This window comes from Eleginops maclovinus, chromosome 19 (assembly GCF_036324505.1).
Source record: "Eleginops maclovinus isolate JMC-PN-2008 ecotype Puerto Natales chromosome 19, JC_Emac_rtc_rv5, whole genome shotgun sequence".
Lineage (NCBI taxonomy): Eukaryota > Metazoa > Chordata > Actinopteri > Perciformes > Eleginopidae > Eleginops > Eleginops maclovinus.
Window position 1 is genome coordinate 2,445,438 of NC_086367.1, and position 288,358 is coordinate 2,733,795.

The 288,358-nt window shown below is 41.0% G+C and overlaps 4 protein-coding genes across 7 annotated transcripts; all 4 read right to left on the bottom strand.

Annotated features, from left to right (window-relative positions):
- Window positions 1-8,669: 8,669 nt before the first annotated feature.
- dicer1 (dicer 1, ribonuclease type III) lies at window positions 8,670-46,608 on the bottom strand. 3 transcript variants are annotated; one of them, XM_063908915.1, is made up of 30 exons: window positions 46,483-46,608; window positions 43,355-43,401; window positions 42,482-42,592; window positions 41,099-41,313; window positions 40,140-40,302; window positions 39,852-39,982; window positions 37,488-37,622; window positions 37,257-37,417; window positions 36,564-36,732; window positions 35,223-35,695; window positions 34,105-34,237; window positions 32,139-32,381; window positions 31,863-32,017; window positions 31,651-31,783; window positions 30,899-30,974; window positions 30,650-30,789; window positions 30,018-30,197; window positions 29,713-29,926; window positions 28,571-28,724; window positions 28,300-28,482; window positions 27,650-27,755; window positions 26,870-27,045; window positions 25,302-26,004; window positions 23,900-24,052; window positions 22,376-23,038; window positions 21,067-21,325; window positions 15,935-16,203; window positions 14,429-14,591; window positions 14,246-14,321; window positions 8,670-13,243 (listed from the first exon to the last, which is right to left on the bottom strand). In XM_063908915.1, exons 4-30 carry the CDS (start codon window positions 41,210-41,212, stop codon window positions 13,078-13,080), a joined length of 5,691 nt encoding a protein of 1,896 aa, XP_063764985.1. In that variant the 5' UTR covers window positions 41,213-41,313; window positions 42,482-42,592; window positions 43,355-43,401; window positions 46,483-46,608; the 3' UTR covers window positions 8,670-13,077. The 3 variants fall into 3 exon arrangements, with proteins under 3 accessions (XP_063764985.1, XP_063764986.1, XP_063764987.1); XM_063908916.1 differs by lacking the exon at window positions 43,355-43,401 and having other exon boundaries at window positions 46,483-46,605; XM_063908917.1 differs by lacking the exons at window positions 8,670-13,243; window positions 14,246-14,321; window positions 14,429-14,591; window positions 15,935-16,203 and adding an exon at window positions 18,199-18,426.
- Window positions 46,609-52,057: 5,449 nt separating this feature from the next.
- On the bottom strand, window positions 52,058-99,408 carry clmna (calmin a). The gene is given in 14 exon segments (XM_063909295.1): window positions 52,058-53,451; window positions 55,859-55,920; window positions 56,016-56,106; window positions 57,570-57,730; window positions 59,333-60,756; window positions 60,759-61,470; window positions 61,573-61,655; window positions 62,311-62,504; window positions 63,250-63,443; window positions 67,625-67,717; window positions 67,799-67,882; window positions 68,233-68,328; window positions 70,425-70,486; window positions 99,113-99,408. Coding segments are annotated over 14 exon segments (3,465 nt in total). The 5' UTR covers window positions 99,198-99,408; the 3' UTR covers window positions 52,058-53,327.
- Window positions 99,409-110,633: 11,225 nt separating this feature from the next.
- Window positions 110,634-189,226, bottom strand: syne3 (spectrin repeat containing, nuclear envelope family member 3). Of its 2 annotated transcripts, none has more exons than XM_063908704.1 (18): window positions 189,087-189,226; window positions 185,828-185,985; window positions 184,149-184,321; window positions 171,694-172,003; window positions 167,035-167,190; window positions 164,832-165,182; window positions 158,621-158,757; window positions 157,552-157,726; window positions 152,537-152,719; window positions 150,547-150,690; window positions 145,410-145,544; window positions 138,468-138,629; window positions 131,254-131,426; window positions 127,076-127,478; window positions 125,393-125,536; window positions 124,438-124,617; window positions 123,383-123,433; window positions 110,634-114,748 (listed from the first exon to the last, which is right to left on the bottom strand). In XM_063908704.1, exons 2-18 carry the CDS (start codon window positions 185,969-185,971, stop codon window positions 114,569-114,571), a joined length of 3,201 nt encoding a protein of 1,066 aa, XP_063764774.1. In that variant the 5' UTR covers window positions 185,972-185,985; window positions 189,087-189,226; the 3' UTR covers window positions 110,634-114,568. The 2 variants fall into 2 exon arrangements, with proteins under 2 accessions (XP_063764774.1, XP_063764773.1); XM_063908703.1 differs by having other exon boundaries at window positions 110,634-114,751.
- Window positions 189,227-198,396: 9,170 nt separating this feature from the next.
- gabrr2a (gamma-aminobutyric acid type A receptor subunit rho2a) lies at window positions 198,397-252,173 on the bottom strand. The gene is made up of 9 exons (XM_063909067.1): window positions 251,951-252,173; window positions 249,296-249,402; window positions 230,683-230,750; window positions 224,280-224,503; window positions 217,355-217,437; window positions 212,351-212,491; window positions 210,209-210,361; window positions 206,446-206,654; window positions 198,397-199,495 (listed from the first exon to the last, which is right to left on the bottom strand). Exons 1-9 carry the CDS (start codon window positions 252,079-252,081, stop codon window positions 199,160-199,162), a joined length of 1,452 nt encoding a protein of 483 aa, XP_063765137.1. The 5' UTR covers window positions 252,082-252,173; the 3' UTR covers window positions 198,397-199,159.
- Window positions 252,174-288,358: the final 36,185 nt, after the last annotated feature.

Sequence of the window (288,358 nt, forward strand, 5' to 3'; positions counted from 1 at the left end):
GGAAATTCGCAAATATGTTTCTGAGCCAAGGTCGTCTTTAGATGCAAATAAAACCCTCAGTGCAGATTTAAAATACATATCATAAAAGAATATGACCAAGACATTACAGTACTCTGTGTTTAGTTTCTGTATTTTCACTGAGAGGCTGGAACTATTACTTTTATTATCAGTGTGTTAACCTAGATGCATTCACGCTGTAACTGCATGTTAAGGCAATCACACACACACACACACACACACACACACACACACACACACACACACACACACACACACACACACACACACACACACACACACACACACACACACACACACACACACACACACACACATAGACTCAGAATTAAATCCCCCTAACGTCAGTGCCAATCCCTGTCTCCGGTGGTGCTTGTGATTGTGAATCCGATCCTCTGACGGACGGTCTTGATGTGATCAGTGTCTGATGTAAAGCGACGGGCCCATTGCTGTGGTTCGACGCTCAAAGCACACAACAATCACTCGACTTAGTTTCTCTTCTAATAATGCGTGTCTGCCGCTAGCGTGCTGTGCCTGCAGTGCCCCTGCACAATCAAGCTAATATTTTCGTCTTGAGTTACTAATGACTAATAATCATAGGCTAACACAGTGGAAATATTAAGCTCAGCTAGAGGCTCCATGCCATTTTGGAACGAGACGGTTGATGTAATAAAGTGCAGTACGTGCCTTTCAGTGTTTGGGAGACTTCAAACTGTCAGTCATGGAGAACATCAGACGAAATAAAAACTGCCAGCTCCACTCCAGCCAGCTCTGCTGTCACCATGAAAACTCTTCCTTAACGTTATGTATCTTAGTCTACTCACCAGCTCGTAGAGTTCTATTGTGAAGTAACTCTCTAGTTTAAGGTTAGAAATGTATAGTACGGGTCCCTAGCACGTAGAAACTGTCGGATGCTAACTTGCATATGAATGGCATTATAGCCTATGTAAACAAGATTTTAAAAAAGGGCTTGGCCGATGTGGACAAGTTTGAGTGGTTTGGGTAGTTATTGAGAATGCTGGGTCCATTTCAGACATTTTCAGGATAAAAAATGGCAGTTTTAACCAGAAAGTGGCCAAATTTGTATTCTCAATGGGCTGATTTTGACTGCCATGAGTGTTGCAACCATTGGAAATAGAGAACAAGAGGAACATTATTATCTCTACTGGACAATTTTGTTTCAAATGTATAGGTCCAATCCAAATGAGTCCCCTAAATCTTCAAAATCGACTCAAAATGTAGCAAAATCAGCCCACAGACAGTACAAATATTTGCGTTTGTTGGTTAAAACTGCCATATTTTTAATTGTACAAATTGCCCAACATATAGTAAGCATCTCGCAGTTTCTATGTGCTGGGGACCACTACTCTACATTTTTATTATAAAACTTTGTGGTACTCAACAATTACGGGTTAACATCCAAAGGGAAAACGTGGTAAAGTACGGCGGCTCTGAAGGTCAAAGCACAACATTTAAAAAAAGGATTAAATCCAATCAGTGAGGCGGAATCATTGTCAAATACAGTGGGGCAAAAAAGTATTTAGTCAGCCACCAATTGTGCAAGTTCTCCCATTTAAAAAGATGAGAGAGGCCTGTAATTTTTATCATAGGTACACTTCAACTATGAGAGACAGAATGAGAAAAAAAAATCCAGGAAATCACATTGTAGGATTTTTAAAGAATTAATTGGTAAATTCCTCGGTAAAATAAGTATTTGGTCACCTACAAACAAGCAAGATTTCTGGCTCTCACAGACCTGTAACTTCTTCTTAAAGAGGCTCCTCTGTCCTCCACTCGTTACCTGTATTAATGGCACCTTTTTGAACTCGTTATCAGTATAAAAGACACCTGACCACAACCTCAAACAGTCATACTCCAAACTCCACTATGGCCAAGACCAAAGAGCTGTCAAAGGAGACCAGAGACAAAATTGTAGACCTGCACCAGGCTGGGAAAACTGAATCTGCAATAGGTAAGCAGCTTGGTGTGAAGAAATCAACTGTGGGAGCAATTATTAGAAAATGGAAGACATACAAGACCACTGCTAATCTCCCTCCATCTGGGGCTCCACGCAAGATCTCACCCCGTGGGGTCAAAATGATCACAAGAACGGTGAGCAAAAATCCCAGAACCACACGGGGGGACCTAGTGAATGACCTGCAGAGAGCTGGGACCAAAGTAACAGAGGCTACCATCAGTAACACACTACGCCGCCAGGGACTTAAATCCTGCAGTTCCAGACGTGTCCCCCTGCTTAAGCCAGTACATGTCCAGGCCCGTCTGAAGTTTGCTAGAGGGCATTTGGATGATCCAGAAGAGGATTGGGAGAATGTCATATGGTCAGATGAAACCAAAATAGAACTTTTTGGTAAAAACTCAACTCGTCGTGTTTGGAGGAGAAAGAATGCAGAGTTGCATCCAAAGAACACCATACCTACTGTGAAGCATGGGGGTGGAAACATCATGCTTTGGGGCTGTTTTTCTGCAAAGGGACCAGGACGACTGATCCGTGTAAAGGAAAGAATGAATGGTGCCATGTATCGTGAGATTTTGAGTGAAAACCTCCTTCCATCAGCAAGGGCACTGAAGATGAAGCGTGGCTGGGTCTTTCAGCATGACAATGATCCCAAACACACCGCCAGGGCAACGAAGGAGTGGCTTCGTAAGAAGCATTTCAAGGTCCTGGAGTGGCCTAGCCAGTCTCCAGATCTCAACCCCATAGAAAATCTTTGGAGGGAGTTGAAAGTCTGTGTTGCCCAGTGACAGCCCCAAAACATCACTGCTTTAGAAGAGATCTGCATGGAGGAATGGGCCAAAATACCAGCAACAGTGTGTGAAAACCTTGTGAAGACTTACAGAAAACGTTTGACCTCTGTCATTGCCAACAAAGGGTATATAACAAAGTATTGAGATGAACTTTTGTTATTGACCAAATACTTATTTTCCACAATCATTTGAAAATAAATTCTTTAAAAATCCTACAATGTGATTTCCTGGATTTTTTTTCTCATTTTGTCTCTCATAGTTGAGGTATACCTATGATAAAAATTACAGGCCTCTCTCATCTTTTTAAATGGGAGAACTTGCACAATTGGTGGCTGACTAAATACTTTTTTGCCCCACTGTACATACCTTTTCTGATTTAAGCTATTTCTTGCTGTTTGGTTTCATGAAATGTAGTCTTTGTATTTGTTTTGTGAAATGTTTTGACCTTCAGGGCCTCCGTATTAAAGATGTATCAGGACCAAAACTGTAACAATAACTTAAAGGCTTGATAAATTGATCTATTTAACCAAAAACGCAATAAGAAAGCGCTAACATTATTCAGATATTATTGTTGAATATCTGGGTATTGGAGGTTTGTCATTGGTCTCAGCTCTGGGTCGATAAAGTGTCTCCTGAGGTGAACACTCTTGTGGGAGGAGGAAACATCATATTTGTGTTTGAATGAAGTGAATTATTAATTGAAATGCAGTGAGTGAGAGCCTGCCATCTGCGAGAACAAAGATGGAGCCGGAGCTGATGTGTTTTGGACGTATTATTATCTGTATAATAAGGTTCTTCTTCCAAGACAGTTGGCACAACTAAAGTGATAACACACCCACACACACACACACACACACACACACAAACACACACACACCTCTGATGGTGTGAGTATCCTTTTCCATCAGCCGGCCTAATATCACACTTCAGAGTGATTCACCCCCTCTTGTTCTGCTGGACTCATATCATATTTAAAGTCTCTATTATTGAGTTCCCCCCCCCCCAGTTGATGGCATATTTCTCATTTAGGTTAAATCAAAGGGACGTGGTGTCAGACCTAACCACGGCTCATTACCATCATGGCAGGAGAACAGGGAGCAATTCACCTGTGGAGACGGTGTAATGCTGGATGGAAATAGGTGGAGCAGGAACTGAAATGATGTTTTTAATTATGGAGCACCTCTCCCTCCGTTCCCATGCTGCTGCCAAGCCTGCGACGCCCCAGCCTCATTTCAATATTTGCATCAGACAGAGGGGGGGGGGAGCATTTGAAGGGAGGAGGTTGGAGGATGATGGATGTGTCCAACACAGCGACCTCCACACTAACAAAAAGCAGCCATAGAAAGTTGACGTTGTTTGGTGATCTGGCTAAGCAGGCGCCGCCGGCTCGTTGTGTCACTGACTGTCTAACAATACCTGAGGTAAACGCTGGAGCTGCTGAGAGATCAGGCTTTAGAAGTGATCAGAGAATTACAGAAAAATATGTTGCAGAATTAGCCCAGTGCATTTTACTTCCTTTATATACAGTGCATCAAGTCTTCTGATCAACTATAATAATAAAAAGAAAGCTTCAGGACAAACATTGTAAGATTGATGGCTTGAATACAGGGAACCATGGGATTTAAAATTGCCCGAGGACGTTTAATGATATGTAATATTACATAGCAAAAAAAGCCTTATTGGCTATGGTTTGAGGACACTTTCATAGAGTGCTGTTAGTTGGTAGTAAGCCTGTTTAATCCAGAATGAAACCTGAGGGGTAAACTATGAAGCAAGATTAAAAGAGCCAGGCTTTCTTTGCATTAGCTGGATCAACAAAACCCTAACCCTAACCGGAGATAAGAGCTTCCCGGAGATGGCTATCAACAGTTTTTGGTAAAGGGGCCATATTAAGCTAATTTTCAGCTTCATATCAGTATGTAGTGTCTCTCCTGGGACATGTCTCCATGCTTTAATGTTCAGAAAGCTCTTTATTTTTCTCATACTGCCTGTGCTGCAGCACCTCTTTTCACCCTCTGTCTGAAACCAGAGCCCTAGGGGGTCCGAGGACGTACTGCAGGGGCGTTGTTGGTTGATTAGACACATTTTCCCACAAATGTAAATGTCTTTAATTACACACTAACATGAAACCAACATATTGTAATGAACGATAAATCGAGGCAGAAGCCATTTATGTTGTTTTTGTCCTAAATGTATCTGTCTCCTCTGTCTGTAAATAAACATTGAAATATATCCACATGCAGCAAAAGGTTATTTGGTCAACCTTCTTCTTTTCTCTTTCTACTATTCTACAAGCTATTGTGTCTGCCATAGATTGTATATATAAAGGTTATTCCCTTTCTCTCTACTCTTTGCTTTTTAGTGTTCTTCTCTTATCAGGTTGTTGTATACGGAAGAGGATTAGGGCCACATGAACATTTTTTGGGGGGATGTCAGAATTCTGAGAGGGGTCCCGGAGGAAAGCATATTCCAAATGGCAGAACAAAAGGTGAGTTATAAATCTATATGCATTGTTTTGACATTCGTAAAACGATGTTGCACTCTGATCCTGCATTAAGTGTATCGTCGGGGGGGGGTTTCATGTTTCGGTAGAGATTGAATTAAGTATGTTTATCAAGGCAGCTAGCAGCTAGCTGAGAGCCTTACGTCTACCACTCACCTGCCTGCTAGCTATCAGGGTGAGTTATATATAGAGAAAGAACTGCTAACCATTGTCTCGAGATATTGTCTGTAAAAAAACATTGTAAAAGTGATTATTGCAGTGACACCACCAAACAGCATGATTCTACATGCAATTTTGATAACAGTTCAATATTATTCAAATAAAAACCGATATTTTAATGTTGAAGAACTGTTCATTGATAATCTGATTGTAGTACATAGCTCAATTAAAAAAAAACACTTGTATGTAAAAATATATCTAAAGCTCCTGAAGACACAAACACACTTCCTAAATAACACACTTGCTCTTCAGTTATGTTCTATGTTTCTTGCCATTTTTGTTAGGAACGGACATGCCTGAAAGACACCGCTGCATCACCATTCAAGACCAATACAGGCTAAACATGGTCTGCATTCCACATTCTAACGCGAGTCTCCCACTGAAGTTAGGCTACTACAGGAAACCGTACTTCTGACTTTAATCTCAGAATTCTGACTTTAAATTCAGAGTTCTGAGATTAAAGTCAGAATTCTGAGAAAAAAAATCAGAATTCTGAGATTAAAGTCAGAATCTCTTTACAGATTAACAAACAGATGACAGTGTAAAATATAGTTCAAATCTACCAGTGCTAACTATAGGCTTTATTGAACAGGAAGGTCTTAAAAACACTCTTAAAATGTTGAACACTCTCCGCCTCTCTGATAAAAACAGGAAGTTGGGTCCAGAGAAACGGAGCTTGGTAGCTGAACGCTCTGACTCCTGATCTGGTTCCAGGCTCTGGGAACCACTAAGAGACCTGGACCCTGGGAGCGTAATGTCCCAGAGGGGCAGGAGGGGGTTGAAAGATCTTGTAGGTATGATGGTGCCTTTCCTTCTAGTGCTTTGTAGGGTAGAAGAACTGATTCTGGACCCTTGGAGCCACGGTAGAGCTGCTAAAACTGGAGTGATGTGGTCCTTTTCCTTGTTCTTGTTAGCATACGGGCTGCAGCATTTGGTACCAGCTGAAGATTTTGAATGGATGTGGTGTCAGCCTGATAAAAGGGGGTTGCAGTAATCCAGCCTAAATGGTATAAAAGCATGAATGAGTTTTTCTGCTTCGTCTTGAGTCAGGATGTGTCCAAATTGTGTGATACTGTAGGGATGAAAGAAGGTAGTCTGTGAAATGTGCTTTATGTGAGATATGAAAGACAAATCCTCGTCAAAGATAATGCTAAGATGTGTTACTGTGGAGCTGGAGGCCACGGTAACACCATCAAGAGTATTGTTATTTGTTGATACTTCATTTCAGATTTGTTTAGGGCCAAGTAAAATGACTTTGGTTTTGTCAGTGTTTTGATAAAGAATAGATGCAGGTCATCCATACTTTTACATCTGACAGGCATTCTTGCAGTTTTGTTAATTGATATTGTTTATCTGGCTTGAAAGATAGGTACGACTGTGTATCGTCAGCATAACAATGACAAGTAATTGTAATATTTCCTTATAATATTACCTAATGGCAACATATATAGAGAGAACAAAATGGGTCCAAGGACAGAACCTTGCGGCACTCCATGAGTGATTTTGGTTGAATGCCATCCATCCACTTGCTTTTTTCTTTACCTACTGTACTACGCCCATAGCCAGCCTCATGACATGACTGCAGAAATGAAGAGAGTAATCTCCATTTTGACCAGACGGTGGCAGCAGAGGAAAGCTCATCATAATGAAAGTGCAACCAGAATATTGAGTTTAAAATGTACACTGCCTGGCCAAAAAAAGGTCACACTCTAACATTCGTTGGACCGCCTTTAGCTTTGAGTACGGCACACATTCTCTGTGGCATCGTTTCCACAAGCTTCTGCAATGTCACAACATTTATTTCTGTCTGCTTTAATTTTTCACCAAGATCTTGTATTGATGACGGGAGATTCAGACCACTGCGCAAAGTCTTCTCCAGCACATCCCAAAGATTCTCAATGGGGTTCAGGTCTGGACTCTGTGGATTTCTGGATCATCCAAATGCCCTCTAGCAAACTTCAGACGGGCCTGGACATGTACTGGCTTAAGCAGGGGGACACGTCTGGAACTGCAGGATTTAAGTCCCTGGCGGCGTAGTGTGTTACTGATGGTAGCCTCTGTTACTTTGGTCCCAGCTCTCTGCAGGTCATTCACTAGGTCCCCCCGTGTGGTTCTGGCATTTTTGCTCACCCTTCTTGTGATCATTTTGACCCCACGGGGTGAGATCTTGCGTGGAGCCCCAGATCGAGGGAGATTAGCAGTGGTCTTGTATGTCTTCCATTTTCTAATAATTGCTCCCACAGTTGATTTCTTCACACCAAGCTGCTTACCTATTGCAGATTCAGTTTTCCCAGCCTGGTGCAGGTCTACAATTTTGTCTCTGGTCTCCTTTGACAGCTCTTTGGTCTTGGCCATAGTGGAGTTTGGAGTATGACTGTTTGAGGTTGTGGACAGGTGTCTTTTATACTGATAACAAGTTCAAAAAGGTGCCATTAATACAGGTAACGAGTGGAGGACAGAGGAGCCTCTTAAAGAAGAAGTTACAGGTCTGTGAGAGCCAGAAATCTTGCTTGTTTGTAGGTGACCAAATACTTATTTTACCGAGGAATTTACCAATTAATTCATTAAAAATCCTACAATGTGATTTCCTGGATTTGTTTTCCTCATTCTGTCTCTCATAGTTGAGGTATACCTATGATAAAAATTACAGGCCTCTCTCATCTTTTTAAATGGGAAGACTTGCACAATTGGTGGCTGACTAAATACTTTTTTGCCCCACTGTAGGTTGTACTGTATTCTTCCAAAAGAGAAACAATATTTCATGTGTTCAATCACTGTGAACATTCAAATGTACATGGGACAAAAACTTTATAAATTAAAACGGGAATTAAAGTGCAGATAAGATTGTTTTCATGTGATTTTGTGTCTTTGTGTAACAGATCGATGAAAATACTAACTATTATTAATCGTGTGCTTTAACCCAAGCAATATGAAAACTTACTTCAAAATATAAATGTGCATTTTTAGTTTACAAACAAATATTTTGGCCTGATTGTGTCAGATAAAGTTTAAGTGAGTCACCAATTTATCAAAGTAATGACCCGGGAAACACCAGTTACCATGTTTTAGCAAATTCCATAGAAATATTGCCAGTAGTTGCTGAGTCATTGTGCACGACTAAATGTTGGTTTTTCTGCTAAACACAGCACAGGAAACAAAGCAGTTGACCATACCATAACTTTTATTGTAGATATACTGGGCTACAATTATATAAAAAAAAGAAAAAATCCAAACAAACACAATTAAAGGTCTTTATGATCCATAAGGTGCAGACCGCAAACACTGCAGCACAGTTACAGTATGAGTGAGGAGTCCTGTTCATGTCCCTTACACTGAGGGCCCACAGCTCCACCCGCTATTCCCGCCCTGCTGGTGTTCTGCTGCTCCGTGACCCCCCTCAAACAGTCGGGGGGGTCTATGCTGGCTTCTATCTCCTCTCCCACTCTCATTGTTTATCAGGCATCTCTGTTCCATGCCAACACTGATCATGAGCCTTCATTAAAGGAAAAATCCACCCAAAACTCTTCTGTCAGAACATATCAGGGATCAGCTTCCTGTTCGCTGATGCATTTCCTGTGAATACCTGGCCAATATATATCCCGTCACATTGAGATACAGCACCTTTAAAAAGTGACCCCTCTCAGGACTTTCACAGTGGATGTAATAAGGATTAAGAAATATCCTTAAACCGATTTAAATCAGGAACAAATCTTTAAACAGAAAGTCTCGCTGATCCAGGACAGCCATATTCAGTTTCATAATTCTGCAGTCCCAACATATCAGCCCCTGTTTAGCTCTCAGAGATGAGTGACACGTTGTTGAGAAAGGAAGTTGTTCTTCAGGTAACCATCTATGATTTTCTACGATTTGTATTAGCTTTTAACAGAAGGGTTCTTATCATTTTGCACCAGTATGACATCCTTTCCGTGTCTGATCAGCAGCTAAGGAAACTGCCACCAGCTGGGCTGAAGAACAATCAGAGTTAAACTTTGAGGTATACTTGTGTATTTCAATTACTGCTAGTATTTTACAGCTACTCCTCTTCACTTGAGGGACACACCGAACTTCCTGTTGCAATACATTTTTTCAGAGCTGCAGAACAGAAATAGGTATGATAAATGTATTAATACAATGAACTGTATGTGACTCGATACAGAAACACAGTGTCAGATTCTGGGTCCATGTCCTGCTTCTGAGACATTTGCACTTAAACATAACAGATTAAAGAGAAGTCCAAACATTTCTATAAAGTTTGCTTTTTTTTTTAATGCTGCCTGCAGGAGTATAAGGCATGTACTGTTGCAAATTTAGAATTTGAACAATTGGACTCATTTCCCCAAAAAGTAGCTTAAATGGTTTGAGAAAGATCTCCAGTACAAAGGAATTCACAAACATGTTAAAGACTCATCATCATGGCTCAGCATTAACCAGAAGTCCAGAAGCACATTAGGGTGGATTTTTCCTTTGAGTCCCTGATAAAGGGCTGGGGGAGGTCAGTCAAACTCACACACACCACAGAAGAAACAAGGGAGAATCGCGAAGTGAATTGAACCAAGATCCCATTTATGATTGGGCCTGCCAGTTGGACTCACCAAACAGCTGTTAGAGGCAGGATACAGGAAGTATACAAGTTTAGAAATTCTCCTTACAGTGTGTTTGTCACATGATGCCCTGCAGCACCCCCCTCCTAGCCCCTTACTGTCTCTTTAAATAGCTCTGAGTAAAACCAGCATCCACGGCAGCCAAGCCTGAACCAGTTAGTCCTCCTAACATCATATATACACGTCTTCCTCACCCTCCACCTTTCACTCCCTTTCACTCTGACATGAGGTAAAGTATGGCGCCCAAGTGCAATGCTCAATTGTGCTACATATACAAAAAAACAAAATTGCCATTACGAGAAAAACGTAGTCCGTTCTGACTATCGCACTGCTCCCTCCTGAATAGAAACATGCTGCTGGATATTGATGCCAAGACGAATTATGATCCTAGTTTCCATCAGTCAGACAGAAATACAGGGCTGTGGCACCGGATGGGTGATTTCACATTCTTTTTAGTACCCCCCCCATCATCTGGGACCTACACATTAGTTTGCTGAACCCACTTATGACTGTACCAGTCTGACTTCAGCTCTTTATTCACTGATCATGGGTTCACCTGAGGAATAAGGACAGATTGCACTCTGTAACGCTTCAGAGGGTCACTGATTTAAATATAGGAACTGAAGGATTTCACAAATTTTCACAGAGAATCTCTAGTTCTTTAGTCTCTGGTTAAAATCTGTTACTCACTTTTGGATTCATCCATTTATCTATGCTGACACTGATCTGCAGCAGAGAAGGCACAGAATTGTGTTTGTTCCTATTCAAAACGTGACACACTAATTGGTGTTGAGGAACATCCACTCATGTGTTCTGTGTCTGGCGGTATAGTTATCACTGCAAAAAGACTACATTATGTTTCAGTTACTCAACAATTTTGAGGTATAAGCACCCATAGGTGTGCTTATGATCGGTAATAGCTATATACAGGGATGCAGTGATGTATTTTTGTAGGCTAATCGGAAGTTAGCATCACAGGGGCTCCTTTGACAAAAAGCAATGGGATTTTGGACTATTGCAGGGAAAAACTGATTTGTGTCAACCAAACAATTTATACTTGCATGTTTTGTTCACCAAAGACCTTATTTCAGAAATCTAACCAAAAGCACGTTAAACTTTTTTTTTAGACAAGCTAATGTGCTCAAATGCTTATTTCCAAGGTTTAGGACTCATTCCCGCACCACTCTTTTACTCAGTTAAGCAACCACACAGGCACATATAACTTGAAACTCCTTTTTATGCACAAATAAATGTTTACCCTCTGCCTATATTTTGGAGTAAATGTTAAAGAGTGCAATCTGTTTACCTCTACAGGTATTTACCTATGTGTCAATCCTCTGTTTGTTTACCCAGAATTCAAACGCAGATTTCAGCTGATTAAATGAAAAGCTAGTGAATAACGGGAAGCAAATACTCTCCCCCCCGTGTCAACCTGGAGTTTGGGGGTGGGGTGGGGATGTGGGTGATGGCGCAGATCTCCTCTGCAGCTTGCCGGCTGGCCAACGGGACAACCAAATCAAACAGATTTCCAAAATAATAAAAAGGTCAAATAAAGAGGTATTATAGTTACAGTGCAAAAAAAGATGAGAAATTCAAGCTTAATACAAAAACATAGCACCGAAAAAAAAAAGAAAATATATAAAGACAAGAAAATGCATGCAATTAACTGAGGTATTCAAGTGAAAAAAGGGCTTATTGATGAGAGGGAAAAGGACATTTAGCGAGAAGCAAAATTTGTCAGAACAGAAAACACACACGGACAAAAAAAGAAGAAAAAGGCTGGTGTCCTTCTCCGCAGGAATCCACTTCAACCTCATAGTGTCACATCTGTTTTAGCTTTGGTAGGTACGGGATGTGAGGAACACTAGTGTGTTGAAATGAGTTGGCCTTCTTCACAAAGACTGTATTTGAAAAGATTGCGAGCCTTACACGAGTATCCAATATAGAAAAGTCTGCAGCATATTGAACGTGTGATACGTCTGTCTCTTCGTGTATCAAAACTGGATGATCCTTGGAAAGACGTTAAGTGCGCAAGAATGTTCAATCCCATCCATTCTTGGTATCAAAACATGTTAAACCAAATCATCAAGGTAATGCCGTTTACATCGAGTGTTGCTCTCTCACTCTAGATACATCCGTAGATCTAGAACTTTTATAGAAGCAATCCAGTTGTCATGGTTTATACATAAACTACAAGAACATGCAACCTCAAGTGCGCTTTATAAACTACTTTAAATTACAGTAACTGGGAATGTTGGAATTCCTATCCGTCTTGCAGGATATGAGGGTGAAGCTTAGCAACTAAGGCTAAGAATATCATTCATGTATCTTATTATTTTATATATATTTATAGACTTTGCTACGTATATGATTTTGGTGTCAATGTGACCACACAATTCTCGAAGTAACAGACCCTAATGGAATAAGTGCAAAAATGATTAAGAATACCATTTCAAGACAGATTTCAGACAGAGGTGCCACCAGCGTTTAGCTCCAGTGGTATCTGTTAGCCACGTTAGCTGCTAGCGCTCTCAGAAGCGCTGTCAAACTGACTGGCACTAGTGCACAGGCTGAGGAGTTTAGCGTTCTTCTTCCTACATACTTTGATTTACACCTTTGATTGAACTATGTACAATCTAATACTACACAATAAGCATAAGCATCATATCATCGGCATAGAGGTTAACCAAACACTACACGGTGAGGAACAGACGATGCCACCTGACCTTCTTTTAAACACGCTGCTAAACGTTAATAAAGCACTGAGAGAGGGAAAGCAAAGATTGTGTTTGCGCAAAAAAAAAGAGGGAAAAAAAAGAGATCTGCTGTGAAATGGTAATGAGATCAGTCTGCTTCTTCTGCTGCGTCTCCACAGTGTTCCCCTGGCGCTCTGTTGGAAGCCGGTGTTGATTTTCTCCTCCGTTAGCGTCAGTAGCTTAGGTGCTAATGCTGGGAGCTCGGAGGTGGAGCTCAGTTGTTTGGGACCTGAGGTTGATTGGCTTTGAGGCTGCGCAGAGCTCGACGTGCCGCCGCGGACTTGGCGATGCGGTAGCTGCGGCCGACACCTTTGAACTTGCCCTTCCCCACGACCTCCACTGTCACACGCACCTTCCCGTCATACGTCCTCTCCGCAGGGCTGCAACAGAGCGAGAGGAGGGTCATTGTCTAATGGTGGCCTTCGTCTCACTTAACCTGATACTAGGACACAAATCTACTTATGTCCTGTGTTCCCTGAATGATGCATACAGTATAAGGTTTATTTCCACAGCACTTCCTCCATCAATGGTCAAACCTTTTTTGCTCAAAATAATTTATATTTTTTCTTTTATCTATGTCTAATCATTCATTTTGAGTTTGAAATGTTGAGGTTCATCAACAAAAGCTAAACAATGATTAACAAAAATTCATAAAAATGTGTGAAAATAAGCGACATATGTATTAGGTGTGATACAGGAATGTAAGTAAAGTAGTCAATACTAGTTCAGTGTGTATCCATGATTCTTGGTACCAAATGTGTAAAAAAACACCAAAAAGATCAAATATTAAATAAATCTCATTTATTCATTTTTAAGTGATTTCTGAGCATTTTCATTTAATTCCCCAGTTGGCAATAACTTTTTGCTGCATTTTTAAGCCATGGGGGAATTCTTCTCATACTTCCATCATAATGATCTAAGCAAAATGGTACTTTAAGAATGTATTTTAAATTCTAATTCATCTCTGATTTATGTCTAGAACAACTTGATACACAGGGCTAAATTGCATCATCACCACTTTTCAACACCCCTTCAAAAAGGGGGGGGACTGTTAAAGGTTAATGTTGGGATGATTATTTATATACATTTGAGAATCAAACAGGTTTGTTGTACTTGAACAGTTTCTACATTCAAACTGTAAGTTAAATAAAGTTTCACTTATATATATATTTTTTTCTTGATCAACAGGCGATCTTTTCTGGATCCAGTTTATAAAATAAGCTATAAAATGATTAATATCACACAGGAAGTTCACTATAACAATTACTTCTTACTAAAATGGCATGACCTCTCATGAATCTGTGAATGCTGCAGTGATTAGAGAAGAGAAACTCTTCATGTTCCTGGGATTCATGTATACAGTGTCGGCGCTGATCTCTCACCTGAACTTGGCAGTTTCTGGCTCCATCTCCAGCAGCTCCCTCACAGGAGAGCGTGGCACATTGGCAGAGAATTTTTCTGTTCGTGGGGGGGTGGAGAGTGAGGCATCAGAATCATCCTCACACTGATTAGCTCACTACAATTAGCTTCAAATAGAAACAACAGACCCTTCCTCTCTTCCTTACCTATGAGGGGCCTCATCATTGGATAATACACCTGCCACACCGTCTCCAGAGACATTCGGCTGTCCATGTAGATGGCTCCGGCCAGAGACTCAAAGATGTCCCCCATGGCCTTCGGGACCTCGATGTCCTCCTCCTTCTCCTCGTCTTCTTCTGAGCGCCGCAGCTGAAACACACACAGTCGTTAGCTGACAAAACCATAACACACACAATCTATGAGTAGAGCTCGCTAACAAACTGGGACAGCATCATTAGGAAAAAATAACTGACGGTTGTTCTTGACTGATTGCAATATGAAGAGGATATTTACCAAACAATGTTGTTTTATTAAGTCTGTAAATACTAGGACTTCCTTCAGCACCACAACAAATTTAAAAAATGATATTTTCACATGTTTAGTCCTTACCAAATATTGGGCTTATACATGGAAAAGCCTGTATTGCAATTTTAATAACATTTCGATTTATGTTGGCTGTATCTACCATGGCCTATCTAAATAGAAACAAATAACTTTTAAATAGACATAATCAATTAATTGGCCAAATAAATCCGTTCATTTGTTATACAGTGTAAAATGTGGTACGTTAGTTAGCTAGCAAGTTAGGTAATGGGAACACTACTTTGAAATTAGGAGCGAACAACAGGCTGTTGCAAACTTAGAAATGCATTATAATAAAAAAATAAATAAAAATACATTAATTAAAACAACTGGGATGCTCAAATGTGGTAACGGCTGGCTCCAAAAACTAGCAGAAGAAGAAATAACATCGGTGTATTTTTATTGCTGGTGAACTGAAATATCATACAATAAATGTCTGTGTATTTTCAATACCGAATAAGTTAACAATAAAAAAAAGTGTTGGAATTCCAAAACGTATCTTGCTTTGTAAATGATCAAACCCCTTGCAACCCTAAACGCGTCTGAAGTCAGTGTGAGTACAGGTTTGAAATGTATGAATGGAAGTCCAAGAGAAATATTCTTTTCTGGCATCAGTAACATAGGTTTGTCTTTGAGTTAAAGGATTTATTTGTATTTTTATTGTATTCTATAAACTACTTTTCTCTGTGTTGGAATTCAACAGACACTGGAATGGCTGCCATACATGTAGAGATAAAGATTTAAGAAACATGTGGAGTGGTCTCTTAATTTTTCGGAGCTGTCCGTCGACCTCAGCAGGAGAATGAGAGGAGATCTGGTGCTAAGATAGCTATTTCCACACAAATCAAATCCAACTGCGTTTTCTCTTTAGTGCTCAAATCATGGGAATATGAAACAGATTCATGGAAGCTGACAGCCTTGTTATTCAGGAAGATTTTTTGGAATACGGACGCTTATTTAAGTGGGGAAAAAACTACATAAGCATGGAATACGGAGGCTTGAGACTTTCTGTTTTGCTAAAGCGTATAGTTAGGGCTGGCTCGGGCTTATCTTGCACCTTGTTATGCTGTTTTAGGCGTCGACTGTCGTGGCTACAGATCTGATGTGCGCTGTGTTTTTGCTCGACTCACCTCGGAGTCCATGCCTTGCATCTCGTTCTTCTCCAGCTGGAACTGCACAAAGTCGTCGATGACGTGGAAAAGCTCGGGCGAGATGGCCTTGAAGTACTTGTGGTAGTCGTACTTGACGGCCAGAGAGGCAAAGATGGTGTTGTTGACGAGTGCTGAGCGCAGGTCGGTCAGCACGCCCGGAGAGTGCTGCCGGGGGTCTTCATAAAGGTGCTTTGTAATGAGGTAGTCTAAAATTGCATCGCCGAGGAACTCCAGTCGCTGGTAACAATCTGAAGAGGAAGGACAGACAGTCAGACACAGGGGCAGGGACACGGAGCACGTTCAAGCTCTAGCTATTAATGATAAATGACTAACTTAATCTGAAAGGTGTACTAACCATCAGGAAATTATTCTAACTGCTTGTGCTTTTAGCTGGTTTCAAACTAATGATGATCTGGGATGAATTGAAAATAACTGAAGTACTAAAGGTCCCTTATTATGCTTTTTCCGGTTATAACCCGTCCTTGAGTGTGTTATGTAGCTTTTTCTGCATGTAAACGGTCTGCAAAGTCACAAACCCTCATAGTACACCCTGTAGCGAGTAAAACTCTAAAGCAGAAAAGTCTATGCTGCCCTCCCACGCCTCGTTGGGGATTTTTCTTTTTCCATTTTTTATTCCGGGCTATTGACGTCACTAAATCTGGAGACCAATTGGCAAGTAGGCACGCCCATTGCTATTGACCAACAGGAACACCCTCTGCCAACCGACCATTTACTGTTGGGAGGCTGAAATGTCAAAGGAAGTACTGTGGCCTGAAATGTGAAAGGAAATGTCATGTTTGCCTTACCGAAGGCAGTACCACGAAAAAGTCAGTGGTTGAAATGTATTTTTAACATTGTTCCTTCAACGGTTCAAAGTACGGTACTGTGTGCCCGGCATTTCACGGACGACAGCTTGAAAACCTTGCACAGGTTGATATGCAAAGCGTGCAGTACTGAAGGACGAGGCTGTTCCTACTCTGTTTCAGTTCTAACATTACATCTGAAATGTAAGAGCGATACAAAATAAAAACGCTCCACTGTGAAACCGCCTGCTCCAGTCTACTTTGGGACGGTGGATCAGGCCCATCACGTTGGTCTGTGTCATTTTCAGGATCGGACTCCGGTTCAAACATATATGGCTGTACCGCCGTCATTGTACATAAACTGATGCTCAGCTGTAACGGGAAGGCTGGGAAGGCACTCTGTTAGACAGGGGCGGAGCCTCTCTGGTTGTTGGCTAATCAGAACAGAGTGGGCTCATAGGGAGGGGGGGGGGGCGCAAGAGCTCCGACAAGGCGTTAGGACAGAAAGTGATGAGAGATACTATACAGCAGGCATCACCAAATGGCGGACCCGGTGACGGTTCTGCCCGGACCCGTTAAAATTCTAATATTAATAAAAAGATAAATGATTTGCGCATGTGCAGCTAATCAAGTTAATACAACAGGAGCGTCATCCATAACCAAGCCAATCAAATCGATTGCTTACCTTTCAGCACCAGAGAATAGCGAGAGAGAGGAGATGAGAGAAAAAGTGAGAAAAGCAGATGGTGAAAACCGACCTTTTAAAGATGAATGGACGGACCAATACATGTTCGTTCTGCCTGCAGCCAGTTCTAAACCTTTGTGTCTCATATGCTGTGAAACTGTGGCGTTCATAAAAAGTTAAGCATCACTGTGAGACCGAACAGGAGTTGTTTGAGGAAAGGTACCCGCAGAAGTCCGCAGTGAGGGCGAGTAAAATTATCGAACTCAAAGCACAGTACGACAGGTCTACCCGTGTCCTCACGCATGCATTTCCACGCCAGGAACGTGCAAATGAGTGTTCATTAAAGATTGCGTGGACTTTGGCGCAACACAAGAAAGCATTCTGCGATGGCACAGTTGTGAAGGAGTGCTTAAATGCGGCTGCAGAGACTTTACTTGACGGTAAACAAAAAGACGAAAAAATTAAGCAAATCCCATTGTCAGCTTCAACAACAGCAGAACATCTGAACTATTAGCAGAGGATGTACTGGCATAGCTTGATGCGGCTGTTCAGAAGGCAGTATCCATATCCTTAGCCATTGATGAGTCCACAGATGTAACGGATAATGCCCAGCTTTTGGTGTATGTGAGATTTCGTCACAAAGAGAAGACCTGTTGGGTTTAATGCCACTTGAGACACACACAAGAGGAGAGGATATATATGAGGGGATGAAGGAGATACTCACAAAAAGAAAGATTAATCTGAAGCAAGTAGTCTCAGTCACCACAGATGGTGCTCCTGCCATGGGTGGGAGAGAGAAGGGGGCTGTGGCACGGATGAAACAAGACAACCCTGATCTCATAGCCTACCACTGTATCATCCATCAGACTGTTCTCTGTGCCATTCTGTCTGAAGGGTTTGCTGAAGTAATGAACACCATGATGAAACTCATCAACTTCCTCAGGGCATCCTCATCCCATCAGCATCGACTGCTGAGAGAATTTCTGAAAGAAATGGAGGCAGATGCAAATGACCTACTACTCCACAACAACGTGAGATGGCTGAGCAAAGGGAATGCACTGGGATGCTTCTGGTCCATCCGAAAGGAAATAGCTGCTTTCTAACAGCAGCTCAAGAGTCAAAAAGCAACACCGTTTGCAAACTTTTTGCAAGATAAGCACAAGATGGATGTAGTGGCTTTTTTTGGTGGACATCACAGGTCACCTTAATGAGCTCAATTTAAAGCTGCAGGGTCAGAAAAATTATGTGTGTGACTTGATGAAAACTATCCGCTCCTTCCAGATGAAGCTGGACATTTTCAAAGAGAGGAGGAGGAGAGTGTTTGCACTTCAAACAAATGCGGGAACAAATTCAGGGTGAGAGAGACATTTCCCCTTATGTCGGCTTCATAAACAAGCTGATTGGAAACTTCTGTCAACGATTTGACAGCTTCAACCTTGGACACCAGCTCCTCCTGCTAATCGAGAATCCATTCCTTATCAGAGAAATCAGAGAATTTTCAAAGTAGGTGAAACAGACCTTCAAGTGGGCACATCCAGGATCTTTACAGTTAGAGCTCACTGATCTGCAAGCAGATTTTGCTCTTAGAGAGCATTTTCAAACAACTGACTGCTATTTTCTGGTTATAGATTGTGACTGAAACGATGTTCCCTGGCCTAACCAAAGTAGCACTATACACCTTAACCATGTTTGGGTCAACTTACAGCTGTGAGACAGCTTTCTCTACGATGAACATTATTAAAACAAAGTACCGTTCCAGGCTCACCAATGAGCATCTCCACAGGAGCATGAGAATGGCACTAACCCCATTCAAGCCAAGATTCAAACTGCTGGCCGGACCGTTACATGCCCATTTCTCTCACTAGGAAAGGAAGTTGGAAAGGGAGGAAGGAGAGGAGGAAAGGAGAGAGGAGAAAGGGAGCTGCTCAAAGCTCTGCACTTTTCTTTTATTCAGTAAATTCTGCCCTGTTCTATTTTACTTGAAATGTAGGCATTAGCCTAAGTTCCTGTGTTATTTTATTTGAAATGTAGTTAATGCATGTTTAAAAAAGGTGGTGCCCTTGAGCAAGGCACCGGACACCTCCAATCCCCCCCTCCCCATTGCTCCCCGGGCGCTGCACGATAGCTGCCCACTGCTCCTAGTACTAGGGTGGGTTAAATGCAGAGGACCAATTTCACTGTGTGTTCTCTGCTGTGTGCATGTATGTGACTAATAAAGAGGGGTTCATCCTCCGATTCTATCTATCTGTTACTTGAAATGTAGTAAAGACAACTACAGTGTTGTTTTCCATTCAAGTGCCATACAAGTTCAGACTTATCGGTATGTTAAAAGTATATTACTTTGAAAACACTGGAAATGTAACAATAAATGATATGGAAATGTCCGTACGTTGTTGATTTTATTTACATCAGAGTACACTATTTCGAGTGACTATATAAGATTCAGACCTTTGCTGGGAGGAAATTTTAGTAACTGGACCTCTTTGAATTTTAATTGAATACCCCTGCTATACAGAGATGCTGTAGGAGAAAAGGATTTTGGAACATTCAACAATGTAAATCTATTTTAGTACACCTCAACAATGGAATTATGATCAGTAAAAATGGCCACAATATGGGACCTTTAAATGTCTTTGTTCAGAAGGATTTTTGTTTTGTACTGATAAGATCAAATTCAATTTCAAAAGCTTTATGGTCATATCACATCCACAACTATGGTGTAGTTATGTAATGAATGAAAGACCTTGGTTGCAGGTTCCTCAGTGCAGTACAAGACATATAAAATGCTATAAAACATCTGTAGCACTGTCCAATCAAAAGGAAGCACCATCACACACTGGAACATGATCAAAGTAACAGTTCCAGAACGCCAAAGGACAGTTTTATTCTCATGTGCACAAATGAGTTGTACTCATGCTGAACTAACAGATACAACTTGTGGATTTAAGTTATTTTCATTAAAGTTAAACTCAACTGTATATACAGTATATTCTTTTTTACTCTCTAAAGCCGGTTTATTCCAGGTTATACTCTTAATCTCTAATGATGCCTTGTTTTGATTTATGATGCCGCAACAAAAACATTTCCAGTTGGGATTAATGAAGTACCTCTTATCTTATCTAAAACATTAATGTTTCTATTTCTCTAGAAGAGATGCTGATGATTGTAAGAAGGTTGTTTCTATCTGTAGAACATGGTAAATACAGCCTAAGCAAAAAACCCAGTACATTTGATTTACTTTAAATCCTATGAGGAGTTTCCACCATGAACATTCCTGGAACTTTGGAACCCTAGATGAGTTGACCATATCCAGTAATACCAATGTTTTTTCATTCATTTCAGTTCCAGCAGTCACTTTTTCCATGCAAATAGAATATTTATTTGAACTAGCCTCTGTAGGGCTACCTACTTTTATTTGGAAATGTCCAATGAATAAACCAATTGAATGTCATTTAATCTAAATGAACAGTCAGATCTCAGTGTCTCAACAGCATAGTTTTTATCATTTATAAATAACTGATACTTAATCCACCTGTACTTCTGATTCCCGACCATGGTTCTGACCTGTACCGCTAACACTACAGCGGTTCTGACCTGTGACGCTACCGGTGAGCGGTTCTGACCTGTGATGGTGTTGTAATGGTAGGAAGCGTGTGTGAAGGCCTGCAGCAGGTAGGTCTTGTTCTGAAATGTGTAGTTGATCTTTCTTTCAAAGTTCTCGAAGCCGGAGATGAGGTGGTTGAGCGTTCCGTCGGCGTCGGGATGATGGTCCAGCCGGGAGCGGGGGGGGATCTTCAACCAGCCGTAGTTCAGGTCCAAGGTGTTGATCTGACCGCTCGGCACCACACCACCCGTCAGAGCCCCCCTCTCCAATGGCAACACCTGTCAGCATCAAAAACATCTCTTGGTGTCTGCGCCTCGAGGACCAGATAAACATTTGGATCATCCTATCACCGGGGCCAGACGTGTTGAGCGTGTCGGTCTGACCAATTTAAATCTCTCTGGTCATAATGCCAGGGAAAACAGTTTCCCCTAAGCAGAATTTCAAGAGTATTGAATCAGTCTCAGAACACTTAAACTAAAATGTGTCTTGGTTAGTTTACAGGTAGTACTATTCTGTTTTATTACAAAATGTAGGCCTTGCACTCAGGGACATTCTTTGTGAGTTCTGGTTAAGGCTTGTGTAATATAAATGCACAAATCTTTTGACTTGTACTATTTGCAATAGGCTACTATGAAAATTACATTTGTTATATAGCCTTCCTATCAGTTTTAAAGCTGATTAATAAACACAGAACATGTCTTGGATGTTAAAATATTTCTCCTTGCACACATGTTTTGGACATATCGTGGCCTAGAAATGTACTAGAAGGACCGTTTCAATACTCTGTCTGTTATCCTTGATCAAAAGCTAGACCCCCTTCAGTTGCACTCTGGAGGGGATGATACACCCCTGACTCTAACCAACGGCTCGCACACTGTCCTTTGCCTCCCTGCTGGCCAGGCGAGGGATACTTCTCAGGTGGAAAGATGCTGTCCTGCCCACCCACGCTCAGTGGCTAACTGACCTGATGTCTTACACTAGAAAAAAAACCGCTACTCAGTCTGTGGCTCAAGTACTAAGTTCAATAAGGTATGGGGACCATTCCTAAAACACCTTAAGAAGCTGAAGTCATGATGATGGTGTACTACTTCTGACTGTACTGTCTGTATTATAATTTAAACAATTTGTATTATTGTTATTAACATTGCTACTATTATTTGTATGTATTTTATTTTTGTTTCCTTTTCTATTACTCCATTTTACTCCAGAAATGTCCTATATCCTTGCACATGTTGTTCAGGTCTGTTTGGGACTCGGGAAGAGAAAAGGGAAGGGATACATGTGTAAATGTGTAACGTGTTTATGTAACATATATATTTCTGGCTCACCTTGAGGCCCAGAGAGCAGAGAAACATCTGTGCGGCTCTCTCTCCACAACTGGTGAGGTAGCAGCCCAGCAGAGCCTCCACACAGTCGGCGATGCTCTTGTCAGCAATGCACTGCTCCGTGTGCAGGTCGTACGAGATAGACTGCTTGCCCAGCTCCGCCCCGCAGTTCTCCTCCGACGGGTTCCAGAAGCCTACCACGAAGTCATCCTCTTCCCCCGCCTTGCTGGGGTCCAGGTAGCACATGGCGTCCCACGAGCTGTAGTCAAACTCCTCGGCTGAGGGCCCGCTGGGTGCCGGCTCAGGGGGGTAGTGGGCGGCGGTGGGATGGAGCGGCTTCTTCGGGGGCTTCCACTCGTATGGGGACTCCACTGTTGGGGAGGAAGCCGAAGCCGTGGCCGGGGTGATGGAGGGGGGGAAGCTGCTCAGAGAGATCTTCTTGCCAAACGCCCCCGACCCTAACAGCATGTTGTCGATGAACTTGATGTGCTCCTTGTAGTACTCCAGGTCGTCCTCCATGTTCACCTCGTCCTTCGGCTCTTCCTTCAGGATCAGCCCCTCCCCCTCCTCCTCCTCCTCCTCCACCTCCTCACACTCCTCAGCCTCCTCATCGTCCTCGTCGAAGTCAGTTCCAGACTGCCCGTTAGCCAGGAGCTCCTCTTTGACCTGATGATTGATGCCGGCAGGAACAGAAGCAGAGTTGAAAGGACATTAAGGAAGGAAAACAACTAGTAGCAAGTATTCATGTAAAAACCTGCCTTAAAAGTCATTCTTTGTTATTCAAACGAAGCTTAAGCAGACCTTTGCAGTGTGTGAGGAACTGCATTGAGTCAGAACATGTTTTCTCTTTGCTCCTGTTTAGGAATGCTCCTTCACAGAAGCAACAGTACAAAAGAAAAACTGAAATGATTCCATACAAATGTGAATCTAGAAAAGAAAACATAAATAAAAAGTATCTTATTTTAAATATGATTTTAAGCTTCAGGTAAAAAAACAAAAATATTTGATTGTTTTATCAAATACTCAAGATGATTACGGATGTTATGTCCGTCCAATATCTGTGATCTCGCTGTTTGTTGCTGTGAGTTGGAATGTATTCCTTCACCCTTCTCATGATTTGTTGCCAGACAAGAGGGGAAGCCTGTCATCTAGTGGCCGGACCGCATCATAAACCTCACAACATCCATCACATTGCATACTCTAAATGTCCAACTCTTACATTTTTAAAGATAAACACACACTCCCTGGGTTGATGAACAATTTTTCAGTGCTCTAAATTATTGTTTATTTATAACTTGAGTCAGTTGAAGGAGTGGACTATGCTAGTACTGGGAGATAGAGGAAAATAGCTGTATTGTCTGTTTACTGTTAAATAAATGCTATATGTTAACTGAAAAGGTGTTCCTATTGTTGTATTCCTCTACTCTTCCAGAAAAGAACCCTAGCTAATCCCCAAAGATCATTTGTATTTTAAAGAAGAATAAAGCAGTGCAGTGTAAGGTATAAAGAAAGAGAGAGTGCACTGACCTCCTCTGAGTCCAGTATGTCTGTGATGCTCTTGTCCTGGTTCACCACGTATCCGGGGGGCAGCCAGTTGACGGGGGGGTCGAAGATGGACACCACCATCCTGCTGGGGAGCCCCTTCTTCTTCCCCAGGCGGTACAGGTTACAGTTGCTCACCTGGACGGGCATGTAACAGGGTAAAGATAAAACACTGACAGCATGCTACACGTTTCAAGGAATAGTAAAGTCAGGTCTGTAAGGACGTTCACATATGTCGGTTAGAAAAGCTGAATCACAGTCACCTACAAGGATTGACTACAAAACACCACAAAAAGGGGATAATGTTGTTCAACTTGACCACATGTTGAAAAATGTTCAAGGTACTTTATCTTGTCTTGTTTACATTTGTGTTTAAAGATATGTAAAACTGTTGAACGGTGATCTACTAGATCAGGGGTAACCAACAGGTCGATCGCGATCGACTGGTCGATCTTCAAAGCCTTCACTGTCGATCCCTAGCATTTTCACATTTAAAAAAAATAATAAAAATGTTCATGCTCTGGTTGGTTGGTTGTTTTAACAACAACAATTGCATGCAGCTAACGGACATCTTGAGAAAGTAGTAACTTTAAACTGTGCCAAGTTCTGCCAACCTTAACAGTTAATATCGATATGGCTGAGGGTCCGGCAAAAAATAAATCAAAAACGTATTATTTCCACCCGGAATGGGAGCATGAATTTCTTTTCACATCAGCAAAAGAGAAGACTATATGCCTCATATGCCAACAGGCGGTAGCCTTGCCAAAACGTGGCAACCTGGAACGCCATCATGCTAGCACCCATGCTAAATTCAAAGACTCATATCCACTCAACAGCGCATTACGATCAAAAAGAATTGATGAACTGAAAAGAGGACTAAAAGCACAGCTGTCGCTTTTCATCCCGCCTACAGCAAAGAGCAAGGCAGCTACAGAAACGTCCTTCCGAGTTTGCCACATTTTGGCTAAGCACAAAAAAACATTTACGGATGGTGAGTTGATCAAAGAAGCAATGAGCGTTACAGCTGACGTCTTGTTTGCTGATTTTAAAAACAAAGAGGACATAAAAGCAAGGATAAGAAGTGTACCACTTGGTGCACCACCTGTAGCCAGACGAGTCGAGTCATTGTCCGAAGATGTATCCCAGCAAGTATTAAAACACTTATCTTTCTCTGAATACTTTTCAATTCAATTTGATGACTCTATTTGTACGTAGTTTGTTTCATAAAATGTGCAAGATAAAAAATTATACCAAATTATAACAAAGAGAAACGTTTGTTTACAACTTCCTCCCAAGCGTCCCGCGCCCCCCTGCAGTACCAACACACCCACTAGGGGGTCCCGCCCCCCCACGTTGGGAACCACTGCTGTATCGTATAGTGACTGACCTTCTTGCTGCGCATGTAGCTGAGGCGGCCCTCGTGAGCGTCGGGGTAGGTGCAGAACAGGTACGTGGTGATGGCGTGTTTGAGGAAAGAGTCTCCAAGCATCTCCAGGCGCTCCAGGTTGAAGCCGTCGCTGGCGTTGGAGAGGGTCAGCGCCTGCAGGATGAGACCAGGGTTGGGCCCCAGGCTTTTGGGGGATTCTCCTGCCGGGGCTCCGTACTGATCAGAAGGTGCTGCGGGACCCGGTGGGCAGCAGACTGAGGTAGCTGTATTCGAGGCCCTCCCTGTTGTACATTCGTCACTGGGCTGCGGAGGACTGGAACTGGGCGTCTTGGAGCTGGGAGGGCGGGGCTGCACAGGAAGTGAGGTAGTGCTTTGTATTGATTCAGGACTCTGCGGCAAAGGGGAGCGGGGCCGGGAGCGCTGGCAGTCGTCCTGTTGGTGAAGGTGCTCGTCTTCATCGCAGTCGGTGGCGAGGGCAGTGCCGTTGGTTAGGGTCACCATGCAGGGCGCTGATTCGGGCTCAGGGGGGACTGAACTGCTGGGATGCGTTAGGGAGCTAGGGTCAGGGGTTTCAGTCTCTTGGTGCCCACAGGAACCCTCATCATCATCATCATCATCATCATCATCACTGCAGGAGTCGGGGCAGGAGATGAACGTCTTGCTGTCGATGGACCGCTTCCAGCCAAAGTCCAGGTTCGGATACCTGCAACATAAACACACTCCATGAATGAATATTTGGAAACAGGGTTTGATCAATATCTGAAGAGGCTCAAACATCGCAGTTCTAAAACATATCATTTCTCATGCATCTTATCAGCGATGACAGTCTCCTCCCGTCATCAACAATAGATAATAAAAAACAAAACATCAGAGCTCTACAGTTCCTCATATTCTTAAAGAATCGATAAAAAGTGTATGTGTGTAAACCAACACTGTCCATGGCATGAGAAATAAAGTTGTTGCTTAATTTATGTCACATGAACTTAATTTGAGTCTGGATAGAGAAGCTACAATGGTAGCTTAGCCTAGCCATGATAGAACCAATCTCCATTAGGAAATGGCATTTTTAAAGTGTTTGGCTTGTTGTCATGGGGGCAGACACTGACAAACATGTTCATTATGTTTTTTTTAACAATATGGACTCTGAAATGTATATAAAACAGTTACCTGTTACCTTGTATCCTAGTGTGACTCTTTACGGTTTTTCTTTCTCAATCCGTTGCTGCATAAACTACTGAATGTCCCACAGGGATAATAAAGGTACATCTTATCTTATCTCTTATCTTAATTGGTTCAGCCCACTTTTGACTTGCTAGAGACAGTGAGTACATTATTTTGGCCATGGATGAGACGCGTTGGTATCTAGTTATCAACATAAGGAGATAAGCCTTTCCTCCAGTGAAAACCAGCTGTGCGTCTGCTCCAAACGTACCCTTACAGATTCAGCAGCACTCTAACCCTGAGACTCAGCAGGATGTTCTGTGTTTGAGTGCTAAAGTAACTGACATTGTCTCGCTGTTGTGAAACACTGATCCTGTGTACATGTGGTTCAGTGGGTAAAACCAGACCTGAAGTCGGGGGGGAGGGTCTGAGCCCCCACTCCAGCCTCACTGGCGGTCTGGGCTCGGAGCTCCTCTGCAGTCAGCAGGCAGTGGAGGCGGTACAGGATGCTGGGCAGACACACTGCTTTCCTCCACAGGGAGGCGGGGATGGGGTGGATGGCACACAGCTCTGGGACCAGGATCTGACAAACACAATGCAATGTTACTCTGCTGCAGAGCAGGGGGGGGGGAGCTCAAACTCATTCCACCAGTGACACATGTCTTATATCTGAGAACGACACCAGGACGTCATGGGCTCCTGGATCATTTTCATTGCAGATACATTCGAGTCATGATCTATCCAAATTCAAGAGCTTCTGTTTCAAAATTTAAATGATGAAAATGGAGAAAAAATGTAATAAAAATGTAATCAGGCACTGAGACAATAGTTCCTCAGCAGCAACCTGTTTCAACTCTGCAGTTAAGCATTCAATATAAAACCATTGTAGTAAACATGCAGGGAATACACAGAGAATGTAGTACAATGTGCATATTTTAACTTGTACTTCCCTGATTTATATAATTATCTTTATTCTGTTTTATTTTTGATTTCATTGGAAATATTACCTACTATTTTCAATCAATTTTTAAAGTTTTATTTGATCTTTTCTCAGTTCTTGGTGCTGGCCAGGCAGATTGTTGGTGCCTGAGTTTTGCCTCCTGTCCCTACAGGAGGCCGGCACTGGTACTAAAAATGTGGCATCAACGTGGCATCACTGAAATGAGTGGGGGGCTGTATTTTGTTACCTGTTTGTTCTGCAGACTCTCCCATTTAGCCTTCCTCTTCTCTGCGCTGCTGAGCGGCAGGGCTTTGCCTTTCTGGTTCAGGTGCCGAGGGGTTAACAGGTTCAGTCTGAGAGCAGAGGAAACAAGAGACTCCACTTTTTACCTGTTCAAACAATTGTCATGTACAGAGTTCAGTCTGGGACTATAAATCACTTTGCTTTAAATGGGGTTTTGCCAAATGAAAATATTGTATCAAAATATTTGGAAAATCTCTTTAACAGAGAACTCCACATTTATAAAAAAGTGAGCTTTTTTTATTCCTGGCATTCTGACCCTAATTACACACAGTGCAACGGGACTGGATTAGTTCAGTCGTGTCTGAGATTCTGGTGTTAAGATAGTAGCAAGTAATGTATCCAGCAGCAGATGCCTGTAAGATCACTACTTACAACCCCACATCTTTCACTGTTTTAACTTGTACACTGTGGTCCCGACCAAAGCTGCCTTAACTGACATCATTTGAGGCCATTTATCAGACTGCGCACAGCTCTCTTTGTGCCAAAAGGCTTTATATTACTTTATCACAAATTCTTTAGACTTTTCAAACATCTTGAAACGCTTGGATGTGAAAATGTGTGTTCTCCTCCAAGACATTGAGCCTGTGCTGCTACCTCGAGGAGGTGTGGTCCACATCGAGGAGCGGCTGGTTCAGGTTGGACAGGTCCAGGTTGTACTTGGTTTTGTAGTACTCAGCAAACGTCTCGTACTCTGGAGAGGGGAACTTGCTGAGCGGCGTCAGGTCCGTGTACACGTCGGCGACGTAGAAGCGATGAGGCTGGTCAAAGTTACGATACCTGGGGGGTGGGGGGGGAGTCATTGTTTGCGCTCAGACATCATAAGCATAGTGGAAGTGGTTTGTGGGTTCACGTGGTGCAGTGGTACCGTGGAATGATGACAGCATCCTGGTAGTCCTCCAGCTTGAAGCTGAAGGGGTTCTGCTTGGTGTACTGAGTGGTAGGAATGCCGGTCCGGGCCTCAGACCTCTCGATATCCTCCATGAAGGAGAAGTCCATGTCTAGTGTGTTGGAGTCCTCAACTGAAGGAGCAGAGAGAAGATGGTTTAAGGAAACAAATAAACACCACACCATGAAGGTATAAACAGAACCCGTTTATCCCAATGACAGTTGCTCAGTGGCACTGGAAGTCAAAATGGGCCAACTGTGGAGAACAAAAACATCAGATCTTCTCTGGATCTGAGCCCATAGAGCATGCGCACTAGCATTAATGTAAGCCCCGCCTCCAATGTGCTCGGTCACAGCAGCGTATTGGCCAGTCTCGGCTCAGTCAGATTGGTAGAGGAAGAATATCTTTGGATTCAGCTTTTAGAGAATATTTCAACTTCTAGGACCTGATGATTTATGGGCATGTGATGTGCTGAACAAAATGAAACCCAATCTGTTCGGGACAACCATATAAACCATCCTTTTGTACAGCTCCAGGACATGGACCTTCTGTAGCAACACCCCATGCACGGTTCATGATCTATGCTGGAAGAATCACCTGAACCTACAGCAGACAGTCTTTGTGAGTGTCTTATTCAACAGCAGTCCAGATTTGCTGGCCACTGTTTCCGTGACAAATGAACGGAACTCATTTTAGATATTATCACATGGAAGCCTTCTAAGGGGTCAAAAGCTAAACTCCACACATTATTCTTGCTCTGATCCGATAAACATTTTCATGCTCGATCTTACAATAGAGTATTATCATATGGTATCTTTGGCCGAGAAACCCTGGTATCAGTTTTGAAAATGTTGGATCAGAAATGCCAGAAGACTGTAGAACAAGGTCTATCGACTTTGAGCGCACGATGATGATTTAACCAAGGGTAGTTGATTTAGCTCCAAAATAAATGTATACGCTGATTCAGACATCAAGTTTCCAATGCAGGTGAATGGAAACAAGTCTTATTGGACCTGATGACATCATAGTATCACAGGGAAGTTGGAGTACCACTGGAGTAGGGGTTTGGTCTACACTGAGGGAGAGTAATGCTTCTAATCTGACAGAGGTATTGTACCCACCAATATTCAGAGGTAGAACGCAGTAGGCCGAGTCAGCCAGCGTGGGCTTGAACTCCAGTGCAGGTTTCTCCAGGCGGAGGATGTGGGAGAAGATGTACTGGTGCAGGCGGGTGATGAGGTCCAGCTGGGCGGTGGTCAGCGTGAAGCCGGACTTCTGCAGCTCGATGGAGATGGTCACCTCACCCGAGCGGGTGTACACCGGGAAATGGGGGATCTGGACAGAAGAGAAGCATCAGCTACCGTCTACCATCACACTGTCTTTCCTTCCTCAGTCTGATCCGAGAGAACAACGGGAAGCGACGTACTCGAGGTATGGGTTTGGCAGTCAGGATGCCGAAGCACCTGGTGGTGTCCTCCGGTGGGTACAGCTTCCTTCTGCGGAAGTTGAGTTCATCAGGGAGGGGGGTGGTGAGCACCATCCCAACCACGTATAGGTAGTACGTCTGCTCTGGGACTGCGTAACTGTCCCGCAGACACTCAGGTATCTGAGGAGGAGCAGGAGAGGAGAAACACATTGAACAATTCTACAGGATGCTGTTTGTAACAAAATAGTCATAAATAATAAAACATCTTTAAACACACAACTGAAAACTGCCCTTTAGGACATTTCTATTGTTTTAGAGCGACAAAAATGAATCCCTCAAAGTGACACATCAAGATTTTAGTAATATATTTAAATGTGTATTTATAAATCTGAGAGTAAGCTCAAATGAAAGATTCTGAATTAATACTTAATACAAATTTCTGCTCAATAATTTCAACTTCCAGTCCAGAGTAGAGCGATGAGGGTTTGCTGGTTATTTTGCATAACATACACCTTTTCCATCCAAAGGGTAAAAGAAATATAGGGATTGTCCCATAAAAATGAAAAGTATAAATATTGTTTTTGCATTGAGATGCTAATCTGTTGGCAGTGAGAGTGAGTGCGTCTCTTTACGGCTTTAGGGTAGCACTGCCTCCTCTTGGTGGAGCCGGGTCGGCCTGGTACGCTGGTCTCCTCTTCATCGTGGAGGTCCAACTCCTCCTCATATTTCACCGTCTCCTTTCCCACCGGCATCAGGTGATCATCCAGCTCACCTGGGGGGAAGGAAGCAGCATAATGAAGGTGAAAAGGATGCAGGGGGAGAGTGACCGACTGACAGTGAATCGTTTCCCCAATCATGCATCGGAATCATTCTGGTTTCACCTATTTTGTGAAGTTTCTCACAACACAGAAGAGCAACTGCTTTCTCTGCCAGTCTGGCACAGAACATTACAGGACCCTGCAGAGACAGAGACACAGTGATCAAACAAGGAGCCTGAAGAAGTTATTACTGAATTATATATGTATACCCCTTTGTCAATCAAACTTTGACATTTGGGGGGAAAAACAAAATGAAAAAAAGGGGGAAAAATGGCCTAAGGACCTGTGTTCTCAAAGCACCTTTTTCTGGCAGTAAGTGTTGTAGTAAAATGTCTTTATAAAAGTGCTCTGTATTTTACAGAGTGTGTATGCATGTCAAATGTCAATGTAAAGAATGATGTTTGTTCTAGTATCAGGGAGAGTAAAAAAGTGAATATATATAATAGATTTGAAATGTGCAGCCCCCCACAGATACTGTCCTTTAACCTTTAGAAACACAAACTGGAGAAATGAGAAACTGCCCACTGACGGCAGGTGGATCAGAGGGAAGGAACATGCAAAGTTGATAATATTGGTGAACTAAACTGATATTTTATTTCTATTGAGATCCATCCATCCATCAATCAATCAATCAAAGGGGCTTTTCTGAAAAGTGTGGAGTTTTCCAACTCAAACACTCTGAGCAGTCGAACAAAAATGGCAGAGCGCTCAGGAAGCGCACTCTCATTAAAAAAAAGTTGTCAGAAGAAGCTGCTATGTGGACACAGGCCCTTAGAGTGTAACAAATAACAACATCATGAAATGTTCTTCCTCACCTTCAGAGGGACTCTCAGAGGGGAGTTGATGGGTAGGTAGAGCGTGGACTGGAAGCGTGCGTCCGGTCTCTCTGCTGTTTTACACTTGGGTGCTAGGTGAGTGAAAGGGTCGCTGGGCAGCCGAGCGCAATACCTGAGCACCGGAGCAGAGGGGGCATTTAGAAAGCTGATTTAGGAGTAAATGGAATGAGGATTTGAAGACTTCACCCGACCTGTTGATGTGTCCGATGGCCGTGTTGATGGTGACCCGGGGGCCTCCGTCCTCAGAGCGGAGCACGTATGGCGGGAGGATGTTGTCATCGTCCAGAACCTGATCCACCTCGTACTCACTCACCTCCACCGACTTGGAGCACTTGTTCCTTAAGATCTGCACGAATGGAAAATAGGACTAGCTTCACTAGATCATAGAGGATGATGATCTAACTTTAACATTTGCTACATTTCTCATAACACTTTTAAACTAATCATCTACTGAAAGAAAGTGTCACCTTCTCGATGGACTTGTAGGTAGTGAGATCTTCCTCAAAGCCTCTGGTCCTCTCGCTGTCAGCCAGCATGATGTAGTTGGAGACGGGGGCTCGCGCTCTGCCTTTGGACTGGACGTAGGAGCGGTACTCTGTGGGCAGGTCGAAGCGCACCACCAGGTTACATTTTGGGATGTCCACGCCCTCCTCCACGATGCTGGTGGCGATCAGCAGGTTGGTTTCATGAGCGCGGAACTTGCGAAGAACCTGTGGGGGGAGCCGAAGTAATAGAAAGTCTTTAAGAAATGCTTTCTGAACATAAATCCATAAAAGATTAACGTATGAAACCCATCAGGGAGCACAACTCATGTGCATTATTAGTAGGGGTGTAGCGGTATATGTATTCGTACTGAAAATATTGGGTATGGGCCCTTCGGTTCGGTACACTTCGGAACACGTGTGTACCGAACTAATATGTGACCCCTCTATCAAAATCAGTCAGAGGTCGCAACGGCTCATTTCCGGGTAGATGTGGATTTGAGAAAAAAACTTGGGTTCAGGTGTTTTTTAAATAAACAAAGTATTGGCTTTCAGAATATGAAACTTGTATTGCCAAATTCACACGATAAATACATTTCTGAAGTTGTAAAGGGAAGATGACAAGCACCTGCCAAATCGCACTCCGCTGCTACTCAGCGCCACTGTAATTCGCTGATCAATATGGACACAAACGCATATAATCTGACGCGAAAGAGAGGGGAGCGGGATCAGTGATCAGGATCAGCTGCTGCTGACCGAGACCACGCAGCTCCGCACGATCACCTGTAGCTCCGCCGCGGTACGGACCGGTGATCGGAGCAAAACACACACTTCAAGTTAGACCTTACACATGTAGCTATTTTATGTACCTCTGCAACAAAATGAACTAGTTATGAATACATTTATTCTCTGTTGTCTGTCGGGTCACTCATTACTGGATTAGCGAGCTGCATGACCGAGAGTTATTTAACAGTACGGCGCACTACATTACACCCGACTGCCACTGGAACATGCAAAGCCACGTCCTGCAAACTTCCCCCATTTACGAACAGCACACAAGCATACATCTGGCAGAGGTACTGAAGGAGGGAGTATCGGAATGGAAGTTGGAGAGGCCAGGAAACACTATTCCAGTCACAACAGATATCTGCCCTTTCTGCAAGCAATGTGGACAAGTACATTTTTCTGAAAACAAAAATGACAATACAATGAATGTACAAGCTGACAACAAGTCGTAATGTCAAGCTGCTGATGTGAATAGTACAGTACAGTTCATTTTCGAAATGCTGCACCTTAATGTTTATTTTATTATATTTTGTATTTATTTGAGAGAATATTCACAGTTTACTAATAATTAATTTAATTAAAATAAGGTTTTGTGATCATTTTTTCTGCTGTACCGAAAACGTACCGAACCGTGACCTAAAAACCGAGGTACGTACCGAACCGAAATGTTTGTGAACCGTTACACCCATATTTATTACTGTTAGCAGTTGGACAACCCGATATGCTCTCAGTGATTGGCTAACCGCCGTTTGTATTTCTTTAGCAACTTTAGAAATTAATCTTGCTTATTTATGGTGCGACCCCAAAGAAAAGGTACAAAGTGCAAGAAGGCCCACATTTAAATCTGTGAATTCATGTTTATAGCCTGCCCAGAGTTTGTGGGAAACTTTTGTTTAACTGAGTTTAACTTTATTTCTTAAAGTTTGCAAGAAGTCTTTTTTGTTGGGTCACTAACGTGTTTGTTGTTGAATTTAGGCAAAATGTTGCCGCATGGTGACTTCAGGGAAGCTAGAGGATTGTCTAGTTCCGTTTTTTTCCACCATCTCCAGCTCTGGCAGTGTTTGTGATGTCTCCAAAGGTGGAACTTAGTCTACTAGTAAACTATAGCTTCCTGTCTTTGGGCTGCAGGAAGCTATACTATAACGAATCATATGAGCATGTATACCTCCTCTTGCTTCCTGAACTCCACCTCCATCTGCTTGTTCCGCGGCTGGTTCTTGCCAATGCTGTGTCCGGTGATGAAGTTGCTGCTGATGTAAGCCAGCTCCGGGTCCTGCTTCCCCGCTTCTTTGATCAGTCTGAGGGAGAAACACAGACATACATGGTGAAATTTCTCTAAGATGTACAGGCATAACCACAGTTTATTCAAAACATGTGAAATATTCTGCATTTATTCCACAGTGCCCTTAACAAATATCTGCTATTTTTCCATAGTACACTGCTCTTAAGGGCACTCTGATCATGATTCAATTCAAAGAAAGAGGTCCGGTCAATTTAGCACCAGACGTGGTCAAAAAAACACATTCATTTGCCATTTTTCGCCATCCCAGAATACTTTGGAATACTTCTTAAATATTAATTTATGTATTTCTGGAGAGCACAAAACTTTGTTTTTTAAGATGGCTTCACTTATCCAGTGAATTAAATAAAAAAGAACATAGAAAACAGCGCAAGACAAGAGAAGAGGTTAACAGAACTGGTCGCCAGAGAGTTCAACAGAAAAGCAGAAAAAGACAGACAGAGCGTAGAAACTAAAGGGAAAAGCAGAAGAAGACAGGAAGTAAACACTAATGGGAACAGCAGAAGACGACCGACAGGAAGTAAACACTAAAGGGAACAACAGAAGAAGACAGACAGGAAGTAAACACTAAAGGGAACAACAGATGTAGACAGACAGGAAGTAAACACTAAAGGGAACTGCAGAAGAAGACAGACAGACGGACAGGAAGTAAACACTAAAGGGAACAGCAGAAGTAGACAGACAGGAAGTAAACACTAAAGGGAACAGCAGAAGTAGACAGACAGGAAGTAAACACTAAAGGGAACAGCAGAAGGACACAGACAGGAAGTAAACACTAAAGGGAACAGCAGAGGAACACAGACAGGAAGTGAACACTAAAGTGAACAGCAAAAGGACAAACACAGGAAGTAAACACTAAAGGGAACAGCAGAGGAACACAGACAGGAAGTGAACACTAAAGTGAACAGCAAAAGGACAAACACAGGAAGTAAACACTAAAGGGAACAGTAGAAGGAGACAGACAGACAGGGTTGACAGCCTACCGGTTGAGGACGACCGCCGTGTAGCGCCGCTCCACGAAAATGATCCCACACAGGATGTTGGTGAACGGCGAGGGGAAGTTGGCTTCAGGCCTCTCTTTGACCTCCACCTCCTCGTCCTCATCTTCATCCTCCGAGTCGCTCCATGAGACGTAGTTGTCCTGGTTGCGGTTGTTGTACCACTCGACACTTTCGAACTGCTGCCGCTCAAAGGGCTTGTACTCGTGCAGGATCTCCAGCAGCCGGAGGACCTTGGGGGTGACGAACTTGAGGTCCAGGGAGGCGGGGGAGAAGTGCTCTTCGCACAGGGCGTGCACCTTGCGCAGGATGGTGTCGGTGAAGAGCAGGAACTTGCGGCTGAGCTCCTCCTGCTCGTGTTTGATGTACTTCTGGATCTCGCGCACCATGATGCCAGCGGCCTTATCGGCACACCAGGGCCCCAAAACCATGAGCACAGCCAGGCAGTCCCCCAGGACCTGATCAGGACAGAGACGGGAGGGAGTAAGGAACCTCCTTGCTACTTTTTCTATTAAATGCTGAACTGCTTATTAACTTGAGGAACTAGATCTAAATTGAGAATGGGTAACCTCCCTGCTTTCTAAAAAGTTATTGCTGCAAGGCAGTAGTTTGCCCAGACATACAGCCCCGGAAAAAATTAAGAGACCAATTCAGCATTATCAGTTTCTCTAATTTTATTATTTTTAGGTTTGTCTTTGAGTTAAGTGATTTATTTTTATTTATTTATTGTATTCTATAAACTACTGACAATTGTTCTCTCTGCTGGAATTCAACAGACACTTGAATGGCTGTCATACATGTAGAGATACAGATTTAAGAACAATGTGGAGTGGCCTCTTAATTTTTTCCAGATCTGTAGTTATAATAAAAACTAGTCACCTCAATAGTTAAAAAATAAATAATAATAAATCCCCCAAAAACACATTTATAGTGATTGGTTATCTGGCCACTGTTGTAATTGGTCAACCATATATTGAACACACTCTAAGGTAAAATCAAAGAAACATAAAAAGGGCCCCTTTAACCATCACGAGGGACACTGGACACTTTTGCATATCCATTAGTTACTGAGCAACATTCTTTTACATTTGGAGTTGTGTTTGTGTCCACATGATGATCTCCACTCTTATAATAGGTTGGTTAGAAAAGTATGTGTCTCTGACTGTTCCCCTGCTAGTCTCTAACTGGGTCTGCCTGGATTCCATGAAGCGCAGTGTCAAGTGTGTAATCGCAGCGATGCCGGGGTCAAGCATTAGGCCGAAGAGGCACTGTGATCAAAATTTGAAATAAATTCAGAAAATAAAAGTAAGTCCTGCAGGATCTGACCTGCTTGGAGATGAAGGTGGGGTCCCGGTCCTCTCTGGTGACGCAGATGTTGCAGTCATTCAGGAAGTGGAGCGCTTCCTCCAGCTCCTCCTGCAGACACAGAGAGAGACCACTCTTATCCAGGTAGGGGCCGCAGTCCAGCACCACTTCTCTGGGCTGAGAGGCGTATCTGAAATACACACAGAGCACAGGTTACATCACACAGCTACTGTATGAGTTCCCCTTTTATGTTTGACAGTGTGTAATTAAGGACAAAATCAGAATCAGAATACCTTTAATTCTGACATTTCTTGTCGCCATGTATAGTTGTTGCCATGTATACACACATTAACCATATATATTGAAGCTGTTCACTCCTGTTTTTTTGTCAATGGTTTAAGGAACAAAATGAAAACAAGTGTAAAAGTTTAAATCTCCTTTGGCAGAGAATTACATTTTTTATTAATTGTTAATTATTTTTTTTACATTTTATAGAATACATGTTGTTTATTCTTTGTATTATTATTATTATTTATTTTGGGGGAATTTTACATGCAAGTCTGTAAGTGCAGAATATTTATCTAATTTATATGGCTTAAGTGTGTTAATGTGTGTTTGACTGTGTGTGGACCCCAGAATGAATAGCTAATGCTCATGCTAGTGCTAACAGGGATCCTTATAAAGTCATGTAGGTCAGAAGCAAGGGCTGTGTACCTGTCCAGAACCACCAGGTCAGTGGCGGTCTCGGCATTGCTCTTCAGAATCCTCTCCAGATTCAGGATCTTCTGCTCCAGCTCTGACGGGTCACACTTTCCGTTCAGAATGGAGGCGGTGAGACCCAGGATACGAGGACAGCATGAGGAGCCATCAAACAGCTGCACATAGAGAGAGGAGAGTCATTCACAATTCTCTTAAGACTATTATCCTGTGATATCTCAGTCTCACCTTCATTATCTCACAGTACGGGTGCTCGGTGATGGCCAGGTGGCAATCATCAAAAACCACCAAGTTGATTTTAGACAACGGTAAGATTTTCTTCCTTAGAACGTGCAGGAATATGTGGCAGGTCATGACCAGCACCTGCATAAGAAAGAGAGGAGAGAAAATTATTTTCAACAATGACTATGGAAACATTGGTAATAAAGGTGCAAACAGAGGGGTGCGGGAATGAGTCCCTAATGCAGAAATGAGTTAGCATTTTAGCACTTGTGGTTTGCTTTTGTCAAGGGAAATGTTTTTTTGAACTTGTTAAATACCTGAAACTAGGTCTGTGATTAGAAGTTTAAGAGATGTTCATGTTTTATTCTATAACATAAAATGCGTAAGTACATGTGATGGAAACTTCTGAACCAATGGAGGCGAAACTCAGAGACACGGGAGAGCAGGAACTTGATGGTAAAACACTGTTGGGTTTATTCAGAGTTGTGGCCGGAGAATTGACAAGACATATACTGTAGACACGAGTTGCCACAGCGGCTGCCAAACCAATTCTGAAGAACTCTACTACAATACGAAATTTAACCAGTACAGAGTGTATAATCAACATTCCTCATCAGCGAGAACAGACAAATATGGACCGTGAATCTAACTAGAGCTGTCGTCTATGGAAAAGAATGTGCGCCAAGGAAACTACGTTCCAGATAAGAAGGGCTTCTAGACGTCCCTGAACAATAACTATCTCGTCAGCTTGTGCTCGGTCATTGATTGGCATCAACAATGCGCCCAAGCTGCCCCTCCTTAAGGGAGGTTACAGCACCCCAAGGGAGAAAGACCTATGCCTTGGGACAGAGGAAGGAAAAAATGATGAGCTGTCTCAAAGTTTAGCTAACTAAGCCAAAAATTCCTTAACAGTACATATTTTATATCCTCTATGAGTCTTAAAAATAGCGGTTATTAGACACAAAATGTCCTGATGCGCCTTTAGCTTAGCGGTGTTGATGCACAGCCATGCAACCGTGAGGTAGTAAGTTCTTAGCCTTGCATTAGCATTTTAGCATTAACCCTTTTTACTTATGGGGATTGTGTTTACGCTTTAAAAAAAAGAATAAAGTGGTGTTAAAATGTAGAGATTATCCTGCTGAACAAAACATGTAAGTATCATAAACCTATTATATTCCAAAATCCAATGCAGAAATCACTTTGCTTTTTGTTGAGGGAGCCCTTCTGATGCTAACTTCCGGGTCGGCCTACAAAAACACATCATCGCTGCACCACTCTTTAAGTGGTCAAAAGTTAGAGATATTAATCTTGGTTGAACCCATAATGTCATTTGATGCATTGTACTTTAACAAGTCTATTCCAGTCTCACAAGTACAACTACGTAATGGTCAATTCTTAAGTTTGACAAAACTCAGCAAAACCGTCACAGCCTCCATAAGCATGGAACTAGCATGAAGCTAGTGTTAATTTGCTACTAGTTATTTTCAGGGCAAAGAGCAAAGTATTACCAGAACATTTACAAACATTGTTTGTTTTTAGTTCAGAGGATGAGGACTGAAGACGGAAATTTCATTTGAAGCATCAGTATACACGGACTACTTTAAAGCAGATGTGTATTTCAGTGGTTGGAGTCAAACTGTGGAATTGTCTACAGAATGATTTAAAGGGTTGTATGAATATTTTTCAGTTCAAGATGTATAAAAAAAGAGAAACTAAACTTTATGAAGTGGCAGGTAATCTGTTTCCTTAGTTGATTGTGAATTAGTGTGTATGTCGCTTGATTCTTTTCTCACGCTACTGTAAATATGGACCGTATTTTCCGGACTACAAGACGCACCTGAATATTAGCCGCACAAGCTAAAATTAGGGGAAAATCCTGTTTTGTTCATACATTAGCCGCACCGGACTATAAGCCGCAGGATTCAAAGCTTGTGCAAAAAGTAGCGGCTTATAGTCCGGAAATTACGGTACTCGTCTTGCTCTTGCTAATCTAGTCTCTTTTTCACGCTAATTCGTACGGCACTACTTTGCCTGGCGGATGGACATGTGACCAACATACCACTCTTTTCCCCCGTGACCGTGTGTCTGATCACATGCCCTTCCGCCAGGCAAAGTAGTGCCGTACAACAGCGGAACAACAACAGTGGTAACTATAATTGACAGACCATCTATTTTGATTGTTTATTTACGTTTTGAGTAAGGGGCAGGCAAATAAGATTTATTCTTCTCCCTGCTCCTTTTCGCTCGTGGAATGTGTAAATAGAGTTGTGTTTTGAATGTGAATTAATTCCTTTTCTTATGTTGTGCCCCATCATGAGCGGAACAAATAAAATGAAATGAAAATTTACTGTCACAAATAAGGCAGCTCACCTGATTCTGGATTATCTCTTGACTCCATTGTTGGTCAGTCCATGCTGACGTCTCCTCCACGTCTATGTACTCTCCCACCTGGAGGTCAGAGTGAGTCCTGACTGCAGCGGCCTGCTGAACCACAGTCAGAGCTGTAGACCAGGGAGAAACATGTCAAATCAAATCCATGCATCAGAATTTAAATGAACAATGAGTTTGTTCTAATTATGTTAAGACCAATACCACAACGGTATTTCATAGGTCACAATAGAGACACACTGAAGCACAGGGACAGGTGTTGCAAGTCACCTGTGTTAACCAGAAAAACGGTCCTCTTCGCATTTTCTTGGTAATGTCCACGGATTTGGTGGGAGAGCTCTTTTGTTAGAAGTACTGCAATAAAGGTCTTCCCTGAGCCAGTATTCAAGCAGACAATAGTATTATGTTCAATAGCTGCTTCAAGAAGTTCTACCTGTGGAGGAAAGGTCAAGGTTTAAAGAGGGGAATATAATAAACACAATACTAACCAATGAGAACAAAACAACAGCACTGATTAGCTCTTAATAGGTGCAGGAATCAGTCCTAAAACCGCTAAATGTGTTAGCATTTTGGCACTTATGGTTCACTTGTCTATGGTTTTTTGAACGTGGTTTGGTTAAAGGCCTAAAATAAGCTGACAAATATGACTTAGTCATAAAAAACAGAGGTTGCTAACAAGCGACTGATGTAGTAACTAACTACAGTACACTACTAAACGCCATCACGCCCAACATTAGCCACCTTTAGCTTAGCAGAATTGATGTGCAGTCATGTGCCGGTGATGTAGTTCCTTTAAAGCCAAAGCCTAGCTTTTTACTTGTGTTAATAGCATTCATAAATCATAAAGTGGTGTTAATATGTGGAGATTATCCTGCTGAACAAAATGTGTAACTCTCACCTTTGACATAATGTTCTGGAATAAATAATATAATAATTTCCTGGAGTTTTCCCAAATCAAAAGAACATTTCCATTGCTTTTTATGGGAGGGAGCACTTGCAATGTTGACTCGGTTGGAAAATCCATCATCACTCTACCACTCTATTAAGTTATTATCAATCATAAGCTGACCCACAGGTGCTTCTATTTCAGAATTGTTCTGTAGCACTGTAGTGTTTTTCCTGTGATAACTATACCTTCGCAGAAGCACCACTCCATGTGCCTATTGTTGACCCTCCCTCAACACACTTCTACAACACTCAGAGCAGCTGGCACACACACGCCTCCTCACCTGATATTTCCTCGGTGTATAGATGTTATCATGGATAGCCTCCTGCTGCCATGGCAGACCAAAGAAAGGCCCCATGGGTGAAGTGGCAGGGGTGACCAGCTGTAGGCCTGCCATGCTTCAAAGAGGTGGAGGTGGGGGGGTGGGGTGGGGGGGATGGGGCAGTGCTCCTCCAGTCGTACACTTTATCTCATTTCATAATCCTTTTCAGAAGTTCACTGTGGGGGGAGATGAGGGAGCTGTGTTACAGAGGTTCTGCCACACATAACTGATTAGGGACAGTTAGGGTCTGGCACATAACTTCTTAGACCAGACAATGGTTTTTAAATATCTTTTTCAGGGCTTGAGAGCATTATTTAGAACGCAAGAACAGCTTGTAAGGAGCTTTAGAGCAGCTTGAGCTTCTTTCTAGATTAGAAGAGAGCTTGAGGACAGCTTAATTAGATCTTGTTTGGGAAGTAAGGGCAGCTCGTTTACAGATCAAGTGGTTTTGGATGCTGCTTACAGAATGACAGCAGGTGTTTTGGAGATGGATTAGAACGTGGAAACAGCATGTTTGGGAGGTTTTTGAGAACATGAGCAAAGCTTCTTTAGAACTTCCTTAGATCATAAAGAAAAACCTTCTTTTGAACATGAAAATGGCTTGTTTTGAGCTTGATAAAACACCCATTTAGAACTTGAGAACAGCTTCTCTGGAGCTCTTTTTTCCCAAATTAAGTTAAAAATGTCGCAATGTGGTTTTGCTTGGTCGGGAATTTTATACAAGGTTGAAAAGATTGGATTTTTCCATTAAATATGAAAGAATGGTTCTAATGGTACCTGCCATAGATCAAGTATTTGAACCCGAGTCGCTCCAGTCATCTTTGGATAACAAAAATGTAACAGCACTTGTTTTTCTTTAGTACCATGGATCAGGACTCAAAACTGACGGACTTAACCGAAGGCTGGCCTGTTGAATGCAACATGCACTATTGACAAATCCAGGGGACACACCATATAATTTCTCTGACAATGCCACATTGTTAACAGCAAATCAGTGTTGAAATTGGCAGAACAGAAGTGAGTTAAAGATAGCTGTTAGCCACAGGTGTGCTGGATAACTTCAATGGAGATTTCATACAGGTACACATTCAACTCTATATAGTACATTTAGTATTGGGTGACAGAACATTTTAAAGTTATCATAATGTATTGAAAATAAAATTGAAACATGGCATGGCTTAGATGTTGAGAAAAGCTAGCTTGTAGCTTTCTTAGAGCATGTGGTTTAGATATTGAACATTGCCAGTTGTTAGGAGTTTGAAAACAGCTTGTTTAGGGCGTGAGTTCTAAAGGGGAAGATCACATGGTCAATAACAGAATCAATGTCTTAGGAAATATACTTACAGGTAATAAGTGTGACTTTTTGAATAAGCAGACAACACTTAATCTGGGCTTCATGATAAAACGACTCTCAATCAAGTACTGACGAGCCCCCACATTTAGGAGATAAAAGATCTGAAAAACAAACGGAGAACATCGTTATACATTTTGCAACGCAGATATCACATAGACATATATAAGTCTTTATTACATGGCTTAGTTGATACTCGATTCTGATTGGTCAACTCAGAACTTGTGACACGTTGTTAATCCAGTAGTACAGACCGCTGTCAAGGACTTATTGACCGTTGTTAAGGAGGATCAAGAAAGAGAAAGGAAAAGAGGTTAAAGACGGAGCGCTGGACGTCAGATAAATCCCCAGAAGAAGACAGACAGGAAGTAAACACCAACAGGAACATGGTCGGGGCTCTGCAGGGTTTAAGGACTTGGTAGTGGATCAGAAACTGTGAACACACTTGAACAGTTACAAAAAACCTTGATCAGTGCTGCCGTAAAGTAGTTGTCGCAGTTCCAGGCATTGGTGCGCCGTGGAATGGAGTTTTTTTTCTTAGCGGAAGAAATACGATCATTTTTGAGTCAATAAAATAATTTCAATTAATATTGGGGGTCGAGTTGTTAGTTTGTTTAATATCCGGCCGTGTATTAAGCGGGATAATGTAGAGCGAGGCGGTCATTATGGGGAAAAGAGCACCCGACAGGCTGATCAGGGAGCCCCAGGCGAAGCGGAGGGATCTTGCTCAGCACAGTCATTAACTACACATATTATAGTGTTGTTAATGACTAGGTATGTAGAGGAAGAATTTAAGTTAGCTTAGCTTCCACAAAGACTGCGTCTGTGCTGATGCTACTGTTACACCCAAAAGTAAAACAGCTCACCTCTACACAAATGAGAAGTGTCAGGGACTGTGACTGGGTCCTCAGCTCTGCAAAGACAAAAGCAATGATAAATAGACTGCATTTATATATTTAACTTATTAAGTCTTTACAACCACTCAAAGCACTTCTACATACACAAGGCAGACGAAAATTCACATGCACTCAATCACTGTTGGCCATCGGGAGCCATTTATGGGTTAAGTATCTTCTCTGTGGATACATCGAGATGTCTCCTGCAGGGGAATTTAACCACCTTCTGATTGGAGGACGACTGCACTACCTCCTGAGCCACAGCTGCCCACTAAACGCAGGGAGCAAAATGAAAACGGTGCGATGCTGCCGGGTGCCAGAGGCTTCTTAAGGTGCAGTGAGCAGAGGAAGGAGTGATCCATCAGTATAACAGTGTTTCCCTTACTCCCCAAGTATATTTCAGACCCATTTCAGCATTTTCTCTTATATAGGTCCTCGATAGATTAACTAGTGGCAGCATGACGCTCTGCCCAGGCAGCCTTAGGTCTCACTGCCTCAGCTGTCTGCGGTCAGGGCAAGGGACTTCTACTATAATGACAGACGTGTATGTGTGTGTCACAATTATTTCATCAACCCTTGGACTGGTCCTGCTTGGACTGGTCCTGCTTGGACTGGTCCTGCTTGGTCTATGTATTGCTGAGCATCTCAGAGGAAGTTATGTGGGTCTGAGAAAATGGAGAAACACTCTGTCCGGCCAGGTTAGTGCAAGCATCCAATCTAATCTGTAAAATAGAAGGGCACAAATTCTACACGTCTATGTAGCCTATGTTTTCTTTCACAAAATAGCAAGCCTGTCAAACTTTTGGTTTGTGTGGCCTGTATTTGAAAAACCAGTACTTTTTTCATTTGCCATATGCCTGTAGAATATAATCGACATACCACTAATCAAAGTGAGAATCACAATTATACGTAATTTAGTGACTTGTTTTACTTGAGTACTTTGTCTATTTTTAAATATCAAATATGACTAACATTAGCGCCACAACATAATCATCAGTGTCACACGTCAATAGGTATCAATAAAGGCCAGTTTGAAATGGTATATAAAAATAGAACGTAAATTCTGTGCCAAAAGACAATAATAAGAATCAAAGTGACCCATCAAGATCAGCACATGCCACTTTTTGATCTTTGCTTCACTCCAATCTTCACTTGACATGAAGACATGAATACTTCTATTCATTAAACGTCTATAACTTCTGTTCAAACAACACCATATAACATTGAAAGAAGTATTATTCTGAAAGGGCTGTAAGTAACATTTATTCTTATGTCAGTTGTAAATGACTGAATCATTTACACGTGTGATATTGAACCCATGTGCCCCTGTCCCACAGTCTTGCTGCCAGAAAAAGAGATAAATATGCTAGGGGTATTTCAAGCAAGACATACATGCAGAATACAAAGTCCAGAACCTTTTTTACTGCATCATATCCAGTCATTAACTCAATAAACAGGGGCCTGTTTGATAAGCTAATATCTTTGATTCTCTGTACGTTACTCTGTGTTAACTGCATTAGAGGTTTCCTCGCTCAAGTAACCATTACATTCAGTGGTGGAAAGTACATATACTCAAATATTGTACTTAATCAGAAATCAGAATCAAGTGTATTGCCAGGTACGTTTACACATACAAGGATGTATAGAAAAGTGTTAAATGTATTCAGAGCGTTGAACATGAACATGGCTCACAGTATTAAAAAACCACAATATGATTCGCCTACATGGTGTGCATTAGTTTTAAGTATAATGTTTGTGGGGTGGGTTGGTGCCAGTGGGGGTTCTGTGTCTTGTTAATGTGATCAGTGTTGGATGAAATATTCAGATCCTTTCACTTAATAAATAATAATAATAATAATAATAATAATAATAATAATAATAATAATAATTAATACAAATATAAATACTATTGTCTTGAAATACTACAAGTACAAGTCCTGATTTCAAATGTTACTTTAGTAAAAGTACATAAGTATTAGCATTAAAATGTACTTAAAGTACAAAAAAACAAAAGTACTCATAATGCACAATGGCCCATTTCAAAATAGTATAAAGTAATTAAGTATCAGCTAAATGTACTTCTGTAAGTACTGTAAGTATCACAAGTAAAACTCCCAGTTATGCAGCAATATAGTATTACAGTTATTATAGTGTTGGTTTGTCATTTTAAATTGTATATACATGAAATACTGTGTAGATCAGTGGTTTAATATGTACAAAGTCATATGAAGTGTTGGGAGTGTTAAAATAAATGTAGTAGAGTAACAAAAACAAACGATATTTGCCTCTGAAATGTAGTGAAGAAGAAGTATAGAGTAGCATTAAATGGCAATACTCAAGTATAGTACAAATAGGTCAAAAAAGTACTTAAAGCAGAGACCACGCTGAGTAACATTGGCTAGCTGGTTAGCAACTAAGCAGCTCCATTTCTCATGAGTAGCTGATATAATACACATGGCCGTAACCTTAAAGCTATGTTATTAACTATTAAGAGATGCCTGCTTGAAATAATCTGAACTCCAAAGAGCAATACGACCCCTGGCCTCACATTGGTGTCAAAGTATGAACTAAAGACGCTCGCTTATATTAACAAACAGCTGGGCGCTAACGTTAGCATGACAGATTAGCTTATTTACGTTGCGTTATGTTAGCTGATACCGTGATGTATTGGTACACATGAAGTCGCCAAATAGTGTGCTATTAGCCCCTTACATAGCAAAAGGGCTAAGACTCATAACTGCAATGGAAACAACGCTAAACAACTTAGCCTAGCATGGCTAGCGAGCGTTATTGACGGTTAGCGCCTGTATTGAAGCAGATCATTTTTCGCCTGGCTATTAAATGGCCATACGCTGTATGCGTGAGTGTGTCTGCCTGGTCCGGACTGTGAGAGTTAAACTGAAACATGGCTTCACCCGAAATGTACAGCGTAAAAGGGCAACACAACGTCTGGACAGCGGCTACAGCCACCATGCACCATCACCATGTCAGTCAGACAGCCAGCCTGCTAACTAGCTAATGGCTAATAAGGCCAACACATGCACGAGAGCAATGTTATTTCAGTAAAACCAATAATATAATGTGCTAAATTATCTCACCTGGTGTATTTTTTCGCAATTTTATTCTTGGATACAAATACTTAAAATCATTCGTTGGATTTCCTCACTGCCATTCACTATTGCTGTCCCGATTTGGTGGCTTCTCGTTCACGCTGGGACCACTTCCTTCCACCCGGGCCTCTGCTACGTCAAAACATTAACGTCAATTCCGTAAATGCCAGTCCAATTATGGGACGCTATTCTACTAAAGTGAACGAGAATCCCTGCACTTTATGACGTACTCAAGTTACACAGCTACTGACCTCATTTTTAGGGTTAGGGTTATTTTTTGTAACGTTGTCTGATTACATTCTTTACTTATATTATATTATATTAGCCTATATTATATTATATTTTAGAGGTACTATTATTCTGCTGCAGTGTAGCATGTATGTTTCATCCTGCCATAATCTGATAAGTAAATCTCCACGCGCGCGCACACACACGCACACACACACGCACTGTTATGTTCCCTACATTGATATTATTTTTATTATCATTATAATTTTGTTATAATTGTTAAACTGTGTGTTTAATGCTATACAGACGTGGGTAGATGTTCTTGACATTGTTAATATTTTTTTGTTATACTTTATCATATCAATAATGCAACATTTAAATACAGGAACACTCAAATTGAGCCAAACAATTACACACAAGAGAATATATAACCAAGACATTGTTAATTCCCAGAGTGTTAAGGGAAGGAGTCACATTACCTACTTAAATGATCACATAACAGCCTTAGGTTACATTTTTTTGGTGAGTGGATTTACATTTCTGCCTATGACTTGTGTGTTTAATTGTTCTTATTACAAACATGGAAAAAGGTGTTGATTACTTTCTTTATTTAATGCTATGCCGCTCTGTGAACATCTAGTCCAAATCTGGTGACATTCTGATCATTATTTCCACAAGATACACGTGATATGGCAGACATGGCACCCTTTGACTACATTTCAGTATTTTCAGTTATGAGGAAGGTCCAACGTCAACCAAAAGAAATACATTTGCTTTCAAATTAAAACCTGTACTGAATTCAAGTCTTAAAGCAGAAGCTTTACACATGGAGTGTGCATATTATATGCACAGACACACACTTGTCCTTCATCCTTCTCATGCAACTCATTCACTGAGATCGGCAGCACTTCTCAAGCACAGCTGCGATAAACAACAACATTGGTTTTAGATGATAACATGAACACAAAAATACATGACAAAAGGGGTTTTCTATCTTTTGGCCGACTTGATGTTCTGACAGCTTCTTCCAGCAGGAATTTAATCGTCTCGTAATCGTGTAGGTAACCTAGACATGGCCTGTAAAACGTCAAACAAACTAGTAGAAGACCGGAGAAGTACTCTGATCTTGTATTTGAGTAAAGTAGAAGTACCAGAGTGTAGGAATACTCTGTCACAGTAAAAGTCCTGCATTCAAAATGTTCCTCCAGTGAAAGTAGAAAGTACTCTCATCTAAATGTACTTAAAGTAGCGACAGTAAAAGTAGTCATTGTTTGATTGGTCCATTTCAGAATAATATCTCTGATATGTTTTATAATGATTGATTATTAAAGTGTTCTCAGAGCTGGTAAAGGCGCAGCTAGTTTGAATGGCTCTGTATACTGCAGGGTAGCTGCTGGATTTACTCCAGGTGAACTACAGTCTGATTTAAGGGCTGATTATATTTACCATCAATAATCCAGATCTGTAAAGTAACTGAAGGGATTAAATAAATGTAGGGGAGTAAGTAAAACATTTACCTTGGAATTCTAGTGGAGTAGAAGTACAAACAAATGTGTTCTTTAGTACAGTACTTGAGTAAATGTACTTACTTACCACTGTGCTTAACACTATGCTTATCAACACAGTTACTTTAAACATAGTTTACATTGGAAAATACAAATATTGTATATTTATTTATATTTCTCAATCATAAAGGGCTCAGTACAAATGAAATAGCAGCAGGAGCAACATTTCACTGCTTCTGTGTGCTTCTTGGTTCAGCCTGGAGTCACGTGATGTCCTCTGGGTGGCAGCATTACTACATCAACACAGTGAGCAGGCCTACAGTGCCTTAAGCACTGTGGAAGCTGTACTGTTTCTTTCCTACTAGGCCTGCAGAAAGGCTATATACTGTGGTGTAAAGCAAAGTTCATGTACTCAAGTGCTGTACTTATGTACAAATTTGAATGACTTAAGTTTACTTGAGAATTTTTGATTGTTGTGCTACTTTGTACTTCTACTCCACTACAGTTCAGAGGTAAATGGTGTACTTTTACTCCATTACATTTATTTAATCCCTTTAGTTACAGATCAGGATTAATGATGTGAAATATAATCAACCCTTAAATCAGACTTAAGTTCACCTGAAGTAAATTCAGCAGCTACCCTGCAGTATACAAAGCCATTCAAACTAGCTGCACCTTTACCAGCTCTGAGAACACTTTAATGATCAATCATTATAAAACATATCAGAGATATTATTCTGAAATGGACCAATCAAACAATGACTACTTTTACTGTCGCTACTTTAAGTACATTTAGATGAGAGTACTTTCTACTTTCACTGGAGGAACATTTTGAATAATTTTACTGTGACAGAGTATTCCTACACTCTGGTACTTCTACTTTACTCAAGTACAAGATCTGAGTACTTCTACTTTTACTCAAGTACAAGATCTGAGTACTTCTACTTTTACTCAAGTACAAGATCTGAGTACTTCTACTTTTACTCAAGCACAAGATCTGAGTACTTCTACTTTTACTCAAGTACAAGATCTGAGTACTTCTACTTTTACTCAAGTACAACATCTGAGTACTTCTACTTTTACTCAAGTACAACATCTGAGTACTTCTACTTTTACTTAAGTACAAGATCAGAGTACTTCTACTTTTACTCAAGTACAAGATCGGAGTACTTCTACTCTACTCAAGTACAAGATCTGAGTACTTCTACTTTCACTCAAGTACAAGATCGGAGTACTTCTACTTTTACTCAAGTACAAGATCTGAGTACTTTTCCAAACTCTGATGCAGCAAAACTCCAAACTTTCACATTTACAGGATACTTACTGGATCTGGATTTGAGGCCCGTTTTAACATTTAACAACTAATCAGAGTTAGAAATATTAAATCAGTTCCACACAGGGGGAATTTACACTGTGACATTAAAAGGGGAGAGTTCAGGAAAAGTTCAAAATGAAATGAGTAGATTACAAAAGTTGTTTTACATCTGCCGGGCAACATGTCACTGAATGTGTTCATGCACTGTATGGCCTTGCTATAAAAAAGCAGTTCTGATCAGTAGGTTTTGTTTTTTGTCACTGGGGGGCAGCACTCCAAAACATCTTTATGTGGCAGGAGAAACAGAGCAACACAAGAATTAATTTGGAGTTCAACAACTCCCAATAGATCTGAAAAACTCTTATTTCTTTAGATTACAGCAGATTTAATGTCATTGCACAGAGTACAGGTACTAGTTAGAATTGAACCTTGAAATCCAAGGTTATTCACAGCAGATACTGAACCAAAGCCCTGCCTTTTATTTACTAAAACAATGAACTGAGAGAGGCTAGACGGGTCTCAAATGCTCAGTTGAGCTGAGTGGAACTGCTGAGTCACATAATTATGATTTTTCACCAGCTCTTTTACACTTCACTTTTGACCCATTGTTCCAGTAAAACTATTGCATAATGCAGCTTTAATGAAAAAAGTTATTAAGGTATTCACAGATATCTAAAATCTCTAAAATGGCACAAAAATAAAACCCACATACAAGAAGGATGAGACTTTACAAGATGCCCTTTATTGCACTCGACTGCTGCTGATGAAACAGTTAGGTTCCAATACAAAAGCTAATATGCTTTACTAGGTCAGTCCTTTCAGGGTTATGGTGGTGGGGAGGCTGCTATGGTCCTGTGGCCATAGTCACTAGAGACACACACACACACACTCACACACACACACACACACACACACACACACACACACACACACACACACACACACACACACACACACACACACACACACACACACACACACACACACACACACACACACACACACACACACACACACACACACACACAGTCTACTGTACCCTTGTAAAGGCCTTAAACTGTCCCACTATTTCTCATAAGTCCTATCCTAGACTCAGAGGGACACAGTATTTTAGGACATGGTGCATTTACAGTCAACATGTGTCAACCGAGTGGGTTACTACTATAAATCTAATCCTTATTATTTCTATAAGGTGGTTCTACTTTGAAAACAAAGTTAGGCCCTTGCCCTTACCCCGGTTTTATTCTTTAAAAGATATACACATGTTAGAGTTGATTTCATGCTTACCTAATGTATGCTTATTCTATATCAGATTGTCAAGGACAGGGTGTCCCAGTCTTTATTTTTCTGTTTGAATCCTGGCATCACAAGATGATTATGTATTCATCATGAAATAATTATATTTCTCATCATAGCAAGATATGATAGAGAAACTTATTTTATAATCTTTGATCTCCATGCTTCAATTTCAACATCAACCTGAAATCCAGAGGTTCTAACTGACTGACTGACATTAGCAACCCTACGCAGCCCTTGATGGAATGTCTCCAGTAGAACTGAGCCATGTTCTATTTACATAGTTAAGTCATTCTGAGGTTTTGTGAATGTAGTTCATTCAAATAGGCCGATAAACACACTGAAATATCAGTGTTAAAACATGGAATGGACTGACCTGTATATCTCAGCAACCATCATAATCAAAGTTTAAGAATATTTAATAACAATAATGTTGACTCTCAATTAACCAATAAAATGCATTTCTGGATAAAAAAACAGACTTTTGTGCTCTTTGGTTAATCTTTAAAAATGCTAGGGTTATAGTGTATTGTGATCTGTAATTGAATGACATTTATTTGATCCTGTCTTTTCAGTTTCTGGTCTTTATTATTCTTTCAGCTCCTGTACTTTTCTTTGTTAATTCGTTTTTTTTTATCCTTTGAAACTTATTATTTATCATAAAGTTTGTGATCATTTCATCGTGATAACTCACAGGAGGCCTTAGTATTTTATTCCACCGACTGTGTTTCCTTGTTGATGGAGTGTTTATGCTAATATTGAACTATCGGTTTTCCAAAGATCTGTTTCCAGACAAACGTAGACAAGACAGACTTTTTTTTTATCGTAACTGGCAAAACAGAATTCTAGCACAATTTGCATTTAGGTGCTGGAATAGGTCCTAAAATCTGGAAATTAGTCCTAAAACCTGGAAATACACAACACACACACACACACACACACACACACACACACACACACACACACACACACACACACACACACACACACACACACACACACACACACACACACACACACACACACACACACACACACACACACACACACACACACACACACACACACACACACACACACACACACACACACACACACACCACACAAACACGATGTGATACTGTGGTACTGTGCTATAGGACAACCCGGCTTGTAGTGAGCAGGAATAGCCCTCAGTCAGTGGATGGGAGGGATATTCAGAGTAAACAAGAGACTTCACCCCTTTGTTATAGTGCTTCATTACAGACAATATTCAAAAATAACATATAGAAAGATATTCCATTGTAAAGCATTCTCTTTCTATTGACAGGCTGGGAAAAGCATAGTTCCATCACATAAAACATTTCTTTCTCATAAAACTATTTAAAAATTAGCCATAAAATATTACAAATACATATTCCGCTTAAACTGTTATGCAATATAGAGCTGGGCAACGCTTTAGTACAAGAGTAAGTGAAGACCCTCTGTGTGTTATAAACAAAACCTCCATTCCTGTGGTGAGTTGTGGACTTTCTGTATGAGCACTATCTTTGGCAGTTTGTATTAAAAAGTGCAACAGATCATAATCCCCCTAATTAATCTTTACAATAAATCTGAAAGCCCGGTTGTATCATCTACATGTTCGTTTGTATTTAACAGCTTCAGCTTCACTATGTCCAGTTTTTATTGATCTTGATTTTTGATATCTGATAAAAGTAGAGTTACTTCCAACGTCTTCTTAAATGGCTATTAAGATATTTAGGCAACTGTGCGTCCATAAAAGCATAGAATATATTTATGTACAAAAAGTGTGCTGCACAGTCATAATGTCTTACAATTTCGGCAATAAACCTTCTATAGTGTCTTTCAAAAAAAAAACGTCAGGACCACGGCTAGGAGATTTACACACTTTGTGAACCTTTTACATAAATTAAGCCATCATTTTATGAGTTTTTTGTCCATTTTTTGAGAATAAATTCACAACACTACAGGAAAAAAACATAATAAGTAAAGATAAAGTTGTTATTTTGTATGAAAATACAACATTTTTTATGCAAAGTTATAAGGTACTTCAAATATGATGACTTTCCCTTAGAATTGCACATTTATTTTCATAGCACTTATTTCAAAATACTGACTTTTCTTCCTCAAATTTGTTAATAATATCAATCTTTTGTTGTGATGTTTTTGACAACTTACCTCTCAAAATGTTATTATATATCACTTTACTAGACACATCGTGATCTTATATAGTACATCTTCATTTCCTAGCAGTGGCCCCAACACATTTTCATACAGATTACATAAAGCCACATCGAAGTTCAAAGCAAAAATCTAAAAAAGCTTTAGTAGTTTGAAATACATAAATGCCTTCACTTGATCTGGAGTACAGTCAGAGTAATGAACAGGAAAGTGGCAGTTGAGCTGTGTGTGTGTGTGTGTGTGTGTGTGTGTGTGTGTGTGTGTGTGTGTGTGTGTGTGTGTGTGTGTGTGTGTGTGTGTGTGTGTGTTCAGCGGTCCAGGTTCAGCAGCAGGCTGGGCAGGGTCTTCAGGTCCATCTGAGGCAGCACCAAGAAACAGTAGAGCAGCAGCCACAGCAGCAGCAGCAGATACAGCTCTGAGTTCTCCCCACACCTAGACACACACACACACACACACACACACACACACACACACACACACACACACACACACACACACACACACACACACACACACACACACACACACACACACACACACACACACACACACACACACACACACACACACACACACATAAAACAAAGGTCCAAATAAGGTCAACAGTATACAGATTCTGGTTTCATGCAGCAAGCAGCTTTTAGTCATTAGTCATAGAGGACAGAAACACATGAAATATGCGTACTGGCATGTCTGCACTAAACCTATCGAACCACTCCCAATCAACTTTTGCACTCCTGTTTCTCAAAACACGTACTTTTGTAAATACATTTGCTGTATTGAGCGCACAAGGGCATTCCAATGCGAAGTATGCCAAAATGCACTTTGAGTACCCAGTGTTGGGCAAGTTCATTACAAAATGTAATACAGTACATATTACTTATTACTGTCTTTTTAAAGTAATAAGTTACATTACATTATTACTGTCTCTGAAATGTAAAGTGTTACACTACCTTTGCGTTACTTTGAGTTACTTTCACCAAAATAACCTCTAAAGTATGGCTTTAAATGCTAAAATGTAGTTTATTGCAGCTCATTAATTAAAGCTATCTATCTATCTGGCAGTACATGCTGAACATTAGGAAAGAGCTAGAAATTAAAGTCATGCTCTGTTTAAGTGGGCTGAATAATATGTCGGTAACATGACGTCTCTGTGTGTTATTAACAACATGTTAGTGGAGCCTCTGCACGGCTCTGTAACCTGCTGTATATGAACGAGTCTCTATTCAGCGTTAGCTCATCTTATCATTGGTGTGTTAACGGGGATTTGGCTGACAAGCTTTCTAAAAGCCAGCGACTCCACAGAGGACAGAGGCTGCAGATCTTCAACACTCTGCAACGAGTCTCTCAACTTCTCGGGGTTCAAGCAGCAGACCAGAGAAAGTTACCCTCTGCTGCTTCGGCCTGCGCACACTCCTGTCATTCTCTTTTCTTTTCTCTGAGCCTGCAGCTCTGCATTGTGAATCTGCAGCTCTGCATTGTGAGCCTGCAGCTCTGCATTGTGAATCTGTTTCTGCAGCTCTCTAAACCAATAGTAAACAGGCTTACTGAGTTACTATTCTACCTGCACAATTATTTCTCAGGTGTCAAAATGTCTCGCGATGTTTGTGAATTCTTAGAAACAAAACACCACATCATTTCGGGTTAAAATGTGTTGTAACTGCATTACTGAGAATTGTAACAGGTATTATATTACTCACATTTCAGAAGTAATGTGTTATATAACTGCGTTACAGCAAAAAGTAAAACATTACTATAACTCTGTTACTTTTGTAACGGGTTACACCCAACTCTGTGAGTACCAGGATGGAGCTCTTAGAATGATCAAAAAGTTGAGTGTGGAACGCTGGACGCTTGGCTACGTAACAGAAGTTACGTCACTATCTACAATTGCTCCAGCATACATAGCACAAACAAATTAATTGTTATACATTAACATTTTTTCTATATAAGTAATGAACGACTATACTGGTGTCAAAAAGTAGTCACCATTAAATGTATAGGGTTAATTGAACAGTCTGTAATTTAGTACCGCCAGAACTCGTCGCTAGCTCACAGCGCCGATTATCACTTCCATTGACGGCATGACCGGGTACACGGTTGAAATTAATACAGGTATACGGTATCCGTATTGAGACACAGCAAGAGTTCCCAGTATATTAATTGGATAAGCTTTCAGGCACCACTTTTTTCATGACATGATTTTTTAAATCAGTACATCAGTATCATTTTCATATTGCTCTTTTTCACACATGCAATGGCAATGCTGGAATAAAAAACGGGGAAGGGAAAGTCCAGCAGTAATACAACACTAATATAGCCCACCGCCATGAAAAAGCAGGGGCGTAAATGCTAAACCGTAAACAAGTTTTGGATTCAAATGTGTCATCAGAGGAGTCCTGTGATTGTGTTCTTTGCCCTCCATGAGAAAGCGCCTTCAGACGGACAGATCTCTTTCAGAGCTTGTCCCTTCAATTTTGCGGCCTCATTAACAACTCAGCCATACATGCATTACCCCTGAATATTACTTAGTTCTGAGATGGAAAATATAGAATATTGACATCAATAACAGGACAGCCTGTGCACTACAAGGATAGACTGCAACTGAGAAAGGGATGTTCAAAGTTGACTAAAGTCCTAAAAGTGTGAACTTCAAATAAGCTAGTTATTCAATGCTCAGTTATCTTTTTAAATACTGTTATTGCAACTAGGAGCACACATTGTCCTCTTGAAAATTTGAGCACTACTGAACTAGTCGATCACTCTTTTGTAAACCTTGGTTAAAATGTGTCGCTTGATGTATTAAACATAACTAAAACATGGAGGTCTAAGTTCTTACCAGAAACTGGAGTCACTGTTGTCCGCTGCTCTGGTAGCTGCTGTCCTGGCTGTCTCATTGTCCTGAGTGGGGAAAGATTACAAGTCTCTTAGTAAACAGAATCAAAGAGATCAGTAATACGTCCATATCATTTAGAAGGAAATGGAATGAAACCCACCTGGGCCTCAGTGAAGCGGGCCCCCTTTCTGTGACGGAGGACCGGAGGGATCTGGCTTTCATCCTGTCTGATGGAGCTTCTACTGTCACTCCTGAGAAGACACAATCCATTTAGGTTTCAACGAGAAAAAGGCCCAGAAAACAGAACAGACAATATTTATAGATTCCTGGACCTTTTCCAAGAAACAAAATTTAAAAAACAAGACTAAAAAAGCTACTTAAACCTCCACGACAAGCACACTTGTTTGACATATTGTTGTTTAACAGTTCTCATAGCGAGCTACTGTTTGTTTACACATCCAACAGACACAATGCAACATTAGCATTCATCTCTAATGTGTCTCTTGCACTGGCGAATAGATTCTCCTTTTAGCTCTTTTTTGGTCTCCACCACGTGCCGAGGAAAATCTCTACCTCTGTAGCCGCTCACTGTTCAGCTACTCTCTGTCTGTGTCTGTGTGATGTTTGCTGTTGAATATGTAGTGTTAAATTGTGTTAGGCACACATGTTAGATTCCATTTAGATAACCCTTTGATATTCCCTGACACCGGGGTTCTTTGAAGATTCTTCATTTTACCAGATCTTAAAAAAAAGATCACAGTAGTTCTTGAATTATAATTGTCACTAAATTTAAAAGTCAAGATGTCTTATCTCTTTTTACTTGGAACACTGACAGCCTGTCAAAAGTTATCACAAAAAATATGTGGCAGAAATCAAATTAAAGAGAAGTAAAAGAACTAATGGAGTAGATCAAAACAGGGAGAAAATACAAAGCGACATTGAGCGAAACCTTAAGGGCTCAAACGCTGCACAAATCTCAATTATGTAGGTAATGAATTAATATATTGCATGCATGTTCAATATTATGCATATAAGGTATGGGTATTTACAGATGTGTGTGTTGGCATGCATGTGTAAATATGTTCACATTGCTTGTTCAAAAAGTTTAAATTCAAGCATATTTGAGCATTGTTACTAAACCTGAAATGTAAAAAAAAGTCAGTATGTTTTATTATCTCATTGATGATATGAGTAATAATGGTTGTACGGCCAAAAAAATACTTTAGATATGCGCAATTTTTGTTTCTTATTAATTAAAATGCCTGCGTAATCATGCATGCATCATATTCTCTGAATCCCTTGTGTTTAGGTACACAAAGGTTTCAGTGATTTTGAAAACTAGTGTCAATATAAGCAATAACAGAACACATTGAATAGCTTTTGCTGAAAAGATATGCTGCTGACCATAAATATGTTTTAAAGTCTTAAGAATTCTAACTGTAATTCCTCTGCTGAAGATAACAGAGCTCTCTTCTAGTAATTAATTCCACCACAATAATGTCTGTAACCATGATCCCCTTCTGTATGTCTCGCAAACCCTCATTGGGCCCTCCATCATTCCCCTCACCAGCCCACATAGACCATTTTGTTCAGTACATTTAAGGAAATATCTGAGTAAAGTGAGAGAGAGCAGTTCAGAGCCTTTCCCCGGGGAGTGTGTGTTTCTCAGTGTTTCTCAGTGTTCCAGGGAGCAGACTAAGAATAGAAGACCTACCTCACAGGCTCTGTGTTTTCCCTGGCCGAGTCGGAGCTATGCTGCTCAGCCTCTCTGCTGTCTGCTGGAACATCAGCACCCCACCGTCCTTCCATCTGCTGCCCGGGCAACAAACAGGCTTCCTGGGATTGAGACGCTTTCTCAGCCTCCTGGTTGGCCTCCTAATAAGAGAGGGATACGGAGAGAGAAATCCTTAAGCTTAAGCCAGAAGGGGAAAACATTTCAACAATTAGTCCATAACAATGTATTTCAACCCATTTCATGATGCTGATGACTTCTAAAATGGATATTCATGCTCCCCAGTGTTTGATCCCTAATGCTTAAGTGGACCGTTTTGTTTGTATGCAGATTTCCATTAATGTTACTTCACATATTAACTATGAGCGTTATAGTACTGCCACACTCAGGTCAAAATGTCCAATAGCGTGGAGCAGGAGTCCTAAATCCTCGGAAATTAGTCAGCATTTTACTACTTCCACTTCCCTCGTTTAAGACTCAAGGTTTTTTGCAACTGTTCGATGCCTGGAAGTAGGTCTTTGGTTAACACATGCTGAAGAGATTTTCAAATTTTGTTTTTAGCCTAATGTTAGCCCTCTTTACCTTATCAGTTGCTAACAAGTGACTAAAAGGCACTTTCTGGTCCATAAAATATCTTTAAAAAAACCCCAGATCATATAAGTATCCTAAACGTTTGTTTGTCAGGGATCTTTTTTTCTGAAAAATTCAGGAATCTAATGACACAATCCCATTGCTTTTAGTTGAGGGAGCCCTTGTGATGCTAGCTTCTGGTTTAGCTTCCAAAAACACGTCATCATGGCAGAACTCGACAGATTGACATAGAATTTTTATGACCACATTCATGCTGCCCGGATGATGAACTGTGCTTCTAATGGCCTCTTAATATTTCCTCTTGCATCCTTGTAAGAACTAACTAGTAGACCTACTGCAAATAAAGCTCCAAAAATAGCACATTCATAGAACTAGCATTGCATTACTTACAACCATTTAGGCCTCAGTACTGTAAATATTTTGACTTTCTGATCATCTAAACCCAGACAACCCCCATGGTCATGCTTATTGAGGCATGAAAGTAGGAGGGATTTTAACTTCTCTCTTCTCACTGTTTTTGTAAATGTTCATGTAGACAACAGTTTGTAACAGCCAGGATGTCTTCAAGAACAGGCTGTCCAAAGAGATGAGCGTTAGCATGGGAACATCACAGTGACTGGCCTCAAGCTTTCAGCGGTTATCTGGTCATGAGTGAGATATTGTGGAGTTGTGAATTTTCACATTGCGTCATGTCCCTTTTTGACCACTTGGACCATTAGACACACACATACAGGCAGACGGAGGGTTGTGTTTCTCTACACTGGGAAAGAAACAGCACAGCTAATGGAAAGTCTACTCCTCTTTTTTATGTCAATATTAATCCTATCTATTTGAGCTGTTAGAACTTGAGATATGCATTTTTATTGCAATTTTTGGAAATTATTTTGTTCAAAAATGCTTTATCCTTTGAACTGTGCTGCCAAATACTAGTAAAGATTTAAACGCTTCAACCACATTGAATGGAAAATATAAAATTATTCTAACACTTCTTATTCCATATACATTTTAATACAATTTATTGCCAACCATTAACAACTCAGCTGGAAATTGACAAAATTCCACTGAAACTAAAATGAAAAATTTGATACTTTTAATTGTTTAAAAGTGCAAGCTCATTGGAGTCTGGAAGGGTCTGATTATACTGCTGAATTTACCTCATCATCCTCTTGTATGGAATCCATTCTATCCCTGTAGTCTTCACCCAGCAGTTGGTCAGGTTCAGCCTCTGAAGCTGGTGCTGGCTGGAGAGCAGATACACTCAGAACTGAAGGCCAGCTCTGCATTTCAATATCTGGTAGCTCTGTAAACATGGACTCCTCTTTGTCTGGGTAGAACAGATCCATGGGTTCGATGGAGTCACTGACTAGATCCTCTGAATGGGAATTTTGATCAAAGTCTGTATAAAATAAGTCCATGTTTGTGGAAACACTACCCGTGTCTAAAGTGTTTTGCTGTGTGGTAGCTGTTTGATTGTCAGAAATGGTGTCACCCAGTATGTCCTTGGGTCCTTCTGCTGGGTCAGTGGAATCTATTTCCAGCTCAGGATTCAGAGGCTGAGATTTAGCATATGTAGAAGTAGTCTCAGAAATCAAGTCCTTGTTGTTTTCACCTGTCTGAGATTCGTGGTCAGAAGACTCAAATTTATTTTGGGCTTCAGTTATTTCCATTTTATCTCCTGCGTCTGGCCCACTTATGTCTGCTTTCAATGATCTGCTGATGTCATGTCCATCCAAACTTTCTATGACCCTTGTTTCTTCTGAATCAACATCTTCTGATACCAGACAGGAAGGACATTCAACAGAGTCTTTGTCAACCCTCGCATTGGATTCACAAACCAAATCAGGAGGATTTTGACGGCTGTGGATTTCTCTGTCAGTTCCCTTTGCTTGACGTACCTCATCTTCTACAGCATGAACGCTACTTTCTGGCCCACATGTCCCCTCTTCGTCCTGCTCCTCTGGCTCACTGGAAATAGATATCAATGGAATATTTATGCCTGTGCTTGGCTCCACGCTTGTTTCTGAATCTCCATCTTGGTTGGTTGGTTGTGTGTTTGCTCTTAGAACTCCGTCACTTTCCTTATCTTGTGTTCCTACCACACTTTCATCCCTTTCCTTATAAACAACTGACTCCTCTGGCTCTCCTCTTGTCTCCTCTGGACAACTATCTTTTTTCTGACATTCAGTTTCCCCTTCAATCTCCTCAGATTTATTTTTCTCATTCTGACTTGCAATTGGATCCTTCATTTGTTCTTCATGATCATCTGCATTCCCATTAACGTCCACAGCTTTATCTAAGTATTCCAGTTCTCCATGAGCGCTCTCTTCAACAAGGGTTTGCTTCAGTTGTGTCTGATTGGATTCATCAGTTTGTAGGAGATGTTCAACACCAGAATTAGTCCCTTCTTCTGCCTCACACGTTCCAAAAGAAGCTTCTTGCTTGCTGCTCTGACTTGTATCCATATCCCTAGAGTCTACTTCTTTTGTAACATCATCTTTGCCTTGATCAGGTTCCTGTTTTAGTTCCATTTCCTGGTTGTTATTGTCAAAGTTTGCCACTTTCTCTTTTATGACTTCTCTTGCTTTTTCTCAGAATGCCCATGAATCCTGTCATTGGTGCTCTCCAACGAGCTCAGTGAGTAAATCCCCTCATCGATGTAGGACTCGGTATTTGACTGCTCATCAGATGCTCGATCCTCCATGGATGGGACAAATCCTTCATCCAGATTAGTGATCTCCACAGGGGTGGCACGGTACACATCCCAGGCTGTTCCACTGTCACACAAAGAACTGTCGCTTCGGCTTTCACAAAACTTCTCTGGCATCACCCCAAACTCGCTCTCCATCCAGGAGTCTGGCGAGCCGATTGCAGAGTCGCCTATTACTGACTCTGTGTTTATGGACTCGGGCACTGATGAGCCTGTCGGAGAGTGACTGTAAGGCGGTTGTGGGGAGTTACAACTTGTGTTGACTTCACTGGTAGATTCATTGGATTCTTCAACCAGACTCCTGGAGATACCTTCCGTATGGGGGGAATCTGCTAACATGTCTTCGACGGACCACGAGCGAGCTGCGGGCGGTCTGAAGGGGGGCGACATGGCGCTCCTGTCCTCTGACACAGAGGAAATCAAGATTTTGGGTGGGACATGGGCAGAAGACTTCTGGAACATGTAGGATCTCTCCTTTACTCTGCTTTGGTAAGCACTATTCCTCATATGGTTGGAGTCACTGTCACGGATGTTGAGTCGGCCCATGGAGACGCTTCGCTCAATCAGCTGGCAGCGCTCCTCCGGCTGGGAGAAAAACAAACAAGTTGGCAGAATTGATATGTGCTCACATTGGGACGGTAGGGTTTTGTCACGTATCATCCGTGGACTGGAAGAAGGGATACTTACCTCTTCCATACCAGGGAAGTGCTCCAGGAACTGAGACACATAGGTCATGATGGATTGTTCATCTGGTGCATTGATAGTCAAATCTGGGTATAGGCAGACAAAAAACATGACCACATTGGCATTTCAAAAATAAACTCTCAAGTAAATTAAATTCTCTCCTTGTAGGAGAATTGCCTGGTAGGAGTAGCAATATGAAATACATGTTGATTAAAATAAATAATAATTGAAGTAAATATTGATTGAAAAACTGAATATTGACACCATCAGTATTTATTATTTAGTATTGATCCTGTATATGCCTTGCTTTCACAATGTATGCTACTACGTATCATTTTCGTGTAGAAGGCTTGATTTACAGAATAATGTAAGAGCGTCAACCATAGTGCAACAAAAACAGAAAGTAAGTAATGTGTAGAGCTGAGATGTTTTTCTTGGTAGCTATTCCCACTTAACAACAAGTCACTGTGGGAAACATAATGCAATGTGTCCTGAGTTGCTGGTATTTGCTTAGCTCTGAGAAAAACTGCGAATGATCCGGTTTTTTGTGACAACAGTGCCAACAATAGTACATTTGGAAACGCTCGGGGAGGTGGAAAATTCCACTCAGGCTAATTATCTTATTATGAGAAACCTGTTGAAGAGGTCTAGCTTACGGCTTTTTAAAAAGGTTACAGTGGCGTGAGAACACCTTCACTTCTGTACAATGAAGCATTTCTTCATGCAGGGTTTTCTTGTTACCCTCAGGTTCCAGAAGGCGATGGATACCCAGGCTGTAGTGGGCTATCCTGAAGCTGTCTTCAAGATTCTCCTTGGTGGTCCTCAGATGTGCCTTCCTCATGTCCACCAGGCTGGAGTCAATGGATTTAATGACAGCCAGGAAGGCCAGACCACTTGTCCAGCTCTTCCCAAAGTCATGCACAGCCACACCATACCTGAGACAAAACACACAGAGGACAGGGTCAGTCCAGAGAGAAAACAAAACAAACTATGAGAGAGACAATGAAATCCATTGTTAGATAATGTATATAGAGTGGTGCAGTGATAACGTATTTCTTAGGCAGTATTGCGAAGGCTCCCTCGACATTGGATTTTGGAACATTTCCGAAATTAAGATCTGACAAAACATATAATCTGAAGCTACACATAATCTTCACATATCATCACCACCTCTACAATTGTCGAAGCATAAAGGCTAACGCTACGAGTAAAAATCTAACTTTAGGCTATAAAATAACTACATCATGGCTGCGCACCACCACTGCTAAGCTAAATGGGCTAATGTTCGGCATGATGGCGTCTCATTTAGTCACTTGTTAGCAACCACCGCTTTTGACATACTGTAGAAGCTTCAGACATTCATCTCTAAATCTCGTAAGACCTTATTTCAGACCTCTAACCAAAAATATGTTTAAAAAAAATAATGACTTTGAGACACAAGAGCCTAAAGGGCTTAAATGCTAACTTATTCCCAGGTTTAAGACTCATTCTAGGAGCAAAAAGCTATTGTCAGGTTATAAAATAACTACATCAAGCCACTTGGCTGCAAACCACCACTGCTAAGCTAAAGGTGGCTAATGTTTGGCACAATGACGTTTAGTAGTCTCATTTAGTCAGTTGTTTCCATAGTTCATAGATTTATTTTACAAATTTTGATTGGAAATGGAAGATCACACTCACTTGCGTGTTCGCTTCTGGACCCACTGCAGCAGTTTCTTGATGGCCCTGCTGTGTTCTCGCATGGCCGACGCCGTCGCCTGTCTCTCATCTGATGGCGTGCTGCTGGACGTGTCGGAGTCTGAGCTGGTGGGGATGGACGACAGGCTGGAGGAGGAGGGGAACTGGCTCCTGATGTTCCCAGTGAGCTCCTTAATCTGGGAGGGGACAGAGTTAGAGTATACTTCCCATTAGTCAGCTGTTTTATCAGGCAATTCAGATGTTGTGTAAATAATCTGCTGCTGAGATTTGGCTGAATTGGATACTCAAGTGTTTTATGCTGACACTGTGCTTTACACAATTGTTTACTGAAAGTGTGGGATTAGCCAAGACTGACAAAAACAATCCCAGGTATGAAGTAGAATCTGGATTTATTACAGTTACCATGGCACATGTAATCCTTTAGACAGATGACCAACAGAGTTACATAAGAATCAGAGCTCTTAAAACACAAAGGATCTGTTCCGTGCTGATCCTGCTGTTAGTTTTATCAGTTTACTCAGCCTGTGAAAACAGTCATGTAATGTCTCAGGGAGCTCCGGAAGAGCTGTCTAAGTCTGAGAAAATAACGTGTTGATGTCAGACTCGAAAATTGAAACACAAAAACATGGGACAGGAAAATTGTTATGCAATGGTGCAATGGATGCACAAGCCAAAGAAAAGGTCATATGATTAAACCACAGTGTAGGCATGGGTCAAACTTAATATATTCGTTGGACCACCTTTAGCTTTGATTACGGCACACATTCTCTGTGACATCGTTTCCACAAGCTTCTGCAATGTCCCAACATTTATTTCTGTCTGCTTTAATTTTTCACCAAGATCTTGTATTGATGACGGGAGATTCAGACCACTGCGCAAAGTCTTCTCCAGCACATCCCAAAGATTCTCAATGGGGTTCTGGTCTGGACTCTGTGGGGGCCAATCCATGTGTGAAAAGGATGTCTCATGCTCCCTGAACCACTCTTTCACAATTAGAGCCCGATGGATCCTGCATTGTCATCTTGGAACATGCCCGTGCCATCAGGGAATAAAGAATCCATTGATGGAATAACCTGGTCCTTCAGTATATTCAGGTAGTCAGCTGACCTCATTCTTTGGGCACGTTGCTGAACCTAGACCAGACCAACTGCAGGAACCCCAGATCATAGCACTGCCCCCACAGGCTTGTACAGTAGGCACTAGGCATGATGGGTGCATCACTTCAGCCGCCTCTCTTCTTACCCTGATGCGCCCATCACTCTGGAACAGGGTGAATCTGAACTCATCAGACCACATGACCTCCCTCCATTGCTCCAGAGTCCAATCTTTACGCTCCCTAGCAAATTGAAGCCGTTTTTTCTGATTAGCCTCACTGAAAAGTGGTTTTCTGAGGGCTACACAGCTGTTTAGTCCCAATCCCTCGAGTTCCCTTCACATTGTGCGTGTGGAAATGCTCTTACTTTCACTATTAAACATAGCCATGAGTTCTACTGTTGTTTTTCTACCATTTGATTTCACCAAACGTTAGCTGAGGGCCGATTCAAAATGGACAATGGGTCTCTTTTGGCCCCTGGTCCGTAGCTTGGACACCCCCTGGTTTAAGTGGTCGCCGATCACGATCATTCAAGATTTTTTTCTGACCACATTCCTTCCTGGAAGATGATGTTTCCCCACTGTCCTTTCAGTTTTTAGTAGTTTCAGCAATCTCATTAGATGATTTGCTTAGTTAAATCCAGGTGGTGACCTTTTTTTTGGCCGGCCAGTGTATGTAACCCCAGTTAAAAATATATAGATTTAAATATGTACGGAGTTTTATCCCTTTTAGGAGTTAACAATGTTGTACTATGTATGTATATTTAATACAGCATTTAGAATGCTATATCTTGGCTGTGAGATGATACACAAATCAATTTTTTCCTCAGCTGATATGCAGCAGACGTAGGTTTGAAAGACAAGGCATTTAATATGCAGGAAGGGTCTAAAAACATCTTGAAATTAGTAGCAGATGGAAAAGGCAAAATCCAAAGTTTTTTTGGGCTTGAACTATATACAAAAGACTAAACTTTGGGTAAACTCACGTGCAGCAAGGTTTTCATGACTTTTTATAATCTTTCTGTTGTCTGTTCTAAGGGATCATGTTGCAGCGTTTCACTAAGGAATAAGAGTTAAGCAAAGTATAGAATGATATTATGAGTCTTAAGGCCTGGACACACCACAACGGCAACCATTTCAATCGCCTTAAGGAGGCATTCCGACAACACTAAGCTTTAAAGGGAGGGAGAAAGCAAAACGTAGCGGAGGCCGCAGTAGCTTATGAACTGTTTGCAACAATATTTATCTTGCTAACTAATGAGCAAAGAGAGCTTTATTTACCTTCTTCAATTACTTTTTGAACTAAATGGTGTGCAAACGTGTGATTTAAATTAGATTAAAATGTCAGGGGAATTTAAACGGAGCAGTGAGGAGAGATTGGAGGCAAGCTCCTGAGCTATTGACAAGCGAAGCACTGCAAATGAAAGCTAATAAATGGAACCTTTTCTCTATCTACTGTTCATTGGCCAGTTCAACAAGGTCTCATTCTTTGCTGTTGTAGGAGCCATGAAACTTACAAAGTGATGCATTTTGTTTGATTACAAATTACGTATATACTAGTTCATATCTGGGTAATGGTTTGTATTATTATAAGATATTATTGTGTGATCGCAATGGGTTGCTTTGTTTGGGTCATATGGGTATGGGCGGCACTCTTAGGATTTATAATCTCCAGTTCACCTGAGCCAGTTTGTTTGTGTCCGAAAGAGAGGGTGACAGGGTCGTTGTATTTGTTGTTGACCGCAAACTTTATGATTGCTTTGATTATTATTACAATTTATTTGTCTACGTTGTACTAAGGTTGTCTAGTTTTTAATTAAATTACATTATTATTCACTACCTTTTTGATCTCAGCAAGTCATTTTTTGATAGTGTGTCAGAGAATTGTGATCAGGCCCGGCCTCAGCCTCTCAGCGACTTAGTTTGTTTCTTGAAGTCACTATAGCTGTTAATGGACTAAATCTACTGAATGGTGGGATTAAGTGATAAAGGCTATACTTTGACTTTTACAGTAGTTGTTACTTTTGGGTTGGTTCTAATTGGGGTGGTAATATTACCCAGTTTTTCCGAGCAGACAAAGACCTAAGTTATGATGGGCGTCTGTGGCTAAGAGGATTCATGGTTTTCCTCCAATTGGAAAGCAAATGATTTAATCCCCAGCCCCTGCATTCAGTCAGAAATTGCTCCATGGCCAACCGTGTGTGTGTGTTTATGTCTTCCTGAGCAGGGTACCTTTCAAGAATGTTAGGTTTAAATTGTAGAATCTATAACCTGCATATTGTTTTTGCTCTGTGAAAAGGCTCATCTTGAACCGCACCTGTAATTACCGTTTATTTACTACCATTTATAAAACCAAAAGAAATGTACAGTGTAAAATCTCATGGCCAGATGAGAGCTACCCATCTGGGTACATTCCCTCTAAGTCATGGCCCCTCCACTTTTGGGGTGAAAACATTTACTTTCATTAGACTGGTGGTGCTTTTTTCGAAGTAAAACTTTAGATATTTTTGACGTGCAATATATGACACAGCAGTTTTTAGTATGGTGCCTATAATTTGTTTTCACCAGACAATGGGCGGGGCCAACATTTGGCCAGGCTGTAATGTAGCGCTGCTCATGGCACAACTAACCTCTGTGACATAAAAGTGCCATGGCTTTTTTTGTAAATATAACATTACTATTTGTTACATCCATGTGACATCCCCGTAGCCCAAATATGCTGAGAGTTTATGCTCAATGAATGCTGTCTATTTACAGCCTATTTACCTCTGTAAAAGGCCATTGAAGAGATCAGGGTATCTTGTGCGTTATTGCCATATATCCCCGCTCAAAAGGAGTGTGTAGCCTCATACAGTTGCTCCAGAATGAGCTGACAGTCTGTTTGAACTGCAGAGGTAATTGTTTCCTCATGGTGTCGGTCCAAAGCATTGAAAAAAGAAAAGACATTTCCCTGTAAGGGATGAATAAAGCATATCTTCTTCTTCTGCTTCTGCTTCTTCCTCTTCCTCTTCTTCCTCCTCCTCCTCCTCTTCCTCCTCTTCTTCGAAGTGCGGTGTGATTATATAAACTACCCACAGAGCAGCACTTTGAAGGGCTATTGTGAATGGAAATTGCAAAGGCTGTGAAGTAGACACTTTATTCTTCTTACTTTTGACCTAATTCTAATGGTGAAAAGAGAGGAAGGGAAAGGAAATGGAAACTCGGAGAACAGATAAGAGGATGGCAGGGTTTAGATAGATCCTAAATGGAGGGAAAATAAGATTACCTGGAAGAAGAGGATGATGTTCCAGATGAGTCCCAAGATGATGGAGGAGTTTCCATCAGCAACATCCGCTGCATCGATACTGACCAGCTTCACCTACAAACACGTGTAAATATGTGACAGTCAATCATGAGCATTATGCAGACATGTGTTCATACTTTTTCTTGGAGTACTCACGTTCCTCTCCTCCAGGAAGGACAGGACCTTGGCGATGTTGTTGAGTCTGAAAATACGATGCGAGGATCTCTTGAACCCGTGAAGCTGGAAGATCATTGGGAATGAGAACAAATATTAATTAATAGTATAACACCACTTTTAAGATTTTTGAAGCGTAAATGCAATTACAGAAGTAAAAGCTAACGTATAATGACTATAAAGGAACTACAGCACGGTCACATGACTTCACGTCCCCACCGCTAAGCTAAAGGCGGCTAATGTTGGGCTTGATGAGGCTTAGTCGACACACTTAGACACTTGTTAGCCACCGCTGTTTTGAAATTCACCAGTGTGGTATTTACTCACGTATTTTATGTCGTAGAAAAAAAAAATCAAATCTGTTCTTCTGAATTTTTATACATGATTATGTAAAAGCAATAATGAGAGATTCTGACCAGCTTGCAGCCGGAGAGCTCCTCCAGCAGGGCCATGAGGATGTGTCCATCCTGAATGTCCCGGAACAGGTCATTGACTTCGATGGGCGGGTCACACTGAGAGGAGAGGGAAAGAAGATAAGAAAACAGTAATGTGATGATTAATTAAAATGAATCTGATTCTAATCTGATCCGTATATAGAATATTTATCAGAAATTGACAACCTGACAGGTGTATGTTTAAAAAGTACACGTACACTTTATAAATCTTGGCTAATTGGATATCAAAAATGCAATCCAAAAACTCTCAAACCAACAAAGAAGCATTCAATATGGACCCTCTGAATACAATGTCGGACAAACTACTACCACTTGGTTTTAAACATAGGATAACATACTGTATGTGTGTCACTCAGTAACACTGTAGGGCGTAGGCGTATACAGGTGGGAAATTTACACTGCGAAATCTGAGGTAAACAGTAATTTATCATTAATCTTATTAGTAAAATCAGTTAGTCTGAGTCAACAGTTATTCCTGTTATCACAACAAGTCATTTCTAACTAAAGCATTTGTCTGACAGTAGTATTGGTTGGGGGGGGGGGGGGGGGGGATGACTGGAACTTTCCCAGATGAAGAAGACAAATGTAGGATTGTTAATTAGTGGGTCAGAGATTTGAAGCAGGGCCAGAGAGTGAGTAACAGAAGAGAGGCTCATTGTGAGAGAAAACAACACATTTGATAACCCCCCCCCCCTGCTGTGGGTCAATGTGAAAGTGTCCTGAAAACTAATGCAGGCAGCAAAAACCACTACTTTAATTTCAAGAAGAGTTTCATGTAGAGGACAAATAGGAGATTTCAGAATAATATTAGAGTTTAATATTGAGCTTAAAAACAAATGATAGGATGGCTATACAAAGAATCAAGCCATGTAGATTCATCATTTATTGTAGGCTTTGACAAATACAACTAGTCCCTTCATACTTGTGCATAAAGCAACAAAGTAAATAAATATTACGCATAAATCTTAACACAAAGAATTTCCTTAGCTTAAGGTCTATATATTCTCATATAAAAAATAATTTTGACTGGACATGAAGACTGAAGAGATCTAAAGTGTAGGACTTCCAGTCCAATAAATACCGGCAAACAGACACACCGGTGCAGACACTGATATGAGTGGCAGATCAATATACAGGTGTGTGTGATGCATGAAGAGATGAAGAGCCAGAGGACAGTCCTGATAAAGGTTTACACCCTTTAAGGATGAGGTTTTCCCCCTTTAAGAAATGCTGATTATTTCTGTTATGATCATATGCTCTATAGACACTTGCCTTGATATAAAGAGTTTGAAAACATCAGGAAAGCTGTATAACTATTTCTATAGAAAAGCCAGCAATTCGGTCCTGTAGACCTCAGAAATCAGTTATATGTTTTTGACATATTGATACTCTGGCCCCCCGATATCAAGGCAGAGCTAAGTCTGTTATTTGTAGGACGAATCCCCCCCATTTAAAAACATTTATCACTAAACAGTTTCGATGCACCTTGCACATCTGGATCCATTTGTTATTTCTTTGAATGACCAAGAATTAGTGTTGGCCAAAACTCATTCTGCTATATAAACACAGAGCTGAATTGACATTTCTCTAACCCTAACCCTGATAACGGAGGATATTACACACCTCGATAAATAAATACATATTAATGAATGATACATCTGACAAAACAATGTTTATATGATAGAAATGTGTTTATTTCTAATGCATCAATCACATTTGTGTTTTCCTCGGGCCTCCATACGACCATTGTTTCTGTTCCTTTTAATGGACAGGTTTTACCATGGATCATTTCTCCGCAGCAGGGGGCGGGTTCATGTTCCCACACAGCAGCAGCTAGCTGGTGGTTTGGGGGGGTGGGGGGGGCAACTGTAACCCAGCCACAGTTCTCTCACATGAAGCCTTTACAGCATAATGAAAGTTTAATGCTGCACACAGCTCTACACAAACACATGTATAATTCACAGAGATGAAGGGAATGTAGTTTATGTACAGCACTCGGCTCAGCCGCAGTGTAAAGAACACACAGAAAGCATGGTAGCCATAAACAGCTCTCTGGTTCCATCCAGCTGGAAAATAATGCTCAGTGAGCCGTGGAGTAATCACTGCTCTTTGTGTGTTTCTGCAGACACCACCCAACACAGATAAACACACACCTTCTCTAGATGCAGGTTCATCCATCGGGTGAAAGTCCTCTTCTGAACCAGCTCCCTCTCAACTGCAACACAAAGAGAATAAAGATATCAATCATCGGGAACGTAAAGCTACAGTAACATCCGAGTCTGACGAAGCAGGAGTCTATTCTCCAAACTTTCCATATAAAAGAGCCTGTTCCCCCCCACCCACAGCAGCCTTCACTTATTCTGGGTGATGAGTTCTCTACATGTTCTAAGCAGGGGCAACGTTTTTATTTTTTATTCCACTTTCACACAATCAAGTTTTTTTCTGTACTCCTTGTCAATTCAACCAATCGTTAAATTGCCACATTGCCTCCATAAGGACCAACTACTACCTACACTGTGCTTGTGTGTGTGTGTGTGTGTGTGTGTGTGTGTGTGTGTGTGTGTGTGTGTGTGTGTGTGTGTGTGTGTGTGTGTGTGTGTGTGTGTGTATATGCATTTTAAACTTCACTGAAGCTGCTGAATATTCCATAAATGCCACACATTTTTAATGAATGAAAAAACAAATGAATGATTTTTCTTTATTTTCCTATCTTTGAAAGGAGCCAAGAACCATTGCAAGCATGCACTAAAACAGGAAGTGTTGTCATAGTTAAATCTATGAGGGAAAAAAGTACATTTACAGTTTAAAATCTCATAGAAAACATTTTTAGTTTTTGCCATTGCCCAAAGAAACCATTGTATGATTATATATACATTATACAAACATATCTTATCAAATCCTTTTGCTGTGAACTTTGAAATAATGCTAAACATAAGGATGCTAATATGTGAAACTAAAAGGCTAAAGATAGCATACACTATTAGGTAGCATGTCATCATGTTGATGTTAGCATTTAGCTCGGGGTGTGTCAGTTGTAAAAGGAATTGTAAAAGTTATGGCACCAGATATCATTAGACATGTTTTATATGCATTACTTCTGTCTCAGCTTGATGACTGTTTCGTTATTTGGGGCTACGATGAAGGATTAAAACTAACTACAAGTAGCTTCTAATAAGGCGGCACAATGTGCATCACCGCTCTCCTACAGACCGAGTTTAACAGACATGCGTGACAGTCTAAGCTGGCTTACTGTCAGGCAGAGATAGTAAACTTTTGATCAGATAGGTGACAATGATAAGCTCATCAATGACATTATGAGAATGGTTATTTTTGCAAAATGCTCAACAGAAATATCAAAGACGATTTGCGACAGAAAGGAGGTTCACATTATCCACTGCATAAACAAATATGATTTAGAAAACAGTCACTTGACGAGTCCTAGTCAGCTGCAATTCATTGTTAATTGTGTGGTAAATATTGTTCAGGGAATCTTAACGATCACTTAAAACTTTGGTTAAAGAGGACATATTCTGCTCATTTTCAGGTGTATATCAGTATGTAGTGTCTCTACTTTAAAGAGTCCTCTCCTGCTGATGTTCAGGTGTATATCAGTATGTAGTGTCTCTACTTTAAAGAGTCCTCTCCTGCTGATGTTCAGGTGTATATCAGTATGTAGAGTCTCTACTTTAAAGAGTCCTCTCCTGCTGATGTTCAGGTGTATATCAGTATGTAGTGTCTCTACTTTAAAGAGTCCTCTCCTGCTGATGTTCAGGTGTATATCAGTATGTAGTGTCTCTACTTTAAAGAGTCCTCTCCTGCTGATGTTCAGGTGTATATCAGTATGTAGTGTCTCTACTTTAAAGAGTCCTCTCCTGCTGATGTTCAGGTGTATATCAGTATGTAGTGTCTCTACTTTAAAGAGTCCTCTCCTGCTGATGTTCAGGTGTATATCAGTATGTAGTGTCTCTACTTTAAAGAGTCCTCTCCTGCTGATGTTCAGGTGTATATCAGTATGTAGTGTCTCTACTTTAAAGAGTCCTCTCCTGCTGATGTTCAGGTGTATATCAGTATGTAGTATCTCTACTTTAAAGAGTCCTCTCCTGCTGATGTTCAGGTGTATATCAGTATGTAGTGTCTCTCCTGGGACATGTCTCCATGCTTTAATGTTCAGAAAGCTCTTTGTTTTTCTCATACTGCCTGTGCTGCAGCACCTCTTTTCACCCTCTGTCTGAAACCAGAGCCCAGTCTGCTCTGATTGGTTAGCTGGCCGGATCTGTTGTGATTGGTCAACTGCTTAGATGTCCCGCCCCCTTAGCCTATCAAGTACAATGTGTTGGAGTGCTAGCCAATAGAAGCGCAAGACTTATAGTGATGTTATGATGTTACAGATGTAAACAAAGAAGTCCAATGGAGGCGTTTTGGGGAGAAACTCCCTCTGGAGGGAACACAGGGATTTTGGCCTTTGTAGACCATTTACATGCACACAAACCTATAGAACACACTACAGAAAAGGTATGAACAGCTGCTTTTTGTTATTTTTGTGTTCAGTCTAATATTGGTATAAAGGATGACCATTTTTTGTTCACTTTTTAACTTAATGACATCCAAAGAGCTGTTTATCTCCAGCAGTGGCTCAGTCAGTAGGGGCTTGGACTGGGAATCGTAGGGTCGCCGGTTCAAGTCCCCGAACAGACTTGAAATATGGAAAGTGGACTGCTACGTGGAGAGGTCCCAGGTCACCTCCTAGGCCCTGCTGTGGTGCCCTTGAGCAAGGCACCGGACACCTCCAATCCCCCCTCCCCATTGCTCCCCCTGCGCTGCACAATAGCTGCCCACTGCTCCTAGTACTAGGATGGGTTAAATGCAGAGGACCAATTTCACTGTGTGTGCTCTGCTGTGTGCATGTACAGTGGGGCAAAAAAGTATTTAGTCAGCCACCATTTGTGCAAGTTCTCCCATTTAGAAAGATGAGAGAGGCCTGTAATTTTATCATAGGTATACCTCAACTATGAGAGACAGAATGACAAAACAAAATCCAGGAAATCACATTGTAGGATTTTTAATGAATTAATTTTCAAATGATTGTGGAAAATAAGTATTTGGTCAATAACAAAAGTTCATCTCAATACTTTGATATATACCCTTTGTTGGCAATGACAGAGGTCCAACGTTTTCTGTAAGTCTTCACAAGGTTTCCACACACTGTTGCTGGTATTTTGGCCCATTCCTCCATGCAGATCTCCTCTAAAGCAGTGATGTTTTGGGGCTGTCGCTGGGCAACACGGACTTTCAACTCCCTCCAAAGATTTTCTATGGGGTTGAGATCTGGAGACTGGCTAGGCCACTCCAGGACCTTGAAATGCTTCTTACGAAGCCACTCCTTCGTTGCCCTGGCGGTGTGTTTGGGATCATTGTCATGCTGAAAGACCCAGCCACGCTTCATCTTCAGTGCCCTTGCTGATGGAAGGAGGTTTTCACTCAAAATCTCACGATACATGGCCCCATTCATTCTTTCCTTTACATGGATCAGTCGTCCTGGTCCCTTTGCAGAAAAACAGCCCCAAAGCATGATGTTTCCACCCCCATGCTTCACAGTAGGTATGGTGTTCTTTGGATGCAACTCTGCATTCTTTCTCCTCCAAACACGACGAGTTACCAAAAGTTCGATTTTGGTTTCATCTGACCATATGACATTCTCCCAATCCTCTTCTGGATCATCCAAATGCCCTCTAGCAAACTTCAGACGGGCCTGGACATGTACTGGCTTAAGCAGGGGGACACGTCTGGAACTGCAGGATTTAAGTCCCTGGCGGCGTAGTGTGTTACTGATGGTAGCCTCTGTTACTTTGGTCCCAGCTCTCTGCAGGTCATTCACTAGGTCCCCCCGTGTGGTTCTGGCATTTTTGCTCACGTTCTTGTGATCATTTTGACCCCACGGGGTGAGATCTTGCGTGGAGCCCCAGATCGAGGGAGATTAGCAGTGGTCTTGTATGTCTTCCATTTTCTAATAATTGCTCCCACAGTTGATTTCTTCACACCAAGCTGCTTACCTATTGCAGATTCAGTTTTCCCAGCCTGGTGCAGGTCTACAATTTTGTCTCTGGTCTGCTTTGACAGCTCTTTGGTCTTGGCCATAGTGGAGTTTGGAGTATGACTGTTTGAGGTTGTGGACAGGTGTCTTTTATACTGATAACGAGTTCAAAAAGGTGCCATTAATACAGGTAACGAGTGGAGGACAGAGGAGCCTCTTAAAGAAGAAGTTACAGGTCTGTGAGAGCCAGAAATCTTGCTTGTTTGTAGGTGACCAAATACTTATTTTACAGAGGAATTTACCAATTAATTCATTAAAAATCCTACAATGTGATTTCCTGGATTGTTTTTTCTCATTTTGTCTCTCATAGTTGAGGTATACCTATGATAAAAATTACTTTTTTGCCCCACTGTATGTGACAATAAAGAGGGTTTCATCCTCCGATCTCTATCTTTTTATCTTTGTTTATGTTTGTTGTGATTATCTGGCTAAAATGTGCAAACATGTTTATGAGTGTGTGAGGACCCCAGGAAGAATAGCTAATGCTAATGGGGATCCTCATAAAGATAAAGCCAACGACAGCGCCACAGAGCCTCAGTGCTTGATGGACATTAAACTTCACAACAAACATGTCATGTATAGTTTAAATGGTGGCCATGGGGTTTGTGCAATAGCCTGTCATGTCCATATGTTGTCTGTGTATGTGCAAACTGTGTGAATATCCTAAAGTCTTTTATCGTGTGCAGCATTTATGATTTTTTATCTTTTGTGGAACTGCAGGACGAGTTCAAAACAAATTTCCTTACAAGGATAATAAAGTGTATCGCATTGCATACATATTAAAGGATTAGGACAAATGTAGGTTATTATATTGATACGATTTCAAAGGTAGGGAGAGGACTGCAGCATGTTTAATGTTGACTTCCCCTCCCACACTCCCTGTGCTGCAGACATGTGGGGGGGGGGAGGGGGCGGCAACCAGGGAGGGTGGGAGGACCTCTGAAGGGGTTACCATGGTAGCAAAGTCAGCTGTTATTCATCTTTATGTCCAGTATGTCTCACTGGGGCTACTGCACTACACACACACACACACACACACACCAAGGCTATCGAGCTGTACCCATATTGATCCCCTCTTCCTCCACTGAGCATGGTGGTCAACACAGATAGAGGAGGGGATAATATTGCTCCTCATCATGGGGGGGTTTAGGGTTGCAGTCCAATTGGCCTCTTAGCTGTAGAGCAGTGGCATGATGAGGGCCACTGATTGGTTAATGTGTCCCATCAATGGAGTGTGTCCTGTGGAGCGCTCAGTGACCGGGGAACGCCCCAAATGCAGAGAATCCCCCCACTGATCTCAGACAATGCTGGAATTTAGTTGGTATTCGAGAGGCGTCGCAGAGTCTTTATTGCATGGATCTTTGTGAGAGCAGACACTGGAAGGGTGGGGGGGGGGGGCGAAAGGCTGAAGGGAGATGAGCACAGTAAATGAAGAGCGTGCTCTAGAACATAAGTGAGTCAACCTTCGCTTAAGGAATAGTGTAACCAATTATTGGCTTAAGTATCCAATGATGTAGGGTTCAGTAGACCGGAGTATGATGCAGCTTCTTGTGTGTATCTGCATCTTAATCCCTCTTTGACTTAGCAACAAGAGCAGCACCATTCGTAATAAAAAGTCAGTCAGCATTGTAGACAAAAACCACTGATCAAGAGAAAAACGGCCGTGGATTCCTTCTTAAAATGTATTGATGTCTTTATCGATTCTGTATATTTGTCAGGCTTTTTTCAGAGCAATGGAAGTTACAATATTTCTTCACTGAAAGCCAAAACAACTCTGATATAGAGTGATGCCGTGCCTCCACTTCAATGTTAAGAGACACTATCAGGCAAAGCTAATGAATATGACAAGTTGTCAGGAAGTGACGACAGAGTAAAAGTGAAGCAGCTGGAAACTGTCTGAGCCCTCAGCAGAGGCCCAGCACCAAAGCAAGTTATGAAATACACCTATCACTGCAACTATTGTACAGGGGGGGAGTTTCTCAAAGACACTGGCCCAAGTCCAGCATGGCTCCTATACAAAGCAAACTCCGTCTGTAGTCACACTATCATGATGATTAAGGCTCATTCTTTAAGGTGTAAATACACTGAGAAGCTACAGGACGAACTCCCATCTCAAGCTCCAAAACAGGAAGACCATAGCTTTGCGTTAGTATCTTTTTGTAGGAAAAAGACATTAACATTAATAATACAAATATTTTTGTAAACCCGTTTTATCTTTTTTTAAATCTAACGTTTATGAGCTGCTTGGTTTTTGCAACAGTCCCTGTAGAAATACAGCTCTGCACAATCACACAAGCACGTTTAATGTTTAGAATTTAATTTATTTTGATTTAAAACTGGCTTTGAATTTGATATAATGCCATTAGACCCCACACCTTTACAAGAATGGAAGCGTTGAAGCTATGTTGTGATCCTTACTACCAGTTAAAGAGTGGCATTGCTAATCAATTCAATTCAGACCTTTCTTAACAATGGTAACCAAATAATCATCAAGGATGAATCCCCTGGATAGCATGAATACTCATTTCACAGGAACCCAGAAATATCAACAGTTCCTTTTCATCAACAAAAGAACTTGATACCTGATGATGGTGGCTGACAAAAGGTAAAAAAGACTCATAACATCCAAGACATGTTTTAATGTGAGTGGTCATAAGACACACCTACGATAGGTTAAGGTACCATATGACCAACTTGACAAAAAAAGGCTAACATAATTAAGTAGAAATTGAGATTTTACTGGCTCTAACACCATACCCTCTCTGGGGCCAGAACAGGCCCCTGAAAGTGTGTGTTGGCCACTTGCTTGAAATAAATCACCAGAGCTCACAATATTGCACATTCATAAGGATCCAGTCTGAGGTACCGGAGCGAGTCCGGATACGCTGACCTCATCTTTCATAAAAGAGTGAAACACTCTGAAGCCACCTCAGCACTCAGCACCCCCCCACCCCCTGCCTAACAGAAAGCAGAGCTGTGCTTTGGACCGTACACCTGGAAAGATGACATCAGCTAACGACATTACCTACTGCACATACAGGACTCTTTCAAAGCTACGGACGTTATTTTACAAGTCTGACTCTGCGAGGTGAGTAATTACGTAGGTAGGTGTTTTATTTGTAGGAAAAAATGTCAAGCTTAGAAAAAAAACGTGTGCTGCAGTACAGTAGAGTACACAAAGCATGTTGTTAGGGAGTTAGCGTCACCGTTTGGTCATTGATTCTGAGGCTCTTGTATTGCCTAGTTTGGTGCTTTTTACAAATGTGTGTGTAAGGCTGTATGTGTAAATATAAACATTTATCACTTTTTCCTTGTTTTTGCCCCCAGTTGTGTTGAGCTCAGGGATAATAACAGTAGATTCTTGTATGAAAGCAAAAAGTCTCACGATTTTAGATTTGTATTTAGTTTCCTGTTTTATTTTTACATCTAGTTTCTCCTGGTGTTGTTACTTCCTGGGTCTGATTGCCTCATTGTTGTCACTTGTTGCCCTCGTGTTTCTGCCTCCCTTCCCTAGCTGTGTTTTGCCTTATGATTAGTCCCTGTGTATTTAGTCTTGCTTTGCCTTGTGTTCCTTGTCAGTTTGTCATTGCTTTTCCCGTGATTTGGTTCTCTGTGTCATGCCTTGGATGTCCCTTGTCTGCCCTCCTTGGTCCTCCTGGATCCTTCTGGTTTGTTGTGAAGTATATCTTGTAGCGATGTTTGTGAAGATGATGAAGAAGTCTCCAGAGACACCAGCTTGTATATAATAAGGTTTATTACAAACAGCATAGTATCAGACACCAACACTGGCAATACGAGGTTCCCAGAGCCAATTGTGGAAGTCCCCCCGAACTGTCTTTGTGCATACCATTTATAGGAGAAACATGTATGTGTGCGTCCAAAGTGTGTGTGCTCACGGGAAGTAATCAATAACAATGTATGCCTCACTAAGTGACATGTGTCCGTTCATCTTGGCTCCCTAACGTACTTCGGAGGTTATTATACAACATCCGACTGCCCACCATCTGGCCCCTGAACGACGTCTTCTCTGCACTCTTCATGACCTCAGAGAGTAACTAGCTGTATGTATGAACAGATTTAATACACCACAGTTGTAGTTTTGGTTTTCTACTTTTCCTTTTTGTTTTACTTAACCTGACTCCACAGTTTTGTGTTTTTGAAAAAAGCTTTTTTGTAAATAAAAGCTCACTTTTTGTTCTACTTAGTATCCCTCTTCCTGTTAACCTCCCTGAAACCTGACAAAAAGCATAATTTTCCCCACATTACTCCCATGGTGTGGAACTGAACTGCAGAATATATTGGACTGTATGTAAAACCAACTCTACCAGCTACGACAGTGAAAAACTGCTTACACATAAATGTATTATACAATCAGTAACAACTGACATGGCTCATTTAACTGGAGGAGTGCTTTTAAGCTAACACTTTAAGTTCATTGAGCTGATATTACCTCTTGTGCTTGGCATATTTCCAAAGCAGCAATCTGAAACAATGTTCTCTGTTTGCCAGCTTTCTCTCCATACCCCCCTCCCAAATCTGATAACCCTTTTCCACTGAAATGAGATCAGTTCTTGTTCCGTCTTGTTCCGTGCCAGGGCAAGTTTGGTTTCTAGTTGGTTCTACTTGCGAACCACCAATCAATAGGAGCCCTGTAGGAGCCACGTCATTGAATTCACCTCTAAGCAACACCAGCATGAATATCCCTCACAATAACAACAATGGCGGACTACGAGATGACTCTTGTAATATATGGGTGATGTTAGCCTAGCCACCAAAGCCATTCTGACTCATGAATAACTGGATTTAGAGCCAACCAACTACTACATGATATGAATATGCAGCTTGTGGTTTTAGGTGCCAGCCGAGCCAGCAGTGGGTGCCCGATTCAAACCAATTCTAAGGGCCAAAAGCCGGCTCCGCTGCAGTGGGAACACGAAAAACTGGTTTACAAATGGGCACCAGCTCCCAACCAGCCTATAGCAGAGGAACAACCCCCAAAAGGCGTTAGTTTTCGAGATACCCTTACCTGAGGTACAACAAAGCAAAACCATGTTTTTTTATTTCTTTAATATGTCTAGTTTATGAACTGGATGGTTGTATAAACATATTTTACTGCAAAAGTATATTTTTTGGATAATGTTTGGAACTTTCCCATAACCGAAAATAGAGAAAATGTAGGCTCCTCTGAAGGGGGCCATGTTGGCCTTATCCCATGTATCTCTGGAAATAATGATGAGAATGTCACCAACTGTGCACTAAATGTTCACAGGGAGGCAAAGCATACATTAAAACAAAGATTATATCAGCACCTTTTTCCATTTTTGTTATATTAACACTTAAACACACATGAATCATAGGCGGAAATGGAATAGAAGATTCAAAATGAAAATACTTTTCTGTCATTTCTGTCAAGGATAGTCAAAAAAACTACTTTTATGAGAAGCTTACAGTCTCTGGTACACATCAATTACATTTTTGGGTGATAGAACTCTTTTGTTCCAAACATTAATCCGAAAAAATACTTTTGCAGTAGAATACTATTAATATGAGTCCTGAGTGGAATTTATTACAGAGACCTGCCTCACTATCGGAACTAAGAGCAGCCCTTGATTACATACATCAACTTTTCAAAGCTGGAAGCAAGCCAAGACTTTGCATTGTAAATAAGGGGGGTTGCTATATTAGGAAAGACATTTTGCTCAGCATTAGAGCTGACCTGTCCTACAGACATCACTTTAATTTGGTATTTAGAAATTGGGTTTAGTATGAAAAGTGAAGAAATGCATTTGGATGAGTTCACTAATAGATGATTATAAACAGGTTACAAAACGGATGGGTTTACTTATTTATTACAACATCTGGTCTGTTCTGAGGTTTATTTGAAAAATAGAGGTTAGCACTTAGATAGAGATATGATACCACGCCTTCAAAGAGTCAATACATGGCTGGTGGATATCTGTAGTACAAATGGTAGACTATTGAGAAATGTTTTAAAGAAATGATATCTGTGAATGCTCTCTGCAGTGAGAGGATCAGTCTGCATCACAGAGATCATTTGGGTATTCCGCTGCTTTAAATATAAAAGATGATTTTGAATCTTTAGTATACAACAAATATACCTTTTCCTTAACGCCTGACTTCTGTTGGTGTAAGGTGAATCCTCTCTGAGTGCTTTGATCCTGCTAATTTGCTTGCCATGCAAACAGAGGAGGAGCTCAGTCTACCGGACCACATGGACACGTTCAGCATGACAACTCTTTTATTACATTCCTGGGTGGAGGAGAGGGCACAAAGGGAGTGAGCAAATATAATCAAGGGGCTATTAGATCTGGACGCTATAAATGAACACACAACTATAAAAAAAAAGCTATACAGGCAATGAGTGAGTCATTGGTGGGTTCTGGTGGCGTCAGTGTCTTTGCTTTGTGAATCCCCACCAACGCACACAAGGTAATGGTCTTGCATTGCCTCAGAGGGGGGGTTAATGGATACCCAGCATGCATGTTGTTCAGCATCACTCCTTTAGATCATATTTGCACAGACAAATGTTTCCAGCTTTATCATAAACATTATTTAATGAAGTAGGCTTGTTGAGCTAGGGATCTTATTGAGACACGAGAACAAAACACATTCCTAATCACACTGAAATAATGCCAAACAACCACAATCAACTATTGAAGTGTAAAATAAAAAATACAAATCCAAAGCCCTAAAACTGGATGGGTTACTGTAGTTGAGATTACATTTATTTTCCTGATCCTACTTTTAAATGTATCTGTTTTTTGTTTTATTTTTAAGTTTTTCTCTATATGCGTCATGTCTGTTTTTACTCCCTTTCTTTGTTTGTTTTTCTAAAGCCCACTCTCGAAGGAAATTTCCATAGTGTCCAAACATTGGACACTCACTTTCGTTCTAGTCTGTAATGCCATTGAGCCCAAAAATAATTGTTTGCATTGATATTACATTTTCAAGTCAATCAGTTGCCCAGTACGCACACTTGTATAGCCCTTATTTAAATCGTTAGGGTCTAAAAGTTGTAAATGGGCTAAAAGCTGAATCCAGAGTTATTTGCCCTCTCAGTTCATTGGGCTGAGCCAAGACGGGCGGAGGATCAGAGGCGGGGCTTAAGGAAAAATCTAGTGTGCATGCTCTATGAGCCCAAAACCCCATAGGATCCAGGTACTTTTTGTCCATGCAACACTGAGTAACTTTTCACGGAATAAACTGGTTCTCTTTGCACATCCATTTTCCAACCTGTTTAATGGTCTGTGCTGTTCCTCATCTGCCCTGCAACCACCTGACCTCCTTTACACCTGCACTTCATCCCCATCAGTAGTTCCGATTATTTTTAAAGTCTTGCAGATTTTTATAGTCATTTTCTGGGAGACTTTTAAGTAGTTTTCCATGAAGTTCTGTTCTGTATCTCCTGCCTTGCTTTACCTTGCCTTTCCTGGATTCTGCCTAACAATAAAACGTGTTGATTAAAGGAGCCTGTCTACTGACTTTGGGTGTACACTGCTCAACTTCTCGTTACAAAAACAGGATAGAGGTAGTGTACAGCTTTACATTTTTATCAGTCATCTCAACTGTGATACAGACAATAATGTTCAGTATATAATGTGTCATCAGTGATCAGGTGTACTCTGATACACCGGATTTAGAAGCTGAAGTCATGATGAGGCAGTTCAAATGTTGATAAACCAAAGTCAAAGTGGCTTGAGGTTATCAGCAGGCCAGTTCTCTAAAGATGTCAACAGTGAAACACAAAGATTCTGACAAAGCGCAATCAGACTCCAGACAAACTTCTCCTCTGAGCTGTTGTTGAAGTGCCCTGTTGACATGCAAGGACAGACCCCCTCCATATTTTCACATAGTGACCTGAAGGCATCTTAAGAAGCATTGTGGTGAATAGCATCCATCAAACCTTTTTCTTACGTCTCATCTTATCAACATGAATACAAGGCTAGACTCCAGGTAGCTCAAATTCACACAGTGCATTCATTGATTTTCCTTTGTAAATCAATGAACAACCAGACATGATGGGTCTTTGTGTGAGTCACATAAGCAGGTGGCATTGGTCGACCAATCACATTATATGTATTATATAAATCAATCAGAGCAAGGCTATGCAATGACAAGGGGACAGCTTTGAACAAAGAATGTGACATTACATTATATTAAATGACATTTAATTTTGCTGACACTTTTATCCAAAGCGACTTATAAGTGTAAAAACTATAAAGATTCAAACTCCAAACAACAAGGAAAGTCTTGATGTTTTCTGTTTTTTCATTTTTTTCAAGAACTTCATTGCCAAGGTACAATCGAAACAGATGCGTTTTCAGTTTGAGACGAAAGATAAGTATTGCTGTCCTGATGTCAATGGGGAGTTCATTCCACATGTTTCTGTTTGCAAAAAAATGTGCTTGATTCTAATTGAAGAGTCTTTGTTTTTAGCAATTGTGTTAAATAAGCATAACCCTAAGTCTAGAAATAAGAATCTATTTGAAAAAAAACATATTCTGCTACAGAATTTGAGGCAGTAACAACTTTATTTAATATTTATAAGGAGATCAGCTGAATTAATTCCACAATATAGACACAATATCAGCCTGAAATCCATAACAGCTAGGTTCTTTACTTATGCTTCCAGTGCAGTGTGTAATGACAGGAAGTAAAGAAGACTTTTGTTTGTACCGCAGTGTTCAGCTGACAGGGACTCTGGGGTCTGTGTCCATGGTGCTAATCAGTGGCATGAAGACGTCTTCTTCCTCTCTGATAAAAGAATAAAAGAGAACGACTGCACATGTTCTGGAACCACCCACACAAACCCCGGCTCGCTTTGAACACAGACGCAGGAGATGAGAAGACGGCGAGCGATAGAGGCTTTCTGAAGGTTTCATAATCACACTGGGAGTATGACGGCAGGTCTGTGTTTGGATGTAGCCCCCGGCAGCAGTTAGGATCTGAAATATTCATGCGGCGGCTGTGACGGGGGTATCCCTTCAAACTGCATTGCTGCTGTTACATCACCGCACAGTTCAGGCTCTACCTCCTGCCTTCTGGAACCTTCTTATATCAGATCTATGTAAGCAAATGGAAATGCTTCAGCTCCTGTTATCACACTGTTATCCAAATGTTTAAATGTAATCTTTTTACTAAACCCAGTGGTATCAGATACAATTGAGTGTATAATTCCATCGAGTAGATTTGTTTTTTAATAAATGGAGAATTTTGCATGTGAATATAAATGTAAAATGCAATATCTTCATAGCCATATTCTAACGATTAGACTATTTAGGGAGACTAAGGGTGTAGATGAGGGTCAGTGGTTCATTGATGGTGGTGGTTGATCCCAAGCTCCATAAGTCAACATGTCAAAGTGTCCTTGGGCAAGATACTTTCCAAGAAACTCAACTGTGGCTCAGGGGGTTAATATGCATTTACCAATCCCTACACCTAAAAGTGTCTGTGGTTTGATCTAACCCTAACCCTTAACCCTAACCCTAACCTAGCCCCCAGTCAACATGTCAAAGAGTCCTTGGGCAGGATACTTAACCCCAAAAAGCTCCCGCTGTCATGTCTACAGTATTAAAGTGTATGTAGGTTGCTTTGGATAAAAGTTAAATAAACGTAATGGAATGTAATATGTAATAATATAAGTACATCCAAAATATAGATGATGATTCATTCTAAACAATTACGTTAGTTTAGAAAAATAGAAATACCATAGAAAGACTATACACTTGTTTCTTTTACCTCATACTCAACACAATGTACTGACAGTCCCAACTAAGGGTCACTCCACATGGAATGCAACATGAAGTCATTATCACCAAATGTAGTGTCAAGACATCTCTCTATGCACCCAGTGTTGGTAAAAGGACAGACCAACATTAAAATAATAGACGAGCTGAGACAAGGTCTAATTACATCTACCATCAGCTGACTCAAAGGGTCACACGTGTGTTACAATAACACATGAGGGCTCAGGATGTTCAGTCAATCATTTACAGGAGAGTCATCGACCGGATTCCTGTCCTTCTCACTCAACAAGACACAAGAATATCTGATAAACATATACTAACAGTTTGACACATTTTTCACCCACTTTTCAATTGTTAGAGTACTAACCATAAAGGGCTACACACAAATAATCTTTTAATCTACAACTTAAGAGAAAAGAGTTTGAACATGTTTGTTTTGTCTCTTATGACCCATGACCAACATCATGTTCACCAGTTAAAGATCTCTATAAAGCTATAAGGGAAACATCTTAGTGGCTAATGTTTACAAATCATTGGATGGAATGAAACTGAAAGATAAGATGACAGCCAATCACCATCTGTGCATCTCAGGTTATTCATCCATTACATCACATTCAGCTGACGCCTCTATGCCATTAACACAGTACCTCTGCAGAGGCAGATAACACACTGTTAGTCATTTGTGGTTCAGTGTCTTACCTGAGGACACTTTAACTGCAGGGGTTGGATCCACTGACCCTCCAACTTTTAAACTAACATATGAGCCTTGAGCGAACGCATATTTGAACTTGTACTATATTAGATTGAATTGTCCAGCTTTGTGTTAAATTGTTGTCCTTGAAGCACAAATTAACATGTTATATATAACAGGTTATTAGAACCTCATCATTGGTAGAATAATGTAACACCCAAATATTGGCAAATATTGATTGTTGCTTCCTGTTTGATCATCCGGCTCCTCCTCTTCTGGTTCCTCACACTTCTCACTTCTTTAGTAATGTTCTAGTATTCTAGGGATGCACCAATACCACTAATTTTCAGACAGAGTACATGTACAAGTACTTACATGTGAGTACCGATATGAGTACTTAATAATACCATTACAGTTTGACTTTTCTCCCGTCCTCTTGACAATTTAGCAGAGCTTAAAAACAAGGCTTAGTTGAATACTTGATTCTGATTGGTCGATTTCAACAATTCAGAGGCTATTGATGCTGTTAAACACACCGCTGCTAAGCAGACTAATAACTATCCCTAAGGAGGAGGAGGCTGATCAGGATTTAATCGAGACCTGCTTCTTCGGGTGTTCTTTTTTCAGTAATGGACACCTCGCTACACATTATCCCTTACATAGTTTGCAGCCTGCTCTACTTTTGTCATTGCCTATCCTTAAATATTTCCAAACGGCAGATGTTGCTCCTCCTCCGCCTACCTGCTCAACTGATGAGAGGTTAACGTCACGTTGCAGTAAAGTGGTATCGGTTGAGGTCGGATCGGATCGGAGCGATTACAAGTAGTACATGAAGACAGTATCAGACCGACACTGATATCGGTATCGGTGCATCCATACCATATTCCTATATCTCAGTTCTCATACTGTACTTCACTCAAAGACCCAAGTGTGATTCAAAACAAAACTTCCTCCCCCAAGGCTCAAGGTTCAGGCTAACATTAGCCACTGAGGAGTTGCATCGTAAAATAGCGCAGCGTAACCCAATGATGAAACGCAACATTTTCCCTTTAACATTATCAGTTAGTGTTAGCACTGGTCAACCACGCACTGTCAACTCTAAAACTCTATGTCCTTGTTTTAACATGTCAATAGCATTTACCTGTATGAGGGTGTAATAACAGTGGCACTATAACCTTTTAGAAGGACAACAAAAACATTGAAAATCTGCCAACTAAGTGCTGTTTGCTCAGAGATCCCTTCATTGTTTAGCAGATCAGCAGGTGCACAAGGTTGATTAAATGATGGGTAGGCAACTGCTTCAGTATTGCATAATAGCCTGTGTTACATCACAGCAGTCTGTCAGGGTGGGTTGATGAGAGAATCATGTTATTGCATTCTATTAGAGTGGGCGTGCTGAAAGCCCTTCAGAATATGCAGTCCAGTTCACATAGCAGGTAATACTGTGGGAAACAGGCACTTTCAATTCATCAATTAAAAGTGATTGATAGTCAGGGTGCATGTGCATGTGCTTGTACTGTATGTGACGGGTAAAGGACTTTTCAATTCTATTGGGGGCTCATGAAAGGCAAGGCTGTAATAAATAATTTTTAAAAATAGGACATGATCCCAAACACGAAGATTTATGGTTTAATGGCAACATTTATAACCCTAAGCCTGTGTAACTGTTTCAAAAACAGCAAACAGCAAGAGACTTGGCTAAAGCTGCAGTGTTTGGCCGACCTATATAGTTCTCTCAACTTCCCTCTCAAAATACAAAGACCCAATGTTCCCACAAAACATAAAGTACTCGCTTTTTCACGTGTTGGAGAGAATGCTTGAACAAATCCAAGTCCAAATTAAATGCCAACTCAACCAAATTGTATTTTTGCTCAGAAATCAAGCTCTTTTATATGCTTACATTCAAGAATTCAAGGGTTTTATTGTCATGTGCACAGTAGCTACACAGCAGATATGACAATGTAAATCTTAGGTTCCAAGCAATGCAACATATTATATTAAAGGACATAAGACAAAAAAAATAAAATAAAAATAAGCTAAATTATGCATGGAATGTTGAAAGTGACTACGTAATGCAGGATTCTATGAAAAGGTAAATATAATTAAATATACAACAACAGAATGTAAGGTTAAATATTGTAAAGTGAAATCAATTATTTTTTATGGCCTGAGGAATGAAAACTGTCCCTGAGTCTGGTACATGTGTAGAGATGTTTTTGCCTTAATTTGGTACCAAAGTATGAAAAATGTCCTGCAATTTTATTGGTACGCCAGTATAGAGGCTGCACATACTGGGCATGTGTAGAAATACATGACCCTGATGTCTGATGAGTAAATCTGCTGATGTTAGAAAAACTGTTAGCGAGCTAAGCTAACTAGAGTCCAGTTTCTGAGTGCAGTACAACGCACTTGGGTGCTATAAAGGGACCAGCAGCTTACTGTATATTGGATATGGTTAATAGTTAATGCTGTGTGGATAGTTCATGTTGCATTTCCTATAGCTCTCAGGTGACCATCTTAAAGCCTCAAGGCTGAAATGCTTGTCAGATGGTGTAATAGTTTTTGAAACATTGCTTCCCCCCACACACCTTTCTGAGGTTGGATAAGGGGGTGTGTACCTCCCCGAGGTCAGAAATGAAGAGGGGTTTAAACTTCTCTAGATCTGTTTCCAGTCTTTAGACAACATTCTGTGTCTTATCTGTATCCCTTGTCTCAAAGTTGGTTGTTTGTTAGATTGACGAAATAAGGGGGTGATGAGAGGTTCACGTTTTGTTCTGCAACATAAAATATGTCAGTAAATACCCCACTGGTGAATGTCTAAAGCTTCTATGTGTCATTCAATTAAAGTTAAAGTGTCTAAATGAGACTACCAAATGTCATCACTCCAACTTTAGCCACCTTTATATTAGCGCTGGTGACATGAAGTCAGGTGACCGTGATAAAGTTTGCTGCATGATGTTAGCTTTCAACTTTCTGGAGAAAAAATGTAAGTATCATACGTTTGTTTGTGGCAGTATTCTGAAATTCAATTAAAAAAATCTCACTGCTTTTTGTAGGGGGGAGTTCTTGCCATGCTAACTTCTGATGGTGTCATTGACTTTACATCCATGTGTTTTTACAGCCTATGATACAGGGCAAAGAAAATAATATGTCCTTATATCATATGTGTAGAGTCCCACGATCTTATGATTACAATTGACTCCGCACGGCATACTTAACAGACAAAGTGTGGTAATGAGTTTCTGATCCCTCACATGAAATCACAGAGACCACCTTTGAGAAAGCTCCTGTCTGAATGTTTAACTGACTGAAAAGAGAGCCCAACACAACACACACGCTGATGTCATCCTGCATCAAACATCACCACATTCCAGCACATTACTCAATGCAGCAGCTTCTAAAAGGGTAAAATTTCACTGATAAGCCTTACCTGAGGAACATTAAATAAATGCAAGCTTAGCAGGATGTCTAAGGCAAACTGAGCATTACTTTTGAACTGCTGCCTTTCCGAAGAATAAGAGAAAACATGAAGGAGTGTAAGTTTTGTGACCCCAAGGTGAAACATCCGAAGAGAGAGAAACCAGCAGCTCAGGTTGAATCTGTGCAAAATTGAAAAGCAATCCCTGGTGGGTGTGTGTTTTTCTGTACATCTTATAGCTGCTCAGAGAAGGCCCCCGGGGGCCGCAGGGCAACCTGAGAGCATCGTCTCTTAGAAACACTGCGTGGTGAAGCACATGGCTCTCTGAAACTTTAGCGTTAACCCTTTGAAGGCAGCTCTGCTTCAGCGTAAAGTCATGGTGCTTTCCCGGTATGCTAGGAATCAGAATCAGAATCAGTATTCCTCGTATGTGTTTACCTTTTTGGCAATAAACCCGTTTCTGATTCTGATTCCTAGTATAACTGGAACGCACCATGACTTTACACTGAAGCAGAGCTGCCAGGAAGTGGGAATATCTGAGTTCCCAGTAGGAAATTCAACTGGAACCCCCCTGACGTTGGGTTTTGCTTGATAACTCAGACATAACTTGCCAGAGATCATTATTCAAATCCTCCTCATATGAACATTAAGACACCATTTGATAATATAAAAGTTGTATCTCTTCTGTTTTGTCTGTCACATTAAATCAACTGTACATATGGTATTGCTCATCTTCTATCTGTTGATTTGTTGCTACAATGTTTGTAGTCAATATCAAATAAAGCATAGTTATCAACCTGCTAACAATGCCTAACCGGAGGTGATGCTGAAGCTGTAAACAAGGCGAACAACTTTCCTGCAGGCTTCAATCTTTTTCTGACTGTGCTACAGGAACTGGAATCGAATGTGAACTCATTCCCAGTTCAGACCTCCGACTTCCATATAAATGGAACGCAGCATTAGTACGGGGCTGTTTCCCTGAGCCAGCAGTGAAACCACCTGCATCTCATAAAAAGCCAGCCTTCCACACTGATCACACACAGGAGAGTAAAAGTGAGCTTACAGGATTACATCACCCACCAGTGGATCTTTATCTCACAATATAACCACTTACCTTTTAAAAAGACACAAGGTATTTTCAGAGGGGAAACGCATTGCTTTGTAAAAGGGGCACTGTTCAGGCTTGTTGAGCACCAAAGGAGACGCTTGGTAAAGACAGTGGGGGGGAGTCAAAGCTTTAGGCAAGAGGAATGCCAGAAAACCCTTAAACAATTAGACAACAACAGCAATAAACATGACCCACACCAGCAGCAGCAGGTCGTATCCACTGTGGCTAATAGCGGTCGTTTTCTGTGACTTGATGACAAATGTTACTTGGCTGTTATCAGGTTTGTGTGTTTGTACATCAGCAAAAAAGATTTAGACTCCACCAATCAGAGTGTTTTTGTAGTTCTAACATCTCAAACAGAAGGAGGCCTCTTGTCAAATCATCACCGTTCATGTCATTTTTGCTGATGCTATTATTTAAAGACCTATATAGATCTACATACTGCAGACATGGAGAAGCAATGTGTGGTTAAGTATCTTGCTTAAGGACACTTTGAGATGTTGACTGCAGGGTTAGGGCTACTTTGAAACCACTGGTTGGTAAGTGCCATTTATCCCCTGAGCTAGAGCCCTGTCAGCCAATCATGTCATGTCAACTTTAGGAGTGCCATTCTCCCAGTACAACTTTGATTCACAAGATCATCATTTTGAACCAGAGCTTGTATCGAGTACCTTGTCTACAGATTTAACCAGCATTTCATATCTTCTTCTGCAGTTGTATTTTCTTTTTTTATTACTGAGCATCCTTGACACAAACATTGATTTTTGAATGATCATTTCTAACCAATCACAGGTTGGAGTGTGTACTGGGAGGCTGTTACTATTAGATAAATATGAAAACAGTATCTTTATTGGCACATAACCAAATTTAAAGGGCCGCGATTTGGATCGGGGCCAAAGAAACATGACTGAGAGCAACCATCATGAGTGCATAATCAGTGAAAAGCTTCAAGGTAGATATTTCACACTGAGACCTGTTCCATCTGAATTACAGCCTCTAATCCACTCCATTGTTCCCCGGTAATAGCTTTAAGGTTAGGTGTGTGTTTGTTCCCTTCTGGTGTGTAAACTAACACCTTACATAAACTGGATTAAGTGGTCTTTGTTTTGGATCTACTCCAGCTTTGCTCAGCTCTCAGTGATGTTGAAAGATAATTCAGGTGTGCTCGATGAATTATGACATAACTCAAATACAGACACTGCACTGAAAAAACTGAAACGTTGACTTTAATTGAATCTATCATGTCAACAAATGACAAATAACTGTATTAGGTTCGTTGAAAGCAATAATATTAAAGTCAACATTTGAGGTTTTCTTGTGTATGTAGCTCACATAAAAGCAGGAAAGAGCTTCAGTGTTAGATTTACATCTCTGCTCCCTGCTTTTCATTATTTCAGAGCCAGTGCACCTGTAGAAGACTGAATCAGCCTCTGTTTTATTTGTACATTTTGTCTTTCAACTTATTCAGAAAGACTCTTCTCAGGAATGTGTCAGGGAGCTCATTAAAATCAATCCAAACACTGCAGGAAGGAGGCACACCATGAGGTGAGATCATGTTTTCAAGTCAAGAAAATACTGATTCTGATAAGGAAAACTTCAACAGAGTCTCTGTAGCACAGTTCCTCCAAGGCATTATTGCTGTGTGATCTCTCATCGCCTCCTCCACAGAAACCAGGTGCTTATTCATAATCTGCTGATTCATCATGTGGCCTGTCAGCCCATGGTCAGCCCACACTTCCACACACCTACACCGAGCTCACTGAGATAGAGATTATACCTTACTCCTACTTCCACTTCATACTGCTGTAAAAAATCTGAATAAATTGTCAAAAGTTTAAAGCCTTGGGAAAACAATAAAGGTTTTAGATTGTTGAATGTGGTTTTGCTATAATTGGAGCTATTGGTTTTTATTCAAAAAAGCTATTCAACCCTGTGTTTCAAAATCATAAAGTGGCCTGAAACACATCATCAAGTCAGCTGGAAACGCTAATGATTGACAGCTAGTGCTATGCAAGTTAGATGTTGAAGGGATAAATGTGTGATACAGAATTAGCTTGCCAACGACAATGCTAACATTACCATACTGTTTACCAGAATGTTAGCATGCTAATATTGCTAGTAAGCATTATAGACAAATTACAGTAGAGTCTGATGGGAATGCCAGTAGCTCCACAGGTATCATTGCAAGGAATTTGTTTGGGTTGTCACCTATTGGTTATTGTGGGCGTGTGTGTGCTGTGTGCAGGTGTGTGTGTACGTCACTGGGTAATTAAAATCACCTTCACCAGTTAATAATTTGTTTGGTTTGTTACAGAGAGTAGGGAGCCATCATTTATGTCAACCTTTTCACATAACGATTGCTAACTTTTTATTTTTGGTTTCGTTAGGACATAGCGTCATGTACTGAATGTAATTTGACCACAATTTGCATTATGCACAATAAATGGAAAGTATGCGACTGAGGACACACACACTTTATAAGCCCTCTCAGCAGCTACAGCCCAAAGGTCCCCTATTATACTGTTTTTAACAATATATTCCAGCTCTCAGATATATACAGAACCTGTCTCTGATTGGCTGAAACACCAAACAGATCATTGTAGCATCCCATAAACTGCTCTGTTTCAGCCCTGTTCCTAAAGTGCTGATTCTGTGTCTGAAGCTTGAAATGCTAATGAGCTGCAGCTGGCCACGCCCCTCTGAGAGATGATTGGTTAATAAAACACAATGGTGCTCTAGGAGGAGATTCAGGTGATAAGGTGGGCGGGGGTTACCTTGGTTGGTAATTGGCTAATGGTTGCACAACCCAAAAAAACATTGTGACATCACAAAGTGGCCACAATCTGATCATCTCATTTTCAGACATGTTTTTATAGAGATGGATCACGACCAAAAGAGAGCGGGTCTTTGTTCCTGAGACTTTCAGAATCTCTTCATAGAGGGAAGACATATTTATGTATAAAAGTAATTGTTTGGACATATGGCAAGGTTTCATCCATGTTTAGTTCTGAATCTGGGGACAGAAAGCAGAGCCGTCCCAGAAGACCTGAGAGTTCTGGATGGTTCATCATTTAAGGATAGATAAGGATAGTTCTAATGATTCAATGATCAGCAGAGTGATGGGGACCAATGGTGAACCAACAGGCTGAACCGCATTGCCATCCATAGAGCCCCTCCTCCCTTATTATGATTTGTAACTCTGGTGATTATCTTAGCCTTACAGTTCCAATTTAGCTGAGATTAAAACTCCATCTGTGGGGAAGTAACTGTGAGTCAGTGGATTGTAGTGAACGGTGGGTGACCAACTGATGAATGGATAAAGTATGAATGGTTACTGAAACAGATAGATCCTGACAATGATGCAGGACTCTACTGAAGCTTTCAGGCCTGGCAACGAACAGAAACGTGTCATCATGAAAGGACAATGAATCAAAACCGTATTTGACCTGCTGCTGAGGGTTTCCCAACTCCACCCTGTTATTACAGCAGTCCATGGAGCTCTGCTATTGTTTTGACCTCAACCTGTGGAGGCCATGTAATTAGTCTCAAAGGGAGCGGGAGACAGACTTCTGTGTCTCTCTACCAAAACACCAACAGAGGAGCTGCAGCTACTTTGTCTAGGCAAATAAGAAGTATATGTAAAGTCTGGAACTAAAGCCTGCACAGACTGCTGCAGTATTTGCATGAAATCCTTTGAATTCTTCTGTCTGTTTGTGCCGCTTTGTAGCAAATGATCCTATAATAACACCTGTCAGCTTTTCTTAGCATATTTTTCTTTAACTGGTGATTAGGGTTAAAGACCAATTCTCCACCAGGACGTCTTCAACTCGCACTTAAAGGGAATTCAGCCGGTGTTGAGTTGAGTCTGTTGCTCCATCAGGGATCACTATTGGAAAGGTAACAGGCCTAGACACATAAAAAAGTAATGTACTTGTCATCTTGATGATTATAACCAGGGATTCCCAAAGAACTGCGTTCTGAGTTACTGTCAGGCAGGTTAAATGTCTGAAACTTCGATGTGAGGAACTTCTGGGAGGTCCTACGAACATTTCGATACTTTTCTTGAACTCTGACTGGATCAGGTTGACAGAGACAGACAGAGAATACATCTCAGTGACTTACTGTGCTGATATAAATTGTATTTATCACATATAAACTGGTTCTAGCAGTATATTTTGTAAAAACCTCCAAGATTAGATTCAATTTAGTTAAGACTAAAGCTATGAGTCCAGCAGCTTTTGTTTTTATAAAATAGGTGCTTCTCATAGTGTCCGGGAAGATTTCAATGTCCCGGAATTAACAAACACAATATTAAGATATGTAGATGTAGGTTTTATTAGTAGAAGGTTATTTATACTGTTGGCTATTTCAATTCAAAAATTCAGGTCAATAGAACAACAAATAAAACAAAGACTTGTCTGTGCCGACTTGAATTCAAGCATTGTTTTAATTCTGTTTTGCAGAGAGAATGCTTTTGGCATCAATGACAGTGCTGGTGCTGACTCATCTTTTCAGCATTTAATTCACTCCAAATTGTGCTAAGGGGGAATTATTTTCACAGGACATTATGACCAAAGAGATTTAAATGTGTCCAAATGTTCCAGTCAAAGTGCTGTAGATATCAAGGAGACCTTGATGTCCAGTCAGGAGCTTCATTTATCATTACACAGCTGCAGTACGTGAACCCGCATCTTCACACTGCACTGTGTTTGAAAACAAAATGCTACATCATTTGTAGCACTGCGGTCTTCTGTCGTGTGTAACATGTGCCGCCTCATCACAAATTCTGCTCTTACTCAAGGAATATCAGCCCGGGGGTTGGAGCAGAGAAAGCTTATTTACTGTGGATCAAGTGGACACATGAAACAGTGTATAAAAGCCTTGGTAGGAGGAAATTCAAAAACAATGAAGGGATGAACTGGAGATAAGGGGCCTTTGTTTTCACCCCCTCTGACCTCCAGGGAGCTCAGCAGTGTGGAGGCTGAGGCTGTGATGGAGGTAGGGGGACTGGGCACGGGTTCAGGAACGCCACACTGAGCAGATGGGAGAAAACTCTCTGTTTGCATTGTCTGAACTGTCCCTGACGCTCAGCAGCTCCCTGTCCAGCACATCGTCTAGGAGGAGTCTTTTACATCACATTACATGTCATTTATATCTAACGCCTATATCCAAAGAGCCTACAGACACTACACTAGAGTGGTGCAGGAATGAGTCCTAAATCCCAGAAATAAGTCTGCATTTTTACCACTGTTTTCTAAGTCAAGGTTTTTAAGGTAAGCTGCCTAAAATAAAATCTGTGGTTAACACAAGCTGCAGAGATTTGCTACGTGCCAATAAAATCGGTGGTTGCTAACCTTTAGCTTAGCGGTGGTGGTGTGCAGCCATGCAACCATGATGTAGTTAGTTTAGAAGCTAACGTTATTTCTGGTGATTGCGTTTATGCTTCAAAAATCAGATAGTGGTGTTATAATAAAATATGTCAGTATCATTAACGTGTGTTTGCTACAGAGCTAATTCTCTTTAAATTACCAAAATCCAAAAGAAAAATCACATTGGATTTTTGTCGTGTGAGGCCTTGTGATACTTACTTCTGGGTCAGCCTACACAAATACATCGTCAATTCAACACTCCACACCCTGACATGACGGAAAGTATTGCCCAATGAAACTCTGACATGTTGATACCTCTGTACCTTGATGCCTTTACACATGTTCCTTCTTGTTTTCCTCTCTTTTTATAAATAAAATATTCAGGAACATACGAAACATTTAATTCTCTTGTAGAGGTTTGGTGTCCAGCCATGAGAAAACATGAAAGCCAGATAAGAAGAGGTATTTCGGAAGACAGTTGAAGTTAACCAATATTACAAATAATTCCCTTTTTTAATGGGTTATTATAAAAAAATAACAGTTAGTTGTGGAGTATCTGGTTCTCACCAAGGCTGCAAACATGAGGGGACAGCGAGCAGAGATGGTGAACAGGTGAAATGTTCTTAAGGGTGTTTACTGAAGGTTTCTGATCCAAGGGTCAAGCACAGGACAGAACACCACGAGCCATGCTGTTATCAAAGCACCTGTGTTCCCTCTCATGTTCCCGCACCATGGTTCTCATCCTCTCCCAACAAAATCGAGACAGACAGAGCGCTCGGAGTGGGGGGGTGTGTGACGGTATGAACGCTAAGCTCAAAATCTGATGCAGGGATCTGCTCTCCCCCTCTGCTCGTCTCATCATGAGTTATGCAACAGACTGCAGGCCGTTGTTTTAAAGCACGGGCGGCTCTTCCAGCTTTCATGCAGAGATTCACAGCCACTCACCAGGCAGCTCAGGCTGATGCACAAGTGTTGCAGGGAATATGAGGAACACTGCGGTTTTAAGAGGCTGAAGGTCCAGGTTCACAGGGAAAGCTCACTTCAGAGAGGCAACGTGCAGTGAGAATCTGTGACCTTCATCACATTCTCACGGCCTGGACACACTCATACTGCCTCGATCCAATCACATACCGTGCAGAGATGTGGTGGATGCAAGTCCGCTGGTTGTAAAGAGACAAACAATGCCATGGGCCGGCCACAGACTTTATTTCAGGAATATTAAAAACACATGGAACATGCTAACTAATTTCCAGGTTTTATTCCTGCACCTCTCTAGGATACCCAATTAGTGCTGAATCAACACAAGACTGCACTTCGTGGAAAAGTACTAGGATCATTTTGGTTTATTATTTACTTTGTATTTGTATTGGTTCTGACAATGCATTGAGGGTACTCTGGGTTCACGGCAACATTACGACCAATAAGTCCAGGGTTAGTATCACTAGGAGTTCTAGACAAACCATACAGTCAGACAAAACTATAAACATTATTATTGATTTAGACTAATTCTGACAAGGAATCTGACTAGGAATCTCTGATAAATCCCGAAAGTCCAATCAGAACTATTACTTTGTACTGCGACTTGACTTCTGGCCATGATGGCTGCTTTTCAGCATGACCTTTTCTTTCCAGGGTAGGTGAGTGAAAATGTCCTGGAGATGTTATGTTCGTCTGAAATTTAACCCAATTGAACTCCAAGCAAATTCGAAGATGCAAATCTACTATCTCACTGAAACAAACATTTTTCTTCTTAGTTTGCATATAATGGAAGTGAATGGTAGGCCAATGTTAGTTTTGTAAATATGTGACCATACCCTAAAAGAACAAAAAGGCCCAAGTCAGTTCTTTATTTTTTCTCAGGGATTGGTGGGGACCAAACCAGAGCTAAAACTGAGAGAATATGATACTTTACGTTCATCAGCTGGATAAAAACTCCAAATGATAATGTTGCTCTGCTTCTGGATGTAGGCAGCTGTTTGCTCATGGTTAGCCAGCTTGTGGGTTGTTCCATAAAATGCGTCTTATCTAGGCTGGTCTTATCATTCTCACCTACTAGCAGGCCAAATACTCCATCTCTGCATGCTGTTACACTATTCTTACTCATTGTTCTTACTTATGTTTGCCATAACATATGATAGGAAGAGGCGTTTCAATGTACGGGATATTTTAGTTCTCCCTGTCTGTAACTTTGGGAGGATTCAGGTTAGAGCTGAACAAAGCTCTCATTCTCATCTCCCTCATTAAATCAATTTCTTCCACTTTAGAGAGCAACTGTTGTTAGTGTGCTCCTCTAATCTCTGTAAAGCCTGGCACACGGGCAGCCTGTACTGTACCCTGCAGTTCAAACAGCAGAGCAAGTCACCTCCGACTTGTTGCTCATTACTTAAATGTCGTCTGAATGTGGACGCCAAACAGAAGAGCTTAAATCACACTGCTGTCCCTGTACTCTTTCGCTGCATTTACAATCATTTCTAAATACAGAATATAGCATTTAACTCCCAGTAAAACACAATAGAAAAGCAGGTTGAAAATGAGGTGAGCTAAGTATAGAACTACACGTCAAGGCTCACAAATCACAGAGTAAGGAAACCAATTTCTCTCTCATTATGGTGATGTAACTTGCTTTTTCTGGGTTCATACTATTGTGTTTTTTGGCTTTTATTTGTGTGAATTACCAGCTCAAGAACATGTGACATCATCCCAGCGGCTGGAGGTTCATATCTTAAAGTGTTTCGAAGACCTCATCTACAGTAAACATCACGTTCTGGTGATGCTTCTGAAACAAGCGGCTCCCACACACAGGAACACTGCTCTGATATCACAATGAGAAAGGGTTTGAAATGTTGGAGGGAAGAAACTAAAAATCAAAGTAGATTACAATGTAATCTGGGCCTACGAAGAGATTATGAATTGGGGGAATATATCTTTACTGTCAGAGAAAAAGCAGAGACAGATCCTAACCAAGGACAGGAAGACACTAAATAATGGACGAAACCAAAGGACCAGAGGGGGAAGAAGTACTCTGACTATTTACTTAGGTAAAAGTAGCAATATTACAGTGTGAAAATACTCTGTTCAAGTAAAAGTTCTGGGTTCAAAAGGCAAAGGCTGCCCTACGAAAAATTAAAAATTCTTAAGTAAATGTAAAAAAGCAACAAAAGTACTCGTTATGCAGAATGCACATTTAAGCACCAGATATTTTAGATTATGTTATTTAAATTATTTGTGCATTTATGTGTTCATCACTTCAGTGTTGTATTTGTGGACTTTATACACTACTGTTTGGCTTTACCTATAAAAATTTCAATTATATTTTGTATTAACCTAAATCTGCAAAGTAATTAATAACTAAATCAGTGAAATACATACAGTGGAGTAAAAAGTAGTATAATGTTTGCCTACAAAATGTAGTGGAGCAAAAGTACAAAGTAGCATACTGTGAAAATACTCAAGTAAAGTACAAGTACCTCAGTGTTTTACTTTAGTACAATACTTGAGTACATGAACACTGGTAGGGACTAGTATTTAGATTTTGATCATTCATATTAAACTGTCTCTTGTAAGTTGCTAGCTTTAAGAAAAAGCAAAACAAAATGACTTTAGCCCTCCTGTATATACGGTAAGCACTTTTTACACGGGAAACTTTCCTCAGTGTTTATTCGACAGCTGTATTCACAGGCACAACAACATAAAACACACTAAAGCTGCAAAATTGTATCAATTAATTGATTAGATTGTCTTAAATAAAGTCTAAAAACAATGCAAAACAATGCCTCTTACACAGAAAAACACTGATGCGTGCAATCACAATCTTTCTGAATTCTTGGATTGCTAACAGAGGGCAAGCTGGTGGACAGAATCTCATATGCAGTCTCTCTCTGTCCAAACAAAAAGCCTTTGTCCAATAAAAATCTAATCTAATAAAAAAGAGAAATTAAGGTTTATTTTCTCTAAGTCAACAATGAAACCACTATTCACTGCAGATCTGTAACTGGTGTGTCCTGAAGTAAAGCTGTTCCAGATGAACTTTGGGCTACTATCAAACCCAGCAGCTGAGACCACACATCTACCTGCTCCCCTTCACACACTGCGCACTTACGAATGAAATACCACACAGCACAGAAGGCAGTGTTTACTGTGGGACACAACAGTTAGATATTGGCTCACACTGAGAGGCAGCTCTGAGCAATACGGGGAGCTGGGTAAGGAGAGTTTGGGACTGTGTATTCTGGAAAAGCCCCAAACACTCCGAAGTTAGGCACGGCTCTATCCCGAGAGTAACGCAGCGTTCAGTGCATGGTGGCTGCTGCACAGACCTTGTTACAACTATAGGTTTGACTATCCCACAGTAATATATTATATACCATAATATCTCGACAGTCTCGGGATGCTCCTACCTTGCAGGTTCTGCACTCGGAGGTCGCTGATCTGTCCGATTAATTCCTCCCGCTCGAACCAGTCCTCCCACTCGTGTCCAGCCATTGTGAAGCGGGGAGAGCTGCAGGGATCCCGGCCAGGACCACCGAGGCTCCCCGGCTTGAGGAGGAGCTGCTGCGGGCAGGAGGGGGGGGGACTACTGTCCGGCCGAGAGACTGCCTGCACAGCGGGGACTCACGGGATGGGGGTCGCTCACCGGGTGGGCATCGCTGCTGTTTACCGCGGAGAGTCGGAGGGAGCGGTGCGGCTCCGAGTGGACAGCCCGAGGGGAGAGTGAGCATCCGGGCAGGAAAAGCTGCAGCACCTGGTGGAATTTCCGAGGTGGAGAAACCGATCCAGAGCCCGCCCCCTCTGCCTCTGCCTCTCTCTCTCTCTCTCTCTCTCTCTCTCTCTCTCTCTCTCTCTCTCTCTCTCTCTCTCTCTCTCTCTCTTTCTCTCTCTCTCTCTCTCTCTCAGACTCTCAGACACACACACACACACACACACACACACACACACACACACACACACACACTGATTGATAGATGTAATGGATCTTTACATAATTTTCCTATTTACTTGGATTAGAGAATTTTTTCGGTTGACTTAAATTGTGTGTATGCTATACCTTTTGTGCAGCAGCCTAACAAAACAAAAAAAATACATTTTTCAGTGGCGTCCATATTTAAGGAAAAGTTATTTTCAGGTAAGTATACGGTATGGAAGCCCATTCCGGCCAGTTAAAACAACAGATATCCCCTAGGAAAGTCACAACATTGACATAACACGTTATAAACCACGAGTTAAATGACATTTTATCTCATACATATTATTTTACATACATACAATCTATATCTTTATTTAACTTTTTTGCATAAATATGACTTTTCACCTCATAAATTCGACTGTTGTATCATAAAACTGACTTTCTATTTCATAATTAAATCACTTCATAATTATGACTTTTAAATGTATAATTCCGACTTTGGATCTCTTTGATATTATATTATTAATTGAGGCTCAGTTAATAGGCCTTAATTTATAAATCACCTTTCAATACCAGTTACAAAGTGCTTCACAGATGATATTGAAAGCAATAGTTAAATACAATAATTTATCTGTACACATGCTGTCTGCATGTTTCTAGATTTAACATTGGGATGTCCTCTGGTTCACTGCTGAGTCTTAACAAACTAGATATGAGGAAAACTGCCCAGTTGGACTTTAACATCATAGCTGCTTTATCCCTTCGTTGGTTTCTTAAAGCAACAGCATGTGATGTAAAGAGCTGGACTCCTCAGTGCTGGATGTATCCCCTGAAAGCAGCCTGAACTGCGATAAACTGGAGGCTGTCATTATCTGTGATGAGCTGTGAAGGACCAACAATATTCAGATTGTAGTGAGAGGATGAATGCATCTGAAGTCTATAATGCTTGTGTGTCGTCACTGGAGAGACACGTAAGTGTGCAGGAAGCATGACTAAAACTCCTTCAACATGTGAGGGTATATGTAATCAAATGTCACATTGAACAGACTGACTGCCTCAACAAATGATTTATTCTAGATTAAATCTACTTAAATGATTCAAAATGTTAAAATTGTTTTTGTTACAGCAACATGTTAACATGTGCATGGCACGAGTTAAAAATATAATATAATACATATTTATACAGACATGCATATCAACAGTATCTATATATAAAATATACAGAATAATTTAGCATACACTGTAATAGAGGAACTTACTACTAAAATAAAATATAACAAACATAGGATACTCTGCAAAATAATTATATAAGTGAGCAAGTCCTTTTTTTTCTGGAATGCTTTTTATATGATGGATGGAATAAGACATTAGATCATTATTACAAAATGTATAAACATAACTGAAAGACTATAAATCCACATGTTAACATATACTGTATGTAAAGTACAAATGTACAGACTTAGGTTTGTTACCTATTTAAAAAACACAATAATTATAATAATAATTTCGTGCTTTGCTTATCCGGGCCCCTGTATACAGCATCCGTATGTGGGGGTGTCGGTGGAGCGGTATGGAAATAAATATGTTGAGTAATATTCTTTTTGTTTTTCATTGGGATTTTTGTTTATTGACATTCTTTTGAGGTTTATGCTTTTCAATTCCCAATAAAATGTAGGAACACCAGCATAAAGTATCAGCTGTCTGTTTTTATTGGTCATTAAAAAATAAAAAGGACTCACATGACGGACAAACATTTCAGTTTGTGTTAGAGATAGATGGTCCACCAATCAGAAGGTCGATGTGTTCTTAAGCCAGATACTGAACCCCAAAGTGCTGTTAGTCAACAGTGTGTGAGTGTGTGTTAATGTCAGTCTCTCTGGTGGCATGGCAGCCTCTGGGTCTGTATGAATGTGTCTGAATTGGTGAATGCTGACATGGGCTAGTAAAGATCTGAAAAGTGCTTTACTGTATAAATACAGTCCATTTACCATTTATATAAGACAGAACATGATTGTGTTCCGTGTCACAAGAACTCCTCAGAACATTGTGTCGAAACAAGTCGTTCTGTTGAGCAGAGCTCTGCTTTAGTATTATTCTGCTTTCATTTGTGCATAAAGGGCCGCTGACCGAGGCTCACACTGAAGAATGGTGATGTGTGCCTTCCTGTGCTGCAGTCAATACATCCAGGCTGAAGCGGTGTCTGGTCTCTGTCACCACACGGGAAGGATCCGGTTAGTGAAGCATGTTTACAGACGGACGGACATGTTTCAGTTTGCAGTGAAGCTTAAGAGGTGTAGCTGTAGACAGACAGTGCTGAAGCAGAACCTCGTTGTGTCTGTCTGGTTTGAGCAATTTGTCTAAAGGAAGATGTAAAAACCAGTTAAGGTTAAAGGTCTCCTTTTTCATAAAGATCACATTTTTCAAATCTTAAGTCACTTCAGTCAACATCGAAATCTCTGGACACTCACTGCAAAACTGCCAAAACTTTTCTCCGGAGTATTCATCGGATTTATGAAAACTAATCCCCAGATTATAATTGCCTTACCCTGCCTCCAAATACTTCCTTCAAACACTTGGTATAGTAGGCTTAATGGTATTTATTATCATTTCACTTCATTTTTTATTCTTTTTTTGTTGGTGATGTAAAATGATGTTTTCAGAGTGATCTCGGTCACTCGGGTCCAATAGGAGCCAGCACTGCGATGACCCAGCAGTGGCTCAGTCAGTAGGGGCTTGGACTGGGAATCGTAGGGTCGCGGTTCAAGTCCCCGAACAGACTTGAAATATGAAAAGTGGACTGCTACTTGGAGAGGTCCCAGTTCACCTCCTAGGCCCTGCTGTGGTGCCCTTGAGCAAGGCGCAAGGCACCGGACACCTCCAATCCCCCCTCCCCATTGCTCCCCGGGCGCTGCACAATAGCTGCCCACTGTACCTAGTACTAGGATGGGTTGAATGCAGAGGACCTCCTCCGATTCTATCTATCTACAGAGCTGGTTCAAAATTGGCTAAATATCCATCTATATATTAGATAACTATTTTTTTAAATGTGGGATTGGCTTTTGGTTAACACTAAATGTAAACATAGCTTTCGGTTACAAAAAAATAAATATTGGGGCAGCTTTAAATACACAAGTCATGAGTCATGGATTTAGCTTAGCCTAGCATAAATACTGTAAACACGGGGGAATGATGTCCAAAATTCGAAAATGAAACCCCACCATCACGTCAAAAGCTCGCTAATTATCATTTTGTTTGTTTAATATGGACACATCATTTCAGGTAAATGCTAGAACTGTTTATAGACAAACAATAGCCCGGGTGCAGTAACTAGATCATCACAGGGAAGTTAGCACCTTCGCTACCATCATGCACCCATAGATATAACAAAACCAAAACCAATGCTGAACAACTGCAGCGGGACCATGGATACACAGTTGCTGGTCAATAAATATTAATTCAGAAGTTTTCTTGTGGACAGGCCAAATACAAAGTGTGGTAGAGCGGCAAAAGTAAGTCGATTATTGATTAATCATTCATCAGAAAATAAATCATTATTTTAGTCATTTTTCAAGCAAAACTCACAATTATTTGCTGGTTTCAGTTTCTTCAATATAACATTTGTATGTTTTTTTAAATGGTAGACTTATTTTCAAACTTTGGACATCACCAGGCTAGCTGTTTTCCCCTGCTTCAAGTCATTATAATACATCACATTATGCTAAGCTAAACTAAGCCAAACTAAGATAAGGTAAGCCAAGCAAACCAAAGTTGACTCCAGCTTTGTTTTTAACACAAATATGAGATCAATATCACGTTATGATCTTAGAAAAACACAGATAATCATTTCCCCTAAAATCTTAAATAAGTAAGGAGACCTCTAAGTACTGAATCTCTTTTGTAGGTCCTTCTCTAGGAGCAGCCTACACTGCGTTAACCCACATGTACAAGCCCACACAACCGGGGACTGCTATAAATACAAGCAGATGAGAGAGAGGCAGCTTTCCAGAGAAGAGCACATTTGCATGCTGACCCACATTAACTCGGTGTGACAGTCGGAGGATATTTCCTCCCTCGGATGTTAGTACACTCCTGCCCACACAATACAGATCCGAGTTACATAACTCTTTCAGAGAGCAAAGTGATCATCTTCCTACGGACACAACATGTTTTCCAGTCAACAAGTGAATCAAATCGACCCTCATCTTCGGTGAGTTAAAATCAGAAACTATCATCTGGAATAATCTGATTAAAAGCCATGTGTTGCGTTTGGCTGCCCCCAGCTGCTCAACATATAATCTATCTCATAATGAATTTATTTCTTACATTTACCATACAGCTTCCGCCATGGAGCTTGGAATGGTTCTGCAAGTTGTTCCACTGTAGGCGTCTCTCTGATGTGGATTTTTATGTGGCTACATGTCATTAGTGATCACATACTTGTTGGGCTCATTGACCCTGTTGGTGTGCGCTCTTTATCTGTGAGTGCATCAGCCTTGTAATTGCTGGTGGGGAATGCAGAGAATGCCACAGATGAGAGGAGGCCGTGCTCAGAGACTCAGCCTCATTATGTGAGTCGGAGGGCTAAAGAAGCTGTTTACAGAAACACAAGAACATGAGCTGCTACATGCAAAACATCGAGGAGCAGGACAGACAGGTGAGTCATCTGCATAGAGCCTGACACGTCTCCAGACACCAACCCATCTCGTTTAGCGTACTCAGTGTGGGACTGTTGTTGCTGTGTGTCATCACCGTTCATTAATCGGATTACAAATATTTTATTAATCCGAGGGAGAAATAAAGTTTTGTGAGAATAAAACATTTATATCAACATAAGATTTAAAGTCAAAACATGATAAAAAATCTGTAGCCACGGGAGACTCAGGCTCATGATGAAGACATGATGAAGACTAAGGCTCATGATGAATACATGATGAAGACATGATGAAGACTCAGGCTCATGATGAATACATGATGAAGACATGATGACTAAGGCTCATAATGAAGACATGATGAAGACATGATGAAGACTAAGGCTCATGATGAATACATGATGAAGACATGATGAAGACTCAGGCTCATGATGAATACATGATGAAGACATGATGACTAAGGCTCATAATGAAGACATGATGATGACATGATGAAGACTCAGGCTCATGATGAATACATGATGATGACATGATGAAGACTCAGGCTCATAATGAAGAGATGATGAAGACTCAGGCTCATCATGAAGATTCAGTTCTCATGGTGAAGACTCAGGCTGCCCAAACAGTCCGGAAGCTATTGATTGAAACATTGTTCTCAGGTATATCCTGGTGCAGCCTTACTTCCTTGAAGCACATTAAACAACCCTCAGATATTACGTCTGACTCCTAGCTAACAACGTTAGATCTTCCACTTGGTTAGCCAGTGATCTTACGTTGACTACGATGAGAGGGGGGACACATCTTATCTCCTATCAAGGGATATTCCTCATTGACCAAAGGATTATTGCATCTGGTGCTCTTTGAGAGCAAAATGAAGAAGCTAGATCTATGAAGAAACGATGTGCTCTAATAAACATTTGAATCATTAACGCGTTGTTGTAAAGAGATGATATAAAGAGTGAATAGTGAAGATGAAAGGTACTAGTACAGTCCTCCAACCAGTACGGCATTCTGTGGTCTGTGTTGTAATGTAAACTCTTCCCCAGATGATGTCCAAGAACATGGTTACGGTCGAATAGTCTGTTTAGTTTAGGAAGGTTCGTAACGGAGCAAAATGACCCGGAAGAACCTCAGTGGCCGCCATGATAAGAGCTGTTCGAATTCTCGAGATCAGGGATTCCCAAAGTGTGGAGCTGCCACCAGTGGGTGCGCGAGATGAAACATGTAATGGTGGTCTGGTGTAAAAATATTACACAGTGTTCTTTTTTAAGTGGGATTTTTCCATAGGCTAAAATAAAAAACAGGAACAATAAACATTACATTTGTAATCCCTTTTATTTAAAAAAACTAAATTATTAGTTTTTGATAGAAACGTAGAAGAAGAGAGCCGCTTCTTTGGGCACGTTGCTGAACCTAGACCAGACCAACTGCAGCAACCCCAGATCATAGCACTGCCCCCACAGGCTTGGGAGTTTTTATTGGCCGAGCAGTGTATGTCTCTCTGTTGTCATCGTTCATAAAGCATAAACCAACACCATCAGAGCGCACGGTGCAGAGTAGATGCGCTGTCAGTAGTCCTGTACAGAGAACTGTAGGTTGTGGGCCATAAAGATGAAACTGCCCTCTGGAGCAGGTTACTCAGGGGCCACAGAAGCCGCCTCTCAGAGGTCTTCATGACGTCAATTAGAGAGCACGTGCATTATTTACACAAAATGACTTTCAACTCTGAATACATATAACAACTTCTCACTTTCTGCCAGTATACTGACTGGATGTTTGAACCGATTGGTCAGGAACATCGTGTAACTGACTAGAGAACATTGGGCTGTGATAAAGTCGGTATTAAAGACATAAGCAGGAGCCATAGAGCCATAAGAAATACTCTGATCTGTCTTTACCTAGCTGTGACTCATCTAACAGTATGGGGGCATTAATGGCCTCCTTCGACAGGAGTCATACCATGCCAGAATCCTCAGGAGACCTCTGCATCCAGCCCTAAGACAAGGTGAGTGGCTTCATGGAGAGAAAGGCTAAGTAGTCACTGCCTGCGGGGCCCTCAGCCAATAAGGAGCCAGATGACACATGACGGGGAAGGCTAAATTTAACTGAATCTGGATCCAGATATTCTGTGGAATTGTGGGTAGTGTCACAATGTTTTCTTGTTTAGAGGCACTTTTTTCCTCCAGACACTTCTCGTTAAAAATAATAATATATCTGAAGTAAGTTTGAAGAGGAAATGATAATTACCGTCTGCAGCTCGCTACAGATTTGTGCGCACTAAAACAAATTGATTTAAATAAATGTATAATGTCAACAGGTTCCACATAATTGTATCAGTTCAGTTGAAAGCATTAATATTAAGTTTAAATACAATTAAATATATTAAATACAATTATGTTCAACTTAATATTATTGCTTTCAGCTAACCTGATACAATCATGTGGAACCTGTTGACATAATACATTTAATTAAAGTAAATGTTTTTAGTGCAGTTTGTTAGCCTCTTTTAGCTTTTTCTTTTGAAAATTGTTTTCATCAAGAACATTCTCTATTTAGAGACCGCTAACACAGAGGAGCATTTAGCATCAAGCAGTGTTGCTCTGTGCCTGGATGTGTGAATGGTTTGGAAGAGAGTTCATCATCACTATTATAAGGTGACAATACAATAGAAAATGTGATTTTGTCTTAAAATAATAATAAATAAGTGTTTAGTAAGGATGGAAAAGATATATTTACAAACTGAATGACAGCACCGATCCACTATATTTGGCAAGATTTTTGCAGAATTAAAAACAAAAATTCTGCGAAAAAAAGTGAGCTCTCCTCATGTTTGCAGTGGCATGCTTCATACAGAACATTGTGACTCACTGTATTTAAACTAACATTTTGTCACATTTACTTTTTATTGACTACACTTCTTCCACACTGTTACGTGATTACACTGTGATATTTCAATGTTTTATTTCTGTTCTATGGATTAAAGTGATTTGTGTTGTACTAAATATTTATGCGATTATGAATGAGGTTTTTTCACTTTTGGTGACAAAATCTCGTTCTGGTTTCATAGTTCACAGCTAATATGCTAAATTATAGGAGATGACATACAGTACTTTCCTCATTCAAAAACTATACATAAACCATTCTGACGAAAATGAGGATTATAATTCATCCAGTCGCACACACTTCCTCATCCAGCTCTCCTTAACTGACACAAAATGTAAATGCAAAAAGGTTTTGCAGTGATGATGTACAGTTATGATACTTTATAGGCAGGGTGCGATTTGACAAAAAAACAGAGGGGGGGGATGTTTTTTTTAATTTATTCATAGACAAGAACATTGGACTTTTAACTTGCATAACTAGGGAGAAAAAAACGCAAAAAGTAGACAGGCCCTTTTTTCGGGTCCGTGGATTAGTCCCCATCACAACATGGCAAAACTTTTAATAACCCATACATGGATTTCTATTCAACGTCACAAAAACATGCGTACGCACTAACAGGCAGAAAGCACCATAGAACAGCATCAATGCTCTCCATGAAAAGACCCTCCAATTAACTTAAATCAAACACTCAAAATAATTCACTAAATAGCACAACGTGCTGTCAACACTCAGGGACAGGTCTGGAAAACTAGACAAAGTAAACAGTCGGCTCTGGTGACAAATTTGTGGTGGCTTTTTCGTTTTTCCTATCGGGGCATTGTCTGCAGCATTTCGGCCCTCTTCTATCCACAATTCTGCAAATGGGTCCTGTAAAGTAAGATGATATGCTGCTCTGAACGCGTTTCATGTTTGGTTCAGCGCTGTTTTTCCTGCGAAGTTCCCGCACAAAAATGTTACAATGTTTTTGTGTTCGATGACGTTCAGAAATATGCACCGTCTGCCAGAAGGCTGCTGAATAGCCTACTCTGATGTAAAGACACTGAAGATCGTTAGATTTCAAGAGTTTAAGTAGGCTAGCAGTTAAGTTGCATTCATCGCTATCAAGGGGGGGAAATCCTTGTCCCCACCGGAGATAAAAATAATTTAGCAGAGGTAGGGATAGGAAAACCAGAGGGGGGGAAATCCCACCATCCCCCCCTACAAATCGCACCCTGTTTATATGTATTATTTAGCAACAATGATTCCACATGTAAAAGCCACTTTTATTACTCCTAAAGCGTAAATGTAATCTCCAGAAGAAAAAAGTTAACGTTAGTCTAAAATCCATTTACCTCAAGTCACATGACTCCGACCAATCAGTGAGCTACAACCTTGGCTGAGGTGCTGCTAAAATCAGAGCCACTTAACTAGTTACTTTAGCCAACTTACCTTGCTAATGGCAAACAAAAAATATGCGAATCACCCTCTTTACCATCTGTAGTGTGACTTCCCGCACACACACACACACACACACACACACACACACACACACACACACACACACACACACACACACACACACACACACACACACACACACACACACACACACACACACACACACACACACACACACACACACACACACACACACACACACACACACACACACACACACACACACACACACACACACACACACACACACACACTTTAGTCACAGTACTGACACTGAATGCAGTGAGAGGAAGTGAACACTTGAGTTCACACACACAAAGCTGATTGGCCTTGTCACCATTCATCTGAGTCGGGAACATGATGAAATAAAGTGTATAAAGATGGCAGCATCGGATAGGCTCACTGGGAAATCGACCATCATAAAAACTGTGTTTGAGAGCTACATGCTCTCTGTTAACTCCACCGTCATCCTTCCATTTTTTGATTTTATTACTCGATTTGTAAGAGGAAATGCAAAAAACATTGTAACATCTATGATCATATAAAAGTTGCCATATTAATATCATCTCAAATGTGCTAGTGTTCGTTTTGTGCAGTTTCCATTCCCTGACCCTGCTGATTGTATTGTTTGTTTTTGTGACTGTTGTTGTATCAACAGCACCAACCGTGTGTTTGTTTAGGAAAACAATCTGTGTGTTTCCTGAAAACTTTCCCAAACATGTCAGAGCAACTCTCTGTGACCCGCTAATCCTGAGATCTGAATCAGTCTGCATATGAAAAGAGAGTTCATAATCCTTAGAGGCTGTTCTTTGAATCAGACAGACAGAAATATGCCAATAGCGTTAGAGCAGCAGCTTTAAGGTAACCAAGTACCAGAGGTGGGAAGTAATTAAGTACATTTACTCAAGTATTGTACTTAATCGTATACTTCGAGTATTTCCTTTTGTTGCTACCTTGTACTTCTACTCCCCTACAGTTCAGAGGTAAATGGTGTACTTTTACTCCCCTACATTTATTTCATACCTTTAGTTACTTTACAGATCTGGATTAATGATGTGAAATATAATCAACCCTTAAATCAGACTTTACTTCTCCTGTCACTACTTTAAGTAGATTTGATGGTAATACTTTTACTGTAACAGAGTATTCCAACACTTCACATTTTGTGGTTATGATTATTTATTTTTACATGATAAGATTGTGATTATGACCACAACACCTTGTATTCCTTATGAATATAAAAGTAATTGTTTCTGTACAAAAGATTCACATTCATCATATTAACAAAATCACAATTTTTTCACAGGAAAGTGACATCCTTTTTGCGGACGTAAAAACATCCTTTGACTGGACATTCAGTGACTTGGTTGTGATAGTGATCAGAGGAAGAACAAATGGGATTTTTAAAAACATTCTTCTAAAGTGCTGCAGATTGATGAGGACCGGAAGCTTGTATCTGGCAGAGAGTGATCTCCAGATTGCAGCACAGATCGGTGGGCTGGCTAAGGAAGGGGGGGTGAGAGAAGCGTAGGAGGCTGCACACACACGTTTGATGAGGAGTTTTTTGCAGAAACGTACCCAGCATGAAAGCTTAAGTGGCCATTAAACCATATTATGTTGGTGGTCCTCACAAACCTGGTTGTTTCTCAATAGTTGGTCCTCACTAGTACAGGAACACGAACATGCACACAGCAGATAAGAAAAGCAAATTGATGATGCATTAAATATCATTCTGAATGTGAGTAAATGTACAATGTGTTCTCTGCTGTTCACTTTTACAAATTCCATATAAAGACAAAAGCAAAAATGTGTTTCTGTTTCTGCACCGCCTGCATCACTCATGATGGTGCTACAATCCATCTCTAAAAACAGTCTGTCAACACACAGACAGGAAGGAGATGGCAAACAAAATCTCTCTGATGAAATGATTCCAGAGGTGTGTTCTCCTCTCATCCTGTAGGACGGGGGTGTATTATGAGCTCCATTCGCAGCAGTAGTCTAATTCCTCATAATAAGAATTTTAAATTCAAAATAAATTCACGCCCAGAATATTCAAACTGCACTTTTATTTCATCAGAATAAAAAAACATTGCTTAAACACAAGCTCTCTGACGCTTTTCATCTCAAACATTAATAAAATAGAATATCATTATTTTAATATAAAAGCTCTCCAGAATAAATACCTCTATCTGAGAGCGTTCAGAACATGTTGCATAATAAGTGTACTCGCACTATTCTTCTGTATGTCTGTCACACACTCAGATTTAAGTCATCTCATAAGTTGCATAAAGTATTCATATACACAAAAGGCTTCAAAGCGTCACATGCATAGATGCGGGGGTGGGATGGGGGTGGGATAAGCAGCAGCACAGTAGAATATAATGCAGCATTAAACCTTCTATTAAACTTGCCAATATAACCGTTTATAGCACAGAGCTACATAGAAAATGCAAACTGAATATGGCACGGCTGACTGGCTTAAAGCTTTAAGGCCATGGTACTTTATCTTCAATAATACATGACGTTGCATCTTTACACATTCTTTTATCCCGTGAAGATGATTCTTTAGAATGATGGCTGCCATCTGGGGCCAATGTGTTCACCTCTGCCTTACAGTGCCTGAACAAAAGACTAAGAAAAAATGCTTTTCAGCTACAGTAAATGCTGATTTTAGAACTGTTCGAAATACCGTGTGAAAACACCTTTAGAATAATATGAACAATACCAAGCCTGGGGAAAAGAAAGAATACATATACATGTACTGCTGCACTTAACTGTAATCATTTCTTTGTAATGTCCCCAAATGAACAGAAGTTATAAATGAGCCTGTAGTCTATCTTGAGCAGGTAGATATATAAAGTAACTGTACTTTCAACATGAATACTGAAACTCACTTTTTACTGTATAATGAAAACACATATGGTAGACTGATCTATAAATATTCCTTGTACTCTTCTTGGTGGCTAAAAAGAACTGACTCTCTGAGGAAAAAAGGTAATGTGAGAAAGCATCTGTAATAATTTCAATTGATAAAAATTGTGATGACAGGGTAAGCTCTAGTATAAGCACTCAATCTGCATTTCTGTTACATAACCTACAGCTAGATTTCAAGGCTGTCCAATCAAAGGGAAACCTATTTTTCAGAATCATGTGAACACAGCATAAAAAGTATTTGTGTGTAACGTTCAGGGACCTCTCTGTTTTGGGTGTTCTGGTTGAGCAGAATAAACTAGGAAAGGATGAACACGAAGACAAAAGATGATGCGTTTCCTTGCCATGATTCCAGATATAATGTAAAAACAACAAACGTGGCTTCAGAAAAATAGATACACCTGATTTGGGCACTGTTGCCAACGGCAGCATGATAGATCGATAACACACACAAACCCAGGAAAAATAGGGGAGGTGTGTGTGAGGGTGTGTGGAGGTGTTGGGTGTATTTTTAGGGCTGTGTGTGGAATGAAGGAGAAAAAAAGCAATTGAAATTATTTTGTGTCTGCACAAAAAGAGGATTGCCAAGCTGTACAGTTCTGTGTTGGCACCCGGAGAACAGAGTTCTTGCCGTGTTCGAGCCAAAGTAGCAGCTTCAGAAGATAAGAAAACTACTGCTCTCAGGAGTCTCTGGTACAGCTACAAAAGAAAAACCAAAGAAGAAGAAGAGCTTGACCCTACTGACATGAGAGTAAAGCATATATATCACCTCAGTATTCACTAGGCGTTCAGTACATCATAGCTGACAGGATTTAAACAAAGATAACAAATATTTGGCTAAACACAAACCTTCAGATTATTACATCAATTAAAATGGTAAGAGTAAACATACCATAATATCCTTCTTGATGTGTACCGCTGAACTGAAAGTAAATTTAGCACGAATTGCCCCTCTCTGATTGGGATATTTGTATGTGTCCATTCATGTGGATTGTGCTGCCTTGCTAAAGCCGGACAGATTCTGTGAGGTCACCCACGGGAGAGCCGCTGTGAAGCCCTGGCTGTCACCCTTGTTGCAGTGATGCCACCCTTTGACTCTCGACTCATCTAAATACCAGCATTTTCGATAATATTGAGGTGTACTTAGGTAACATAGCAACATTGCTAGCAGCTAGCAACCTGAGACGACTCTCACCTGTCCCTCAAAGTGGCCAGGCCCCTAAGTTTAAGCCTTCATATCATTTAAATGGATGTGTTGTATGAAAATGTTCCTACCCTACAGTTGTGATCCATGTGATAACAGGAGGTGGAGACCTAAACAGTTTTTTTGTACCTGGCTGCAAACGTTTATTTCTACCTTTATAACATGGGGGTCTCGGGGGTCAGAGTGGTCATCATGGAGCTGCAGTTTTTGGCACTTCTGTATAAGTTTACTCCTCAGCCCTGGAGTTTGTAAATTGTGGTGCCAGGCTGGAAAAACTGATGATACAGTGTGAAAAACGCTAAGAAATCATACACGTGCTAAAGCTGGGTCCTCAGCTCTCAGTATGAACACACAGGGACAGCACTGGTGGATGTTGTTATAAGAGGAACACACAATGTCCTTTTAAAGGTCCCCTATTATGCAAAATGCACTTTTTGATGTCTTTTATACATAAACATGTGTCCCCGTGTGTAAGGAGACTCACAAAGTGTCAGAAAATACAACCCTCTCTCTTTTCCTCCATTCCCACATCTCTAAAGACGGGGGTACAAACGAGCTGATCCAGATTTGCTTCAGTTATGACATCATAACCAAAATGTGGGCTGGCTTTACATTGAACTCTTGGAAAAGTCCCCCCCACGTGACACATCTCAACCTATCATCCGCCATATACAGTTGCGATCTGAATCCCCTCCGCAGCACCTCTGTGTGTCTGTGTGTTCAGCAGGATGTCTGCAGGAGGGACTTAGAGTTGTTGTATATATAATACATATAATGTCTCTGTTCTAGTGGTAACCACTGAGAAGTGTTTCAGAAATAATGCTGGATGTGGTTTGGAACATAATATGGGGTTTAATCACGGCAGAGTTTAGCTGAGTTTCTCCGTTAGAAAAACGTCTCTCTTCAGACAGAGAGCTGCATGACGCTCCAAAGGGGCGTGGCCAGCTTCAGCTCATTTGAATGAAAGGGAAAGTCACAGAATCAGCACTTTCGAAAACAGGGCTGAAACAGAGGGTTAGCCGACATGCTAAAATGCACGATCTGTTTGGTATTTTGAGCAAAACACATCAGAGACATGTTTTATATTTGAGACCTATAACATAGGCATAAAAGGAGACCTTTAAAAAAATGTCAAATAACCATTACAAATAAAAAGTTTCTCTATGTAGTTCATCGCAAAATAGTTATCTTACATTGCTACATAGCATTGGCCGAAGCTTTGCATGTCTATTTCTGTTATTTGGATCTCGTAAAAATATCAAACATTTTTATAACCATAATAGTTCGGTGCTCAAACTGAACCCTCTATCGTTCTGTTTTCAAAGGCCTTACCAACCTGCGGCCCTTTGAGGCATTTCACCCCCGCTTCCTGTCCCTCAACAGGTCTTCTAATTACAGTATTAAGATAAAAAGCCCCAAGAACTAATCTTTAAAATTGTAAATTTGGCAAGTAGTCACAACACGAAAAATATGTAAACAATCTCTGGATATACCAACACTCAGAGTCTTTCTGTCATGATGTCAGCATTACACTAATGATGATGGGTTAGAGTGGAATATTAAAGTTATTTAAAGTTTAGATTAACATCATTTCTATTCCATTATCTAAGAACTTATGACAGTTAATGTATAATGATCTTTTAACTGCATAGAAGCATGACGGCGTAGTCCAGAATGTGTAAAGCATTATGCTATGAATATAAGAATATACCTTTATAAAATATGATTTGTTGCAAAGCCTTCAGATTAAGCTTGAGATTTCTTGTTCCTCTTTGTGCTCTGTAATCCAAGGACAGGGTCACCTGATCAACCATGGTCCGGTATAGTGAGTGATAGGGGGCTTTTGCTATGTGGGGGGGGGCCCGTTGTAGCGGAGCATGACGTTGAAGGAGCGGGCGAAGTTGTTGGTCAGGGAGCAGCTGTTGCCTTCGTCCATGAAGGGCAGCAAGAAGGCCAGCAGCAGCAGAGCCAGCAGCAGGAGCCACAGGGGGAGGGCCAGCCGACACACCCGCTGCCACAGCCCCGCCTTCTGCAACACACACACACACATATATATATCATTTAGTTTTTAGCAAGAGTATGTTGTCCTGTAGAATCAGATCACTATGCGTTTTTGAAATCTCTGTCCTATACAGTGGTGCATGAAGTCCAAAAACACAGAAATTAGTTAGCACTTTAGCATTTCCTGTTTGCTTTTCTTGAAGTCGACGGTTTTCTTATTGTGCGTTTGGTTAGAGGCCGCTGGTGAACATGTGAAGCTTCTTTGTGTCATAAAATCTCTATCTATCTATCTATCTAAAAACAGCGGTCGCTAACAAGTGACTAATGAGACTGCTTGCCATCATCACATCAAACATTAGCCGCCTTTAGCTTGGCGGTGGTGAAGTGGAAGTCATGTGCCCTTGACGTGATCCTAACGTTACATTTTTACACCTGTTGCCATCATGCTTCAAAAATCTAAATATCATAACACACCTTTTTGAGTGTTCCCTCTCCTGTAGTGTTTTCTATAGGTTTTAGTGCATGTGAATGGTGTGCAAAGACTAAAATTCCTGTGTTCCCTCCAGAGGGAGTTTCTCTCCCACACATTCTTTAAAGTAGAGACACTACATACTGATATACACCTGAACATCAGCAGGAGAGGACTCTTTAAAGTAGAGACACTACATACTGATACATATACACCTGAACATCAGCAGGAGAGGACTCTTTAAAGTAGAGACACTACATACTGATATACACCTGAACATCAGCAGGAGAGGACTCTTTAAAGTAGAGACACTACATACTGATATACACCTGAACATCAGCAGGAGAGGACTCTTTAAAGTAGAGACTCTACATACTGATATACACCTGAACATCAGCAGGAGAGGACTCTTTAAAGTAGAGACTCTACATACTGATATACACCTGAAAGTGACACGTTGTCATTTGATGCATTATATCAGATTGAGCTTCCAACATCTGAAATGTTATCACTTTCATTATGAATTAAGTATTTATTTTTTAAATATGTGATAAACTCCAGGTATGAATGTGATAAACGACCATAAATACTTTATTTACCATAATGGCCTCCATTTAAAACACTATTATTATTATCAAAAATGATCCATTGGACCATCATCAGACATTGCTCACACCCTGCTGCTTGTTGACACCAGATAAAGTGACCTCAGCGTTGTGATGAATAACTGTGGCATTGCTTTGTATTTACATCATGTGCAGCTCTGGTCTGCTGGCTTCCACTATTGAGTTGGCTTCTGTTTCTCTGGGATCTATGAATGAAACTACAAAGTGCAAACAAACTATTTCCTGCCTCCCTCACTTCCTCAAAACAGAACTCTGCTAGCCTTGAACACTGTTGGAACAGTTTTTTAATTTTCTGCTGCAAGTTCTTCAGAACTATTATGGTTCATAAGCTCAGATAGTCTTGGAAATGTTACATAATTTATAACCAACACTAGAGAATCAGAAGCAGCCGTTCACCCACACAGTGAGGAGCATGGTGAACACACTCACACTGTTTCTCTCACTTGTTATTCTGTGAATCATGTTCCCGCCTACGTTCATCCTTCACCTTCTCTCTGCGTCACTGAGACTCTGCAGGCCGAGCATTCAGCATGGAGACGGCAGGAGACAGATGGACTATCTTTCATCTGTTACAGTGTTAGATTGTTGTGTGAAAACCATTAGTTAAAATCCATTACACTGTGGTCCTAATAAGAAGTAACTACTGTAGTAACACATAGGAACTATGCTGTGCTTTGTGACTTATTGGCATTATTAATTATACTAATTGTAGGTGTGCATCCTGTATGCTCAAAGACCAAAAACATGTATTAAACTCCTCCCGCTACTTCCACTAAATGTGCCATTATTAGACGACGATAATAAAAAGTTAAATTGACAGTTATACCACGATACTTTGGACAATGAACGGGCTGTTGATACACTGAAGAGCTTGGAAGGGTGCAAATTAAGGGAAAATGATATTTAAAGAAATAGGAACCAATCCAGACTTCCCTCCTAACAAATTTAACAGATCTGATCAGATCTTTAGATTATGGGGTTTGTGTACATTTAAATGTTTGGGGGGAAATATATGACATCATTGCACCTATAGGCACAACATCAAGGTTTAGTCTAAACCAGGAAACAGGGGCGCTGCGCCCTCAAACTAAAATGCAGATTTTCCCCGTTTTGTTGGTCAAAAACGGTATAAGGACTGTTTAGTCATTTATAAAGAGGACATACTATGTTTATGTTCATATTTTGTATCTTTACTGTGACATGTTTCCATGCTTTAATGTACAAAAAGCTCTTTATATCTCTGTTGTGTGGGAGAGAAACACAGGGATATTAGCCTTTTCAGACCATTGACATGCACAAAAATCTACACTCAAACACTGAAAAAGCACAACAGGGCCTCTTTAAGTAATGAAATCATAACATGTTCCGTTACAGCAGTCCATAGAAACAACAGCCTAAGATTATTGCAGTCTGAAACTGTTGGCACTAAAAAACCAAAACACTGATTACAACATAATGTTGCAAAACCGCTTTATCTATTTTTGTAACCAACGCCTCTCGCAGACAGAGTCAGTTGGTTGAGAAAGAAACATGAACACAAACAAAACACAAACCTAACAGTGCAGATCTAGAGGGATAATGGGGCAGAGAGAGACGTGTGTTTGTGTAAAGGCTAATAATTGATGGAAGAGGAAGCAAAACTAGCTATTCACACACACACACACACACACACACACACACACACACACACACACACACACACACACACACACACACACACACACACACACACACACACACACACACACACACACACACACACACACACACACACACACACACACACACACACACACACACACACACACACGTATGTTGTTCTTGGAGTCAGAACACAATACCTCACCTCCCTGAGAAGGACTGAACCTCTCCTGCAGATCTACCACAGTAAAAGTCAAGCAGGACTTTTGACATGGTGCATTCTGTTATCTAATTCATTCATCATATGTCAGGAGCTCTGCTAGATCAACCCGCAAGGGGTCAGCGGTGACCTCTTTAGTTGAAACATTGATCAAGTAGAACTTTAAGTTGTATTCATTAGCAAATACTTCAGGCTCTTCCTGGTCTGTCAGTGGTACGTGTCCAGCAAGCAGCCTCTTTTATAACATTTTTATTTTCTATGATTTATTTATTTTGGGTGAGATGCCTTCAAAAGCTATTTGTTTTGTTATTATAGAAAAATGTTTCTGGCAGGGCTAGTTAGTTGACACATTTGGTCTCGACTGCTGACTCTTGACAGCACTTTATGGATCACCATTCTCATCAGCTCAGAACCTCCCCTCAGGAAGGATTGCAATCACTTTGGTCGTCAGGTGAACATTTCCCCAATACTTGCACCCTCAGGTTTACTTTGAGTTTTTTATATTAACTACCATGCCAGCATGCTTATGTACAATGGCAAAGATGGTAAACATTAAAGCTACTAAACATCTGCAGGTTAGCATTGTGAGCCAGTTAGAATCCTGATTAGGATCTCTACTCTGAGTCCAGGCTCAAAGAGCTGCAGCACAGCTGTACAGATACTCTTTTCTTACTTCAACAAACTCTAAATGTTTTAATAAGTCCCTTTGTCTATGAAGTGTCTTTTTCTGGTGCTGGCAGGGGGATGGGGAGTGCTTTATCCCAAGATTTCTATGAAAAACGATATCTTGACAGGAAATCAACACTGTTCTATGACTCATCAGCATCGCATACTTGCCTTGTATTATCTATTTTTGCTTCTATACATTTGCTAGGCAAGGTTCTTTCACCATGAGGAGCAACAGGAAGATGCTTGCTCTCACACTTTGTCTGAAAGAGCTAAAAAGAAAAAAGTACAACACTCACAGCTGCAGCATCCAGTTCTCAACAGCTGATCTACTCTCAGAAAAAGCTTTTGAGTCATTCTTATAATCGTTTCTTTTTATCATATACAGCTTAGGTTAGATGGACACAAAACAAGTTTCCCTCTCCAATTTTTACAGTAATGTCACCAGCAGGTTTCTAAAAGGTTTAGCTATTTTCAACTCGAACGCTTGGATTGGCTGGTGGTGTGCTCAGAAAAAAAGACTGGGTGCAGCGCTTCTTCTGGAGGCGGCTGCACGTGACGGCATGTCCTCTCTCCTGATTGGAATCAATTGAAAAGAGAAACTTGCACAGGAAAAGTTGCTATGTGGATACATTCTATTAAAAAAACACGTAGGGCCATATACAGAAAAGTGGACCCCTCACTTGAGGTGAGGTATACTGCCTCATATGTTAAGTTAGAAGCTAGCAAAATCAATCAAATGTAGGTAAATAATGTTTAATACTTGAATATGCTTTCAGAAAAAAAGCATCCTAAATCTCAGCTCTCCACGGTTTTATGATCTTGTTCCAAACTTGTTGGCAGATCATTCCTTAGGGCAGAAGCTTCAGACTGCTGATAATAAGGGGAAATATGAAGGTTATTTTTCAAGCTTCATGTGTAAATAAGTTATTGTGCCAAAATGCTTATTTAGCCTGAGGCAATTATTGACATTATTCTTGTTATTTTAGATTGCACATATTGTATTTAATTATCACTTCCGGTGTTCGTCACATGGGTGTGGTTAGTTTGTATTTAGTCCACCTGTTGTTTGTGTCAAGATCCTTGTATTGTGTTTGTAGTTTCCTGTTTTATTTTGAAATGTTTTTCCTCCGTTGTGTCATGTGTAGTTTTACTTCCTGTCTTTGGTTTTCCTTGAGTCTAATTGTCTCATTGTTGTCACCTGTTGCCCTCATGTTTCTGCCTCCCCTCTCCAGCTGTGTCTTGTCTTGCGATTAGTCCCTTTGTATTTAGTCCTGCTTTCCCTTGTGTTCTTAGTTCTTAGTAAGTGGTCGTCCTTCAGGTGTGAAGTAAAGTCTTTTTCATGTCCTGGATTTCCCTAGCCTTGCATTTTTATTAACAGCCTTTTAGCTCTGTATTTTTTTATTTTTTATAACAAAGTTCATTTTTGGTTGAAAGTGGTATTCCGCCTCCTTGTGCTGTACTGGGGTCCGGCCTGCTTCGCTCCTCCTGACAGTTTGCCAGTAATTAGCACGACACAGAGGGTGAGCTGGCTCTGACATTTTCTGTTGACCATTTGGTCCTCTTTAAGTTGTTGTTTTATTTGAGTTATTAAACATTGTTACAGCTATAAGTTCAGTACGGACTCTTTTAAAATACATTCAGTCAACCTTAGATGAAAACCGTTCCTAACAATTCTTAGTTGATGAAAAAACAGCCTGTCATGACAAAACTCCCAATGATCAGTCGCTAGAGGCTAAGGTAAGCTAGAAGATAAGGTAAGCAAGAGGCTAATGTAAGCTACAGGCTAAGGTAAGGTAAGCTAGATGCTAAGGTAAGCTAGAGGCTAAGGTAAGGTAAGCTAGAGGCTAAGGTAAGGTAAGCTAGAGGCTAAGGTAAGGTAAGCAAGAGGCTAAGGTAAGGTAAGCAAGAGGCTAAGGTAAGCTAGAAGATAAGGTAAGCTAGAGGCTAAGGTAAGGTAAGCTAGAAGATAAGGTAAGCAAGAGGCTAAGGTAAGCTAGAGGCTAAGGTAAGGTAAGCAAGAGGCTAAGGTAAGCTAGAAGATAAGGTAAGCTAGAAGATAAGGTAAGCAAGAGGCTAAGTAAGCTACAGGCTAAGGTAAGATAAGCTAGAGGCTAAGGTAAGGTAAGCTAGAGGCTAAGGTAAGGTAAGCTAGAGGCTAAGGTAAGGTAAGCAAGAGCTAAGGTAAGCTAGAAGATAAGGTAAGCAAGAGGCTAAGGTAAGCTAGAGGCTAAGGTAAGGTAAGCTAGAAGATAAGGTAAGCAAAGGCTAAGGTAAGCTAGAGGCTAAGGTAAGGTAAGCAAGAGGCTAAGGTAAGCTAGAAGATAAGGTAAGCTAGAAGATAAGGTAGCAAGAGGCTAATGTAAGTACAGGCTAAGGTAAGATAACTAGAGGCTAAGGTAAGGTAAGCTAGAGGCTAAGGTAAGGTAAGCTAGAGGCTAAGGTAAGGGAAGTTAGAGGCTAAGGTAAGCTAGAGGCTAAGGTAAGGGAAGTTAGAGGCTAAGGTAAGCTAGAGGTTAAGGTAAAATAAGCTAGAGGCTAAGGTAAGCTAGAGGTTAAGGTAAGATAAGCTAGAGGCTAAGGTAAGCTAGAGGTTAAGGTAAGATAAGCTAGAGGCTAAGGTAAGCTAGAGGCTAAGGTAAGCTAGAGGTTAAGGTAAGATAAGCTAGAGGCTAAGGTAAACTAGAGGTTAAGGTAAGCTGGAGGCTAAGGTTAGCTAGACCTAATTTTGATGGGTTTACCTTAGCTTCTAGCGAAAAATGCTCATTGGGAGTTTTGTTGCTACAGGCCTTTTTTTTATTTTGAACTAAGAATTGTTAGAAAATGTTTTCAACTCAGATTGACTGAATTTATTAAAAAAGTTGGCTTATTAACAAATGAATGCTACTGTGGTATGTTTACACATATTAAGAAGTAAAATACAAGACACGCACAGGTTTCATGTTTGGGCCATATTATTCCATTTAACGTTTATAATTTAGTTGTTTGTTTCTTTACGTATTTTCTTATTAGTTTTTCGTGTTAGTCTATCAAATCGTCTTCTGAGTTTCTAAAAAAGCGCTATATAAGTGTCATTTATTATTATTATTATTAATAATTTGTTGAGTGCCATTTCAAAATGGACAACAGGCCTCAGTTGGCCCCACAGCCGTAGTCTGGACACCCCTGCTCTAAGGATTCAGTACAGATCTGGTAGAAACCCAGACCGAGTACTGGCAGATGTTTGTAAAAAAATCTGATAAACTTGTTCCGACTGCAGGCCAATCAGATGTTTGACAGCTTGAAGACATGACGTCAGAAAGCAGAGAGGATGTAAACTGTTGAGCTTGACATGCTCACAAAGCTGCTGTCAGTCTTAAAACAATCAACACAAGGTCTTTATTCAGAGAGTTCCGCACATCGATTCATCCAGTAGAGTCATGAGGAGCTGCTGGCTGCTTTCCTTCCATGGGACGAGAACAGTCAAGGTAAGCCAGTGACTCAACAATCAGCCCCTCCCTGGAGGAAGTGGCTGATAAAGGAGGAGTAACGAGCGTGTGAAAAGATAGAGGAATGTTTGGAGGGCTCTTTTAGCAAGGGGGTCAACAGAAGGGCCTGAGTGGGGGGTAGGGGGGTTCGGGGCGGTGCTTTAATCTGCTCACCAGCCTCTGCTTACTAAGTGAATGATGGAGTTGGGGGTGGCTTTGGTATGCTTGATGCCAGTGCTGGGTGGTCATGTCAGGTCTCTGGCTCTCTACAGTCCAAAGTCCTCTAGGAAATTTCAATATGTCAAATGAAGGCAGGATGGTTCAGGGTTTAAAGGATCGAAACATTCTGAATTGGTGCAGATCACTCTGGATCCTGTGAAACTGGTGGAGGTCTTAAGTCTTTAGGTGCAGGGATTTAGGTCAACCGGGAAGTTAGCATCACATCATTAGCATCACATGCAGATTTTCCCCGTAAAATGTTAAAGTGCTGCCAGAAAACAATATTTCTGTTGGTCAGAAACGGTATAATGAGTCCAGAAATATGAAGATGGTGTCAAATATCTGGTCAGACGGCAAAGACAGCTTTGTTTTTACGGAGGATAAATAGGGGAGGGATGTCCAGTGGGTCTGCCAGTGGACAAGTGGCAGGGAGCAGGCTGAGACTGAAACTGAGATTTCTGAATTACAGCCTTTCTTTTACTCTCCTTTTTTTCTGTAGAGGAAGTTAAGGAACTCTGGATTTATTTGTTGTTTGAAGTACAATTTATGACTCAGCAGCTTAAAGACGTGAAGACACTATTATTTTCCGCTTCGCTCGAATGAAGTATTTTCACCATACAGTGGCAGGGGCTTAATTTTGACCAGAAGTGACATTAGCGCCCTTGATATGGGAATGGGATTTTTCCACTGGATTTTGGAATATTGCAGATAAGATCTGTGGCTGACAAACGTTTAAGGAAAAAAGCTAATATAAAGGATATAATCAAACATCACGGTAACATGGCTGCACATAACCACCGCTAAGCTAAAAGCTAATGTTTGGTGTGATAATGTTTAGTCGCCTCATTTAGTCACTTGTTAGCAACCGTCATTTTCAGATGCATAGAAGCATGAGACATACAGCAGTGGAGTATTTACTGATGTCTTTCATGTTGTAGCATAAAACTCTTCAGCTTGTACAACCCTTATTTCAGGCCATAAAAAGTTCAAAAGAACATTGACTTGGAGACAAGAGAACAGGAAGTGGTAAAAGCTAGCTTTCTGGGTTAAAGGACTAATTCCTACACCACTATGTGTCTAATTGATTTTCAGTAAGACAATGGCAATACAAATGACTGCTCTAGCTTTTTGATATTGTTTATCAGTTAAACCTCATGAATTTCTGAGGTTTGATCCCTGTCACACACCATTTGAAATGTAACACCACCAGGCTTAAGGTCAATAAAAGTGCAGCACATCAGAGCTGACCATCATCTCTGATCACATGCCTGATGGTGGAGCATTATACCACCATTGAGTTGCCCTAGAATGTTGACTTTTTTAAACAAGTTACTAAATATATTTGTGTTACCTTTTGCACCTTTGCTGCGACGGCCGGCTCTTCCTGTTGCGCTTGGACTTTCTGCAGATATAAAAAATATTGTAATTAAATTAAAGTGCTACAATTACACACTCATACTCATCATCATACATTTGAACCACACTGCTGAACTGACAGGGGACATTTTCAACATGCAAAGTCCAGTGTTTTTTTCTGAAATGTATATAGAAGTTGGGGATACAGTTATTTGATTCAGCTGTACAGAAGTGTGGCAGGAAATCTAATTTATGTTCTATTGCACTCTTGTGGTGGAACACCAGCAGCGCACTGACAGGGGAAAAACATTTCCCTTAAAACAAGTGCTCAGCTCTCTCTCCTTGTAAAGAACATTTAACAAGAAAATCTCATCATTCAATCAAAGAAAACAATAAATAATCAAATATGTTCATTTATATTATCCAGCCAGATCATTGAAAGAAGGATATGATGTATTTTACTTTACCAATGATGTACATCTTTACACATTTGACCACCTAACAGTTGTAGTAAATACCAACTGTGGGTAAATTAAAAGCTCTCTTGGCATTGAAAATGTTTTAGAAATTGTCATATTAAACTCTACCTGATTATCTCTGTAGATAGCATGAAATCACTCATTTTTTACTTGGGCGAGGGCTCAGAAATTATTCACTATTTTTGATTGAAATAGCAATATGGACTAGGGAGCGCCCTTGTTTGGTGAAAATCAATTATGTGAGAAAAAAAAGAAATATATATATATATATATATATTTGTCTGTGTCTTGTTACAAAGAAGCCTCACAGACCTCTTTGTTTGGTACAGATCCTACAGAAAACCCCTGCCTGGTATGTTAAGGATGTTTCAACAGTGGTCACTCCCTCTCATGACACATCATATCCCAATTTCAATATTAGTCCAAATAATCGCAATGATTATTATTTTCTTAATGAGCACAGCCTGAGATTATTCCTATTTAAGACGTTTGCGTTCGCACACAGAGAGCCTGGAAATAAATTCAGTGTGTATTGCAATGCAGGCAGTGTGTACACGGGTCAGACTCTTACCATGGCCCTGGTCCGGAGCTCCCCCACATCCTTCAGTTTGGACTTGTAGAGCATCCAGCGGTAGCGCAGCTCCTCCAGACCCACATCTTCTGCTGATCCAGAGCCAGCCTGAGCGCTCTGTCTCTCCTGCAGCAGCAGCTGGAAGTGCTCCTGCCCCCAGGACAGCCCTGCTCTCAGAGCCTGCAGAGGACAGAGAGTGAGCCGTACCACTATAACAGGAAACACCTGAAGGCAACACAACTTTACAACAGGAGTCAACGTGGAGGAGCTTTCAGCTTCGTGTGAGGCTACTGCTTATATATTAACACGTGGGCCATGCATCACCAGGGTTAACCTGCTTAACTGATACGGTAGATAGGTTAAATACCCAGTGGTAACAAGTACATTTACTCAAGTACTGTTCTTAAGGAATTTTGAGATACTTGTACTTTACTATTTCAATGTTTTGCTACTTTGTACTTTTACTCCACTACATGTATTTAATCCCTTTAGTTACTTTACAGATCTGGATTAATGATGGTAAATATAATCAGCCCTTAAATCAGACTTTAGTTCACCTGGAGTAAGTCAGCAGCTACCCTGCAGTATACAAAGCCATTAGAACTAGCTGCACCTTTACCAGCTCTGAGAACACTTTAATGATCAATAATTATAAAACATATCAGAGATATTATTCTGAAATGGACCAATCAAACAATGACTATTACTACTTTTACTCAAGTACAAGATCTGAGTACTTCTACTTTTACTCAAGATCTGAGTACTTCTACTTTTACTCAAGTACAAGATCTTTAAGAAAAAATTGTACTTAAGAACAGCACTTGAGTAAATCTAATGAGTTAATTTACAGAATAATTACGCTTATTGAACAATCAGCAGCATTTAAACATGTTAAACCAATTCAACATGTAAAACAACTGTGTGAAATCAACTGTTAATATTATAAGTCCCTCACGGTGAGCGTGTCCTGTCTGGTCTTCAGGTCCTTGGCGCTGAGTTTGGCCCCTCTGCTGCTGGAGATCCCTGACAGGAGAGCACTCTCTTTGGACAGCCAGGCCTCAAACTCCTCCCTCCTGGAATGGTACTGTCCTCCGCCTGCCTATAAACCCCAAACACAACTCATGAAACCCCTGCTCAGAGCACACATCCACAGGTAGGCAGGTATTCTGTGTCCTCACTGAGTTGGAGTGGCAGAACTGTGAACACATCCATCAGGCGGAGGCTGCCTCAGCTATTACCTGTCACCACGTTTCCAGGCTGCTTTGTTTTCCCCTCACATATTATGTCATTTCATTTCCAATTCTTCTGCTAGACAAGTGCAATATGTGTGCACAGGTGATAACAGCCATTCAGAGCACAACAAATCAGGACACACTCATCACCTCTGCAGTGGTTTTATTTGAAAAGAGTTGGTGATATTTATCCTTGGATGTGTCTTGAGGAAACAGTCATTGTGACCGAAATATGCTTTTAAAATATCTATCAGTGGAGGGTTGATAAATGTGTTCAGGACTTTTTTCTTTATCGAATCTTTGAGGGAATTAATTCCCTGCACCATGAAGGAGACAAACCAAATAATGTGTCTTCTATTCATCAGGCAGTCTGTAAATATACAGAATAAACTCCAGGCTGATGCCTAGCAGCTGCATGCATAGTAAGCTTTGAATTAACGTTGTTCCTTCTCTTTTGGACTTATTCTACCCTCATTAAGCTGAGATTGATATTTGAATAGACAGATTGTTGTTTCAAGTTGCTTGCCTAACTATCCAAATGCTCACTTCTCTGTCTGTTAGGAAACTGGATGGAGGCAGAGCTTCACCAATTATTTGTTCTACACAGATTTGACAAAATTGTTCTGCTGCTGACACCGAGAGAGGAGAGGCAGCAGCACCCCCCCCCCCCCCCCCCCCATATAAGCATAATCATTTATTGCTATACATTAGCTGCTTTTATGTTTACTTTATTCTCTTAGATTTTTAATGACTATGTTTTTAAATGTGTCATGTGTTTCTGCTGCACTATTTCTAAATGTTCAGATTGTCTTTGATTCTTGTAAAGCAGCTAGAAACACATTTGAGCGGCTGCAAACTGTTAATTTTATTCATTCAGATCCTGTTGGGGCCAGATTGCCCTTCCACTGTAGTGGTGAAAGGGGGATATATAGGGGGTGACATTGGCAGAAATGCTCCACTAGTCGAACCCGCTACTGAACTATCTGGTAGCGACTGTAACACATTTGGGTACCACTTCACAATAAGACTTGATTTTTAATCAAAACAGGAAGGGATGAACAGTGGAAGGTCATTACCTGAGCTGAAGGACCTTCTTCAAACGAAGGATTATAAAAACACACGCTTGTTTGAGGCTAAAAATGCTGATATGAAACCTGCAACGTACGGTTGCTTAACCAATACACTAGAGTCTTGATGTAAGCTCCCAATTAAATGTTGAATTTAAGTCAGCTTTATGGGGTTTATATGTGTGTAAATGTGGCTCTGATACTAGCCAGTGCCCCCCCCCCCCCCCTATACAGTCACCTGCCTTACAGTGTCCTGGTCACAGTGTCTCTAGGCTTCTGTTGTACACCAGTACAGCTGAGTTAGAATAAGGGTGAAAGCCTGCCTTCACCAGCACTGACCTTTATGGTTAAAGCTGCTCCTCTGTCTGCGGCCCCTGCTGATTTATCACTGTGGGGGGGGTCTGTGGATCCTTTCTGTCCGGCTCTGCTGTAAACACTCCAGGCAGAAGAATCCACGGTGTCTCCGATCTGTCCTCTGTCCTCTCCTGTGCTGGCTGAGCTGAGTGCGTTGTCTTGAGCGAACAGGAGGAGGTGACCGTCACCGTGATGGCTCTGGATCAGCCCCCCCTTCACTGCTTCCCCCAACCCTCCTGTCTCTCCCTCCAGGTTTACTCCTCTTGCAGACCCAAAGCTAGCCATGGCCCCCCGCACTGTGAGCGGTGATGCGATGGAGGGGTCTGCAGAAGGACCTCCAATGCTCCATGAGGCAAAGTCTGTCTGGTGTCTGGAGCTGTTCACAAGCCTGGAAACACAAAGGAAGAAGCTGGAACTCTGGAGCTGATGTCTCTGAAAACTGAGGGCTTGATTCCAATTCTACAAAAAAATGATCTTTACATTCAACACCTTCATACCTGTCCCAATTCTTCTAAATAACAGCATCAGGTGGTATTGAAGTCAAAGGAATATGAAAGGCCTTGAGAAAAATATCAAATGCATGACCTGTATGCAGTGTTGTGCGTGAACGAGTTCAAAAGAACGCGTTCATTGAACACGCTCATTTTTTCGTGAACGTTGAACTGAACGCAACACATTTTTCAATAAAGAACTTGAACGTGAATTAGTTCACATTATGTGTCATGAACGGCAGACATCACTGTAAATGAACGTTGGCATTTGTTTTCCATTGAAAACTGTGTGACATCTGTTTTCTCTTTTGAAACGCAACGAGAGAGAAAGTTCCTCCCTCCTGTAGGTGCCGCTTAAATCATGTATCAACGCAGAAATAGTTTTGGCACTGTATGCGCAATGCATTGCGGGCAACGTAGTGTCCGGCTGAGAATAGTTGAGTTGAATAGTTGAAACGTACTGGCTTCCGCACGACGTTACCCATGATGAATTGCAGCAGAGCGGCTTAGGCATAGCAACGCCGAGAGCGCGGAGGGCTGGAGGCTCGAGAGAGAGAGAGAGAGAGAGAGAGAGAGAGAGAGAGAGAGAGAGAGAGAGAGAGAGAGAGAGAGAGAGAGAGAGAGAGAGAGAGAGAGAGAGAGAGAGAGAGAGAGAGAGAGAGAGAGAGAGAGAGAGAGAGAGAGAGAGAGAGAGAGAGAGAGAGAGAGAGAGAGAGAGAGAGAGAGAGAGAGAGAGAGAGAGAGAGAGAGAGAGAGAGAGAGAGAGAGAGAGAGAGAGAGAGAGAGAGAGAGAGAGAGAGAGAGAGAGAGAGAGAGAGAGAGAGAGAGAGAGAGAGAGAGAGAGAGAGAGAGAGAGAGAGAGAGAGAGAGAGAGAGAGAGAGAGAGAGACCAATGACGAGAGTGAGAGAAAGCGCTGCGATTTAAAAAAAAAAAAAAAACAAGATGGCTAGTGGAAGTGATGGCACGGAGACGGACTCCGATTCTCCTCACGAACATTTAAAACAATTTTACACTCTTGCAAACCAAGACCCCGACGGCAAAAATCTTTCCTTCCTGTGTAAGATGTGTCCACCTGCGCAGCAAAAACAAGTTAGGACATCGACAACGTCCTTCTCGAATTTGAAACGGCACATTGAATTAAAACATCCATCCAGTGTGAATGCAATTCAAGAGTTTTGCTCATTTCATACACACACATAGGTATATATAATATCATATATATCAAATAATATATTCATATTTCATATTATATATTCTTTATTTAATTGAATGCTAGTAGATTTCATTGCACTAAGTATAGAACTGGTCTATCTTGTCTGTATTGCTACAAGTTTCAGCACCTGTTAAGAAACCAACAATAGCAGTGTTATGAGCAAATGTCTACAATGAACAGTTTCAAAGAACGTATAGTGATTTCTAGCTCGTAGTGTGAAAAAAAGTAGTTATTTGAATATCTCACGAAAAAAGTGAAATGAACTGAACTTTGAACTAGTTCAGAATTACAATTGTGAACTTTGAACGTGAACTGTTCACTTTGAGCATGTATGAACTGAACTTGAACTAGTTCAGAAAAGCTGTGAACTGGCACAACACTGCCTGTATGTAACAATTAAAAAATAAAGCATATTAAAAATGTTTTTTAAATGCCTAAAATTATTCTAAAGTTGTCCTTTTTGAAATAGTAATAATAATAAATATAATAATTTATTTCATAATGCGGTTTAAAGGTGCTCAAAGACACTCTGCAGAGATACAAAATAAACTAAAAGTGAGTTACAACATTTCACACAAGGTCATTAATCGCACATTCAAAGATGTCCTATTTGTTTATTATTTGCCCTACCTGTTCGATTTCTTTTTGTTGTCTGTCCTTAGACCATGTAAAGCGGCCTTAGGTCCCTTGGAAGGCGCTATAAAAATGTAATCTATTATTATTAGTGTTTTGTGAAGATTTGCCTTCTTTAAAAATAAATGTGTTAAACTTAATAACATAGTGATAATCAGCTAGTAATGATTGGTCCTAATCAAGAAAGTCAATGAGTGAGACCACACGGACGCTGCACAGAAGATGTTTTGTATTCAATCGCTCGGAGCGTTTCTGTTCCCAGAATATAAATATATCAGATGAGTCATATTCATCATATTCCCGATGGTTATAACCCCACATGATGCAGTACTAATGCTCTAAGTGGACAATGTAGGAGCCTAAATGCTTATTTAGCCTGAGTTCACCATCTCTGTGTCAGAACACATTTGGAATTGCTTAATGTTTCTGGAGATTGCCTGCTGGGGGGGTTGAATGGTATCTAGTTGTTATATGCTGGGGTGTGGTTGACAGAGAGGGTGATATGTTTTGTGACACTCATCTCAGTCATAGTGATGAGCTAACTTAGCCTCTCAGCGACGTTATTTATTGGGAGTTTTAGTCGCTACAGACCTATTCAGCTTATTGGTACCATCCTTGACCCTCGCTCTCACTTTCCTCCCTCACGTCAACCAGGTCACAAAAACCGTCTTCTTCCACCTCAAAAACATCGCCCGCCTCAGACCGTCCCTCCCATCCACCGCCGCTGAGACTCTCCTCCATGCCTTCATTACATCCCGACTTGATTACTGCAACATCATCCTCTCTGGTTCACCGTCTTACATCCTAAATGAACTACAATACGTCCAAAACTCCGCTGCCCGCATGCTCAGCTCCACCCGACTACATCCCCCCTATCCTCCACCACCTCCACTGGCTCCCCATCAAACACCGCATTGACTTCAAAATATTACTTCTCACCTACAAAGCCATCAACAACCTTGCCCCCCCCCCCCTCTACCTCGGTGGAGTATGAATATGTTTTTGAAAGAAAGGGATTTGCTTTATTTTTGTTTAGTGAGTTTTTTTTCCAAGTGATTTATTTAATTTCTTTGATTTTTGTTTATTGGTTTTAAAAATTAGGTTTTGGCAGAGGTGGTTTATTATTTTTATGTTTTTTATGATTTTGTGTAAGCTAAAATAAATATGTTTTATTAAACATACAGTTCCAGAAAAACTGAAGAGGCAACTCCAAATTGTTCTTAAATGTTTATCTCTACATGTATGGCATCCATCCCAGTGTCTGTTGAATTCCAACACAGAGAAATGTTGTCAGTATTTAGAGAATATAATAATAATAATTTTAAAAAACCATTAAACTCAAAGACATGAGAAAATGATAATACTGGAGTGGTCTCTTCATTTTTTCCGGGGCTGTATGTATTCTGTAAAAAGGCCTTCGCTGCAGCTCCCCCTCCCTCTGGAACATCTGAAAGGCCAACACTGTGGAATCCTTCAAAAAAATCTCTCAAAACTCACTTATTCACTCTAGCTTTCAATCTCTAATCAACTCCCTTCCCCCCCATTTCACTCCGCACTCTGAATAGGACTTTTGTTGCTTCTGTTTTGACCTTATGTAAAGCGTCTTTGAGCATCAGGAAAAGCGCTATATAAATGCTTTATTATAAGAATGATTCTGAATGAATTCAAATGCATGTTTAATGATTGAATTATTTTTTTTTGGGGTGGAACGTGCATGTCCTGTAGCAGGGTGACACGGAGAGACTCGCGTCATGTTTTGCCAAACGTACCAAAACTCCAAAGAACCAGTTCTAACCCCCGGCACTCACACCCTGAGTCTCTGTACCTGTGTAGGTTGAGGCTCATGTTTTTCAGGGCCAGCCAGGACTCCTGTTGGCGCTTGATGTCCCGCAGGATGTGGACCTGCCCCTCCTCTGACGTCCTCTCCAGGACCCCCTGAACCTGGACCTCCATCTGCTGCAGCTTGAGCTCCTTCTCTGGAAACTCTCCCAGCAATCTCTGAGGACACATGGAGGACTTTCATAACCACGGTGTTTGGAGAAAGCAGTTTTAAAAATCAATGTTTTCATCAGGCTCCATTTGTCATTCGTACAGCTTGAGATGAGCTCTGCATCATTGGACTGATCGTTTCTCAAAACTGACACATGATTTATTATTTTAACAGGAAATCTATACTGTCCATAATATACGCTGTGCTTTAGAGAAGTAAACATATTTGTGCATTAACTAAACAACAACCTACAACAGATTAACATAATCTAACTCAGCTAGTAGCTGACAGTGAAGGGCTTCAGATGCTTTTGGGTTTGGATTAGATTAGATTTATTTCGAATGTGGAAAACAATAATACAAAAAACAAAATAATAATAACAATAATCAAAGAAACAAGAGAACTATCATACTGTACAAACCTAAGCAGTATGAAATTGATTAAAACAAATAGTATTAACTTGCAAATTAAACAAATGATCTACCTGATTACACATCCGAAAACCTCACAAAATATTTATTTATTTACTTTAATGAGACAACTATTTGGTAGCCAATAGCAAATCAGTAGCTTTATTAAAAATTTGACCTTCAACAAGTCAACACAGAAACTAAAATGTTTGTGGTTGTCAAATGTTATTTACTACTAGTAGAAAATGAAGAACAAAACTATAGAAGACACCCAATTTAATAATTGTTATTATTACATGGCTTAGTTGAATACTCAATTCTGATTGGTCAATTCAGAACATGTGACACATTGTTAATCCAGTAGTACAGACCGCTGTCAAGGATTTATTGACCGTTGTTAAGGAGGATCAAGAAAGGGAAAGGAAACTTCTCACTTCTCTTAACTGGCATCCCTGCATCCCTCACTTGTGTGGAGAGACACAAAGAAACCACACGAAGAGAGAGGAAGCAAGGAAATGAGCTTTAACAGCAATGGGACGTCCTTTCCTCGGAGCATCACGTGAAGTGAGGTCCGTTTGTGATGACGCCGGTACAGATGCATTGTCTGACAGCAGCCAGCTCTATCCCCGTTTCATTCAAACACACAAACACCCCCCCACCTGACGCCTCTGTTAGTACACCTTTGTATCATTTGTTGTAGACCCAAATACATTAAATGAAATAAGAGCTCATTTTCAAAAAAAGATAAAAGCCATTCTTAAAAATGTGAAACGGAAAGCTGTTCCTGTGGACAGATACTCAATCTGTCTCTTTTCATTTTAATGCAGGGACGCTGGAAGTAGGGATGCTGAGAGTGCTGCAGCACCCCCTGGTGAAGGACTATTGCAACACTGCAACACTGACGTAGTAAATTAATCATTTTTATTTTCAACTTTCTACTTTTCAAAATAAAAACATTAATTTTCTACTTTTACATAATGGTGATATTTAATTTGGCAGTGGCGGTATCATGGTAGCTACAGGAACTGTACTACGAGTCAGAAAATAATTTCCGATTTTTTTAAAGATAGAAATGGCCATAAAGCCAAACAACAAAAGTCATCCTGCAACCAGGAGGAAAGTGTCCAGGAGAGCCCGTTGTCTTATCACTCTAGCACTGGCTGCAGCCCTGGGGAAGATGAACAACAGCTAATGCTGACTGTAGCCAGCAATAGTGCAGATAATGCTAACGTTACCACCTCCCCTGACTCTTGAGGATGCTTTAGGAACAAGTGGGTATGTACCTGATGCATATTGTTTTGGTGAAGAGCCTTTTCAGCCAACAAACTTTACATTCCCAGCCAGACGCTTTGGCAATGAATAATTATTTCGGTCGTTCAAGTCCGGGTGGTCATGGCTCCACTACAATACAGAAAAGGACACAGCTCTGTGCTTCCTATGCTGCTCTGCCGTCAAGAAGCGCCTTGTCGATGTAGAGAGGATGAGTGTTGGGAGTTTTGTCAGAGGAGGATTTTGCAATTGGCGAAAGGCAAGTGAGAAATTTAGCGAACATGAGAATTTACACTTTCATCTCGAAGCCGTACACAAACTAGCAGCCTTAAAGAGAACAGCAATCAGTGCAATGCTTTCACATGCTATCGCTAAAGACCAGATGACAGCGCAGACCGTTTTGGAGCTGGCCTTCAGATCTCTGAGGTTCCTAGCACGCGAGGGACTACTTATGAGAGGACAGGACCATCGTGGTGGTGTGTTTTGGCAGCTGATGCTTGAGAGAACGTATTCCCAACCTGCTGCACGCGAGTGGCTACTCAGACGGGACAACTGGATGGGAGACAACATCCAAAACGAAATTCTGGAATGATTAGCTCATGCTGTTCAGCGCAAGATGGTAGCAGAGACCTTAAGCTCCCCATACTATGGCTTAATTGCAGACGGAACAACAGATATAACATCACGTGAACAATGTTCGTGTCATTTGTTCTACACAGACCAACATTTCGCCCAGAAGTGCCAGTTTTGGGGATTCTACAATGCATCTGACACTACATCGGAAACTCTATTCCTGTGCATAAAAGATCTGTTTTGGGATTTTCCGGGGTCCAGGCGAGACTCGGAAGGGTATGTCCAGGATCCTTTTTCGTACGCTGTTGCAATCACTCCCTTGACCTGGTGCTGCGAGAGGTGCCGCTCATAGCTGACACACTCCAGTTTGTACAAAGCATATCTACTATCATCAGAGAATCCACCAAGCGGAAGACCATTTTTGAGTCTTTTTTCGGCGACGAAGTGAGGTGCAACCTTCTTGGGTTGTGTCCAACAAAACGGTGTGTCAGAGCCAATGCCATATCCAGGGTAATACGTTCTTTAGGCGCAGTTCTCCAGACACTCCAAACGCTCAATCAAGACCGCAGCATTTGCGGTGAAACAAGGTCAAAGATCTCTGGGCTTCTGAAACAAGCGCAAAAAGGCAAAACGATGTTCGGCCTTCTTTGCTCCGAGTCACTCTTTACTCCGTGCGAAGCTGTGGCCAAAGTGCTTCAAGCTGAGGACTCAACCGTCGCTGGAGTGCCATAGAATGTATACGGACCCTTAGAGAGCCGTACGCACCGATAATGCTGTGGAGGAAATGCTGAGAAAAACCAGCGCATCAACAGCTGTACACAACCTCAGGATGCCTGATCCCAACAGCCGGGTTAGCAAGACACCGTCCAGATTTCGCAGCACAACAGAGGCTGAGGATATTGTTCCAGCAAAAGGAGTGGCGTCTTGGAGAAGAGATTTTTTCGAAGCGCTTGACCTTGTGAACTGTGAACTAGAATGCCGGTTTGATCAGAGTGGCATGGCAACCGCAGCACTTAGGGAGGCCACAGTGCTTGCTGCCACAAAAGGCTCAGTTGGCACAGAGGTAGACCTTTGCTCTCTCAAGTTGCCAGAAAATATAGATGTGCCTGGTCTCCATATGCAACTACGGATGCTGGGGGGGCTAATGCAACAGGAGAACTTTTCAAGTCTTAACGACCTTGCGATGTACATGTCTAACCTACATGTCCAAACAAGAACGCTTTTCAAAGATGTGGAATCTCTCCTCCATCTCTGTCTTTCTCTGCCCGTTTCTGTGGCTTCATCAGAGAGGTCGTTCTCGGCACTCCGCCGCCTAAAGACTTGGCTTCGTAACGCAGTCAGTCAGAGGAGACTAACGCACCTGGCCCTGCTGCACATGCACCAGGATATCCTGGACACGCTAGACATCCATGCCCTCATGACGGATTCATCAGCACCACCCCAGAGGGCAAGACAACCTTTGGAGTTCTACCATCAGGTAGGCAATGCTTTCCTGAGGCCAGGTTTGGTCTTGGTTACAATTTGCTTAGCTGGTAATGTGGTTGTGCTGCTCGATTCGTTGTGTTTTTAGTTTCCCGTCTCATTTGTTATCAGGCTATTTTAAGAAATGTAGTTAGCTAATTGCTCATGTCTTGTTTTACTTTGTAGTTCTGTGAATGAGCGCAAGAGAAGGATGGCTGTTCATGCTGCAGCTGCTGTTGTGTGTGTGTGAGTGTGAGTGAGTGAGTGAGTGAGAGACGAGAGAGAATGTCGCGTATAACGACAGACCTGGATTTGCCTGTTGGTAAAACAGTAATCAGTCAACTCGCTCAATAAATGCACTTATTAGGAATAAGGTCTGTGTGTCTCACTAAATGTATACAGTAGGCTATACTACACGCTGGCCATCTGATGTACACAAAACTATTGTAATGTTATGATGACACGACGTGTCGTTATAAGATAGAGCTAATTTAAGTAGCCTATTGTAAGTTGTAGCATAATATTGAATCTGGCTCATTTTTTGCTCCGTTGCGCTGCGTTTGGTGTGACGTCATTGTCACCAGGTGACGTCACTCAGCACCCCCAACTCTGAATGACTTCCAGCGTCACTGTTTTAATGTGTTCATAATAAAAATGAAGATCATGAAAAATGTTTCCAATAAATGAATAAACAGATTTATTCCACTTTGTAGTTCAGATATGATACATTAATTGAAACAAAACACTGTATAGACTGAGAGGAGTGATTCCCTTGAGTTTAATGTCTTCACTCCGCTGTTAAACTGCTCTCAGGTTAAGAAGCATCAGATCAGTGACGCTATGCAACGTCCTATCAGTGACGGATACACAGTAACGGGGTGGGGTGAGTGGCTGAGGATTTCACCGGAGGAAGGTCTGGTGGTTCCTCGGTTATCGCTCCTCGGTCCTCCGGAACAAATAAGCTCCATGGGACGCTCCTCAAGATGGCGCACACAAATCAACTTCCGGTGAGACCGAGGAGCGAGGAAATGACAAATAAGAGAAGTGAGATCTTCCCATGGTCTGGGCTCTGCAGTGTTAACGGACTTGTTAGTGGATCAGAAACTGTGAACAGACTTGAACAGTTAGAAAACTTTGATCAGTGCTGCCGCAAAGTCGTTGCTGTCACAGTTCCAGCCGTTGGTGCGCCGTGGAACAGATTTTTTTTTTCTTAGCGAAAGAAATACGATCAAGATCCTCTGCTTCGCGCCTGGCTCCCTGATCAGCCTGTCGGGTGTTCTTTACCCCATAACGACAGTCTCGCTGCACATTATCCCTTCCATAACATTTGCTAGTAGTTTCCTCTCTTTCTTTACATGAATTGTCACTCAATGTATAAGCTCAGGAGGAATTAAGTGTTACTTTAAGAATACATAACGTTCTTCATGGGAAGACCATGACTCCTTTTATGGTTCTACTGTAGATGAGCAATGTGTTAACTTGTTACAAATAGTCAGAGGTGATCTATATTGAGCATTTCTTGACATTGAATGTTCATCTGCAGTTGTCTGAAAAGGTGCTGGTAATATTTGTTCTTAAAGAGTACTGAAGTAACATATCACATGACATGGTTAAAATACATGTTAATGTCAAACACAGGATTGTGTGTTTGTGAAGATATTTGCTGCGCCCATTTGTATGTTTTTGTTGTTGTTTGTGAGCACTAGATGGCACAATTGGGCACTGGGTATTTAGGTGACCTCACCTGCACGGGTGATTGGAACTGGAACAGCTTTTTGACTTAAAGGTTGTCTTTTATCCATAAATATGTGTCCCCGGTGTGTAAGGAGACTCACAAAGTGTCAGAAAATACAACCCTCTCTCTTTTCCTCCTTACCCACATCTCTAAAAATGGGGGTACAAACGAGCTGATCCAGATCCAGCTGTTCCTCTCCTTGCTTCCTCAACTCCTGCGCTCTTCCATCCCTATGCCCAAACCCATCTGTCCCTTAAAGTCAACAAACATTTTAATGAAGGTATTTCCTCAAATAACTTCCCATCTAGCACATATTTCACAATAAAAACCTAAATATATAAAACAAAGGGATTATGTAATATATATAAAATAAAGGGATTATGTAAATGAAATTCTACAGGGCTTTTAATCTGGATTCCTGTGGGAGTTCAGGTCTTCCTAAGGTTGTACTGACTGTCTTAAATTGACTTCCACATGGGTGTCATGTCCAGCTTTTCCTCGTGCTGTATCTGTATTCCTCTACGTCTCCAAATAAGGGGTGACAGGGCTGCTACTCATGCCACTTTCTGTGCGGTCTCTTTAGCCGGTGGGTTCATAGAGTGACCACCTAGATGCTAATTGGCCACTTGAGACGGGGCAGCAGACCAAATTGAAGGCAGGAGAGCTTCTGTTTCTGAGGAGGAGTGCTGTTGAATTGCTGTAGGCAGCTGATTTGCTCGCCTGATCTGCTCCACCTGCTGTATGAACCTGAGGGAGCAGACCTCCGGTTTTACAGAGCAGTTGGAGCAGCCCGGGGCTTCAGATTTTTTTAAAAGCCTCCATGAGAAGAGAGCAAGTGACCCATAATCAATGCAGTAGGGCTGTGCAATTAATCAAATTTTGATCGTGATCGTGATTTACAAAGTGATATCTGCGCCCCTTGGCAACACAACAAACTTATTCAATCACCTCAAACTTAAGCACAAAGTCGCTTACGACGAATTAGTAAAGAAACAAAAAGACAAGGCCACCACCCCCACGACATCAACACAGACGTCGATTTCAAACACACTGTATAATGCGACTCACTATCCATCGAATTCGGTTAGGCACAAGAAAATCACAGCTGCCATTGGATATTTTTTAGCTAAAGATATGCACCCTATCTGTACAAGGGTGAGGGTTTCAAGAAGCTTGTCCAAACTTTGGACAAACGTATGCGTTGCCATCTCCGCACCATCTCAGCAGTGGTTCTGCCAAATATGAATGAAAAATGTCGAACAGTAGGCCTATCTTTTTAAGGGGAATTTTGAAAATTCTCAGTTACAGGGTGGGTTTTCTTTGGGGAGAAATGCTGAATAAATGCGTTGTGTTTTCAAACTTAAAAATAATCGTTTGAATAATCGTAATTTCAATATTGACCAAAATAATCGTGATTATGATTTTTTCCATAATCGAGCAGCCCTACAATGCAGCATTGTTATTAAAGAATGGAAAAGGTCACGCCTCGTTTAATGGTATTTAAGTTCTTTTTCTATTTGAAACTAAAATCATAATTCATTCAGAGTTTTTTTTGTTCTAAAAAAACATGGCTGTATATCTTGGGACGCACATGCACACACCTCGGCTTCATGCTGGCGGCCCTCGATGCTCCACTCTCCTGATTGGCTGTGGAAGGACTCCAGCTTCTGCTTCATGATCATCAGCCACTTCTCCATGTTCAGCAGGCTGTCGTGGAAGCTCTCATGGTCTGCGATGCTGTCCTCGCTCTCTGGCACCTTCAGCTGCACACAAACATCCGTCAGTGGAGGACAGACACATTTCACATCCATGCAATGCATTGAAAAAAAAACAGCAAACAGAAACTTTACATTACAGTAACAAAAACCAATGATGCAATGCCCGTTCAACAATTGAAATTTGATATATTTTAGATAAAGTTACAATAATGTATTACTTTTTGCTGTAACGCAGTAATATAACGCATTATTAATGACATGTGAGTAATATCATACCCGTTACAATTCTCAGTAGCGCAGTTACAACACATTTCAACCCGAAATTAGGTTTTGTTTTCTAAGAAATCACAAACATCGCGAGACATTCCGACACCAGAGGAGCAATTGTGCAGATAGAATAGTAACTCAGTAAGCCTGTTTACTATTGATTTAGAGAGCTGCAGAAACAGATTCCACTTTTGCGACATGGAGAGCTGCAGGATCAGAGAAAAGACAGGAGTGCGGGCAGGCCGAAGCAAAAGAAGGTAACTGTCTCTCGGTCTGCTATGCTGCTTGAAACCAGAGAAGTTCAGAGACTCGTGGCAGAGTGTTGAAGATCTGCAGCCTCTGTCCTCTGTGGAATCGCCGGCTTTTAGAAAGCTTGTCAGCCAAATCCCCGTTAACACACCAATGATAAGGTGAGCTAACGTTGCCATAGAGACTCGTTCATATACAGCAGGTTACAGGGCCGTGCAGAGGCTCCACTAACATGTTGTTAATAACACACAGAGACGTCATGTTACCGGTATCACATATTATTCAGCCCACTTAAACAGAGCATGAGTTTAATTTCTAGCTCTTTTCTTAATGTTCAGCATGTACTGCCAGATAGAAAGACATTTCCCAAAGAGTTGGATAAAGCTGTCGTAGCTTTTGTGATTCTGACGGTGATTGATACATATGGGATTGGTCATGAGCCTTCACAGCGCCTATTAGAAGTTGTTAGGAGCCTTAAGGGCCGACACAGCTGTTATGCTATCCGACTTTGCCCTTAACTGGAGGTATAATCAGCTGCAATAAACTACATTTTAGCATTTAAAGCCATACTTTTGCAGTCATTCAGGTGAAAGTTAGGGATGCAGCGATACATCGACCAGACATCGGCACGGCCAAATGAGGTGACATTCACCAATGGCAGTCGCCGATGCTTTAATTATTTTTTCCCGCGTCCCGTCATAACGTCTGAAGCACCCGTAGTTTGCTTATATAGAAAAAACATTAACTAAGGAAAAAAAAAGACCAACATGTCGGCAGTGTGGGACTGTTTCACTGTTTCACCCAGAGATCTGTGATTTACTTACAGACTAAGTTGTTGGTACCCTTTCGTTAAAGAAAGAAAAACCCACAATGTTCACTGAAATAACTTGCGACTGACAAAAGTAATAATACATAAAAATGTATTAAAAATACTGAATGAAAATCAGACATAGCTTTTGAATTGTGGTTCAACAGAATCATTTTAAAAAACTAAATAATGAAACTGGCCTGGACAGAAATGATGGTACCCTTAATTTAATATTTTGTTGCACAACCTTTTGAGTCAATCACTGCAATCAAGCGACTTTTGTGACTCTCAATGAGACTTCTGCACCCGTCGACAGGTATTTTGAGCCACTCCTAGTTAACAAACTGCTCCAGCCGTCTTAGGTTTGAAGGGTGCCCTCTCCAGACTGCATGTTTCAGCTCCTTCCACAGATATTCAATAGGGTTTAGATCAGGGCTCATAGAAGGCCACTTCAGAATAGTCCAACGTTTTGTTCTGAGCCGTTCTTGGGTGTTTTTAGCTGTGTGTTTTGGGTCACTATCCTGTGGGAGGACCCATGACCTGCGACTAAGATCAAGCTTTCTGACACTGTGCAGCACATTTTGCTCCAGAATGCATTGATAGTCTGGAGATTTCATGATACCCTGCACAGATTCAACACACCCTGTGCCAGATGCAGCAAAGCAGCCCCAGAACATAACCGAGCCTCCTCCATGTTTCACAGCAGGTATAGTGGTCTTTTCTTTTTTCGTTTAGCGTCTGTAAACATAGAGCTGATGTGACTTACCAAAAAGTTCTAGTTTTGTCTCATCTGTCCAAAGGACATTCTCCCAGAAGCTTTGTGGCTTGTCAACATGCATTGCGGCAAATTCCAGTCTCGCTTTTTTATGATTTGTTTTCAACAGTGGTGTCCTCCTCGGCCATCTTCCATTAAGTCCACTTAATCAAATCCACTGGTTCAAACAGCGGCGGATGGTGCGATCTGACACTGACGTACCTTGACCTTGGAGTTCACCTCTAATCTCTTTGGAAGTTGTTCGGGGTTCTTTGGTTACCATTCGTATTATCAGTCTCTTCAATTTGTCATCCATTTTCCTCAGCACAGTGACTACTTTTCACCCTTTTAATAGGCAGACTGACTGATTACAAGTCTGAAGACACTGTGATGCTAATTACAGGACACACCTTAGTTTAACCTGACCCTGTGGTCAAATTATTTTCAGACTTTGTAGGGGTACCATCATTTTTGTCTGTTCATTATTTTCTTTTTTTAAATGATTCTGTTGAACCCCAATTCAAAAGCTATGTCTGATTTTTATTCATTATTTTTCAATACATTTTTATGTATTATTACTTTTGTCAGTTTCAAGTTATTTCAGTGACCATTGTGGGTTTTTCTTTCTTTCACAGAAGGGTACTAACAATTGTATCCACGTCTGTATGTAGATTAACTACATTATTCCAAAGGTTACAGTATCTTGGGATAATAACACGGGAGTTATAAACGGAGCGCTCTTTTTTCCTCTCTCCCTCTCCTGACCCAGTAATGAGTGATCCGACAGTAAAGAGCAAATATATTTATCACTAGTTTAGGTAGATTCAGAGGTAAATAGCGTGATAGGTCTAACTCTAAACGTGTGTTTTGCTCCGCTCACCGGTCCCCTCACAGTGGCCAGAGCTGCACATGATCCGGGGAAGCTGCGTACTTTCTAAACAGCGTACTATAATAACGAACTTGCTCAGCCGTTAAAACTGAAACCATTTTGCCAGAACAATGATTTATTTTTCCTGGCAGAGAGTGGAATAACAACATTAAAAAATCGACACTGGCCAAGAAATTTAGCATCTCCAGTGAAAGTAACTCAAAAATACACTGCCCAGTCAAAAAAAGGTCACAAGCCTGTGGGGGCAGTGCAATGATCTGGGGTTCCTGCAGTTGGTCTGGTCTAGGTTCAGCAACGTGCCCAAAGAATGAGGTCAGCTGACTCCCTGAATATACAGAATGACCAGGTTATTCCATCAGTGGATTTTTCTTCCCTGATGGCACGGGCATGTTCCAAGATGACAATGCAGGATCCATCGGGCTCAAATTGTGAAAGAGTGGTTCAGGGAGCATGAGACATCATTTTCACACATGGATTGGCCCCCACAGAGTCCAGACCTGAACCCCATTGAGAATCTTTGGGATGTGCTGGAGAAGACTTTGCGCAGTGGTCTGAATCTCCCGTCATCAATACAAGATCTTGGTGAAAAATTAAAGCAGACAGAAATAAATGTTGTGACATTGCAGAAGCTTGTGGAAACGATGCCACAGCGAATGTGTGCCGTACTCAAAGCTAAAGGCGGTCCAACGAATGTTAGAGTGTGACCTTTTTTGGGCCGGGCAGTGTATGTATTAAGATGTAACTTATTACTTTAAAAAATGTAATATATAATGTATTACATTTTTATAAACTTGCCCAACACTCTTATGTCTACAGCAGGTCAGCAATGTATTCTGACTAACTCTAGAACATCTGTTCAATTTGGAGGAAAATGGTGCTTATGTGTGATGCCAGTGTTACACAAGCACCTCTGTCTAGTGCCTCCTCTGTGTTCCTGTGTTACCAGAGACCCATCCTGTTGAAGTTTGCCATAAAAGTTTCCTTTTAAAGTTCCTCTTTCAAGTTTCCCATTGAAGGAATGTATGGCTGCAGAGGGTAAATTGGTGTTTTTATTATCTGTGGCCTTTAAGGCCCTGTGAGCTTCAGAATAATTGGCTAACTTGCTCAGAGCTGAGAGCTGGCAGTGTGTAAAGTGAGGCTGCTGCTCCTCTCTGTTAAATAACTTTGCTTGTTAAAAATGACTGTTTGCTTAAGGTTTAATATTTGCAAGCAGTCAAAGAGATCACTATTTATCATTTCATCCCAATGAGCAGCCATTTACCCGTATTACACAATCATTTGATGCATTATTCATATTCTGCAGCTTTAACTATGCATGAAATGACTCGGATGTCACAGGTACAAATTTCTCAGCCGATACTGCTATCAATGTTCAGGGTTGGGCCAAAGTTCCCCTGTTTAGTTTTGGATTGCTTTTTATTCCTCTCCTGTGCAAACCTGGTCTGTCTTTCGTCCCTGCATCACACTAACTTTGAATGAGCACAATGCTGTACAGTCAGAGGTAGTGGAGTATTAATACTTAGTTACTGTACTTAAGTACATTTTTCTGGTATCAGTACTTTACTCTTTACTTCTGACGACTTTTTATACTTCTTACATTTTTAATTTAAATACCTGTACTTTCTACTTCTTACACTTCAGAACCGGTTGCTTACTTTAGTTTGAATCTGCACTTGGTGGCGTGATCATTATTATTTAGAGTCATCATGTGCCGATTGATTTTGGTCAAGCCCCCAGGAAGTGCTCCGGTCTTTGAGAAAATTGATAGTGGCCGAACAGCGGGTACTGCAACATCTACATCAGTCCGTGACGTCACTGGGCCCAGAAAGACTTTTCCCCTTGACTTACATAGGAAAGAGACGTCTGTAAATCAGTAGATAATTTAAAAAAAACAACTAAATACCCAGTATGAACCATTTTATAGCCCTTATTAAAAACATTAGGTCCTTAAAGTTGTGAAATGCACTAAAAGGTAAATCCAGATTTAGTTTCTCTCTCCATTCATTCTACTGAGCCGAAGCGGGAGATTGGGGGCGGGGCTTAAGGGGAAACTCAACTGCGCATGCTCTATGCTCTCGACAGCCAGGCATGATTGGTCATTTATGACGTTTTGCTCTCGAGAATTTCAGGCCATTTTGTCTTCATGCGCCAATGAGCAGCTCTCATAGGAATGAACGAGGCCCCGCCTCCAACGCCGTATCCAGTTGTTATACATCCATGATTTTAACATGATCCGTACCCATCACTTCCTGGTCTTCTTTTAAGAGGGACCAAAGAGAACTATTCCCATCATCCTTTGAACCGCAAGCAACTGCAAACCGCACCAGTACCAGCTAGCTGAATAACTGCGGACGTAAGGGTAGAAGAGGTAGAGAAGGGGGAGGAACTTTGTGAAAATACAGAGAGCAGCGGAGATATTCATCTCCCTCACCCATGGCCATACATGAGGGAGATGTTGGCAATTGTCGGCGCACAAACTGATTCATGGCGAATGCGATGCAAATAGTGACGACCCAAAACCCAGGAACTTCCTTTTTTGTCCCTGTCCCCACGCTGGTTTTCTTTGCTTGTGTTCTAAATGGTGGTTGTTCCCTGTTGAAACATTCATGAGCTAACGATGACATTATTACAATATGAAATGGAAGATCTTTGAGGGTCTATTAATATAAAGTGAGGTCCATTCACCAGGTACTCTATAAAACAGTTGGTAGTTATCGGTACTTTTTACGTGATTACATTTGAAAGCCAACACTTCTTTACTTTTAATTGAGTAAAGAAGTTTAGTCAGTACTTTTTTTAAACACGAGCATCTGTACTTTTACTAGAGTAAAGGATGTGTGTACAGTTACCATCTCACAGAGATTTTCGGTACCATCAGTCAGTGGTTTGTGCTTGACTTTCTCATTGTATGCATTCTCTAGCATTACCCGCCAGTTTGTACCTCACTGTCACCTTATATGACTTAAGTTTAAAATCACATTCAAAAAGTGTTACCAAAACAGCTTGTTTGTCTCAAGTGGGTCGGACTACTGTAAGGCTCTTCCTACAGGTCTTCCCAAAAAGTCAATTTCAAATCTGCAGCTAATTCAGAACCACGCTGCCAGGCTTTAACAAAAACAAGAGAAAGAAGAACATTCCTCCCAGTTGGTATTCATTTGAAATATCCTTACAAAAAGCTCTAGTGTCTCTACTGAGACATGTCTCCATGCTTTAATGTTCAAAAAAGCTCTTAACTTTTCACCCTCTGTCTGAAACCAGTGTGCTATGATTGGTTAGCTGGCCGTCTCTGTTGTGATTGTTCAAGCACTCAGGGATGTCCCGCCCCTTAGCCTGTCACGTACAATGTGTTGGAGTGTAAGACAATAGAAGCACAAGTGTTACAAAGGGATGTCACTATGTTCTGGAAGTAAACAAAGGAGTCCAATGGAGGCGTTTGAGGCAGGGGGGGGATTTGACAATTTACACTACAGGAAAGGGAATCAGGGAAATGTCAAACTCTCTAATAACTGAAACTTTAATTAGCGACATATTCCTTGAATTCCGTTTTATTCTTTCTTATTATTCTTGTTATTTTTTATATTGTTTTATTTCAAATATATATTTAAATTATATTATTGTTTATTTTATTTAATTCATTCATTTATTTTGTCTCGTCTCTTTCTCACTTGATTTATCTACTAAGAACTTCTGGACATTTGTGTATGCTCTTCCCTTTTTTACCTCCTTGTATCCCTTGAAATCCTATATATAATATACATGTGCTACATGCGTGTGTGCCATGTAGTTAAAGCCCTTTGAGCTGCTTCCTTTGTACGGAGAGTGCTGTACAAAATATGCCTCTCATCACTCCTGTCTCACCCGGGCTGCTGTGTGCAGATGTTTCCAGTCGGCGTAGAGCCTCTCAAACTGAGTCCTGTTGCTGGGACTGGACGACACCAGAGTCTCCAGCGTTGTGATGTGGGCCTCGCAGTCCTCCAGGTCCTTCTGGATCACCTGAGGACACAAAAAGATAAAATAGCATCAGCTTTGTCATGTCTTCAGCATGAGCCTGAGTCTTCAGAGTGTCTCTGTGGAGATGTGCTGCCTCGTTTCTGTGCCTTAGACGCTGTGTCCCAGTGACTACGACTTTTATTGCATACTTTTACTTCATTTTATGTTTGTATAAACATGCTATGTGCAGGACAGCATTTTTATCATTTTTCACACACATTTAGGCTTTGGATTGACAGTCACCCGTCTTAACCTTGGCTTTTCTCCAATGCTGTTTAGAAAGCAAGAGAGGGCTGTCACCATTAGCGATGTCAGATGTCAATCAACAAAGGTATGTATTTACTTATGGGTGTAGCCGGTGGAGGTTGATTCCCTCAGAGATTTTTGACAGATTTTTTCTTAACCCCGCACGGAGGTGATTTGAAGCGACACTACATGCAAAAAAAGAAATGCCAGGCTCATAAAGAATAAAGTCCATGGATACATTCTTCCTGAAACCAAAAAGAGGATAACCAAACAGACATGGTAACAGCAGCTGAAATAAAGAACATTAACCACCCTGTAGAGGAGTCCTAACCATACAGGTCTGTGGTAGTAAGCTAGCTACAGTCATTTATCCAGACTCAGATACGATAGTTTGGAGGGAAAAATATCATTTTAAAGCAATTGCATTTAATTCCTTCACTTAATAGTTTGTGCAATCTCTAAGTCTCTAACTCTGAATTTAAGCTTCTTCCTTCGGGCCGGAGGTTAGTTGTCCCAAAGAGTAGAAACCATGCGGTATAAAAACAGCTTTATCCCAGCAGCTATTGCACAAATTAAGAAATCATAGCAGCGTCACACAGATGCCTATTTATTAACTTATTTATGAGTTTTGAAACTCAGTGTTCATTGTAGTGTTTTTCTTTTGAAATTTGATGGAGCTGCGTGTACTTTTATAAAGAGATGTGTGTGTTGTCTGTGTTTGTGAAGTGTGTCAGGATGGATCCTATGTCTTTTTAACTGCTAACTAAATCTACCTACAGGTACAAATAAAGAACCTGAACCTGAAACAGTTAAGCCATAGTAAAGTGTGTTATTAATATTTATAGGCTAATAGTTTCAATAGAGTGGTGCATGGATGATGTATTTTTGTAGGCCGACCCGGAAGTAAGCTGTGCGTGGGCTAAAAAGCAATGCAATTTCTCAGTAGGATTTTGAATATTGTAAAAAATAAGATCTGTGAAAAACTGTTGGATAAATGCACAATTTGTTCAGCCGGATAATCTCCACATTTCTACCCTACTTTTATCATTTTACAATCATAAATCTAATCGCCAGAAGCAACCTGCCAAAGTTATAATATAAACGAAGTACAGAGGATTACAGCAGGGTCGCACGACTTCAACGCCACACCATCTTAAGATCGTTTCAACTGACTTTCGCGCGCTTGCATATTTTAACAAAGCTTTTCCTTTTAGCCACACTGAGTTTAACTATAAGTCATGGCGGTTTCAATCACCAGTCTGATATTGTTTTGAGCTAACAAGCTTAGCAGGAGTGTTAACGTGTTCGCCGTAATGACGTACAACATAGTTCTCTAACAGGCGTACCGCGGTCCGGGTCCGAACCCTGACGCCAACCTATACGGACCCGGACCTATAATCAATAGATCAATAAGGGATTTTCATTTTGACGGGGCAATTCCATTTTAACCGGCGCCAACAGGGGGCGGAAGAGACGAGTGAGCGATACAGGGAGATAAACACAAGAAGAAGAGTCAAGTTAGTGGGAAACAGGGAGAGAAGACGAAGAGAAGAATGAGAGAAGAGACAAGTTAGCGGGAGACAGAGAGAGAAGAGTGAGTGAAGAGACAAGTTAGCAGGAGACAGAGAGAAGACGGAGAGAAGAGCGAGGGGAGAGACGAGTTAGCAGGAGACAGAGAGAGAAGACGGAGAGACGAGACAAGTTAGCGGGAGACAGGGAGAGAAGACTGAGAGAAGAGACAAGTTAGCGGGAGACAGGGAGAGAAGACGGAGAGAAGAGTGAGTGAAGAGACAAGTTAGCGGGAGACAGGGAGAGAAGACAAAGAGAAGAGTGAGTGAAGAGACAAGTTAGCGGGAGACAGGGAAATAAAAAAAACTAAAAAACATTTACTGATGGACGGGTTGTCAAGGAGTGCATGAGTGCAGTAGCTGAAACCTTGCTTGAGGGAAAACCAAAAGAAGAGCTGTGTGAAAAAATAAAGCAAATACCTGTGTCGGCATCATCAGCCACAAAGAAAAAGTGAGATATTAACCCAGGATGTGCAGCCCAGCTGGATGAAGCCCTTCACAAGGCACCATGTGTAGGCTTAGCTGTAGATGAGTCCACTGATGTTTCTGACAATGCTCAGCTGTTTACGTAAGGTTCTTCAACAAACACAAGAAAGTGTTCTGTGAAGACATGTTAGGTGTAACTCCCCTCAGACCAGTACAAGAGGAGAGGACATCTACCTGGCCATTGAGGAGATGTTGACAAAGTGAGGAATAGAGCCAAAACCAGTAGTTTCAATAACAGGGAGAAAGGAGCTGTGTCAAGAATGAAAGAGGACAATCCTGAGTTCATCTCTTACCATGGCATAATCCATTAATCTGTCTTGTGCTCCTCCCTGTCAGATGAGCATGCTGAGGTGATGAACACAATGATGAAAATGATACATTTTCTCAGGGCATCCTCTTCCTTATCAGCATTGCATGGTTAGTGTATTCCTCAGAGATGTTGATGCAAACACTGATCTATTGCTGCACAACAATGTGAGATGGCTCAGCAAAGGCAGGGTGTTGGAGCGCTTTTGGTCCATCAGAAGGGAAGTAGCAGCTTTCTTGGCAGAGATGAGAACTCAGAAGGGAACAGTTTTCTCTCTTTTTTTTTCTTGGTTGATATCACTTCACATCTGAATGAACTGAATTTGAAGCTACAGGGCAAGGACAATTCAATTTGTGAATTGATGACAGCTGAGGAAACTTGAAGTGTTCAAGGAAGATCTGCAGGGAGACTGTCCACACTTCCCAGCAGTGCAGGAACAGGTTCGGGGACAGAGACATGTGTCTTCCTTTGTTGACTTTGTTGATAAGCTGATTGTAAACTTCAGCAAACGTTTTGAAAGCTTTAGCTTTGGACGGCAGCTCACCATGTTCATTCAGAACTAGGGCTGAACGATTTTGGAAAATAATCTAATTGCGATTTGTTTTCCTCAATATTGCAATTGCGATTTAATATGCAATTATTTTTTCAAGGTCCTCTTCTCATGTATTTTTCAACAAACACAAGCAATAAATCAATCGTGATTACAATCGTGAACCTCGTGAGGTAGCAACAGTAGCGAGGCACGTTCTGCACAATACCTGACGTTGCGCAGCATCTTCCTTTTTAAAGCCAAAATAATTCCACACCACTGACGTGCCGCCCCTCTTTGGTACCAAACTTCCAGCCGTGCACTCTTCTGACGAGCCTGAGGCCATTGTGCAACAGGTTCAAGCGCAGCGTTGACTTCTTTCCCTGCCTGCTTGGCTTTGCTCGGCTCGCTCGCAGGTCACGTGATCTGGCCACGTGACTTGCGAGCCGAGCCAGTCAAATCGCAGCCTTTGCGGTTGGAAAATCTCGTTTTGGCATATTGCGATATTATCGCAAATGCAATTAATCGTTCAGCCCTATTCAGAACCCATTTCTTATCACAGATGTCAGGGAGTTCTCAAAGGAAGTCACACAGCACTTCAAGTGGGCAAATGCCGGGCCTCTTCAGATGCACCTGGTGGATCTCCAAGCAGACGTGGCCCTGAAAGAGCAATTTGGAAGAACTGACCCTGCCACTTTCTGGCTCAATAGTCTCCGAGACAGCTTTTCCAGGTCTGAGGAAAGTAGTCCAATACATCTTCACCATGTTTGGCTCCACATACAGCTGCGAGGCAGCTTTCTCCAACATGAACTTAATTAAAACTAAATATCATTCCAGGCTAACCAATGAGCTCCTTTACATGTGTATGAGAATGGCCCTGACACCATTTCAGCCCCGATTTAAAATCCTGGCCGGACAGGCTAGAACTCCGCTCTCTCACTGAATTAAAGACAGTCAGTGAGGGAGTGGAATATAAGAGGGACAGAAAGTCAAACCTTAAAACTGTTCAATGGTTATGATGTGTTCGGACTGATATGTTATATAATTGGGGGTCACTGCTGATGTATTTAATGTTGTGGAACAAAATGTGATCTGTCTCTCTATTCTTGTCAATCACAGACCTTATTTCCAGCTATTTTCCAAAATCTACGGAGAAATCCCACTGACTCTGAGACGAGGGAACCGGAAGTGGTAAAATGCTAACTCACTTCCGGGTTTTAGGACTCATTCCTGCACCACTATATAAAGGGTTCAATTAGGGGTTGGATAGACATTATATTTGAATGTAAGCTAGCTCTTATCGTTGCAGTAACACACTCTTTGTCCCACACTCTTTGTTGGCATCGGATCAACCTAAGTGCAACTGTCATAAAAACCCAATTTCCCTCTGAGATTAATAAGGTGTTTTTGATTGATTTGATAACACACAATTCATTTCAGACAACTAGTGTTTTCTCGTTGTGTCACAGATATCTAATCACTGCAATATTAAAGTCGCTGCAGGATCTTTAATAATAAATCAATCCTTTTGACAACAACCAAAGCAAACAGTGTTCACGGTTATGTTTCATTGTCAGCTGGAATCAATTGAAACCTGCCTGAAGGTAGAACAACACATCACAGCGCACCCTGACTGATGACTGATATGTAGTGAATGTAATGAATCAAAAAGCTATTTGTTTTTAATGGATCTAACTGTGTAAACATCATTTCAGCACGCATTAGGGCCTCCTTTTGTAAAAGGTGAAGTCACCAGCGAAAACACATATTGTTGCACTGTGCTAATCTCCTGTCACCATGGCGAGCGTCTTGAACAGAAGAGCTGGCTGTCTGGGAGTTGGCCCTGGTGTGGTCTGGGATTAGACTCACCGTAAACTGGTCAGACTGGCTCTTCTTAGCCAGGATGTCGGGCTGCAGGCAGTCAGCCGCCACCAGCTGGTCCCGGAGACCTGACAGCTTGGAGCGGATCGAATCATAGGCGTCTTGAAAGTCCTTGGTTCTGGAGATTAAGCCCTGAGAGTACAGAAGAAATATATTGTAATTCAGCCTGGATTGTGTACTGTGTTTATTGTCCTCCTCCAGACTAAAGCGTGGGTCTTCTAGTTTACAGTTCATCCAGAGGTGGAAGAAGAATTCAGAGTAATAAATTCATGTCAAAATACTGTTTTACAGTTAAAGTCTTGCATTTAAAATCAAAAAAGTACAAAAGTGTTATCAGCCAAATGTACTTGAAGTCCAAAAAGAAATCATTGTTCAGAAAAATTGCCTTTATATGTGAATATAATTATATTTAAATATGTGATTTTTCTAAATAATTTAAGTAGCATTTTTACTGATTGACTTTTTGTGAAATATTGAAATAGTGAGGCATTTTGTTAAAAGTAGCTAAAGATGTTAAAGAAAGTCAGTAAAATAACATTATTTCTCTTTTAAATGTAAAGGAGTAGAAGTATAAAGTAGCATGAAATGGCAATACTCAAGTACAAGTATCTCAAAAGTGTACTTAAGTACTGTACTTGAGTAAATGTACTCCCCGCCTCTGGCTTCATGACATGTTAAACCACTTTTTAGTCTTCCAGGGATGATAATAAGCAGGAGGTGTTTATTGAGTGTGTATGCAAGTGTCTCACCTCTTTGTCAAAGGAATGACAAAGACCTGTGGAATGTGTGGAACTTCAGAAGTGTGGAGTTATTTTTAGATCTACCTGCAGCTAGTCTGAGGGCCAGCCTTCACCTCTGGAGGAATTGTGACCTCGCACTGTGGGGCAAGAGGTGGCTGCTAAAGAACACATTCACACTGTTCAGACACACATCAGTTCTGTCATCACATCTACACTTCGCTATATTAGTGTACAGTATTTAATTTTACATTCAGTTTGATCCTTTTCTTCTTTCTTTATATGCAAATGTTTTCCTACTCCTGCAACTTCATTCAACAATCATGGTTACGGTCGAATAGTCAGTATATCTTAGGAAGGTTCCTAACGGAGTGGAATGACCCGGAAGATCCTCAGTGGCCGCCATGATAAGAGTTGTTGGAATGCTCTTGATGATAGGAAAGGAGCTCTGAAACTTCCTTTATAACCTCCTTTAGGACACACTGGACCTTCTTTACGAAAGGAAAGGAGAAAATGCTCTCCCACAATGCCTTACGGCAGCAACATTAACCGTGACACAACATTTGGCCGTTCACGGAAACAGCCGATCGTGACGGAGAAATGCGTTTCATGAAAGTTACGGTGCTTATTAAGCAGTTTAAAACTTTGTTATTAATCAAAAGGAGAAATGTGAACGTTAGTTTTTTACTGAAATGACCAAATAAAGTCCACATTTCAGTGTTCACTGAGCTGTGTGGGGTTGCTTAAATGTTTTAATACACGTTTGAGTTGTGATATTCAAAGTGATAGGTTCAGGCATAACTACTTTATTATAAATACATCTGTATTTATTTTTAGGATGAGGGTGAAAAGCATAAGTTTCACTTTCTTTATTTTAATTCCAACCTTGGTCATGAAGAATATGTGTCTCTGTCGTCATTCATAAAGCATAAAGAACATCATCAGAGCATGCTACAAAGTCTCTCAGTAGTATCGTGTGTTGCATTGCTTGAGGAGCCTTAGACTTAAGATTTCCTATGACAAATGAAGCCTTTGAATCTTTTTTCATGGGGGGGCAGTGTGGAGTCTGATGAATGTCCTCTGAGTTAGAATAGGTTGTATCTGAAGACTACAGTTCTGGGAGTGGTGCAGGACTCATTATTTCTGTATGTTCTTCCTGCCTGTAGGACAGCTTGGGTTTTCTCCATGGTGGGGGCAGGACACATGAATATTTGAGATGCAGTGTAGCAGCCTGTGGTTACCTGCAGCCGGCTCTTCCTCTGCAGCAGCTGGGTGTGCAGCAGCTCTCTGTTCCTGACGGCAGCTGTGAGCTCTCCCTGCAGACCGTCGGCTTTCTCAGGACCGAATACCGAGTCCAGCAGCTCCCCCTTCACCTGCAGCAGGCTCAGACGCTCCTGCAGCTGCACACTGTCCCGCAGCAGCCGCTACCACAGGAAAATAAACTTCAGAAATCAGCACATACACACACCAGCCTGCAGTGCAATAACACTACTGACGTGCACTTTATCCTTCACTTTTGCTTTTTTTTAACTCTCTTTCTATTCAGTTGTTCAAGTTTATACATTCATGGACAATAACTATCTGTTGTTTACAATGAACGCACATCTCAAGGACTCACTGAAAATGCTATACAATAAAGTACGAACATGAACACTGTACTTAAATGATGCTTTTTTAAATAAAAAGACACCCTAGACAAATGAGGTCGTACTGGTGCGACATGCACTATCCGTCTTTCCAAAAACGTTCCCTGTTGCATCTCAAAGCAGGAGTTATCCTCTCTTATTACATGGCTTAGTTGAATACACGATTCTGATTGGTCAATTCAGAACACGTTGTTAATCCAGTAGTGCAGACCGATGTCAAGGACTTATTGACTGTTGTTAAGGAGGATCAAGAAAGAGAAAGGAAAAGAGGTTAAAGACGGAGCGCTGGACGTCAGATAAATCCCCAGAAGAAGACAGACAGGAAGTAAACACCAACAGGAACACGGTCTGGGCTCTGCAGGGTTTAAGGACTTGGTAGTGGATCAGAAACTGTGAACACACTTGAACAGTTACAGAAAACCTCGATCAGTGCTGCCGTAAAGTAGATAGATAGAATCCCTCTTTGTTAGTCACATACATGCACACAGCAGAGCACACACAGTGAAATTGGTCCTCTGCATTTAACCCATCCTAGTACTAGGAGCAGTGGGCAGCTATTATGCAGCACCCGGGGAGCAATGGGGAGGGGGGATTGCTCAAGGGCACCACAGCAGGGCCTAGGAGGTGAACTGGGACCTCTCCAAGCAGCAGTCCACTTTCCATATTTCAAGTCTGTTCGGGGACTTGAACCGGCGACCCTACGATTCCCAGTCCAAGCCCCTACTGACTGAGCCACTGCTGGACAAAGTAGTTGTCGCAGTTCCAGGCATTGGTGCGCCGTGGAATGGAGTGTTTTTTTTCTTAGCGGAAGAAATACGGAAGGGTCGAGTCGTTAACTTTGTTTAGTATCTGGCCGTGTGATAAGCGGGCTCCTTGATCAGCCTGTCGGCTGTTCTTTTCCCCATAATGACCGCGTTGCTGTACATTATCCCTTACTTACTTCCCTTTTTCAGCTTGATTTTTCCTCTGGTTGCGACATAACAACCTGTGACTGCAACAAGATTGTTGTGAAATAACATTGTGCCATATATATTTTTTTATTCTATTCTATTTCTCAGTGTGTGTTTCTTAGTTATACTATCCTGTAAATAGAGAGAAAGAGAGAACGAACTAGCTAAGTTGTTTATTATTTTACTAGAGTTTTGCCTCTTTTGTCTGATTTGTTTTTGACTAAAGACCACCATCTGAGGCCAAGCAAATCAACAATTATGTCAGTAAAACAAATATAAACAAGAAAGAACGTTAGAAATGTCTGTTTAAAAGGCGTCTATCGGCTTGATAGGAAAAGAGTGAAGGGAGCCACGGCATTGTGTCTGAACTGGAATCATTTAATCATATTGTGCTAATATAAATTAGTGCATATTTATAATCAAATCCACCATAATTAAATCCTTAATCCACTGTTTGGCCTTTTAGAAAATGTTGACACTTCGGTATGGTTTGGTGATGTTGCATTGATTTTCAAACACATTTTGTATTAACATTGTCATTACTGTTGCACGACTTAGAAAAAAACTAATTGCAATTATTTAAGCTGATATTGCATTTGCAAAAAGATTCAGTACAGTGGAGGGATTGGTCATTATTGAGTCATTATTCTCATGATCATTTTAAATATATTAAAATGATCATGATGTGGTGTTTAAAGAGGATTTTTTTACCAAAGAAATGTGTTTTGATTATTCAGTATAATAGGATTTGTAGGCTGGGGTTTCTCTGCAGCTCCACTATACTTCATCTCAATCAGACAGATCCTAACATCCAACATTCCACTACTGATCAGACTAAAAACTCAGATTCTTTTATTTTATTTATTTCGAACGTGTAAAACAATAATAGAAGAAAATAAAATAATAATGAAATGAAACAAAATAATTATGATACTGTACAAACTCAAGCAGTATCAAATTGATAAACAAAAAATGGAGAAGTTCACACTCAAAGGCTCCTCTAAAACCTTTATGAGAACATATAAACCCCTTTCTGGACTTCTATGACTCCTAACAAATCCTGTGTCGTATCTATTGGGTTGTTATATTCAGATATGAATGATAGAAACTACAACTCAATGCTCACTGTGTGTGCTCACTGCTTGTTCACACACACATTAAGAATCCTTACCGGAGCTTCTGCTGTTTGTACCGCTGACGGGTGGACCGCTCCGTCTGTGCGGTGCGCTGTGACTCCCATGCACTTTCTACATCTACAATTTAATTTATATTTCGACAGTTAATTATTACAGTTGTATTTTATATTTCATGTGAGGCACAATGTACCATGCTGTTACAATAAGGTTGCTTATCAGCTTTTGAAACTGAAACCGTATTGGGAGAAAAAAACAACATTTTTTTATAATGATTTTCTCTTTCATAAATCATAATATATCATATACGTGAGACGATTAGTCGTCAATTCAGACGACTAATCGTCTGAATTGACGACTATTAGTCGACTACGAAAGTCTTTAGTCGAGGGCAGCCCAAGGAAATAATACAATTAGTGTCTACTAATTTCCCGCTTTACTCCACACTGCATTTCCGACTGAACTTCCTAGACTTTTAACGAGTTCCTCTGAGCTGTGGTAGGGAAGCTTTTACAACTTTATTGTACCGTTGACTGGAAGTTGGACAGTTCTGAATCGTCATCTGAAATGAAGTATCTGATCTTCTTTTCAGACATCTGTATAGGTACGGGCTGCGGGGGATAGCAGGGATATTATTTCTGACCCCCCCCCCCATTTTCTTTTAGCTTTAGCTTGGCGACCCTTGGAGACATGTAGCATCCTGACGATGTGATTGACACTGTTTATCCCCACTGTAATGTGTAGACAGGAAGCTGTGGGAGAAGCTGAACATGTTCCTGACTTTACTCTCTGGTGGAACTCTGAGCACTAACATGGAGCTGAAAACTAATTTAAAACACTCTGAGAAGCCTCACATATTAGGGATAGTGACATTAAGCCTTCTCTGTCTGCTAGAAAAGGCTCACAGTTTCATTAAACATGTTTCTGACAGAAGAGGAGAGATGAGTTGCGTCCCCTGGCATAGAGCAGGGTTCTGTGAAACAGCTTTGATGTGTAATTAGAACCCCTGTTTGAACAGACTGCAGGTTTATTATGGGCTCACTTCCACAACAGAACTGTTCAATTTGTTTAAACCAACTGTGGTGTGTTTGTCTGTCTGATTTGTTCTGTTTGTAATAACCGCCTGAACACAAAACAGACCTGAATATGGATTTATGAACTCATTTGTGCTTCCATAAGTAGGTTCTTGTGCATGTAGTTTCCCTGTATTTCTATTATGTCTTAATGTGTGTCTAGCAGACACCAAACACTAAGGAGAATAGAAAAGCCTCTTAGTTAATGGTTTGTCTGGGAGGAATGTTAATGTTGGCTCAACAGGTTGTATAATCTTTATGTTTCATTACAATTAATACCACTGTTTTGTATACATTTATGCTTAAGGATAATGCTAGTGGGCCCCGGCCATGGCGCAACTGGGGTGTGTGTGTATTCAGCAGGAGGGACTTAGAGTTGTTGTATATAATACATATAATGTCACTGTTCTAGCGGTAAACACTGGAGAACGAGCAAGCTATGTGCTGTATCAGAAACAATGCCCCACGTGTTCTGGAAGTAATATGGTCTGTGTTTACATTAGCAAGCATCGCTAACACTCAGAGCTAACGCTGTACTGGAGAGACTATGTGTAATATAAAGGTCCTGCCCTTGTGGTAAACCGAGAGAGAAACGTTTGAGCTCCAGACTGTTTCAGAAATAATGCTGGATGTGCTTTGGAGCATAATATGGCGTTTAATCACGGCAGCGTTTAGCTGAGTTTCTCCTGGTAGAAAACTCTCTTCAGAGGAGAGATCATGACGCTCCAAAGGGGCGTGGCCAGCAGCAGCTCCCGAGGGGCGTGGCCAGCAGCAGCTCGTTCATATAAAGCTACAGTCACAGAATCAGCACTTCAGGAACAGGGCTGAAATAGAGGGGGATGAGGCATGCTACAATGGAGGATCTGTTTGGTATTTTGAGCAAAACACTTCAGACATGTTTTGTATAGATATGGCCCTACAATATATTGTTCAAATAAAGCATGATAGGAGACCTTTAATGCAGTGTTATAGTTTGATTTGATCAAGACAATTATAGTGAATTCCTTTTTACTGAAGATCTACTACCTGAACCTGATCATTTTGTTTTGGTCCAACTATTTTTAACCAGACTGTCAAAGTCCATTAGTTTAGGTTTTTTCCAGCATAAATGAGGAAAACTACCAAGTGTTTTCTTAAACCTGCACAACAGATGAATTCACCCACATGGGGAAGTGGAGGGAAGTTTTAAACATGTGAAACTATGAATACTGTCCTTCTTTTAGCTCCATTTGTGGTCTCCACCTCCAAAGAAAATATCCTCACATGCTGCTAAATGCTCTATCAGCTATCAATGCAGAAGAAGCCACAGGGCCAACTTGAAAACCCACAAAATATCAAATATATATAAATAAAAAACGGGATGATCCTCTGTAGGTGAACCACTATGGGACACCTCTCATATTTGATACATTACAGTTAGAAAGATTTGATATGGCCACTGTAATGTGTCTTACCTCTATGTTCTGAACCATCATGGCGTTGTTGGAGAAGTCAGTCACCTCAGCAGAATTCTCCAGAACCTGATACACCATGTGGCTCCACTGAGCGAAGACCAGCAGAGGGTCCAGCAGGATGTTCTTCAGCCCCGACTCGGACTCTGAGCACAGCCTGGTCGCTCTGCTCTTCGCACTGTGAGCAAACGGGACATTAAGATCAGAGGGACTGATTCTGGAGACACAAAAATAAAGTAGTGCAGGAAGTCCTAAAACACAGAAATGAGTTAGCATTTTAGCATTTCCTGTTAGCTTTTCTTGAAGTCGACGGTTTTATTATTGTGCTTTTGGTTAGAGGCCGGAAATAGGATTTTCTTATTACATGCATAAAATATATCAGTAAATACCCCACTGGTAAACATCTGAAGCTTCTTTGTGTCATAAAATCTCTATCCATCCAGCCATCCATCCATCCATCCATCCATCCATCCATCCACCCACCAATCAATCCATCCATTTATTAACAGCAATGCTAACAAGTGTCTAAATGAGACGACCTAACGTCATCACAACACACATTAGACGCCTTTAGCTTAGCGGTGGTGGCGTGAAGTCATGTGCCCTTGATCTGTTCCTTTATAGGCTAGCGTTAGATTTGTACACCTGTTGATTGAATTATGTAACATTCACACTGCTATTGGCTAGTGCTCCAACACATTGTACGGCTAAGGGAGGGACATCTCTAAGTGTTTTGTTTTAGTAGCGGTCGTTTGCCATTTGAAGCAATTTGGTTACCACACTACCTCAGTCCCCTGCATAGATTACTCATAATTGCTTTTATTTCATCAGGAAAAGCTTTCCAGCTGACATTTTGATAGCAAGGATGTTTTTATATTATTTTAAAATGTACTATGCCAGGTATGAACTACATTTTTTCAAATCCTTGATGGCCTGAGCCTGTTTATTAATAATTCAAGTTCACACATTCACATTTCAAATAACCCCTAAAGTCAGTGGCACACTGTAACATAAACAAGTAACTTTTGACTTTCAGGTTTTTTTAAACAGCAAGACACTTCCTCTCACATACCTCTGATGTTCTTTGACAACAGCCAGGACATCATCAGAAAGGTGGCGTGAGTCCTCAGAGAACCTGAACAGCTCTTTGAGCTGAGCCTTCAGTAGTTCCACCTGGGACTCCTCCCCTGCCAGAGTGTTCCTCACACCCTGCAGGAGACACATAGGAACACAGGCACAGTGAGAGCAGGCCACAGCAGCAGGGAAAAGAACGCTGTGATGACACTAGCACAGCAGTACACTCATAGTTCAGGTGTAGGCTCTGGTTTCAGACAGAGGGTGACAGGAGGTGCTGTAGCACCGGCAGTATGAGAAAACTAAAGAGCGTTTTGAACATTAAAGCATGGACACATGTCCCAGGAGAGACACAATACAAATATGAACCTAAAAATTAGCAGAATAGGGCCCCTTCAGATCTATTGGTTAATTGAGTCTGTAATGTAATGATTTGCAAGCACGAACAACAATAATGAACACTAGTAGGCAGAGGTGGAGAAGTACTCAGATCTTGTACTTGAGTAAAGTAGAAGTAAAAGTACCAGAGTGTAGGAATACTCTGTCACAGTAAAAGTCCTGCATTCTAAATGTTCCTCCAGTGAAAGTAGAAAGTACTCTCATCTAAATGTACTTAAAGTAGCGACAGTAAAAGTAGTCATTGTTTGATTGGTGCCATTTCAGAATAATATCTCTGATATGTTTTATAATGATTGATCATTAAAGTGTTCTCAGAGCTGGTAAAGGTGCAGCTAGTTTGAATGGCTTTGTATACTGCAGGGTAGCTGCTGGATTTACTGCAGGTGAACTAAAGTCTGATTTAATTTTCTTTAACAGAAAATGTCGTTGACTTTAGTCACTTTTCTGAGCTGAATAATATTTTTTATACCCAACCTAGCTGTCTTGATAATCCACCCTAGTTATCTTCAGTCTGGTGTTAGGATAAGAGATGATACTCCGTTCATTTATCTTCAATTTATAATCCTAATAATGGAACAAGCTTTGTACGTGAAATAAAAACAATGAAGACAACCCTTTTCACATTTGTCAGACCAATAAACTTGGGGATTACTGATTTGTATGGTCCCTATTTAAACGAGGAGAAGATAATCTAATTAAGTTAGATTTTTAATCAAGCATCTGTTTGGTAGTTGCATACATCGTTGAATATAACAATGTATTGAAAACCCTTCTTCAATCCTGTCAGCATAATTGTATAGTTGTTCAGCACAGATGCTGTGAAGGGGTTTTATGTACACAACAGCTGCACAATTTCATCGAAAAACCAATGCAGTCGGATTCAAGTCACATCAAGCACAGCAGTATATAAATATATATATATATATATATGTTTTATAATGTAGTAAAACATGCACATTTTTATATAGATATGTGTATTCTATTATTTTAATTGATTTTTATTCGAGATTATTTTAACTATTTAAATTTATATAAATAAATGTATTCTATTTTGTTTATTACATTTTATTGGAGATTTTACTTTAACTTCTGATGTTTACATGAACAGCTTTATTTCGTTTTTATTTTATTTTATTTAACAGGGACAGTGCACATTTCTAAATGTGCCACAGGAAAGATTTTGTTACTCACCCTAAAGACACATTTCATTTTAGATAACAAGTAAATACAATCAGTAAAAACATGCAACATATAGTATTGGAAATGTTAGTAAAAAAACAAACAAACATATTACATAGCAACAAGACAGCAGGTTGAGGCAGAGCAGACACAGAGGGTGGTACTGTGCTTTGATTCCTCACTAGCCAGGTTTCTAAATGGGATTTAGATAAACTGAATGTATTCGGTTCTCTGATTGTTGCTGGGATTGAGTTCTATTGTTGTGCAGCTTTAACAGAAAATGTAGATTGACTTAGATCACTTTTCCTGAGCTGAATAATGATTGTTAGTGTCTCTCGCTGCACCTCTTTAGCTTATTAGCAGTTAGATAAACTGTCGGCAGCCCGTGGATTATCTTGTTCGGTTGTTTGAAGGTTTAACGATGTTACTTCTCATTTTCCATTTATCTTTCATTTATTTAATTCTAAAATGGAAAACTTTTGTACGTGGAAATACAAAACAAACTGAAGGACAACCCTCTCATTCACATTCAGTTCAGACCCCTAACCTTGGGAGGGATTCTTGGATGTGATGGGACAGATTTCAACACGGAGGCAGAAAAGAAATCGTATTAAAGTCAGATTAAAATTCTAAAAGGCTTCTTTTCGGCAGCTGACATTTACTCGTATGAATGAGTAAACAAATGTATTGTAACTCTGGCCTTTCTTCAATTTCCTGTCGATGCAAATACTCGTAGTAGGTAAATGTCTCAGCCACAGATGCAGATAAACTGGAGTTGTTTGTTATCTATTCCACCTGTTGAACAGGCGGTGACAGTGTCTAGATTGCATCAGAAGACAGACAGATGCAGATCACTGAGCATTCCAGTCACACCCAGCAGCAGCAGCTCCACAGGCACAACTCCTGCTTGCCTTTCATCTGCCACACGCAGCAAACGTGTGTACTATCATATGTAAGCCGCAGTCTGTGGGGGCAAAGCGTGTCAGGTTCATCCCCGACTTGTACCTCACAATGCTGCTAATTAGTCCCCAGCTAGGCCTGCCAGACGAAGAGAAGGATATCAGAGACCCACAAATAATGATTTATGAGACTGTGACTACACCTCTCTGAGGCATTCAGCAGCTTCCAATGTTTCATGTTGTGTGTAAAAAAAGTTGCAGAAAAAGAATCCAGTCCAGAGTCATCATGTCAGGACCTGATCACCTCTTAGAGGGACTAGAGATAATGATGTTATTGTGGGGAGGACAGCATCGAGAATCAATCAAATTCCAAATACTAAAAAAGAACTTTTGATACCGACTAGATGTAATGGAATGTATGTCCCTCTCTCCTCTGTTTGCCACAGGTGTCAGGGGGCGTGGCCCGGGGAACAAAAGAGGGGAATGTTTTTGAAAGAGAAAGCTGTGTTTGTTTGGTGACAACAGAGGAGCAGGAGGAGGAAGAGGAGGAGGAGGAGGAGGAGATGGGGAGCCTAGCAGAATGCCAGAGAGAGTCTAAAAGCATTAAGATCTTTGAATGATCTGCTAAAGGAACGTTTAGACAAATGAAGTGTAAGGATGGTAAAGATTGAGCAGCAAGCTCACAGAGCCGGGGGTATTTTTCATTCCTAGACTTCAGATGGAGCAGCCAATTTTTTTTTTGTGACATTGACTTTTTTTATTCTTCAGCTGCATTAACACTTTTTTTGGACAATTTCTGTGTCTTCCTTCACTGAGTTTTGTTTGTGCTTGTGTTTGAGGCAGATATAAAGTACCTCACAATGAATTGTTGCTCTTATTTTGAAAAGGGTGCTGCTGTTTTTTTATTTTTTTTTATTTATGAATACACTCGTGCCCTGAACAGCTACGAGTGATGCTGGCCGGCTAGTTCTCGAGATGTACGCTCACGGCAAAAAAACAAAGATCGATACTGAATGCCGCCTTTTCAACAAGACATGGACCGTCAGTATTTATTTACAGAAGTGAAAGGTAAAGCTGTGTGCTTAGTTTGTGGCGGGCAGGTCGCTGTGTTTAAGGAGTACCATTTAAGTTGCCACTACAGTCACCAAACATGCAGATAAATATAAGACCCAACGCACTGTTACGAGGAGGATTGAGGACATCGCGGGAAAGCTGGAACTTCAGCTGCAGAACAGAGCGGTCAACTTTGACTTTTTTTCCTTGGCTTTTGATGAGAGCTGCGATGTACGTGACACTGCCCAGCTACTCCTCTTCCTACGTGGGACAGCTATGGACTTCAAAATCACGGAGGAGCTGGAAGCCATGCAGTCAATGAAAGGGACAACAACAGGGAGTGATCTGTTCACGGAGGTAAATGCATGTTTGGAAAAGTTGGGATTGAAATGGGACAAGCTGGCAGGTGTGACAACGGATGGTTGTCTAAATCCGACAGGGAAAAATGTTGGACTTTTGAAGAGAATGCAGGATAAAGAGACAGAAATGAACCCTGAACAGAAATTGGTATTTTTGCATTGTATTATACATCAGGAAGTGTTGTGTAAGTCAGTGTTATAAAGGAACCATGTTGTTGATGTTGTAACTAAAATAGTTAACTTCATCAGGGCAAGAGCATTGAATCACAGACAGTTTTGAAGGAAAGTGAGACTGAACATGGTGACATACCCTACCATGCAGCTGTCAGGTGGCTCAGCCTGGGCAAAGTGCTGAAAAGAATATGGGACCTGAGAGAAGAGATTCAGGGGTTCTGTGTGAAGAAAGGAAATGAGGTCCCACAGCTTTCTGACGCAGACTGGGTGGCAGACCTTGGTTTTGCTGTAGATGTGACATCACTAATGAATTAACTAAATGTCAAACTGCAATGCAAGGGCCTTTTAGCGCATGAAATGTACAGCACACTGAAGGCTTTCATGAGAAAGTTGCAGCTTCTCTCAAGGTAAATGAAGGACAACATTCTCACCCACTTGCCAACCCTGAAAGAAGTCACGCCATCAGCTAATTACCTTCAGAGGTACTCATCCATGTTAGGAGCACTGCATGGTGAGTTTTCAAGGTGTTTTAAAGACTTCAAAACAGTTGAGAATGACATGCACATGATATTTTCCTCATTTAAATGCCATGTGGATGATGCACCCAGTGATGTTCAGCTTGAATTCATTGACCTGCAGTCTGCCACAGTTCTGTCAGAGCACTTTAGGTCAGTCTCACTGCCTGAGTTTTACTCTTCCCTGGAAGAGGAGAACTTTCCACACATGAGGACACATGCTCAGAAGATTCTGGTCCTCTTTGGATCCACCCACATATGTGAACAGATATTCTCAGTGATGAAGTTCAACAACTCCAGATACAGAGCCTCTATCACTGACGGTCACCTCTCAGCTGTCCTTTGCATATCCACCTCAGACATTGAACCAGATATCAGTGCAATTGTTCAAGCCCAAGACCGACTGGATTTTCTCACAGAACAAGTTATATGAACTGTAAAGCATCAAAAGCAGTCATTTATTTATGTATAAAATTGATTCTTATCTTTAACACCTTTTCAGTATTGGTTTGTGAAGATTAATGTGTTCAAAATTAAATTAAATACTGATTCAATGATTGTTTATGACCTCTATAGGAGTACTTTCCTTTGAACCACTCACACATTACATTCAACAATGGAAGAAAATGTGTATTGAGCAGAATTAAGTTCAACTTATTTTGATTCGGCTTCCCAACACAGCTCGGGTTTCTGGTTTCTGTGGCCCCTTGTAAAAATGAATTGCCAACCCCTGTTCTAGAAGATTTACACTAACACAAGGTTTGTGTATGTACATTTAAAGAGGATATTTTATGTTCATGTTCAGGTGTATATCAGTATGTAGTGTCTCTACTTTAAAGAGTCCTCTCCTGCTGATGTTCAGGTGTATATCAGTATGTAGTGTCTCTACTTTAAAGAGTCCTCTCCTGCTGATGTTCAGGTGTATATCAGTATGTAGTGTCTCTACTTTAAAGAGTCCTCTCCTGCTGATGTTCAGGTGTATATCAGTATGTAGTGTCTCTACTTTAAAGAGTCCTCTCCTGCTGATGTTCAGGTGTATATCAGTATGCAGCGTCTCTACTTTAAAGAGTCCTTTCCTGCTGATGTTCAGGTGTATATCAGTATGTAGTGTCTCTACTTTAAAGAGTCCTCTCCTGCTGATGTTCAGGTGTATATCAGTATTCAGTGTCTCTATTTTAAAGAGTCCTCTCCTGCTGATGTTCAGGTGTATATCAGTATGTAGTGTCTCTCCTGGGACATGTCTCCATGCTTTAATGTTCAAAAAGCTCTTTGTTTTTCTCATACTGCCTGTGCTGCAGCACCTCTTTTCCCCCTCTGTCTGAAACCAGAGCCCAGTCTGCTCTGATTGGTTAGCGGGCCGGCTCTGTTGTGACTGGTCAATCGCTTAAAGATGTCCCGCCCCTTAGCCTATTAAATACGATTTGTTGGAGCACCTGCCAATAGAAGCTTGAGTGTTACATAGTGATGTCACTATGTTATAGAAGTAAACAAAGGCCTTTTAGGCGGTTTTAGTCTTTGCAGACCATTTACATGCACTAAAACCTACATAACACAGTACAGGAAAAGGAACACCAGAAAAGCAGAATAGGGCCCCTTTAACTCAATACTACTGTAGATATGTTAAGACCTACTGTGTATTTCCTCCACTGGCCCACCATCTGCTCCTCGGTGCGGTCGGTCGGGTCCCTGCCCTCCACCAGCTCCTGGTCCAGGCCCCCAAGCAGCACCCTCAGGTGTCCGATGTCCTCCCCCAGCCGCAGGCAGCGGGCCATGTACTGACTGTGGGAGTCCAGGTTGGAGCGCAGGCCTTCCTCGCTCTCACACAGGCCCTGCCTCAGCCTCTGCCAGCCAAGCCTGAGCTCCTCCGCCTCCTCCACCACCACCTCCGCCCCAGAAGGGGAGGTGTTGCCTCTCACCGCCTCCGACAACCCCTCGATGTGCTGCAGGGTCTTCTCCTCGCCCGCCACGCTGTCGTCCAGAGCCTGACACAGCAGCAGGAAAAGAACAATGAGTAGTGTTGGATAACAAGGTTGAAATTCAAATCATTTCTTTTTCATGTTATTTTTTTTAGACTACATATTTGTGAATACTGCAATTCTAACAATTATATGAAGACCAGTTTCCCAAAAACTACCTCACATGGCCATTTCACAACCATTTATTCATGCATGTTGAATGTTTTCAAAGTATTATAATAGCAATAATTGCCTAACAGTGACTCTGCTGCTTTACTTCCTCCTTTTGAGTGCAAATGTTTCAAATTAAAGTGTACCAGGAACTGGAAGCATCGAAGGACGAAACAACTATTTCCTCAGTCAGTCATTTAAAAAATTGGATTTGAAAATGTAGCTTTCTGTTGCTTTACAAAAATATATTATTATTTCAACATTGTACACAGTCCCTAATTACAACTTAAAGCAATCAAATGTCACGCTCGAACATTAACTGTTCCCATTTTGACCATTTTAATTTGTTATCTGTGCCGCCTATAATTATACTTTAAATGCATTATTTAAAAAGGTAGTGTAATTAATACATTTATCACATGTTTTTAAAAGATTTCAGTCATCAAAGTATTACTGATAGTAAAAGTTTCCTGTGTTAATGGATGGTAATCACACTAAAGTCAATGACTCACTAACAATGTGAGATATACACTGTTCAGTTAGAGTGGGATTAGATAGGATTCATATTTTAATATTTGGAACGCTCTTATGTCATCCCTTATGCTGTATAACTAACACTTACTGTTTTGCTCTTATAGGACTCCGTTTATGCTCTCTGTATGTCTTGACCCAACATGACGATAATTATATTTACTTTTTATTTATAGTACAGAAATGACTCCAAAACTTGTAGATGAGTCAGCATTTTAACACTTCCTGTTCTCAAAGTTAATCATTTGTTTTAATGTTCTTTTGATTTGATGTTTAAAATAAGGTCTGTGGTTAACACAAGCTGAAGGGATTTGCTTCACGAAATAAAATATGTCATTAAATCCCCCACTGGTGACTGTCTAAAGGATCTGTGTGTCATAAAACGTGGCTAAACGAGACGAGTAACCATCATCAGGTCGAACATTAGCTGTCTTTAGCTTAGCGAAGGTGACAAGAATCATGTGACCTTGAAGTAGTTCCTCACGTTAGCATTTTACTTTTATAGCTTAATAAGTCATGAAGTGGTAACAACAAACATAATTTACAATTAACATATTTAATCATTTATAATAATGAAACAATTATTTATAATAAATACATTTTTTTAAATAAATAAACATTGTTTCTGATTTAATTAACAATAAACTTTATTTATAATAAACATTACTTGTAATTTTGAATAATTATAACATTATTATTTATAAAAAATAAACATTGTTTATTTATAATAAACATTGTTTATTTATAATAAACAATGTTTATTATAAACCAATCATATTTGTCCACACTATAAAATATCCTTTTAAGGTACATTTAGATAGAAAAAAAACAAATTTGCAATTAATTGCGAGTTAACTAGGGACAATCATGAGATTAATTGCGATTAAATATTTGTGTCGATTGACAGTCCTCGTTTAAGTATCAGAAACGTGTTTCCCGATATCTTATTTCTGCAATATTTTAGAATCACACGGAAAAATCCCATTGGTTTTTGTCGAAGGAGCCCTTGCTTTAATAACTTACAAGTCTGGCTTCAAAAATACATCATCACTGCATCACAGTTTAAAAACACCCGTTACCCAGCTAAGAATATTCATTCAACCTCCAAATAGGATTTGCTTCCTTCTCCCGTTAAAAGGCCAGGTTTAAATACATGCTTCTTAATTCCTCTTCTCACTTGTAAGGCTTTGAGCTTGTTCTCGGCTGTCTCCTCCCTGTCCATCAGATCGGTTAGCTCTTTGGTTTTCGACAGCAGCCAGGACTGGAACTTGTGAACGCAGCCTTGGTACGTCTGGTGCTCCTCAGCCATCTTCTGAAGCAGTGACAGACGCTCCTGGCACAGCAGGGGGACATTTCAACAAAAGCAATGTTCAAATCAACCCAGATCTCTCAGCAAACATAACACCCCATACACACATTTGGGTATCCTAGCAAGGAGTGTGAATTAGTATTCTGAGAGAATGGAATCTATTGTCTTGTTTTTTCAACTTGCACTTTGAATATCCAGCACACGGGCATCAGGTGAAGATTATCCCGTAAACATAGCATTATTTAAATCAATTCTTCAGAAGTAGATATTTGCCATCAGACTGGTGTTTGTGTGTGTGATGCAGATAAAGGTGTTAATGGGTGTGTGGTTAAATGTGAGTGACATTAGAAAGGCTGTCTGAAAAGGGAAGAGGAAGAGCAGTCTCATTATGCAGCTCACGGAGGAGAAAAGCAGCCGACTAATCCCACAGTCTCTCAATCTGAATGTAAATCATTCCCGCCTGAAATCCAGCCAACAGTCAACTGTTGTGTCCCACGCCTTAGTTTAATACTCAATTCTGATTGGTCAATTTGGAGATTCTGCTGTCTGGTCTTTTTTAGATAGTCGACCGCTGGTAAGCACAATTGTATTGAGGGACAATGTGATGTTATCAAGCTGAAGAAAGCATTCCGGTCAGTTTAACGTCAGCTGCTCCAACAGAAAACACAACTGCATACTTTGAGAATATTCATTTTCATATTTGGACAAAACTTTGGATGCATCATCAAGAAAATAACAAAAACTGAAGAGAAGGAAAGGGGTTAAAAGAGTCAGAGAGCTGGAGGACAGATCAATCAAAAGAAGAAGAAATACAGGAAGTAACACTAAATGGAACTGTGACCCATTTGCACTGCGTAAGAACGAGATGGTCTGCCATATTGGACAGCTATGGCATTTTATGATCGCATTTGTATACGATAATGTCTGAAATCTATTAAAGGTCCCCTATTATGCAAAATGCACTTTTTGCTGTCTTTTATACATAAATATGTGTCCCCGGTTTGTAACGAGACTCACAGTGTCAGAAAATACAACCCTCTCTCTTTTCCTCCTTACCACATCTCTAAAAACAGGGGCACAAACGAGCTGATCCAGATTTGTTTCGGTTATGATGTCATAACCGAAATCTGAACTGTCTTTACATTGAACTCCTGGCAATGTCCCGCCCACGTTACACGTCCCAACCTATAGTCCCCCATATACAGTCGTGAGCTGAATCCCCTCCGCAGCTCCTCTGTGTGTCTTTGTGTTCAGCAGGATGTCTGCAGGAGGGACTTAGAGTTGTTGTATATATAATACATATAATGTCTCTGTTCTAGTGGTAACCGCTGAGAAGTGTTTCAGAAATAATGCTGGATGTGGTTTGGAACATAATATGGTGTTTAATCACGGCAGCGTTTAGCTGAGTTTCTCCGTTAGAAACGTCTCTCTTCAGACAGAAAGCTGCATGACTCCAAAGGGGCGTGGCCAGCTTCAGCTCAGCTCAAATTTCAAGCGACAGTCACAGAATCAGCACTTCAGGAACAGGGCTGAAATAGAGGGGGATGAGGCATTCTACAATGGAGGATCTGTTTGGAATTTTGAGCAAAACACTTCACAGACATGTTTTGTATAGATATGACTCTATAATATATTATTCTAATATAGCATGATAGGAGACCTTTAAAACAATGCTCAGTTATCTGGCCCTTGTAGAGAAATTCCCAAAGCTGGGAAAGACCTTTCAGATCTAGCAATAATTGTCATATAAGAAAGAAACTGATCTAATAACAGAGTTTAGTTTTGGAACCCACTTTTTTATGGAAAATCTTTTATGTAATTTTATTTTAATTTGAATAAAATGAAAGACATTCACAGAAATAGATAAGATATACCTTTTTAATACATTTTAAAATACATTTTTGCATACATTCACACTAAAGATTTCTCCAGTATGACAGCTGTCAAACAGAAGCTTAGTCCATTTCTCACTTATTCTAAGAATGTACTTAACCCATTAAAAGGAGTTGTTAAATAATCAGGAAATCACATTGTAATAACAATTACTTATCTTTCTCGTTCAGATTAGTTTTGTCGGGGTTATTGATTTTTTTGTTCGTATTTGCGGAACGCCGCTGTTTCAAATGTACTACTTCAGTTGCCGCACGTTGCTATCCAATATGACAGACTTGCGCAGTGCAAATTGGGTAGGAATAATTAGAGAAGACAGAAAGGTGGTGAACACTAGAGGGAACAGCAGAAGAAGAGAGATAGGAAGTAAACATTAACAGGAACACGGTATGGGATCTGCAGTGTTAAAAGACTGGTTCATGCAAAAGAAGTTGTAAAAAAGACCTGGACTGTTTCAGAAAAACCAAATCAGTGCTGCTGTCATTTTCAAATTAAGTTGCTACTTAATCTACTAAATCCAGTTTATATCACTATTTTTGTGAAAAATGTTTGATTCAAATTGTTGTGTAATAAGTGGGATAAGGTCTGGGTTTAAATATAGATGTACAGCACATACTCAATATTTGAATGCCTTTGATTAAGCTAAAATGTTTGCACAGGTGTGTGAATACAAAGAACAGAAGCTAGGAAGAATAAGAGTTTGAATGTGCTCTTATTGCATATTATTCAAACTCTGTATGCTCACTTTCATTTCATTAAAAAAAAACACTCACACAGACCTCATATCCACAAATCCTGTTCTAGGGCTGCCCCCCATTAGTCGACTAATCGTTAGTCAGCGAAAAAAACATTCGTTGACTAATTTTTCGTTAGCTAGTTAGTTGACCAAAAAGAAAAAAAGGTGCATCTGCACGCTGCATGTGCTATGACATTTTATATTTCATGTGAAGCACAATTATTCTACTGGCTTGCTTGTTTGCACTTTCACATAAACCACAAACCCATGTACTGTACATCCTGCTCAATATCTGTGTTGACGCTGACCACTGACATGCATTAGTACAAAGCAAATGACTCAGGACTATTAATCAATCAAATTCACTCTCAGGTCGCATTCACACCTAATAGTCCGCTTCTCTAGTGCGCACCAGACGGGAGTTTGTTACATTGTTGAATTTTTCAGAAGGTTCAGTTTGCATTCACACAGACTATAAACTGTGAACTGAAGTCATGTGCACGGAAATGCTGTTTCCCGCGAATCGCTCACTTTATGTGTTTTTGACAGAGCTGTTTACTCTTAAAAGAAACTATTCAACACTCCGGTTGAATCCATTCTGCATGCTAACTTCTCCTCCAGTAACCAGGACAGGAAATGACTCGGAAACTACGGTTCCTATGTTTTGGTGCGGGCTGCGTTCACACCATCGATGAACCACTCCTGAGTTCACTAGCAAGCAGACCGCGACCCAACTGACAGACAGAAACCTGGGAGCAGGGGGAGTGGTGAAGGAATGAGTTTTTAACCATGAAATGAGTTAGCATTTTAACACTTCCAGTTCCCTCGACTAAAACGCAATGGTTTATGAATGTGTTTTTGGTTAGATGCCTGTGGTTAACACAAGAAAAAGAGAATTTCACGTTTTGTTCTACGACATTTAAACATCAGTAAATACCCCACTGGTGACTGTCTGAGGCTTTGATGTGTTTTTAAAAATGACAAGTGGCTAAATTAAACGAGTAACCATCATCAGGTCGAACATTAGCCACCTTTAGCTTAGCGAAGGTACCGCGAATCGTGTGACCTTGAAGTAGTTCCTCACGTTAGCATTTTACTTTTGTAGCTTAATATGTCATAAAGTGGTTTTAATATGTGGAGAGTATCCGGCTAACAAAACGTTAAAGTATCAGAAAAGTGTTTGCGAATATCTTGAGACAACTTAACGTCATGATGTTGAACACTAGCCGCCTTAAGCTTAGCGGTGGCAACGTGAAGCCATGTGACTGATGTGGTTTTCCAAAAGCCATTCAGTTTTAAAAAGAATAGCTTTTTTACCTCTGCTGTTGCATTTAGGCTTCATTACCGTATTTTCCGGACTACAAGGCGCACCTGAATATTAGCTGCACAAGCTAAAATTAGGGGAAAATCCTGTTTTGTTCATACATTAGCCGCACCGGACTATAAGCCGCAGGATTCAAAGCTTGTGCAAAAAGTAGCGGCTTATAGTCCGGGAATTACGGTACTCGTCTTGCTCTTGCTAATCTAGTCTCTTTTTCGCGCTAATTCGTACGGCATTACTTTGCCTGGCGGACGGACATGTGACCAACATACCACTCTTTTCCCCCGTGACTGTGTGTCTGATCACATGCCCTTCCGCCAGGCAAAGTAGTGCCTTACAACAGCGGAACAAACCAAAACAAAACCTCTTACGATATCACAAAAATCATGAAAAATAGAAAATAGAAAAGCCGCACCGGACTATAAGCCGCAGGGTTCAAAGCTTGTGCAAAAAGTAGCGGCTTATAGTCCGGAAAATACGGTAATTAGAAGTGACCTTAAAAATCCCATTGCTTTTTGTCGAGGGAGCCCTTGTGATGCAAACTTCCGGTTCTGTCTACAAAAACACATCAGCAGCTCACCTCTGCTCGGTCTCTGACGTCGTTGTAGTCCTCCTGCAGCCTCTCCTGGGCCTGGGGATCCACGCTGGGGTCCTGGGTTCTGTTGTGGAGCGCGGAAGCCTCGTCCAGCAGCCTCTCCAGGAGCGGCGCCTGGCCGTGGATGTCGCTCAGCACCACCCTCTGCTGGTCCACCTGCCAGAGCTTCTCCTTCACCCCCAGCTGCAGCTCCACCCCCACGTCCAGGCTGCACTGCTGCCTGGTCAGCCACAGCTCAAACTCCTCGTAGGCCTTCATGTACTCGCCCCAGTGCAGCCACACCCACTCTATACGACTGGGAGAGGAAACACATGGAGAAGAGTGAGGCAGGGTATCTGGGTGTGGTTCAGGACAGAATGCAAACTGTATGTATATGCAGTGGAGGAAGACGTGCTCAGAGTTAACACTCAAAGACCCTATTTTGCTTTTTGGGGGTTTCCCTTTCCTTTAGTGTCTTGTAAAGGTTTTTGTGCATGTAAATGGTCTGCAAAGGCTAGAATCCTAAAGTTCACTGCCCCCTGCCTGTAACGCCTCTATTGGACACATTTGTTAACTTGTGGAACATAGTGACATCGTTATCTTACAATCGGGTTCTATTGGCTAGTGCTCCAATACATCGTACATGATAATGTAAAGGGGCAAAACATCTCTAAGCAGTTGACCAATGAAAACAGAGCCGGCAAGCACACCAAGCAGACTGGGCTGTGGTTTCAGACAGAGGGTGAAAAGAGGTGCTGCAGCACCGAGACATGTCCCAGTAGAGGCACAGAATATACTGATATACACCTGAACATCAGCAGGAGAGGACTCTTTAAAGTAGAGACTCTACATACTGATATACACCTGAACATCAGCAGGAGAGGACTCTTTAAAGTAGAGACTCTACATACTGATATACACCTGAACATCAGCAGGAGAGGACTCTTTAAAGTAGAGACTCTACATACTGATATACACCTGAACATCAGCAGGAGAGGACTCTTTAAAGTAGAGATGCTACATACTGATATACACCTGAACATCAGCAGGAGAGGACTCTTTAAAGTAGAGACGCTACATTATGATATACAGTGGGGCAAAAAAGTATTTAGTCAGCCACCAATTGTGCAAGTTCTCCCATTTAAAAAGATGAGAGAGGCCTGTAATTTTTATCATAGGTATACCTCAACTATGAGAGACAGAATGAGAAAAAAAAATCCAGGAAATCACATTGTCTGATTTTTAATGAATTAATTGGTAAATTCCTCGGTAAAATAAGTATTGGGTCACCTACAAACAAGCAAGATTTCTGGCTCTCACAGACCTGTAACTTCTTCTTTAAGAGGCTCCTCTGTCCTCCACTCGTTACCTGTATTAATGGCACCTTTTTGAACTCGTTATCAGTATAAAAGACACCTGTCCACAACCTCAAACAGTCATACTCCAAACTCCACTATGGCCAAGACCAAAGAGCTGTCAAAGGAGACCAGAGACAACATTGTAGACCTGCACCAGGCTGGGAAAACTGAATGTGCAATAGGTAAGCAGCTTGGTGTGAAGAAATCAACTGTGGGAGCAATTATTAGAAAATGGAAGACATACAAGACCACTGCTAATCTCCCTCCATCTGGGGCTCCACGCAAGATCTCACCCCGTGGGGTCAAAATGATCACAAGAACGGTGAGCAAAAATCCCAGAACCACACGGGGGGACCTAGTGAATGACCTGCAGAGAGCTGGGACCAAAGTAACAGAGGCTACCATCAGTAACACACTACGCCGCCAGGGACTTACATCCTGCAGTTCCAGACGTGTCCCCCTGCTTAAGCCAGTACATGTCCAGGCCCGTCTGAAGTTTGCTAGAGGGCATTTGGATGATCCAGAAGAGGATTGGGAGAATGTCATATGGTCAGATGAAACCAAAATAGAACTTTTTGGTAAAAACTCAACTGGTCGTGTTTGGAGGAGAAAGAATGCAGAGTTGCATCCAAAGAACACCATACCTACTGTGAAGCATGGGGGTGGAGACATCATGCTTTGGGGCTGTTTTTCTGCAAAGGGACCAGGACGACTGATCCGTGTAAAGGAAAGAATGAATGGGGCCATGTATCGTGAGGTTTTGAGTGAAAACCTCCTTCCATCAGCAAGGGCACTGAAGATGAAGCGTGGCTGGGTCTTTCAGCATGACAATGATCCCAAACACACCGCCAGGGCAACGAAGGAGTGGCTTCGTAAGAAGCATTTCAAGGTCCCGGAGTGGCCTAGCCAGTCTCCAGATCTCAACCCCATAGAAAATCTTTGGAGGGAGTTGAAAGTCCGTGTTGCCCAGCGACAGCCCCAAAACATCACTGCTTTAGAGGAGATCTGCATGGAGGAATGGGCCAAAATACCAGCAACAGTGTGGAAACCTTGTGAAGACTTACAGAAAACGTTTGACCTCTGTCATTGCCAACAAAGGGTATATAACAAAGTATTGAGATGAACTTTTGTTATTGACCAAATACTTATTTTCCTCAATCATTTGAAATAAATTCTTTAAAAATCCTACAATGTGATTTTCTGGATTGTTTCCCCCATTCTGTCTCTCATAGTTGAAGTATACCTATGATAAAAATTACAGGCCTCTCTCATCTTTTAAAATGGGAGAACTTGCACAATTGGTGGCTGACTAAATACTTTTTTGCCCCACTGTACACCTGAACATCAGCAGGAGAGGACTCTTTAAAGTAGAGACACTACATACTGATATACACCTGATCATCAGCAGGAGAGGACTCTTTAAAGTAGAGACACTACATACTGATATACACCTGGACATCAGCAGGAGAGGACTCTTTAAAGTAGAGACACTACATACTGATATACACCTGAACATCAGCAGGAGAGGACTCTTTAAAGTAGAGACACTACATACTGATATACACCTGAACATCAGCAGGAGAGGACTCTTTAAAGTAGAGACGCTACATACTGATATACACCTGAACATCAGCAGGAGAGGACTCTTTAAAGTAGAGACGCTACATACTGATATACACCTGAACATCAGCAGGAGAGGACTCTTTAAAGTAGAGGCACTACATACTGATATACACCTGAACATCAGCAGGAGAGGACTCTTTAAAGTAGAGACGCTACATACTGATATACACCTGAACATCAGCAGGAGAGGACTCTTTAAAGTGGAGACGCTACATACTGATATACACCTGAACATCAGCAGGAGAGGACTCTTTAAAGTAGAGACGCTACATACTGATATACACCTGAACATCAGCAGGAGAGGACTCTTTAAAGTAGAGACGCTACATACTGATATACACCTGAACATCAGCAGGAGAGGACTCTTTAAAGTAGAGACCCTACATACTGATATACACCTGAACATCAGCAGGAGAGGACTCTTTAAAGTAGAGACACTACATACTGATATACACCTGAACATCAGCAGGAGAGGACTCTTTAAAGTAGAGACTCTACATACTGATATACACCTGAACATCAGCAGGAGAGGACTCTTTAAAGTAGAGACACTACATACTGATATACACCTGAACATCAGCAGGAGAGGACTCTTTAAAGTAGAGACACTACATACTGATATACACCTGAACATCAGCAGGAGAGGACTCTTTAAAGTAGAGACACTACATACTGATATACACCTGAACATCAGCAGGAGAGGACTCTTTAAAGTAGAGACGCTACATACTGATATACACCTGAACATCAGCAGGAGAGGACTCTTTAAAGTAGAGACACTACATACTGATATACACCTGAACATCAGCAGGAGAGGACTCTTTAAAGTAGAGACGCTACATACTGATATACACCTGAACATCAGCAGGAGAGGACTCTTTAAAGTAGAGACACTACATACTGATATACACCTGAACATCAGCAGGAGAGGACTCTTTAAAGTAGAGACGCTACATACTGATATACACCTGAACATCAGCAGGAGAGGACTCTTTAAAGTAGAGACACTACATACTGATATACACCTGAACATCAGCAGAAGAGGACTCTTTAAGTAAAAGCAGCAGAACTGAATTCCAGAAATAAAATTTCAAGGTAAAGTCCTGCATTCAAAATCGTACTTTAAGTACATCAAATACAAAAGTATTGGCATAAAAACATACATGAGTGCAAAAAGGAAAAGTTCTGGTTAAGCCAAATGTCACATTCTAGAATCATGTACAGTGGGGCAAAAAAGTATTTAGTCAGCCACCAATTGTGCAAGTTCTCCTATTTAAAAAGATGAGAGAGGCCTGTAATTGTTATCATAGGTATACCTCAACTATGAGAGACAAACTGAGAAAAAAAAATCCAGGAAATCACATTGTAGGATTTTTAAAGAATTAATTGGTAAATTCCTCGGTAAAATAAGTATTTGGTCACCTACAAACAAGCAAGATTTCTGGCTCTCACAGACCTGTAACTTCTTCTTTAAGAGGCTCCTCTGTCCTCCACTCGTTACCTGTATTAATGGCACCTTTTTGAACTCGTTATCAGTATAAAAGACACCTGTCCACAACCTCAAACAGTCATACTCCAAACTCCACTATGGCCAAGACCAAAGAGCTGTCAAAGGAGACCAGAGACAAAATTGTAGACCTGCACCAGGCTGGGAAAACTGAATCTGCAATAGGTAAGCAGCTTGGTGTGAAGAAATCAACTGTGGGAGCAATTATTAGAAAATGGAAGACATACAAGACCACTGCTAATCTCCCTCGATCTGGGGCTCCACGCAAGATCTCACCCCGTGGGGTCAAAATGATCACAAGAACGGTGAGCAAAAATCCCAGAACCACACGGGGGCACCTAGTGAATGACCTGCAGAGAGCTGGGACCAAAGTAACAGAGGCTACCATCAGTAACACACTACGCCGCCAGGGACTTAAATCCTGCAGTTCCAGACGTGTCCCCCTGCTTAAGCCAGTACATGTCCAGGCCCGTCTGAAGTTTGCTAGAGGGCATTTGGATGATCCAGAAGAGGATTGGGAGAATGTCATATGGTCAGATGAAACCAAAATAGAACTTTTTGGTAAAAACTCAACTCGTCGTGTTTGGAGGAGAAAGAATGCAGAGTTGCCTCCAAAGAACACCATACCTACTGTGAAGCATGGGGGTGGAAACATCATGCTTTGGGGCTGTTTTTCTGCAAAGGGACCAGGACGACTGATCCGTGTAAAGGAAAGAATGAATGGGGCCATGTATCGTGAGATTTTGAGTGAAAACCTCCTTCCATCAGCAAGGGCACTGAAGATGAAGCGTGGCTGGGTCTTTCAGCATGACAATGATCCCAAACACACCGCCAGGGCAACGAAGGAGTGGCTTCGTAAGAAGCATTTCAAGGTCCTGGAGTGGCCTAGCCAGTCTCCAGATCTCAACCCCATAGAAAATCTTTGGAGGGAGTTGAAAGTCCGTGTTGCCCAGCAACAGCCCCAAAACATCACTGCTTTAGAGGAGATCTGCATGGAGGAATGGGCCAAAATACCAGCAACAGTGTGTGAAAACCTTGTGAAGACTTACAGAAAACGTTTGACCTCTGTCATTGCCAACAAAGGGTATATAACAAAGTATTGAGATGAACTTTTGTTATTGACCAAATACTTATTTTCCACAATCATTTGAAATAAATTCATTAAATATCCTACAATGTGATTTCCTGGATTTTGTTTTCTCATTCTGTCTCTCATAGTTGAGGTATACCTATGATAAAAATTACAGGCCTCTCTCATCTTTCTAAATGGGAGAACTTGCACAATTGGTGGCTGACTAAATACTTTTTTGCCCCACTGTGTATTCAGATTATTGACGCCTGAATGTTTTTATTTTATTGCTTTAAATACTGCTGCGTGATATCTTAACCTATAATTAAATGTTAATGTGTTGTTTAATAATAAAAAGCATCTAAAGCTGTTAGATAAATGTAGTCGAGTTCAAAGAACAATGTTGGCTTTCAAAATGTGGTGGAGTTGAAATATAAAGTATCATGAAATGATCATTTTGTTAAGGTACACTTACCTTAAAAACCTAAATAAAGGTACTTCAAAACATTCCATCATTGTGAATATGTTTTACACTGTGCTCACATGAATATGTTTTTAGTATGAGTGAATACTGAGAGAAGGTATTGCACTTTTTACTGAAGTAAACAAGAACTAATTCCTAAGCAAAGGATATTAAAACCCAACCATAATGCTGTTTGTCATGCAACACCAGGTATTGTGAAAACTACAACAACACACTTACAACTAACTGATGACATACTACTCCAATTCAGCCTGATATCAGCCTCATGTTTATATAAACTAAAAATACTGGTCTGTTAAAACGAATCACTCAGCCAAAACAACAACAAAAAAACAACACAGCATTCTGTGATTCACTTCATTTGTTTTAAAATGAATGCAGTAACAACTATAATAACGGCAATGTAAGATTATTCCAGCCTTGACATTGTTTATATGTACACAAGATATTTACATATATTAATAAATTGCCAAACTTCTGGAACCAGCTTCCCGTGTGGGGCTTCCTTCATATTTCTGAGTTATGTCATAGTAATCTGAATCCGCTCATGCTGCTGTGTGCTTTCATTTCCAGCCTGCCTGCGTCGCTGTGCCCGTCAACCTGCCTTATTGATTGCCAACTCAAGTCTAAATGTGGGTGTAGGTTACATGGTCACATATCAAATCTGCCTGCCTACTTTGATAGTGGTAGAAACAGCCTGGTTTAATAAAAGGCAAAATGCTGCTATCGTCAGTATCAGTCAGTCTATGCATAGCCCATCTTAAATTGAACAGACCGTGTGACAGCCGCTCCGATGCTTCTTCAAATATATTTTTTAATGATCAAATATTTTTTTAATGAAGCCAGGGTTCTCTACGGTCGATATGGGCACCATGTCTTTAGCGATGTGGTATGTCACCGACCGAGTGATATCCCGCCACCTGTCGCTTGATCGATCGTACTGTACCGCATTTGTAAACGAAGTTGTAAGAGATATCTGCTTCGGGGCACTGCGAGCCAGCTTAGGAGTTTGCGTCACTGCACGTAATCTTAAGCTCTCTTCATATTGCACCTTGTGGTGCTGCTGCAAGTGGTGGAAGAGGTTGGTCGTGCTCGACCCTTTCGTAGAGACACATTTTAAGCACTCTCTACAGATCACCTGTTGCTGTAACTCGTCAGACACCTTGTAACCAAACCATTTCCAAATGACTGATCCATTTGTCTTTCGCTTACATACCATCTCTGCGCCGCGATTGACATTTTGCTGGGACGCCATGTTTCGCGCTGTTGGTGCTGTACTTTCAACGAAAATGAAACTATATCGATGTTGACGATAAGGTCTCGTTCTATATCTCGTTTGAAAAAATATCGATATTTTTCAAAAATCGATATTTTTCAAAAATCGATATATCGTCCAGCCCTAGTTTAGATTGTTGCTGGACAAAATGTCACCTTGGGCAAGTAACAAAACATTTTCAATATTTCTGCACATTGGGAACACAACAAAATGGGAAGTACATAAAAGAACCAGACAATAATCTGAATCACATTGAGTTGAAGCCCTGCAATTCAGCCGATCAACGTTGACTCCACATACAGCTTTGAAACCCATTTGGAACTGTTAATGATCTCTGTGCATGAAGCTTTTTAGCATATACTATGGTTGAACAGTTATCTGAAAATACACTACCAAAGTTCTTCAAAAAGAGCATTTAAAGCTTCACCTCAAGGGCTATGGTGGCCGACAGGTGCAAATAATCCATAACCCCTAAACCAGTTTATAAGGGGAGACGCGCTGCAGTTCCAAAAACGATTCTAATATAGCTGACCTAAAATGTATGTTTTGTGGGCTTATTTTAACAATGTGATCACACGATTCCTTCTGATATTATTGCAGATCTGCTGTAAGCTAGCCAGCTACTGTAGCTAACCGCGTCATTTCAAATATACTGAATAAACACTTCTAATTATGAAACAGACTACCGTATTTTCCGGACTATAAGGCGCACTTAAAAGCCTTACATTTTCTCAAAAAACAACAGTGCGTCTTATAATCCAGTGCGCCTTATATATGGATTACGGTAATTCTGGTTGTGCTTACTGACCTCGAAGTGATTTTGTGTGGTACACAGCGCGCACGGCGCTCTGTCAAAATGTTTTAGTACGACTTTGGTAAACTACAAAGCCGCACCGCTTGCAGCATTACGGCTACCGTAGTCAGGAGCGTCGCGGAGTTGCACGAAATGGCACCGGTCAAGAGACACGCTTACGACGCGGACTTCAAACTCAAGGCTATCAGTCACGCAGTAGAACATGGAAATAGAGCAGCTGGGAGAGAATTCAACATTAATGAATCAATGATACGGAAGTGGAGGAAGCAAGATGACCTGCACCAAGTAAAGAAGACCACACAGAGTTTCCGAGGAAACAACGCGAGATGGCCGCAGTTAGAGGACAACATTGAACAGTGGATTATTGAACAGAGAGCAGCAGGTAGAAGCGTCTCTACAGTCTCTATTCGAATGAAGGCAACAGCGTTAGCACGGGACATGAATATCAATGACTTTCGAGGCGGTCCTTCTTGGTGCTTTCGTTTTATGAAAAGACGTCATCTCTCCATCCGCACACGAACTACCGTCTCGCCAGTGACGTGCGGTGAGGGGAGGCAGGTGAGGCAGTCATCATGAAAAGTAAAATGAAGAAATAAATTTAATGATCATTTTATCCAGTTGTTTGTATTATAAAGTTGTTTTCCTTTTAATTTCACCAGTTTTACATTATTTTGATCCAAAATCGCTGAATTTTCATATTCACGTTCAAACACTGAGAACGGCTGCTTGGTGAGGCACCAACCTGCTGACATGCTAGTGAGACTGTAACTGCTGTCTGTCTGTATGTCGCTATTAAAATGTTCAAACACTCTGGCTATATTAACTAACTTCCATACTTTAGCTCAGTGGTTCCCAAACTTTTTCTGCTGGGACCCCCTTTAAGACCTAAACATATTTTGGAGCCCCCCCTAAACACCAAAACTTTTAGTTTCTTGAAAATGTATTTTGAAATTCACGCAAACAGTACAAATAAACAATAAGGGCATAATCACCATTACAAGACACTTCAAAATAACATTTATTCATGTGTTTTGTGCAACAGCACTGTTTTAACAACTTTGCAACTGCAACTTCTCTTCTTGAGTGACAAAATAACAAAAAAAGTAACTTACATTTACTTTTAAATTGTACAACTTTGAACCTATTTCATCTTTTTAACATCTGCACTGAATTTGAAAAAATACCCCAGATTTGTTTTTTCATAAAATATTTCATACATCTCAGTGACTAGTGTGGGCTTGCTTTGAACTGCAGATCTTTTCAAATCGTGGTGGCAACTGTGAGATGGCCACCCTCAGTTCATTCTCAATGTCCAGCTTTGACCTGTATTTGGTCTTTATGGAGGCCACTGCAGAAAAGCCCACCTCACAAAGATAAGACGTGGCAAAAGGGAGTAATACTGCCATTGCCTTTCCACCCAATAGTGGGTAGTCCTCCTCCACCCCAATCCAAAATGCAGTCAGTAACTTGGCCTGAAACTGCAGTTTCAGTGTGGAGTCTGATGTGATATCAATGAACTGCTCCTCTTCAGCAGTGCTGAAGTCAGTAGGTGCGGCTGCAGTGAAGGGGTCTAGGATCCAGTCATATTGTGCTGAATCCTTCACTGAAAAATACCTCTGAAAATGTTGTTGTAGGGCAGAGATGTGTGCTCTCATACAAGGCACGATTGTGTTCTGAATGTTGTTGGATTCAAGAAAAGCATGAAGGTTCTGAAATGAGTCTATGTTTCCCTCCCCAATTTTCTGCTCCCACATTTCCAATTTCCTTGAAAATGATTTTATTTTATCTGCAAGATGCGGAAGGTGGGTGTTGGTTCCTTGCATCTGCAGATTTAATTTCTGGAACATGTCACTGAGGTAGGCAACTTTCGTAAGAACATTTTCATCACTGTAATTAACCGCGAGGTCATGACCCTCCTCCTCCAAAAAAATCCGAATTTCCTCCCGCAGCTCAAATACCCTGGACAGAACCTTCCCACGTGACAACCATCGCGCTTCGCTGTGAAACAAAACAGCTGTGTGATTGGATCCCATTTCCTCGCATAGCGCAGAGAAAAGTCGGGCCTTAACAGGGCGCGTTTTGATGTCGTTCACTGTGGCAATGACGTCCGTCATCACCTCGTTCAATTCGGGACTCAGCTGTTTAGAAGCCAACGCTTCTCGATGGATCATACAGTGAGTCCAATGAACGTTGGGCGACACACGCTTTATGAGCGCTTGGAGCCCGTTGTGCTTCCCAGCCATTGCCTGAGCCCCATCTGTACACACCCCAACACAACCCTCCCACTTCAGATGGGCCTCTTGCAAGTAAGTGTCAATTACTTTGAAAAGTTCATCAGCAGTGGCTCGCGTTTTAAGTTTTTTGCAGAACAACAGGTCCTCTTTCATGTCCCCTGCAGCAATGAATCGGACGTATGATTAATAAACAGTCCTTGTTGCTGTCGGTGGCTTCATCCACCTGCAGAGCAAACCGGGTGCTTGCACGCACCACATCGTTGACCTGCTCCGCTATGTCACTTGACATATCAAGTATGCGTCTCCCAACAGTGTTGTTAGAGAGAGGAATCACTTTTAACTTGTTTGCTGTTGCCTCGTCAATCATAGTGGCAACCATATCGATAGCACAGGGCAGTATCAGTTCCTCAGCTATTGAGTGTGGTTTTTTGCACTGTGCGACACGGTAGGCCACTTTATAGGAGGCAAGCTGAGCATTGGCAGGGACAGACGCAGATTTTACGAAACTAGTCTGTTGGATACGACAGTTATTTAATTTTCTCTGAAAGAAATCAGCCGGCTTGTCTTTATGCTCAGGGTGTGTGGTCTCCAGGTGACGTTTAAGCTTGCTGGGTTTTAGACTGTCAGCGGCTAGCACTCTTAAACATAGAACACACTGCGGTCTTTCCTCACCACCTACCAGCGTACTAGTGAAGCCCAGCCCGATGTACACCTCGTCATATCTCCTCGTCTTTTTCTGAGTCGGAGTGCTTGATGGCTCGTACTGTAAAGTAGGCTTACGCTTGATTGGACCCGCTGTTAAAAACTGTTCCATTTTAAAATGTTCAGTTCTCAGACTCACGCATGGCTACTGTTATCAAAACGTTTTTGGGAAACGCACCCCAGGGTGAGTGGTCCGTTAGTTAAGGTGGTATAGGCTCATGGTGGCATGTAGACTAAACAACTGTATTACGTGCCACCTTAACAACAGACGCGGTTCTGCAGTTCACGCAAACCGTACCCCTCCCCCGCGACCCCCCTGGAATACCTCCGCGACCCCCTAGGGGGGCGCGACCCACACTTTGGGAACCACTGCTTTAGCTGGTGTATATAATATACAGTGTTTTTTGTCAACTGTATGTCTGTAACGTGTCTCTTATGCTGAGCAAAACCGCTGCGAAGAGAGACTAGGTGAGGCACGCAGTTCTCCTGCCTCATGGCAGTGGGTGCTAGTGAGTCCAGTTCAAATCTGATTGTGATGACATCAGTGCCTCACCAGCCATGAACTTCACCGCACGTCACTGCGTCTCGCAGCAACTGCCAAAAGATTACGAAGAAAAGCTGGCCGCTTTCCGCGCATACTGCGAAAAGAAGATCACTGAAAAGAAGATCCGGCCAGAGCACATCACTAACATGGACGAGGTTCCCCTCACCTTTGATATCCCCGTGAACCGCACTGTGGAGAAAACAGGGACCAGAACGGGAGCGACATGCGGGGTGGGCGTGTGTGTGCGGAAGAAGTAGTTTTGGGAAAGTGAAGTTGTTGCCAGGTTGGCTGCGTTGTCGGGTGTTCGAAGACAATAAAAAAGGATTACTCCAGCTCCGCTGTTTCCCCCTCCTCTTTCCTCAGAGAGTGTCACATACCCAGCTGCTCTTCACTACGGTACAGAGCATAACAACGCTGGAGGTAACAACATTTCGCTTAATGCGCCTTATAGTCCGGTGCGCCTTATATATGAAAACATTTCGAAAATAGACCATTCATTGACAGTGCGCCTTATAATCCAGTGCGCCCTATAGTGCGGAAAATACGGTAAGTCCGCCAACAGTGCCATCTTTAAAATCCTGAACATCACCAACCGCTGCAGTCCCAGCTGTGTGCGTCACTCCCCTGGTTTCTGTTGTGCTTCTTGCAGCGTTTTGTTTTAAGTAAATGTAGCGTATGTGTTGTCAAGATGTTTCTGCATTTGCCTATCTTTTGGCACATTAGTGTTTATATATTTGAAGCTGCACAGCATTTCTCTCTTAATCTTTTGGGCTGTTGTAGCGCGTTTGCACCTGTCGGCCACAGTACAGGGCAAACTACTATCTCACTGTACAGCTGTAGTGTGCAGCACCTGTGGCAGTGGATGATGTAGGTGGAGGTCTCTTCCCACAGGCTTTTCAGGTCTTTGAGCTGAGCGTGGGTGTGGTTCCTCAGCTCTTCATCTTCGCTCTTCAAAATGTTCTCAGCGGCCACCAGCGCCATGTCCATCTTCACACGGCCCTCATGCACCGAGTGGTGGATTTTCTGCAGGATCAAAGACAGTGTTACAGTCAATGTAAACAATATGAAAAGAGAAATCAGCACTACCCTCAAATGGTAAAGTTCCTGTGAACTAACTAGAATGTGAGGATTGATTGTGAATACTTAAACCCCCTTCATTTCCTGCTGAGCATCTTTGATAGCAGAGAACATGTTTGAAGTTCATTCATTCTCAGTTCTCCTTTGATCTAATTTTAAGTTGCATCATGTCCGCTGCAAATACTGATCCCAAGCAGATCATTATGGGATCATCATCCTTTGAACACAAAATCCCACTTTGTAATTTAAATTTAGTGGGTTTCTTTTTATTTCATTGATTTCCATTAACGGGTGAGGTTACAACAACAGCAATTATCTAACTTTAAACTGTTACTGAACGACTGAAGATTAATGCTGTGTCATTCTAACTACACACATGTGGATTACACACAATAACACCAATTTAACAAATAAACAAAACCCTGAAATTTGAAGACTTAACGCACTTAAGCAAGAAACGGATGAAATGTCAGACACTTCAAAAGGTTTGATGTGTAAGATATGGCCAATTTTTGTTCAAAGCGTCAACAATTGAACTCGCAATATCCCCAGAATGAGTAAAGGCTACAGTTATGAGTCAAACACGTCAATATGTTATGTTGCTACTTAAATTAGCATGCTAACTGACTAGCCGTGGTCCATCCCTTCCTGAAACAGCACTTTCCTATAGCGAGCCTGCTTTATGGGTGTATAAAGAGCAGCGAGTACAGCCTGCACATGAAGATAAAATTGCCTGACTGTCGAGAAGAAAAATACCCAGATCATCTGGGGTTATGGACCCATTGATGTGTGATCTTTCAGCACATTTCACATCTCATACGCCTGTGTGATGCAAACAAGGGTTATTAAAGTGCTTCCTACTGGCATGTCGATTTAAGGCAGTCAGAATAATAATTTTGAGCTCAATGACATTACAGACTGACAGAGGTAGAATCACCATTTGGTCCATCCAAAAAATGTGCTCACAAAATTGGCACACGTAAATATTCTTAGAGAGCTGTGTTATTTAGACTTGACTTTGTTTGGCCTCTACTCTGCACTTAAATGGAATGTGTGTAATCTTGCCTTGTTGGTGGTTGATATTTTGCTCCTGACTACTATAAATTTAGATCGTACAGACCCAGTATTAAGGGTAAATGCTGCTCCATTATGTCTTTAAAGCTAATGCTGGATTCCACATGCATCTTTAACAGTCTGCAGGCCCTTTGTTTCTGAAGGTCTTCCATCAATCCAGAGGTGTGTTTTATCCCCCTTCTTGTGAGGAAGGTATCCCATGTAGGTGTTTTGAAATATTACTTTTCTCTGTGATTGTAAAATGTAAAGAGAAATTGGAAGTTTCTTCAGACCAGTGTACTCTGGTTAAATATCAGTTGTCACACTCTGGAGTCTAATAAAAGACTGAAGTAGCATCAGGGGTCAGGGGTCAGCAAAGGGTGAAACATAAGGTCTGACCTCTGTCTCCCTGAGTCGGCCCTCCAGCGCGTCACGGGGTCCCTGGGTGTTGTCGTTGGCCTTCAGCCTTTCCTGGACGACCCGCATCCAGGAGAGGGCCGCCTCCAGGCTCTCCTTGAACTCCTGCTGCTCCTGCTGTGTCATGACCAGTCCCGGGCCTGAAAACAATAACACAAGTCAGACTCAAGTCCACTGGTCTCTTTCTCTCAGGAAGGTTCCTAATGGAGTGAAATGACCCGGAAGGAGCCACCATGGTATCTATATGAAAGGGAAGGAGCCTCAATGCTTCCTTTATTATATGCTCTAGCAAAGGATACACTGAACCATCCTTAACAAAAGGAAAGGAGATAATAAACCATACGCTAACTACTTTTAAAATTAACAAATAAACTCAACATTTCCGTGTGTTGTTAGTGTGGAGGTTCATAAGCTCTTTTTAGTTCAGCATATGTGATTACTGATATGCAAAGCAGTACATTTGTAGGAGTAACAAGTATGCATATATCTCATAAAGTATTATTGATTCAATTGTTTTCATAAAGTTATGTATTTGAGATTCAATTAAGTGGACAGGGGGGTGAGCCCAGGCTATCGTTTGCTTTGTTACAACCATTACCCTTCACTTCCTTTTGTTTTTTTTCCAATTCTGTTCCAAACTTGGTTATGAGTTCATATGTTTCATTGATTATGAAGCCTGCGTGAAACAAGACAGGACGGCTGTGGCTCAGGGGGGTAGTACGCCGTCAGCAGTTCCATCCCAACTCCTGACAACTAGCCGAAGTGTCGTTGGACAAGATACCTTACTCCAAATTGCACCAATAGGCATGTCTATGGAACTGAACAGCAGACCACAGCAGAATCCTGTGAATAACATCCACAGTTTCGCAGTCTGGCTTTTTTAGCATCCCTGTCTTTCGTAAGCCCTGACGAATTCTCCTCCACATCGTTCCTGAACCACATGATGTTTTTCCATCTAGGAAAAGTTGTTATGAAAAGAACACTTTTGTTTTTTACTTTCTGACCGGGCCTCTATATCAGAAGGCCAAAAATAAATGAGAGCAAGTGTGATAAATGAGTGCGCAAGTGACTGAGCGAGTGAAGATAAATATAAATATATATAAAATATATACATGAAGTTGATAACCAATCCACATTTCTTTTCTTGATCCGGTAAATGTTATAGGTGCTGCACATGCAAACAGCTCTCTGTTTAAATACTCCAACAACTTCATTTTGAAGGAAAAACATATTTGACTATTTTTTACCGGAAATCCTTTTTTACAAACTGGGAGCTTGTAGTTTGAAAATACATTTACAAAGAAGACATTGTATAACAGAAGGTTCAAATTGGTTGCATCATGGGAAATATAGGGTCCGGTGATCAGCTGAGCTTGTTTCTTTGTATGTCTTGGCATCAAATCTATTCTTTTCTTAAAAATAAGTCTCATGATGGTCATCCAAACATTATTTTTCTCATGTCCAATTGCAGTACACACTCTTAAGATATATTTCATTCACTTCTGGAATACATTCATGTATTTTATCCCGTCTCATGTGCTTGTTCAAGAAGACGTTAACGGCACATTCCAAGAGATCAGTCAACAGTAAGCTTTGTGCAGATAGTCAGTGTGCCCCGAGGAGAGGACAGAACTGAGAGGTGTTCAAGAGTCTGCAGTAAAACTGCTGGGAGGAGAACAGCGCTGGCACAAGACAGCAGCAGAGAGGCACCACTTCCCTGAGAGGGAAAATACAACACAGAAGCCATGAGACATTTCCCTGCGTGACTCACTTCACCCACCACAACATTCTTTTTGCCCAACATCTGCTGGATTTCCCTCTGACTCTTGAAAGCTAGTTCTATTTTGCCCCGTCCTCAGTGACAATTAACAAAAACGTGTATGCAAATGTGAAAAGTCTGAATACAGTTGTTGCTTTTTTCTTTCTAATGTTTTCATTATTATAATCGTTTTATCTGTCAACTCAATAATTCACTTTCTATCTTGGAATCCAAACTTGTCAAAACTTTTTAATTTGAGGGGACAATGCCAGTTATCGACAATGAAAGAAATAACACATTCAGTATTATCAGTACAACAAGTACATTTACTTGAGTACTGTACTTAAGTACAATTTTGAGGTATTAATAAATGGTGTACTTTTACTCCACTACATGTATTTAATCCCTTTAGTTACTTTACAGATTTGGATTAATGATGGTAAATATAATCTCCCTTAAATCAGACGTTAGTTCACCTGGAGTAAATCCAGCAGCTACCCTGCAGTATACAAAGCCATTCAAACTAGCTGCACCTTTACCAGCTCTGAGAACACTTTAATGATCAATCATTATAAAACATATCAGAGATATTATTCTGAAATGGACCAATCAAACAATCTTCACGACTACTTTGTTTCAAGCTTGTTACTTTGAAACTTTTGGTACTTTAAGTATATTTTGATGCCAATACTTTTGTACTTTTACTCGAGTAACACTTTAGTATTCCTACACTTTTTTAACGTAAAATCTGAGTACCTTTCTCACCTCCGATTATTATAACTGTGATGGGGTTAGCTTAGCAGCTGAAAGGTTCTGGTCGCAATTAGTATCAGTTTATAACTTGTATTTATCTTTCTCTTGGTCTCTTTAGCACTTTATTACTCTATGGGCTAATTTAGCTTTACATTTAGATAAACTTCATAATATCCCCGTCCATTTGATAACAGTTCAGTTTGTTTTGAAGTTCTGTTTTCGGTTAACTATAAACGGCTGCGCTCTGTCTAGAGCCAGTGAAGACCCTCCTCCCTTAGTTTTTTGACAGCTCGTGCAGTAAACTCGCGAATTAACACTAATCCAGTTGGCTCGCACGTGCCACTGCCGGCGGTAATACTCACTGTTTGTTGTCATGCTCAGGTTACTGTGCTTATTTTAAATGCAAGGACGCCTATGTAAACAATGCAGTTTAAAGACATAATTAAAGTCTGGTATTAACAACATATATGCTATGCTAACTTGGAGGTGAAGATGCAACGTTACTAGTTGCTAACGCACTAGTTTACGGTTAATATGCGGGTAAAACGTACATCACCGCGGCTCATTTTAGTGCAGTAGGATAATCAAATGCAGAACTGACGTACACACGAGAGATTGAAGGGAGTTCCTACGTTTGTAATTAGGGTTAGGCCTATAGACATTAAGCTAGCTGAACCACAGTGTACATGTATCGGCCGAGTACGGCTTTATAAGGGTACAAACACTTACGGCTTTGTGTTCATCAGGTGTGAGCTGCCGTTTGTGTGAACGCTGTCCTGCTGTATTCTGTTCACTGAAGTTATGTTAACAGGAAGTAGAGCTGAGGGCACAGGGGGCGGGGCTACAGGAGTCAACCGTCAACACGCCTGCCATGCTGCCTTCACTGACTCCTTGTAAACTAAACGACCATACGACATTACAACAGATGTTCAACTGTCGTTTACTACTTAACTAAAGTGTACAGTTACTTTGACTTTAGATAATACAATGAGATTTAAATGTAATCAAAAAACAACAACTGAACAATGACTAAACTAAAGTGCTAAAACAGGATGAAAATAATATGCTTATCTGTTTAACTATGTTAAAATCATAATATATAAAAAAATATATATGCAGAAATTCTAGTATACAATGAATTGTGCTATTTTCCAATGATCAGGGGATTTCCCCTTTTTTCAGATATAACCTTTTTTATTTATAAATGATTCATAAATCTAAGATTTACTTTATTAATCCCAGACTCTGATTTTATTGTAAAACTGGGACATTTTTGAGACGATAGAAATTGTAGAAATTATTCATAAGTTGTTTCAGGGTAGAAAGTGTATCGTATTTACATTCTCCTTAGTTATGATGTGTTTGCTTTCACAGTAAATAATAAATATGTATAACAAAACAGCTCATGTGTATTTAATAAGGAAAGTTCTTCTGAAAACCTTAAGTGATGCCTTCAGGTTGCAACCATTGTTCTTGGGCGATTACAGAATTTGTCAATTATTACTCATGATACAATTTAGCTTTCTCCTGAAAAAATAAATATACTGTAGACACATTTCAGTTATCTGTGAACATATTTATTTATTTATATTATGTTTTTTTTTTTTAACCAAGCATGCATATCAGATATTTTTCATCTCTATAAATCCTATTTCAGTTCATACTGTACTTTCTGACATGTTTCTTCAAATTCATGTGAAGTTCCGCTCATGGTGTATTTGAATGTTTCCGGCAGCACATGAACTCACCAGCAGACCAGATTGAACCAGAGGAAGAGACAAATCCCTGCAGCTGTTGGCTCAGAGCCTCGCGATTCAAACTGCAGGCCGCCTCTCAAAGCTGTGTTCCTATTGGTAGAGAGGCTGCTACTGTACCAACCAGTCATCAATGACAAATATGCTGTATATGAATGTATTCTATCACAATGTAACTGCTGGAAGTTATAATTAGGTTTACATTTATTTGATTTACAGAATGATATTTTCTAACAAATAAAGAATGGACTCCCTCTCACACATTCTTGTCTACAAAACAAAATACTAACAACCACTTCAGTTGTACTATGCTGCATGAAACCATATGTTATTCACGTGTATACCAGGTGTGGAGATTGATTTACCCTAATTATAAAACAATATATTTTTTGTCACTTGACCCTATAAAAGGAAGAATCTAGCAATGCAGATGACTTTGGTAATGAGCGGTCTGTAACAATAGTATGGTCCATGGATCATCTGATGTAACTATTGCAAAAAGATCTCAAATGACTGCTAGTAATTTGGGTGAGCTGACTTTTTAAGACTTTCCAATCCTGCTTCCTCATCTGTTGAAAGTAAGAGCAACAGACAACAGATTCAAAGTGCAGGTGGCATGCTTCCAACATTTTGGGAATGAATAGTCAAGCTGGAACTGAATAGAAATGTCAGCTGCTTATTGTCAGTCTGGCATTCGTTAGCTGGCATTTAGAGTAGATTTTGTTGGTTTTAAATAAACTACTACTATATATTTATAAATGCTTGGAAGGAGGACAAAATAGGATTACAAAAAAACTGATAAATGTATTTAATAACTTTCTTCAGCCTAACTAGGACCATTCATTGCATTAATGTTTATTTTGTATGTAGGGTATTTGGTCTTTATAACTGTGAATATATGTATTTTTTTAAAAAGGAGATCTCTCAAAATGTGTAACCGTGTCTTCTTAAATGTCAGTACATTTCATTTGGAAATGAATCTGAGCATGTAGAGCAGGTGTGATGTCTGTTGCTTCGGACTTACAAATCAGAATCAGACTCCTCCGTTTTTGCATTCAGCTCGACCAGATGCATTTTCATTTCAAAGGCCTGTTCCTGCCTTTTTGCATTTCCATATTTAGGGAACAGAAAAACTGTCAGAAGCTCCGCTGTTTCATTATCTGGAAATCATCACAATTGGTATGCTTCCATCCCAGGGTATGTGGGGACTATCTGGCATTTCTTTTAAGCCTGCTATGTAAACCATGTGTCAGTCAGTATGGTGCAGGGAGGTGGACCCAAAAGCAGAACACACAGCAGGCAGGCTGTTATTACAAGAAATACAAATTAAGCTGGGGACTTGACGGATTTATACAACAATATGGAGGGAGAAGGCTAAGGTCATACAAAAACACAAATTAAAAGTAGCAAAATACAAACTAGCAAATGTCTGGACCCAGCAGGAGCAGCAATCTCACAGCAACAGGTGGTCAGAATTATGAATGGTGCCAGCGCCTCTGACTAAGGGGCTCTGTCTCTGTACACAACATGCGGTAATGATCCGTGTGGCTGTCTGGCATCAAGAGGACTTTTCTGCTGGCTGGGAAATGGCAGAGGTATATACAGCCATCTTCACTGAGTTGATTTCTAAATCCCAAACTGCGCCAAATTAACTTCATGAAGTTTAGTCAGAAGCAATATTTTGTATATGTATATGCCAGGGGAGAGGCTAGCAGAGGCCTCTGTAATCTCACAAGATCCACCACAAATACTATTCCTTGGGCAGAGAGCAGTTCTGCACAGCATGAATCTTATATAGCCATCAGGATCAAGCTGAATTGATGGCCGTCACAGTGTCGAGGTGTTCTGCCCTAGTCGTCAGAACCTTCAACAATATCCCCTCTTTTTCTCACTGCGTCTCCCTACCTGGACCTGAAATGGTAGCTTGTTTCTGTTCTGGAATCTATGTGGACTCTAGCGTTTACCTTTTGGAGTACTCCTGTATGCCTTACCTGTCAAAGACCAAAGATATTTTCAAGGGTACATTTTGCAGCCTGAAAGGATTTTACCGAAATTCCAGCACCACCGGATTGACCAAGGAGCTGATTGTGGATTACAGGAAGCAGCAGAGAGGGACATGCCCCCATTTCCATCAACGGGCCTGCTGTAGAGAGAGTCAGCAGCTTCAGGTTCCTCGGCGTCCACATCACTGAGGACCTGACATAGACTCATCACACAAACACCAACACCAAGACGGCTCGACAGCGGCTCTTCTTCCTCCGCAGGCTGCAGAGGTTCAACATGGACTCCAGGATACTCTGCAACTTCTGCAGGTGCACAGTAGGGACCATCCTGACCCTCTACAGGTGCACCATAGAGACCATCCTGACCTTCTACAGGTGCACCATAGAGAGTATCCTGACCCTCTACAGGTCCACCATCGAGAGTATCGTGACTGGCTGCATCACGGCCTGGTATGGCAGCTGCACCGCCCTCAGCTGTAAGGCTCTACAGAGGGTGGTGAAAACTGCACAGCACATCACCAGGACGGAGCGGCCATCCATGGATGACCTCTACACCCAGCAGCTCAGGAAGAAAGCCCACAGGATTATCAAAGACCCCCATCACCCCAGCAACAATCTGTTTTGTCTGCTGTCGGCAGGCCGTACCGCAGCATTAGGACCAAAACCATCAGACTCAGGGACAGATTCATCCCACAGGCGATAAGACTATTAAACACCTGAGCTCTGTAAAGTGCCTCCATCAGCGTTCATCTGTTTGTCGTCTTATAATTTAATAGTTATCACTGCGATAAACAGTATTTAATTTCATTACTGAACAATTTTAATTTAAATTCTGTTCCTGTATCATATTCTATTTACATGTATATAAACTTCTCCTTGCACTATTAGCATTTAATTTGTATGTACTTGCACATTTTAACACACTCTCTTGCACTATTTTAGTTTCTTTTCTGTTATGTAGTTCACTATTTTTATGGGTTGTATTGTTGTATGTCCTATACAGCCGCGGGAAAAAATTAAGAGAGCACTTCAGCATTATCAGTTTCTTTGGTTTTATGATTTATAGATATCTCTTTGAGTTAAATGTTTGTATTCTATAAACTATTGACAATTTCACTCTGTTGCAATTCAACAGACACTGGAATGGCTGCCATACATGTAGAGATAAAGATTTGGAGGGGTCTTTTCATTTTTTCCGAGGCTGTGTTTTCTTTAGAAACGTTTATTTTTTAGGGTTAGATGGACATCATATTGTAATCTAAACTACTTCTTAACATTGCAGTAACCTGTCTCGCATTGTCCCACACAAACACCCCCTTTATCCAACATGTTACTTGTTTGCACCTGGTCACCCTCGTGGCACCTTTAAGGGGATCATTACTTATTTTTACATGGGACTAAAAAAGATAATACAGCTTTCAGCCAGTTGGTTGATCAAATCAAAAAAATTCTGAATACAAAAATGCATTCTCTATATCTTTGGCAATATTGGACACTTTAAAATTGCCATTTGTCAGCATCATTTTTATGATGTATTCTTATTGTCTTATTTGGATCCCAATGGCATGTTGTGAACATGGCACTGTAAAACTGAACTGGCAGTAAGTACTATTAATAAAGTGAATTGTGTCTTAATCAAAGGCATTATCAGTTCATCATATAACATTTAATACTTCCTGATTAATACATTGTAACATTCTTCAATGTCAGTAGCAACTCATGAATGCTTACAGTGATAGGCCTACAGAACAGGTGAACCACAGGCTTGAATATCATACTAGAAACAGCTTCCAAAAACGGTTTAATAAATGTGGATTTTGTGGAAGTATGTGGACATCAAATATTATCAATCAAATTTCCAGTTAAGCAACATTCACGACTGATCAGATGCTGTCGTTTGATGTAACCAGTCATGGCTGTATTTGATTAAATAACACATACTGTATTTGGATTGATGCCTTAAATAATAAACAAAAAATGTCATTAAATAAATACAAAATGTTACAATACAGCACAACCAATGCTTCACTCTTGCTACAGTATATCATGAATAAATTATTTGAATTATTATATTTTCTTTTTTAGATGTCATTTGGGTCTAAAAAATCTGTACATGTTCTCGTAGTTGTTTTACTTTACAAGAGATGTCAGAAAATATATGGTACTTTACAATTTACAGAAATGGTTTCACAATTACTAACACCTCATAGAAATGTTAAGATGTACCTTTTTACATTTCACTTTGGTAGAAAGGCCTTGAGATGCAAATCAGAATGTCAGAAACATGTAAACACAGTCGGGCCTTACCCTGCAGAAAGTATGTGGTAATACAAAATTGATGGACAGTAATAAATGAAAACATTTTTTTACAGCACAACCTCACAGAAAACAGCACAACATTAAAGAAAAGACATTTTAGAAAACATGACACTTCAGAAATGGAGGTAGATAGATGCTATCTTTAACCTGTTTTCAAATTGTGGGATTCATCTCATTCTAATACTGTAAGCGCTGCAGGAATGAGTCCTAAAACCCTGAAATGAGTTAGCATTTTACTTCTCCTGCTTCCCTCATTTCAAGGTCAACAGGTTTTTGAACATGTTTTTGGCTAGAAGCCTGAAATAGGATCTGCGGTTAACACAAGCTCACGATACTTTCACCTTTTGTATCACATAAAATACATCAGTAGACATCCCACTTGTGAATGTCAGAAGCTTTTATGTATTTAAAAACAGCGGTTGCTAACAAGTGACTAAATAGGACTGCGACACATTAGCCGCCTTTAGCTTAGCAGTGTTGACGCGTAGCCATGTGACCGTGACTTAGTTCCTTAATATCCTAACGTTAGCTTTTTATTAAGCTTCCAAAATCATAAAAGTGGTGTTGATATGTGGAGATTATTCTGCTAAACAAAACGTAAGTATCATAAACGTTTATTTGACACAGATCTTGTTTTCTGCAATATTCCAAAATGTGGAGGGGGCCTTTGCGATGCTAACTTCTGGCTTAGCTAACAAAGATGTCATCACTGCACAACTCTATAAATGAATAAAGAGTTTAATATGGCAGATAATAAAACATTACATACACACATAATGTCTGGAATTAAACAGAACCGCTTATTATGCTGCTGAAATGTTGTCTTTCTGATGGTAGATACACATGGGCAGGATGAGCTTCTTTTCCACCTCAGTGCGGCCCTCAGAGGTGACCTGCTACAGCGACGGGCCAGTTTAGAAAATGTGGACCAACCAGTCCAAATATTTTCACAGTATCTGACAGCACTGAGGAACCAGTGGAACCACTTAACACAATTTGTGTAGTCATGACCGTCTGTATTCAACAACTAATGACAGATGGTAAAACAAACAATAAGACATTTCTTTAATGTGTTAGCAATTACATCTGTTTTTTAAAGGTTTTGTGTTTTTTCTGAAATGCTGATGCGTCTTTTTAACAATGTTTCGTCTTCTAACAACTATTATTGAGACACTTCAGGTCATATTGTTTTAATGGCGGTTATTTTTATGAGATTGAATTAGATTGTAGAAGTTTTACAATGAAAGTTAAGCAGCTATTTCAAGCGGGTTAGCATGTTTTCACACAAAGAACAATTAACATATCAACAAGCATTTTCATTTCTAAATTTGTTGGGGTGAACTCAATGTTCTGCCTGGTACGTGTCCCAAATATGGATTTATCTTTATTTCAAATCCCTATAATATGATATTTAAGAATGGCTACATTCACCAGTGGGGTGGCTGGTTAGTTTTGAAGTTATTATTTTGAGCTTAGGTTAGTTTTCTAACCATGACTACAATGAGAAACTACTTAGGAGAAAATTCCTCCCTGGCCAAAAAAACATTCCAGATATTATAAAATTACTATCACCACATTAATCTCTTTTACTTGGTACACATTCCCGTCACATGACAAGGCAATTAGCAACAAATATGATAGTTCTCTAAGTAATCAGTGTGTGCAAATGACCTTAATACGCTAGTTTACCAAGAGGCCGGTTATAAGATAAAGTAATTCTGGTCTAAACACATCAGAACAGAGAGTGTAATGCATACAAATACATAATTTGCATGTTGAGCTAAGCAGTTGCAATTGGCCTTAACTGGCAAGTACATCTCATAATAACTAATTAAATGTTATATTCTCTCAAGATATCAGGTGGTGTTGTGGTGATGAACATAATGACCTTTAAGTCTTTAGGTTAAGATATTTCCTTTCAATTCGCTCACTTTGTGGCGCATCTATAAACGCACTTCTTCCTCCTGTATTTGCAATTTTGTCCAACTCTGTGAGCGATGGGGTAAGCCTTCCTCACATGAATACATGAAACAAACACAGAGGTGTTGCACGGTTTTTCTACCGATTGTGCTTTGACCAGCGCTCTTTAAATTACGTTGTGTTCATCCAACGTCTTTGCAATGGTTTTAACGCACCTGACTGGAAAAATAAGAACAGCTGTTCATCTTATTACATTCACATACTCTGTGGAAAACATGGAATGAATCATTTTCCTTTGAAGATATTTTTTATTCTATACTTCCTTAGGATGGACCTGATTTATATACAAAGGCAGATAGAAATCACTAATTGATGAAATCCACTCCTACCCCTTTTCCACTGAATAGAGCCCCGTTGTAGTTCCGTGCAGGGGCTATTTTGGTTTCCAGTTGGTTCAACGAGCAAACCGCTTAAAGGTCCCCTATTATGCAAAATGCACTTTTAGCTGTCTTTTATACATACATATGTGTCCCCGGTGTGTAAGGAGAATATCAAAGTGTCAGAAAATACAACCCTCTCTCTTTTCCTCCTTACCCACATCTCTAAAAACGGGGGTACAAACGAGCTGATTCAGATTTGCTGCCGATATGACATCATAACCAAAATGTGGGCTGTCTGTGTGTTCAGCAGGCTGTCTGCAGGAGGGACTTAGATTTGTTGTATATATAATACATATAATGTCTCTGTTCTAGTGGTAAACACTGAGAAGTGTTTCAGAAATAATGCTGGATGTGGTTTGGAACATAATAAGGCGTTTAATCACGGCAGCGTTTAGCTGAGTTTCTCCGTTAGAAACGTCTCTCTTCAGACAGAGAGCTGCATGACGCTCCAAAGGGGCGTGGCCAGCTTCAGCTCAGCTCAAATTTAAAGCGACAGTCACAGAATCAGCACTTCAGGAACAGGGCTGAAATAGAGGGGGGTGAGGCATGATACAATGGAGGATCTGTTTGACATTTTGAGCAAAACACTTCACAGAGAAGTTTTGTAAAGATATGTCCTACAATATATTGTTTGAATATAGCATAATAGGAGACCTTTAAGAACCAGTTTGCATTGGCTGACTGCTCCAGTTGTATAGTCTACTGTCTCCTAACTCCAGCTGCCTTTTGAAAGTAGTAATACACTGTCTCACAAGTAATGTATCCTGATGCATATATCCCTATAAATGTATCTTTTTTTTAACTTAAAATGACTGTTTGGCAACATAGTGCCTTCAATATTGGATTGTCTTATGTAAAGTGTCTCTTATATTACATGGATGATGTTAGCCTAGCTGCGAAAGCCAGTCTGACTAATCGATAACAAGACTGAGAGACTAAACAATACTGTTATTATTTTTGGCGTGTTTAAAGGAAGAATGCAATCCCTACAAACATTAAAATAGGTAACCACGATGATAGCAAACGGCTTGCAACTCAAACTTTGTATAGTAATAAATAATAAGTCACTCGTATGCTTGGTTGATTAACGTGACTGTTATGTATATGCGCTTGAGGTCGGGCTTTAGCTGCTATGTAATCTTGCCGCCAACTTGTTACGCTCGCCATGGATTATAATTGCTCCACCCCAGCTTCTAATTTATGTCTGGCTCTTAGCTACAGGTAGTTGGTGCCACGGTAGAACCGTTTTTGGGGGCGAGAGCCAACGCTGCTGTGGAAACTAGTTGGCACTTTGGCAACGCCTCCAAATTGGACCTGGAACTGCCTCGGTGAAATAGGGGTATCTGACGGACCATGAGGTATGGGAGCCTCTTACCCATTGATAAAGATACATTAAAGTCATCACTAGAAAACAGTTTTCAGTGCGAGCAGGAGCTCTAGGGAAGATTCGGGGGTGGGGGGGGGCTACGTTGGTCCAGACTGATATATTCTGGCAAATACTTAATGGATTGTCCTGCAGTGGTGATCCTCTGACTGTATCTGCCTCGAGCAGCACCATGAGGTTGACTTTTTTGGTTTTGCGTGGTATACCCATTGATTGCAACAAACTTTGGTAAAGATATTGAAGTTCTCCGCACAATAAATTCTAATAGCTTTTGTGATTGCAAGGTTTCATAAAACGCTATCACCTGTACTTTGGTTTATGACCACACATTCCCATCAGCCTCAGCTGTATGTATGTATGTTTGCATGCTAAACTAAAGATGGTGAACAAGGCAAACATTACCAGAATGTTAGTACAATAGCTTTTAGCTAAAAGCACCACTACATACAGGGCTAACAGTGCTAACCTCTGTCTGAACATTGAGTGATAACACCATGACAGGCTTACAGAATATATTGTAAATCTGTTATCTTGACGTATTAGAAATGAAATTTTAATTGCTGCTTGGAATAAAATGATGACTGATAAATAATGGGCATTAAAAACCTTTTGATCATGTTGATTGGCAATCATTACAAATACATATAAATACAGAGATCCATCAACTAAGTAGCTTACCGCATCATCTCAGGAACGGAAGAAATGAGGACGAATAGCTTTTAGTTCCAACGTTCATGAAGCTGGAAAATAAATAGCTGAGTATTGTAAAAACGTCATTCACATGATCATTTTCTTTTCTTTATAGTTATATAGTGAACATTCAAATTGCTGCATGAGAAAAAATATCAAGAGTGTTCAACGAATCCCAAAATGTCAATGATGAATCTTTGCAGACACAAAGCACTCCTACTTCTCCCCTCCTGATGCAGCAGTCCCTGTCTGTGAGTTCTTCTCTCTGGCCTATGCCCAGGCTCGGAGAGTCTCAAACGTACACAGACCAGTAGATAAGGTTGAAGAAGATGTATGACCCAGGGAAAATCATCCGTGAGTATTTGTCAATGGCGTGCGTGTTCTGGATGATGTTGAGCTTACGCAGGCTCTTCTTCTTCTTGGTGGTGGTGGACTCGCTGCTCACTGAGAGATGCACCACCATGTGTTCTGGTTTTTCCGGAACCTCGTGCAGCTCTTCCTGCTCCTCCTCTGGCACCATGGGCTCCTCAGTGTAGCCGGCCAGGCTGTTGGTGTCCGCCTCGCTGTAGGTACCGTCCAACATGGTCATGGTCCGAGTCCCGGAGATCCCACAGGTGCAGGGGAGTGACTGGCAGGGAAGAAAGATACAGTTTATTCACTAAAGGAACATCAAGGGATAATACCAACATTTATGGAGATTTTCAAGCAATAACAATTCCAACCCTAACCCTAATAGAGAGCTAAAGGAATGAGTCCTAAAAACCAGAAATGAGTCAGCATTTTACCACTTCTCTGGTCTCAAACATGCTTTCTGGTTGGATTTCTGAAATAACACAAGCTTAAAACATGTGTCTTTTGTTTGTTTTACAACATCAAATACATCAGGTAATACGACACTGGTGAATGTCTGAAGCTTTTATGTGTCTTTAAAAAAAGTGCTGGCTAAAAGAGACTACTAACTTCTCACTGTACATTTTAGATTTAGATTTAATTTAATATTCCACACCTTGCACTCAACTGTATATATTAGTTTTCACTCTTTAATACTGCTTAATTCGTATTTCTATTTTGAGACGTTAATACATTTTTAGAATTGTTTATTTATACTCTTTTGATTTCTCATGTGCAATGCCTTGTTTTGTTTAATGCTGCTGCAATGCAGTGTCAGAAAGTACAACCCTCTCTCTTTCCCTCCTTACCCACATCTCTAAAAATGGGTACAAACAAGTTGATCCAGATTTGCTGCCGATATGACGTCATAACCAAAATGTGGGCTGGCTTTACATTGAACTCCTGGCAACGTCCCGCCCACGTCACACGTCCCAACCTATCGTCCGCAATATACAGTCGGGAGCTGAATCCCCTCCACAGCACCTCTGTGTATCTGTGTGTTCAGCAGGATGTCTGCAGGATGGACTTAGAGTTGTTGTTTATAATATAAACAACAACTCTAAGTCCATCCTGCAGACATATGTATTATATAAACTTTATATAATACATATAATGTCTCTGTTTTAGTGGTAACCACTGAGAAGTGTTTCAGAGATAATGCTGGATGTGGTTTGGAACATAATATGGGGTTTAATCACGGCAGTGTTTAGCTGAGTTTCTCCGTTAGAAACGTCTCTCTTTACAGAGAGCTGCTTGACGCTCCAAAGGGGCGTGGCCAGCTTCAGCTCAGCTCAAATTTAAAGCAACAGTCACAGAATCAGCACTTCAGGAACAGGGCTGAAATAGAGGGGGATGAGGCATGCTACAATGGGGGATCTGTTTGGTATTTTGAACAAAACACTTCACAGGCAAGTTTTGTATAGATATGGTCCTACAATATATTGTTCAAATATAGTATAATAGGAGACCTTTAAATGAGACACATTTGCTCATATTTAAGTTCATACGTGTATTTTGAGGTATGAAAGGTACAAGAGTGGAGACATAAATTGGATGTTTTGATGTAACAGAGTAGAAACTGAACAAAAAATAGAAAACTTCACCTCATCCTACATCTGGAATTGTATTAGTCCAAGGCTTAGCCATCAAAATCAATGCTCAGAACAATCTGTTCTATAAAACCACTTTTAACATAGTCACAGATTCGCCAGAAATTTCTTCAAAAGTAGTTGAAACTGTTTAAAAGTGGCGAAAAAAACATTAGCTTCAATGAGAATGACCCCTGAGTGAGGACTGATCGGGATGTTGAGGCTACTTTCTGTAGTTCTTTGTTTTGCTTTTACCATTTTCTTTGTATTCAGGAGTTTACCAGCTCTCGAATTTCCCCACGGGGATTAATAAAGGTACATGTTATCTTATGTAGTTAAATCCTTTATCCATCCAAAACCAGATCCAATTGTAGTCCAACAGCTAAGGGCCATGTCCACATATCGTTTTTTCTAGCAGAAAGGTGCTGGCAGGGTGCATGGGGAACACCCGCTCCCTGCATTTCATCAACCCCCCCCACCTGTTCTGATCTCATTGGCTCCCGATTCAAGATCAGACTTCAAGATTCTCTTGTCAACCTTTAAAATCTTACATGGACTAGCCCCTCCCTATCTGTCATCATTAATAAACCTGCGCATATCTACCAGGCTCCCAACATCCCATAATAGCCTTTTTCTTCAGAGCATCTCTTCTTTGGAATCGTCTTCCCACTCAGATCCGAGAAGCAAATTCAGTTGATTCATTCAAAAGCAAAACTCAAAACACACCTCTTCTCATCTGTCTTCCTTCACCTAGCTTCGATTAGCTAGCTTCCATCTTCAGTAGCAGAACTTCTGTCTGGTTTAGCACACACATGCTTTTATCTAATGTCACGACTTATGTTGTTGTTCATAATGTTTTTATTATTTTTGTGATATATATATATATATATATGTATATCCAGTGGCGTTTTTACATGGACAAACTGGTGGGGCACGAACAACTTAGATATACAGTTGCAGAAAAAATTAAGAGGCCACTTCAGCATTATCCTTCTCTCTTGTTTTATTATTTATAGACATATCTTTGAGTTAATTTGTTTTTATTATTTTTTTATTGTATTCTATAAACTACTGACACTTTTTCTCTGTGTTGGAATTCTACAGACATTGGAATGGCTGCCGTACATGTAGAGATAAAGATTTAAGAAACATTTGGAGTGGTCTCTTCATTTTTTCCGGAGCTGTATATAGGCTTTTTGTACCTTAATACATGGAGTAAAGAGCGCTATCACAAAGCAAAACTTAATAACAACAACCGTAATGCCTCAGCATGAAAACACCAGACTGTAAATATAAAGAAAACGCCGACACTCGTCACCGTGGTTACAAAAGCAATCGATCCAGCAGATCGATAGCCTAACAGCTAAACACAGACAATCTACATAAACTATGCTTTCAATCACCAAAGCTCCAGTAGAGGGTGAACTTCTTTCATTTTCTGTTTGTGTTATTCGCCACTGGTGATGTAGTCTCTGCTCTCTCGTCTCTTCTTCATAACTACACTTTTCGAGGCACACTTACAGCCAATCAGCTCTGACTTATGAGATGATGTTTTAGTGGGACTGTGAGTGCTTTGCCCCGCTTGTGATTATTTTTGCCGCACACATGGAATGGAAAACTACTCTAAGCATGCGCAGTGTAGTTTTCACAGCACACTTGAAACCCGGAGCCTGCCCCACATCTCTCAGCTTGGCTCAATAGCACACTGTGGACACTAATCAGAAGAACGCAGTCCGAATCAGCAATGTAGAGCCGACTAAACATGATCTTAAAATATATTTAAACATATATTGTAAACATATTTGGGGAATTATAATTGTATTTAGTTTCTGCTGATCATAGGTGGAGCTGTGCCCCACCTGCCCCTCATGACGAGTTGCCACTGTTTATACAGCTCCGGAAAAAATTAAGAGACCACTCCAAATATTTCTTAAATCTTTATCTCTACATGTATGGCAGCAAGTCCAGTGTCTGTTGAAGTCCAACACAGATACAAATTGTCAGTAGTTTAGAGCAGGGGTTTTCAATTGGGTGAATGTGAGCCTCCCCTTAGAGTAGGAAAGGACAGCCGAGGCCCCCCTTCCCCAAAATCCCATCCGCCTGCCCTAACCCACACACAGCTCTGCAGTAAATGCCATCTTTTGTGTGTTCCAGGCAATGACGAGTTTCATTAAAAACTGATCAAATGTAAATGTTTTTTAATATTGTATTTGAAGACATTTTATTTTCACAACTTTTTAAAAAGTGCATTCATAAGCGATCTTTGCAACAGCAAATACTTTCAAACTTCATGCAGGCCTAATTGAGGCTACTTTTAAAATCCCTGAACATCAGTAGGCCTATCCACAAGTCAAAAAATCGGCACAGTGTGTCTGGGCCTTAAGCGCACATTTGAAGGAAATGCACGTCTTGCACAAAATCAGCACAATTGACAGCTCTCTGATCAATGAACGACAACGCTGGTTGTTCAAGGAATACATGACACTGAACAGTCAGCTGCATTGAAGGCATGTTGTCAGATCGAGCAGATTCAAATATTTTCATCACATTTTTTTACGTTTTCAGCCACATAAAGCCTCAGATTTACCCAACAAACAAAATGACGCCATTCATGTCATTTGCGCTACAAGAGCGAAATCAACCCTATGGCCCAACCAATTTATGCATTCAAGACAACACAACTTTGAGTTTCAATGTAATCGTCCATATCAGTGGGAACAATGAGGCCGCGCTTTTGAGCAGAGGTGTTCGATGCGGGGCTGCACTGCAGAGAGAAATAAACGCAAGTCGTCCTCCACCTGCAGCCTTGATCTGTATTTGTTTTTAATCAGGGTCAGTGTGGAAAAGCAGTTGGAGGTGAAGGGGATTTGGACTTTCATAGGCTTTGTGGAGATCTGGGGAAACTCGCTCTCCACAGACAACCAAAAATGCGTTATCGGCATTTCTCCCAGTCTCTGCTTCAAGTCCATATTCGAGCTGAGGTCAATCAGGGCCTCCTCCTCCTGCAGACTCAGTCCATCACGGGGTGTGGCGGGAAAAGAGAACGGATTTCTCACCCACTGATTTCCCACTGTGTCCTCTCCAAAATACTCGCCAAACTGGTCACGCAACCCATTCAAATTCTCAGTGATGACCGGTTGGACAGAGTTGAGAGGCAGCCCTGTCGTCTCCGCAACATCCTTCAGGGTTTGGAACATTTCCACCGAACCTCGTTCAACACGAGCACACCACAAGTCCAGCTTTTTCCTGAACCCAGACACTTGGTCTTGTGCCGAAAAGACGTGGCACTCTTTGCCCTGGAGAGAGGTGTTGAGGGAGTTGATCCTATCGAAGATGTCGGAGAGATAGGCCAACATAGCAAGCCAGTTCACATCTGCCAGATGTTTTGCGAATGGGGAGTTAATCTCGGTGAGGAAGAGGAGGACTTCCTCGAGCAAATCGCACAGCCTGTGAGGACTTTGCCCCAAGACAGCCACCTGACCTCGGAGTGCAGGAGCAGCTGCTGTAAGTGAGTGCCCATCTCATTGCAGGGGATCGAGAACAGAATGGCGTTTAAGGCACGCGATTTAAACAAGTTCACAATCCTGACGGCCTCATCAAGAACTGCACGCAATTCTTGGGGCATCCGTTTTGTTGCTAATGCCTGGCGATGGATGATGCAGTGCTTCCAGACAGCAGCAGGGGCAACTGCCTGTACCTGTTTAACGAGACCGCTGTGACGGCCAGTCATTGATCTTGCCCCATCAGTACATATGCCACAACATCGGCCCCAGTCAAGGCAATTAGCCTTGAAAAGTTCGTCAGCTGTTGTGCGGGCGGGTAGAGGAACGCAATACAAAAAATCTTCCTGCACCCTGAGCTCTTTGATAAACCAAACGTTCACCATCAATTGAGCACAGTGTGCGACGTCAGTGGACTCATCTAGTTGAATAGCGTGAAAGGGGCTTTCACGAACACCGTCCAGGACCTGCTCTTTGACATCACAAGCCATGTCTGATATTCGTCGCTGGGTGGTATTGTCAGAGATAGGGATCATGTCAAGTTTAGCAGCAGCTGCTTCTCCCAGCATCACTGAACACGTATCTCTAGCTGCACGGAGTAGCAATGTTTCGTCGATGTTATGGGGTTCGCCTGCCTTTGCTATACGTAGCGCGACACGATAAGATGCTTCTGTCGCCTTCATGTTAATAGTGCCAAACGACTGTATTATGCTTTTGTGTGACTGAAAATCATCACGCTTCCTCTCAAAAAACTCAATGGCTTGTCCACTAAATTAATGTGCTTAGCTTCAATGTGACGCCGAAGTTTGCATGGTGTCAAGCTGTCATTTGCTAGCACCTCCTTGCAGACCACACACTGCGGCAGAGGTGCAGCCTCGGACCCCGACCAGGTGAAACCTAACTTTAAGTACTCAGGATCATATTTCCTACGTTTTTTGCTGGGTCCTGTCTCCCCCCTTACTGCTGACTTCTGTTGACTTGGGACAAGGAAACGATGCATTTTACAGCTAATACACAAACAATTACCGATCTCAATAGAGCGGCATACGGATGTGTACGATATTTTTTTCTTCGCGCGTCGCGCCTTCCCTGGGGGGCGCCAAAGAGCCACAGGGGAGGCGCGACGCGCGAAGAAAAAATTGAAAACCGCTGGAGAATGTATTTAGAGAATACAATTCTTCTTTTTTTTTTAACTCAAAGACATACCATAAATAATAAAACAAGAGACAATGATAATGGTGAAGTGGTCTCTTAAGTTTTTCCACGGCTGTATATGATATTTGTATTTTGTTTTTATCTTTGCTTTTGTTTGATTTGTACAGCCTTTTGAGGCATTTTTTGTGATTTGGGGCTATAATACATTTTGATTTGATGATTTCTGCATTCTACAATACATTTTTTGGAAATCATTTTTTCACTATGAGCAACAATCGGAAGCTTATCATTGTCACACTTTGTACGAATGAGCCTGACCCACTCTGTCTGTCAGCCGAAAAGCGAGGGAGGACAAACTCCAGCAGCATTATCAGGTGTCAGCCTGGCAGATCTGCTCCAACAAACAGGCTTCAAGGTCTATATTTTGATAGTTTTCGTCTGAACTTTTCAAGCTTTTAATGCAATTTCTACCATGACATCACTGGTTTCTTTCTGAAAAGTTGAAATATTTTGAACTCTGAGCACTCAGAAAAAAGATGAAGCAACTTCAGTTGGCATGCACTCATTTCTCATTGGAATCAACTGAAAAAAAGATGGGGTCAGAAAAATGTGGACACCGGCCATAACGGGCTAGCTGATTTAAACCTCACTATTAACATGTTTTAGGCATGAGATGTTTTTATGAAGACTTTATCAACTTTTTTAGAGCATGTTGTTTAAAATAGAAACCCTCACTGTTCTCTTTGTTTCTCTCTATCTTTTTGTACCCAGACAGCCGGACAGATGCTCTCTGAAGTGGCAATGTACAGAGTGCATTTAAAGCGGGGGTTCTCTGAACAGCTACAGAGACTCGCCTGGCTCCTGAATACAGAGGGATGTCTCTTTATTCAAACATTCCATGGCATTCTGAAGTCTTCCTCAACCAGCGTAGAGCGGAAACACACCTGAGACCGCGCTCGCTCTCTCATCTTGCGCTCTCGGCGGTCCTGGACGGTGGACAGGTAGTTGACGGCGGCGTACTCCAACACAGACAGGAAGACAAAGACGAAGCTGACCCACAGGTAAATGTCCACCGCCTTGATGTAGGACACCCGGGGCATGGACGCGTTCACTCCAGTGATGATGGTGGACATGGTCAGCACCGTGGTGATGCCTGGACACAAGAGACAAAACATCCTGCATTACGATTCAAAGTAAAGCAACGCTGTAATCATGAAGCTGACCCGGTGCTGGGCAGCTGAAGGGTTGGAAGCAACAACACAACATAATAAAATGCAATGTGGTCCAACAGCGCTGTAATGAATACTCTGTGAAGCTAGATTTTCAGGTCAGAAGTAGAATTATTGAACTAATCTTTATTTCTGAAAGTATTGAGCCAATCATGTTTGAATGTTAATCTATTATTCAGAATACCCGGAAATATCGGAGAGGCCGACTCAGTGACAGTTAAAGACACATGTTTTCAAATGAGCTTTTCATTAGTGTCACCCTCTTTTTTTAAATTCTGTTTTTAGTATCTAATACTTGCTTTTTAGTATGCAATTTTATATTGTTTTAAACATTTAAAAGGTTTTATATGTTTGAACTTATATTATTTAACAGTTTTATCATTTCCTTATAAGTTGGTTTTATAATCTCTAAATGCTTTATCCTTTATTATAATTGTCAATAAGTTTACATTGTTATTATTTTATTGTGTATACATGTTTAATTTATTTATTTTATAGGTTTTTTTAGATTTCGTCTTTTGTCTTCCTTTATTTCTTTGAGGGATCATTACCTGTTTTATTGTTTTTATTATCATACCTTTTACCTCCGTGTGTTTCAACACTATTTTATGTTGCTGCATGTTCTAAAAAAGGTATCAACATCTGATCTGAAGGTGAATTTCTTCTTGTTGATTTTAATTTGGGATTTGTGCCTTGTGTAAAGCATTTATGAGCTGCACCTGCTGTATGAAGAGTGCTTTATAAATACAGCTTTATTATTATTCTTATGATTCTGATGATGATGATTATTATTATTGTTATCTTTTAGTGTCTCCCTTTTTTGTAGACTCCCAGTAGAGCTGGCACAATCATCCTTATTTCTTTTGTAATGGATACTGTAATCTTTGGACTCTAAACGTGTTCTGACCATGGATGTATATAGAGAACTGGGGTTGGACGTTCATTCATATGAAGTTGTTCAGTGGCACATGGAGCCAAAATGGCCTGACTCTCAAGATCAAAGTACCCGTATGTGGGCCCATGGAGCGTCTTAACTTGCGATTTGCTTAAGCCCCGCCTCCGATGCGCAGCGTCACAGCTGGTCTCGGCTCAGGCACATAAATGAAGAATGAAAATAACTCTGGAACAATGATTTAAATAAGGGCTATAAAAGTGACTAGGTAGTTTATTTAGCTGGAAGAAAAAAAAAATCTGCAGATTTATAGACATCTCTTTCCAAATTTTAGTGAATGGGGATAGGTCTCAATGACGCCGCAGACTGACAGGAAGCTGCAGTACTACCATTTAACCACTGCAAAAATGTGTTTTGAGGTCCAAAGCACTTCCTGGAGGTGTTAAAAACTTTTTTCACTGAGGGCCACATACAGAAAAATATACGAAAGGCTGGGCCCCTCAGCTGACATGAGGTATATTGCCTTAGATGTTAAGTTAAGGTATAAGTTAGCAAAATCAATCAAATGAAAGTCAATTATTCTTGATACTTGAATATGCTTTAAGAGACAAATGGCCTACATCACAGCTTTACTTAGGGTTTCATTTATTTTGTTACAAAAAATGTTGCAGCTCATCCTTAAACACAGAAGCCTCAGATTGCTTATAATAATGGGAAATATTAAGGGTTTATTTCAAGCTTGTTAAGTCAATATTTTTCTTTTAATCAACTAAGATTAGTTCGAAAATATTTTCAACTTTAATCGTCTGCGTTTATTTGAAAAGTGTGTAAAACATGAATACTACTGTGTAATATATGTACGTTTTCATATATTTATTCAAGAAGTACAAGCACAAGTTTCAGGTGTTGGCTGTATTCCATTCAATATTAGAATTAGCAGAGGGTCCAATCAAAATGGACCGCGGGCCGCATCTGGCTCCCGGGCCGCAGTTTGGACACCCCTGGATTAGAGGAATCAATTACAAATCTCTAAAATATGCACACCCGAGGACAGCTTGGCAGAATAGATAGTGGCATACAATATGACTGCTTACAAGCATTTGATTGTATTAATTATCTTCTGTTTTCTTTGGTCAAGACTTTTAATTCAACCTTCAGTTGGTCATACATCGGATTGCCTTCAGCTTCCTTGGTACTCATTGAACTTCAATTGGTGTCACCTTGTCTGCCCTATCACTTTCCTTCTCTGCTTCCCAGCTTTGGTCCATGCCTTCATTACATCCAGAATCCATGACTGCAACAACATCCAAACTCTGAAATAAACTCCAGTACATCCAGAACTCTGTTGTCCCGCGCCGTTTACCATGATATGCTTTATCCACCAGAACCTTCACTGGCTCCCTGTGCCTCAATGCATCCATTTATAGTCCTTCGATTGTTGTTGTGTGTTGTCATCTTTGGTCATTTTAACTTAATAATGTAAAAGATTGCCTCCACATAGCTCCATAAGGTGACGGCTAAGCACACAGTTAGCCGCTAACAGTGCTAAGGTGCTAACGGTGCTAACAGCCGTAACATCAATCTATGTGTGGCTCTTAGCTCCACACCTGTTGGTTTATACAAAATATCTTCACATTGATCAGAAATATGTTTATTTTTTTGTCTTCACAATGTTTTGTTACTGTCGTGGCTCATTCCTGTAGGATATTTCAAACTGTGCCACGTTAGCAGGGCTCCACTTCTTGACTCAGACGTTAGAACCGTTCAAATAAAACTCTGCAGGTGCTGATTTCTTTGCTTTTCTTTGGCTGATTTATTTACTTCTTCCATAAAATTGAACAAACAAATAAACAAAAATGATAAGTGAGGTCATAGACTGTAGCCTACCGATTCCCCGCTCCGTGCTGAAAATGTATCGCTCGAGGCTCAGTCCCACCCCTTCCTTATATCACAGCTGATTGGTCACAATAAATCCAAACTATTTTTACAATATTTAATCTAATACAAATTCATAAATCAAAAGAATATATTGAGACCTAAATTAATTAGAAAATATTTAATTTAACAGTTGCTGTTATATTCATCAGATGTTACTCTAGGACATTTTAGGAAAATTAAGGCATTTTTGGGGGGACTATTTTCAGCGGTGGATTAATACCCATTTGGTGCTCTACTGAGTGTTTGTGGCAGAAGGACGTGAGTGATTGGGATATAATTTGGATTTGGATAGGATTATACATTACCCATAGAAGAGGAGAAGGATACACTGCAGTGAATTTATAAATAATGTATAAAAATATCACACCCTTCATACAGCCAAATTAAATAAGAATATGAGCCATGAGAGGACCTCAGGGAGGGGAAGAGATGCATGCATTACAAAGAAACACAGCTCGATACAGAAAATATTATTTTTAAATCAGAGTGATTGAGCATGGGAGGCTTCACATGCATGTGTTTGTTCGAGATTTGTTGAGTCTTATCACAGCCAGCTTTTATCATTCCACAGCCCCATTTGACCCGGGGGCAAACACAATCTCTTCATAGGACATTTGACACAAGTTTAAAGAAAAACACATTTCTTACCCAGGGAAACTCTGGCCGGCACGGCGCGGCGGTCGATCCAGAAGGACACCCATGAAAGCATCACCATGAGCGTGGCGGGGAAATACGTCTGCAGCAGGAAGAAGAAGATGTGGCGGTGCAGCGTGAAGTTGATGTAGAGACGATTGTACCAGCCTGCAAACACAAAAAATCAATCAAAGATTCGAAAATGTACAAACTGGTAACATAAATCTCTGTCAAAGTGCTTTTATAAAATACACAGAGTTCAACATGGAAGTATATTCCATCCAAACTATTCTCAAAATATTTAATTAAATTCAAATTCATAAATTCAAAGAATATATTAAGACCTAAATTAATTAGAAAACATTTAATTGTAACAGTTGCTGTTATATTTATCAGATGTTACTCAATCATGGGGACATTTTAGGAAAATTAAGGCTTTTTTGGGAGACTATTTTCAGCAGTGGATTAATACACATTTGGTGCACTACTGAGTGGTTGTGGCAAAAGGAGAAAGAGTGTGTGGGATCGGGACACAATTTGGATTTCAATAAAGGTCCATCTTCTTCTTCTATATCTAGACAAATGGTCACCTGTTATAAGGTATTTAGCAAAAGTGAATCTATTGTAAACCTCTAATCGGACTGTATATTCTTTTTTAAAATAAAGATAATGATATAATAAATAGCTTTAATAACAATATGTTTTGCCTTGTATTCTTCTTTCTGTGTCTTTGTGCACCAAAGCAAATCCCTCACATGTGTAAACCTACTTCTGATTCTGGTTCTGATGACATTAAATGAATGTTCTGGCACCAAAACTCAAACTGTAGGTGTCACCTTAGATGTTTGTGTGAATGTTTTCATGCACATTGGGAAACGTCTATAATCATGGTCACACTTTGAAGATTGAATAATTTGGAAGTGGTGTGAAATGAATCCTTAATACTTTGTCTTCACTGCTCCTGTCAATCATCCCAGCCCCGCCTCAGCAGGGGAGCTACTCTGTGTTTGAAGATGATTCAAAACGCTGCAGGGGGAGTTGGTATCCTTCCATTGGCTGTCCATATTTCCATATAAAATAGTGTGTTTTCAGTTATGATGTGATATTGAAAATTGCATCGTCTAATTTAAGTTTAAAACAACTTTCAAGACTTTATTTCCAAAGCTTATTCTAAGAGATATTTGACTGATATGTTTTCTTGTCTGTCATTGATATCCTGCCTCTTTCATATTTATTTTGAATAATGTAAAGCTCCTTCTAACTTTTCTTTTGAAAAGTGCAGTGTTCATCACTAAATTCTTTTGAGTACCTGGTAACATAATCTAAAAAACAAGTATTGCTGTGAGAGAAAAAATGACGTAAGTCTAAAGCCCAGCTAGTCGTCAAAAACTGACAGCATTTTTTTTGTCGTCTAGTTTCTAATTTTGCTCAAAATATATAATTCCTACGGCTTCTAAAGGGCTTTTCTCTAGACTCAAACTCAATGGGGCTATTGAGGAGAATTCTTTGTAAAATCTTTCTGAGTGCCTATCCAACTGTGGAGCTTCAGATTGAGCTGTTTTTACATTTGTTTTAGAAGTGGAGCTCAAGGATCGGTCATTGCGTCCAAGTAGTAGTTTCGGTGAGTGAAGGCCTTTATATATGAGTAGACATGGTTCTTTGGGAGAAAATAAACGGAATCACATTCTGATCATAGTGTCACAAGAACAACATCAAACAAGCAACATTCACAAATGATGACACACAGTCATGTCTGAGTTGTTTTACATTTCGTTGTGTTTGTGTGCGTGTATGTAAGTTTAATAAAAATATATTGTCCCAGGAGTTGGTGGCGACCAAAAACAGAGTTGCAAGAAAGTGATTATTAACAAATTAATTGAAATAAATATGCTTTGTTGGCATGTTTATAACGAGAAAATATTGCAGAGTCATAATAACTTTATAAATGAAGAGGTTAAAACCATGAAAATCAAGAAAAAACGCAGATTTGTTTTAAGACTAGGAATAACTACTGCGTTTAAGAGACTAAATGTGTGTGTGTGTGTGTGTGTGTGTGTGTGTGTGTGTGTGTGTGTGTGTGTGTGTATGTGTGTGTGTGTCTGTGTGTGTGTGTCTGTGTGTGTGTGTGTGTGTGTGTGTGTGTGTGTGTGTGTGTACCCGTGCTGCTGTAGAAGGCCAGGCGGGATGTGGTGTGGAACTTCTGGATGAGGAACTGAGATAAGGAGATCCTGTCGTCAGTGCTCAGGGACTCATCCCCGCTCTTCCAGTACAGCATCAGGTCTTCATCCGTGTAGGCATCTGCAACAAGGAGACAAATAAATGGCTCATAATAAATAGTTGTTTACTTTGAGTTCCAACTGCTATGTCCTTTTTTAGCTCATTCCCCTCTATTTCACATTCTCATTCATCCTGCTGATGTTCAGGTGTATATCAGTATGTAGTGTCTCTACTTTAAAGAGTCCTCTTCTGCTGATGTTCAGGTGTATATCAGTATGTAGTGTCTCTACTTTAAAGAGTCCTCTCCTGCTGATGTTCAGGTGTATATCAGTATGTAGAGTCTCTACTTTAAAGAGTCCTCTCCTGCTGATGTTCAGGTGTATATCAGTATGTAGTGTCTCTACTTTAAAGAGTCCTCTCCTGCTGATGTTCAGGTGTATATCAGTATGTAGAGTCTCTACTTTAAAGAGTCCTCTCCTGCTGATGTTCAGGTGTATATCAGTATGTAGTGTCTCTACTTTAAAGAGTCCTCTCCTGCTGATGTTCAGGTGTATATCAGTATGTAGAGTCTCTACTTTAAAGAGTCCTCTCCTGCTGATGTTCAGGTGTATATCAGTATGTAGTGTCTCTACTTTAAAGAGTCCTCTCCTGCTGATGTTCAGGTGTATATCAGTATGTATTGTCTCTACTTTAAAGAGTCCTCTCCTGCTGATGTTCAGGTGTATATCAGTATGTAGTGTCTCTACTTTAAAGAGTCCTCTCCTGCTGATGTTCAGGTGTATATCAGTATGTATTGTCTCTACTTTAAAGAGTCCTCTCCTGCTGATGTTCAGGTGTATATCAGTATGTAGTGTCTCTACTTTAAAGAGTCCTCTCCTGCTGATGTTCAGGTGTATATCAGTATGTAGTGTCTCTACTTTAAAGAGTCCTCTCCTGCTGATGTTCAGGTGTATATCAGTATGTATTGTCTCTACTTTAAAGAGTCCTCTCCTGCTGATGTTCAGGTGTATATCAGTATGTATTGTCTCTACTTTAAAGAGTCCTCTCCTGCTGATGTTCAGGTGTATATCAGTATGTAGTGTCTCTACTTTAAAGAGTCCTCTCCTGCTGATGTTCAGGTGTATATCAGTATGTAATGTCTCTACTCTAAAGAGTCCTCTCCTGCTGATGTTCAGGTGTATATCAGTATGGAGTCTCTCTACTTTAAAGAGTCCTCTCCTGCTGATGTTCAGGTGTATATCAGTATGTATTGTCTCTACTTTAAAGAGTCCTCTCCTGCTGATGTTCAGGTGTATATCAGTATGTAGTGTCTCTACTTTAAAGAGTCCTCTCCTGCTGATGTTCAGGTGTATATCAGTATGTAGCGTCTCTACTTTAAAGAGTCCTCTCCTGCTGATGTTCAGGTGCTTTAATGTTCAAAAAGCTCTTTATTTTTCTCATACTGCCTGTGCTTCGGCTCCTCTTTTCACTGAAACCAGAGTACAGTCTGCTCTGATTGGTTAGCTGGCCGGCTCTGATGGATTGGTCAACCGATTAGAGATGTCCCGCCACCTTGGCACATCATGTACATTGTGTGGGAGTTCTGGTGCTTTGCATAGCATTTACATGCACTAAAACCTCTATAACACTCTACAAGAAAGGGAAGACAGGGAGGGTCTTAAACTATGAAGAGAAGTGAGCTTCATGACAGAGTTAATGGTGAGCCAAACACAAGAAAGGAACTGCATTCTGCTTTTTTATTCACATTGAGCAGTCACTGTTTCACATTACGGGACCAGCCACGAGCAGCCATGAGTAGGCATGGAGGCTTAGGAGAGGCCCAGAAGGTGTTAGCGGTGTCGTACACTTGGTACTGCACGTGACAGGAGAGACACATATCATAGAGAAGGATATCAGGATGCACACCTATAACTTGTCATAAGAGGACTGCCCTCTTATTCATGAAGTATAAAACTTTGTGTGATATCACATATCGAGGCTCTGGAAGGAAGTGAGAGACCAGTACCTGTTTGCAGTGTGTGGATCACCAATTTCAGAGACCTCAATTGAGTATTTGTTTTCTTTATCACAACTGAAAATAAATCAGCTTTATTAAAACCTTACTACTTCGTTTGGATTCCTTGCTTCATAGAGAAATTCAAAGAACACAACAGTTTACAGTCTGGCCTCATTTCAGATATCTGTACTCACAGTTTGCGTTAATCCCTATGAATATTCAAAGGTTCCTCCCTCTACTTCCAGTTCCAAAACAGCAGATTATACATTATTTGCTTCCCATGATATAACGCGATCAAATACAAAGAAAGTTAAAGCATGAGTTGACACGTTTCTTGTGGTCTATTCTTAGCATTGCAGAAAAAAACTTTCAAAAACATTAAATATTTTGAAGCAAAGGCAGCTTCACATGTAAGAACCTGGAACTGTGACATTTTTTTTTTTTACAAAAACGTTCTGTTAACCCACCTATGGTTTTAGTTACTTACATATAATGTTGGATGATTAATCAATACCAGATCATATTTTAAATGTTTTGTGTCAGTAGTGTGTGTCAAAATCCTAATTTATAAAGTAAAATAGTAAATAAATAATACAAGAATAAATGTAGTAAAGTCGAAGTTTAAAGTAGTATAACATGAAAATATGTCATGTCCTTGTGTTGTGTGTTTTATTTTGAAATGTTTTCCCCACTTGTGTCACTCGTTAAGCTTCATTTCCTGTCTACGTTTCCCTCCTGTGCCTGATTGTGTTATTGTGTTCACCTGTTGCCCCTGTGTTTCTCCTCCCCCTTCCAGCTGTCTCTCGTCTTGTGATTACCCATGTGTATTTAGTCCCTGTTTCCCTTTTGTCTGTTGTTCGGTCGTCATTTCTTCCCTGATCTTGTCCATGATACCGTCGCCCTTCATGTCTGGAGCTAAGTGTTTTTCATGTCCTGTGTTCCCCTTGCTTCTTGTTTCAACAGCTTTTGAATGAAGCTCGCTTTTTGTTTTTGACCCGTACCTGCTTCCCCTTGATTTACTGCACTTGGGTCCAGTTTCCCCAACCCTGACAGAACGACCGAACCTAATATGGATCCAGCAGTACATTTTGAGGATTCTATTGTGGAGTATTCATACCACATTTTATGTATTTATGGAGAGTGGAGGAGAGCAGGTTCTAAAGAGGCTCAGGATGCAGCTCTTCTTCATGCACGCCAGGAATTGGCAGATAAGCCCTGGTTAGAGAGCTCACTACTGGACTATTTAAGGACATTTGTCAATTCCCCAGAAAGCCTGCACCCTTTCCTTAAACCTCGTGTCACAGCAGCCACCAATCCCTTTTTGAGATCCCACCTGGCCTTTGGAGGTCCACGGGGCCTACAGCAGTCTGCTAAGGGGCGCAGGGTGTGGCTACCAGCCTGTGCTTCTGCTTCCGAGCCTCCTGCTGCCAAGCATCCTGCAGTTAAGCCTTCTGCAGCCACGCTTCCGGCTCAAGTTTTGGCCCTAGCAGCCGCCTACCCGGCTGCAGTTCCGGCCCCGACAGCCATGTTTCCAGGCCACGCCCTGGCCGCCATACTCCCAGCTGCAGTCCGGCCGACTCCAGCTACTCCTGTCCTGTCGGCGGCCCGGCCGACTCTAGCCCCGCTTGTCCTGTCGGCGGCCCGGCCGACTCTAGCCCCTGCTGTCCTGTCGGCGGCCCGGCCGACTCCAGCCCCTGCTGTACTGTCGGCGGCCCGGCCGACTCCAGCCCCGCCTGCTGTCCTGTCGGCGGCCCGGCCGACACAAGCCTCGCCTTTCCTCCCGACTCCGGCCTCGCCTGTCCAGTTGACTCCGGCCTTGACTCCGGCCTTGACTCCAGCCTTGACTCCGGCCTTGACTCCAGCCTGGCCTGTCCAGTCAACTCCAGCCTCAACTCCGGCCTGGCCTGTCCAGTGGACTCCGGCCTGGCCTGTCCAGTGGACTCCGGCCTGGCCTGTCCTGTCGACTCCGGCCTGGCCTGTCCTGTCAACTCCGGCCTGGCCTGTCCTGTCGACTCCGGCCTGACCTGTCCTGTCGACTCCGCTCTCGCCTGTACAGTCGCCTCCAGTCTCGCTTGTTCCTACTCTGTTGGGGCTCCCGCCGTCAACTGTTCCGCCGGGGGTCCCGCCAACTCCTCACCCCATGAAGTCGGTGGTCCCTCGGACACCTGTTTCGTTGGTGGTCCCACCAACCCCTGTCCAGTCGGGGGCCCCGCCGCCTCCTGCTCCAGGTGCTCCTTACTTTCCTCCGGAGCGGTTCCGCCGGCCTCCAGCCCGCTGTCCTCCAGTCCGTTGTCCAGAGGCGTCTCGCCGTCCTCCGGAACTGTCTCGCCGCCCTCTGGAGCTATTCCACTATCCTCCAGGTCGTCCTCCAGAGTACCCTCGCCATGGTCTACGCCCTTGCTTCCGCCCCTGTCTCCGCCAATGTCTTCGGCCTCTGTAGTTCCCTCGCCGTGGCCTCCGCCCATGTCTCCGGCCTCCGGAGTTCCCTTGCCACAAGGCCTGTCCGTGCTTTGTCTCATGCTCTGCCTTGCCCGTGGGCCGTCGGCCCGAGACACCCTTCTCGTCCTCTGCCTTGCCCGTGGCCCGTCGGCCCGAGACACCCTTCTCGTCCTCTACCTTGCCCCCGGGTCGTCCGCCCGAGACACCCTCCTCGTCCTCTGTCTTTTCCCCGGGTCGCCTGCTAGAATCCCGCCTCCAGACCCCCTCTACCCACCCTTTTGGCCTTGGTCATGCACTTGGGTCCTGTTTCCCCAACCCTCACAAAATACTCAGGCTCCTCAAATGTGTACTTAGCAAATATACTTACTTTCACCCACTGTCTAGTGATGTGGTAGTGATTTGGCCCCCCCCTGGATGGAAGTAAAACCATGGGACCTCTTGTTTTGGTCTGGTCCCTAACATGAGGAAGCATTCAAGAATTCAGCAGCATGGATGGAACATGTACTCACAGCTCTCCAGCTCCAGGGAGCACGACTGAGAGTCCAGAGGGAAGCGGCTGAAGTCCATGTTACAGGCTGCCGTCACCGTCACTCTGAGACACACGAACCCACACACAGAAAACAGGAATGATTCATTCATGATGTCACTCAGTTATCTAAATGTATAGAACAGTCTCTGGAAAAAAAAAACTCCACATGATTATCTTATGTGAGTCTTTTGGCCTGAATAAAAACATTTCCTTTATGTTATTTTGGAATTTTTGGCACTAGATAATGTAAAACACAGGTCACATGCTGTTCTTCTCTCCTGAACAGGGTGAGTCTGTCTATGAGAAACAGCAAACTAGGATTCTGGTTTCCCCTCCCCCCTGAACTCCACCTCATATTATAAGCTCAGGCTCCATTTCTACTTTCCGTATTTAAAAAAAAGTTCAATTATTTAACTATTTTTATCGTTAATATTTGACGTATTTCTTTGTGTAAATCACCACTCCTCCAGGTCTTTCCATCTGTATTTGTGAGTGGTGGGAGGGCTTAGACTCTTTTATTTCCCCTTAACCTCTGTATTTCAGAGATAATTATCACAAATTCATTAATGTCAACCTTTAGCTCTGTCTGCTGTTTTGTGTCGGAACAGCTTCTCATCAGAAATCATTGTGAACTTTTCAAAGTCACACCCCGCTTGCCTGTGACACACACCTCGAGTCTATCAGAGTCAGGTTTTTTGCATTAAGGAATTGGCAATGATGTGTGGGGTACATTCATATACACAGTAAGAGAAATAAAAATATATAGAATTATTAGAAAAAACATTTTAAAATCTATTATACCATTAATAAACATAGAGAAATATGTACATGAAATGTCAATATAGGAAAAACAAAGTACAGTAATATATGACAAAATATTGCAAAGTAGATCAGTGCACATTTAAAGCGGTAGCTTCGAGCTGAAATGTGCATAATAAACAGAGAGGTCTACGGAGTTCTCACTATTAAACGCATCTATTTCTATTCAATTTAAGCTATTGCTAAAAAAACAAACCGTTGGAGTTAACAAGCTCTTACTATGGTATGATCTTGTGAGAAGTGTATATATCCGCACTTTTTGTTGTTCTGAGTTTGAGTCTTTAAGGTTTTTTTGCACTTATTGTAAGTCGCTTTGGGTAAAAGCGTCTGTAGCGGCCAAAATCATATACAAATAAAGCAAAACTCAAAGAAAAACTGCCGCAGGGCAAGGATGCAAGTCCAGACAACAATCTCTGTTTTGTCCGTGTATTTCCATGATCCAAAATACAATGAACACAGTTTCTTATTGATTCCATTTCCTAAGATTTCCTGAGGCTTTTCTTGTGGCCTGAATCACCCTGGCAAAAAAACCTGTTTTTTTATTTATCGTTTATTTGGTAGGGACAGATACAATATACATTGACGGACTGAAAACAGCTATCCGATGCAAGTATCATAGTGTTTATAGCGAATGCTAGTTTGCAACACTCGTCCCTAGAAGAGCTTTTGTGAAACTAGAAAAATTACAGTGAGGTAAAACACAGTTAAACAGAATACAGCAAGATACAATAATGCATACATTAAAAACGTTAAAACTAGACATGGGTACATGGGGGTGCACCCTCTATTCCGACATCCCCTTATAACGACATGCCCCTATTCCGACATGCCCCTATTCCGACATCCCACTATAACGACATGGCCCTATAACGACATGCCCCTATTCCGACATCCCACTACAACGACATGCCCCTATAACGACATGCCCCTATTCCGACATCCCACTATGACGACATCCCCTTATAACGACATGCCCCTATTCCGACATGCCCCTATTCCGACATCCCCTTATAACGACATGCCCCTATAACGACATGCCCCTATTCCGACATCCCACTATAACGACATGCCCCTATTCCGACATCCCACTATAACGACATGCCCCTATTCCGACATCCCACTATAATGACATGCCCCTATAACGACATCCCCCTACAACGACATCCCCCTACAATGACATCCCCCTACAATGACATCCCCCTATAACGACATCCCCCTATAACGACATGCCCCTATTCCGACATGCCCCTATTCCGACATCCCACTATAACGACATGCCCCTATAACGACATGCCCCTATTCCGACATGCCCCTATTCCGACATCCCACTATAACGACATCCCCTTATAACGACATGCCCCTATAACGACATGCCCCTATTCCGACATGCCCCTATTCCGACATCCCACTATAACGACATGCCCCTATAACGACATCCCCCTACAATGACATCCCCCTATAACGACATCCCCTATAACGACATGCCCCTATTCCGACATGCCCCTATTCCGACATCCCACTATAACGACATGCCCCTATAACGACATGCCCCTATTCCGACATGCCCCTATTCCGACAGCCCACTATAACGACATGCCCCTACAATGACATCCCCCTATAACGACATCCCCCTATAACGACATGCCCCTATTCCGACATGCCCCTATTCCGACAGCCCACTATAACGACATGCCCCTACAATGACATCCCCCTATAACGACATCCCCCTATAACGACATGCCCCTATTCCGACATGCCCCTATTCCGACATCCCCCTATTCCGACATCCTACTATAACGACATGCCCCTATTCCGACAGCCCACTATAACGACATCCCCCTACAACGACGTCCCCCTACAACGACATCCCCCTATTCCGACATGCCCCTATTCCGACATGCCCCTATTCCGACATCCCCCTATAACAACATCCCACTATAACGACATGCCCCTACAACGACATCCCCCTACAATGACATCCCCCTATAACGACATCCCACTATAACGACATGCCCCTATTCCGACAGCCCACTATAACGACATCCCCCTATAACGACATCCCCCTACAACGACGTTCCCCTACAACGACATGCCCCTATTCCGACATGCCCCTATTCCGACATGACCCTATTCCGACATCCCACTATAACGACATGCCCCTATTCCGACATCCCCCTATTCCGACATCCCACTATAACGACATGCCCCTATAACGACATCCCCCTACAACGACATCCCCCTACAATGACATCCCCCTATAAGGACATCCCCCTATTCCGACATGCCCCTATTCCGACATGACCCTATTCCGACATCCCACTATAACGACATGCCCCTATTCCGACATTCCCCTATAACGACATCCCCCTATAACGACATGCCCCTATTCCGACATGCCCCTATTCCGACAGCCCACTATAACGACATGCCCCTATAACGACATCCCCCTATAACGACATCCCCCTATAACGACATCCCCCTTTAACGACATGCCCCTATTCCGACATGCCCCTATTCCGACATGCCCCTATTCCGACATGCCCCTATTACGACACAATTTTAGTACCGCTATTCCGACAGTCTCCCCAGGCGCGTCGGGGCACCGTCTTTCTTTAATATTTGTTTGTGTTTCTTTTTAACATATACTTTTTTAACATATTCAGTTTATTTTGTATAATATAATATAGCCTATTGTTACAATTAGACGTCAATGTCGGAGTACAGGTATGTTGGAACAGCAGCATGTAACTGGGTTCATGTTTGTTGTTGGATTAACCAGGATTTGGTAGCTCTCTTAAAAGTGATGAAGTTAGCAGCAGATTTCAAGTGATCAGGTAGCAAGTTCCAGGACTTTGTTCCTTTCACAGAAAAAGCTGTCTGAGCAAAAACATTTTTGCAGAATGGGACCTTACAGTTGCCACTAGAAGCTGCCGCAGCTCTGTAGTCTCTGGATGTACAGTATGTGCAGAGAGACTGAGGAGCAATTCCATTTACACATTTAAACACAAGCTTTACAAAATGAAAGTCAATACAATTAGCAAAACTTAAATCTTGTATTTCTATAAAATGCATAAATAAAAATAAATTTTCATAAATTTGCTTTTTGTCCAAGATTTTCAAGGCCCGATTGTAAAGACTCTCTATGGAGGTGAAAAAAATCATTGAATTAAGAAAGATAAAGGCACAGTCAGATGTCAAGCAATGTCCTATTATATTAAAACAGCTAAGGTTAGCCTTAATCGTTTTGCAAATCTATTTTGCATGACTTTTAAAATTTAACTGAGAATCTAAAATGATCCCTAAATACTTCATATCTGATACTTGTTCAATGGGCTCACCTTTAATTCTGACGTTCAGTATGTGCCTACTAGTGCTTTACTCCCACCACCGCCACCTGTCTCCAATATATACAACCCAGTATACCCATATACCCAGTGCCCACACATGCCGTCAAAATAAAAGCATACAAACAACTAAAATTAATGTTTAAATATTCAATAATATAAATCAAAATATAGCTCCAACAGCATCAGCTTAATTAGTTGTAATGTAATGTAAAATGATTTGCACAATGGATGTGTATTGTTATGCATAGTGTCTATGGGGGGGTAAGAGTAACTGTCAGTCAGTTCATTATTCTAAATCACAATCAGGCAGTCAGAAAATAACTCATTTGAAGGAGCATGTTTCCTGATCTGTAGCGGTGTGTTCTCTCAGATCTCAGGGATGTGAGGGGTTGAACACATGCAGCGGGTTTAAACTCTGGGCGTTGACTCGTGCCAAATTCTCAAGGGCACTGACGCAGGTTGCTCCTGACGTTTCTAAGCAACCAGAAATAATGATATACGTATGAAAATATGATCTGTGGGACAGCAATGTCTCCAACTAGCAAATGCTGTTTCTTGCTGTGTCTCAGTAAAGTTAGGGAGGGGGAATGTGAAGCCATCAACAGCGACTGCAACTGTTGACTCACCTCCACGAGACGTACTAGTATCTTTTTTACTTTACTTACTTTTTTAAACATGGTCATCAGTCAATGTTAGCAATAAAAAGGAATCAAGGGGTTTACACTTTATTCTTTTCCGACAAGAAAACAAGGGAGAGGCAGCAAACAGCAGCAGAGTCGGATGGTCTTGTATCCCCCGTTTCTAAATTTGACATGGGGCTACAAATATTTCATATTTTTAATTGCTCCAGATGGGCACTGACATCAGTAACAGGGATCGGTCCATTCTTCTCTTAATTCATATGGACCAATGTCATTTATTTACTTTAACTTAGTAAAACCACGCTCCACATGCCTCACAACAAAATATGAAGCTCTCGTAAATTATTGTTACCCACAGACCTTATTTCAGCCATCAAACCAAAAACACATTTGAAAGGATGCTGATTTTGGGACTAGGGAATGGTAAATGGTAAAATGCTAACTAATCTCTGGGTTTTACGACTCATTCCTGCACCGCCCTATTCTGTTAAGAGTTTTGCATTGAGCAGTGTTGTTGATATAGGAGAAAAATTGGAGAGAAATGTTGTACTATACTGTATGTAACTATTGCTAATAGAAAACTCTACATTAACCCAAACATGGCATTTTATAAAGTCTTTATGTGAGCCTTTGCCAGCTGCAAACACAAATACATAAAACATCATTGCAAACCAGAATGATTGTATAGAATCTCCAAGAGTGAAACAAACAATGTCTACGCGAGTCCTTATATTACCAAAGTCTGTTTTAGGTTGGAAATTCTTTATGAAATGACCACTTTACAGAAACAAGGTCCCTGCGGCCCCCTCACAACGTGGCCCTCAGTCGGAAGGAAAATCATTTTGTGTCAACATTATTTTCAAATGAAACTATTTCAACAAAGTGTTTTATTTCTGAATGCTATTCATGAAAGAGACCCTGAAGTAGCATTTGTATGAAAAATCCCTAATAAGCAGAGAATAGAAAAATTCCTTTAGGGTTAGAGGAGCGACCCACTTTATCATTAAACAGAAGGAGATAATAAGGCTGCAAAATGAAGACAACATGAAAGACGAAGACGACATGATCCTAAAGTGAATATTTGGCTTAATGGAGTGTTATTGGTTCTTCATTTCAAGATAAAATAGTGGTTTTCATGTTAAACCCACTTACTAAAAATCACGTTTACAATGCACAAAATATTTTACATACAAACATGTTCAATTGTAAACTGTATGTCACATGTAAAGTACATGAAAGGAAAATTGCCTGCAGTTGGATTGTGGATACCACCCATTTTGTGTAAAACACAATGCCAGGTGTCCTATTTTTCTTGAACTTTCTTGAAGCTTAAACTATTAAGCAACAATATTGCTAGTTAGCATGATAACGTAGGCTTACTGCACATTTCGCATGGTCAGATGCTTACGTTAGCATTACTTTGTTGTCACTTTTGGTGGTATATGAACAGTATTAACGACACATGATATAATATACATTATAATGGGTTAATTGATGTGCGAGCAGTGTAAGGTAAATCTGAGCAACACCACAGCTAGCTAGCATTATAATGGAGGCTTATTGGATAAATTGCATAGTCATAAGCTAGCATTAGCATTACCTTTTATCTAATCAACGTTACAGTGAACACCAGTATGGTTAGTTTATTGGCAGTTTTTTTTCTTGGTGGATCAGTGCAACAACTGAAGTATTGCCTACTATCAGAACTTCCCAACATACTTTACTTGAGGGACAACACCTGTGTGCTGTTCAGACCTTTTAAATAAACTCAGTTCTTTAACTAATATTTGCTCTCAGCTTCAACTTTTAATTACATGTAACCACAGCATTTAATACTGTTGGACTCTGTCGGACTATTAAAGGTATTCTGATCAACTATGCTTTTAGTTTTAAGCTGATGACGACTAAACTTTATGTTTTCATAAGTATTAGTGATTGTTGGAATTGAACAGCCAAGAAGGATCATTTAATCAGAGAATTTCCTATGAGGGATGTATTCGTATATATATTATAAATATGCTTCTCTGGGTTCTGTGTGGCAGACCAACATAGGTCTAAAAATACATGTAAATAATTTGGACGGTGAAATGCTACACACCTCAAGCTGTAGAGGACATGTCCGTCAGGAAAGACACGCAGCATGATGTTTTCGGTGGTGGTGTCGTGAATGAAGGACCTCTTGGAGTGGACGAAGAAGACATCAGGGACCCAGATCTTCTTCACCAGGCGGCCATCGAACGTCATGCTCTTGTTGGTGGTGCTGGTGAACGACAGGCGCTCGTCCTTCCAGTAGTGCCTCAGGTACAGGGTCATCGTAAAGTCCTGGTAGAGTTTAAGGAAAGAAGGATCAGTCTACACACACAGTACACACGTCTAGATCCTCGCTTCTTGATCTTGTTCTGACCAATGAACCTCATAAGTACAGTAATATAGGTGTCTTTGCAAATGATCTGAGTGATCACTCTACCATCGCAGTGGTTAGAAATGCTAAACTCCCTAAGACCAAGCCACACATTGTATACAAGAGAGACTTTAAACAGTTTCATGAACAAGCCTTCATCCGCGACCTGTATTACTGTAAATGGGACAGGATCTCCTTATCTGATGATGTGGAAATGGCCTGGAGTTATTTTCATGATGAATTTCTGAATCTAATTAACACCCATGCTCCCTTTAGGAAATTCAGGGTGAAAGGGCGCAACAGTCCTTGGTTTCATTCAGAAATCGGAAATCTTATAAAAGACAGAGATGCTGCATGGGCTAGAGCTCGAAAAACTAAATCCGAAAACGATTCGCATTATTTCCGTCTGCTGCTTAATAAATGTACGTCTTCAATTAAGAAGGCTAAAGCTGAGTTCTATTTAACAGAAACCACAAGAAACCTAAATGATCCAAAGAGATTTTGGAAGGTGGTGAAGTCGACATCTGGCGCTGTTCAGTAAAAATGAACTACCAAATGTCTTGGTTAAAGGCTCAGTTAATTTGACTGATAATCTGTTAAAGCTACATTTCTTCAATGAGCATTTTGTCTCTGTGGGCCACTTATTTGATAAGGAAAATTCCAATCAATTAAATTCTGTTGTGGCCAAGGACTCTAAGGATGAGGCTGTAAGCAGCCTCACAGATAATTCCTTTTACTTTGAGCCTGTGTCCGCATCTGAGGTGTGTAGAGCCCTAATCAGCTTGGATGCTAAAAAAGCAGCTGGTCCCGACCAATTGGACCCTTTCTTCTTGAAGTTGGCTGCCAATCATATAGCTGGGCCTCTGACTCACATTTTCAATCTCAGCCTCAACACCAACAAACTCCCATAAGCTTGGAAATCCGCTTTTGTCCTTCCCTTGTTAAAAGGGGGTGACCCATCAGACGTGAATAATTACAGGCCTATTTCCAAATTATGCATTGCTGAAAAAATATTGGAAAAAATAATCAGTGAACAATTAAAAGATTTCTTAGAATCAAATAGTATTTTAAATTACTTTCAATCTGGCTTTAGGAAGCAACATAGTACAGTTACTGCTGCCCTGAAAGTTTTTAACGATCTCATTGAAGCGCTTGATTTAAAAAAAGTATGTGTGGCCCTTTTTATTGATCTCTCTAAGGCTTTTGACACGGTCGACCACGAGATATTGATCAGTATCCTGAAGAAAATTGGCATTTCTAACCAGGCATCTACCTGGTTTGCTGACTACCTGTCTAACAGGACTCAGTGTGTTCAGATGGCCATGCCACATCATCCTCACTAGAGATCACTAAAGGTATGCCACAGGGCTCGGTCCTAGGACCCTTACTATTTTCTATTTATATAAATGATCTTTGTGTCAATTTGTCAAACGCTGCCTATCATTTTTGTGCTGATGACACTGTTATTTATTGTTGTGCGTCTTCTGTTGAGCATGCATTTGAGATGTTACAGTCTGCTTTTAATGTTGTACAGGCCCGCCTGCAAAGTCTCAAACTGGTTCTAAATGCCAACAAATCGAAAATCATGGTTTTCTCAAAAGCTCCTTACTCAAATGAAAGTACATCTGTAATAACTGCTCGAGGTAATCCAATCGAGGTTGTCACCAATTACAAATATTTGGGTTTCCTTTTAGATCAGGAGCTCTCCTTTAAATCACATATTGAAAACCTGGTAAAAAAACTCAGGCTAAAGCTTGGATTCTATTACAGAAATCGCCTGTGTTTTTCTTTGCGAGTGCGTAAATTGCTTCTGTCGTCAACTTTTCTTCCTTTAGTTGACTATGGAGATGTGCTGTACATGTATGCTTCGTCTAAAAGCCTATCAGCTTTGGACACTGTTTATCACAGTGCACTGAGGTTTTTTACTGGCTGTGGCCGCCTCACTCATCACTGTAAGCTTTATGCCGAGTCTAGTTGGCCATCATTGAGCACTCGCAGAGAAACTCACTGGTTGCTTATGATCTATAAGGCTCTGCTTGGCTTGGTTCCCTCCTACTTGTGTTCACTCCTCCAAGGAGCAGAAAACTGGTATGCCTTACGGTCCAGCGATAGTTACCGCTTGCATATCCCACAAGCGGAATTGTGGAAAAAAGCGTTCAGTTTTGCTGCCCCATCAACTTGGAACAATTTTCAGGCCGAACTACAAATGTCTGAACTTGTATCTTTTAATGTCTTCCGCCGGTTCCTAAAGGACCAACAACAAAAAACATTTGGACGGTGCCTCTGCTCCTAATTATTTCCTATGATAGATTCCTTTGCTCTTGCACTTTGTTGTTATTCTATTCACTTGTGGCCCTATTTATTGTAATGTATTTGTATCTTGTATGTTGATGACGTGTGCTGCTGCCTTCTTGGCCAGGTCACCCTTGAAAATGAGATCCCGATCTCAATGGGTCTTTTACCTGGTTAAATAAAGGTTAAATAAACACACCTAAAAATGACATTTTAATATGTGAACGTGGTATTACTTTTGTCAAAACCAATGACTTAAAGACTGTTATTACCCTAGTTCCTAGTTCATTTGTTTTATTTTGAAGTTTCTCAATCTTTGTCATATCTGATTTTGCTTCCTGTCTTTAGCTGTAGGATTTTTAGCCTAACTAAGGTTAGGCTAGAAAAAAAATACATCAACTTAACATGACTCACTCCTAAGCTAAAGGTGGGTAATATTTGTTGTGATGACATTCAATCATTTCATTATGCCACTTGTTAGCAACCGCTGTTTTTATGACACACAGCAGCTTCACACATTCATGAATGGGGTATTTAAGGGCATATTTTATGTCATAAAACAAAACTTCAAAAATATTTCAATCTTGTGTTAAGTATATACAGCTCGGGAAAACATTAAGAGACCACTCCAAATTGTTCTTAAATCTTTATCTCTACATGTATGGCAGCCATTCCAGTGTCTGTTGAATTCCAACACAGAGACATGTTGTCAGTAGTTATAGAATAAAAAAATAAAATTAAAAAAAAATCATTTAACTCAAAGAGATACCTATAAATAATAAAACAGGAGAAACTCATGATGCTGAAGTGGTCTCTTAATGTTTTCTGGGCCTTTTTTATAATTGCAGGCATCTAAACAAAAACCGGTTATAAAAAAAAGACAAGGGAACCAAACGTCGTAAAACTGACTTCTTTCTGGGTTTTAGGACCTGTACCATTCTATTAGTTCCACCTGTTCCCCATTAGCTCTGTAACCACCTGTCCTCATTCTCCCTGTTCCATAATCTGTTCAGATCCGATTTAGGTTCTGGTACTGGTATTGATTCGTGAAAGTCATGTATCAGAAAGTTCTATTCTGTTCCGCCTTAAAATGAAAAACCTTGTGTCAATTATTTTGCTACATACTCATGCTCAGTAAGTCACGCACACTTAAGCAAGCAATCAAATCTCTCAATGATCTGGTGGAATGCATCATATGCTAAGTTTCAAAGAGAAGTGCTCAAACTGCTGTTTCACTGGCTCGATAAAATGAGACTGTATAACTTTTGCTTTATCACATTGCGAAAGATAAACAAGCCCATTCAGTTTCAGTGCATTTCCCAAACTGCTTTATCTCAGCTATCCTTGAAGACCTGTCTTATCACACTACTGTTTGTACCTGCTGTGACAGGAAGTGACATAGGATCACATGGTTTTCTGGTTTAAATTGTGATAAAACAGCAAAATATATTTTGCATTTAGCTTAAATTAGTAACATTAGGCAAAAAAAATGCATGTTTATTTATATAGGACCTTTCAACACAAGGCAATTCAAAGTGCCTTACAGAAATGAAAGACATTAAGGGCATTACGAAACGCAAAACGAAAAAAACGCAAAATGAAAAAAATACAAGAATAAAAGTCACAAGAAACTGGTCAAATTAGACCAAATAAATCTGTAGCAGCAACACTCAAGTGTATTTAGTTGAGCAAGGGTGCTTTTCATTGATATTAAAATTCAAACTTTAAATGTTAATTGTTTTTCCAAATGCCACACAGTCTTTAAAGGACCATAGCTGATTGACTGCTGACGATTTACCGCCACACAACTGGTTTTTTAGGTTTTTTGTTTTTTTTATCTTTTCTGTTCTGGGCAGCCGTTTGGTCCCAATAATTAAAGCATAATTATGATTATTGTGCTATCACACATCTGTTACATACAAACATGTTCAGTTGTAGACTTTATGTCACATGGAAAATTGCCTACAGTTGGGTTGTGGAAACTACCCATTTCTGCTTAAAAACACTATGCCAGGTGAGTGATCTATTTTTCTTCACCTGTTTGAGGGTAAGCTCAAACTTTTTATCAACAATACAGCTAGCTAGCATAATAATGTAGGCTAACTGCACGTTTCCCATAGTCTAGCGTTAGTATTAGCTTCTAGCTGATTAACATTACCGTGTTGTCACTTTTGGTGGTGTATGAACAGTGTTAACGACACATGGTATAAAATACATCATAATGGGTTTACTTGATGTGTGTACAGTGTCAGGTAAAACTGAGCAACACCACAGCTAGCTAACAATATAATGGAGGCTTATTGCAGAAAGCGCTAATAAGCTAGCATTAGCACTAGCTTTTATCTCATTAACATTACAGTGAACACCACTTTCGTTGGATTATTGGCAGTTTTATTACTAACTTTCTAACATACTGTGCACTGTGTATACCTTTAAAAAAAACCTCAGTTTATCTCACAGTTCTAACTTTTAATTACATTTCCTCATTGACTGGTTGTACTGAGCAGTAATTGTGGCAAACAACATCTCAGAGGAGACAAAAAGCTACCAGAAGTGTCACAGCTCTGTCGATCTCAAAGGCTTCAGGGGAAAGTAAAAAATCTGTTGCTGTAAGTAGAAGTCACTTCAAGATAGAAAATGTAATTAACTGAAGTGTCATCACCATTTTATCTGCAAGACATTCAGCCTCATAGCACTGAAAAAAACAGTTTGTAGCGCCCTAAATTAACACTTCATGTAATGTCAAATCCTTCATGCGTGAGTCTCCTAATTGTTAAACTCTTTTAACAGGAAAACAATTCATCAGCTCCAAATGTTAGAGACTACAGCAACAAAGACACATAATGCCAGGTTGTTACTTTGATTTTGAGATTTGATTCATTAATTATAAAGGCCGCAACCTGCACACACACATCCTCAGGTGGGAACTTCCAGGATTTCGGTCAAACTTATTTTTCTTTCAGGAAGGTTCCTAACGTAGTGAAATGACCAGGAAGGGTTTAGGTGGCAGCCATGATAAGAGCTGTTGAATATGATATAAAAAAATACTGCATTAGAGCAAAGTGGAAAATAATAGTTCCTTCATGTCTTAAAGCTGCTGAGTCATAAATTGAGTTTCTTTACTTCCTCTCCAGAAAAAAGGAGAGTAAAAGAAAGGATATCATTCAGAAATCTCAGTTTCAGTGTCAGCCTGCTGCCTGCCACTCATCCACCAGCAGACCCACCCGACATCCATCCCCTATTTATCCTCCGTAACGACAAAGCTGTCTCTGCCGTCTGACCAGACATTTGACACCATCTATATATTTCTGGACTCATTATACCGTTTCTGACCAACAGAAATATTGTTTTCTGGCAGCACTTTAACATTTTACGGGGAAAATCTGCATTTCAGTTTGAAGGGGCACACCCACAGTAAGAGGGAGCAGAGACACTCTTACCTGGTTTAGACAAAACCCTGTGATAGGAAAGGAGCCTAAATGCTTCCTTTGTTTTGTCCTCTAGCATAGTACACTGGACCATCCTTTATGAAAGGAAAGGAGCAAATGCTGTTCCACAACTTGTAAATATATTCCATAAAGTCTTATTTGATGAATCACTTTCAAGTCTACCCGAGGTTTCAAACTGTGACCCGCATCATCTTTAAAGTTCTGTCACATTGTATACAGCTTTCAAAGATTCAAAGGTCACCTTCAGTGGAAGTGTTGGCAAGGCAAATCCCAGGCTCCTCCAACAAAGAAACATAAAGATATGAAAATTCAAAGACATAAATAGTTGTAGAAAGCTTTTAATAAACAGGCTTTCTTACCATATCCACCTCAGAGATGCTGTCCAGGCTCTCCACCTGCACGTCCACTCCCACAGGGATGGCAGGTCCTGCAAAACAAAGAATATAAAGGAGATTAGAACTGCATTCTCACATTCAGATCATAGTGGAGTGCTTTAGACATTTAATTTCCTTCCAATATACCCTGACTGCAGCCAGCAGGTTCACAGGCTCTTTTCAGTAAACCTCCAATAGAACCTGAAAGACTTCCTGACATTCAGAAGCACTTCGGTATAGCCCATACCTCAGTTGTTGTAGAAACCTGAACATCTTTCTCTGACCATTCTGCATTCTAACTTTCATCAAATGTCTCTAACTTTATTCTAACTTTCTGTATGTTACCATCAGGAGGTGAAGGGTTCAAATGAATTCCTTTACTCAAATATATGCAGTGACATTCAGTCTTTACGTTTAACCAATTTTAGGATTAGCAGCCGAGGAGCAATAAGGGGTTTCATTCTGGGAACCGACAACCCTCTGGTTCCCAAGACAATTTCCTACAGACTGAGCTACACCCAACACATCACAGTCACATTATATAATCATAGAACAACCTTTACTTTACCAGATCCGCGTGATTCCTGTGGAATTAAAAGGTTGTGACAGGACCAACGTTATTGTGTTGCTAATGATACGATCACTTGAAAGACTAATATTTTGAGCGGTAAATAATAAAATCTTAAGCTTAAGCTCGGAGGCACAACACTACATCACCCAAATTTCCATCGCCTCTTCTTTTCTTGCAGACATGTTTGATGCTTGTATGATCGACCTTGACTACCCTGAAGTAAAGCAATGCAAAGTATCTGCATATCCTACAATTTGTTTGATTATTTGCGTACTTTCTATACATAGTTCAAATATTTGGGATTATGTACATATACGTATGGAATCACATATGTTCAAATTAGTCCCTTATCGAGGAAATTTTACAGCCTCACGGCAAAAGTGACATGCAGATAAAAGGCACAACTATTTAACAAGGTAAGCCAACATACAGTATAGAATTAAATATAGGGACACGCACACGTTAGTAAATTACAAGACAAAGACAATACATACATATGATTAAAAACAAGTAGAAAGATTATAAAAGTGAAAGTTGTTGAGATTGTATATAATGTACTGTATCTATGTACAGTGATTATTGCTGAGTGAAGTAGCATTCAGATTAAAAAAAGTAGAGTTAAAAAGAGTGTATATTGCACAGATTGTGTGTGTTGTCTGTATTGCGTAAATTATTACTCTTGAGTTTTCGGGACCAACGAATAAGAGTTAGATAAAATTGTGATACCAATTCTATTCGGCCCGTTTTCTCAGAGTGATTTGCTTTCTGTGGCGCCCAGGGATTGGCAGCTGTCTCACTAATGCAGTGTAAGAACCAGGGATCACAACACATTACACAAATCCACAGGAAGTGGAAAACGTTACCCAGAAAAGGATGTGATTTCCTTTTAAAGGGGTTATTTTAATATAAATGAGGACATTCAAGTGACATCTGTTGCAAAGATGTATTATTTAACCAACAGTTTTTATAAATAAAATGTATAACTGTGCTGCATATACTGCTTGGACATTTTGTTTTGCATTATGTTTATACACGGTGGGTCAAATTGAGATAGTGATGGAGATAGAGAATCACCCCACGCGTTTACAGTACATGAATTGTACCTATAGGCGGCACTAGTGTTTTATTAACTGCATTTCTTTGTGCTTTACTGTAATTGGATTCATTTAAATGATTCATATCCATTTACCATTTCTGTCATGACCTCTGACCTCTACATAAGGATAGGAATGCGATACATGTGACCCTGTCACATATTGGCAGTCAGCATGTACACACTGCATAGATGGAGCTAAAGTTGAGGGAAGATTTAGAGGCGGTTTGAACCACTTTGCATCACTTATCTATACTGTAATCCAAAGAGATTACCAGAGACGCTAAATGCTAGATTACAGTCCTCAAAGCTCTTTAAATGAGGGGCTGCGGAGGGATCTCTGGGATTAATATTCACTTACTGGGACAATGCCACCAAGTGTTGCACTTCTTGTCACTTAAGGGAAAAATGGTATTCTGCCCTAACACTGATCAACCAGTGTTCACCGGCATGAGAGAATGTCGGTCCTTTGCAGCGCCTCTTACGGTGGCCGACAGGTGTAAACGCGTAACATCGGCCCAAAACATTTCCATTAGGTGTAACGCACAGCAGTTTCAGAAACAATTCTCATATGAAAACGCAGCGTAAATGAAGGACTGCAAGTACAAAAACGCTGCAGATTAAAAAAAAACGCCGCAAAACACAACGGAGAAAAGGACACTAACAAGTGACACAGCTGGGACTGGTGCGCTTGTTGATGTTCAGGGATTTAAGAGTTGGCCAACTGTCTCTGTTGCAGAGTAAATCTGTTTCATAACTACAAGTGTTTTGTCAGTACATTTGAAATAGCTAGGTTAGCCAGCTTGCTTACAGCAGATATGCAATCATTTTGGAAAGAATCATGCAATCATTTGATCAATTAAATAAATATAAGCCAATATAAAGGTTTAGGTTAGTTTCCAGTGACAGTTGGCCAACTCTATAATCCCCGAACGCCACCAAGCGCTCCGGTCCAAGCTGCTTGCGTCACTTTTTAGTGTCCCCTGGTTTACGTTTGTATTTGCTGCAATTTTGTTTTTGCTGTGCCTTTATTAAGGGCTGTTTAAATGCATGTTTCTTCAATTTGTTTTGGCATATATGTGTTTTGCTGCTGTGGCGCGTTTGCACGTGTCGGCCACGGTAGGTTCTGACCTGGTATACAAACTCTACGAAGTAAAGTTCTTTCTACTGAGGAAACAGAGAAAGATCCAACTGCTCCCCCTTACTTAACTTGTTGACTGAAATAAGCAACGAGATCCTAAGGTTAGGTAGTTGGTATTCAAAGTATACAGTAGCATTTGAAATTGAGAGATTGGAAGTGAGTTAAAGTCCAGAGAGAAGGAAAAGTTTCTCAGGCATTCTGCTAAGCTGAAAGGCAAAACTCTGAAATGAATAGTCAGTCTATGTTCTAACCATCATCTATTGTGATGAGCTCTGGGTATTCACTAAAAAGAATTTGAGAGATTGTGGATACCAGTAGCCAAAAACTGTTTCCTCTGAACGGAGGGCGGGCTTTGCTCCAGGAAGCTCAGACATCCAGAGGGAGCCTGGAGTATGCCGCTGTTCATTCCTGTTAAAAGGAGTCTGTTGAAATGGTTCTGGCATCTGATTAAAAAAAGGTCTCCTGGGCGCCTGAGTTTTTGACATCACGTCCAGAGGGCTGGAGGATATGGGGTAGATCTGGAACACGTTGGAGAGATTATGCATCTCATGTGGCTTGGGAACATCTTTGGGAACTCCCTGGAAGAGCTGGATTATGTTGCTAAGGAGAGGAGGTCTGGACTATCTAGCATGATTTTGCCCAAGATAAATAGAATAAAATGAATTGGAAGTAGTGATGCAAGGGTTGCAGTTGTTATCATGTACACATAGTCAATCTGAGGTTTGGGTGACCAAGCATCAAGGTGGTCCCAACTAAACAAAGTCTACTTATGTTCCTTTATCTATAACCAACATGCTTCAGTGTCGTTGCTCACACGTACAGTACATTCATCAGAGGTGAAGTGTCTATGCAGTTTATGTAGGTTCAGGTGAATGAATTTTGACTAATGATTTAAAAATACCCTGATAGCAACCACACAACTGAGCAAAGAAGTAACATCCAATTTCTCACTCTTCAGCAGTGGTGTAAAGTAACTAAGTAGATTTACTCAAATACTGTAAGTACAATGCTGAGGTATTTTTGCTTTACCTGAGTATTTACATTTTATGCTACTTTGTACTTCTACTCCACTTCAGTTCAGAGGTAAATGGTGTACTTTTACTCCACTACATGTATTTAATACCTTGAGATGTTGGACTTGAGTAAAAGTAGAAGTACTCAGATCTTGTACTTGAGTAAAAGTAGAAGTACTCAGATCTTGTACTTGAGTAAAGTACTCAGATCTTGCACTTGAGTAAAAGTAGAAGTACTCAGATCTTGTACTTGAGTAAAGTAGAAGTACTCTGACCTTGTACTTGAGTAAAGTAGAAGTACCAGAGTGTATGAATACTCTGTTACAGTAAAAGTCCTGCATTCAAAATGTTCCTCCAGTGAAAGTAGAAAGTACTCTCATCTAAATGTACTTAAAGTAGCGACAGTAAAAGTAGTCATTGTTTGATTGGTCCATTTCAGAATAATATCTCTGATATGTTTTATAATGATTGGTCATTAAAGTGTTCTCAGAGCTGGTAAAGGTGCAGCTAGTTTGAATGGCTTTGTATACTGCAGGGTAGCTGCTGAATTTACTCCAGGTGAACTAAAGTCTGATTTAAGGGAGATTATATTTACCATCATTAATCCAGATCTGTAAAGAAACTAAAGGGATTGAATACATGTAGTGGAGTAAAAGTACACCATTCACCTCTGAACTATAGTGGAGTAAAACTACATAGTAGCATTAAATGGAAATACTCAAGTGAAGTACAATAATCTCAAATTGTACTTTAGTACAGTACTTGAGTAAATGTACTTAGTTACTTCCCACCTCTGTTTACAGTGTACATCATGGAAGTGACCTAAGGGAAGGATGCACATTGAGAATCTGAAACAGTACTGATGCTGGCAGAACACTGGCCCGTCATGTGCCTCAGCATGACATTCTGTACAGCCTGAGCAGCTCGGTCGGCTTCTGGATGTGGGATGTCTCATTTAAAAATATCTCTAACAGCTCATTTTTCAATGCCACACTGAGTCTGTTTCTTCATGTTTAAATGCATTTATAAGTCGCTTTGGATAAAAGCATCAGCTAAATGTAAAGTAATGTAACATAACTTCACAAGGGGATTATCCGGTGTAGTGTGCCACTGCTTATTGCTCAAGGTTCATGAATGCTAACAGCCCTGCCACTTAGCCTTCGTTTATAAGACACAGCAGCAAAAGCCATCCCTATAGAATGTATATCAACAACCACATGCACATGGGTCATTTAAGAGTATGTGAGAGTGTTGTTGTAATTTAATGATCCTATTGAAGATTATAGGCCTTGTTATCTCAAATGTTACTGTGTGAATAAACCATGAGCAGCAGCAGAGAACAGTAACACCCTGTCAGTCCCTCTCAGAGCACAACTCCAATAAAGACAGATTCATGTTGGCTAAAGACTGATATTTTACTTATGGCCTACTTTTTTACAAAATCTCAACAATATTAAAACAAAGAAATACTTTGATCTGGAAATCTCACAGGTTTTCCTTTTTATTTTGTATCATTCTTATTCCATTTGCTTGTTTTTGTCATCTAACTGCTGTCATTTCAGAACCTACCTTCCAGTCGGTAAATAACTTCACCTGTTCCCTAGTATGTGAATCAGTCCACTTTCAGACAGATTGTCTTTGCTTTTAAACCTTAAGATGCTGGCTCAACTTCATCCAGTATTTGATTTTAGCCCATATTTACCAGATTCTGCTTCTGCCTAGCCCTTAAGTACTTTGTTTACCAGCCTGGAATTCTTTGTAATGATTTCTATTTTTGCACCTGTCTCTGAGTGGTTCCACCGGGTTCTTTATCTTTGAGCTTGGACATCAAAGGTAGTGGTATACAAGAGCTTTAAACACAATACATGGGGGCTAGACAGTGAACAATAAAAAAAAAATGTTATCAAAATCCAATTGTCATAGTAAGAGTACACCCAGAATTTGTCTTCCCAAAGTGGCCGGATGCACTTTTACAGCCAGCTTTGGACCCCTTTCCGTTTCTGCCTGTGCTTCAGCTGGGACACAGTGTCATTTGTGGGGTAACAGCTGCCTGATGGCCTAACAGATTGGTGCCTGTGCTAATCTCATCTGTAAACGGGAGGAACCGCTGCCAGCTTAATCTGCTCATCTCTGCTGGAGAGGGGCTGCCGTGCACAGCTAGGCTACGCTAGACCTGAAGGCAAGCTGTAGTGAAGCTAGCGGCTAATGCTACAGTCCAGTCACCTCAAATCAAGCCTATATATCCAGATGGTATCCACGGACCCAGCCATCAGTGAGCACTGCTTAAAGCTTTAGCTACGAAAAAAGGAAACTACTGTTATTATTGTAACATTCCCCATAGCTCAGAGAGGACACGCAGGGAGAGCATGTCTCTTTGGTGATCGGGGATGAAGAACAAGACATTTCTGCTGTGCTTTACATCTAATAAGCTAAATATCTCTTTGTGCTATTAGATTATTCTCACATTTAAGAGTGAAAGCATTTACTTTAAATAATAACTAGCCTCATAAAGAATGGATTATTACAGTATCCTTTGATGTCGAAAGCCTGATACGATCTTGTAATTGAATCTCCACACATCAAACTATGGCAGCAGCAGTACCAGGCCTGATGTTTGCTGGATATCATGCCATGTTATTTTAAGACTTGCGGGGGACGACGTTCAATCACTTCATCCATAATGAGTTTTTAAGAGCCTCTTAAGGGAAAACAAAAATAGTTTTGGTTTCCTGTGCATTTGCAGAGATGAATCAATGCCCCTTGAACCTTTTCATCAAGAATAAGACATTAGAAACTCCAGGAGTTGCTTGAAAAGACCCCTTGCTCTGTTAATAAATGAAGGAAAAAGGGTTCTTAACATTGCTGGCCTGAATTTGACCGTTTATTAAAAGACATGATTACTCCGGATTAAGTTAGCTGCCAGTTATCACGCCGTAGGAGCCCCCCGTCTTTGGTTTTTCATAATCAATTATAGTTAAAACTGCATGAAACAATTATTTGGACAATCGGGGACAGAAAGCGGGAAACACAAAACCTGACAATTCAGTAAATAAAGTTATTATAGAGAGCTGAGGTAGAATGGCAACACTTGACACATTTCTGGTCACGGGTTTATGGGAAATGAATCACCCAACATACTGTTAGGTTAGGTCCTTTTGTAACTATTATGACTTAAGTTCTGGAACAGAAGATCCAGTCTCACTGCTGCTCTCTGTTAGCATTGTGCTACAGAGGCTAGTGGAACAGCAGTGAGCCCTGAGGTGATGTCAGGACGCCAGTTTACCTGCAATCTCTTGGCTCCCAGCTGTATGATTTTGAGTCCTGGGCAATCCTCCAGCACTATGTCCATTTCTCTTAGCAGGGGCAGCCTCTTAAGCCTCTTAAGTCTCTGAAAGCCCACTGACTGAATCTCTCCTTTACTGATAAGACATTTGCTGTGTCTCGACTGTGTACTTCTGTACTCTTGCATTTGCTGTTCTGAGTACATAAGTGCATCCCAATCCCCAATAAGTGCTAAGTATGGCAAAAAAAGTTAAGTCTGGAACGCTGGACACTTGAAGACCACTATCTTGGCGACGTACCAGGACCAGCTGCTACTGTGGTTGCTCTGATAAACACAGCACTGTACAAATAAAAGTATACATCTTTTGTTCCACTATTTAATAAACATACCAATATAGATGAGCGTAACACCTACGTCACTTCCTGGCGAAATTACGGCCCCGCCCACTTTTGGGGGTTAAACATGTCATTAGGATGGCGGTCAATACAGATTCTGAAGTTTTCGGCAATCACATCAAAAAAAATCAATATAACGACGCCGTTTTTAATATACAAGAAGCCCAATTGTGATGGTCAGACAGGCAAACTATAAAAAAAACGTTATTGGAGATCCATGATCTGCGATTTGTAGTTTAATTTAAATAAAGGATAGTTCAGTAGGGAACTATGAGGCTCGTAGATTAAAATCCTTGTGGTTATATTGATTTTTTTTTGTGATCAAATTTTTATTGAGCTTAATACACAACATGTACAACCAAAAACACGACACGTTTTTGAATAAAATAACTAAAAGTACATAAGAAAAAGAAAAATGAGATAGCAATTACTCACAAAATATACAAAATGCAGAATACAGAATACATATGTAAGCTAAAAATAACAATAGACAAACAAAAATACAATAAAGCAAAATAAAACAAACCCAACCCTCCCAGTCATTTTAACACAAACAGACACAGACACACACAGGGCGTTAACTGTTGGGTAACAGCACTCCACCAGCGTTGTCAGACAGAAGTATACCATCACTAACGCACACACACACACACACACACACACACACACACACACACACACACACACACACACACACACACACACACACACACACACACACACACACACACACACACACACACACACACACACACACACACACACACACCATGGTCACAAGTTGAAAGGCCGTGGATTAGGGGAAGGAAGAAATCATTCCAAAAGATCTTTGAAAGAATCAACTGCAGAGCGCCAATTGTTTACATTGGTGTCACTTGTCCCATTAATTCGGGCAGTTGACAACTCTAAATAAACAACATCCAGAGAAGCAAGAACCCAGTGTCTGAAGGTGAGGGAATTAGGAGGCTTCCATCGAACCGCAACCATCTTTTTAGCAGCTGTTAGGCCAGCTAGTAAGATGCGCATCTTAAGCTTGGAAATATCGAGCTTGGACAGACCATTTAACAGAAGGAAGGGCACAGTCACCGGCACTGTCACTGAAAGCACACGTGACAGACCAGAAGCCAGTTTAGTCCAGAACAATGCGACTGGAGGACAGTCCCACATCATGTGAATAAACGTGCCAGCGGCCTTCATAGTGCATAAACTACATGAGGGATCATCTATCACTTTCATGCAGTGAAGTTTATGCGGGGTTAGATATGTTCTGTGGACATAGTTAAAGTGGATCTGTTGGTGATCAGGATTCAGAGAGGCCTCTTTTATGCTTGACCAAACACCCTCCCAACTGAAATCAGGGTCCAAAACTGGACAATCACGTCTCCATACTGTGTCCAGCGACAGGGTATCGTAGGAAGTCTCCAGAAAGAAATGACACAGTGTGGACACCATACCCCTGTTTTTTCCCTGTACAGTAAACAATTTATAAAGAGGATGAACGGGCAAAGGTTGTTGCCATGGGACACCATGTGCCTTGAGAGCAGATCTGAGCTGTAGATAAAAGAAAAAGGAGCTACCTGGCAGATTGAACACGCTCTTAATTTCTTGAAAGGCGCGCAAACCCCTGTCTTCATAAATGTCGCTCAAGTGGTGAATGCTGCTGTTGCTCCAATGAGAGGATGAAACAGGTCTCCCACAAATTAGCAGACCTCTCTATTGTCAAATATAGGAGAAAGCGTGTGGCACTTGCAGGAAATCTTACATAGTGATTCAGCTGTGCGCCAGATCTGGATGAGATGTGAAACTATAGGGCCAAAGCGTAGTTGACATTGCTTATTTGTTAAATTGGCAAAAAAAATATCTTGCAGGTTCCACGGCCGTATGATATTTTCTCCTAAATTACGCCAGGAAACGGATGCAGTAGGGTCACGCCATACCAGTAACGGTCGAAGCACAAATGACCAAAAATACAACTTAAAATGAGGCACTGCCAGACCACCACCTTCCCTCCCCCTCTGTATAGTGGATAATTTCTGTCGCGGACACTTTGTATTCCAGATGAAGCGCGAAATATTAGAGTGAATTTTGTTCCAGTAGTCAACAGGGGGTGAGAGGGGGAGCTTATGTTGATTTTTTTGATGTGATAAAAAACAGAATCTGTATTTATCGCCATTCAAATGACAGCGAATGTTTTCCCCCTAAAGATGGCGGGGCTGTTAATTCGCCCGGGAGTGGCGCATGTGTTACTCTCATCTATACTGTTGTCAAAAACATGCCAGCATTTATTATATTGGCTGCATTTAGCAGTCTGTAAAGATTTGCTAAAGCTACCCATAGCGTTGCTTGCTAGTTAGCTAGCTAACTAACAGCGGCAATTGCCACTTCCAGTGAGAGCGCAGCAGTTGTGTGTGATTTGAAAAAGCTATCCTGTCAAAACTCACACACTGCATTAATATTTAGAATGTACAATCTGGATACTAAGGGAAGTATCTAAAATGAGAAACACCAACAGCACAGATGCTGGCAGAACTCTGGACCCTGTATGTGCCTCAGCATGCTGTGCAGCTCCAGCAGCTCGCCTGGCTTCCAGACGTGGGATGTCTCTGAAATTGGCAACGCATTTGTGTTTTCTTTCCACGATTATGTCTCTATTGAAATGTCTCTGAAACAGCCCACTTCTTTTTCCAATGCCACGCTGGCCTTCAATTGGTCCCACAACCGCATCTGCCCCCCACCCCAACACATGTGGAAAGATGCTGTCTCTTCATTTCTTCCGTGGCTCTATAAAGTGTTCTTTGTGTCTAAAATCCCTGTATTATCGCTATACTCCCCCAGGTTACCGCCAGCCTCCTTCACTACTGTGCCCACTTTAATCAACATCATAAGCTTTTCTTGTCAACTATTTTATACTGTTCATATTTTCTCATTATTGGACATCATAGGTCTACACGATGGAAGGTTTGAGGTGAATTTACGCTGTTTCCTTTTGAAGCTTCAAGTTGATATTTCCTTATTTTCTATCCATGTCATCTATCTTTCCTTATTGCTTATGCTTGATTGCAAAAAAAGTGAAGATTGGTCACATCCTGTATCCACTACTGTAACACCATCTTCTCAGGCATTCCCACCAAACTCATCAATAAATCTCAAATCATTCAGAACTCTGAACACATCACCCTTATCCAGCTGCATTGAATTTCTGTTCAATCCCGGATAAACTACAAAACCCTCCTGCTCACCTATAAATCCCTGCACAACCTGGCCCCCACCTATCTAGCTGACCTCCTTCAGGAGTACACCCCGCTCTCGCTACCTCCGCTCATCCTCTGCTGTCTGCTAACCGTCCCCACCCACCGCCTCGTCACCGTGGCTGCCCGGGCATTTAGCTGCTCTGCTCCCAGACTCTGGAACTCCCTCCCCCCACACATCTGACAGTCTGACCCAATCACCAAATCCCAACTAAAAACCCACCGCCTACTCACTCACCATCACCTGTTTCCCCCGAATATCCTGTCCCTATCTATATCTCTATCTGTGTCCACTTTGATTGTCTCCTCCATGATGTCCTGATGGTGTTTTTATCATGTTCTGAGGAGGCTGAAAGAGGCTTTTACCTCTTTATTTACTAAATGCACGGTGTCCTTGGGTGTCGTGAAAGGCGCCCTTAAATAAAAAGTATTATTTTTGTTATTTATGTCTTAAAGAAGAGCATTTGGATGCTATAAGACACTTTTATAGAAATAAAGCTAAGGAACTAGCTACTAACTTTCCTTCTTTTGTGGTTTTCCGAATAAAATAGGGTTCTTCAAATGAGATGAGGAAAATTAAGAAACCACTTCAGCATTATCAGTTTCTCTTTTTTATTATTTATAGGAATGTCTTTGAGTTAAATGATTTTTTACATTTTTTTATTGTATTCTATAAACTACTGACAATTTTTATCTGTGTTGGAATTCAACAGATACTGGAATGTTTGCCATACATGTAGAGATAACATTTAAGAAACATTGGGAGTGGTCTCTTATTTTTTATTTTTTTTGTATAACCTTCATAAGGTTAGGGTTAGGGTTAGGGGGTTAGTATTTACAAAGCTACTATCCTTTAATAGCCATGACATGAACAGGCAGGGATTCGCTCTCATTTGTAGAGTAGTTGACATCATGCGTCACTGTGATTTGCTAAGTTGTATCAGAGCTCAGTGAATACTGACATTACTGTCTGAGAGTGTATTCAGTCGCTACATGCTTTGATCTACAGTATTTTCTAGCCCAACACCTACCATATTGCACACGAAAGGCTCATATCAACCTCTCATCTGAAAATGCTATAGCCTTGGGGTCAAATGATGGAATGTATTCAATAGAACTCTCTTTAATGGTTTGTTACATCCATTCTGTGTGAATTCATCTGCGTGCCTTTCAGTGTTGGGTGGTGAATATATTAAACTAATAGGCAGCATGAAACCCCACCTGACTTTGTGACCTCCAGTAAATCCGCCACACTGCTAAGCCACCACATTTTTCTGAAAAGCACACAGTGGCTGTAGTATACAGTATACAGATCATTACATGGGGGCCCTTCATCCCATGATCTGTCCGCTGGGTTCTCTCTCTCATTCCTTTCAGCGTGGATTAACAACAGGCTTAATGTGTTATTTTACCCAGGATTAAGAGCAATAATACACCCCACACGTTAGACACACTCACCGTACTCTGCCCCTGAGAGACTTTGATACAGAACATGTTGAATATGTGAGTGTACAACATGTACATACTGTATGTAGGAGTTTTGCAATGTTGGCTCAGTATGGACCCATCAGAACTGCTGATGGGGAAAGGAAGGGCCTGCATTACAAACTGGGGGTTTGAAAAGTTAGGGTAGGACCAATGAAAAATGTTTTTTGTAGCATTATGGGAAATGTTGGATCAAGTGTTTGGAAGTCCGTATGTTCGGATGTTTTATCTTTTGCTGGATTGATTTCGACCTAGATGATCTGTATATTATGAATATTTAACATCTATGGAAATGCAATGCTGAAATGCTTAGGAGAACCTTAGAGCAGACATTTTGACAGTAACAGTAGGAAAAGCAAAGGTATTAATATACAGTGGAGGAAATAAGTATTTGATCCCCTGCCAATTTAGTTAGTTTACCCACTTACAAAGAACTGAACAGTCTGTCATTTTATGGGAGGTTTATTTTGACAGTGAGAGACAGAATATCAAAATAAATAATCCAGAAATGTACATTAAAAAAAGATATACATTAATATTCATTTAACTGGGGGAAATAAGTATTTGATCCACTTGGAAAACATGCCTTAGGGGAATGAGGTTATCAGACAATATTCTACATACATGGCCCCCTCCATCCTCCCCTCGATGCGGTGAATCTCCCTGTCCCCTCAGCAGAGAAACCCCCCCAAAGCATCATGTTTCCACCTCTATGCTTGATGCTGGGGATGTTGTTCTTCGGGTCATAGGCAGCATTTCTCTTCCTCCAAACACGACATGTGGAGTTGATGCCAAAGATCTTGATTTTGGTCTCATCTGAATCATTCAGAGGATCACTGGCAGACTTCAGACGGCCTGCACATGTGCCTTCTTGAGCAGGGGACCTTGTGCGTGCTGCAGGATTTTAATCCATTACAGCGCAGTGTGTTACCAATAGTTTTCTTGGTGACTGTGGTCCCAGCTGCCTTCAGGTCATTAACAAGTCCCTCCTTTGTATTTCTTGGCTGACCCCTCACCTTTTTCAGGATCATTGATGCCCCAAGAGGCGAGATCTTAGAGGGTGGAGCCCCAGATTGAGAGTGATTGATGGTCATTTTGTGCTTCTTCCATCTTGTAATAATCAAACCAGTCCTCCAGTGAAAAGTGACAGTGAGACAATGAAATTAAAGCAACTAAATGGAATTCCATCATCATTATTTCATTCTTAAAGAACAAAATGTCTTGAAAGCCACTAGCCAGACAGTAATGACATTTTGTACTGAGATTGAAGGTCGCCTGAAGAAAAATCTCCATTATTTGGGTGGCCTGCTGTCCGTTGACATCATTGGGTCACAGATTCTCCCTGACTAGCAATTTGTTTTTTAGCTTTAGCACTGGTGTTACCGTTGTGTTCCTATGAAACCTCAGCGCCACGCAACGCTCAAAATTTCACAGAGAGCAAATAGCAAATTGGGATAATATTAATGCAGCTTTATGCCACACAGAGCATTTACTTTTATACTTTTAAACATAATTACTGTTAGTTTTCAAGTTAGGGAGGTGGTGGAGAAGTCCGTAGAGGCCAGGCTTGGAACCGGTCACCGGTCAAGTCCCGAAAAACCAAGTGCTACTGAGGTGTACGTGAGCAAGGCACCATTCCCTAAGCGCTGTACATATGGCAGCCCACTGCTCCTAACAATATAGGATGGGTCAAATGAAGAATGTAAATGTCCCCTCTGTGGGATCATTGAGGGTTCCTTCTTGTGTTACTACTTGTAGTAGCCAGATCTACCACTAACAAATGAAAGAGAAGGAAGGGTTTTATTTTCATTTCTATTTTATGTTTGATCCATCTGTATTTTTGCTCATGAAAAAATAACTGACATGTTGGAAAGCTGTTTCATTGGTGGGAATAAATCTGATGAGGCACAAAGCATAGTAAATACAACAAGTGTCAACAAAAACCAAGGTGACCTTTTTACTAACACTACAGGAAAACATTAAAATCATGACCCATGCCCAAAACAGTTTCAGTCTAAGCTATAAAAAAAGTGGTTATTATAATCTAGGTAAACGGTTGGCTCGTTTAAAAGCTGTCTCATCATCTCAATGTCTTATCTGATACATTTAGCAATGAAACCAGACAGAAAGTTCTCTGCAGCTACAAAAGGATAACCCAAGATGAAGGAAACAATATTTCTTTCCTGAACTTAACTTGAAACATAAAGTCTCACCTTTGGAAAACATCATTTGAGCTATGCTCTTTGCTCTGTCAGTTATTCAAGGAGGAATGTGATGGGAGCATTTTACATTTTCAGCTCCTGTCATTCTGATGCGGATAAGCCAGTAAGCCTGCTGTTATTTTTCGATGGAGAACAACCATTTGAAAGTATAATTCAATATACTGCATAGAAGATGTTCAGGTTGGAACACATCTGGAGGAGACATTTTCTAGGGAAACAGGTTGGAGAATGGGACTCTCAGTGCTAATGCGACTATATCCAGGGTCCTGTGCTGAGACTCGACGTCTGTACCCGGGCTATTTTTAGTCCCATTTCCACTGTGACCCCCTGCTACATGCTCTGCCTTTCTCTGAAGTCGCAATCCCTCTGAAGTGGAGTTCACTTGATGACAGTTTCACCTTCTGCTCCCAACAAGGTACAACTTTCTGTACCTTCTTTCTGATTGCTCGAAAGAGATACATGCCAAAGAGTATTCGAATGATAATATACCCCTATCTTTAGACATTCCTCTAAAGATATGCAGTTAGGAGTGGCCCCCCTGGGTGAACCAATCTTGAAGAGACATTCACCTTGCTCACCTGGCAAAAATAAAAAGGCTTTGGACGTAGTTTTTACTTCAGCAGAATTAAAAAATGTCTCCGTTAATTGCAGTCAAAACAGATATTGGCTGAAGACGGCTCATGCTTTGAAGATTCCAGGAGAGGGATGGATTCTTTAAATTGGTATAACATCAAAGAGCCCAACATATCAGAGGTTCTGCACACCGCAGACTAATCAGTTATGAGACATGAGGGCAGACATGCAATTGGTTTTGAAGCTTGAGGGAGGGCAAGAGGCGCTCTGAGGTCAACGGAACATCTATACACCCTGTTTCCTCCGACCCTATCTTCATGCAGGGCACTTAAAGTCCCGGGCTTTACATCCGAAAGATTTAAAGGAGCACTCCGCCAGATTTTGCCCCTACTTGGCATTTGACATTGAGGAGGAAATGTGGGGAGAGAAGTATGTCATGTCACAAAGGTCCGTGTCTGGAGTAGAACTGTGGATATTGCGGTTATGAGGCTTGTGTTGGTACCATTTTGTTTCCAAATGTTCAACCCATTCTAGACATAACGGTCAGTTTAATACCCTAATGATGTTATAGTAAGGGCTTCAGTGTTATAAACTTGGTTTACAAGACTGAAAATGGAAGGGTCCATTGAAATGCATTACAGGAAATGTAGGGTCCTGCATTTTTGGGTCATTTCTGGATTCCATTTTTACTTAAATATACTCCAACTTTTTGAAGTATATTATTCAAATCTGCTTCTCAGACAAGCAGTATTATTAATAAAGTCCAAACGATACCGTGTTTAGGCCAATACAAATTTGAAAGCTACAGCAATCTTTTTGAATATCACTATTTGACATGTGTGTCTGTGTATAAATGTACCCAATAAAAACTCTACCGTATATTTGTATGTACATTGGGGTATGCCACCTGGAGGGGGCGAGGGCCTGGTTTTCACAACTTCAGTAATGAATGCTCAACCGTTGGCACTGTCATGAAAAACTGAAAGTTGTTAAAGAAAATCTGTGAATGAATTGGCTGATATTCCCCTTTAGAACACAAACCCATAATATATTCAAAGATTTGTGAAATCCCTGAAATTTGGTTCTTAAAGAAATGTGACCAATGCCCCTTTTCCACCAAACGGTTCAAGATCCGATCTTCTGCTTTTCTGGTTCTAGCCTGTAGCACCGCTTGTGTTTCCACTGCTCAGAGACCGACTGGAGCTTAAGTGGAGCTGCGTTATTGCGTCATTGTTTGCGTCATGACGTAACCGTTTACGAGCCCTCTTACCACTGATTCATATTCACTGACTGTCAAACGAGCAGCTGATGCAAACCCCTCCCCATAAGTGAATGACTTTCAGTCTGAACTGACGCTGTTTGGCATCACAACGCTGTTATGAAAGTGTCTCTGTGGCATTAGACCTGTGATGTTAGCCTAGCAAGCGCGGCTACTGGACTATCTTCACTACTTTGCTATCCTATTTTTTAGTGTTGCCTGACTTTATAAAGTGTGTGTTTTATAAGTGTGTGGTCACGTTGTAGTAACTTTGCTCAGCGCTACTGCTTGTTACAACTTGTACTCGCCATTAACTGCTATTGCTTAGGTTAATCTCCCCCTCTGAAGTAAGCGTGACGTATTGGTTCGTATTGGATCTTGGATCTTGCCAGGGACCCGAGTGGGGCCAGAAAGATCTCGTTTTTCGGCGCTTAAAGTCAGCGCCGCTGCGGTGGAAACACAAAAAACCAGATCTTTATCGGCTCCAGCTCTGGCTCCGGGTTGGTGGAGAAATGGCACAAGATGCCTAGAGAGAGGAACATTTACCCCTGGAGACATTAGTGTCAGTGATACCAAACTATGTGATGGAGAAATGTTTTTTAAGGAACTCAGTATATATTTTTTGCAGTTCTGAGCTGACTGAATATTTGCAATAAGTTAAATGCAACTGACATATAAAAATGAATGTCTGTCTAGATCTAGAGCCTCAAGAAAGGTACATGTTGCCACTGCTGTCAAAATGTGGAGATTAAATAAAACCTTTATTTGTTTATAAGATTTGTACAGTGATTTCTATTGCATAAAGGGAAATGTTCTCATGAAACATGTCTATGTTTGAAAGAAATGTAGAAATGATTAATAATAATAACTTGGATTTATTTAGCGCCTAAGGATGCTTTACAATAGGACAAAGCAAAACGGAAAACAAATACAAATATCAAAACAGAACAGAACCATGAACTGGTTACAAAAGTGCTTTTTTGAAAATGAAACATTTAATGAAGGGTAATGTAATAAGGTTATATTAACCCCCATGTGTCCAGCTGTTTCAAAGACAGGTTTTTGCTGAAATAAGGTTTTGTTCTGCTGCACAGATCTCATTCAGGTCTGATCTACAGGTTTTAAACACAAACCAAACCAAAAGATAAGATAAGAATTACTTTATTAAACCCAGACTGGGAAATGTTTGTTTTGCAGCAGCATAATACAATACACAGAACAGGATTAGGGCCACATGAAAAAACATTTTTGGGGATGTGAACAAAAAAAATGTTTTGTTAAAATTAGAATTCTGAGATTAGCAATTTACAGAAGCAGAATTTTTCCTGTGGCACTATTCCTCTTCCATAAATACAAGTCATTGCACAATTAGAAATAAAATAAAATCAGATTTTTTCTAGACAAACTCTGAAGAGAATCCGAAAAATGGAGATGTTGTATATCAGCAAAAACGAATAAGACCTACTGACCAATATCTAGCCAAATAACTAAACTTGTTTTGATAATAGTGTATGTGGCAGCCGGGTGTGGTTAGAGCGCCGGCTGCTGGGGTGAGGGGAGTGGCTCGGCCGGAGACCAGACAGCTGATCGGAATCAGGTAATCAGTCAGTTAATATAAAGCATGTTGGTAACCTGGTTCTGGTCTGTCTTGCAGTAGGCTGGGTCCTGGGAAGACGACACACCCCGTCCTGGCCTTGCCGTCCAGGAAGTGCCGGGGAGCTTTCTTTTGTGTGCACGTTTGTAACGAAATAAACGGTATTATTTTTGCCCAACCCCGAACCCTTCCATCTCTTGCCTTCAACCTGAGCGATCCTGATCACAGTGTACTAAGCAACAGCTGCTTGTGTAAGATGAACAAATCTTACTTCAAGAATTCTTACTGGGTCTAACTAGCTCACTCCATCTCACATTCATTTTGTTTCATCAGGGAATGTAATTTATAATAAGAGAGGAGAACAATAAACCCTTACTGGTCCCACAGAGGGGAAATGTACACTCTGCCTTTGACCCATCCTAGTGTTAGGAGCAGTGGGCTGCCATACGTACGGCGCCCAGGGAGCAGTGTAGGGAACATTGCCTTGCTCAGGGACACCTATGTATCTCTTGGTCTTTTGGGGACTTGAACCGGTTCCCAAGCTAAGTCCCTATGGACGTCGCCACCACCGCCCATAAAACCCCTTCATCAAGGAGATGAGGTGTGGTTTAAAGTTCTAGAAAGAGCTGGATCTTAAATTTGTGTTTGTGATCATTACCAAATGTCTGGAAAATAATGATATTAATGTGTATGAAAACGACAAGGGAGCATTCCAAACCTACCTCCAAACGCCGGCCTCATGGTGAAGTCATGGTCGTCCACTTTGAGCAATTGCTCCGTCTTTGTCTTGCGAGCCTTGGTCACATCCGGAGGCTTCTTTGCCAAGGAGCTAGAGGTAAGGACAACCACCGTCAGAGGGTAGGCAACTGATCAACTGGGGTTTGATTTCAAATAAGATAAGAGATGAACAGCAATGCACCAACACCAGAGGAATCTGATTGAAGAAGAATAATCGATTCACTTGTCTGCACCGCATTTTCTTCGTCTACCCTTTTTAGTGCATTAGGGAGCCATTTTTCTATTTTCTTTCAACTTCTTTGCTGCAAACTTCCAAAAAGGCGCCACATAACTGAAGCTTATCCGTTTATCATGGTTGAGAAAATACAATGCACTTTAGAGATGTAGAGATCAAGCCTGTGTTCAATTCGAGCATAGCAGTCAGCCCGTCTGCAGAAGGCACCTCTAGAGTGTATTTGTGTCCTTGCTTGAATGGACAGTCATGCTGTGATAATGGGGGGGTGGTAGAGTGACTCTAACAGGGGTGCTGGTGGAGCTGTTTGGGCCTCATGCTGTGTTAAATCCCCTGTGAGGATGGATGGGAGTGACATGGCGTCTCCCTGCAGAGCAGTACCAGACATTGTTTTTAATCTCCAACACATGAGGTTTGTGCTTTGCATGACTTTTTTTGGTAAATATATCAAAATGAATTGATTGTATGAATAATTTTAGCATTTATTCAACAAGTCTTTTTTTGCACATGAATTTTATCATTTTTATCAATTCCCATGTGATTTAAATGTTTGATTGTGTGATACACTCAAACAGAATGCTTATATTATGCAACCTTTTTTCTTTTCTGAACCAATAGATGCATCTAAACAGACAGGGAGAGCCATATCTGTAATACTCCTAATAATACTTCTAATCCCCCAGACTGAGCAACAAACAGGCTTCAAAAAGCATGTCCCTCTGATCTTTATGAAATAAAAGCCTTACTAGGTCTCGGAGGAGAGATCATGGTTACAGCTAACGAACCAAAGTTGCTTGATGTTAGGTTCTTTCAGTGTTCTCGACATTAAAGAGAGGTCTCTTCTTGGACCCTGACCTCCACTCTACAAGGCTTTGATGCTATTGACAGCAATGTTGTAATTCTCAGAGCCACAAGAGGTCTATGTCTCATAAACGCTGCCTGTCCTAGACTTAAAAAGAATGACTGATACCTCCTGATGAACAGCTCAGCATCCTACAGGCAGCTTCACCACCATTAGTGTATGAATGAGTTTGGGTAGCAGGTCCTACTCACCACTGGGTGTAATATTAAGTTGTCTTTGGCTCTTTCTGCTGTAACAAATGAAATTGCATTTTATAAAGCTTGTCCACTTGGAACAATTTTACAGGGTTGAGAAAAAACAGTTTTCAGGATTTAAACATTCAACGTTCGGTATAAAATCATGGCGCACAGGATTTTTTAATCTATTTGTATGATTGGTATTTTTTTCGGAACAGAAATTGTGTACTATTTTTTCTTAAATGACATTATTGAATACAAAACACATTCATATTTATTTTGGCTCAAGTTAGAGCACTGTCTTTCCTGTCACAAATATTATGACTGTAGATTCTTCTTTTGGAGGGGGGCCCAAGCTCAGTGTTAGAGGGGCACTGGCCCCAGTTGCCAACCCCTAGGACCGACCATGACAACCCCTCTAAGGTTAGGCAGTTTTTGGTAGACAAGGGGACTGCAGGGGATGGAACCACCAACCTTATATTTGGAGAACGACCATTTACCTGAGCCACAGATGCCTCTACTCTGCCCTGATAAAACTGCAATCAATTGAGCATTTAAATCACATTCAATGCTGTTTTAATTTGCCTCACTTGAACCTTTTTTAAAGAAGTTTTTGTTAAGATTTCCACTTCTTCTGAGTGATCCATGAATCAATGCATTTGATAATAATGCTCCTCTGATTGCATTCACTAACTGCTGCATGCCTGATGTCATCATTCTCCAATAAAGCCCAACAGATCCACTTCTGACACACCTTTTTGATGCAAGTTCACTCTGCCAATTCTCTCCATACCAAACCAGAAGAGAATTTAAGAGAAGGGTGTATGAAAGTTTCAAACATGGCTTCATGCCATGTTGATGAAACATACATTTCACCTTAAATATTCTCTTTAATGCTTCTTTCACTACCTGCAGGTAATTTGGCTCGATACGCCTCTACTGACATCTGTTTCTTTTGGCTTGTTATGAGGAATGTAAGTCATTTTAAATGATGTAACAAGTGATCAATGAGCTCCACCACTCTTGAGCATCTTAATGATTGGATAGAATGTCCATTTAAACACACACTTTCTAACATCAAATGTAGCATTAAACACAACTCAGCAGAAAAATTAGTTTTACTTCTGGAGGACTGCACAGTGAAAAAACTGAAACCTTTACTTTAATTAAATGTATGATGTCAACAAATTACACATAATTGTATTGGGTTGCAATAATATTAAGTTGAAATAAAAGATAGGCTCAACTTAATATTATTGCTTTCAACTAACCTAACACAATTATGTGTAATTCGTTGACATTTAATTGAAGTCAACCTTTCCATTTATTCAGTGCGTTCATCCTGTATTTATTATTTATCTCCACTTACGCTCCATGCTTTTGGGTCTCCACGGTGCCGGTCCATCTGCGCACCCTTTGCTTGCGGCACTCCCCGGTAACGAGCAGACACAGCAGCAGAACGAGAGCTTTGATCAGATGAGGCATCTTGACGGCGCACATCCACAGGTGGGTACCTTGAAAGCCCCTCTCTCTCGGTTCATTCCAGCAGGAAGCAGCCGGCAGTGCATGGTGCTCACAGGGAGGATGCGTCCTCGGTCATGGTAGCAGACTCTGCCGCGCGGGGCTGCAGGAGAGGAGTGTGTTTGTGATGGATGCTACACACACTCATCCTCACGAGAGAGAGAGAGAGAGAGAGAGAGAGAGAGAGAGAGAGAGAGAGAGAGAGAGAGAGAGAGAGAGAGAGAGAGAGGGGCTGAACATCTGTAGCCTACATGCTCTGGAGGGAAACACACATATACACACACCCACACACACACACGGATTATTTGCAGCCTGGCATGACACAACAAGAGAGGCAGATTATTCCTCCCTCTTGTAAATAAAAACCTCATCACAGGAATCACGTTTTACTCCACTCAGCGACATGGTGGAGCAGTTTAAACACAATCCCCCACTCCACCTCATACAGGGCCGGAGCCAGGGATTCTGAGACTCTCCATCATTTCGGTATGACGGTCTGGCTCTGCTCCTATCTGATTTTTTGTGATGGTTTGGGTTCCAAGCTCCTGTTGATAGTATGCCAGTGTCCTTGCAAAACAATGAGGTGTAATCATTAGCCCTGCATGGCAGCTGAGCTCCACCCCCACTCCTGCATAAATATCTGTGGAGGAATGTTTGGCCTTACACACACCGCTCTCGTGACGCATCAACAAGTATCATTTGAAACGCAGTTGTCAACATCATTTTAGCATTTTATTCACACCTATTTCAAATATTTTTAAACGTTCAATGATTATGTACTAAGGCTGGTGATTTTGATATTTTTATTGCTTCCTCGTGAAGATGTAAACCTTTAAAATGCACTCACTAAGTGGCGCAGTGATGATGTAATTTTGCACTCACAGTAAGCATCACAAAGGCTTCCTCAAGACAAGGCAAAGGATTTTTCCATTGGATTATGAAACATAGAAAAATAAGCTCTGTAAAAAACAAATGTAATGATACTTACATAAATATGTAAATTGCTAATGTAATGCTATAACTAATTACATCACATTCACATGACTTCAGATGACCACCATCACCAAGTCTGATTTAGTCATATAAATATTAAACTCTTTAAAAAAAACATTGAGCAACCCTTTCATTATTACTATTCTTTATTATAATTTGTATTACTGTACTATTATTATTTTTAATTTTACTTGTTGGATGTTGTTTTTCATTTATTTAATCTCAGGTTGGGCTGTGTCTTTTATTGTTGCTGCTAGGTGGTAATAACTATGTAAAACTTGGGGAACTATACTTCTAAAAGTATGATTTGGATGCATCACCATGCCAATAAATAAAAATACATGAGTTTTTAGAAGAGGCTGCCTGGAAATGATAACTTGTTTACTCCACATTAAAGATTTTTTTCTTTCACAAATCTATAGGGTAGCGCTAGCGTTAGCATTATTTACGTGTAGTTGAGTTTCGACTCCTCACTTGTTTATTGAAACAAATTAAGTTGAATTTTATGGCAGAATGAGTGGAGAATTGAAATGGTCCAAAACCCAGTGGAGAGGCACATGACAACAATGTCTCTGAGAGGTTAGAGTCAGAAGAACTATTCAGTTCTAAAGACGAGTAGGAGTCTCCAGTTTAGCTGCCAAGTGGTGCCACTTCTTGCTGAATAGAAGTCATTACTAGGCTAAGTCTATCAGACTGAGATTGAAATACAAAGTCCCAAAGTAAAGCAAACTCTGTATAACGTTTCATTGTTGGCAACTGTAGTGAGACACATTTACCAAGTAACACTTACTTGGTAAATTGGGTTTAGTGTGGTACGTGATCTGGAAAGCTGATCAGTTGTGCACCTCAGACTGCGTATTTCCCAGATACCAGGCTCTCCCAAGGAAAATGTTGGCTGTTCCAGATTGACAGTCAATGCTAATTTCTGACAGTACTAAAAAGAACAGGTTCTGTTCTCTTCTGTTGGGGACAATAGAACTACATCATCGGCGTAGAGCAGGGACTTGATGTCAAGACCTGGGGATTTGGCTAGTTGATGACACCAAAGACAGGGTCAGATTGAAAGATGGCATTTGTATAGAAGTATAGAATAACATCAAACTGACATCTAATGAGCTTAAAGCAAGATCTAGTCTCTGTCATCACCGGCTTGTGGGCTACAACAAGGAAGGGAGATCAAAACTTGCAATGACAGAAATTAATGAAGGTATTAAAGAAAGTTGTTGAAATACAGTGGAGGAAATAAGTATTTGATCCCCTGCCAATTTACAAAAAAATGAACACTCGGTAATTTTGATGGTAGGTTTATTTTAACAGTGAGAGACAGAATATTTTAAAAATTCCAGAAATGTACATTTAAAAAAATATATAAATTGATTTGCATTTAATTGGGGGAAATAAGTATTTGATCTGCTTGCAACCAACAAGAATTCTGGCTCCCACGGACCGGTTAAATAAGTCCTTTCGCTTTAAGAAAGTACTCCTGATGTCAGCTCTTTACCTCGATAAAAGTCACCTGTCCACAGTCAATGAATCAGATTACAACCTCTCCACAATGGGAAGACCAGAGACAGGTCTGTGATCATGGTGGAACTAATGTCTAAGGACATCAGGGACAAGATTGTAGACCAGCACAAGGCTGAAATAGAAGACAAGACCACCAGCAAGCAGCTTGGTGAGAAAGAGACAACTGGTTTGATTATTACAAGATGGAAGAAGCACAAAATGACCATCAATCACTCTCAATCTGGGGCTCCACCCTCTAAGATCTCGCCTCTTGGGGCATCAATGATCCTGAAAAAGGTGAGGGGTCAGCCAAGAAATACAAAGGAGGGACTTGTTAATGACCTGAAGGCAGCTGGGACCACAGTCACCAAGAAAACTATTGGTAACACACTGCGCTGTAATGGATTAAAATCCTGCAGCACCCGCAAGGTCCCCTGCTCAAGAAGGCACATGTGCAGGCCGTCTGAAGTCTGCCAGTGATCCTCTGAATGATTCAGATGAGACCAACATCAAGATCTTTGGCATCAACTCCACATGTCGTGTTTGGAGGAAGAGAAATGCTGCCTATGACCCGAAGAACACCATCCCCAGCATCAAGCATGGAGGTGGAAACATGATGCTTTGGGGGGGTTTCTCTGCTGAGGGGACAGCGCGATTCACGGCATCGAGGGGAGGATGGAGGGGGCCATGTATCGTAGAGTATTGTCTGATAACCTCATTCCCCTAAGGCATGTTTTCCAAGGGGATCAAATACGTATTTTCCCCAATTAAATGAATATTAATTTATATCTTTTTTTAATTTACATTTCTGGATTATTTTATTTTTTGATATTCTGTCTCTCACTGTCAAAATAAACCTCCCATAAAAATTACAGATTGTTCAATTCTTTGTAAGTGGGTAAACTAACTCAATTGGCAGGGGACCAGGTTCGGCACCGCACGGAGTGGCAGCCTGTTACAGCAGCTCCTACTGCTGTTACCCTCCCGTAGCATGGCTATGTTAACCGGCGATAGCCCGTTGTTCCCCGGGAGCTGAGAAGAAAGAGACGTGGACACTGTGACGGGGGAAAGCTGCGAGCAACGAGGAGACATCACAGAACTTTCCTTCCTTCCGTCATCATGGGGAACGTAAGATCTCTCCCTGACAAGATGGACGTGCTAGCAGCGTTGACCCGGTGTTCCAGTTTAACTGGATTCCGGTGTTCCAGTTTAACTGGATTCCGGTGTTCCAGTTTAACTGGATTCCGGTTCAACTGGTGGCGTTAGTTTACGTTTTCCACTCCTTGAGCGTTATATGACGCTGTACGGACCGAATCATATGTTGTTGCCAGGTTTGTCATTTTCACCTTACTTTGTGTGTCTGAAGTGTGACCAGACAATATTAAAAAAAAAAAACTCGGCGAAAAAACGTAAGCATCACTTCATGTAAATGTGCATGTGGAGATCACCTACAGACAGGAACACAAAATAGGCTGGCCAAGAAATAGAAAATGTATATACAATATTCCAACCCCACCGACGAGATTCGAACCCGTAAATCTGAAAATATAAATCTCAGCCATGATCGTTACTCATTACGCCATCGACCAGCTCAGACAACCTCGTGCTTGAACCATATAAGTCCTATTAGCTCTTGTCAGCTGTTTACAAATCACCGTTTGACATGGATGAAATAAACCCACCCATGTTAACTGGTGATATCCACAATTATGACACAGGCAGACGCTGCCAACGCAAGCCTAAAAAACGAATGCAAAAGCCACGTGTTACGGACAATAGACAAGCATGGCCATCTGAAAGGATATTGCTTTGTTTTTTTAGCCTTAAAAAAATGCATATAGTGACCATTACACAGCACATATCAAACGCTATGAAAATAGCCGCTGTGAGATACGAACCCAGTCATGCTTTCTGAAGGTATTAACCCACTGCTCTGCCGTTTATAGCATACCGTCCAGACGTTGAAACAACAAGGTGAATATTTATTATTGAGTATTTGCTTGTAGCTGTTCCCTATTGAGAAAAACTGTCATAATTGGCTACAACTTCATCACTGGATGAATAGAGGCATGGTTTGGCAAGTGACTTTATTTATTGTTTGGCCGTCAAATACATGCAGGACAGTAATCTTTGTCCACAGGTGGTTCCCCCACACAAAGGCTGTGATACCAGCTTTTACAAAGCGTGCACTACGTCTGGAAGAGAAGGGGGGGAAAAAAGAAAAAAAGATATGCTTTAGGACAGTTGTATAATAAAACATTACAGTAATCAACTTCAAGTGCTCCAAACTTGCCTTACCCATTGGTCATGGGTGTCATGTTCGCCACACACCCGACATAGCTCCGACAAATCATCTGCTGATTACAGATAGCCATGTTATTGGCTGAAATAAATAGCACTTGCATAACAACTGAAAACAAATTAGAAACCAATCCGTTTCCTTGATGAGCTGTTAGGCTATGTCCATTCTCAGATGGCTGATCCCCTGCTCATCAAACGGACCAGCCACCAGTTTCATCAACAATGGACAAAATAAGTCCATAATTACCAGTTTCCAGAGTGTCTGCTTGTATTTCTTGTACTTGTGGAACTGTAGGGCTGGACTGAGGTGGGGATGGGGACTGAGGTGGGGATGGGTCAGTAATTGCGGATGGGGAACCAGTTTGCCACTTGTGCGGCACACGTGGTGTTGGCTCTATGGCCGAGTTGGTCTATATACTTCATGCAAGGTCTTGCCCTTCTTTGACATTATTTCAGCACATATATATATATATATATATATATATATATATATATATATATATATATATATATATATATATATATATATATATATATATATATATATATATATATATATATATATATATATATATATATCCTTTGCCACCTTATTTGCTAATTGACTTCATCCAGTGATCAATTTCAATGTCATTGTTACTGTTTTTCCCAACTGTTGGGAACAGCTACAAGCAATTTGTCAATACGAAATATTCAACTTGCTTTTTCAACGTCTGAACGGTAGCTCAAGTTTCAAGGTTTTATTGGTCATATGCACAGCAGATACAGCGTATATGTTGGCAATGAAAATCTTATGTCGCGTGCTCCTCCAACAACTCAACATACATGGTGCACCGCACCCACAGGCTTGTACAGTAGGCACTAGGCATGATGGGTGCATCACTTCAGCCGCCTCTCTTCATGCCCTGATGCCCATCACTCTGGAACAGGGTGAATCTGAACTCATCAGACCACATGACCTTCCTCCATTGCTCCACAGTGTAATATTTACGCTCCCTAGCAAATTGAAGCCGTTTTTTCTGATTAGCCGCACTGAAAAGTGGTTTTCTGAGGGCTACACAGCTGTTTAGTTTAGCTCAGGCCATTAGCGGTAATTAATACCTTCAGAAAGCATGACTGGGTTCGTATCTCACAGCGGATACTTTCATAGCGTTTTATATGTGCTTTGTAATGGTCACTATATGCACTTTTTAGGCAAAAAAACAAAGCAATATCCTTTCAGATGGCCATGCTGGTGTTTGGTCCGTAACACATGGCTTTTGCATTCGTTTTTGAGGCTTGCGTTAGCAGCGTCTGCCTGTGTCATATTGTGATTATCACCAGTTAACATGGTGGGGTTTATTTCATCCATGTTAAACGGTGATTGTTGACAATAGCTGACAAGATGTATATGGTTCAAGCAGGGCATTGTTTGAGCCGTTCGCTGGCGTAATGAGTAGGCTAACGTTCATGAAAAAAAAGTTGCCCAAATGTACGGGTTCGAATCCTGTCGCATGAATATTGTTTATTTTCATTTTTATTTTTTGGCCAGCATATTTTCTGTTGTTGTCTGTAGGTGATCTCGACATGCGCATTTTACATGAACTGGTGATGTTAACGTATTTTCCCCGAGGTTTTCTCCGTTGTCTGGTCACACTTCAGACACACAAGTTACGTGAAAATGACGAACCTGGCAACCACAACATCTGGCGGAAAAGGTAAACAAACGCCACCAGTTAAACCAGAATCCAGTTAAACTGGAACACCGGCATCAGAGGGAATATTGAGAGAGCAGCATCATGGTGTTTACAGAGATGTGGCTAACGGAGATAACCCCGGACATTAATGCTACACTGGATGGTTTTCATCTTTTGCGGGCGGACAGGACGAGAGAGAGTGGTAAAAGGAAAGGAGGAGGGCTGGCTGTGTTTGTGAAAGATAGATGGTGTAACCCGGGGCCATCAGTATTAAAAAAAGGATCTGCAACAGGGACATTGAGCTGCTAGCTCTTAGCATGCGGCCACACTATTTGCCTCGGGAATTCTTGCATGTTATCGCGATAGCAGCGTATATTCCCTCCTCTGCCAATGCTGAGGAGGCATGTGACGTCATCAGCTCTACTGTAAGAAGACTGCAAACACAGCACCCAACTGCTCTCTTCCTGATCTCTGGGGACTTCAATCATGCCTCTCTTTCAAACATTCTGCCCACATTCAAACAATATATCACCTGCACCACCAGAGACAATAAAACACTGGACTTGCTGTACGTCAACACCAAGGAGGCGTACAGCTCATCATCCCTTCCTCCCCTGGGCAGATCTGACCACAACCTGATCCACCTCCTGCCTGTGTATCAACCTCTGGTCTACAGACAGCCGGTGCCCACACGCAAGCGTGAAGAAGTGGTCTGAGGCATCTAAAGAGGCCCTTAAAGACTGTTTTGACACTAGTGCATATCAACAGCCTGGCTGACTGCATAACGGACTATATCAACGTCGCACCCATCAGGACTGTACGGTGTTTCCAAACAACAAACCCTGGATTACACCTGAGATAAAGGCTCTCCTGAAGGACAAAAAGACGTCCTTTCGATCAGACAACAGAGAGGAGCTGAAGGTGGTACAGAGCGAACTGAGATGGAAGATCAGAGAGGGGAAAAACAATTACAGGAAGAAGATAGAGGAACAGCTGCAGCAGAGGAACGTCAGCGGAGTCTGGAGAGGCCTAAAAACCATCTCTGGATACAAAGGGCTAGACTCCCAGGTCATCAGGGAGTGTCAATCAGACACCATCATCTGCAGTACGAGGGCCCCCCAGGAGACGGTGCTGGCACCATTTCTCTTCACCCTCTACACTGCAGAGTTCACCCACAACACGCCAACCTGTCACCTGTAGAAGTTCTCTGACGACTCCGCCATCGTCGGCCTCATCTCCAACGAGGACGACAGGGAGTACAGAGAACTGACGCAGGACTTCACCCACCTCCAGCTCAACGCAGGGAAGACCAACGAGCTGGTGGTCGATTTCAGACGGCGCCAACACTACCCCCCCCCCCCCACACACACACACACACACCAGTGAACATCCAGGGAGTGGACATAGAGATTGTGAAATCCTACAAGTACCTGGGTGTTCATCTGAACAACAAACTGGACTGGTCCAACAACGCTGCTGCTCTGTGCAAGAAGGGACAGAGCAGACTCTTTCTGCTGAGGAGACTGAGGTCTTTTGGGGTGCAGGGGGCACTCCTTCAGACTTTCTTTGACTCTGTGGCATCAGCCATCTTCTATGGTGTGGCCTGCTGGGGCAGCAGCATCACGGCTGCTGACAGGAAGAGACTGAACAGACTAATAAAGAAGGCCAGCTCTGTCCTGGGGAGTCCTCTGGACACTGTGGAGCTGGTGGGAGACAGGAGAATGGCAGCCAAGCTGTCCTCCCTACTGGACAATGTGTCCAGTAGGACACCCTGTCCGCACTGTGAAGCTCCTTCAGCGACAGGCTGCTGCACCCGCGGTGTCTCACAGACAGATACCGCAGGTGCAGCACTCATGTCGAAAGACATATCCTGTGGTCGTTTCAGAAGGGTCAAATTATTGGCATGCATCAAGCTGAGAAAACATCTAAGGAGATTGCTGAAACTACTGACATCAGGTTAAGAACTGTCCAACGCATTATTAAAAACTGGAAGGACAGTGGGGAAAAATCATCTCCCAGGAAGGAATGTGTCGGAAAAGAATCTTGAATGATCTTGATCGGCGATCATTTAAATGTTTGGTGAAATCAAATGGTAGAAAAACAACAGTAGAACTCATGGCTATGTTTAATAGTGACAGTAAGAGCATTTCCACACGCACAATGTGAAGGTAACTCGAGGGATTGGGACTAAACAGCTGTGTAGCCCTCAGAAAACCACTTTTCAGTGCGGCTAATCAGAAAAAACGGCTTCAATTTGCTAGGGAGCGTAAATATTACACTGTGGAGCAATGGAGGAAGGTCATGTGGTCTGATGAGTTCAGATTCACCCTGTTCCAGAGTGATGGGCATCAGGGCATGAAGAGAGGCGGCTGAAGTGATGCACCCATCATGCCTAGTGCCTACTGTACAAGCCTGTGGGTGCGGTGCGGTGCAATGATCTGGGGTTCCTGCAGTTGGTCTGGTCTAGGTTCAGCAACGTGCCCAAAGAATAAGGTCAGCTGACTACCTGAAAATACTGAATGACCAGGTTATTCCATCAGTGGATTTTTTCTTCCCTGATGGCACGGGCATGTTCCAAGATGACAATGCCAGGATCCATCGGGCTCAAATTGTGAAAGAGTGGTTCAGGGAGCATGAGACATCCTTTTCACACATGGATTGGCCCCCACAGAGTCCAGACCTGAACCCCATTGAGAATCTTTGGGATGTGCTGGAGAAGACTTTGTGCGGTGGTCTGAATCTCCCGTCATCAATACAAGATCTTGGTGAAAAATTAAAGCAGACAGAAATAAATGTTGTGACATTGCAGAAGCTTGTGGAAATGATGCCACAGTGAATGTGTGCCGTACTCAAAGATAAAGAAGGTCCAACGAATATTAGAGTGTGACCTTTTTTTTGGCCAGGCAGTGTATATCTGGCTGCTATACTCAGAATGGTTTCTGAGGTCTATTTTTGTGTATTTTGTAAATTGTGTGATTGTTGTATATTTTTTAGTATCTTGGGTGTGATAATATTAAGCTGTCTTTGGCTCTTTCTACTGTACAAATGAAGAGGTCCCCTCTGTGGGACGATTAAAGATATTCCGATTCTGATTCTGGATCAAATACTTATTTCTTCCACTGTAAGTCCAAAGTGGTGTGAAAATGTGTAATAATGCAGTGGATCATTTGAGGGGCCTATTGTCAGTGTTTAACATAATTACCAGCTGGCACTTGATGCATTCGCCAAGCAGTCAGCTGCCACCGGCGGAGGTCTAACAGAACAGTGCCAGAACTGGTTCAGAGCTCAATTAGTGGTGGAGGGGGACATAATGGCCTCTTGGCAGGAAGGATTAAATAACTTAGGGAAACACTGGTGATCTGAGTTTCCGCAATAGCACCACAGCACAGCAGAAGAAGCTCCACTTGCTGAGCAGCATAATATTTTCACACGATAAATAACTTGCCTAACAATCCCTGACTCTACATCCTATTCCCTACAACACCATCTACGCCAGCTCCCACTGTGCAGCTTATCCTGCATTTTCCTGCCAATTTCCCTCACAGTCAGCCACTACATGATCTGGAAGGTAGCCAGTGCTGCCAATGGCGGGGGTGAATTATTCACAAACTTTGGTCTGGAACTGCAATATTAACATGGAATGAGCCCTTCTGGGTAATTTATCAGCAGTGCCTTCCACAGCCTTCGTCGTGTTGTTTATAGGTTTTGTCAGTGGGTTCATTCGGAGCAGAACAGCTCTGCAGAGGGAGAACTGCAAATGTAACTGCACATTGATAAATGATTCATTCGAAACAGGACTTGCAATAGTGTTTTGCTTTCTACACAACAAAAACTTGAAATCTTTCCAAGTATATTTGTCTAATATCTAGAAAGAATATGTCTTAACATTTGATATAAGACATCGTAACTTAAAGGTCCCCTATTATGCTACTTTTCAGGTCCATATATGTATTTTGTTGCTCCACTATGACCAGTGGCGGACCTAGCAATTTAGGGGCCTAAGGCGAACATAGCCAGGGGCCCTCTTCATCCGTTTTTTAATGCAAAAAAAAAGGGGGGGCCACCTATCAGTATACAACCTTACACTAAATGAACACAGGGTGAACCGAATGAGAGAATAAAGCTTTAGATATATAACACCAGTGTATGTCAAAATGCCAAATATTTATTTTTCAGATGAAATCACAACAGACACATGGGTCTATCTGTGCGGGTGCGAGAGAGAGAGAGAGACTGTGTGTGTGTGTTCTTTCACTCCTCATGTGTCCCTCAAACAAACATCTACACCTGTTTCCTGGCTGCTCGTGCGCTCATTGGTCTTTCGCGGTCATAGAACAGTCCATTGTAGTGTGTGGTTGTGTGTGTGTGTGTGTGGGGGGGGGGGGGCTTTCTGATGTTTTTTCGTTATTTTTGTTTTGTTGCTGTTATTTATTTGTTTAAAATGCTATTATAATTTACAATGAAAATGGTGTGGGCGCTACTGGCCTGTGGCCGTGGCTGGTTGGGGGTCTCCTGGACCAGGAGGGCCTAAGGCAATCGCCTACTCCGCCTTAATGGTAGGTCTGCCACTGACTATGACATGTTTTCGACAGGACAGAGACTTCTCGGCCAGAAGCCGCATTTATTGTGGCCGGGGATTTTAACAGAGCCAACATGAAGAAAGTCCTGCCGAAATACTATCAGCACTTCAGCTGCCCCACGCTCAGTGGAAATACACTGGACCATGTTTACACTCCTTTCCGGCAGGGATATAAAGCCCTCCCCCGCCCCCCCTTCGGCAAGTCAGACCACATATCTCTTGTTCTGCTCCCCGTTTACCGGCAGAGACTGAAGAGGGACCGACCTGGGAAGAGGACAGTGCAGCGTTGGTCCGAGCAGTCTGACTCTGCTCTCCTCCACTGCTTTGGCATCACGGAGTGGTGTGTGCTTGAGGAGGACGATATAAACACACACACTGACGTGGTCATTTGCTACATCGGCAAATGCATCGATGACGTCGTGCCGCGGATTACTGTACGGACATTCCCAAATGAGAAGCCCTGAATTAACGGCGAGGTCCGAGCTAAACTTAAAGCACGGGCCATCGCGCACAGCGGCGGTGATTTGGATGAGTACAGGAATTCCAGGTATGCACTCCGGAGAGCTATTAGCAGTGCGAAAACACAATACAGGGACAAGGTGGAGTCGAACTACAAGGGCTCCAACGCCAGAAATATGTGGTCTGGACTAAAAACAATAACAGACTACAAAAGGACAACGAGTGGTGCTGAGGAAGTGTCTGCATCTCTCCCAGATGAACTGAACACATTTTATGCACGCTTTGAGAAGCCCCCGGCTGTGGAGGCACAGAAGGCCCAGGATCCCTGCTCACTGGGTTTAACCAGTGCAGATGTGTGTAGATCTCTGAAAAGGATCAACACACACAGGGCTCCTGGACCTGATGGCATCCCTGGCCGTGCTCTCAAGGTGTGTGCAGTTCAGCTGGCAGATGTGTTCACAGACATTTTCAATAGGTCACTGCTCCAGTCTGTAGTCCCCACATGTTTTAAAGAGTCCATCATTGTCCCTGTCCCCAAAAAGACAAAACCCATCTGCCTCAATGACTACCGCCCAGTTGCACTCACCTCCATTATCATGAAGTGCTCTGAGCGGTTAGTCAAACCTTTTATCACCTCCTCCCTCCCTGACTCACTGGACCCCCTGCAGTTTGCCTACAGAGCAAACAGGTCCACGGATGATGCCATCTCCCTCACCCTCCACACTGCCCTCTCCCACCTGGACCAGAGGAACACTTATGTGAGAATGCTGTTCATTGACTATGTTCAGCATTCAACACCATTGTGCCCTCCAAGCTCATCATTAAGCTCAGGGACCTCAGGCTCAACAGCGCCCTCTGTGACTGGATCCTGAGCTTCCTAACGGGCAGATCCCAGGCAGTGCGGATGGGAACATCACATCCTCCACCTTGACCCTCAACACCGGAGCCCCTCAGGGTTGTGTGCTCAGCCCTCTCCTCTACTCCCTGTTCACGCACGACTGCGTGGCCACACACAGCTCCAACACCATCATCAAGTTTGCTGACGACACGACCGTCATCGGCCTGATCACAGACGGCGACGAGACGGCGTACAGAGAGGAGGTCAGAGCCCTGACATCTTGGTGCCAGGACAACAACCTCCATCTCAACGTCAGCAAAACAAAGGAGCTGATTGTGGACTACAGGAAGAGGCAGAGAGAGGCACACACACCCATCACCATCGACGGGACTCCTGTGGAGAGTCAGCAGCTTCAGGTTCCTCGGGGTAAACATCAGTGAGGACCTGACATGGACACATCACACCAGGGTCATATCCAAGACGGCTCGACAGCGGCTCTTCTTCCTCCGCAGGCTGCGGAAGTTCAACATGGACTCCAAGATACTCTGCAACTTCTACAGGTGCACCATCGAGAGTATCCTGACTGGCTGCATCACCACCATATATATACATATATATATATATATACATATACATATACATATACATATATATATATATATATGTATATACATATATATGTATATAAATATACGTGTATATATATATATACATATATATACATGTATATATATATATGTATATATATATATATATATATATACATACATATATATATATATATATATATATATTATACACATCTGTTTATAGTACACATATCTATATATTATACATATCTGCCATATCCATCTGTTATACATAATATATGCATCTGTCCATACCTCCTCATTCAACAGTGTAAAGTATTTAAATACTTTCAATGTATTCCACATATATTTCACATCCTCAAATCTTTATTGTTGTTATTGTAAATATTCTTCTCTCTTTTTGCACTATTTTATTTATCTTATTTGCACCATGTATGTTGAGTTGTTGGAGGAGCATGGGATATAAGATTTTCATTGCCAACATAAACATTGTATATGCTGTGCATATGACCAATAAAACCTTGAACCTTGAACCTTTTCATGCTTCAATGTTAAAAAAGCGCTTTATTTTCCTCACACTATCTGTGCATAAATGACCACTTTGCACTCCGTCTGAAAACGCTCTGAAGAGCCCATGCCCCCATCTTTGTAAAAGCGTACTCTGCTCTGATTGGTTAGCTTGCGACTCTGCTGTGCTTGGTCAACCGCTTAGAGATTTGTCAAATGTCCCGTCCCTGAAAAAAACTGAATAAAGGGCATCCCTTGTTGTGCCGTACCAGTTCATCACAAATAAATAATGATGGGTTATCAGTAATCATTTCAAAGTGACACAGAGACATCGGATTAACTTTTGCAGTGTTTTTATGCCCTTTAACACAACTTTGATCACAAACAGCAAAAACTGTCTATAGCTATGGCTCTTTAAAGTGAAGCAGTTTTCTTACTCTTTCCTGGCTGCTAGTTCAGTGAGTTTTGGAATACCATACCATTGGAATCTGTGGAATCTCAGGTTTCATATGATATGTGGTTTGTAAATGAAGTAAAAAAATCACTGTAGCTCACCTCGGTGCTATGTAGCTTTAGCTCGTTTTCGTCCAGTGCTGATTTAGACGCTTGGTGTTGGAATTATGTTTGGTTTTGGTAAAAATGGTTATTATGGTCTGGTAGCTGAGTTTCTTCCCGTTAAGTGGGTATGCCACATTAATAAGTTGTTAAATGTTAACATGCCCTGAGACGCTGTTTCTTACAAGTTGCTGCATCTGGGCTTAAGAGGTTAACCTGTTGTGAATCAAAAACCATCGCCGTGTTTCTGCACAGTTTAGGTAAAGTTAGTGGGCATACAGCCTGAAAGCTTGGTAGTGTAGCGTTGATAGTGTTAGCTTGCAACTTTGCCGAGGCAAGCAGTGTGCTTGCAGCGCAACTCCCACAACAGCTCCACTATTCAGTGAAATGTCGAGAACAAAACCATAATTTGGGTTTTTGCTCCGAGGGAATAGTGGTGAAAATGAATGCAAGCCACTTGTTCTTCACATCTTCTTCCTTAGGTATGGCAAACAAAGAAAGATTTGGTTCGCAGCGAAAGTGGCAGCTCGCCATGGCTCCTCTGCTTGGGTCGGCTTTACGGAGCAGCTCGCACAGCTACTGGCTGAATTCAGTTCAGTATCACGGTGAGGTCAGTGTGATACGGAACTGGCGTTTCAGGCAGGGGGAGGGATATTGGAGAGAATCTCCCTCTGGCCTGAACTTTGGGATTTCAGCTTTTGTAGACCTATTACATGCACACAAACATAAATAACACACTACAGGAAAGGAAAAACCCCCAAAAGCATAATATGGCCCCTTTTAGAAGTAATGCAGTGAGATGTAGGGTCTTGTTTGTACATGTGGCGGGGGTGGTGTGTTTAATTGTAAATAAATGAAATTGGAGGTTTTAAAAAAAGGGGATACAGGACCGACAACACCACCTGGGGACTTGCACCCCAAGAAATAAAGATAAAAACACAAGTGATCAGGACACAGGTTTGATAACTGAGGGGCAGAGAGGCATTTCGACATAGTAATTTGTATTAAATGTAATCAAAAGAAAAGGAAACGCTGCTGTAAGATAAAATTGTGGGTTGCAAAACAGGTTAATCAGTTTAAAATTATCTTTATTATAGAATGCGTTTAAAAACTTAATCTCAAATGTAACATTAAAAGTCTTTATACGAAAATGAACCCAAACTAAGGTGGGCTGAGGCCAGTTCATGGGGTAGCAGGCTTCTTCACGTGACACAAGGGTGCAACCAAATATTCACCAGGTGCAGCCACAGCAAACAGGTCACTCACTCGCTCTCCCCGATATCTTCACCACAACAAACAGTGAGGACTAGCCCCCCCAATGACCGGCACTTAAAAACAAACAACTAAAAAACAAAGTTAAACAAAAAGGATCCCAGTTGGTTAAACACAAAAGAATAGGGGCACAATATAAAGCAAGACAGGAAGCTAAACTACTAAAAACTAAAGGAAAATAACAGTATTATGCCAAATAAGCAGAAGCTAGAACTAAGATAAATGCAAAACAAGCTAAACTAATCGAAAGTAAGCAATCGAACAGCAATAAGCAAAAATGCTAAACTGCATAAACAAAAGAGACAAACAAAGCAGTCTAACCAAAATAATATAAATAAAACAACCTAAACTAATCAAACACATGTAGGCTGTGGCTCAGCTGGAAAGCAGCTGACTTTCAGCTGCAGGGTCGCAGGATCAACGACCGGATGATACATATTCCTTTTGTTTATAAAAGCGTACGTTTAATGTCCTAATGTAGTTAATAAATGTATACTTTGATGTTGTTTTACTTTTCTGAGGCTATAACACGGATACGTTTACGAATATTATTAAGAATAAAAATCCCTCTTTGCAATGTTTACCAGCCTCCTTAGGCTTTTCAATCCCAACCATTCAACAGGAATATAAACTATATTGATACGAATTGATTACATGGAAATATGATTTCATGTTCATTTTTAAGGGTTATTGTTAAAGCTTCCCTCATTGGGAACTCTGTAGAAAGAGATCACACTGTGGAGATGTCATATCTGCCTGTTTGACAAACTTTGACCAACAGGGGGGTTTGTGTGCAAATGAAGTTTCATGAGATGAACCCTTTTGCGATCCAATTGTCTGGAAAGCTTCAAAGCTTCGTAAGGCTTCATCTCGCCATCACTACAAAACAAGAGCAGCAGGTGAAGCAATAGAAGCAATGGTTAAATCAAGGTTAAAAATGGCTCACCATGTGGCATACACACGTCTCAGGTGCTGCCTATCTCACTCACCACAGGAAGAGGTTTTGCCACACTACTCATGTGCAGGAAATTGTAAAGCAGGACAAACTGCAAGGAAATACCAAGTGAGCGACACATGCTAGCAGACGCTGAGACCAATATTTGCGTATTTAAAAGATAGACAGCCTACCACAACCATGACAGCAGAGCCAAAGGGAAGAACAAAAGCTAGCAGGTGCATTTTATACCCTGTTCGAATTATGGTGGTTGGGGGAGGAGTCAGGCCTTGAGCTGCATTCAAGAGCACTACTCCCTACATTTACAATGCGCCTTAAAGGTCCCCTATTATGCAAAATGCACTTTCTGTTGTCTTCTATACATAAATGTGTCCCTGGTGTGTAAGGAAACTCACAAAGTGTCAGAAAATACAACCCTCTCTGTTTTCCTCCTTACCTACATCTCTAAAAACGGGGGTACAGACGAGATGATCCTGACTGCCGATATGACATAATAGCCGAAATGTGGGCTGGTTTTAAATCGAACTCCTGGCAACCCCGCCCACGTGACACATCCCAACCTATCATCCGCAATATACAGTCGCGAGCTGAATCTCCTCCCCAACTGTGTGTGTGTGTTCAGCAGGATGTCTGCAGGAGGGACTTAGAGTAAAGTTGATATATATGGTGATACATTGAAAGACATAAGTCACAGTTGTATTGTTGTGGGTGGGGAACGTGTTAGATTGTTTCCCCACGGACCTGTTAGTGGGTGTGACTGAAGAGTTCCAGGGCGGTTGCAATTCATTCATTGCTGCGTGGTAGCAGGCTGTAAACTTGTGTTGTGTGTGTGAGTGGAATAAATGGATATTAACCTGGGGAATTCCATATAAAACACACCGCCTCCGACTTCCATTCATCGGCTCTACACTGGTGACCTTGACGTGTACGAAGACTTACTGAACATGGCATCGTTCGCTCACGTGGAGGCACACTTGTCTGTTAGTAGGTCCTCGACGAGGTATTTCCATGTGGTGGCAGCACTGGGGAGCTCCACGTCATCCAGGTTGGTCGGGTTTATTGCGGGTCCCCCACGCCACGACAAGTATGAGGCGATTAAAGCCCATCTCCTTAAAACATTTGACTTGTCTGCTAAGGAGAGATTTTCGTCATTCAGGGCCTGGAGGACAGCAAGCCGTCCCAGCTCATGGAAAAGATGCTGAATCTGCTGGGGGGGTAGATCCCCGGATTGTGTTTGTAGAGATGTTCCTGCGCCACTTGCCGCCCCGGGTCCAGACTGCGGTAGCAAACACAGCCATTACTGATCCCCGCGGCCTGGCAGAGGAGGCGGACCGTTTTTTCCAGGCGACCCAGCAGCCCGGTGCAGATGTGTTGGCTCCAAAGCTCAGTGCCCCCTCACCAGTTAGGAGGGCGTGGGGGGAGCAGAACGCCATGGCTCCAGGCCGGCTTGGGGACACGGGCGAGTGTTTTTACCACGTGCGCTTCGGGGCCAAGGCGAAAAAGTGCATCGATCCCTGCCATAGACTGTATATACAGTCTATGATCCCTGCAGCTACAAGCCTCCGGGAAACGAGAGAGCTGGCGCTCAGTAGGGGGGTGTTTCGCTGAATTCGGTGCACATTGGGTTCTCTGGTTTATGAAAAATATATTAAAAAAATGTGTTTCTGAACATTGCATCTGATGAAGGACTATTTGAACCTCTGCGAAAATACGTTTTCCCACCTTAGGCATTAAATCCCAAACATTATTAGGAATTTCTTTGTCACTTAGGTTGTTTTAAATTCAACCCCATAACAGGACAATTTGATTCCTGTATGATTATAATTCTAAAACATATTCAAACCAATTCTTCCAGTGCCTTGGTAATCACCTGTCCCTTGTGTAAAATAACTTATTGGAAGTACATTTTATTTGATTCTAAATAATAATAATTTGACTGTCAAGTAGGATATGGCAACTTAACGTACAAGCAGTCTTCATAAATCATGAAAATATACTTTAACATAAACATTAGATTAGGCTTTCGTATATTTTCTACTTGTCCTCTAAACGTTGCATACAGTTAAACAAACATGTATCTAATATTTGTTATTATTATCCAAACATTTATGAAAATGTGTCAAATAACAGGGTATGTAAAATAACATCACATTTAGATTGAACGGATCTGTCCTATGAGAAGAAAAATGAAGAACAACAGCATAGGCTGAATGCTGTATACAAAATCTATCTCACTGGAATTGGCTTAACAATGTAACAATTGACATCACAACAGTTACACTCTAAATATAAACGTTAACATTAAAATCCTTTCATAAGTTCTTCACAGGCTTTAATACAATTCATCTCTCATCTGTAGTATCAGCAGTAAAAAAGTACATTGCTGTCTCTTCTAAAATCGGAAAATTGAGCGTTCACTAAACACTGAACTAATAAGTTTGATGAGTGAATGTGGATGGTCTCTTTTCTTATCTGATCTGTTGTTCCTGCTTTTATGGTTCTTTCATCCATTAGTTAGACAGTCTGTCCCAGATCTCATTCTGAATTTGCATGTGACGTGAATCACGTCCTGTCACAGGCTGAGGAGGCGGGATGAGCTCAAGCACATCATCAAATGGATACCATAGTACATCCTCTTGTAGAGGCCAAAATAACCTGTTTTTGGTTATTCCAGCATGGTGCATGCATTTGACTTGAACGTCGATTTCATTTGTGGCAAGGATTCTTCCTGGATACAATGTTTTATCATAAGTGAGCAGACACCACTTCCCTATTACCTCTGGGTTATCCCAATTGATTTCTTTCTGCCCTTGTGACACAGTAGCTGGCGACACGGTAGCTGGGACTTTCCTGACAAAGCTGAAATGCTTTGTATTCCAGCATTCACATACAAGCTTTCCATAGCTGGAGCACATGCAGCTGACATCTCGCGATGTTATCTCCCCTCGAGCAAGAGTGATGACCTGATGGATGTGCATGGTTCCTGGAACTGGTGGAATGGTGGACGGCATCCTTTGCAGTGCCTGCTCAACAGCTTCATCCTTGATAAAAAACAATTTGATCGAAGTGTCCGTCTCAGAGAGGGCCTTGAAGAGCTCAGAAGCATTGTTGATGTCCCGGCCATGGCTGATGAGGTTGTCTGCTGATCTCTTTAAGGCAGCACCAACACCATCTGGTGCTCCTTTGCCATGACTGGACTCGAAAAAATTCCAGGTCCCTCTCAGTCCTCTCTTTTCATGCTCTGTACTGAAGAGAAAAAAGTTTCCTTTTTGCTTGTACTGCGTACAGGGCCCATCACTAAAAAAGTGCACAACAGACACCTCTGGGTGTGTGGTCTGCACATAGTCCAGTGCAGGTTTCAGATGTTCCCATGTAGCAGCTGGACTCTTGTGCTTGGATGGTGAGATGGAGGTAAAGCAGGTTGGTTCTTGGGTTCAACCAACATAGATGACTCCTGTGTGAAGTGTGGCCTGTTGGTGGGATGATCCAAAGTGTACTGACTGAATTTCAGTGCTGTGCTTACAAGAAAAGTTCTCAGAGAACTCAATGTGGATAAGGCATTCATCATTGGCCATGCAGCTGCGCAGTCCACGGTAATAGGCATACTGTTGCCTGATGTTGAAGATATGCCTCTTAAACTTGGTGAGGTGTGTGTGGACTCTCTCTGCAAGCTCCTCTTGACTGCTCTCAATGTTTTTTTTTACTGTTATTTTTGTGACCGAGCTCTCTACATCATTTGATTTTGCTTTGTCTTCTGTGGCCCACTGCATATAGGTCACCTTCTGTGCACCATTATATGAGCTTGAGAGGGGAACGATTCTCTTCTTGCAATCTTCACATTCTCCATACATGCAGGCCTTGCTGCTAATGTCACAGCAGACACGTTCTGTGAGGCTCTCTAAATGTGATGTTCCAATAAGCTTAAGTTGACAAAGCTTGTCAGCCAGAAAGCCCAGGTTTTCATGTAACCTGCACTGGCATGTGTCACAGTCTGAAAGGGAGGGGTGGACAACCCAAAAGGGTCGCAGCCGGCAAAATGAGGCGTATGATATGTGAGTGGTGTTGTTTTCTGCCAGAAACTTCCTGTGAAGGTTTTTCATCGTGTCTACAAGGAATCGTTTTTGCATTTTAATTTTCTTCTTTGTTATTGTTTGTTTTTTCCCCGTCGTCATCCGACTCACATCATCTCTTGTGAAGAATGTCTTCACCTTGCTCACCAGGGATTTATCAGTGTACCTGTTGTAAGCTTGTCTAGTGGAGTTATTACTCAGGTCTTCATTCTCACACAAGGTCCTGCGTTTCTTTGAAAAGCCTAGTGCTTTCTCAGACCACCTCTGCAGCCTGTATTTCTTGACTATCTTCCCAACAACAACCTCAGCAACAGTTTTTTTTCCTTTTTCATTTCTGGCATTCTTGTACTTCCTCCTAATGTTACGAATGAGGGCTTCATGGTGCAGTAAAGTTTTCCTCACCTTGCTGTTCACAGTACAATTCTTCAGCAACTGACGGACTTTGGACCTGGGAGAGTCTTTATTCTTGGTTGCTCGCTGGAGTCTTTTCTTATATTTTTCTTTCTGCTTCTTATGATGTCCTAGTTTCCTTTTTAGTTCTTCTATTTCTTTGCGCAGTTTGTCTCTTGCTTTTCTGGATGCTTTCTTGCCTGCTGAATGACTAAGATGAAAACATACAATACATGGAAAGGGGATCGTTAGTTTTACAGATTAGTAGTTACATTAGTAGTGACATAGCAATTACATATACACTAGGACACTAGGGTGCAATAATTGACCCCCATGGCTTTGTGTGTGTCTGTGGGTGTGTGTGTGTGTGTGTGTGTGTGTGTGTGTGTGTGTGTGTGTCTGAATTCACTACTAAAAACAGTAAACCATGGCTCCCTTCCTACAAATGTGCATTTCTTATGAGCTACTAGAATAATCAGATTAGTCATGTATAAAGCAGTGTATAGCAGTGTTTTTAAACAAGCTATCATAGTTAAAACCAAGCACTATTTCTAACCACATATTTCCCTCACCGGGAGGACCCTGGTCTGGCTTGCACAGCATCTTGATCTCACTGTCAGGAGTATGTGGAGGGGTTAGTGTGGTAGGTCCACTGTTTTCAATATCAGCTTTCCTTTTCTGTCTTTCTTTAGCCTTCCGCCACTCCTTCCGCTTACATCTTTGAGCTCTCTTACTCAGGTCATTGATTGATTTCTTTTTCCCTACTTCTGTATCTCTTTTCCATCGCTCATGCTCTTTCCTGAGGTATTCTTCCCTTCTCTGTGAATCTGAATTTCTTCTCGCCCTGTACTCCCTTTGCCTCTGCATTTGATTTAGCCATCTGATATGAAAATAATGAACATGAAATAACATTTAGAGAAAAGGGGCTGGCTGACCTTCAACCCTGTAACAATGATTCAACCCCGTAACAGTGTTTTTTGTTACAGGGTTGAATGTTACAGGGTTGAAGATTTTAGCTTAAAGTAGCCATAAGTCCACATTAGCTAGGGTATGGAGCACCATATGGCATGAGGAAAACATGAAATTAATATATTTTTCCAAGAAAATAGTTTGCTTTTCTCAAACAGTAGTAAATATCATTTATGCATGTAACAGTGATGAAAGGTTGAGCTTTACGATGTCAATCTGACAATAAAAACAATGAAATATAGGTAAAAAAAGTATGCTCACACTTACCTCTCTTTACAGTTTGAGCGGGGAAATGTTGAGTGATGTCACTTCCTGGGTGCTGAGAAAGTTGGACTGAACCATTATTTTTAAAAAGGGGGGGATTGGTATGCTGTTATGGGGTTGAACAAAACTGGGGGACGTGATTAAATAGTGCTATTTTATAAATACTTCATGTATTTTTTTTCACATTTCTTTTATTTAGGTTAAAGTAGACAGGAAAATGATTATATTAGCAGAAAAAACTTGTGGTTACTGACTATTTTTATTGGTTTTATATTCAATGAAAAAGTAACGTTGCTCAGTAGGGACATGCTCATTTGGCTGGCTTCTACGCCTCAGCAACCCATAACATTTTTCAAAACATAATTTTTAAAATATGTTCGTGTGTTATAATGCAAAGACACATGGATCTTTCCATTTCTTGTTTTAAAATGCATACTTTATATGAAAATCTTTGAGGTAAATCTGTGGGACACAAAGTGCACCGATTTCAGAGAATCACCCAGGGGCCCTGAGCGTTGGCGGCACACGCAGGCTTCTCTTCGTTGAAGACAGTGTCTCCGGTTCCAGGTTTCTCTGTGACACGGGTGCGCAATGGAGCGTGATTCCTGCATCGAGGGAGGATGTCGCTCGGAGGGGACACGGACCGCAGTTGGCATCAGCCAATGGCAGCCCCATCTGCACTTATGGCGTGAGGCCTGTGCATTTATGTGTTGGGGGGCAGCGTTTCAACTGGGAGTTCGTCACAGAGGACATTGCTTTTCCCCTCCTCGGGGCAGATTTTTTGGTGTGCCCACGGGCTCCTGGTGGACGTTAAGAACAAAGGCTTGGTTGATGCCTTAACGTTTTCCTCCCTTGTGTGTACACGTGGCACGGCGGCGTACGATGGTCTGTCGAGCTCGCTGTCAGGTACGGACATGTACTTCGCGTTGTTGGCCGAGTTCCCAGACCTGGAGCACCACGTCACCACTGAGGGACCCCCAGTCAACGCCAGGGCCCGGCGGTTGAACCCTTCCAAACTCGTAGTAGCGAAAGGCAGAGTTTTTGACCATGGAACGCATGGGTATCATCCGCCGGTCTGACAGTCCTTGGGCATCCCCTCTGCACATGGTCCCCAAGCCAAATGGTGGTTGTCGCCCGTGTGGGGACTACTAGCGCCTCAACGAACGCAACGCTACCCGACCGTTACCCGGTTCCGCACATTCAGGACTTTTTGGCGCACCTGCCGGGTAAGCTCATGTTTGCTAAGGTGGACCTGGTACGTGGTTACCACCAGGTGCCCGTATATCCTCTGGACATTCCCAAAACAGCAGTGATAACGCCATTTGCGTTGTTTTGAGTTCCTGCGTATGCCGTTCGGGCTCAAGAACGCTGCTCAATCATTCCAGCGCCTGATAGATTCGGTGCTGCAGGACTTCCCATTTGTGTTTGACTACCTGGATGACATACTGGTCGCCTGCACTTCAGCAGAAGAACACCTGTCCCACCTCAGAACCCTTTTTACAAGGCTCAGCCAACACGGGTTGATAATCAACCCTGCAAAGTGTCTGTTTGGGATGTCCAAAATTGACTTCCTTGGGCACCACGTCACCAAGGCCGGCGTGGCACCCCTGCCTGCAGAGCTTGAAGCTGTCGCAGCTTTTCCTCACCCGCACACGGCCCGGTCGATCCGAGAGATTCTTGGTATGGTGACATTTACATCGCCCGGGCTACCCACATTATGCGGCCACTGTACGAGGCATTGAAGGTTAAAGCCCCAACCCAGGAGATCAGCTGGACGGCGGAAGCTGAGGTTGCCTTCAAGGAAGTCAAGACGGCGCCTGCGCAGGCGACCCGTTTGGCGTATCCGTCATCCACTGGCCCAATTTCCATTATCACTGAGTCGGACTACGCCGTCGGTGCAGCACATGAGCAGTGGGTGGAGGGCGCCTGGCAACCACTCGCCTTTTTCAGCCGCCAGCTGACACCCAGGGAGCGCAGATACAGCGCTTTTGACCGGGAGCTCCTTGGATTCTGGTTGGCTGTGCGGCACTTCCAGTTTTTGCTGGGGGGCCGTGAATTTATGGCATTCGTGGACCACAAGCCGCTCACGTTCACCATGTCCAAGGTCTCTCCTGTGTGATGTCTCCACGAGCCAGCCGCGACCAGTTGTTCCCTCCAGCTGGAGGCGCTCCGTGTTCGAGGCGGTTCACAACAATATATTATATATATATATATATATATACATATATATATAATAAGCTGCCCCCTTTTTTTCTCAGTTACTTATGACGAAAGCGCATAAGTGCAAGCCCTCCCGGAACCCATAGAGCAGGGGTGTCCAAACTTTTTTCACCGAGGGCCAAATACAGAAAAATATACGAAGGTCTGGGCCCCGTACTGAGTTGAAGTATATTGCCTCTTAAGTTAGGTTATAAGTTAGCAAAATCAATCAAATGTAGGTAAGTTATGCTTGATACTTGAATATGCTTTACGAAAAAAACAGCCTACACCACAGCTCTCCGTACAGCTCGCTCAGAGTGCTTATACTAAGGGTTAAATGAAGTGTATATTTCAAGCTTGTTATGTAAATCAGTTATTGGGCTGTTTTTAATCAACTTTGATTTGTTAGAAAATGTTTTCAACTTGAATTGCCTGAATTTATTTGAAAGGTGTTGCTCATTAACTCATGAAAACAGTGTAATATATGTTTACATCTTTTCTTGAGCTTGACTAATATTTAAGTACAATATAAGACAAGCACAAGTTTCATTTGTGGGCCATATGACATTATCCTTTTGATTAGCTGAGGGCCAATTTAAAATAGCCTGCGGGCCGCATTTGGCCCCCGGGCTGCAGTTTGGACACCCCTGCCATACAGATTGCATTGAAAGCTCTGCTATTTGAAAAAAACGCATTTTACATGAGAGTCTATGAGAGAACCCTGGGCGATTTTCAACCTGACTGCAAGGGGCGGGACCATGTGAAGCACGACTTTAGTCTGATTGGACAATGACGTTTTTGACAGATCTAACGTCTAGAACACTGATTACGACTGCTGCTGTGTTAGGAAAAAAAAAAATCCCTCTTTTTCCCGTTGGTAGTGCGTCGCTCAAATCGCCCTAATACACAAACTGCCCCTGATTGTACCCTTTTTTCTGTCACTGGGTTACACTACAATGGATGATCTGGTATTTTGAGCGAAAAACTTCAGGGAGATGTTTTGTATAGATATGGCCCTATAATATATTGTTCAAATATTGTATAATATGAAACCTTTAAGTCAAAGACTCTGATTTTGTAACACAACATAATCTCCTGATCCTGGTCAAATATACTTCAAAGATCTGATTTTTCTGTTGTGTCTCGGCAAATATGCTGAATTATGGTTATGGTTTTTTGGACCTTAGTTTATGTATATGTATTGTCTAGTCTGTGTCCAATAATCCTTTTTGTTGTCTTTTGTTGTCTGCCATTTCCTGTGTGTCATTTCCGGTTTTAGTTTATCACTAACATCCTTTCTCATTTCAGGTAGCTTGATTTCCCCTCCTTGGTTGTCCCTCCCCTTGACCTGATTAACTGCCCCGCCCTTATTGTTTACACCTGTGTTCACCTTGTATATTTAAGCTGTGTTTGTCTCTGTGCCCAGTGCCAGATCGTTTTGAGTTGTCACCACGCTAGTGTGCGTTATGCTTAGACTTTTGTGACTATGGAATATTACCTCTAGTAAAAAACCTTTTTTTGGAAACTCTTTTTGTGTCGAGTCGTGCATTTGGGTTTTATCCTTTTATTGTGCCCCAGACGTAACATTTTCTAAATATCCCATCTTATTTCAAGACAATGGTGTCGTTATATTGGCAGATTTGTTTGACTTATTACAAGCCAAAACACCTTCATTATTATTTACTTGTTTTTGAGCAGCATTTTTTCCAGTGTGAGGTCCTGTAAAAAGTTGTGTTGTCACAATATAGCACTTTTTACCTCTTCGGACAAATGCGAGTCACGTACAGGGTCAGCTGAGCCACCAGTAACAAGAGTGTACAGTACTGTTGTCTTTGAAAGCATGGAGTTCATGCCATTTTAATGTTGTTATTTCTGCTGCTTTTAATATGTCATTCCCTTTTGCCTTTGGGCCAATTCCATCGTGGTGGAATTCAAGGTAATGCTTTATAGCCGAGTTTTGTCTACACAATATATCTGTATTAGCTGTGATCGATAATGTTTTCTTCCTCTTCTGGTACTGTCTCCTGTAGAGTTCCCCAAGGCTCCATTTTATTGTTTTATTGTTTCATGGTCCTTCCACTGGGCTCTATGGAAATACATTATTTATCATTGCTACCCTGACAGCATGCAGCCGAAATGAAACTGTGAAAAACAATATCCTCATTCTTCCTTTAAGTTGACGTGAGCAGGTTGGGGCTGAATGGTCAGTACATGTCTTCAGCTGAATAAGAGTTAAACAGGTCTCCAACTATCAGCCCAAAAATGTTGCTGCTGTTGTAAAGTTGGACAAACAATTACAGAACTTTGTAGCTTTTTCCAGACGGCCTGACTTTTTGAGGCACTGTAGTAATCAGTTTACAATCTGATATGAGTAATTCACTGTCGATCACAGCTAAAGATCACCTTTGTACAGTTGGGTTTAAGCCCTTATTTATTGATATAAAAATGCAATCCTTGTAGTTTTTTCTGTGACAGTTTATATCCTATTTATTTTTGTTTTGGTTGCTTAATTCTATTAAATATAGACTACGCAGTGTACATGCATATGCTGTATAAATGTTATAAGCATCGAACATTTGGAGTAAAATCTAGAATTTGACAGACTATGTAAAATGAGACTGCTCTCAGTGTTCAACTACCTGTAGGCTCCCATAGGAACTACATAAATACAACTTATTGTAAGCTTTTGCTTAGGGCTTAATAGAAATTAAGAGTTATTTTCTTGTTGATAACTTTAGTAATGACTTGTTGAAATAAATCAACAGCCAGATTATTTTTCAGGAGCTGGCAACCCAAATATTGCTCCCAATAGAAAAGAAACCATAATATTTTGTGATTGTGGTCTCAATCCTTTGGTCTAGTGTACTGGCCTGTGCAAGCCCCCGACCCCAAAAGCCACAAGGAGACACTAAATGTCATATTCATTCATATATGTGCATATGTTCATGTGTTATGGTAGTTTTGTCTCTTGTCTGACGAGTTTATCCAAATCACCCTGTTCTGTCCAGTATGGTCCCATGTTATTTACCTTTTTAATCCCAATTGACTTCATATATCTTTGCCTTTTATTATTGTCTGTGTAAATAAAACCCAACTTTTGAATCATAAAATGCATTGTCCCTATGTCCCTACTGTATGAGGGGGCTCCGGTACAGTGGGTTAGTGCGCTGATCTTCAGATCAGGGGGGCTGGTTTAATCCCCACTGCAGTCATGTCGTTGTGTCCCTGGGCAAAACACTACACCCCAAATTGCTCCTGCTGGGATTGTCCACAGTATTGAGTATGTAAGTCTAACAAGTGACATGTAATGTATGATACATTATGAAATATACAGTATGTATAACATTCTGAAAGTTACTGTTAACTTAATATCCTTATTTAGCGTGATTCATCAGATGAAAGGAGAGTGATAATTTCAGACCTTGAATCAGAGATATTGGACAAGGTAATGAGTACTTTGAGCCTTTTTCAAGTTGGAGGCTGCCATCCATCAGCAATGCTGTGTTCCCTGGCGGAGAATGCTGCCAGTTCATTAATTTTCCTTCGCAAGTGCATTCAATACGACCCACAGCAGTCTGCACTCGTCCAATTCTGAGCGCTTTCATGATGACGAACTGGAGTTGTAATCATCTGTTTGGCAGACCACAATGTGTTCTACTGAATGACACTCAATTCAGAATGATGAGTTAGTAACAATGGTAATTATACAAGAGTGTGTTATGTATGAATAGCAACCACTAATGGATGCTGTTAGCATCTCTTGGGGAGAAGCTAATTTAAGAGCTTTTTTACAATATAACTGTATAGAACAATGAATCACTATCAATACTGAATACAGGAAAGATTGGTTCCCAACATTATTCATCCCCAGTAACCCTAACCCTTGTTTCAGCAGCAACAGTACGGATAATTACAGAAAGTAAAATAAATGAATAATAATCAGTGTATGAAACCGCAGAAAAAAGAAGAAAACTTGGTACATGGAGGCCTCAGTGTAAAGTGACAGATTATTATCAGCAGAGCCAGCGAGTCTATGAAAGCTAATTTGCCGCTCTTTTCCCTGGATTGATATGAAATATAAAATAGAATTTGTTATTTTCATGCGTTTTGCCATCAAAATGTGATGTTTTTATAAGCCATAACCAGTTTTAACTGCTTACACCTTAGGGTTAGGTGATACAATCATTACCATCCCATAATGTTCTTATACAAAGGGAACTTTGCTCAATATTCCAGCATATGGACCAATCCAATGTACGACATGGCATCGGGATATATTTCAAGTCTCCTCACCTTGCAGGACCCTTTCTCTCTGCTAGAAGCTAGAAAGCTAATGACCTTAGCAACTTTAAAGTCAAAAACATTGGTTGACAAAACCAGCAGTTGGGGGAGACCATTCCAATTTGAACAATTATTATTATGCATTTATTTTGTGGACACGACAAGATGCCAATGTTGTGTTTGTACTAGAACGGTTATTATGTTGGTTAAAATGGCACAGACAGAATGGATGAACAGCTGCTACTTGCTTACCTACTGCATTCAACCGCTTAGATGGACTGAGCATGATGAAGCCAGAATGATCTGCTTTGCCTTTATTGCATATGGCTCATATATTATATTTAGCTCCCTTCATGTGTGTATTGCAATATATAGAAATGTAAAGCCATCATGTGCCGGAGTGTTTCACATCATCGTGCACTAATAGAATACAGGGAGACAGATTAAGCACTCAACATTAAAATACAAATAAATCAAAAGCATGTCAGACACAAGTTGGAGCTTTAATAAAAGAGCTTGGGGGCACAAGTGCAAACTGCAGAAACACAATAGATGCCTGAAAAATAATAGAATACACCAAGCTGTCAGGCCACTGAGATGCAAAACACAATGACACACTACTGTGGAGAAGAAAACATGGAGACAACAACAGTGTTTTCCCTTATTCCACCACATTACCAACTCCATCACATGTCCATTGCATTGTCTGTTTTCTACATTTAGAAGAGTGTAAGTGTTAACAGTTTCGCACTAAAAGGATTGCAAATTTGGGAACATTTACAGCAACAATGCAGCATTTAGATTGGTATATCCATTCCCTGTTAGTCACTGGCAGGATGACATATGAAAATGGCTGGAAAGGACATTTTTAGTAATTCTCTATTATATTTCTTTTATATGGCTCAGCTAGGAGTAGCTACAAAAGTGCTGAAGTATACCAGTACACCGGCTGGTGGGACTTCAGGAAATGTCAACACTGGTTTTAATAATTTACTTCCAGGAAATACAAGGGAAGACAGCATCCACAGTATAGAAATGTATAAAAAACAAACTAGTAATAATAACAATGTTATTATTAATAATAATAACATTAATATTAATAATAACAATAATGTTGTTATTAATATTAATAACATTATTATTAATAATAATGTTATTATTATTATTAATAATAACATTATTATTAATAATAATGTTATTATTATTAATAATAATAATAATAATGTTATTATTATTATTATTAATAATAATAACATTATTATTAATAATAATGTTATTAATATTAATAACAACATTATTGTTATTATTATTAATAATAATAACATTATTATTAATAATAATGTTATTATTATTAATAATAATAATAATAATAACATTATTGTTATTATTATTTATTTATTTATTAATAATAACTATATTATTATTAATAACATTATTGTTATTAATAATAATAATGTTATTAATATTAATAACAATTATGTTATTATTAATAATAATATTATTGTTATTATTATTAATAATAATATTATTGTTGTTATTAATATTATTATTAATATTAATAACAACAATAATATTATTATTAATAATAATAATATTATTATTAATAATAATAATAACAATAATATTAATAATAATATTATTGTTATTATTATTAATAATAATAATATTATTATTAATAATAATATTATTATTAATAACAACATTATTGTTATTATTAATATTAATAATAATATTAATAACAACAATAATATTATTATTAATAATAATAACAATAATATTAATAATAATATTATTGTTATTATTATTAATAATAATATTATTATTAATAATAATATTATTATTAATAACAACATTATTGTTATTATTAATATTAATAATAATATTAATAATACTACCTCTGGCTGAGACAATATTTAGTTGCCATAGTGATTTACAATGCAGTAGTTCATAATTTACCATAAGAAAGAAATGTCTTTCCTAAGGCGGCCTCAGCTGAGCGTCAAAGGGTTTTTGCTGCTTTTTCAGTTAAAGATTTGCTTGGCTAAAAACAAAGCTGATTCAGTATGCAAAGCGTCCTCCACACGTTCTGAGACTGCAGTCGACCGCATCCTCTCTTTGAGAGAGTTTCTGAGAGAATAAATTAGTTCAACTCTTATCCTTGCAGTAATAGAGCTACTTATCTCCCGTTGTTTAAAATAAATCATATTATTAATTATGCAACATAAACAAACCCCCTTAAGCCTTAGAGACTGTTTCCCTTCAGGCTATTGTGTTTCCTTTGTGCTCATGGTGTTGGAAATGATAATGAAGTAATTACAACAAGTAAAGCAAAACACAAACCAACATCAAACATTTACTTGATCTATAGGGTAATATAAAAAGCTGTTATGAAATATTGTTCAGATAATGATTTTCAACATTGTCTTATCTATAGATTTCTGCAGTGATTGGCCAATACGTAAATTAGCATCACAAAGGGCTTCCTGATCAAAAAGCAATGGAATTTTCCCATTGGAATTAGCTTAACATGTTTTGTGTCTATCACCACCACTGAGCTCAAGGCTGCTAATGTTTAGCTTGTTGACGTTTTACCATCATTTTTATGACACATAGAAAACTTCGGATTACGACACGTGCTAATCTCTTCACCTTGTTTTACCCACAGATCTTATTTCAGGTTTATAACCACAATCACTGGTAAATTAAATGGTAAAAAGTAATTTTATTTAGTATGTTCCTGTTTTGTTTCTGCTGCTGTCTATGAAAGATGTACATGGTTGTTGCAGGTATATCCAGAACAAGTGTTATATTTATTATATTGCACAGTATACTGTAATAATACTGTACATGTTATTTAGCCCCCACTTTTACCCAAAGTGTCTTACATAGATTTCTATAGACAAGACCAGCGGTGCCATGCAGGGTTCAGTATCATGCCCAAGGACACTCTGACATGTTGACTGCAGGAACTGGGATTGAACCCCTGACCACTGATTGGCAGATCAACGCATTAATCCCACAGATCCACAGAAGTATCAAGTGATAAATCTGCAGAGACTTATCAACTGAATCTGCAGCTCTGCTCGACTTAACACAGCTCTAGGGTGAGTTCCAGCTCACTGTTCGCCCACACTTTACAGTGTTCTCGCAGACTGATCTGTGAGTCACAGCTAACCTAGAGACCCCGTGCATCAGGGAATTTGAGCTTCTGCCTACAGTTTGGAGGTTAATGGTCCCCAGTGCATGTCTGTTTTGGTGGTTTTTAATGTAATGGTCACTTTTAAAGCTGTGTCTGTGTTGTTTAACTTTGTCTTATAACTGCAAATCAAATCTTCCCATAGGTACAAAGACTAGGAGTAACACAGAAGCATTAATAAAGACTTCCGTACCAGAATCAGAGCTAAAAACAAAAAGGAATAATGGCCTCACGTTCACATTAGGTGAACATTAAAAGCACTCCTAAGATAGATATGGTAATGTAGTGAACCCCAGCACAAAGGCTGAGTCCCCAGCTACCTGGGTTCAGATCCACCTTGCGGCCCTTTACTGCCTGTCATACCCTTTCCTTCCCTGACAGCTGTTCAATCAACTGAAGGCAACTAGAAAAAGGGTCATAATTTCTAAAAACTGTGTTCATAATTAGTTTCAGTTTCCATCAATTTGCCAGAAGTTACTGTATTCACGTTAAAATAATTGTTACATCTGTTATAAAGTTAAATAAATCAGTCAAAAATTAACCTTATTTAATATTTATGGCTACCGACAGTTTACTAGATATGCTTTTCTTCCAAGGAGTTGTTAGTTAAGTGGTAAGAGACATTATCTTGTCTTTAGTCAAACTGGGAACCATTTTTTGGTTAGTGAATGATGAAAACAGGCAGCTGATTTAGGTGTTACAGCTAATATGATTTCCTTTCCCAAAGTTCAGAGTTTTCTCTCTGAAAATCTCAGGTGATTTTGCTGGAGTTATGTCTCACTGTTTCAGTATGCCAGGACTCCTAATGAGCATCACACTTTGATACACTGCTGTTCCTGCAGGGGCTGCAGCAGACAGGAAGTGCTGTTTTAAGCTAGGTGAGATTTTGTGAAACTTTGGTGACACCTTTTGTACCGTTGAGGTTCAGTGGTCGTGTGTCAATGGCAAGGTCGGTCGTTTGATCCCCAGCCCCAGCAGTCAACTGAATCCTTGGGCAATACGTTTAAACCCAAGTTGCTTCTAACAGCAAGGCCAATGGTGTGTGAGTGTTTGTAAGTGTTATTCTCCCTGAGCAAGTGGCACCTTGTATGTAAGCCAGTCCGTTTACCATTTGAAATTTCCAAGACCAACAGTGTGTTTTTACATTGTAGATATACACTCAGAAGAGGCAGAGAGACCAGTTGATATAGATGGCGGAGGTCCAATGAAAGGTCCCCTATTATGCAAAATGCACTTTTTGCTGTCTTTTATACATAAATGTGTGTCCCCGGTGTGTACGGAGACTCAAAGTGTCAGAAAATACAACCCTCTCTCTTTTCCTCCTTACCGACATCTCTAAAAACGGGGGTACAAACGAGCTGATCCAGATTTGCTGCCGATATGACGTCATAACTGAAATGTTGGCTGGCTTTAAATTAGACTCCTGGCCACATCCCCCCCACGTGACACGTCCCAACCTATTGTCCCCCATATACAGTCGCGAGCTGAAACCCCTCCGCAGCACCTCTGTGTGTGTGTGTGTGTGTGTGTGTGTGTGTGTGTGTTCAGCAGGATGTCTGCAGGAGGGACTTAGAGTTGTTGTTTATATAATACATATAATGTCTCTGTTCTAGTGGTAAACACTGAGAAGTGTTTCAGAAATAATGCTGGATGTGGTTTGGACCATAATATGGGGTTTAATCACGACAGCGTTTATATAGCATGATAGTAGACCTTTAAGAGATATTGTAATTCCAATAAAGTGTTTGGGCTGTGAGCAAAGTGTTGATGGATGCAGTGGGACTAAAATTCAGCCCGGGGATCGGACATTGAAGGCCAAATATGTTTTGGCAGTTATATTAACATTTTAACCGTTTTTGAGACGTAGAGAAAATGTAATTATGCTTAAGACCTTCAACACTCTTTAGGATGTCTTGCTTGCCAGGCAAGAACACTAAGTCCCAGAACACGACTGCGCACTTCTGAAGCTAAACGTGTACAGACAATCATCAGAGGGCTTACTGTAAATAGTAGAGACCCTCAGATATGCAAAGTGCAATGCAGTCACTATGAAAATGACAGAAGAAACATTCTAGATTTGGAGGGTTGGTTTTCCCTCTCAATATTAACAGTTGTATTGGCAGTAAAAAAATATTAACAATGAAAACTGTATGAATGGATTGGGCGAACAAGTGCACTAAGTCATTATCCTGTGTCATTTTATTACATATAAATAAGAAAAAGTTGCGGTCATTTGTAAAATGATTCAGTATAAAGCTTCATACCTAATATCCTGATGACCTGTTGGAGTAGGCTTCCCCTACAAAAGTCAGATTTTTTTTATTTGCAGGTTTTCCTTTGCTGGTGAGCTCAAGATCGAATCTGGAGCAGCTGTGCAGACAAGTAGGGTTCAAACGGGGATCAGGAGCAGTAAAGGAAGACTTGATTAATATTTGTACAGAACTATACATTTAGTACACAAACTGAAACTTCTCTATGTTAATGTAAAATTTGAGCTTACATAAATTAAACTGGGGGTAATTGAATTTGCCAGTTTGCCTTTGGTACTTTAATATCTGCGACTTCCTTGGTGATTAATACTTACTACCTTTATGGACCATTAGTCTGGGCTTTGAGATGTTAAAAGTCCCCTTTTATGCAAAAAATTCTGTTTTTGATGTCTTTTATACATAAATATATTGTTCAAATATAGTATAATAGGAGACCTTTAACCATGGGCTTCAGGTCACTGAAGGTACCATTTTAAAGGCCACCAAAACACGGATATGTAATATAGGCTGAACAATGCAGAGAGGCACATGGCCCAGTACAGGACGCTCAGCAATCTACCTACATCTGAAGAACAAAAGCATTTCAACTCAAATCAAAGTTTACTGATAAAGCCCAATTTCACGTGTCACGTTTGTCTCAGTGGGCTTTACAGAATATCAAACACAGATGAAAATATAGTTAAAATCTACCAGCTCTATCTATAGGCTTTATTAAACAGGAAACTCTTAAAATGTTGAACACTCTCTGCCTCTCTGATAAAAACAGGAAGTTGGGTCCAGAGAAACGGAGCTTGGTAGCTGAACGCTCTGACTCCTGATCTGGTTCCAGGCTCTGGGAACCACTAAGAGACCTGGACCCTGGGAGCGTAATGTCCCAGAGGGGCAGGAGGGGATTGAAAGATCTTGTAGGTATGATGGTGCCTTTCCTTCTAGTGCTTTGTAGGGTAGAAGAACTGATTCTGGACCCTTGGAGCCACGGTAGAGCTGCTAAAACTGAGTGATGTGGTCCTTTTCCTTGTTCTTGTTAGCATATGGGCTGCAGCATTTGGTACCAGCTGAAGATTTTGAATGTGTGGTGTCAGCCTGATAAAAGGGGGTTGCAGTAATCCAGCCTAAATGGTATAAAAGCATGAAGGAGTTTTTCTGCTTCGTCTTGATTCAGGATGTGTGTGTCCAGGGTTGAAAGAAGGTAGTTTGTGAAAAGTGCTTTATGTGAGATATGAAAGACAAATCCTCTGTACTGTGGAGCTGGAGGCCACGGAAATACCATCAAGAGTAGTTATGCTAATTGAAGCTTCATTCCGGATTTGTTTGGTAAGTATAATGACTTTGGTTTTGTCAGTGTTTGATAATGAATAGTTGCAGGTCATCCATGCTTTTACATCTGATACGCACTCTTGTAGCTGTGTTAATTGGTGTGATACACCTGGCTTGAAAGATAGGTACGACTTTCTATCATCAGCACAACAATGAATATAGGCTGACGTTTGATAATATTTGAATGTTACTATTCAGCTGAAGCATGCTTATAGTGTGGTTTCACAGAGCTCCTGGCTCTTTTAAACTCTTGGTCTTACCAAAATACCCTATAGAAAAAGTTATTAGTCAAGATAAGACAAGATAAGATTTACCTTTATTAATCCCCGTGGTAAAATTCAGGAGTTTATGTAGCAACAGATTGAGAAGAAAAACAGTAATGATTCACACGAATATGAAATAAAAATACAAATGATATACAGGTAAGTAACGGTTTAAAAACAGACTGTCAGAACAAAAAATAATTTGAAATGAAGTGGGCATATATACGTATATATACATTTGCAGTCCATATTGTTAAAAATATTCACATGCATGTTATCCATGGGTGTTTCTATACAAAGCCGCAGGTTCCTTTGCTTCCACTTTCTCTTTATTACCTTGTAGTGGAGCTGCAGTAAAACAGTGGGAAAGGCATCAAGCTAATTGTCCATGTGCTGTGTAGAGTCATAAAATAACAATGAGAACACAAACAGGATGTTTCTATTAACATGTGTCTTTTATCTGTTGTCATGCTTTGAGGATATCAGCTCCAAAATGTATGTGTGAAATGTGTGTGTCTAGAGGACCTGACTGCAAATTGAAGGGTCAAAATTGGATTAGTGTTTTGTTGTAGTGATATTGCTTGGCTCTCCCGGCACCTAAAAAGCCTATTGACTCAGTAAATCACAGTTTATTTATTCAAGTGATGATTTCTTAAGATTTACCTTACAGTATGTCTCTTATAATAAAAGCTTGGGTCTTCCTGCAACTGAGCTTGGAACATGCTGGCTGATATATCTTGGATTGTGAAGAAGCCATGCTAGGGGAGTTGTGGGTCTTGGAAGGTTATGTCTGAATAATATCTCAG

Coding starts and splice junctions, on each gene's coding strand:
- dicer1 (XM_063908915.1), bottom strand. CDS start 41,212: ATGGCAGGCCTACAGCTGGTCACCCCTGCCACTTCACCCATGGGGCCT. Junction 30,790..30,898: donor TGAGAAACTTCACAAAATAG/GTGAAACCAGAA, acceptor CCTTCCCCCCAG/GTGAGCTGGATGATCACCTG. Junction 13,244..14,245: donor CCAGAAACTGCCAAGTTCAG/GTGAGAGATCAG, acceptor GCTCTGTTGCAG/CCCTGCGGAGAGGACGTATG.
- gabrr2a (XM_063909067.1), bottom strand. CDS start 252,081: ATGTGCGCCGTCAAGATGCCTCATCTGATCAAAGCTCTCGTTCTGCTG. Junction 249,403..251,950: donor GAGACCCAAAAGCATGGAGC/GTAAGTGGAGAT, acceptor CCTTACCTCTAG/CTCCTTGGCAAAGAAGCCTC. Junction 212,492..217,354: donor CTCCCTGGAGCTGGAGAGCT/GTGAGTACATGT, acceptor TCCTTGTTGCAG/ATGCCTACACGGATGAAGAC.
- syne3 (XM_063908703.1), bottom strand. CDS start 185,971: ATGACACAGCAGGAGCAGCAGGAGTTCAAGGAGAGCCTGGAGGCGGCC. Junction 131,427..138,467: donor GCCGCCAGCATGAAGCCGAG/GTGTGTGCATGT, acceptor ATGTGTCCTCAG/AGATTGCTGGGAGAGTTTCC. Junction 125,537..127,075: donor GAGCAGCTTTAACCATAAAG/GTCAGTGCTGGT, acceptor TGGGGTTTATAG/GCAGGCGGAGGACAGTACCA.